At 39.0% G+C, this 288,358-nt stretch overlaps 2 protein-coding genes and 1 non-coding gene across 5 annotated transcripts; all 3 read right to left on the reverse strand.

Annotated features, from left to right (window-relative positions):
* Positions 1–9,939: 9,939 nt before the first annotated feature.
* Positions 9,940–57,498, reverse strand: IL36R (interleukin 36 receptor). The gene is made up of 10 exons (XM_090280375.1): positions 57,375–57,498; positions 56,318–56,552; positions 54,038–54,233; positions 45,306–45,471; positions 44,739–44,813; positions 41,612–41,741; positions 40,271–40,407; positions 27,342–27,485; positions 14,326–14,487; positions 9,940–12,389 (listed from the first exon to the last, which is right to left on the reverse strand). The coding sequence occupies exons 1-10, from the start codon at positions 57,436–57,438 to the stop codon at positions 11,971–11,973; spliced, it is 1,728 nt and encodes a 575-aa protein (XP_090136501.1). The 5' UTR covers positions 57,439–57,498; the 3' UTR covers positions 9,940–11,970.
* Positions 57,499–82,043: 24,545 nt separating this feature from the next.
* Positions 82,044–198,120, reverse strand: IL1R1 (interleukin 1 receptor type 1). Of its 3 annotated transcripts, XM_090281879.1 has the most exons (13): positions 197,971–198,120; positions 195,749–195,834; positions 134,817–134,892; positions 131,049–131,115; positions 104,026–104,260; positions 103,727–103,916; positions 102,697–102,865; positions 100,780–100,845; positions 88,689–88,800; positions 87,748–87,899; positions 85,214–85,357; positions 84,306–84,473; positions 82,044–83,738 (listed from the first exon to the last, which is right to left on the reverse strand). In XM_090281879.1, exons 4-13 carry the CDS (start codon positions 131,107–131,109, stop codon positions 83,317–83,319), a joined length of 1,719 nt encoding a protein of 572 aa, XP_090138005.1. In that variant the 5' UTR covers positions 131,110–131,115; positions 134,817–134,892; positions 195,749–195,834; positions 197,971–198,120; the 3' UTR covers positions 82,044–83,316. The 3 variants fall into 3 exon arrangements, with proteins under 3 accessions (XP_090138005.1, XP_090138006.1, XP_090138002.1); XM_090281880.1 differs by lacking the exons at positions 195,749–195,834; positions 197,971–198,120 and adding an exon at positions 144,933–145,212 and having other exon boundaries at positions 134,817–134,888; XM_090281876.1 differs by lacking the exons at positions 195,749–195,834; positions 197,971–198,120 and adding an exon at positions 144,933–145,212.
* A 43,861-nt stretch (positions 198,121–241,981) lies between these two features.
* Positions 241,982–242,108, reverse strand: LOC150006612 (small nucleolar RNA SNORA25). Its single transcript, XR_016512176.1, has one exon. It is a non-coding gene; the product is annotated as a small nucleolar RNA SNORA25 (small nucleolar RNA).
* Between the last annotated feature and the right edge of the window lie 46,250 nt (positions 242,109–288,358).

Consider the following 288,358-nt stretch of genomic DNA (forward strand, 5'->3'; position numbering starts at 1 on the left):
GAGGACTTCTGGCCAAGAAGTCTGTCATGGTCTGTCTCCCTCCATGACTAAGAAGGACTACAACTACCACAAAACCAGAAATAATCAGAAGTTCCAGAAAGTAAAGCTACATGGAAGTCCAACGTATGAAGTTATAAACCAGTGGTACTCATCCAGACAGGTAGGAGGGGCAACACCGGGGCAGAGAGACCAAGCTGTGCTGGAGGTGGCAGCCGCAGCAATGGACCACAGTGAGCACAGACACCTGTATTTAAGGGGAGTAGAAAAGTGCCTGGGGACCACCTCTGGCTGCAGACTGAACTCGTCAGCTCACGATTCCAATGCTGGGGAAGGAAGATCCCCATTGCCTTGAACTGTGAGGCCCAGAGGACATGGGGACAGAGGAGGAGGCTCCCAGTTTCTCAGCGGAGAGAAACAGAAGGAATCCATCATGGACCCCCACCCCCACACAAAGCACCACAGTGTGGTGAAAAGGGTCGCCCTATAGTGACAAGTGCACAGGGCTCCACCCCCTTTGCATAGGAAGTGTGACAGCCCCGCCCAAGAAGGAAAGATAAACAAAAATGGTCAGGATGGCAGGAATCATGATTGAAATACCAATCACACAGCTGACCAAAAAGCAAATATGTGAATTAATAGATAATCTTTCTGAGGCTCAGTTCAGAGCTATAGTCATAAGGCAGCTTACAGAATTAACAAAAGATATTGAACAAGATGGGGAAGAAATGCAGGCTAGTCCTGCTGAAATGAATGAAAACACATACGAGACCAGTGGTGAGGAAAGGAAAACCAGGGATCAAATAAACAAATCAGAACATAGGGAAGGAACAGTTAATCAGTGCAGAAAGAGGAAACAAAAAGTGAAAAATATGAGGAGAGGCTCAGAAACCTCTGGGACAGCTATAAGCAAAGAAACATCTGAATTAAAGGGTTGCCAGAAGGTGAAGAAGAAGAACTACAAACTGAAAAATTATGTAAAAAAAATAATGAAGCAGAACTTCCCTAACTTGGGGAAGGAAATAGTCTTACAGGTCCAGGAAGCACAGAGAGTTCCAGAAAAATTGGGCCCAGGGAGAACCACACCAAGACACATTATAATCAAAATGTTAAAAATTAAAGATAAAGAGTGAATCTTAAAAGCAGCACGAGAGAAGAAAAGAATTATGTAAAAAGGGTCCCAATTAGACTATCAGCTGATTTCTCAAAGAAGACTCTGCAGGCAAGAAGGGACTGGCAAGAAATATTCAAAGTAATGAAAATCAAAAACCTACAGCCACGATTACTCTATCCAGTGAAGCTGTTATTCAGAATAGAAGGGCAGAGAAAGTGCTTCCAGGACAAAGTAAAACTGAAGGAGTTCATTAGATCCAAACCACTGTTATATGAGATGTTAAAGGGACTGGTTTAGAAGAAGGAGGATCAAAACTATAAACATTAAAATGAAAACTGTATCACAACAACCAACAACAGAAGCTAGGGAACCAAAACAAAGGCAAACTAAGTAGGCAAGGAGAGTGGAAAAAGAATTATAGGTATGGGGATCATATTGGGGAGAGGTCAGCAAAGACGGGAAGAGGGGAAAGGGAGGGTGATGATGCAGGAATTAAGAAGCATAGTAGGAGGGAGTGGAGTAGACAGGAAGATGTTGAGAACGACTATATGCACAACCAATGGGCATGGACTAAGGGGGAGGACAACTGGAGGGAGCAGGTTCATTGGGTGGAGGGGAGCAGAGAGAAAAGAAATTGGGACAACGGTAACAGCATAATCAATAAAATATATTTTAAAGATTTTAAAGAAATAGACATAAGTCCAGGAAGCACAGAGAGTCCCAAACAAGCTAGACCCTAAAAGGACCACACCAAGACACATCATAATTAAAATGCCAAAGATTCAAGATAAAGACAGGATATTAAAAGCAGGAAGAGAAAAAAAAAGAAAGTTATTTACAAAGGAGTTCACATGAGACTATCAATGGATATCTCAAAAGAAACTTTGCAGGCAAAAAGGGGCTGGCAAGAAGTATTCAAAGCGATGAAAAGCAAGGACCTACAACCTAGATTACTCTATCCAGCAAAGCTATCATTTAGAATGGGAGGACAGACAAGGTAATGCTAAGGGAGCTCATCATCACTGGTCCCTTATTATATGAAATGTTAAAGGGACTTATTTAAGAGAAAAGATATAAAAAACAATGAACATTAAAAAGGCAACAAACTCACAACTATCAAACCTAAATCTAAAAAACAAAAACAAACTAAGCAAACAACTAGAACAGGAAGAGAATCATAGGTATGGGGATCATTTGGAGGGTTATCAATGAGGAGGGGAAGGTGGAAAGTGGAGAGAAAGGTACATGGATTAAGAAGCATAATTAATAGGTACGAAATAGACAGGGGGATGTTAATAACAGTATAAGAAATGGAGAAGCCAAAGGACTTATATGCATGACCCATGGACATAAAGTAAGGCGGGTGGAGTGCTGGAGGAAAGGGGAGTACCAGGCAGAGGGGGACAAAGGAGGAAATATTGGGACAACTATAATAGCATAATCAATAAAATATAATTAAAAAAAGAAATGTGTTACTGGGTTCTTCAAGATCAAAAACATCCCACCCCATCTTGTTGCTCATTTCTTTTGAAATGTGCAAAGGAAACACATGAAACAGCAAATTTATCATTGTGATTACCAAAAGAGGAACTCAAATGTGAGCCTGAAATTCTTCTCTGGAACCCCTTAAAATACTTCACTTTCTGGCATCTTCTACCAACATGGTGTGAGTCACCTCTGAGACAAGCTTTATGAAGGGAAATCTGGAAGGAGGCATCAGACGTATTAACCTGGAAAATCTATTTCCAGTAATTTATCCAAGGCAAATTATCATATGAATGTACAGTTTACAAAAGGAACAAGCTGGAAGCAATCTAAACACCCATATATCAAAAATAAGTTACATAAATTAGAGTACATCTATCCAATGGAATGCTATGCAGCTGTTAAAAATGTTGTATGGTGACTAGTTAAGAATACTGAATTGCATATTCGGATGTTACTAAGAGAGTAGATCTTAATGTTCCTATTGTAAGAAAAAATTGTAACAATGCGTGTTGATAGATGTTAACTAGACTTATTGTGGTGATTATTTCACAATACCTACAAATATCAAATAATTTTGTACCCCTGAAACTAATATAATGTTATATGTCAGCTATATCTCAATAAAAAAATGATATAGTACTATGTTTATTGGCTTGTAATTATTTCTATGATATATTATTTCTATGATATATTGATATGTTGGTATATTAGTATTTTATTGGGAATCAATTAGGTATGTATTGAAAATCAAATGTGTGTAAATATTCATATATATACCAAAAGGTTAATAAATATTACTTAAATAAATTCCTGTTTTTACCATTTTTTCAATGAGCAATGAAAAAGAAAAAGAAAAATCTGTTTATACTTAGAAAACAAAACAAAGGAAAACACAACCCCCCTTCCCTAGCTTCATCCTGCTCTTCAGGTCACTCACTCTTTATTTTTTCATATGCAAATTTGGTCATGTCTGACTTTAGTTTTTCAACCTTCTTTTTAACTGCTTTGTTTTTCAAACTTATTTTGGAAAAGAATTCAAATATATATGAAAACAGAGGAAATAGTATGATTTACCCCATGAAACTCATTCATGCCCATCTTATTTCATCAGTTCTCCCATGTGCTCCAACTCTCCCTGCACTGGATTATTTTGAGGCAAATCTCAGACATCATAGTATTTCACCCACAAATGATGCTGTATTTCACCTCTAAAACACAAGAACTCTTTTGGAAACAACAATACTACCATTGTCATACCAAAATCTGTAACGGTAATGCTACAATATTATGAAACACCTCATCAGTGTTAAATTCCCAGGGCCATTATTTTCTACAACTGTGGTTTAAGGTATGTAATCTTTCTCCCCATCAGCAAAGTAGAAATCTTAGCACACCTACTTCAATGACCTGGTAATAAATTAATGTGTGTAAGGCATGTAGAATAATATCTGAAATGTTGTTGAGTGCTCTGTAAATGTTACTTATCATCATCATCATAAACACAGTAATGAAAATAAGTGCAAAATAATAATTATAGCAAAATAATAATTATAGTAAAGCAGTGTAATAAAAATAATAATTATTATTACAATACAATAATAATGAGTTAATGTTCATTGAGATCTTTCTACATGCCAGTAAGCATTCTACTTACTAGTTAGCCTACAATGTAGGTACTGTCAGCAAATGTTACTGCCACCAATCTAATAACAACAGGAATCTCCAATCTGGGTTGCAGCAAAAGGAGAAATTTTGTTCAGGTAAAATGTTTGTAAACCATGGGAACAAAATCTCCAGTTGAAATCAAAAGTGTGATTCCTGAGAAACAAAGTGAAAGGTGATGTTTATAGAGAAAGTCTCGCCCACAACTACCTGATTGGTCCATTTTTGTGCAAATGAAGAATCCAAATTCACTCTCTGTTTGTTCCAAATAGCACTGTTCTCATTAGCAGTCTTCTTGTGATCTGATTGGTCATTATGGGGCCACCGTGATTGGTCAGTATAGACGCAAGCAAGGGTATAGATTAACAGCTTCAATTGGATGGAGCAGGTGGTAATCCATTAGTGCAAACAGATACCAGGAACTCCTTTATAAGAGCTGACTCAGACAGCAGAAGCAGAGTGCAGCAGACAGAGGTTCAGTCTGCAAGCAACTTTTTCCCTGAAAGACAGACTGTGTGAGAGGCCTCTATTAGCATCGGCTGCAAGAATCTCATTATGAATTTGGGTCCAGTTAACCATAAGGTGTCCTTCTTAGCAGATATATTTCTCCTTGAGATAATAGCACTTTTATTATCTATCTCCTTTTTTACAAATAAAGAAACTAAGGCACAGAGTTTGTGACTTGCATGAGGAATGAAGAAATCACCAGTGTAACAAGTGTCCTAAATTAGTAGGTGGTGGAGTTGTGATTGGAGTCTAGGGAGTCTGACATCAGGACCTTTTTTTCTTTTTTCTGGAATCACTCCATCCACAGTCTTGTCTTGTGGGGACATAAGAAGTAGGATCTTTGGTCCCCACTCACAACTCTTGGAACAATGACTAGGGTCTTTGAAGCAAGGACTGGAAACATAGTCACAAACTTAGAAAATGGCACTACCTCAACCTTTCCCACAGCCTAAGAGGAAGAAAAATATCCTTGGCCTAAGTTGGAGATCCTGGAGAGGCGAGGTGTGTACCACTGCACATGCACCCGTAAAGATCCATTATCTGCTTAAGGTGGCTTCCAGCTTCAGAACCTGGCAGGTAGAGAAAGCCTATTAGGAGCAAGATGGAGAGTATGGCCTCGGTCACCAGCAGAGGGCGCAATAGCGCCGTGAAGAGGCACCATCTCTATTTTTTGCCGAATTAAGAATTGGACCTCAGTTTCCCCTGTGTATCTAGTGGAAATGCTTTTCTCTTCCACTGGGTTGTTTACTCACAGGGCTGCTTCCTTTTCTTCTTGATATCATCCTTTAATGCAGACAGGAAATTATGTTCACTTAAAACTGCTGTTGGGAAGAATTCTGCCCTGTGGTCACTTAAAATAAGAAACCAAATTAATTGAAGTTAAATAATAAGAGTTATAAGTTCCGGAAAAAGATTGTTGATTGAAGAAAGTAGAATATCATGATTCAGTGAGTGACCAGCAGTCTCTGAAGTTGGGGCTGTGTTTTTCAAGTTGCTTTAGAAACACATGTTTGTCATTAAACAAATTGGTGGGGCTGTGACTGACATTGAAAAATTAGATAACACAAGAATAAAATAGAATAGAAAAAAATAATTTAGAACACTTTTTAAATTCTATGTGTGTATGTGTACACTGAGTTGCAATGTAAAATGTATTTAATCCTGTAGTTTATAGTTTAAAGAATATGAAAGCCATTGGGAGCAGATGTCAGCACTTTAGCTAAAGCCTGGGAATCCATCTAGCCCCTGCCCAATGTTTTTATTTTCTGGAAAGATAGTAACGGAGTGGTGGTAGGAACTGTGGTGGCTGGGGGAAGGACAAGTAAATCTGCTGATAACAAGAAAGAGAAAATGGGAAAATAGGGAGAGATGAGGGTCAGAGGGTCTGTGGAGACCACAACACCATCATGATGTAAACCTTTAGTCTGCCGGGATCTCTAGATAAGTTAAGGGACAACATAAATAAATCAAATAAAACAGGAGATGTCAGTGACTCAGATTCAGAAGTAACACATTCACTGAGTTAAGTGTAAGACAAGTTACTGCACCTCGTCCTCACGCTTTTTATAGCTATAATCACAGGTTGGGCCTTACCCAACATTTCAATTGACACCACCCCTGGGATAGTGTAATGAAGGTATGATTATTAGAATAGTGACACGCTGGTTATTTGGTTGTAGTAGAAATAGATTTTTATTTTCTAAATTGATTTTCAAAATTGTCATTTTTACATGAATGCCAAACAAATAAAACTGTGATTTACATTACAAAATTGAAAATGAAAATACTTCATGGCCTTCTGATATTTCTAATAGTTACAGTCTACTTTTTCACTGTGGGCAGAGAGGGGAAGGAGCATACACCATGCAGTACAAGCTGCGATGTGGGATTCAACCTCCCAATGGCCCGTTGTGATGCACACCCCCCAGATCTCACCCATCCAGCTCTCCTCTGTAATTGAGTTCCACTGGGTGTCCGCAATCCCACCCCACCCCACCCTGCCCAGTGCAGGGAAGAAGAGACAAAGGAAAACAAGCATTCATGTTAGCACAGCGTGTTTCAGCTGGGTACACAAGAGCGCACATCTCTCTGGATCCCACTCTCTTCTGAGGTGGTGGGAGGTGTGAGTTGGGGACCAAGCAGCCTCCTGATGAAGAAAAAAAAACCCTCAATCTTGTTGTCCAAACCATCCAGTAGTATACTCCTATGAACTCCTTTTTGATTGTTTGTTTGTTATCCCTTTTCCTTCCAAAAAGAGACCAAGGGAAGAGCAAAGGCACTGCAGACAGCCTCCAGGCACTAATCAGAGAAGAAAAGCTGGAGTAGGGTTCTAGGGGAAGGACTGAGAGAAATGAACTGAGAGACATGTCAGTGGCCACCATTTTGCTCTTGGGTCCACCATGAGCAACAGTTCATTTTACTTAAATTGGATCATTTGCCATGAGGAATTATGATCACCACATTAGAGAGATAAACCAAGATGCAAATAAATTACAAATGACTAATGAAAAGGACCCTAATGAGCTCATTACTTCCGGGGGTTGGCCTTTGCCCTCATAGTAAAATAGAGTACTTCTATTTTCTTCTCACTGCACTCTTCAAGGGGTGAGGGAAGAGAAATTAAAAAGAGAGGGAAATGCTAGGCAAGAATAATGAAACAAAAAGCAAAAAGTATGGCTGAACCTTGAGGACATTCTGTTAAGTGAAATAAGCCAGTCACAAAAGGACAAACACTGTAGGATTCCGCCCATATGAAGTACGCATAGTAGTCAGATTCGTAGACACGAAAGGAAGGACAGTCCCGAGAGCTGAAAGAAGAGGGAAGTGGAGAGTTCATGTCTAGTGGGTACACTTCCAGTGTGGGAAGATGAAAAGTTCTGGACATGTATGGTGCTGATAGTTATACAATGTGAATGTGCTGATGTCACTGAACTGCACACTTAGAAATGGTTGGGATGATGGATTTTGTGTTATATGTGTTTTACCACTATTTTAAAATCTTTAAAGAGAAAATATTAATAAAATAAAGAGTGGCTAGATGTCAAGGTACCACCTGAGAATAATGGCAAACAAATATGTAACACTTGGTCACCTTGGAACATAGATTCTAAAAGTCCAGAATGTGCTTCGTATAACTTAATGTCCCACCAGACACTCCACACCACCCATAGCCTGTGAAGAAGGGCCTACACCTACCTAACCCTCTTCCCCCTGATACACCCAGCTCTTCCCTCCATAAGGGGTCACTGTTCTCCCAGTTCACTCCTCCCACTCCCCAAGGCCTTGCCTTCATCTCCTGTACTGCCCATGGGCTGATGGTCTTTCAGCCCCCGCTGACTATTAAGGCCATGCCTTAGTCTGTTTAGACTGCTAAAACAAGATACCATAGACTGTGTGGCTTACAAAGAACTGAAATATATTTCTCACAGTTCTGCAGGCTGGAAGTCTGTGATCAGAGTGCCAGTATGGTTGGATGACAGCTCTATTCCTAGTGTCAGACTTCTCACTGTGTCCTCACTTGGAAGAAGGGGTGCAGGAGTTCTCTGAGATCTCTTTTATAAAAGCACTAACCCTATTCATGAGGACTCCTCCCTTATGATCTGATCACCTCACAAAGGCCCCACCAAATAATACTATAACATTGGGTGTTAGGATTCCAACATGTGAATTTGGTAAGACATGAACATTCTGACCATAGCGGACCAATTTTTTTTCTTAATTCCTTCATCTTTTTCACCCTGCCTTCCACCCCCCTTTCCCTCTGACAACTGTCAGTCTATTCTCTGTATCTATGAGTCTGTTTCTATTTTGTTAGTTTATTTTGTTCATTACATTCCATATATAAGTGAGATAATATCGTATGTGTCTTTTTCAGACTGACTTATTTCACTTAGCATAATACTCTCTAGGTCCATCCATGTTTTCCTAAAAGGTATCATTTCTCTTTTTTATGGCTGAGTAGTATTCCATTGTGTAAATGTACCACAGTTTCTTTATTTACTCATCTACTAATGGGCACTTCGGCTGCTTCCATATCTTGGATAATGTAAATAGTGCTTCAATGAACAAAGGAGTGCATATATTCTTTCAAATTAGTGTTTCAGGTATCATTGGATATTCCCATAAGTGGGATCACTGGGTCAAAAGGCAGTTCCATTTTTAATTTGTTGAGGAAATACCATACTGTTTTTCACAGTAACTGCACCAATCTGCATTCTCACCAACAATGCACGAGGGTTCTTTTTTCTCCACAACTTCACCAAGATTTGTTGTTTGTTGATTTATTGATAATAGCCATTCTGACAAGTGTGAGGTGATATCTCACTCTAGTTTTCATTTGCAATTTTCTGATGAGTAGTGATATTGAGCATCTTTTAATGTGTCTGTTGGTCATCTGTAAGTCCTTTCTGGGAAAGTGTCTACTGAGGTTCTTTGTCCATCTCTAAATTGGATTGTTTGGCTGGGGGAAGTTGGTGTTGATTATAGAAAAGTTCTTTATAAAGTTTGGATGTTAACCCCCTATTAGATGTATCATTGGAAAATGTGTTCTCTCATTCAGTAGGTGGCCTTTTCATTTTGTTGATGGTTTCCTTGGTTGTGCAATATTTTTTAGTTTGATGTACTTCTATTTGTTTGTTTTGTTGTCATTCTTGTTGTTTCCTTGTTTCAGGAGATATGTCAGAAAAAAATTTGCTACAAGAAATGTCTGAGATTTTACTGCCTGTGTTTTCTTCTAGAATTTTTATGGTTTTGAGTCTTACATTTAAGTCTTTAATCCATTTTGAGTTTTTTCTTGTGTATGGTGTAAGGAGATGGTCTAATTTCTGTGGGGGGGGGGGGTTTGCTTGTTTGTTTTTGCTTTTCCATGTACCCATCCAATTTTCCCAACACTATTTTTTGAATAAACTATCTCTATACATTGTATGTTTTTGCCTCCTATGTCAAATATTAGTTAGCCATAAAGCTATGGGTTGATTTCTGGGCTCTCTGTTCTGTTCCATTAATTTATGTGTCTGTTCTTATGCCAGTACTATTACTGAATGGCAGTTGGGGTCCTGCTGCCCACTGCCACCCTCTAGACAAAATTCCAGAGAAAAAGGCTTGGTAATAAAAGAAACGAGTCTTTATTCAAAAGCTTCACAGTTTTATTAATAACAGCTTTCCAGATGCATTAATTACTTAAACATCAATTAAAGCTAAACTTTTTAATATTTAAATTCTCCTATCATTCCCCCTCTTAATTTTTAATAATTTTATTTCTATAGGGTTAGTTTACAAACTAAAACAACATAGGATGCAACAGCTACACAATTTTGGAAGAATGGCAGATTTCTACCTCGCAGCTGATTCCCTCTAGAACACCCAAAGAACAATAACCCTGCCACTCTCTGCCAGGCCAGCCTGATCCTGGGCTGCAAATTCCTTCCCATCCAAAATACCATCTGTTGGGAAACACAAGCATCTGCAGCATGATCATCCAGGCATCCTCAAGGTAGAGAGTGTGACAGCCAGAGCCAGCCCTCTGAGAACCCTTCTTTTATTTCAGATCTTCTCACCCATAAGTCCATGTGCTCTGGAAGCATTCAGTTTCTCAGGCAATCCTGTCCTAGATTGTTTACCATTGCCTTGAGCAACCTCCTCCTACAGTCCCTCCTCTACCCCTCCCCAGTGATCTGATCAGCCCTCTGAAACAGTACCTGTCTGTTTTTATTATAACAGCCTTGTAGCATAGTTTGATATCAGGTATTGTGATATCTCCAACTTTGTTCTACTTGTTGAGGCTATTTTGGGATTCCATATAAATTTTTGAAAATTTTTTTCTAGATCTTGAGATATGCCATTTGTATTGTAATATGAATTGCATTGAATCTATAGGTTGCTTTGGGTAGTATTCTGGGTCTTTTGCAGTTCCATATAATTTTTTGGAATATTTGTTCTAGTTCTGTGAAACATGTCATTGGTATTTTTATAAAAATTGTGTTGAATTTATAGATTGCTTTGGATAGTACAGACATTTTCATGATGTTAATCTTCCTACCTATGAACACAGTATATCCTTCCACTTATTTATATCTTCCTCACTTTCTTTCTTATAATTTTCTAAGTACAGGTCTTTTACCTCTTTGGTTAAATTTATTTCTAGGTACCTTATGGTCTTTGTTGCAACTGTAAATGGGATTGTTTTTATTAGTTTCTCTTTCAGATAGTTCATTACAAGTGGGTAAAAAGCCACCAATTTCTAAACACTAATTTTGTATCCTAGCAGACCACTTTTTAAGGCTCCATGTCATCATCCTCAGAAAGAGTGTTGGACTATATCTACTCTTCAAGTTAGCCTCTTTGGAAGTTGTGATAAGACTTTACAGCTAATTTTTAGTATCAAAAGTCTTTGAAATTTGTTAAGTCATAAATTGACCTATGGTCAAGATGTACTGACTAACCGAAAAATTACTTTGTTTTACTTGGACTACAATGACATCATGTCAGGGGGCTAACCATGTCTCTCACATGTTGCTCAGAGTTGTGGCTGACATAGGGCAGTTGAAAAAATAAGTGAATTATAACTTACTTTGGTTTGTCAGATAAAGTCTTTCAAACAAAGGGCCCATCAAGAGTGAGACTAATGGGCAATTCCAGTGTCAACACTGTTGGTCCCACTGTTCTAGATGACCTCTAAGTCATTTCCAGTATCAACCTGGTAAGACTGTGGTCACAGCTATTTATTTGAACTAGAGGAGTGAGAAGGGCTCATAAACACAGCAAATATCCCCTGAAGACCAAAGTCCTACAGACATTGGTCAGGCATAAAAACTGCCATTATCCTTGCCAGCCCTCTCCCAGCCCACAGACTGCCTTTTTGTCATCCCTTGACTACTCAAGCTCCCATCTCTGGCCCTACTGGTACCACACCATGTGCCAACTTATTGACATCTGAACTAAGCTGCAACTCCCTGTGTCCTATTCCTCAGAGGTTCAAATGCTAAATCTATTCCATGTTCAGCAAATGTTTGTTAGTGTTCAAGGCCAATAAGTTAATGAGAGCCTTCTTTAGAAGTGATGTCTTTCTCCAAAGAAATATCCTAATCAAAACAAGCAAACAGGCACAGTCCCTCTCAACAGTACATAATGACAAGCTTCGAGTAGATGGCTTGAATGCAGTGCCTCTTGTCCAAATGTGAGCCACTCCCTGCAGACAAACTGTATCATGGGGTAAGCAACTCCATGCTGGCATTCCAGATGCCAGCAGTGAGATCACAGGGCATGTGCTTCAGCAGCTGGGCAGGAGAAGTTGGTGGAAACCTTTTGGGTGGCATGCAGTATCTCACTTTTTTCCAGAATTTGGTGTTTGCACGCAGTGACTCCTCTGTGAAGTCCCTGTTCCACTGGACAGATCCATACTTCTGTTTGATGTACTGGATTGACTCTGGCATGGCTGCATAGTTTTTGACTTTCTCCACTTCAATCAGAATGACCTTCATCCCATCCTGGATGAGAGCATTGTACACAGCAATTTGTTCCTCTGACATGTCCTTCAGTAGGTCAAAGCCCAGCGATTCAGGACCTATGATGACGATCAGTCTCCTGCACAGACTAATGTTTTCATCGATGACACTGGCCACAGCTACAAATAGAGAAAGAAGGCACAGAAGACCTCATGATTGAAACAATCCAGATCTTAATGCTCTTAAGAATATTAGAAATGGATGTTAAAAAGAAACTTTAAAATAAACATTACCTAGGAATGGATTAACATGAGGTTTTAATTTTTTTCTTCACCTGAGGACATTTTTTTATTGCTTTTAGAGAGGAAGGGAGGCAGAGAAACATTAATGTAAGAGAGAAACATTGATTGGCTGCTTTCTCATACGTTCTTGGACCAGGGATCAAACCCACAACCTGGGTATGTGCCCTGACTGGGAATTGAACCTCTGATCTTTCAGTCTATGAGATGACACACCAACCAACTGAGCCACACTGGCCAAGGCAACATGAGGTTTTTTTAAAACATTTATCATCCCCTCTGTGAAAACTTCCTTACTTTCCCTAAAATATTGGTCCTTTATGTTCATGAATCACATATTTTGATAGTTAATTGTTGGTATGTCACTTTCCTCAGCCCACTGGCTCCACCCACAGACCATGAACTGCTCAGAACAAGGATCTTATTATGCCTCGTTTTGTATTCCCAGACTTAGCTAAAGATGTGGTATAAGTGATAAACATATTTTTTTAATAAATAGACTTTTAAAGGATAAAAAAATGTAGTTAGCTTAAATGTCATATTAATCTTTATTCGTGTTTTTCTCTTGTGCTTTATAGCTATTTAAATGTCTAGGATTTATAGGACTTACTAGAAACCAAATAACATGCCCTGATGATTTCTGTGGCAGGAAGGGGAGAATTGTTGAAATACTCATCTATGAATAATTTTTTTTTAGAAATAAAGGTCAAGTTTTAACTCTTCCTTACACATAGTTTAAGAATAGACAACAGCTTCCCAAGAGCAAACTTTTTTGGGGGGGGGTTATTTTAATATATCTAAAGCCTAGAAAATTATCCCAAATTATTGAGTACATAGCAGGTACTCAATAAGTATCTGTTGAATAAGTGAATGAGTGATTATTGATATGGTTATGAAATCAGAGCTATTCAACATGTTTATTACAAGCACTGGACTAAATTATCATTTCTTCATAGAGGATGATTTCATAACTTGAAAAGATCTGAGCTGAGATAGCAGTGTGGTCTCACTGTGGCTATGAGTAGCCTGCACATTTATAGAAGTTAGAAACCTTTTAAAGCCACCCAGAATAAGCCACTACCAAAAACTATAAAGTAGTAATATTTGTTTCCTGGTGACCAGAAAAGGATGCATATTTCAAATTTCAGCCATTGACTATATAGGCTTCAAAGGGAGAAACCTGCATCCATTGAGGGTCTAATATGTACTGAGCTCCATACTGATTCTTGTTCAGGTTTAAACTCACTTATTTCTCTCAACCAAGTCAGGGAAGCATTCCTATCCCAATTTGACAGATGAGACAACTGAAGTTCAGAGATATTAACTGCACTGCCCAAAGTTACACTCTTATTAAATGAGAATTAAATACCTATTTTACTGAGATAGGGGAAGATTAGGGTATTGAGGTTTAGGAATCAGCTTTAAACATGAGCTGATTTACATATTCAAAATGACAGAAAATATTCAGCAGTTAGTCTCAAAGACATCAAAGCAAGTAACCAGTTTCAATCTCTTGACCAAGGCTATGTCATCCACCACCTGTTCACATGAATGGGTTAGCTATATCCTTGCTCAAAGCGATAGTCACATTATTTCAACCAGGATCCCAGTTATCCTATTGCAGGGATGAACCTAATGAGAAAAGAGAGCTTGGTTCTAACCTCCTCAGCTCAAGGGCTAAGGGCTGGGGAGGTAAAAGACTTGCGATCTGTGGAGAAGGCAAGCAGTCTACCATTTGAAAAGTGGAGGAAGAGAAAGTTTCCTTTACTTTAAAAAAAAATTCATTTGTTGTTTTTCTACTTCGCTTAAAACATACCTTGTCCAGGAAACTCATCCCTGCCAAATATAAATAACTGATATCCACACTGCCTTTCCAGCACCTCCGGCAGAACCTTCAGAACGAGTGTGCCCACATTATATCTCTGGCTTTCTTTTTGAGGCTTGGGGTATAAGACATATGCATCATACAGCTTCCCATCTGGAAAAGAAATGGGAAAAACTATGGAATAATTCCTATCAAGTTTTTCTTACATTAAAAAACTAAAAATCTGAGTTGCTACCATGATGTCCTTTTCACTTCCGTATGCCCAGTTGGCTCACTTGGGGTCAAGCATTGCCATTCTTGGCATCTCTCTTTTTTTTCTTATTATAATTTATTTATTGTTTTTCTGTTACATTGTCCCACTTTTCCCCCCATTGCTACCCCACCTACTCACCCCCCAGCACACAGTCAATCCTCACTCTGTTGTCCATGTCCATGGGTCATTTATACTAGATTCTTGACTAGACACTTCCCTTTCTTCCCCCCATTTTCCCCCTCTACCCTCCCCCCTGGTCACTGTCAGTCTCTTCCTTGTTTACATGCCTCTGGTTCTATTTTGCTCAATTGTTTGTGTTGTTCATTAGGTTCTTGTATTAGGTGATATCATATGGTATTTGTCTTTCATTGCCTGGCGTATTTCACTGAACATAATACTCTCCAGTTTTATCCATGCAAATGGTAGGAGTTCCTTCCTTCTCTCTGCTGCATAGTATTCCATTGTGTAAATGTATGACATTATTTGATCCACTCATCTACAAATGGGCACTTAGCCTCTTTCCATCACTTGCCTATTGTAAAAGAGCTGCTATGAACATAGGGGTGCATAGGTTCTTTAGAATTGGTGTTTCAGGATTCTTTGTTTATAATCCTAGCAATGAAATTGCTGGACCAAAAGGCAGTTTGATTTTTAGTTTTGAGTAAATTCCATAATGATTTCCATAGTGGCTGCACCAGTCTGCATTCCCACCAACAGTGCACTGGGGTTCCCGTTTCTCCACATCCTCACCAACACTTATTGTTTGTTGATTTGTTGATGATGGCCATTCTGACTGGTGTAAAGTGGTATCTCATTGTGGTTTTTATTTGCATCTCTCTGATGGCTAGTGATGTTGAGCATTCTTTCATATGCCTATGGGCCCTCTGTATGTCCTCCTTAGAGAAGTGTTTGTTAAGGTCCTTTGCCCATTTTTTAATTGGATTGTCTGTCTTCTTGCTGTTGAGTCGTATAAGTTCTTTATATATTTTTGGAATCAAAAACCTGTCTGAGGTATCATTAGCAAATATGTTTTCCCTAGCTGGTTCTCTTTTCATCTTGTTGATGTTTTCTTTGGCTGAGCAGAAGCTCTTTAGTTTGATGTAGTCCCATTTGTTTATTCTTTCCTTTATTTCCCTTGCACTAAGAGATATATCAGTGAAAATATTGCTACATGGGATGTCTGAAATTTTCCTCCCTATGTTTTCCTCTATGATTTTTATGGTGTCACATATTACATTTAAGTCTTTTATCTGCCTTGGGTTTATTCTGATGTATGATGTAAGTTGGCAGTCTAGTTTCTTTTTTTTCTTATCTTTTCTTTTTATTTATTTATTTATTTATTTTGCAAATCCCTGTCCAGTTCTCCCAACACTATTTGTTGGAGAGGCTATTTTCACTCCACTTTATGTTCCTTGCTTCTCTGTCAAATATTAGTTGACCATAGAGGCCTGGGTTTATTTCTGGACTCTACTCTATTCTGTTCCACTGATCTATATGTCTGTTCTTATACCAGTACCAGACTGTTTTGATTGCAGTGGCTTTGTAGTATTGTTTGGTATCCTCCTACTGTGTTCTTCCTCAAGATTGCTGCAGGTATTCGGGGTCTTTTGGGGTTCCATATAAATTTTTGAACTATTTTTCTAGGTCTGTGAAATATATTATTGGTATTTTAATGGGGATTGCATTGAATCTATACATTGCTTTGGGTACTATGGACATTTTAATGATGTTGAGTCTTCCCCTCCATTAACATGGTATATGCTTCCATTTATTTGTATCTTCCTTAATTTTTTTTCTTCAGTGTTATGTAGTTTTCCAAGTACAGGTCTTTTACCTCTTTGGTTAAGTTTATTCCTAAGTACTTTATTTTTCTTGTTGCTATAGTAAATTTATTTTTTTCTAGTTTCTATCTCTGATATTTCATTATTGGTGTACAGAAATGCCTTTGATTTCTGAATATTGACTCTGTGCCCTGCCATTTTGCCAAATTCACTTATTAGATTAAGGAGATTTTTCATGGAGTCTATAGGGTTTTCTATGTACACTATCACGTCACCTGCATATAATGAGTTTTACTTCCTCTTTTACAATTTGGATGCCTTTTATTTCTTTTTTTTTTTTTTGTCTGATTGCTGTGGCTAGAATTTTCAATACTATGTTAAATATGAGTGGAGAGAGTGGACATCTTGTCTAGTTCCTGATCTCAGGGGGAATGCTTTCAGTGTTTGTCCATTGAGTATGATGTTGGCTTCAGGTTTCTCATATATGGCTTTATTATGTTGAGGTATGCTCCCTCTATTTCCAGTTTTGCTGAGTGTTTTCATCATAGATGGGTATTGTACTTTATCAAATGCCTTTTTGGCATCTATTGATATGATCATGTGGCTTTTGTCTTTCATTTTGTTTATGTGGTGTATTACATTTATTGATTTGCGAATATTAAACCATCCTTGCATCCCTTGGATGAATCCCACTTGATCGTGGTGTATAATCTTTTTAATGTGTTGCTGGATCTGGTTTGCCAATATTTTATTGAGGATTTTAGCATCTGTGTTCATCAGCAAAATTGGCCTGTAGTTTTCTTTCTTTGTTGTCTTGCCTTGGTTTTGAAATTAAGATAATATTGGTCTCACAGAAAGAGTTTTGGAGTCTTCCCTCTTCTTGAATTTTTTGGAATGGTTTGAGGATAAGGGTTACTTCTTCCTTAAATGTTTGGTAAAATTCACCTGTGAAGCCATCCAGTCTGGGGCTTTTGGGTGCCAGGAGTTTTTGATTACTACTTCAATTTCACTAGTTGTTATCATTTTATTCAAGCTTTCTGCTTCTTCTTGATTTAGTTTTGGAAGATTATATGTTTCCAAAATATGTCCATTTCACCCTGGTTGTCAAATTTCTTGTCATGCAATTGTTCATAGTAATTTCTTACAATCTTTTGTATTTCTGTTGTATCAGTTGTAATTTCTCCTCTTTCATTTCTGATTTAATTTATTTTGGTTCTCTTCCTTTTTTTTCTTTCTGAGTCTGGTTCAAGGCTTGTTGATTTTGTTTATCTTTTAAAGAACCAGGTCCTGGTTTTATTGATCTTTTGAATTGTTTGTTTAGTCTCTATATCATTTACTTTTTCTCTGATGTTGATTATTTCCCTCCTTCTACTCACTCTGGGCTTTGTTTGTTGTTGCTCCTCTAGTCCCTGCAGCTGTAGGATTAGGTTGCTTATTTGAGATTCTTCCATCCTTTTTAGGTAGGCCTGTATTGCCTTGAACTTCCCTCTCATGAATGCCTTCGCTGTGCTCATAGGTTGTGGGTTGTTGTGTGTTCATTAACATATGTTTCCAGAAACTTTTTTTTTCTTCCTTGATGTCATTGTTAACCCATTCATTATTTAATAGCATATTATTCATTCTCCATGAATTTGAATGTTTTTTGGTTTTTTCCTTGAGGTCAGTTTCTTGTTTCGAGTCTATATGGTTTGAGAAGATGTTTGATATAATTTCAATTTTATTGAATTTGTTGAGGCTTGTTTTGTGTCCTACCATATGGCGTATCTTTGAAAATATTCCATGTGCATTTGAAAAGAATGTATATTTTGCTTCTTTGGGGTGAGAGGTTCTGTATATATTATGCTTCAATACCCTTGCTGTTTCTTTGATTGGAAGATCTTTCCATAGTTCACAATGGGATATTAAAGTCCCTTACTATGAGTGTGTTGTTGTCAATATCCTTCCTGAAGTCCTCTAAGATTTTCCTTACATGTTTGGGAGCTCCTATGTTGGGTGCATGTATGTTGATAAGGGTTATATCTTCTTGATGGATTATTCCCTTAAGTATTATGAAGTCTTTCTTTGTCTTTTTTCATGTCCTTTGTTGTGAAATTTATTTTGTCTGATATAAGTATTACTACCCCCACTTTTTATTCATGTCCATTTCCTTGAAATATTTTTCTCCATCCCTTCACTGTCAGTCTGTGTAGATATTTTGTTCTGAGTTGGATCTCTTGTAGGCAGCTTATATGTGGGTCATGTTGTCTTATCTATTCAGCTACCTTATGTCTTTTTATTGGAGCATTTAATCCATTTACATTTAAGGTTATTATTGGTAGGTACTTATTCATTGTGATTCTTTTCCTTTGTACCTGTGGTTTTTTTTTCCTCTCTCTCTTTTTCTTCATCTTCTTAAAGCAGTCTCTTTAGTATCTCTTGTAATGCTGGTTTGGTGGAAATATATTCTTTTAGACTTCTTTTGTCTAGGAAATTCCTTATTCCAGCTTCTAATTTGAATAAGAGCCTTGTTTGGTCAACAAGTCTTGGCTGTATGCCTTTGTTTTTCATTGCTTAACATATTTTTTGCCAATCCCTTCTGGTTTGTAGTGTTTCTGTTGAGAAATATGCTGATAGCCTTATTGACTCTCCCTTGTATGTTATTTGTTGTTTCTTTCTTGCTACCTTTAGGATTCTCACTTTGTCTTTGAGTGTTGATGTTTAAAGTATGATGTGTCTTGGAGTTGGCCTCTTTGGTTTCATCTTCACTGGGACCCTCTGTGCTTTTTGACTTGCATGACTTTTTTTTTATCTTCAAGTCAGGGAAGTTTTCTTTCATTACTTTTTCAAACAGGTTTTCTATTCCTTGTTCCCCTTCTTCTGGTATCCCTATGATATGGATATTATTACATTTCATGTTGTCCTGAAGTTCTCTTAAACCCTCTTCATTCTTTTTAAATCTTTTTTCTTTTAGTTGCACTGTCTGGTAATATTTTTCTATGTTGTCCTCCAGCTCACTGATCAGATCCTCTGCTTCATCTAGCCTGCTTTTATTTTTTTAATGTGTTCTTCAGTTCAGGGATTGTATTCTTCATTTCCTCCTGGTTCTTATTGATAGTTTCTATGTCCTTTTTAATGCTGATGTAGTTCATAGTAAGTTCCTTGTAGCTTCCCTGGAGTTCTCTATAATTCCCCTGTAGTTCATTAAAGTTTTCTCTGAGTTTGTTGAATTTATTGAGCTTCCTAATAATCACTCTTTTGAATTCCATGTCTGATATTTTGCTTGTCTCTATTTCATCTAGCACTCCTTCTGGGGATTCTTCCTTTCCTTTCCTAGAGGGATTGTTTCTTTGTCTCCCCATTTTATGTGTCTCTTGTTGTTTGCTTTTTTCTTAGATTGGTCTGCTTTGATTTCTTTTGATTTTGTGGTGTGACCTTACGTAATAGGAGACCTTTGGGATTCAGTGGTGGTGCACTCTTTGATCTCCTGAACCTGATGCTCTTGGGATGTGCCTTATGCCATTTATTTAGGCTGTCAGTTGTATTTCAGTTATGGTTGTTGTTAAGTTGCTTTTTGGTGGAACCTTCCCTCCAGCTACCTGACTGAGAGCCACTCCACTCACCATGTCTTGAATTCTTTGGTGGAGGAGCTCTTAAAGCATAAACACACAAGCCAGGCAAGAAACCCACAGCCTCAAAAGTATCCCCCACCAACAATCACACTATCAGCAGCAAATGAGTCAGTATTACTATAGATGTAAAGAGATAAGGCAATTATACTATAGGAAAAACAGGTAAGAGTTGATCAGCTAAAAGAAAAATGATTTTTGAGAGGAAAGGGGGAAGAGCAATACTAGCAATGAGTAGGGACAAAGCAGTATGAGACAGTAAGTAAAATTTACCTTGTATTTTAAAAAATGGAGTGAAGAACACAGAATAAAGAGGGAAAATATATAGTATTAAGTTTAAACAGAAGTTATAGAGTATGTATTTAGTGTGAGAGTGAACATAAACAAAACAAAAATAAATAAATGAAGATGAAGAAGAAGAAAAAGTAGGAAACAAATCAGACAGTTTTTCCCCAGTACTATGGACAAACTTTGGGCTATGATTGATATAGGTGGGATGGGAATAAGAGGGGAATAAAAATAAAGAAAGAAACACTTAAGAGATGTTCAAAGGCAAGGGATGTGAATTTGAGATGATAAAAGTGATAGATATACTAAGAATGAGGAATAAAAATTAAGTGAAAAGAGGGAAATAATTTCAAATTTAAGCTGAAAGAAGGAAAGGGCTGGATGAAGGTATTCATGAAGTAGGAGAGGGGACCTATAGGATTTGAGACTTGAAATACTGAAAGAGTGAATATCTGTGAATAAAATTACAATAATGCCACAACTACACCATATCATAATGCACAAATACTGATCAAGGTGGAGAGAGAATAAGTGTATTTTATGAATGGGAAAAAGAGTGTGAGATGAAATAACAAAAAAAAATTGTTTTGAGAGGCTGTAAAGTGGAAAAATAGTATGAATACATAATGAATACTAGTCATAGTAAAAGAGAATATAGAATTTAAAACAAAAGTAAGAAGAGGAGATTGGATGTTAAAGTTGAATAATAGAAGGGAGGAGCAAAATATGATATTTGGAATAAATTATAATATAAAAACTAGTAACTTAAGATGCATAAACTGGAAGTACAAGAAAATAATTCATGAAGAAGACTGCAGTGGAATTTGTCCCAGTAATATCTAGTTTTTACTGCTTTCTTCTCTTTCTGCATCTGCCCCTGGTCAAAGTTCCATGGGTTTCATACATTCCTTTCTGGCTGGCTGGCTGTGAGGAGATCTAGCTGGGTGCTGAGGCTGCTCTTCTCTCCCTCATGGGTCTGCTGACTTCTCCCCTTACTGCAACTCTCCACTGTGAGCTGCACTGTGTTGGGTCCCACTCACTGGTCCTGTGGTGCCCTCTAGTCCTCTTCATTTTTGTTTAGCAGCACTGTTATGCTGGTGAGCTGGCATGCATGCACAGAGTCCTTGCCAAGTCTCAGGTCCTGCTTCAGCTCTTCTTCCAAAAAAAGTCTCTGCATGGCTTCCGAACTGCAGCACCAGTCTGCATTTTTGTTTAGCAGAGCCATTGTGCCTGCATGCAGGCCTGCAAGCCCAGGGATCCCTACTGAGTCTCAGTCTTGCCTCAGCTTTCCTCCTAAAAAAGTCTCAGTTTGGCCCCCACATTTCATCACCGGTCCCTGTGGGCCCCAATCTCTGTGCTCTCCCCTGCTCCAAAATTCACACAGTCTCTTGAAGTCAGTGCTGGCCTCTGTTTCCCATGCCTCCAACAGTTTCACCAAACCTTCTCACTGAATCCCTCCTGGACATCACTGGAAAGGATGTGTATGGCAGGAATGCATTTTCCAGGCCTCTGGCCTTCTCTCTTTACCACAGTGGTTCCCAGCTAATGAGCTGGTCTGTTGCTGACCATAATTGGAATGGCTGGAGGCATTGGGCTGGACAGCCTGCGTGATTCTGCTTAGAAAGTGTGGGCCATGGTTTTTACCCTCTTCTGTGCTGTTCCCACACTCCTGTCCCCGTTTGCCCTACCTGAAAGTTGCTCTCACTCTCCAGTCCATATATGTACTCCAAGTTTATTCCACAATGGGAGCAAGCAGACCAGGTTGCTACTTACTCCATTGTCATCTTTCCTTCCTCATCTTTTTAACAATTAAAATATTTCACTCCACTCTCTTTTTGCTTGATGTATTTTGTTGTTGTTGTTGTTTGCCTCATGCTTCTTTCAGAATTTTTTTCCTTATCTTTAATTTTCTCTAGTTTAAAAATAATATGTCTAGGTGTAGGTGAGTTTATGAAAAAATTGCATAAAAATTACTCAACTCCCTAGTTTAGTCTGATATAATATTGCTAAATTTTAAAAATGATCAAAGTGGACCAGTGGAAAAATTAAACAATCTATTTGGCCTTTGCGTAAGCACTTTTACTGAATAGCATGAGGTTTGGTGTTATAGCACTAACATGCACAGAAGACACCAGAAGAAAAGCCACATAAAATCTATTACATTTACCTTGGAGATGTTTTTGCACACAAGGTTCACTGTATCACATTCTTCGAAAATGAGGACTCCACCCCCCCCAAAAAAAAAAAAGTTTCTTAAGAAGATTGTCCTAAGATCGGCCATGTGCTCTCAGGGGCAAGCAAAGGGTTTTTGGGAACAGCACACAATGAATCCTGTAATTGCTTATGCTTTTGCTTCTAGAACAAGCTTATCTTTAAAACCTGACCAATATTTATCATGAACTCAACCCCAACTTTATTTTTACCAATCTTCCTTTGTTTCCCTGTGTTCGCTATACCTATTTGGTTTTGATTTTAATTGTCCTGTTCTACATGAACTTTCTTCACAAATTTATTTGAAATAAAATGAAGTATATACACATCACTTGAGGAGATTTGTAAATTGATCCTTATATTTTTGTACATCATGCATTCCCAGCAGGAGGAGATATAAAGCACCTCCAAGACTTAATAATAGAGAATACATAGAACTCAAGAGCTTTAGCTAAGCCTGTCTGATGACTCAATAAAACTGTAAGTTACTCACATGTAACTGGTAATCACATATAAAGCCTGACTAATCTATGGAATAAATACTTTATCATAAGAAAGCAACAATTTCTCCTTCTTTCTCATCTGTGTTTGCCTCCATTATTCCACACATTCTCGAATAACCAGAAACTGCCCTCCAGGAAGGCAAGGCTGACGACAGCACGTGGGACTCATTTTCCGGCATCATCACAGCTCACTGTAGAAGCCAGCACTCCGAGGGGAATTACAGGGTATTTCTCATAGGCTGAGCTGTTGATAATTTAATCAAGAAGTGTGCGCAGACTTTTCTGGATTAAAAAAAATAAAAAAGGGAAGTGGACCACTAACTGACTGTAGGTTCCCATCTCTAAATCCTCAGCCCACTTGTTCTGAATCTGGCCTGTGGCTCTGGCTCAGCAAAGGGTGGGGCTCCCTGAGCCTCTCCTCTGCTCAGTCCCAGTGGCTCAGGATGAGTCACTATTCCTTTTTTCTCTTCCTGCTAAACTTGACCTCACTAAGAGGCAACTTCACCACCTACTCATTACTCATGTTTCCAGGAGCTGCAGTGAGTCAGGGAGCGACAAATGCCACAGAGCCAGAATTCTGGGTATACCACCTAAGTCAATGTAGTCCCCTCTCAGTCAATAGACTGAAAGCAGCAGAACGGCTCACATCCGTTTGTCAGAAAGGACAAGTGGTGGCACACTGAAGTTTCTTCTCAACCAGACACAGACTGGAGCTCTGTTGCAGACAGGCTTACAAGGGGCGGCCTCTACTGGGACTGCAGAGCCAAACAGAAATTCCACGTCCGGCTGAATGTCCCCAGCACTAGAAGCCTTTCAGGTTGCATTGGACACCCAGAGACAGAATTCCACAGTTGAACTTTGTCAATTTTCTCACCAAAGAAAAAGCAGGTTGCTTTCTTTGTTGCTCAAGGGCTACTAAGTTTAAATTCTAAAATTTATTGTCGAATAAAGTCCCAGTTAGGCCATCTGTGTTTTATCATACATGTGGGCAACAACTGTGACCATGGTTTTTCATTTTTTTTTAAATATGCAAAGCAGGTACTTAGTGTAAACAATGCTGTTGCCTGTAACGGAGACTCATAAAACGCACTCCACACTTATTTTCTCATGTTTCTGCTCTTGTTGGCATCGCAAGTCTCTGGACTTGAAAGGTATAAATGTGTGTACATCCATGCATGTGAGCTGCATATATTTTTTTCAGTCTTCTATTAATTTTTTCATCCAGTTAGGGTACTTAAGAACAGATTTATTACTTTTTTTAAGGTCTTAATAGAACATAACCATTCTGAGACAAATACACCAGGTTGGTCAAAAGAAGGCATATAGTTGTTCATATGGAAAATAATACAAGAATAAATAGTAAGACAAGAATAGAGACCTTCCAGCCAAGACGGAGGTATAAGCAAACATGCTGCATCTCCCTCAAAACTAAGAGGGAGTTTACAGCCACTTCGAAACATAAAAAACCCAGAAGATCCAGAAAATCAAATCACATAAAAGTACAACAAAGAAGTAAAGAAAAAAAAATTCAGCCAGAAAGGTAGGAGGGGTGGAGCTGGGACGGAGAGACAGAGGTGTGGGTGCACAGCTATGGGAGTGGAGCTTGGAGGAAGAGCTTGACAGCAGGAGTGGGGCTGGTGACAGTGGCAGCAGCACAGGGAAGGTAGCTGTGGCCAAAAGCAAAGTCATACACGTTAAACCTGGTAGGCAGTTCCAGCCCCAGACCAGACAAATCCCAGACCCAAACCATACCACGCAGTGCACAATTCCAGTGCCTGGGAAAACAGAGCCACATTGCTTCTAACTGTGAAAGTCATTGGGGGTTGGGACAGAGGAAGAAATTGCTGGTCTCTCAAAGGAATCAGCTGGCTTAGTATGGGAAGAAGGAGAAGTGCCTGGAAAAGTGACAGCAACTGGCACTGCTCCTCTCAGACCCCTCCCCCACATACAGTGTCACAGAGTGGTAAAATGGGTCACCAGAACTGATGAATAGCTAAGATTCTGCCCCTTATAACAGGTGCAACAGCTCTATCTAAATCACAGAAGCAAACACAGAAAGCTGTCAAGATGAGGAGACAGAGAAGTACAGCCCAAAGTGGGGGGGCAGATGAAGGTTCCAGTGGGAGAACTGAGCAGTGAGAAAATAGTGAACCTAACAGATGAGGAGATAGCCAACCTAACAGATGCTCAGTTTAAAGCACTGGTGATAAAGATATAGATTTGACGGAAAAAAATTAAGCAGGACTGGGAAGAAATGAAGGCTATACTAAGTGAAATGAAGGAAAATCCACATGAAACTAGTGGTGAAGGAAAGGGAAGCAGGGTTCAAATCAACAAGTTGGAACATAAGGAAGAAAAAAACAGTCAACCAGTACAAAAGGAAAAAAAGTGAAATGAAAAAAACGAGGAAAGGCTTACAAATCTCTGGGATAACCTTAAACATGCCAACATCTGAATTATAGAGGCGCCAGAAGGAGAAAAAGAAGAGCAAGAAATGGAAAACTTACTTGAAAAAATAATGAAGGAAAACTTCCATAATTTGGGGAGGGAAATAGATATAAAGGTCCAGGAAGCACAGAGAGTCCCAAACAAACTAGACCCAGGGAGGGCCACACCAAGACACATCATAATTAAATGCTAAAGATTAAGGATAAAAAGAGAATCTTAAAAGCAACAAGAGAGAAAAGTTACCTACAAAGGGGTGCCTATTAGACTATCAGCTGATTTCACAAAAGAAACTTTGCAGGCAAGAAGGGACTGGCAAGAAGTATTCAATGTGATGAAAAGCAAGGACCTACAATGAAGATCACTCTCTCCAGAAAAGCTATCATTTAGAATGGAAGGGCAGATAAAGTACTTCCCAGACAAGGTAAATTTAAAGGAGCACATCATCACCAAGCCATTGTTATATAAAATGTTAAAGGGACTTACTCAAGAAAAATAAGATCAAAACTATGAACATAAAATGACAACAAAATCACAACTATCAACAACAGAATCTTAAAAAATAAAAGCAAAAACAAACTAAGCAGACCACCAAAGTGGAAACAGAATCAACGGCATGGGGAACAGGTAGAGGGGTGTCAGCTGGGAGGGGGGCAGTGGGGAGAAGGAGAGAAATGATTCAGGAATTAAGAAGCATAGTAGGAGAGTTCAGAATAGACAGGGATGTTAAGAATAGTATAAGAAAGGCTAAAGTCAAGGAACTTATATGCATGACCCATGGACATGAACTAAGGGAGCTGGGACTGATGGAAGGAGATGGGGAGCTGGGTGGAGGGGAGCAAAGGGAAAATAAATTGGGACAACTGTAACAGCATAATCAATAAAACATACAAAAATAAAATAAAATCAATAAATTTTAAAAAATCAACCAATAAAGGCATAAGTAAATGAAAAAAATAAAAGAATAAACTTGTTTCACATACTCACAGCTGTAAACCTACTTTTGTCCCAGCCTGTATATTACAAAGCGAAAAACAGATGGTGTCAAATGCTTTCTCATCAGTGCTTCAGGATCACACTGAGGCATTTCTGTGCTGAATAGCTATGGCAGGATGCAGGTTCCCCCAACCAAACTGAAACTTCCAAACAGAGCAGCAGGGGCAGTTGCTTTGACCTCCAGGCAACAAGGGAGCCCTCAGGTGCCCCAGGTCCCTGCTCAGAGCTTTCCTGGACTTCAACTCAGTTGCTCAAACAGCATTGTGTGACACAGACTCTGATTGTTTCTTTCCTTCCTCCCTCCCTTCTTTCCTTCCTTTCTTCTTTCCTTCTTACCTTATTCAATACTAAGAAAGAGAAAAAAATTAACCTTTCTAAGATCACACAGGGAGTAAATGGAAAACTCCAATTCAAATTCAGGTCTGTCTCTCCCCAACTTGAGAGCTGGAGACTTAAATTTTTTTTAGGCACCAATTATCAGTGCTATAACCAGAGTCAACGGGTGGCCCTTTGACACACATGTTCTGTTCAGGCATCCATGTGCTCTGGAGGGCCACCCATTGCCTGTGGTTACACCACTGATACTTGGTGCCTGGGTGAAGAGCACTTTGCTCAAGGAGAAATTGTCTTCTTTTGCTTATACCCATGGATGTGAGAACCATTCTAAAATGGTTGCAGTGAGGCATGGAGGATTTATTCACTCAGTCACAACCAGCCTGAAAGCCTGGTTTGACTGAACAATGTTTGTGGTCTTGAGAAGATCATTTATCAGAAGTATGGAAAGTTCCAGGGAGATTTCCTTTCTCAAAATTTGTCCACAACGTAAAAGGCAAGCAAGTAAGATATGGTGAAGTATATTTACAATGCTTATACAAATGAATGAATATCAATAATGAGGAAGTTTTGGGTGTTTTCCCAGACTTACCTTCTATGGTCCCAGTAGAGTGGAAGGCACTTTGATACCATAGTGCAATGTCAATCCTAAAAATGTTGTAGAGGCATTTGACAAACACAGCCGCACCTGCAAAGGCCAGAAGCGCTCCTATCAAGTAAACTCGAAAATCTCGTACTGCAAATGACAACAAAATAAAACAATATTACACATTGTCAATTTTACACTTTACTTATACAAATCACATTACAAATGTCAAATGGAACTATATTAGATGTCAATGAGGATACTGCTTAAATATTTCTTTATAGTTAAATTGTAGGTATGAGAGTAAAATAATCTGGTCTGACCCATGAATTTTAGAAAATGAAGTGCCCTTGGAATCTGAGGAGGGAAATTCTGCGGAACCCTAGTGCCCAGAGGTTCCAATCTCATAAGGACTGCAGTCCAAGCACACACGGCAAAGTCCTACTTAATCAGCACTCAGATGTGAAGACTGGCACATTGCTGGAAAAGCTCCCTAAGTGGTACCACCACACATTCTTGATTATGTTGTTGTTACTGCTTTCCCAGTTACTCAAAATTGAGCAGCAGGACTCATGTCACAAATAAAGAGCCATCAGTTGCATCCCTTGGAAGCCATCTCTGTTGGCTCTACCAAATTGCTGAAAAGCCAAACTGCCACCTCAACCTCCCTGTGCCAACAGAGTCTGGCTGGGTGCTTGTTTGTGAGTCACAGTCTCAGGAAGGGTGTTTGTGCCCTACTCGGCTTTGTGAGCACACTGCAGAGCACTTATGGGGAAAGTTGTGAGCAGGAGATGACCAAGGAGCAGAGAGAGTTTCTCTGGAACTCTCAGTCCCCCAAAACACATTCCTTTCTACATATATGACAAGAGGAACAACACAGCTTTCTTACTTTACCACAACCCAAACCTGTGGTGCCAAAGAAGGAGGCTTTAGGAAATAGAGAATTCAAAAAGGGGAAAGAGGAGAGAGGAAGAGAACTCCTCCTCATTCTTAGAACCCACCACATACTACACTTCCTTCATAAACCCCTTCTTGACCCTTTAGTCCCCGCTAGAAGGTATGTTTAAGGAGAGGTCACTTTTCTTTGAATTCTCAGTGCACTTTCACTTTTAAAATACTCATTAAAGAGCTTGTCACAACCTGCCCCAGGACTCATCATGTTGCAAATATTTTGAGGCCAAGACATCCCTAATTACTACTGCATGTTTTCCAATAAGTGGGACAATAAACCACAATATCTATAAGCACATTCTGTGCCAAAAACATATCAATTCCATTAACTTAAAGCACAGCTGAGTGTATCTGCTCTGCACACTGGTGCCCAATCTGATCCTGACTTGTTTAAACCTCTAGTTTCTAACTCTTATATAAAGTCTCCCCTCCCATTTTCCATGTGTCTTTGCCACTTCCAAGCTCTTGGAACACTGATGTCACCTCTCGCTTTGGGAGGACCCATTTCTGGGAACCCTTAATGTATACTTAAGGGGTCTTGGTACTATAAATGGTCATGATAAGCAAACAATGCCCATAAAATTTATGAGATTCAGAAGCTCCTGGTAAGTAGACAGGAGTGATAGCCTGAAATTCTTGAGCTGACCATTCATTGCATTCAAGAGTGTTATCAAAACAGTCTGGTAATAACATAAAAACAGACACATAGACCAGTGAAACAGAATAGAAAACCTAGAAATAAACCCAAGTCTCTATGGTCAGTTAATCTATACAAAGTGGGCAGAAGCATAAAATGAAGTAAAAATAGCCTCTTTAATAAATGGCTGTAGGAGATCTGGAAAGGTACATGCAAAAAATAAATAAATAATAAGAAAAAGAAACTAGACCACCAACTTACACCATACACTAGGATAAACTCAAATGGACAAGAGACTTGATCATAAGTCATGACACTATGAAAGTCCTAGAGGAAAACATAGGCAGAAAAATTTCAGATATCCTATGCAGCAATATTTTCAACAATATATCTCCTAGGGCAATGGATATAAAGGAAAGAATAAACAAATGAGACTACATCAAATTAAAAAGCTTCTGCACAGCTAAAGAAAACATCACATCAGCAAAATAAAAAGGGAACCAACTGTATGGGAAAACATATTTGGTAATGATCCCTCAGACAAGGGTTTTATCTCCAAAATATATAAAGAACTTACATGACTTACCATCAGGAAGACAAACAATCCAATTTTAAAAATGGGCAAAGGAACTGAACAGATAATTCTCCAAGGAGGACATACAGAGGGTCCATAGATACACAAGAGGATGCTCAACATCAATAGCCATTAGAGAGATGACAGTTAAAACCACAATGAGATATCACCTCACACCTATCAGAATGGCCATCATTAACAAATCAACAAACAACAAGTGCTGGAGAGGATATGGAGAAAAAGGTAACCCTAGTGTACTGTTGGTGGGAATGCAGATTGGTGCATCCACTTTGGAAAACAGTACGGAATTTCATCAAAAAACTAAATGTGGAACTGCCTTTTGATCCAGTGATCCCACTGCTGGGATTAATTATGAGATTTGTGAAACACCAAAGAACCTATGTTAATAGCAGCATTATTTACAAAAGCCAAGTGCTAGAAACAGCCTAAGTGGCCATCAATAAATAAGCAAATGAAAACACCGTGGTACATTTACATAATGGAATACTACACAGCAGAAAGAAAAAAGGAATTCCTACCATTCACAACAGCATGGATGGAACTAGACAGTATTATGCTTAGTGAAAAAAGCCAGGCAATGAAAGACAAATACCATATGATCTCACCTAATACAGGAACCGAATGAACAAAACAAACAAATGAGCAAAATATAACCAGTAACATGGAAATAAGAAACAAACTGACAGTGAACAGAGGAGAGAGGGGAAGGAGATAATGGGGGAAAGAAGGAGAAGGGTCTAATCGTGAACAAAAGGGTGGCAGTTGACTATAAGAGTAGGGGGTGGGTGGAGCATGGGGGAAAATGGGACAACTGTAACTGAATAATAAAAAAATTTATAAAATGGGAAATAAAAGGTGTTGATACCTTCCATTCTGTAAATGAGATAAAAGATGATAAAATTGGAAATAGAAAACGAATGCTTGAGTTCAAAGAAAGTTTGAGCTTTGAAACTGAAATAGTGGAAAACTCTCTTTTGAGACACTGGATGCCTGTTAAAGACCCTGTAAGAGCAGTATGTGGGTCCATGTGACTACTCCCAGCCTTAAACTGAAATAAAAGCTGAAAATAGTGATTAAAAGAAATTCACAGAAGGTACACCCAATCCAAACACTTTCTAATAGCCCTGCCTCAGACAAACTAAAAAAGATTCAGTATGGATGTATCTTCAACAAAAATAAGGAAGTCGGGACTTCCGCCCAAGATGGAGATCTAGACAGACATGCTGCTTCTCCCTCCACAACTAAGAAGGAATACAACTACCTCAAAACTAGAGACAATCAGAAGTTCCAGAAAATCGAGCTGCATGGAAGTCCAACAAACAAAGATATAAAGAAGAAATATTCATCCAGACAGGTAAGAGGGGCAGAGCCCGGTGGAGAGGACGTGGTATGGTGGCAGCAGCAGTGGTGGCAGCAGCAGGCTGCCAGAAAGTGCAGTTACACATTTTAAAAAGTCAGGAGGGACACCTAGGGAGCACTCCCAGCACCAGACCAGACCACGCAGCTCACGGTCCCAGCACCAGGGAAAATAAAGCCTCGTTGCTTTTGGCTGTGCAAACCAGTGGGGGGCAGGGTGGAGGAAGAAACAGCAGGTCGCTCAGCAGACTCCACTTGTTTAAAGGGCCCCCATGGTCCTAGAACATCTGTAGACCCACCCACTCTGGGAATAACAGCCAGGGCAACAACTAGAAAGGCACCAGTCCCATACAAAGTGGGAGAAGTGCCTGGAATATGGGCAAGTGCTGAGCAAGTGACATTGTTCTCTCTCAGACCTCTCCCCTACATACAGCGCCACAGCATGGTGAAACAGGTCACCCTGTACTGATGAGAAAACCTAAGGCTCTGCCCCTTACAATGTAACAGAAGCAACAGCTCAACCTAAGACACAGAGGCAAACAAACAAAGGAGCCTATCAAGATGAGGAGACAGATGAGGAGAGAAGTATGGTCCAAAAAGGGGAAAAAATCAAGGTTTCAGTGGGAGATCTAAGTGACAAGGCGATATCCAACCTAACAAGTGAGGAGATAGCCAACCTAACAGACACAGAGTTCAAAACACTAGTGATAAAGATGCTCACAGGCTTGACAGATATGCTTAAGTACGGCATATGCATAAGGGAAGAGGTGAAGGCTATGCTAAGTGAAATGAAAGAAAATCCACACAAAACCAATGGTGAAGGGAAGGAAACCAGGGTTCACATCAATGATATGGAACATAAGGAATAAAACGACAGTCAACCAGTACAGAAGGAGGAAACAAGAATTGAAAAAAATGAGAGGCTTAGGAACCTCTGGGACAACTTTAAATATGCCAACATCCAAACCATAGGGATGCCAGAAGGAGAAGAGGAAGAACAAGAAATTGAAAACTTATGTGAGAAAATAATGAAGGAAAACTCCCCATATCTGGTGAAAAAAATAGACATACAAGTCCAGGAAGCACAGATAGGCCCAAACAAGGTAGACCCAAAAAAGACCACACCAAGACACATCATAATTAAAATACCAAAGGTTAAAGATAAAGAGAGAATCTTAAAAGTAGCAAGAGAAAAGCAGAGTTACCTACAAAGGCATACCTATAAGATTTTCCAATGATTTCTCAAAAGAAACTTTGCAGGCAAGAAGACATGGCAAGAAGTATTCAAGGTGATGAAAAGCAAGGACTTACAACCAAGATTACTCTATCCAGCAAAGCTATCATTTAGAATGAAAGGGCAGATAAAGTGCTTCCCAGACAAGGTAAAGCTAAAGGAATTCATCATCACCAAGCTATTATTATATGAAATGTCAAAGGGACTTAAGAAAAAGAAGATCAAAATTATGAACATTAAATGACAACAAACTCACAAGTATCAACAAGTGAATCTAAAAAATAAAAACAAAATCCAATGAAGCAAACCAGAATAGGAACAGAATCATAAGTATGGGGATCAAAGGCTTATCAGCTGGGAGGAGGAAGAAGGAGAAATGGGGAAATGGTGCAGGGATTAAGAAGTATAATTGGTAAATACAAACTAGACAGGAGGAAGTTAAGAATAACATATGAAAGGGTGAAGCCAAAAAACATATATGCACAACCCATGGACATGAACTAAGGACGGATTGATTACTGGAGGGAAGGGGGGTACTGGGAAGAGGGGATCAAAGGGGAAAAATCTGAAACTACTGTAACAACATAATCAACAAAATATACTTAAAAAAAATAAGAAAGTCAAATGAGGAAGATATAACATTACCTCTGGCCCTAAGTAAACCAACAAGAGGTTTGGATTTAAGACCTGAGACTTGGCAAGGACACTAGACACACATGCCAGCTCGCTGGTATAGCAGCATTGCCAAACAAAAACAAAGGGGAGTAGCTGGTACCACAGGACCAGTCGGTGGGATCCAATACAATGCGGCTCACAGCAGAGAGCTGTGGTAAGGGGAGACATCGGCAGAGCCATGAGCAAGAGAACAGCAGCCTTAGCATCCAGCTAGATCTCCTCACAGACAGTCAGAAAGAAAGATATGAAACCCATAAGCTTTGACCAGAAGTGGATCCAGAAAGAGAAGAAAGCAGTAAAAAAAAACAGATATTACTGGGATGAATTCCACCATGGTATTCTTCATGAGTTATTTTCTTGTCCCCCCAGTTTATTCATTTTAAGTCATTAGCTGTTATAATTTATTCCAAATATCATATTATGCTCTTTCCATCTACTACTCCACTTTAACGTTGATCTCCTCTTCTCACTTTTGTTTTAAATTCTATCTTTTCTCTTACTATGTCTAGCATCTATCCCACACTCATATTATTTTTTCTCTTGACAACCCCTCAAAATAATTTTTCTTGTCATTAGTCGTCTCACGTTCTTCTTCCCATTCATAACACACACTTATTCTCTCTCCACCTTCATCAATCATTGCGCATTGGTTGTGATATAGTGGTAATGGTGGCATTACTACAGTTTTATTTGTAGATATTCACTGTTTCAGTATTTCAAATCTCAAATCCTATAGTTCCCCTCTCCTATTCCATTAATACCTTCCTCCAGCCCTTTCCTCCTTTCAGATTAAATTAAAAATATTTTCCCTCTCTTACTGTGATTTTCTAACCTCATTCTTAGTATATCTACCTCCCCATCGTCTCAAATTCATTTCCATTTCCTTTAGACATTCTTAAGCATTTCTTTCTTTATTTTTTTCCTCCTATTCCCATCTCAATGATCATAGCTCAATAGTTGTCCATAGTATTGTGTAGAAACTTTCTCTCTAATTTGTTTCCTACTTTTTTCCTCTTCTTCTTCATCTTTTTTGTTTTGTTTTGTTTTGTTTCGTTTATGTTCATTCTCACACTAAATATATACTCTATAACATCGGTTTAAACTTAATACTACACACTTTCCTTCTTACTTGATTCTGCCTTCTCACCTTTCTTTTTTAACATAGAAGGTAAATTTTACTTACTGTCTCAGATTGTTTTGTCCCTACTCACTACTATTATTGTTCTTTCACATCCTCTCTCAAAAATCATTTTTCTTTCAGTTAGTCAACTATTATCTGTTTTTACTTTATTATAATAATCTTAATTACTTTACATCTATAGTAATACTGGATCATTTGTTGTTGACTGTGTGATTGTGGGTGGGGGATATTTTTGAGGGTGTGAGTTTCTTGACTGGGTTCTGTGTTAATGTTTAAGAGCTCATCCACAAAAGAATTCAAGATGTGGTGGGCAGACAGACTAGACTCTCAACCAGCTAGCTGGAGGAAAGTTTCCACCAAAGAGCAAAACAACAACAACCAAAACTGGAATACAACCAGACAGCCTAAATAAACACTATAAAGGTCATTCCAAGAGCATCAAGCTCATGAGCTTTAAGAGACTACACCACTGAATACCACAGATCTCCTATTACATAAGGTCACATCATGAAAGCAGGAAATCAAAGCAGACCATTCTAAGAAACAGAAACAAACAAGAAGAGTCACCTAAAATGGGGAGACAAATAGACAACCCCCAATGAAAGGAAAGGAGGAATCCCCAGAAAGAGTACTAGATGAAAGAGAGGCAAGCAAAGTACCAGACATGGAATTCAAAAGAATGGTTATAAGGAAGCTCAGTGAACTCAAAAAACTCAGAGAAAACTACAATGAACTCCAGGGGAATTACAGAGAACTCCAAAGAAGCTACAAGGAACTTACTTTGAACTACATCAGCATTAAAAATGACATAGAGGCTATCAATAAGAGCCAGGAGAAATTGAAGAATACAATTTCTGAACTAAATACCAGGTAGAAGGAATGAAAAGCAGGTTAGGTGAAGCAGAGGATAGGATTAGCAAGCTGGAGGACAACATAGAAAAAAATTTCCAGACAGTGCAAGAAAATAATAGAAGACTTAAAAAGAATGAAGAGGGTTTAAGAGAGCTGCAGGACAACATTAAACATAAGATCTGTATCATAGGGATACCAGAAGGAGAAAAAAGGGATGAAGGGATAGAAAACCTGTTTGAAAAAGTAATGACAAAAATCTTTCTTAACTTGAGGAGAGAAAAGTCATGAAAGTCCAGGAAACACAGAGGGTCCCAATGATTATGAACCCAAAGAGGCCCACTACAAGGCATAGTATTAAAATGTCAATACTCAAAGAGAAAGAGAGAATCCTAAAGGCTGCAAGAGAGCAACAGCAAATAACACACCAGAGAACTCCAATAATGCCATCAGCATATTTCTCAACAGAAATACTACCAGCCAGAAGGAAATGACAAAAAATATGTCAAGCAATGAAAAACAAAGGCCTACAGCCAAGACTACTCTACTCAGCAAGGCTCTCATTCAAAATGGAAGGTGAAATAAGAAGTTTCCCTTACAAAAGAAGGCTAAAAGAATACATTTCCATCAAATCATCATTACAAGAGATGCTAAAGGGACTGCTTTAAGAAGATGAAGGAAAAGATAGAGAGAGAGAACACAAGTACAGAGGAAAAATATCACAATGAGTAAGTATCTATCAATAATAACCTTAAATGTAAATGGATTAAATGCTCCAATAAAAAAGGTAAAGGGTAGGTGTATGGATAAGAAAACATGACCCACATATAAGCTGTCTATAAGAGACCCACCTCAGAACAAAATATCTACACAGACTGACAGTGAAGCAATGGAAAAAAGTATTTCAAGCAAACAGACATGAAAAAAAATACTGGGGTAGCAATACTTATATCAGACAAAATAAATTCCACAACAAAGGCCATACAAAAGGATAAAGAAGGACATTTCATAATACTTAAGGGAATGATCTATCAAGAAGATATAACCCTTGTAAACATGTATGCACCCAACACAGGAGCACCCAACTATATAATGAAAATCTTGGAGAATGGACTGCAAGAAGGATATCGAGAGCAACACACTCAAGTAGGGGACTTTAACACCCCATTGTGAATTATGGACAAATCTTCTAAGAGAAGAAACAGAAAGGATATTGAGGCATTGAATAATACTCTAGATCAAATGGACTTAATTGATATACACAGAACCTTTCAGCCCAAAGAAGCAAAATATACATTCTTTCCAAATGCACATAGAACATTTTCAAAGGCAGACCACATGATAGGACACAAGACGAGCCTCAACAAATTTAAGAAAACTGAAATTATTTCAAACATCTTCTTATACTACAATGCCTTGAAATTGGAAACCAATCTCAAAGAAAAAACTCAAAAACATTCAAATTTAGGCTAAATGAATAATATGCTATAAAATAAAAAATCCATTAACAATGACATCAAGGAAGAAATCAAAACATTTCTGGAAACAAATGATAATGAACACACAACAGCCCACAACCTATGGGACACAGCGAAGGCAGTTCTGAGAGGGAAATTCAAGGCAATACCAGCCTACCTAAATAGGACAGAACAATCTCAAATAACCTAGTCTTACATACATAAGAACTAGAGGAACAACAACAAACAAAGTCCAGAGTGAGTAAAAGCAAGGAAATAGTCAAGATCAGAGCAGAATTAAATGACATAGAGGCTAAAAGAACAATTCAAAGGACAGATAAAACTGGAGCTGGTTCTTTGAAAAGATAAACAAAATCAACAAGCTTTTAACCAGATTCAGAAAGAAAAAAAGAGAGAGAGAAGACCCAAATAAACAAATTCAGAAATAAAGAGGAGAAATCTCAACTGATACCATAGAAATACAAAGCACTGTAAAAATTACTATGAACAACTGTATAACAAAAAATCTGTCAACCTGGGAGAAACTGACACACTTTTGGAAACATATGATCTTCAGAACTGAACCAAGAAGAAACAGAAAGCCTGAATAGACAGATAACAACTATTGTAATTGAAACAGTAATCAAAAACCTCCTAAACAGAAAAGCCCTGGACCAAATGGCTTCACAGGACAATTTTACCAAAGATTAAGGGGAGAAGTAACTCCTATACTTTTCAAATTATTCCAAAAAATCCTAGAACATGGAAGACTCCAAAGCTCTTTCTATGAGGCCGGAATTACCCAAAACCAAGGCAAGTCACAACAAAGAAAGAAAACTACAGGCCAACATCACTGATGAACACAGATGCTAAAATCCTCAATAAAATATTGCCAAACCAGACCAAGCAACACATTAAAAAGATCAAACACCACGACTGAGTAGGATTCATTCCAGGATTGCAAGGATGGTATAATATTCGCAAATCAATAAATGTAATATACCACATAAACAAAATGGAAGACAAAAATTATACCAATAGGTGCTAAAAAAAGCATATGATAAAGTATAACTCCCATTTATGAAGAAAATGCTCAGTGAACTGGAAATAGAAGGCGCATACATCAACATAATAAAGGCCATATATGAGAAATCTGCAACCAACATCATACTCAGTGGGAAAAACCTGAAAGCTTTCCACCTAAGATCAAGAACAGGACAAGGATGTCCACTCACACTTCTATTCAATGTAGTTTTGGAAGTTCTAGCCACAGCAATCAAACAAGGAAAAGAAATAAAAGTCATCCAAACTGGAAAAGAGCAAGTAAAAGTGTCATTATTTGCAGATGACATGATGGTGTACATAGAAAACCCTATAGACTCTACCAAAGAGCTATTTAACTCAATAAGTGAATTTGGCAAAATAGCAGGGTACAATGTCAATATACAGAAATCAAAGGCATTTCTGTACACCAACAATAAAATATCAGAGATAGATACTAGAAAAAAAATTCCATTTACTATAGCAACAAGAAAAATAAAGTACTTAGAAACAAACTTAACCAAGGAGGTAAAAGACCTGTTCTTATAAAATTACATAACACTGAAGAAAGAAATTAAAGATGATACAAATAAATGGATGCATATACCATGCTCATGAATGGGAATAATTAACATCATTAAAATGTCCATACTACCCAAAGCAATCTATAAATTCAACACAATCTCTATTAAAATACCAATGACATATTTCACAGACCTAGAACAAATACTTCAAAATTTACATGGAACCAAAAATGACCCCAAATAGCCTCAGCAATCTTGAGAAAGAAGAACACAGTAGGAGCAAACACAATACCTGATATAAAATTATACTACAAGACCACTGTAATCAAAATACTCTGGTACTGGCATAAGAACAGACATATAAAACAATGGAACAGAATAGAGCCCAGAAATAAGCTCAGGCCTCTATGCTTAATTAATATTTGACTAAAGGGAAGGACCATAAAATGGAGTGAAAGTAGCCTCTTCAACAAATAGTGTTGGGAGAACTGGACAGGGACGTGCAAAAAAATGAAACTAGACCACCAACGAACAGCATAAACCAGAATAAACTCAAGATGAATAAAATACCTGAATGTAAGCCATGAAGCCTTAAAAGTCATAGAGAAATACATAGGCAGTAAAATTTCAGACATCCCAACTAGCAATATTTTTGCCGATATATCTCCTAGGGCAAAGGAAATAAAGGAAAGGATAAACAAATGGGACTACATCAAACTAAAGAGTTTCTGCTCAATGAAAGAAAACATCAGCAAGGTGAAAATGGAACCAAATGTTTGGGAAAACATGTTTGCCAATGATACCTCAGACAAGGGTTTGATCTCCAAAATATATAAAGAACTTATATGACTCAACACCAAGAAGACAGATATTCCAATTTAAAAATGGGCAAAGGACCTGAACAGACACTTCTCCAAGGAGCACATTCAGAGGGCCCATAGGCACATGAGAAAATGCCACTAGCCATCACAGAGATGCAAATAAAAATCACAATGAGATACCACTTCCCACCTGCCAGAATGGCCATCATTAACAAATAAACAAATAACAAGTGCTGATGAGGATACGGAGAAAAGGGAACCCTAGTGCACTGTTGGTAGGAATGCAGACTGGTGCATCCACTATGGGAAACAGTATGGAATTTCCTCAAAAAACTAAAAATGGAACTGCCTTTTGATCCAACAATTCCATTGCTATGAATATACCCAAAGAATTCTGAAACACCATTTCCAAAGAACCTATGGACCCCTATGTTCATAGCAGCACTATTTAAAAAAGCTAAGTGCTGGAAACAGCCCAAGTGCCTATCAATGGATTAGTGGATCAAAAAACTGTGGTACATTTACATAATGAAATACAACACAGCAGAAAGTAAGAAGGAACTCCTATCTTTTGCTACAGCATGGATGGAACTTGAGAGTACATATAATGCTAAGTGAAATAAGCCAGGTGGTGAAAGATAAACATCATATGATCTCATGTAATACAGTAAACTAATGAACAAAACAAACAAATTAGAAAATAGAACCAGAGACATGTAAACAGAAACAGACTGACAGTGACCAGAGGGGATGGGGAAAAGGGAAAAGAGGGGGAAAAGGGGAAGGGCCTAATTAAGGGGCAAGTGTAAGTGACCCATGGACATGGATAACTAGATAGGGATTGACTATGGGAGGGGAGGGGAAGTTCATGGAGCAGGGGAGACCAAAGGGGAAAAGACAGGATAACTGTTTTAAGAAAATAAATAAACAAATAAATAAAGAGATACTAACAAATTCAAGCCCTCACTCTCTTGCATGGTAGCTAGCCAAGAAATAAAAGTTTATATGAGTAAAATCAAGAAAAATAAACTGTCTTGGTAAGCTGCACATCAACATTTTAGAAGGTGCTTCAAACACTTCCACTGATACATTAGTAGTTTAAAGCAGTTCTCTGGGTGATGACTGTATCCATCACTATCTACCCTCTGGTTCTATTACCTGCAATGGGTACTCCATATGTTCTGCACCAGGTTATGAGAGCAATTTGTGTATATGAACTAAACTTGTAGGCCTTCTGCTTAATGTCATAATTCAGCTCCTACATGAAAATTTTACATATTTACGGAAATAAAATACACATAAATATTTTATTTTCATATCAAATTATATCAATAAAAGATGCAAATCACAAGCACATGATTATAAATATTGAGCAATTGGGTTTAATAAAGAAACAATTTTGTTTTCTAGAATTTTGATGCATAAAACCTCAATGTTTACTAAAATGGCACTTTGAAAGCATATTAGTCCCCACCTGACTGTAAGAACACTATCAGACATAGCATCAGCTCTTTCCTATATTTCATAGAGAATTTGTCTGTTAAATAGCACTCTGTTTCCTCACACCAAACATTTAAGATCTCTTCCCTTTCATATGTGTTTCCATGACATCATTCTGAACACTCTGAACAGAGTTAACCCACAGGAACATTACCTGGGGGTTTTAAAATAAAGTATGCTGCAGACACACCCGCATGGCATGTGAAAGGATGGCCATAATCTTCCATTTTCACTTCTAAAAAGGTTATGTTCACTGTGTAAAAATTATGTCCCCGAAAAGACACTTGGGTTCTGTAAAAGAAAAAAGCCAATCATTAATACGTGAGTTATATTTTACCCAACATATTTTACAATCTTTAGTCTGGAAAATGAAATTCTTTCCTAGAGACACTGTAGTCCATATTTTATGCTATGAATTCCTCACTGAGTGGCTCGATGAGGTATGTGCATTGTGTAGCTCCAAATTTGCATTATCTTTGAGAGTGTGACAAGGAATTGAGGTTCAGCTAATTATACAAGAGGGGGACCCAAATCTTCTGGAGGGCCACCCCTTATAGTACAGGCTACACCCACTAGGTCAGTCTTCTAGAAATCTTTCTGGCATTGTTGTGACAGGCTGCATTCAGCTTCAGGGAGATTTTTGAAGGCTCTTTTGATGCATTTGCCCATTTCATGATGGGTGACTTACAAACAAACCTGCCCACACTGTGCTGAGTATTCAGCAGTTTTTGACCAAAAACAGACATGACCCACATGCCTCATCCTCCTATTCACCTGATCTTATCCTGAGCGATGTTTTTTGTTTTCCCAAATGAAAAAAAAAAAAAATCCTCAAAGAAAAATGTTTTGCAGATGTGGAAGACATGAAAAAAATAACAACAACAGCACAAGCAATAAATAAATGATAGGGTTTTTTGCCCCCCACTCCAGTTGTAGACACCACCCTCAGCCTTAAAGGACCTTCCCCTCTCCCTCTCTGCTTATCCTAACTAACCTACACTGCAAGGCCCAGCACAAGTTCTTCTGCCCTCTGACTCACTGAGTCTTGTTTTACTTCACTCAATCATACCATCATAAATTGGATTCACACACTCTATCAGCTAATGATTATGCACTGTCTCCCCAAGAGCCCCTGTGTTGTCTGTTTTGGTACTTAAGCCTTGAAGGCCTATGGTTCATCATATGACTAACAGGGAAGAGATCAGTTTTACGTAGCAGCTGACGGAAATTGATATGATTGACTACAGGCCATACTTCACTCTTCACTTTGTCTTGAATTAGAATTTAGGAGGGATTGATAATCTGAGCACCTCGCACTCTTTGCAGCAGTTGCTTGCTCACACATAGCACTGAGACAATCTTTGAAAGACAAAGCTGAAAGGAGTAATGAGGAAGCGGTGAGAACCATCTAAAAAAGCAGTACTAACACCAAACCACTTAAAAGGAAAAAGTGTTGCTAGCTGTCAGGGAAGTCAGAAAAACAAAAAACACCTACTCGATTCCTTCTTGGACTCGTTTGGACTCTTTGAAGTAAAAATCCACCAATGTGCTATTGACTCTCCAGCATCGTAGATTTGTATTACCCCTTGTGTCTGTTATGTTGCAGTTTACAATAAGGGGGTAGCCTATAAAAATCAAATTCACAAACATTAAATAAAATTCTACCAAAAATGACTGGGTTAACAAATACATCTTGGTTTTGAACCTTGAACGTCTTTTGATTACTAAAAATACACTCCTGTGGCCAGTGTTGATCTACTTTACTGGACAGAGATCACAAAGGACAAGTGATTTTGCAGCCTTACCAAATTTTATCTACACAGACATTTACATTTTTTATGCTAGTCTAATATTTTTTTTTATTTTTTGTGATTTCTTCCACTGATTTTGTGTTTTACAAGTACATCATTCTAATATTAAATACAATTTGTCTTTATTTTTTAATGTCATGTTTTTATTTTACTTTTATATGTATTTCTTTAATTCATCAAAAATGTATTTTGCATCTGATATGAAGTAAAGAATGAATTACATATTCTTCAAATTTGATAACCTATGCCAACATCACGTATTATATTATATTTCCCTTTCCCCAGTTACACAATAAATTATTATTTTGGACATATAAAAATGCTCTTAGTTTTAAAAGTTTATTGTATATTGGAATACCTTACTGAAGAATTGCTAGTGATTTTAGTTTTTTAGAGAATTTTTTTAGAGTTTCCAAGTAAATATACATAGATCATTTTAAATAATTATGTTTACCTTCCTCTTTCAAGGCTTACATCTCTTGTCTCTTATTGTCTAAACACATTGGCTAGAATTTTCAAAGACAGGAAGGGTGAACAACGTTAAGTAAGAGAGTTACTAACAGGAATACGTATCTTTTCTAGGTGTTTATGAAATCCACTAGAGAAGTTACATGCTGAGTGATATATAGAGAATATCCTCTATTATGGGAATTATTATTTTCTTGAAAGTTTACAAGACCTTTACTAAAACATGTAGGTCCAAAGCCTTTAAAATAGATTTAATCTCCTTTCCACTTGTTGTTTTCTAAGCTTTCTCATTTCTTTCTTTTATATTTCGGTTCCTCTGCTTTGGGGGGATTATATTTGCTTCTCTTTTTATTCCTGCCCCCCTTGCCCCCACCACACTGCCCCAAGCCCTTCTATCCTAGAACCAACTCAGGAACTTATCATTTAATAAATTCCTTTTTTAAACTTTTATCTATTTTCTTTCATAGAATTATTTAGTTATCTTTTTTAAAAAATAAAGTTAAATGGTTAGCTTATACATTCTAACTATGTCTACACTTACTATAAAAAATAATGATATTTATACCTTGTTTAGAGTTCAGCCTTGCTCACATTCCATGAAGCTTAACATGTTTTCACTGCCATTATTTTCTAAATACCCTGTAACAATGGCTTTGAATTAAATCTAACCATAAAAACAAATAATTAGAAAATACATTTTTGTTGTTCAATTTTTTAAATTAGTTAATTTTATTTTTGCAGAGTTTGTTATTATTTTAACTTTAGTTATAAATTTCTAGACTTACTGTATTGTGATTTCATTATATGGTCTGTTTAATTTCCTCTTTTGGGACTCTGAGTTTTTCATAGACATTTATGATTGTGATTTATTTAATATATTATTCTTATAATATTACTAGAATTTTTTTATTTTATAAAGACAGGAGGGAAGGTAGAGAGCAAAAGAGAGAGGAATAACACCAATTTGTTTTTTCACTTATTTATGCATTCATTGGTTGATTCTTATATGTGCCCTGACTGGGATAGAACCTGCAACCTTGGCATATGACGCTCTAACCAACTGAGTTACCTGGCCAGGGCTTATTGCTAGAATCGTTTAGATCCTTATTTGACTAAAAAAGTTGTCAAATCTAGAGTGTGTTAAATTCACCCATTAAAATTAAAATGATTGTATTGTCTTATTGTATTGTTTTTGTATATCTGAGAGTTTTAGCTTCAAATACTCTGATGCACTGCCATTTGATATATAAACTTTTTCAAGGAGGTCTTGTAATTTTATTAATATCAAATAATTCAAATTGTCACTTAATTTTTTCATTAAAAGATATTTATCAGATGGGAAGATTAATATTGCCAATCTGATTTCTTTGTGTTAATTTTTGCAGGATATATTTTGCTTATAACTTTATATTTAACCTTTCAGGTCATGTATCTTTAGATCTATATTTTTTTAGACTAACATGTAATCAGATTTTAATATTTGACTCAAGCTGAGAATTTGCCTTTTAATAGAACCATGTTTAATTTACTTTTTTTCTTCAGAAGGTATTCAACATGCTTTTATTTTACTAGTGATTACCTTTAAAATTTTAAAAATAATTTGAGCTCCTTCTTCTTCACTTAGATTACAAACTGAGGTAATGTTTACTGATCCCTTCTTATGTAAAATAAGTAATATAACAAGATAACTCTCCCTACTTTTTGAACATACTTGCAAGATTATATAATTCAGAATTCTTGACCAACTTTATAGTAGTAGTTTTATATCATGTATCATCTCTTTTAGGTCTTATTTTTACATTTTCATTGCCTTTGCATAAAGATATTTACATTAATCATTTAGACCAGCTATTTTCAACATTTTTTATCTCATGACACATGTAAACTAATTGCTAAAATTCAGCCACACACCAGAAAATACATTTTTTGCTGATCTGACAAAAAAATAGATATAATTTTGATTCATTCAAACCAAACCACTGTTGTTGTGTTAGCTGTTGTTATTTTCTTATTTGATAGGTAAAAGAAAAAGAAGTCATTGCCCCTGATTCAATGGTCAGCTATTGCATGTTTTAAAATTTCTTGTACACACTGGTTGAAAATCATTGATTTAGATGCATAGTGCTCACTGCCAGACCTTTGATACCATGCCTTCCCCAGTATCCAGATCTCTGGACTTTTTATTTTGATGGCTTTTTTGACAAGCCCAGGTATATTCAAAGCTAGAAACTGGATGCATATGAAATTTGTATTTATCCTTGAAATTAAAAAAATTCACTAGGATATGTGACCATATTTATTTTTACCCTTAGCGATTTCAGTGGCTTTCACAAATTTACTCACCAAGTTGTGCTTCAATTGTATTGTTTATTGGATAAGTTATTTTAGGGATTACTCCTCCATGTCCAACATTTTCTGCTAAGAAATCATACCCATATGATATTGCATTAGAATCACAATACATGTCCAACTACGTTAATGTGATAATAGTGTAAGGAAACCAAAACCTGGCACACAGCAGACATTCAAAAAACTTGTCAAGAAAAAAATGAACCCATGGTGTGACAAAATATCCACCACTTACTGAATATCTATTCTTGGTGAGGCACCTCAGTAGCTACTCTATATATATATGATCTCACTTCATTTTCATAAATAAACCAAAAGTTTTATGTTTTTCCTTTCTTTTTTTTTTTCAATTACAAGTTTGAGTATTTTGTTTTCTCAGATGAGGAAATTAAACTGCTCAGGTCCTTCTGCTTCATTCTTTCTACCCTCTGACTCTAATAATGACAAGTTTGAGAACCTGCTAACCTTCAAGAAAATTAAGGTAAAGAATCACTTCTCTTTAAGTCAGATATCTCTTGCACAGCTGATAGGAAGTTCCACAATGAGTACATGCATACTTACTGACATTCACAGTAATTCTATGTAAAACCATGTACTGTCCCCTTGCATGAGTCAGCCTGGCTTCACATGTATAGTTCCCTCTGTCCTCTGCTGAGACATTGCTCACTGACAGCTTTCTTTTTCTTTCCCAATAAGCAAAGCGCTCTCCTTTAACCTCCTTACAGTCCTAAATACAAAAAAAAAAAAAAAAAAAAAAAGTTCAGAGAGCATTTTGGATATCAGTTATATTCCTAATTGACATCATTCTATAAACTATGAGGGGATACAAGAAACCTATATGACCCCTAGGTCCCTAGACATTAAACAGTTTATTATCTAACTGATACAGATGTATAGTATCCAGAAGAGTTGAAAGAGTATATTTAACAAGCTAAAATGTGTGTTGTAAATATTGTCTAATAGGAGTTGAATGGACAAGAGACCTATGTAGGCTGGAAGGAAGAGTTCACGAAGAAAAACTGAGGCTGGGCCATAAAAGAGTTTGGTAGGAGGATTTGAACAGGCTGGAAAATCTTCCACCTACAGCGGCCCATCTCTCCCAATGGACCAATATTCTATTTGGAAGGATGCTAACTAGGCTTAGAAACAGCAGATGTCATGCCATTTCTCACATCTCCCATGCTTCTACTACATCAACAAAGAAACTGTCTCATACAAAACCCACTGGAAGGCTGGTTAGTTTCCAGGATGCCTCTTTCACTTGTCACCCTTAGTGAGCACCCGGAGGGCAAGTCTCATCATTCATCCATCCTATCAGAAGCTCACATTCTCATGCTAACTACCACTTCCGTCTCAAAGGCCCACTTCTGAACTCTAAAATCTTTAATCCTCTCTTCAGGAAGCTCCACTCTACAAGGTGATTTCTTGGACAACTGAGTCCATTTTATTCATTCAAAAGTTCCTGTTCTCTGTTAACACTGTGAGAGGACCTGGTCATGCATGAATAAGATGCAGTCTCTGACCTCAGAAAGCTCATAATCATGATAATAGAGAAGACAAACATGCAAACTTTTAATTTATAAGTAAAGAGTTAATTCCCCAACCTTTAGACCTCACTCTCTGCCATTGGAGCAGTGTCGATAAATCAACCTCAAAAGGTGAAATTCAATAATGTCAGAACAAGCTTTTGATTCGTCGTCGGCAGCCGTCCGTCTCGAGAGACGATGGTGTAGCTTCTTAAGAGTCTATCTGCACCGCCGAGAATGGCTGTGCAGTCCGACTCGGGAGTGACACGGTATCTGTCTCCTCCCATGTTGAATCGACATCTTACGATGACGCTGAAGCTACAGAGCCTGGGCAGGGTAATATGGAGGGTCTGCTGTTGCCCATGCAGCAGACCCCCCCTCTCTTCGCAGCTGAAGGGTCCAAGGGAAAGACGGAGTCGATACAGCTTGGCTTCAGGTGCACCGCAGGAGTTGCCGGTGTTGACTACAACGTCAAACCGCCTTAGGGACTCCGGCTCCGGACTTTCTGTCGGGGTTTACTCCCTTAGCCTTTCCCCTGAAGAGGTATGCCGCAAGGCAGCGGAGGTTTTTTGGAGTCAGAGTTTTCCTTCTCTGATAAGCTTTTGATTACTACACTGTAAAATATAACTTTCTAGAAGTCTTAATTATTTCTCTATGAACATCTTATATTGGAAACTAAATTATAATTGAACAATAGCTACCAAATAGAATGAGAATTAATAAGAGCCAAGTGGGTGAAGGCTCTGATAATGTGATGTTGCCTTCTTCAGAGTAGAAAATTTTTTTTAAAGCTAAAATCTTTGGCCTGTGAAAACCTTTTCCTTAGATGGGTTTATTTAGGCACAATTTCTGGGCCTGACTTCCTATATTTCCATTGTTGACTGGTCCCTTTTTCAATTGACTCATTCTTTCTTTCAAGATGTACATACAAATATTTAACCATGTTAAAGTTTAGCCAAACTAGCTTAAGAGCCATTCTATCATTTTACTGTAACTAGGATGGCCTCTACTATAATTCACTGAAGCATTATTTTAGAGTCTAAATTCTCAGAAGGCTTGGATTTTTATTTAACAATTCTTGGGTGATAGCTCACTAATAATATTTAAAATTAAGATATTCATAATAACAGCAATCAACATTTGAATGTGTCATATTTTAAGGCCCAAAAAGAACACTCTTGTGTCCAGCATGTGCAATGTTTCCAAGGCATAAAATAGCCCAGGGCCTCTGGCTACGATGTTGTGGCTGTGGGAGAATGATGAAGATGAAACCAGTGAGATAGGCAGGAGCCCAATCATAGAACACCATGTAAAGGAGTGAACACTGGAAACTTTTGAAGCAAGGGAATAAGAAGATTTCATTTGCATTTGAGAGTAATATATCTGGTTGTTGTGTGGCAAAGAATTAAAGATGGGACAATACAAAAAGTAGGAAAAAATTTAGGAAGCTTTTTACATGAACTAAGGCAGCACAGTGATGACAGCAAGAACACACACAAAAAAAAAACAATGATTTTAAGCAATTCTAATCCATGGAATTTAGTGACAAATTTAGAATATGGAGAGGCAACAAGACTTTCATGATCCCAGCTTCTAATGCAAAGGTATTGTTAGAAAGGGAGAGAATGTAAAAAAAAAAAAATACAAAAGAATGATCAGCTTTTGGGATAAGATAAAATGTAGCTCTAAACATGGTGACTATGGTGAGTTGTAGGGATAGGAAGGTCTAAGAAGAATACATATTAGGGTATTGGACAAATATCTGGAGGTTGAAAGAAAGATCGAAGTAGGAAAAAGAGAGTTGGGAGCCATCTGTATATGGATGGGTCTATGAGCTATTCCCATTTGGATGTATTCAAAGCAAGAATAGAAGATGACCATGGCTGAAACTGAGACCCAAAAATCTAAGATCCATATATAGAGGATGAAGATCCAGTGATGATTACGAGGGAAGGACTGGGGGAGAAAACGGATATAAAAAATGAGTAAGTGTCAGGTAGAAAGAAAAAGGAATTCTCAGATGACAGGAATGTCCAGCAGTGGTAAATGCCACAGGAGATCAAGCTCAGGACTGAAAATAAATGTTAAATTTTGGCAGTTGGAAAGCCAGCGGTAACCTCAGCAACTACAGATTCAGCACAGTGGTGAAGTAGAAATCATTGTACTGAGGAGTAATTTGGAATTGAAAAAAAAAAAGGAAACATTAACGGCTTTTCCAAGTTTAGGTGATTCACTATTTATGTGTATAAATGGAGGTTTTGAAACCTGAACCTTCTCCTCCATAACCCTTTCAATTTCACTTTTATCCCTCCTAGTCTTTAATTCTATCAGCCATAACTTAGACTCTGTCATTGTCCATAACAACTATGTCTCTAAATTCTTAAAAACAAACATACCATTCTGATTATAATTTTTTATTATGCCACTTCTTCCATTCCTTTAACTAAATAATAATATATAATAATTGTTTATTAAGCAATTACTATGTACCCACACTGAAATAATGGATAGGTTATTTTATTTAATCTTTAAAACTCTATGAGGTCATATATCTCAAATTGGATTTAGTTGCAAGAAACAAGAAGCATTCTAGCTATTTTAGGAATAAAAGTACTCAATACAGGGTATTAGGTATTTACAAAATATTAAGAGGTACTCAAGTAGTGAGGTCTAGTCCAGAACCACACTATAGAGCTAGCTCACATAATAGCTGCTACCTCTACCACAATCATGGTAGTGGCAATCTAGATTTGGAAACACATCGCCTGCAAGTCAGAGTCCAGGAATTGACTCTTATGCAACTATAGTGTGTGAAGTCATGCCACATCTGGTAGAGCCAAATCAATAAATAACTAAGAAGACATATGCACTGCTTCTTAGCTCCCACAAACCTAGGGATTGGACCCTGGAACACCACTGCAGAAAGTACCCAGTGCCATGCAATCCAGGAGGAAAAGGAGGAAGATTCACCACCCTCACGTTAGCCTTTCAGTGAAGCCAGATGAGAAACTGAATCACATCCAGAACCTTAGCCGCAGGCAGCTCTGGAAAGCGTAAGGTGTCTTTTTGGTTGTTCTGTTTTTATTTTCAGCATTATAGTCTCTGTATGCAAAAGAGGCTGACCATGGGTAGTGAGTGTTTACCACCATACCTGTCATATTTTTCAACTTGAACTTTCTATCCATCTAAGCCAGCCATTATTTTAAATCTTAGCTTGATTCAGTCCCCTTCACCCTGGTGAACTACAACTTTTGAAGGCAAGGACTCTCTTACATCATTACATCCTCAGTGCCTGGCATAGTGCCAGGCAAATAGTATGCTCTAAATATTTTTATAATTTATACCAACACTCTCATTTTACAGATGAAAACACTGAGGCCCCAGGAGTGTTCCAAGATCATTAGTTAGTGGCAGAAACAGAGCAATAACTGAGGTCACTAAATCTGAGCAGGTAGACAATACAGAATGATCCTTCCTCATATTATTTGCTTCCTTGCTTCCTCCTATCTTCTCAAGTTAAGTGGTTATTTAAAAAAAATAAGTATCTCTGAGTATCACTCATACATAATCTGATTCCTAGTAGAGAATGAGATCAACTATTTGCTTTTTAAAAAGGTTCATTGGATAAAATTTGATGGCCCAGCTCTGAGTTCATCTCCAAGTCTTACAGAATTTGAAATTTATTTTAAATAATAATAAATATTATAACACTTCTTAAACTGCTAATAATTACCCAGGTCCTCAAAGTCTGACTGTAATGAAACAGGAGATAATAGGTTTTATTATTAGGCTAGTAGCCTTAAGGTTTGGAAAGCTTTTTGAAACCATGTAGTCTAAACTCATTTTCTAAGTGAGAAAATTAAGACTCAATACATCTGTATGTTGACACTGGTGTAGTGGCAGAGTCGATTCTAAAAATCTACTTCTCTACTAATGTCAACTGATTTCACATCTATGACCACAAAAGGTCCAGATAAAGAGGAGAAACTTGCCAGAAGAATCCTACCACCAAGACCCCAAAGGGTCATAATACTGATGCCAGAAAGTGATTGCTGCAAGGTTGCAAGTTGAAGGGTGAGAGGCCTGAGGAACAGAGTCTGAAGGAGCCACATAGAAAAATGTGTAACACTATATTCTGAGATGTCCAAAGCTGGACTTTGGAAATAGGGTGATGTCATTTTTAAATAACCCAGAAAAATCTATAATCACACTGTGTTATTTTTGTATAACTTTCTAATTAACTAAAGGAAAAAGAAAGAAAAAAGTACCTTTGTAGACTTGAATAACACAGTTAACAAGCTCAAACTGCAGTACTTACATTTTTTTAAAATAAACATGGGGCATTTACACCGTTTGCGTTTTACCAAATGTCAAAGTATTTACAACATATGGAGCAAATTCTCTGCCACAGTGTAATTAAGCTTAATACCACAAACGGAAAAGTAACTTATAAAAACACTATATTTGCAGGCAATGCTTTTAAAAAATTCAGAGTTCAAAGAAAAAATAACATTAGATACTGAAAAATATTTTTAACTGAATGATGAAAATATATCAAAGTATAAAACAGCTAAAACTGAGTTTAAAAGGAAATGACAACTTTAAGACTTATAATTAATGACCAAAAAATCATTTTCATAAAGTTATTAAAAGAAAAGCAAATTAAAATGAAAAATAAAAACAGGAAAAAAGTTAGATAAAAGCAGAAATTAATAAAGCAGGAAACTAATGAAAGACAGCAATTTCAAAATTAGCACTCCGAAAAAACTCTTCAAGTTGATAAAGCCATGGCAAAAGTAATCAACCAAAAAAAAAAAAAGAAAAAAGAAAAAAGAAGAAAAAAATATATATATATGACTCCAGATGTGAAAAAGAAGACATCATTACAAATTCTACAAACATTAAAAAAGTAGTAAAAGTATATTATGAACAAGTTTAGCTCAATAATTTAAAAATTATGTAGATAAAATGAAAATTTCTAAATAAACACAATGTACTAAATCTGCTATAAGAAGAAACAGAAAATCTGAGTAATCCTGTAATTAAGGACACAATCTGTAATTGAAAACCTTTCCTTCAAAGAAACTCTCAGTCCAACATAACTTTAATCTAAAAGCATGTAAAAGAGCCCTGATGAGTGTGGCTCAGTTGGCTGGGCATCATTCTCCAAAGTGAAAGGTTGCTGGTTCAAGTCCTGGTCAAGTGCACATGCCTGGGTTGCAGGTTTGATCCTGGTTTACGCATGTTTGGGTCCTGGCCCAGGTATGTGTGAGAGACAACTACCCAATTGATGTTTCTCTCCCTCTTTTTATCCCTCCCTTTCCCTCTCTCTAAAAGTAAATAAATAAAAAAAATTTTAAAATAAAAGCATGTAAAAGAAGAAATAAAATCAATCTGAAATATTTCCAGAAGAAGGATTACTTCCCAATTTATATTATAAGGTCAGCATGTCCTTTATACCAAAATCTGGCAAGGACAATGCAAGAAACAAAAATTAGAGACCCATCTCTTTATGATTTGGATAAAAAATCCTAGATAAAATATTAGCAAGCCGAATCTGACAATGTATAAAAAGGGATACACATCAATTTAGGTTATTCTAATAATGTATCATGGTATAACATTCACAAATCAATGCTTGTTATTCAGTACAGCAACAGAATTTATATGTATATGTATATATATATATATATGTATATATATATATATATATATTAGAAAAGGCAGTTAATAAAATTTTAAGATTTTTTAAAATAATTTATTTATTCATTTGTTTGTTTATTTTATTTTATTTTATTTTAGAGAGAAGGGAAAAGAGAAAGAGAGGGAGAGAAACATCACTGTGTGGTTGCCTCTCACTCGGGCCCCCAACTGGGGACATGACGTGCAACCTAGTCACGTACCCTGACTGGGAATCAAACCAGCGACACTTTGCTCACAGGCTGACACTCAATCCACTGAGACACAGCAGCCAGGGCTCAAAATTTTAAGATTTTAAGCAAACTAGAACTTCCTTAATCTGAAAAAGTCCATTTAAAGCTAAAGCAAATATCATACTTAATGGGAAAATATTGAAAGCATTTTCTGATATAATGATACAAAGGTACTGTTATTGCCACTTATGGAGTGGTGATAACACTATAGTAGATTAATAACACTGAAATAGTAATAACTTCTAGAGTGTTTTAAAGGTCCTGGCCAGTGCAATAAAGATGGGAAAAAATGTCAATGTTACAAAAATAGAAAAGCAAGAAATAAATCTGTCATTAATATACAAACAACATGATTATGTATGTATGATATACAAACAAATCTATATATCACTATTAAAACAGACAGACAAAATTACCTAGATTGTGAGATAAAAGAACAATAAACAGAATATTATATATATATAAACCATCCATTGCAATAACATCAGAAAATATCATTTTTTAAAAATATATTTAACAGAAAACATGCAAGATGTCTACACAAAAATATTATATAACATTGTTGTGAGAAATTATAGAAGAACAAATGTAGGGATATATCATGTTTATCATTTAGAAGACTTAAAATTTTAAACATACTAATCCTAAAAAAAAAGAAAAAAAGGAATTAAAAAAACCCTCACACATTAGCAAATATGAATTTAAAGACAGAAAAAAGGGCATTCATCGCCACACTTCTACATTTTTCTGCAAGAGGAAAATGGAAACAAACTAAACAAATGTGAAGCATAGTAGAGAGGAGCAACAAAGCCAAAAAGAATGGTTCTTTGAAAGAAGTGAGAGAAGTGACAAAACTGGCAAATCTCTTTTTCGGCTGGGGGCGTGTGGCGGGGAGGGCATGTAATAGGACTTAAAAGATGAACCTTATTGCAGAAGCAGACATTAAAAGAGAAGATAAACAATTCCATGCCAGAGTATTAATGAAATGGACAATTTCCTTGAAAACAAAATCTTGCCCACACTCATTTAAGAAGAAATAAGAAATTTCTATAATCCTATCACCATTAAAGAATTTGAATTAGTAGATGAAAATCTTTTCCACAAAGCAAACTCCTAACTTAGAAGTTTGTACTAGAAAGTACTAGTAAGCAGAGTTGTGAAAAACTAGTCCCAACTCTAAATAAGTAGCCATTACTCCTCCATACCAAAGATTTCATCTTATGCATTGTTATCTGCTAGTAGAGTCCAGAAAAAAAGAATGTTTGAAGGTGAAGGTACAAGATGCAGAAAGGTGAGTATAGGATTCCCTGTTTGCATAAAAAAGAAAGGGGTGAAATGTATAGCGTCATTTGCTTATATAGTATTATACAAGGAACATGCAAAGAGTGCAGGGAACTAATAACAGTAGCTACATGTTGGGGAAAGTACCATAGGCCCACCCATGACAAATATGGATCAGGAGTGGGAAGGAGACTTTCCAGGGAGTGACATATTATACTTTGTGGTTTGACTGGTGTGCATGTAGTGCACATTCAAACAAACTAATTAATTAATCTGTTGGGGGGGGGAGCCAACTATAGTCTAAAAAATAAGAATAATAGTGGGGAGGTATTAGATACAAATAATAAAATATTACAAAGCTACAATAACTATAAGTTTTAAAATAAATAATTAGCAGGTAAGATTATCAATAACAATTAGCTAACTAACAGATCTGTCCTAAGTACACAAATCTCTTTACCAATTCTGCCTTAAAAATACAACTTAAATTAAAAAATAAGTGGGCTTTAAAGAAAAAGAGAAAAAGTATTAATAGAAAAAAAATCTTTTTTACCTTATACCACTTTACTGAATCCAAATCACAACTCTTTGGGAAGTTCAGATGACACGTAAGACTGTCATTTTTTCCAACATGTAAAACTTGTTTGTACTCATCTGATAAATTCATTTGACTGTTTCTGGAAGTACCACACTGATATTTTTCAAATACAGTTAGGTTTACTTGTATTCGGTGACACATATTTGTATTACTGTAAGAAAATAACAGATTAAAACCTCATGACTTGAAACAATCACAAAATCAAATAATTCCATTTATCTTCAACTATGTCCAAATCATCTTCAAGGTACTGTGCAAACGTCCTGCCTCACACAAGACAGTACATATCTCACAAATCATTAATTACAAAAGGAAAAAAGTATTTCCATAGTGGAAACACTGATAGATCAAAATGAACATCACCAATGAGGGGCAAATGTCCCTTGAGTGTTTTCTGAAAAGGACACACTTTCATAGTATTCCAACCAAGGAGGGTCATGAGGAAATATCTAGCAAACCCAAATTAAGGAATATAATACAAAATAATTGCCTGTACTCCTTCAAACTGTCAACATCATGAAAAACAGACTGAAGAATTATTCCAGGTGAAAGAGATTAAAAATACATGGCAACCAAAGGCAATGCCTGATCTTGAATTAGGTCCTCTGCTGGAAAGGAAAGAAAAGTATTTATAATTATCACTGAGACTATTGATAAAATTACGATATGGATTGAGGATTAAATAAAAAAATATCCTACAACAGTAAAATTTCCTGAATGTGTTAACTGTACTGTGGTTATGTAAGAAAATATTCTTGTTGATGGGAATAGTCATTGAAATATTAAGGAGTCAAGGGGCATGATGCATACAACTCAAATGATTTGGGGAATCTAGATAAAGGATAGATGAGGGTTATCTATACTGTTCTTGCAAATTTTATGTGAATTTGAAGTTATTTCAAAGTAAAACTATACAGTTAAATAAATACATATCATATCTATATGTTAAAATTTTGTCAAAATTCATATTTATTTTATTCTGTGACAATATCTACATTTAGTTTATATGAAAGATGATTTTCCCCATTGCACAGCTCCCAGATTTAAATATTTTAAATCCAGTCTAGATTTTCAAATGAATTTGTGTGATATACAATTTCCAACTTTAGTTAGTTTTTAGCCAAGAGTAAAAATTGGAGAGCAGACCTCCCCCTAAGATATCTACAGCTTGATCTATGTAGCAAGTGAAATTGAGGAAAAAGGCCAGGCAGATGGGTTAATGGCCACTTCTACTTTACTAGCACTAAATAATTTTGTCCCTCAGGTCAATCTGACATATGAAAATGAGGAATCTGGCATGAATCAGAGTTGGACACAGGCTATTCTGGGACACAGAATGGGGCCAGGAAATACCATGGAAACAAAACAAGAAAGAATGCAACTTCATTTCAGGGGTACCTCCTTCACACATGCTCTCAGCTATTTTTCACTCAACGCTATCAGGCCTGCATGACTTCCACTAGGCAGATAAGAAAACCAAGGCTCAAAGAGGTCAAATAATTTCTTAAGGTCATGCATGTTTGTAAAGGAAAGTAACAAAATTGGGGCCCTCAGGCAAAATATGGTCCATAAATGTGTTTTATTTGAGCCATGAACAAAAAGCTTATTAAAAAGTTACACACACATACACACACACTAACTTCCAGGTTTTCTTGAAAAACTGGAAGATAGACTTCAGCTGAATAGACTGCCACCTTCAGTGGGGCATGTTTTCCAATTCACCACAGTCCCCACCAGACCTGTGCCATTCATTTATATATACAGTGTTACTTTCTAGCACAGAACTTAGCATTGGGTTTGGAACATACTTGGTACTTAGTCACTGTTAAATTTCCATAGCAGATGACTTACAAAAAGGTGCTCAAAGGAGGCTTATTCCTATCTGGATGTGCCATTTATCACAAAAACTTTTGGCATTCTAAGAAAGAAGGCAGCAACAATAATATTGGGACACAGGGATTTTTGTAAGCTGGTCTGGCTGTGGCATCGCTTCTATGGAAAAAGCTGCATTTCATATTCCAACAACTGATGTACAAATCTGTTCGGTTTTAAAATGTATTCATTGGAAATTGTTTCATAACAATTAGAAAGCTACATTTTATGCTACTCATTGAGTTTTCTATATCTAAAATCTTATTAAGAATTTTCCTAAAAGAATTACATACATGTAATTATAATCCATACATGAGGGAAAGAAAGAGAGTGCGTTAACTCTATTTCAAGTGAGACACTTACTTTATAACGCATTGGTAGATTCCAGAGTCCCTCCATGCCAGGGGGAGAAACAAAATCCAGTTTTGATCCTGGTAAATTCTTGTCTGCATGTTTTTGGATACTGGAATTTTGCTACGATCTTTATACCAAGTTACACGTGCTTTCCCAGATGTTAGTGGAGGGTATGTGCAATTAAAAGCAAAAGGCTGGTTTACTGAAGATGTCTCATTTTGCACACTAATGTCCCGACATTCATCTAGGGCATGAAAGGGGAAAAAAATCATGAAAGAGCACTTTCATGTTTGTTCATGAATAGTTTTAACAAATGTTTCAATTTCCTAAACAATTTTATTTGAGAGTTTTCTCAGTGTGGGACTTCTCTAAAAAAAATTGTCTGTTGATTTGAAAGCATCAAATTCCTTCCGATGTGTCCATAGAACGTAATTTACTATTTGCACCTCCCAGTCATCTTCAGCATCTGGAATGATTGATTCCCTTTTCCCTCCCACTCTAAGCCCTTTCATCCTTTCATCTTCCTGAGTCAGAAGAAATGTTCCTTCTCATCCTTAATTACCCTGTTTTTCTTTTGTTCTGCTGCTCAGCTATTCCACTCTGTCTTAAATAAAAGGTGTATAAAATGTGTATCTCATCCCAGAGAGGATTGTTTAAAATCTGCTCGCTTTTTAAGTTCTTTCTATCAAATTGCTTAGTTTCTTTCTTGGAAGAAATTTGTGTTTTGATAGTTTCTTTGCTTTTACCCTGGGTCACAAAATGACTCTGTCATGTAAAACATTCATTTGAGTGGTTTAACTCAAGTCTTGACTTACAAATTTGCTTCCTCCTCCTCCTCTCCAAAGTCACCTCAAAGCTCAAAGGTGACATCTGGAGCTGAGCATCACACACTTGGAAGTGAAACTCCCATTCCACAGAATTCTGTCTGGTCCACTGGGGAAGTGTAAACAGCAAGGCTCAGAGTCTCATGGGAACCCCCAAGGTCCTCACAGTAGGTTCGCTCAGAGCGGCAGGGAGGCACTTGGGTGAAGGTAACCACTGAGACAGGAAGAGGAACCCAACATACCAGCTGTGATCCAAAGGGGAAGAGCGCTAGACACAATGCACAGCAGCAGGAATGCCGTCTCCATGTCAGGCTACAAGGAAGAGAAAAGGTGAGAGGGGAAGGGGCAGGGGTCTGCTCCTGCGACCTCTGAACCTCAGGACACTCCAAGTCAGGCCACTGACCTTTCCTTCTTCGAGCTGAGTCCCCTAACTTTGGCCTCACATTTATCTGGAAGTGCCCACAAAGACTGCTCCTTCTCCTGCCCCCTTCCTATTCTCAGGGCCCGACCTTCAGTATTGTAAGTGGTGAGGGCACAGTGAGGGAAGTCAGGATATGGTTGTTGCAGGAGCAGGTCCCCTCCTGCAGGACGCGCCTTCGCTTGCTTCCTCTGGGGGCGCGATGGCATCCACTTCTGCCATCCAGCACACCGAGGCAGAACCTGCACCCTACACCTTGTGGGAGTCCAGCCTCCAAGCCCTGCCTCAGCCGAGGCCCCTGGTCCCCGTCGGGGCTCCCGGGCTCCACACCGTGCGTCGCAAGTAGCCTACTCACCGGCATGTCCTCGAGCTCGGGATCCGCAGGACCCGCAGTCTGAACCGACACTCCGAATATCTGCTCACCCGGAAGAAGCCAGCTTCTGTCTACCTGGCAAAGGCCAGCAGGAAAAGAGGGAGGAAGACGGAGCGCCGCTGGACGGGCAAGTAGATGCAAGCTTCACACCTTGGCCTAGAGATGGCATCTGCTCCCCCAAGGTCGCCCAGGTGGTAGGGAGTTTCCCGGTAGCGCACATTTTTGCCACCTTTTCCCTTGCACACCTACCATCGGCGCCCACCCGCGCGTGGCTCCACTTCGGACTCCCAGCTGCGTGTCTACCCGTGGGACGAGATCAGAGCGTGCAGGAGTTCTGAGGAGTGAAAGATCTGACACCCAAGAACTGAACCCTATCTCTCATTTTCACATCAGGCTGTTTCTTTGCCACCGTGGGCGGGGCAGGCTTATGTTCCCCAAGGGAAGTAAGTGTACAAAGGAACATGGCATCACACTAGGAAGTGGGTCTGAAAGCTTGTTGCCTAGTTTTCTAGCAGCTGACCGGTAATGTCTGCTTAAGTCTATTCTAAATCATCCTTGTAAATGAATTATTCACTCCTTTCCAAACCGCACATGAGCAGTAATTATATGCCCTGCATCGGCCTATATTAAATGCTCCCAAAGTGGAACCACCTCAGATGTTTCATAAGAAATATTATTTATCTGCCAGAGTCATGCTCATTAAATCTGGAAAGCAGGCATCCTATGATGATGCTCAAATTCCTGGAGCACAAAGACCGCTCTGATCTGAAACTTCAAAATAGGAGGTTATCAACAGGGACCTGTTGTCCTGGCTGTCAGGTGACAATGCACAGATATCCCTCATGACACCGACTTAAAAAAAAATATAAAATGTAATTGCCATTCAAGAGATTTCTGGTCTCAGTAGGATTTGATGCAGTGAGACAAAAGAAACCACAGGAGCAGGCAGAGGAATCAAGCAGTTGCATTGGCAGCAGAACTTCCCGGGACAGGCTGGTGGCCAGTGGTTTGCAAATATCCACACAGTTCCAAATTATTAAGGTTCCAAAGTCCTTTTATTTATGTGGGTTTGTCTGCCATTATTTACTATAGTAGAAATTAAGAGACAGTTTTTAAACATTTATTTTATTTATTTTATTATTATTTTTAATTATTAAGCTGTTACAGTTCCCACTTTTCTCCCCTTCCCTTCCCACACCCAGCCCCATCCTCACCCCACCCCAAGGCAATCCTCACATTGTTGTCCACTGTCTATGGGTTGTGCATAAATGTTCTTTGATTAATCCCTTCACCATCTTTCACCCCACCCCACTTTCTTTCCCTCAGCTGTCAGTCTGTTCTATGTATTTAATCTGCTGTTACTGTCTTGTTTGTTAGTTCATTGTGTTCATCAGATTCCACATATAAATGAGATCATGCGGTATTTTTCTTTCACTGACTGGCTTAATTCCCTTAGCATAATTTTCTCCAGGTTTCTTCCATGCTGTTGCAAAATGGAAGCGTTTCTTCTTTTTCACTGCATAGTATTGCATTGTGTAAATGTACCACAGCTTTTTTATCTACTCATTCACTTGTGGGCACTTAGACTGTTTCCAAATCTTGGCTATTGTAAGTAGCACTGCTATAAAAATAGGGGTGAATATTTTTTGCATTGGTGTTTTGGGATCTTTAGGGTATAGTCCCAGAAGTGGAATCCCTGGGTCAAAAGGGAGCTCCATATTTAGTTTTTTAAGGATACTCCATACTGCTTTCCACAGTGGCTATACCAATTTGCATTCCCACCAACAGTGCACTAGGGTTCCATTTTCTCCACATCCTTATCAACACTTGTTATCTGTTGACTTATTGATGGTAGCATTTCTGACAGGTGTGAGAAGATATTTCATTGAGATTTTAATTTGCATTTCTCTGATGATTAATGATGTTGAGCATTTTTTCATATGTCTACAGGCCCTCAGTATGTCCTTTTTGGAGAGGTGTCTATACAGGTCTCTTGCCCATTTCATAACTGGATTGTCTTCCTGGCATTGAGTTATATTAACTCTTTGTATATTCTGGAGATTGAACCCTTGTCAGACGTATCTTGGCAAAAATATTATCCCATACAGGGGGTTCCCTATGTACCTAGCTGATGGTTTCTTCAGTTGTACAAAGCCTTTTAATTTGATGGAGTCCATTTGTTTATTTTCTGCTTTGTTTCCAGTGCCTGAAGAGATATATCATCAAAAATATTTCTACGTTGAACATCTCAAATTTTATTCCTCATGTCTTTTTTCTAGAATTTTTATGGTTTTTTAATTTATATTTAAGTCTTTTATCCATTTTGAATTTATTTTTGTGCATGGTGTAAGTTGGTGGTCTAGTTTTATTTTTATTTTTGCACATATCAGTTCACAAACTCATTATATATGAATATAAATATCAGACATTTTATGAAAAATAACTATACTTTCCAAAACAAACCAACTTACTGAGAAAAGTGATATTGTTCTACAAACCACTACATACTCATATTCAATATTTAGAAATTCTTCAATGTCCAGCTTAATAAAAGACAGCTGGATTCTCATTTCTACTTCTGCATTTTATTTCTATGATGGAACATGTAATGTAGCCTCTGGAAAAGTCCACTGATCATTGGAGAGAACACCTTTGATAAGCTATTAGTGGAGACCTTCATTACATTCCCCTAACATCACCATTGAGTGAGTTTCCTCTTTATATACGCCTTTTACAAGGGTGATGCCTCTACCCAAAACAAAAGTGTTACTATAAAAAACGTCAAGTGATTAGTATTTACAACTATTGTTATAAGCAATGGTTTCTAAAACTTTATTTTTGTCCTTCTCAGTTTCTACCTTATGAATAGACAAGTGTATTCCCTATTTTGTTTTTTATGGTTTGAGGATCAGTTTGTGTGCCAAACCCAGTCAGTACCCAGAGTATAATCGGTTGTCCCAGCCCCTCTTCAGCATCTCTCTCTTATTAGACACTTCTGACATTTTACTTTGTTTAACTTATTTCTGGAGATGGTTTACACACCAAATGTGTTTCCTCATACATGGAAAGTGAACCACTGGCGGACTTCCGGCCAAGATGGAGGCTTAGACGGACACGCTAGGTCTCCCTCTACAACTATAGAGGAATACAACTACTTCAAAACAAAGGATAACTAGAAATTCCAGAAAATAAAACTACACGGAAGTCCAACATATGAAGTTATAAACCAGCGGTGCCATTTGGGCAGGTAAGAGTTAAAGAGGGCAGTGCTGTTTGCGGTCACCTGGACAACGGCAGGCGGCGAGGAATCCCGGATCCGTCAAGCCCCTGGCGGTGCACGACTCCGGCGCTGGGGAGAGCGGCCGCCGCATCGCCTTGAACAGTGAGGCCCAGGGGGGCGGGAGGACGGATCCCGGTCTCCTAGCTGAATAACTGTGTGAATCCATCTTGGACCCCCGCCCCCAAAGAAAGCACCACAGGGCTGCGAAATAGGTCGCAGACAGGCGCCAGTCGCTGAATAGTGACGCGTACACAGGCACTGCCCCCGACAGCCAGCCCAAGAAAACAAAACGCATCTGTCAAAATGAGGCAGGCAACTATAGAAATACCGGTAACACAACTCACCAGGCAGCAGATAGAGAACCTGACAGATGAACAGATAAGAAACCTGTCAGAGGCTCAGTTCTGGGCCATTGTTATCAGGTGGCTTACAGAATTCACAAAAGAGCAGGAAAAAGATATGAAAGAAGCGAAAAACTTTCATAACGAAAGGAACAAAACCGCATACGAGACAGAAGGAAAGGAAATAAAATCCAGAGTTCATTTCAACAAACTGGAATATGGAGAAGGAACAAGCAGTCAACCAATGCAGCGAGAGGAAATGGGAAGCAACAATGAAAGGATCAGAAACCTCTGGGACAGCTATAAAAGGCCCAACATAAGAATCATTGGTTTGCCAGAGAATGAGGAAGATGAACTAGAACTTGAAAAATTGAGTGAAAATATAATAAAGGAGAACTTCCCAGACTTGGGGAAGGGAATAGACCTTCAGGTCCAGGAAGCAAGGAGAGTTCCCAAGAGACTGGACCCAGGGAGAACCACTCCAAGACACACTATAATCAAAATGTCAAAAATTAAAGATAAAGAGAGAATCTTAAAAGCAGCAAGAGAGAAGAAAAGAATTATGTACAAAGGGGTCCCAATTAGACTATCAGCTGACTTCTCAAGGGAAACCCTACAGGCAAGAAGAGACTGGCAAGAAATATTCAAAGTAATGAAAATCCAAAACCTACAACCACGAATACTCTATCCAGCGAAATTGTCATTCAGAATAGAAGGACAGAGAAAGTGTTTCCAGGACAAAATAAAACTGAAAGAGTTCATTAGATCCAAACCACTGTTATATGAGATGTTAAAGGGACTGGTTTAAAAAAAAACAGAAGCTAGGGAGATGAAACAAAGGCAAACTAAATAGGCAACGAGAGTGGAAGAGGAACTGTGGGTACGGGAAGCATATTGGGGGGAGGTCAACAGGGAGGGGGAATGGGGAAAGGGAGGGAGATGATATAGGAATTGGGGATCAAGGTAGGAGGGAATGGAATAGACGAAGAGAGGTTGGGAGGAACTGTATGCACAACTAATGGACATAATCTAAAAGGGGGGGACAACTGGAGGGAGGGGGGCCACCAGGTGGAGGGGAGCAGAGGGAAGGGAAATTGGCACAAATGTAATAATTTAATCAATAAAACACATTAAATCTGAAAAAAAAAAAAGAAAGAAAGTGAACCACTGGCTTTGAAAACAGAACTGATTTGAGGACTGTGAATTTTGTAATTATAAAACCCAAACCCAAAATTTACTGCAGGTTCTGAATTACCTTGAAAAATCAGAGAAACTGGAGAGCATTGTTTGCTAAAGAGAAAGGGGAAGGAAGGAATTCAAACAAAATTTATTTATGGAGGTTCCAGGTGGAAATGTTCAAGTATGCTTTGTTATGACCATAAGGAAATGCTTTTTTATGCTGAAATTTCCTAAACTGAATTACCTTATTTTCTAATTTTCACTTTTTATATTTTTTAAACATGTATCACGCAATATTTAAGAGCTAAATAACTCAAGATAAGGCATGTTATATAAGCAAGAACTTGCCACAGAAATAATAGCAATTTTTCTATATATACCTCTCCCACCCCCTAGACTCATTGTTCTAAGCTTAGTGTTTATTATCCTGATGTGTATGTGTGTGTTCTTTAAGTAATAGAAACTATTCTTGTGTAGGATTTTTTAGTCTTTACATAAAAAGCACTATATACTTGCATAACTTGCGTTTTCTCACTTAACATTATATCTGTGAGATTTAAATACTTTTAAGAAGTGTAGCTCTCATTCACTCAAGGCCACTACTGTATAGTATTCCATTGCATAAACATGCCCCATTTATGTATCCATTTCCTTTGGACATTTAAGTTGTTCCAAATTTATATGTTGCTCTTAAAAATGGTGCTGTGGTGCAGGTTTTTGTTAATTCCTCTTGTGTGGGTTTTTGAGAGGTATATATCTAGGGAAATAGTTTCCTCACAGAAAGAACAACAACAACAACAACAAACTCTGAAGGAAGGAAGAATTTGAAAAATTCAAAATAACATAAATGAAGTCAGTGGAGTAGAGTGAACAGGCAGAAGTGTTGAGTAAATAAAGTCATTGATGCAGGAAGAAGTCCAGGGGCCTGTGAGCAATAACAAGAAGATTGGACTTTATTCTAGGCAACATTAAAAACTGTTAGACAATTTAAAGCATAAAAGAGATACAATCCAATTTAAGTTTAAAAATATCATGGCAACCATTAAAACCCACAAAAAATGACTAAAATTACAAAAACTGACAATATAACTATCACAGAGAAAGTGGCACAACTGAAGTTGACATATATAACACTTAGGAAAACTACTTGATATCATTTACTACAGCCAACTCAGCAAATCTACCTTGAAGGATACACCAAATAAAAATGCATACATATGTTCACCAAAAGGGACATCTGCAGGAATGTTCATAGCAGTAGTATTCATAATAGTCAAAAACTAGAAATAACCCAAGTTGCCATTAACAATTGAATAGATAGAATGACATCACCATCAAGGGGAAGTGAGATGACTCCTATGTATCTCCCCTTTGATCTACAACTAGTAGGACTTTTATATCCCAACAAACTTTCCTCTGCTGAGCACACTAACTCACCTGAAAGATCCACACATCAATAATTTACAGGCAAGAAGAATGTCAAATGCCTTACAACTGGATGTCTTTCCAACAACAGTCTTACAGATTTAGAGACTTTTTTGTGGGTTATGTTACATAAATTAACATGTGTTTTCTGTTTTCAAAGGGCATAAGCCTATGATCTCATTACCTGAGTGATTGTCTGTATGTATAGGCCTCACTTAATCCTGTCTGCATTGCTGCCTCCTGAGACTCAATGGTTTGGCTGAACTAAGTGGCTTGGTTGTTGAAGAACGGGGTGGTCTGTGGACTTCACTTTAAAACTGGTTTCTCTTTTCTATCCTAATGGCTTGGACAGAAAGGGCCCAGAGTTCTGAGAGGGGGGAAACCGGAAATATTTCCCTCAGCCAAAACTAAGTATAATGGGCAAAAGTGTTTTGGACAGGCGAGATGTGCCAGGGACACCTTCCTCCAAAGAAGACCTTTTTTTTTCCCCCTAATGTGGGACATTGAAAAATTAATCCCTGCCTTTTGTCATCTAGTAGTTATGGAGTGAATGATGTCTTTTAACCCTTTTGCCAAATCTGTTGCCCCCAGAATACAACAAGGATGCCAGCCTGTTAAACCAAGCATGCCATTGTCAGGGGACAGCCAACTGACCTGGAGTCTGCACGATCCTTCCCCATGTTGGAAGGCCACCCTCCCCTCCACACCCCCACTCTTATTAGAGATTTCTGGACCCAAGGGTAGGTAGGACGATGACCATGTCCAGCTTGAAGCAGCTAGAGGAGCTTGAGACCGTTGCCCATTGTCCTTTATAAGATTATAAAGGGTCTTAATATCTGAGAGGGAGGGATTGTTATTTTTTATTATTAAAATAATTAATCATTTATTTATTTTTAAAAAAGGAGAATATATGAAAGGGTGAAGTGGGAGAGCTTGTATGTACAAACCATGGGCATGGATTTGGGGGGGGATTGCTGGGGGAGGGGGGGCTGGGTGGAGGGTAGCAAAGGGAATAATTGGAACTATTGTAACAATATAATCAATAAAATATACTTAAAAATAAATAAATAAAATAAAACCTGAAGGTAGGTGTTTTGACACATATAGTTGGGGTAGAATGGGATAAGGACAGAGATGAAGCCCATATCCCCAATCTTCCAGGCTCAGCCACATCCCCAGAAAATGTGGTAGTGAAGGAGTTGGTGTGCAGCCCCCACACCACAGCCCAGTGAAGGGTAAAGAAGACAGAGTAGCGTCAGCGCACAGGAATCTGGCTTCCTCCCTTGATTACAGTGGTGACCATATCACCAGAGAGCCTGGTAAGGAGCAGTGATGCACTTCCAAACTCCTGGCCACAGCACACTAGCAACTGTGGCCATGGTAAACCAGATAGCAGCATGGCAGGCTTACAGACCAGGCTCTGCCACACACACAATTGTCACATTCAACCCCCCCCCCCCCGGTGGTTGTGAAGCCCCAAGACCCAGACAATCCAGACACAGCTGGGTCACCCATCATCCTGCTCACCCAAGCAGCAACTCTCAGGGCACAGGGATCTCAGAAACAAAAATAGCACACAGGTAAAAGAAAACAAAAAATTGTACTATTGCACCATCTACTGGGAAACAAACAAAAAGACCTTTATCAATCTACTGAATTGTCAGAAACAAAATGGTACCTAAAGAAGTGTTCACTACTTCAAGTATGCTTGCAGGGGAATAGCACACTATAAACAAACAAGGTAACATGGTATTGCAAAAAGAAAGTGACAATTTTCCAGAAACCAAACTCAAAGCCATGAAAGATTGTGATATAAATGATAAAGAATGCAACAGAATACAAAAAATTCACAAAGGCAGTTCAACGAGCTCAGGAATAAAATTCATAAATGGAAAAGCTTTACAAAGAATATAGGAACTCTAAAAAAGGACTAAACAGAATTTTGAAGCTTATGAACTTGATAAATGAGATGAAGCAGATCATATGAAAGACAAAATTCATGAGTTTAAAGTTAGAAATCTAGAATTGATTCAAGGAGAAGAGGAAAGTGAGCTAAAATATTTTTTTAAATAAAAGAATACTATGAGAGTCATCTGACTCCATTAGAAAAGAGAACATAAGGATAACGAGTATCCCAGAAGGAGAAGTGAATAAGAGAACAAAGAGCCTAGTCAAATAAATAATAGAAGGAACTGGACACACAAGTACAAGCAGCTAACAGAACACTTAATCATCTCAACCTAAGATGACTTTCTCCAAGATATATTATATTAAAACTGTCAAAAGGCAATGAAAAAGAAAGAATTCTTAAGGCATCCTGGGAGAGGGGGGAAAGACAGCAATGACAAAGGAAACCCCATCAGGCTTTTCTCGGATTTATCAGCAGAAACTTTACAAGAGAGAGTGGAATGATATATTCAAAATATTGAGATAAAAATCACTAGTCAAGAAAACTCTATCCCACAAACCTATTCTTTAGATATGAAAGAGAAATAAAGGTTTTCACAGACAAACAAAAGTTGAGGAAATTTACCACCACAAAATCTGCATTTCAAGAAATGCTGAAAAGAGCTCTTCTACTGAAACAAAAATGATAAAAGTACACAAAACTTTGAGTAAGGTGACAAACAGAAGCAGAAAATAGCAACCCTATTTCAGGATAGGGGGTTAAACACTTAATTATGATATAACATATAGGTTAAAGGGGAAAAGCATCAAAATACTGCAACTGCTTCAATTTGGTAATAAACATACAACATAAAAAAAGATAACTTCCTGGTGGGAGGAGTGACTCTCAGTCAGCTAGCTGGATGGAAGACCCACCAAAGAGCAACACAACAACAACCAAAACCCAAGTATAACCACACAGCCCAAATAAACAGATAAAAAACATCTTAAAAGCATCAAGTTCAGGAGATCAAGGATAAGGCTCCACAGAATCCCATAGGCCTCCTACCATAGAAGGTCACAACACAAAGAGAGGAAATCAAAGCAGATCAATCTAACAGCCCCCCATCAAAAGGAAGGGAAGAATCCCCAGAAAGAGGTAGACAAACTATCAGACATGGAATTCACAGTAATGATTATAAGGAAGCTCAATGAGCTCAGAGAGCTCAAAGGAAACTGCGAAGGACCCCAGGGGAACTATGAAGAACTCCAGGGAAGCTACAAGGAACCTACTGAGAACTATACTAGCATTAAAAAGGACATAGACACTATCAATAAGATCCAGGAGGAAATAAAAAATAAAATGTCTGAACTGAAGAACACAGTAAAAGAAATAAAAACCAGACTAGATGAAGCAAAATATCAGATAACTGAGCTGGAGGACAATGTAGAAGAAAATTCCTAGACAGTGCAACAAAATGAAAAAAAGACCGAAAAAGAATGAAGAGGGTTTAAGACAGCTGCAGGACAACATGAAATGTAATAATATCCATATCATAGGAATACCAGAAAGAGAAGAAGAGGAGCAAGGGATAGAAAACCTGTTTGAAAAAGTAATAACAGAAAACTTCCCTAACTTGATAAGAGAAAAAGTCACACAAGTCCAGGAAGCACAGAGGGTCCCAACAAAGATGAACCCAAACAGGCCCACTCAAACACACAAAACAATTGAAATAGTATAACTCAAAGACAAAGAGAGAATCCTAAAAGCAGAAAGAGATAAACAGCTAATAACATTCAAGGGAGCTCCAATAAAGCTAACAGCTGAATTCTCAACAGAAACACTACAAGACAGAAGGAAATGGCAAAAAAATATGTTAAGCAATGAAAAACAAAGGCCTACAACCAAGACTACTCTACCCAGCAAGGCTCTTATTCAAATTGGAATGTGAAATAAGGAGCTTCCCAGACAAAAGAAGATTAAAAGAATACATGTCTACCAAACCAGCATTGCAAGAGATGCTAAAGGTTCTGTTTTAAGAAGATGAAGAAACAGAGAGACACAGAGAGGAACACAGGTACAAAGGGGGAAAATGACAATGAATAAGTACCTACCAATAATAACCTTAAATGTAAATGGATTAAATGCACCTATCAAAAGACATAGGGTAGCTGAATGGATTAGAAATCATGACACACATACATGCTGTCTACAAAAGATACACCTCAGAACAAAAGATCTACACAGACTGACAATGAAGGGATGGAAAAATATACTTCAAGCAAATGGACATGAAAAAAAAGCTGTGGTAGCAATACTTACATCAGACAAAACAGATTTCACAAAAAGGCCATAAAAGAGACAAAAAAGAACATTTCATAATACTTAAGGAAACAATCCATCAAGAAAATATAATCCTTGTAAACATATATGCACCCAACTATATAGGAAAAATATTGGAGGACTTCAAGAAGTATATCAAAAGCAACACTCTCATAGTAGGAAACTTTAACACCCCATTGTCAACAAAGGACAGATCTTCCAAGCAAAGAAACAACAGGGATGTTGTGGCACTGAACAACACTCTAGATCAAATAGACTTAATGGGAATATATAGAACCTTTCACCCCCAAAAAGTAATATATACATTCTTTTCAAATACACATAGAACATTTTCAAAGATAGACCACATTGTAGGACACAAAACAAGCCTCAACAAATTCAAGAAAATTGAAATTATATCAAGCATCTTCTCAGACCACAATGGCTTGAAACTAGAAATCAACCTCAAGGAAAAAACTCAAAAATATTCAAATTCATGGAGACTAAATAACATGCTATTAAATAACAAGTGGGTTAACAACATCAAGGAAAAAATCAAAACATTTCTGGAAACAAATGATAATAAACACACAACAGCCCACAACCTATGGGACACAGTGAAGGCAGTCTTGAGAGGGAAGTTCAAAGCAATACAGGCCTACATAAAAAGGACAGAAGAATCTCAAATAAAAAATCTAACCCTACAGCTACAAAAACTAGAACAAGAACAACAAACAATGCCCACAGCGAATTAAAGGAAGGAAATCATCAAGATCAGAGCAGAATTAAATGACATAGAGACTAAACAAACAATTCAAAAGATCAACAGAAGTAGGAGTTGGTTCTTTGAAAAAATAAACAAAATCGACAAGCCTTTAGCCAAGATCATCAAGAAAAAAAGAGAGAGGACCCAAATAAACAAAATCAGAAACAAAAGAGGAGAAATGATGATTGATATCACAGAAATACAAAGGATTGTAAGAAATTACTATAAACAACTGTATGGCAAGAAACTTGACAACCTAGATGAAATGGACAAATTTCTAGAAACATATAATCTTCCAAAACTGAATCAAGAAGGAGTAGAAAGCCTGAACAGACCAATAACAAAGAATGAAATTGAAACAGTAATCAAAAATCTCCCTGCACACAAAAGCCCTGGACCAGATGGCTTCACGGTCAAATTTTACAAAACATTTAGGGAAGAACTAACTCCTATCCTTCTCAAACTATTCCAAAAAATCCAAGAAGAGGGAAAAATCCCAAACTCATTCTATGAAGCCAGTATTACCCTAATTCCAAAACCAGGTCAAGACATAACAAAGAAAGAAAAACTACAGGCCAATATTGCTGATGAACATAGATACTAAAATCCTCAACAAAACACCGGCAAACTGGATCTAGCAATCCATTAAAATGATAATACACACGATCAAGTGGAATTTATCCCAGGAATGCAAGGGTGGTATAATATTCTCAAATCAACAAACGTAATATACCACATAAACAAAACGAAAGACAAATATCATGTGATCATATCAATAGATGCTGAAAAAGCATTTGAAAAAGTTCAGCACTCATTTATGATAAAAGTGCTCAGCAAACTGGGAATAGAGGGAGCACACCAAAACATAATAAAGGCCACATACAAGAAACCTGCAGCCAACATCAATGGGCAAAATCTAAAAGAATTCCCACTAAGATCAGAACAAGACAAAGATGTTCACTCTCTTCACTTCCATTCAACATTGTTTTGGAAGTTCTAGCCACAGTGATCAGTCAAAAAAAAAAAAAGAAATAAAATGCCTCCAAATTGGAAAGGAGGAAGTAAAACTGTCATTATTTGCAGATGACATGATAGTGTACATAGAAAACCCCATAAATTCCACCAAAAGCTACTCAGACTAATAAATGAATTTGGCAAAATAGCAGGGTACAGAGGCAATATTCAGAAATCTAAGGCATTTCTTTACACCAACATTTGCCTCATGGTAGGATGTAGCCTATGAACACAGACACTATGGTGTGAATAAGAGAAGAATGCCAATATTTCATGTTTCTCAGTATGTATAGGAGGCATAATATAATCCTTGGCCTACATGTAGGTATAGGCAGATGAACAATATCAAGGCTCTGTTGGCTTGGCAGTAGCAATGATATATCAGAGATAGAAATTAGAAAAAAATCCCATTTACTATAGCAACAAGAAAATTTAAGTACTTAGGAATAAATTTAACCAAGGAGGTAAAAGACCTGTACTCAGAAAACTATGGAACACTGAAGAAAGAAATTAAGGAAGATACATATAAATGGAGGCATGCACCATGTTCATGATGGGCAGAATCAACATTATTAAAATGTCCTTATTAGCCAAAGCAATTTATAGATTCAACATAATCCCTATTAAAATATCAATGACATATTTCACAGACCTAGAACAAATGCTTCAAAAATTTATATGGAACCCATAATGACCCTGAATAGCCTCAGCGACCTTAAGAAAGAAAACAAAGTAGAAGGAGTAGCATACCTGATATAAAATTATACTACAAGGCCACTGTAATCAAAACAGTCTGGTACTGGCATAAGGACAGACATATAGATCAATGGAACAGAATAGAGAGCCAAGAAATAAACCCTGGTCTCTATGGTCAACTAATATTCAACAAAGGGGGAAGAAACATAAAACGAAGTGAAAAGAGCCTCTTCAACAAATGGTGCTGGAAGAACTGGACAGGGATGTGCCAAAAAATGAAACTAGACCACCAACATACACCACACACCAGAATTAACTCAAGATGGATCAAAGACTTAAATGTAAGACGTGACACCATAAAAGTCCTAGAGGAAAACATAGCCAAGAAAATGTAAGATATCCCATGTAACAATATTTTCACTAATGTATCTCCTAAGGCAAGAGAAATAAAGGAAAAAAATAAACAAATTAGACTACATCAAACAAAAGAGTTTCTGCTCAGCAAAAAAAGACATCAGCGAGATGAAAAGGGAACCAACTGTATGGGAAAACATATTTGCCAATGAAACCTCAGACAAGGGCTTGATCTCCGAAATATATAAAGAACTTATATGACTCGACACCAAGAAGACAGACAATCCAATTAAAAATTGGCAAAGAACCTGAACAAACACTTCTCCAAGGAGGATGCACAGAGTCCATAGGCATATGAAAAAATTATCAACATCACTAGCCATCAGAGGGATGCAAATTAAAACCACAATGAGATACCACCTCACACCAGTCAGAATGGCCCTCATTAAAAAAATCAACAAACAACAAGTGCTGGCGAGGATGTGGAGAAAAGCGAACCCTAGTGCACTGTTGGTGGGAATTCAGACTGGTGTGTCCAATATGGAAAGCAGTATGGAATTCCCTCAAAAAACTAAAAATGGAACTGCCTTTCGAACCAGCAATTCCACTGCTAGGGATTATACCCAAAGAATCCTGAAACACTAATTCAAAACTTATGCACCCCTATGTTCATAGCAGTGCTGTTTACAATAGCCAAGTGCTGGAAATAGCCTAAGTGCCCATCTGTAGAGGAGTGGATTAAAAAAAACTGTGGTACATTTACACAATGGAATACTATGCAGCAGAAAGAAAGAAGGAACTTCTCCCATTTTCGACAAACTGGATGGAACTAGAGAGAATTATGCTTAGTGAAATAAGCCCAGCAATGAAAGAAAAATACCATAAGATATCACCTGATACAGGAGACTAATGAACAACACCCCCAAAAAAGAAAAAAATTGAACAAGGAACAGAGTAACAGGTATCAGGGGGGCAGGAGGAAGGGAGAGAAGGATGGTAAGTAGAGGAAGGGTTTAGTAAAGGAACTAATATAAATAACCCATGAACATGGACAACGGGGTGAGGAATGACTGTGGGAGAAGGGGTGGGCTGGGTGGGAGGTAGCAGTGAGGGAAAAAGTGAGACAATTGTAATAGAAAAACAATAAAAATAAAATTTTAAAAAAACACAGGCTACATAACAAGAGACATAAAAGGACCCCACAATTCCATTTCTGAGTATTTATCCAAAGAAATCCAAAATACTAAATTGAAAAGACATTTGTACCCATATGTTCATTGTAGCATGATTTAAAATAGCCAAGATATGAAAGCAACCTCAGTGTCCATCAGTAGATAAATAGACAAAGTAGAAATGGTGCATATAAACAATGGAATATGATTCAGCACTAAAAAATAATAAAATCTTAACCATCTGTAACAGCATGGATAGACCTAGAGGGCATTGGACTGAGTGAAATAAATCAGAAGGAGACAAATGCCATGATTTCATTTATATGTGGAATCTGAAAATATTTTTTAATGAAAAATAAATAAACAAATAAGCAGAACAGAAACAGACTCAGATACAGAGAACATTTTGATGATTGCCAGATGGGGTAGGGGGGGAGGAAATGGGTGAAAAAGGTGAAGGGATTGAGAAGTACAAATAGGTAGTTACAGAATAGTCATGGGAATGTAAAGTACAACATAGGGAATATAGTCAATAATATTATAATAACAGTCAGGTGGGTACTCAATGTATCAAGGTGATCACACAGTACATTATATAATGTCTAATTATTGGGTTGTACACCAAAACAAATATAATACTGTATGTCAACCGTAGTTGAAAAGTAAAAAAAAAAAAAAACTATTTAAAGTCAAATTTAAAAAATACAGTAGAATAGGTAAAACAGGTGTGTTACAATGGAATATTACAGAGCGATGAGAAAGAACTATGTATAAATACAGACAATATTAATATGGATGAATCTTATAAATGAATCTCACAGATAGAGTGTTGAGCAAAAGAAAATAGATTTTTTTAAAGAGATCATACTACATGATTCCATTGACATGAAATTCAACAATAGGCAAAATTAATTTATCTGATGGAAGTCAGAATGATGCCTTCCCTTGGGACAAGGGCAATAAGTAACTTGAAGGGAATATGACATGGATGCCCCAATCCTGGTCATCTTCCTTTCTCGATCGGGGTGCTGGCAGCATAGGTGTGTTCTGTGAAATTCCATGAAGCTGTTCACTTATGTGCTCTTTTCTAAAAATTAGAGTTACACTTTAATGAAAAGTCAAAGGAAATTCACTCTGGATGCTGTGTAAAGTATTGGCTTTGAGGGGTGGGGTGGCAAGAGTAGAAACATGAACCCAGTTCCAATTTGGAGACGACTGGAGAACAAGAAAGTGGCAATGTGCTAGATCTAAGCCGATGACTGTGGAGATGAACATGTGGAGACCTGTTTGGGATCTGTTTGAATGTCTCCCTGTTCTTTTTAAATCTTAAATCAAATTAGAAACTCACAAACTCACAGGGATGGAACGGAATCCAAGGTATGACTATCATTGAGTACAGTAGTGAGCACCTTCCTATACGTGGGGCACTGTGGAGTGCCATCATCATCACTTTAAGCCCTCACAGTTTTATGACTTTTATATACCTTTAGGTCCTTAGAAGAAGGACCCACTCTTTCACATTATCTCTCATCTAATGTTGCTGAAGTCTCTCCAATGACCCTTTTCTCCAGACCAAGTACCTGGAGAAAGAGGCTCCAACAGGCCTCAAAGCTACTCATCTACTGGCTTGCCTCTGGCCTCTCAAACATGGAAGTCATGAAGCCTTCATCTCTCAATTCCGAATGTTAGATTTGTGTTAATATAACCAATGATCTGGTGGGGTTTGTAAGTGCTGGTTTTGGTTTGTTTTTGCCCCACATTGCTCATTCATTCATTCTAGGATTATTGCACACTAATACCCTTAAAATTTTTTTCACTTTGTTTCTGCTAAGCCATACTTTATCCAACTGTGTTTACACTTTCCTTATTGCAAGTCTTACATTTATCCCTAGTCAATGTCATCTGGTAACAGTGGTTGGTTAAAAGATCATTTATCTGGGAATCAGAAAATCTCAGCTCCATTCTCAGGCCTCTCACTAACTAACTGGAAGTTGTAATAAATTTGGGGGCAAGGGGTGGCCCCAGAAACAATCAATATTAATTGAAACTTTCAACCACATTATATAACTTGCAAAAATTATCATTAAGGATACATTTTTGTCTATTAAGTTGGCAAAGATTTAAAAATGAGTATTATAGAACACAATCAGTCAAGAATCCCAAAAGTGTATTGCCCTCCTGCCCACTGATTCTAGGAGCCTATGCTAAGCAAATCATTAGGGAAATGGACAGTTACTGGGGCAAGGATGACTATTTCACTTTAACCACTGATAGCTAAAAACTGGAAATATGTCCACCCAAAGCAGACAACCTAAATTATGGACCATCCATTCTGATAACCTTAGTGATCATTCAGAGATCATATTTCAATTATAATAATGCAGGCAAATATTTTTACTAAGTAAAAAATATTAGGGTAATAACCCTCAAATGTTATATGATATCAGTTATATTTATAAAGACAGTAAAGTGTTAATAATCATTTTTAGTTTGTGAGGTTGAGTAACTTCTTCCTTACAGTTTTCAAAAATGTCTGCATTCTCTCCAACTAATGTTGCTTCCATAATACAAAAAGTTTTCAAGTCACTTAAGAACAATGTTTCCAATACAATCAACTCCCAGAGGAATTATTATACAAGCTTCTTAATGGCCTCCCTCTCTAACCTTTTACTCCTTCCTAATTCCCCTGCAAAACAGTGCTCCTTCAGTCAACTTTCTTTATTTCCAATGTTCTCCCATTCAAGAACGTCCACTAACTCTTATATATCAATTCCAAATGATAAAGTCTACATATTTCAATCAGGGAGTTTAAGATTCTATAACAGATGAGTTTGCTTCCTGAACAACTTTCTCTTCACACTACTCTATATAGCTAGATTTAAGTTTTTTCTTACTTTTTCATTTTCTCAGTGTCTAGTATAATGTTAGGCACCTGGTTAGCAATTTTTAAACAACTCAAAAGTAAACTTGAGAACAAAAAATATTTCCCCTACATTTTAGAATTTGAAGGCAGACTTGGGGTCCAGAAAGAATTCAGAAGAGATGAAGCATAGTATAAAAGGCAAGATTATGGAATATCATTGTAACAATAAAAAGTGATAAGACAGATGGCCACTGTCCACAGCCATGAAGGCAAACGAAAAGCTAGACTCTCTCAGAATAAGCAGGATAAGCAATATGAAATGGCAGAGGAGGAAAAAAAAGTTGTGTCCGGAATTGTTTATCACTAGTGCAAAAGGAGAAGTGGGTTCCCACAAGGGCTGTTAAACATGCAATACTCTCCCACTAAAGAAGTCTGAGAAATCTCATTCTCAAGATATGCTTATTGAGAGAGAACTAATGAACACTGTGGAATGGTATCAATGTAACCTGTCCCAGATTCAGAAGCATGAACAAGTGACCCTAGGGATCACCTCCAGGTCAAATGTTCTAAGAAAAACAAACTTGACTGACTATCCCTCTGGAATAAATTAATCTCCCAACTGGTTGAGCGCCGTGCAAGAGAAGTGAACAGGATCCTGTGAATCTAGATTCACATGGTACAGGTTCAACTGGTCTAACTGTTGCAAATTTTAGTAACAGCTTGCATTAATGTTTGAGCTCAGAGGTATATATTGAATGTACAGGATTTATGTATTCTAATCAGCCAAGCCTGCCTTAGGAGAAACCTGAGCAATGTGTGTTAAGATGGGTGTTTTTGTTTTGAAAGATTAATATTCATTTTAAACGTGTCATCTATTTTCTTTTGTTCTCCCTAAACCAACACACACACACATACACACACCCCTTCATATTTTGGTTGTAAAAATAAATGTTATTACACCAAAAAAAAATTTCTCCCCATCTGTCTCCCCAATGTACATTTTTTCAAGTGTAATCTATTTTTTCATGTATTATGAATACTTGCTACTGTCATGATTCATTAGTGCATTTTTAGTAAAAAGAAAAAATTTCCCCCCTTCCAACCCCAGATCATTCTCTTCCCCACCTGCCATCCTCTCTGTGGCCTCCACATAAGCCAAGTCCACCAGATTCATAGATTCTTTCCTCAAAAGTGAAAGCTTTGCTTCTGACAGAGTAGCTTGAGAAAATCTCTGATTTTATAATTGTATAATGATTATACTTTAAAGTCTTTCAATTAGTATTTGGAAAACCCACTATGTCAAAAATACCAAGACAGATTTGACTTGCTAAAATTGTATTAAGCAAAAGCTATCACCATTATTATTTGATTGATTGATTTGTATGTTTTATTGATTATGCTGTTACAGTTGTCCCAATTTCTTTTCCCTTTGCTCCCCACCACCCAGCAGTCTCCCCCTTAGCCCATGTCCATGGATCGTGTATAAAGCTCTCCTCAACATCTCTCTGTCCATTCTGCACCCTCCTACTATGCTTCTTAATTCCTGCACCATTTCCCTGCTTCTCCCCCATCCCCCCTCCCAGTTGACCTCCCCCCACATGCTCCCCATACCTATGATTCTGTTCCCACTCTGGTTGCCTGCTCAATTTGCCTTTGTTTCCATTTCCTGGCTTCTGTTGTTGATAGTTGTGATACTGTTTTCATTTTAATGTTCATAGTTTTTATCTTCTTTTTCTTAAATAAGCCCCTTTAAATGTCATATAATAATGGCTTGATGATGATGAACACCTTCAGCTTTACCCGATCTGTGAAGCACTTTCTCTGCCTTCCCATTCTGAATGATAGCTTTGTTGCATAGAGTAATCTTGGTTGTAGGTCCTTGCATTTCAGCACTTTGAATATTTCCTGACAGTTCCTTCTTGCCTGCAAAGTTTATTTTGAGAAATCAGCCTACAGTCTTATAGGGGCTGTTTTGTAGGTAATTCTCCTTTTCTCTCTTACTGCTTTTAAGATTCTCTCCTTATCCTTAATCTTTGGCATTTTGATTATGATGTGTCTTGGTGTGGTCCTCCCTGCATCTAGTTTGTTTGGGACTCTTTGTGCTTCCTGAACCCATATGTCCATTTCCTTCTTCAAATTTGAGAAGTTTTCTTTCATTATTTTTTCACATAATTTTTCAATTCCTTGCTCTCCCTCTTCACCTTCTGGCAACCCTATGATTTGGATGTTGGCATGTTTATAGCTGTCCCAGAGTTTTCTAAGCCTCTCCTCATTTTTCTTAATTCTCATTTCCTCCTTCTGTACTGGTTGACTGCTTATTTCTTCCTTATGTTCCAATTTGTTGATTTGAACCCTGGTTTCCTTTCTTTCACCACTTGTTTCATAAGGATTTTCCTTCATTTCAGCCAGGATAGCCTTCATTCTTTCCCAGCCCTATTTAATCTTTGCTGTCAAGTCTGTGAGCATCTTTATCACCAATGCCTTAAACTGTGCATCTGTTAAGCTCTCTGTCTCCTCATCCATTAGGTGTACTATCTGCTGGTTGCTTAATTGTGTCACTGGGACTTTGATCTGTCTCCTTCTCTGTCTCCTCATCATGACAACATTCTGTGTTTGCCTCTGTGATCTGAGTGGGGCTGTCACACATCTTATGTTATAGGGGGTGGAGCCTTAGGTATTCATTAGTGCCGGCAACCATTTCGTCGCATTTTGGCGCTGTATGTTGGGGAGAGATCCGAGAGGAAAAAGTGCCGGTTGCTGCAGCTTTTCCAGGCACTTCTCCCACGTCCTGTACTGAGCAAGTTGCCTCCTTTTCAAGACTAGTAGCTTCTCCCTCTGCCCCAGCCCCCACTTGTTTTCAAAATCAGAAGCAATGCAGCTCTCTTTTCCCTGGCACTGGAACCGCCGGTATGCAGTCTGATTTGGGGCTGGGATCACTTCTCGGGCTTAAACTGTATGGCTTTTTTTTTTTTTTTTTTTTTTTTTTTTGCCCCAGGTATAGCTATCTGCGGCCACCAGCCACCGCTGCCTGCCAAGCACCACCTCTGCTGCTGCTGCTCCCCTCCTCTTTCTCTCCATCCCAGCTCCCCTCCTCCTACATTTCTGGCTGATTATTTCTTCTTTATTTCTTTGCTGAACTTCCCTGTAGTTTTGATTTTCTGGATTTTCTGTGGTTTTTTAGTTTTGAAGTGGTTGTGAATTTCTTCTTAGTTGTGAGGAGACACGGCATGTGTATTTATGCCTCCATCTTTGCCATATCATCATTTTTAAAAGTTAATACCAAGATTATATGCCCTGCTCTCTTTCCACAACTAAAACCCTAGAATCTGAAAAAGATACATTTTAGGTATATATATATATATATATATATATATATATATTTGTTTTATCTGTACTGACCAAGAGGTAAAATTAAGAAAATCTATTTAGGCCCTGGTTGGGTAGCTCAGTTGGTTAGAGCACTGTCATAATACCCTAAGGTTGTAGGTTTGGCTTCCATCAGGGCACATACAAGAATGCATCAATAAGTGGAACAACAAAGTGATGTCTCTCTCGCTCTTTCTCTCTCTCTCTCTCCCACTAAAAATAAATTTTAAAATATATATTGTTCTGAAATTCTATCTTAGTTATTATACAGGGGCTTTTTTACATATAAAAATCTTGAAACATTAAAAGTCCTATTTTACAGATAAAACTGAGATTCAAAATATCCAAGTGCATTGCTCTAGTTTCAAAACTGTAGCAGTACAGGAATTTATACTCGGGTCTCTTTCCATCAGTTGGCACCAGTTGCAGAAATTATTCCAAAGATAAGATAAAATAAAATAAAAGCCATTCCGAGGAAAAGTTATCAGGTAAAAAGAGGAATAAAAATCCTCATGACAAAAATAAGACATTTAGATGGCTGTATCAATTTTTCTGTTTGTGAAAAAATACATTAGCTCACCCTGAACGTTGTGACTTAATTGGTTGGACATCATGCCACAAAGTGAAAGTTTGCCGGTTTGATTCTGGGTCAGGTCATTTGCCTGGGTTGATAGTTTGGTACTCAGTTGTGGCATGTATGAGAGGCAACTGATCAATGTTTCTTTCTCACATGTTTCTTTCCCTTTCTCCCTCCTTCCCCTCTCTCTAAAAATGATATAAATAAAAGCTTTAAAAAATACATTAGCTGGTAAAATAACCAAAATATTGGCTGGTGAAAGCTCTCTGAATTCTCCCGGTGAGAAGTTCTATATGGAAAAAACTTTCTGAAGAGTTGATTTTAACATTTCTATAAGTGCTTACATTTTTAATTTCTATTAAAAAATCCCTCAGGAGTGTGTTAAACAAGTCTCTTTCTTTATTTAGACCATTAAATGTCCTTTAAAGTTGGTAGCTAGCAGAGGGTCACTGTGAATGTCAGTTGTTGGCTGTCAGTGGTCAGTGACACAAAAATTCCTGAGGCTGAGGAGAGACAAGAGCTCCAAGGTTCCTCATCACACAACTTCACCTGGTTATCTTTGTCCTTATTTGGGGGATTGCTTTGTTTCCTCCCTTAGTGTCAATAGCCACTTCTAGTTTTATTTCCTCTCTATGCATTCCTTTTGCAGATTCTACTACGACTTGAGATAACAGTTTACTCATAGAATTGCCAACAAAGCTACCGTTTTCTTAAAACCTGTCATATGCGAGGCACTGTGTTTGCCATAATCTATTACATCTTTTCAATCCTTACACAATGCTATGAATTAGGTATTATATCCATTTTATAGGTGAGGAAACTGGAGCTCAAAGGGTTTGTCCAAGTTCTCACACCATGTAGATGGTGGAGGCAGGAGTTATAGTCAACCCCTGCCCCAACTCTAAGTTGACCTGCTACCTTAGTAGATGCTGTCAGCATTGTCTGCTTGTTAGAACTGCTACGAGGCAGAATAAAAAGGCACGGACAAGGTGGGTATAAAAGGCTCCCTGATCACTAGGATTTGTGCTCATTAGAGCTTACATTTTTGACATCAACTTTGCCAATTGTGTTTACCTCCTGGATCAAAGGAGAAAATTTTTTAAAAACAAAAGCTTTTTGTGAAGTGTAGAACTCTATACAAATTGTTGTCCTCATTTGCTGGATAAGTAAAGGGTTAATAATAATATGACATATATTGTCATCCATTTAAAAAGCAAGCAAAGAGAGGGAGTATGGTTGAGGCTACAAATGGGAGTTAAGAGTTACTGCTTGGCTAATACCCCTGACCTCCCCAGGTAGAAGGTATCCTCTCCCCCCATCAGACCTGTGTATGTGTAGGTAAACCCAGGAGAGGGGGGGGTGGCAAAGAAACAGATTTTCATGAGAATACTCAATACCAGTTTTCACAATTTTATTAGAAAATAAATACAGTCCATTGATCAATGATATATGCTGTACATGAATTGATGTTTTTACTATATAAAAATATTTGGTATCTGCTGCAGAATTATAAACATGAGTTTGTAAAAAGCCCTTCATCATTTACCAGTACAAATATAATTTATCAAAAATATCCTTTAAAAAATTGGCTCAATACTTTTCCTTTAATTGCAAATAAAAGTCAGGAGAATGAAATATAACTTCTGTTAAGCAAGTGTTAGCAATGTGAAATGAAACACTTTAGTGCATGTGCAAACTTCTTAAACACTCAGACTGACAAAAAACAATTATCATCAGATAATGAAGTAAAATCAAATTAACTGGGAAGTCCTGATCAGAAGAGCTTTAAAGAGGTTTTGGGGAAAAGCAATAAAACAAAAGGAAGTTCCCAGGGAACTAGGAATGTAGCCTTTTCCTCTGGAGTCCTCCTCAGGGGATGGAAGTGACAGCATGACATCCCACCTTGCTACTGGGAACCCCCCTCCATCCAGGCATATCCCTTGATTCTTGTCCCTTCCAAAATTCCAAGTGCAATGCCAGAAATGTCATTGCTCATTCCTGGCTGTTTTCCAACCTCCTTACTTTCTGGCCAGTTTTGCCACTAATTCTTAGTTTCAAAACTGGCTTTATTGGAATTACACATGCAAATATACCTTATAGATGGCTGACAATATGCTCAGCACAACTTAGAGCATCTAATCAGTCTTTCTGGGAGGAGACAATCCCCCCCCTCCACCCCACAAGCTTCTGGATGCAGGGTCTGTGTGCGCCAGATGAAAAGAAGGCACTTTCTTTAAAAAGAGCAACTCTGAGACAGCACTGTCACTCAGGCTGCTGGAATGAATCAAGAAGAAAAGTGGAAAGAGTGGAGCCAAGGCATTAAACTCTGTTGCTATCTAGTTTTTCCTACTTTTGAGGAGAAAATATACCAAATAAAGGTTTGTGTACAACAGTAATATTAAAAATGCAAAAAACAGAAGGCCTATCCACTTTCATACAATTTCAGTAAATGACAGATAATTGTGGTTTTTTTGGTTTTCCGGAGGTTTTCTCTAATTATCCTAAGGATTATTATCAAGTTTTAAAAATATTTTCCTATATCAGAAAAACCCAACTTACTCTAATTTTTAATTTACCCAGACACATTCATCTTTAGGGAAAGAATATATAAAAGCAGAATGGTTTTTCATAGAATCTAACGTAATTTTTGTAAATTCCAACATTCAAAAGTTTGGAATTTGGTTTCTTAGTTAGAAACATGACTAGACTCAGCCACTATCCTAGAAAACTATCATTTCTTCCAGCAGAAGTGCTGGGGTCAGGGTGAAAGGAACAATTTATGGATTCAAGATCAAATCTTCCGAACACTGTCCTAGAGCCAGCCCTGGAGGTGCAAGCCCAGGACAGAGAGTGTAATTGTTTTACCACATGTTACTTGCTATAAAATCAAGACAATTTGCAAATATGAAGTAAGGTAATCTGTGGACATTTTTAAACAAAGTACTACACAACTCTATGTTGTATGTATAAATTATTTGTGAAGGCACTGCGGACAGCAAAGGGAGACACAGCTACCACCCCAGCCTCAGGGAGCAGGGCTTCCAGCGGGAGACAAAGAGACTTCTCACACAGCGACAGCCACCTGCAAGTACCGTCAGACTGACTGAGAGGCCTCATTTGGGAAAACAGAGTTGAAGTAAGTTTTGAATTCCAGTCAGCTAGAGAAAATTACAGAAGGCTTTCTGGTCAGAGAAGACAGGAAGGAGGCAGAGATGGAGGAGCACTGGGGGCAAGTTCAAAGGCACATGGGCTGACCTGGGAATTCACAGCAGGACAAGAGGAGATGGCTGTGTGGGCACTGAAACGTTAATGGGAGAACTTGGGCTTTAACTCCTGAACCAGAAGAGCCCTGTGGAGGTAGAGTTGTCTTTAGCAAGAGTAGGATGAGATAAGAGCAGTGTTTCACACAGGATGGTTAATTTGTGTGAATCATGTGTGTGATACAGTGGAGGGAGGAAGTGACTTGAAAGCTGTCCTTCCAAAGAAGTAATAAGCCAAGTGAAAGGCAGAGGAGTAAGGTAGAACAGAATGGGGGTAATGCATTAAAGGGGGTCAATTCTCTGCTCCTCTTGTTTTTGACATTCTCTCTCTCCAACAGAAAGTTAAGGTTATTTTAAAATCTTAAGACTCCTAGAGAGAATCCCTTTGTTCTTTGAAATAACAATTTTAAGGGTCTATAAATGAAATTCAGTCTTTAGAAACTGACTACTGGTTGGAAGATGGGTATGAAAAATGCAAGGCAAGCGGAAAGTTCTCCAAGAACACTACTTTTTCTGAGAAGTATCATTCATCTTGGGACTTCCCATGCCACTCAAGGGATCCTGTAATCCCCAGACTGGGCCACAGTCCCACCCTTGGACTATAAATGACTTCATAAAACTCTCTAGATAACATATTTTCTGAATGTTGTTTCCTCTTGTTTGCTCCCCAGTACCCTTTCTCAGCAGTTCAAATGTTCACAGAGGGCACTTGTGGCCTTTTAAAGGCCTTCCCAAATCCTGCTACCTTAACAATCAGATCCAGGTGACCCTGGGGATAAGGGATTATACAGGTGCATTATTTGACTGTACAAGTCACTGGAGGCATGGCCCAATGTTCAATGCCCTAAAACAAGAGCTACCCAATGACCTCTTGGTCAAGGTCCTACCTGCTACCCAAGAGGCGCACGCACCTCCCTTTGTAGTTCCTCTTTGGAATCTGGCCTGGTGGCCGGGAATAGCAACTGGGGCTTAGATGAAGGGGGCTGGTGCTGAGCCGGCATGTGGTACCTGACGTTCTTCCAGAATCTGGTCTTCGCAGAATGTGACCTCTCCTCTGTGAAGTCCCCTGACCAGCGTATAGCCCCATGCTTCTGCTTAATGAATTTAATGGATTCTGGCATTTTCTCATAGTCCTGGATTTTCTCCAGCTCCAGCAGGACAACTTTAACTCCATCCTGAATGAGAGCATTGTACATCACTATTTGCTCTTCAGATGAACTTCCCAGCCAGCTGAATCCCGATGATTCTCGGAACAAAATAATAATCAGTCTTCTGCTTTTCTTTATGTTTTCATTAGTGACCTCAACAAAGTCTGGAAAACATGAAGCACAGCATAATAAATAAAATTTCTATTTATAATCATTCTCTCCAGAACCAAAACCCCAAAAGATTCCTCCCATCCCATCCCCCGTGTCTCTAACACTCTTTTTCCTTGCCTTACTTAAGATTAAAGGAGGTTTCCATTTTAGAGACTAGGTCAAAAAAAAAAAATTGATGCACTAAAGCTGAATGTTTCACTCAGGACTCAGAACACTTTCAGGAGAAATTTAAAAACCTTGTTAAACCTGTTGATCTATACCACTCCTATTTTACTGTATTGGTTTAAAGCAATTTTCAGATCTAACTAATTGTTGTTTTCCAAAGCAAAATACAACTTAGTTAATTGTTGCTTCATCAAAAAATGAGAAAAGTAAATACTTTGCATTAAATGATATGAAAACGATCATTATGCACCACTGAAGAGGTTCTTAAAGCTTTCAAATATGTGTGCCTATACCAGCCTTCTAGAAAGATGAAATCCAACTTAATTAACCCAATTAATTTAATAAATAAATTTGTTTCTAAACAAGATTTTTACTTCTTCCCATTTTGTTCCTACCTTCCCCAACGTAGTCATCTCTTCCATAAATGAAGAGTTTATATCCACACTGTTTTTCTAAGACCTCAGGCAAGATTTCAAATACAAAAATATTTGAGTTAGAGGTGGACCCTTCCTCAAGGGTCTTTGGATATAATATGTATGCATCATAGATCTTTCCATCTGAAGCTGAAGGGAAAATGTTACATTTTAGAACCACAAGAAAGAGATTTGGTAAAGTCAGTACTGCAAACATGCATTTCAGAATGAATTATTAATTTTTGTCATATGTTATAAATGAGGCTGTAATACCAAATGCAACATACCTTTTTAAAGTGCTCTACTCTTACAAGTTTCTATTTATTTTGTTTTACTATCAAGTTGTTCTTCTATTATTTGATGACCACCTCATATGCAGAGTTCTTTACCTCTCTGTATGGAAACTATCTCCCAGTTCTTATCTTCTTTCCCAAATGTCGCAGCACTGAGTTATACCATTCTCCCTTTTATATATAATTGTATTGTTCACCTTTTTGGCAAGGTTTAAACAAAAGAGAGGGTGCTTCTCTGATGCATGAAAATCGAGTCTTTCCTTTGATTCGATGACAAATCTTTGGTAATCTGTGTCCTGCCCAGCACAGAACAGGTCCTCAGCAATCATTTCTGAATAGCTAGACTTAAAAACAGATGCTCTAAATGCCTGCTTCTCCCACCATTATGAACATTAAAGCAATAACCTGAAAAACAATGCTCTTCAGTCTGTTCAGTTATAAAACTACAATTATCTATAAAAATAACTACTATTTTAATGAATGTCACATTTCATTTTAAAATTTAAGTAAAAAGCCTCTTAGTCATCATCTCCACCTCTTAACATCTCTTAACTATATCCACAACAAGAAAACATTGCATTGAATACAAAATTGTACCTTTTTTCAGGAGAAAATCATAGCAAGAATCCCTGTACCAAAGTACTATGTCAACCTTGAAGATTTTATAGATGAAAACAGAGCCCATAATTACCACTGTTAATATGACAAATATGCCAATCATGTACTTCTGGAAATTGGGAACTATTGTAAAAAAGAGGAAAAAATATTATTAGAAACAAAAGAATTAAAAATTTGAGCATAGCAAATTAAAAATTAACATCCCAGAGAACCCATATTTGGGATTGGCCTGCAGTTCCAAATCCCAGATAGTCTTAACCTATTCATTATCACATAATAATGGTATTAATGTACAAAGCCATCTAGAATGGATGCTATGTATAAAAACTAAGGTATATTCTATTAAATTGCCACCTAAGTAGTATAATATACAATCTCACAGAAAAATAACAAAGACCATAGGATAGAGTACTTTCTAGTAAAATAAGCCAAAGTCACTCAAAAGCCAACAAAAGTTCCTAGAACCTAGAGATATGAGTCAGGTGGGAAAAGGTGAAGGCTGGGGGAAAGGAAAAAGGGGTTAGGGATGCTACACAGAATGTTCCACACTTGTACATTCTCCAGGTTTCACTCATTAATTATTAATCCAATGATTTTTACAGAGAAAGAGAGGCAGAAGAGTAAGGTGAAGGGGACGTAAGAAGGGAGGACGTTGAGAAGAAAAAAAAAGAAGAAAGAAGAAAGTGACTTCTAAAGGTTAGGGGTCACGTAGGCATCGAGAAAAGAAAATCTAAATGCTCTCTTATTTTACTTTTTCAATTTAGGTCTTTGATCCATCTGCAATTGATTTGGGTATAAAGTAGAAATCAAAATATACCATTTTCCAGACCAACAGCCAATTGGCTAAATTGATAGTTTATATTTACAGTCTTCATAACTGTAGCTTCATACAAGATCATGATATCCACAGTATAAATCTTTCAGACTTGTTTTTATTCAAGACCATCTAGAGTGTTCTTGGCCCTTTATATCTCCTTATGACTTTTAGAGTAAGCCTGCTCACAACACACCCACACACACCCGTACTTGCACAAATCGTCGGCAGCCGTCCGTCTCGAGAGACGATGGTGTAGCTTCTTAAGAGTCTATCTGCACCGCCGAGAATGGTTGTGCAGTCCGACTCGGGAGTGACACGGTATCTGTCTCCTCCCGTGTTGAATCGACATCTTGCAATGATGCTGGAGTGTCCTCTCCAGTGAAGCTGAAGCTACAGAGCCTGGGCAGGGTGATATGGAGGGTCTGCTGTTGCCCATGCAGCAGACCCCCCTCTCTTCGCAGCTGAAGGATCCAAGGGAAAGACGGAGTCAATACAGCTTGGCTTCAGGTGCGCCGCAGGAGTTGCCGGTGTTGACTACAACGTCAAACCGCCTTAGGGACTCCGGCTCCGGATTTTCTGTCGGGGTTTACTCCCTTAGCCTTTCCCCTGAAGAGGTATGCCGCAAGGCAGCGGAGGTTTTTTTGGAGTCAGAGTTTTCCTTCTCTGATATGCCCTGACTGGAAGATCGAACCAGCGACACTTAGCTCGCAGGCCGACGCTCAATCCACTGAGCCAAACCAGCCAGGGTTACTTGCACAAATAGTGCTGAGATTTTTAGTGGAATGGTTTTGAATCTATAAATTCACTTGGGGACAACTAACATCTTTATAATATTGAGTCTTTCAATACATGAACAATGTATATTCCTCCCATCTTTTTAGGTCTTCTCCAATTTATTTCAACAATGTTTTTTTGTTTTTTTTCTTTTTTTAGTTTACATTACATAGGTCTTTAACAGCTCGTGCTATATTTATTCCTATGTCTTTGATCATTTTTGATGCTATTTTAAATGTTATCACTTCAATTTAATTTCTATTGGTTTGTTGTTGGTATTTATAGACATACATAGAAATACCACATATATATGTAGACTAGTGACCTTGCTAAATTCATTTATAATTCTAACATTTTGTTTATTTAGATTTTCTTTCATGCATACATTCATAGATATATTTTAATTTAACTACAAATAATCTTAAAATATTTCACAAATACTCTCAACTGATGAAAATCAATAACTTCTGACATCCTCTTCAGAAAGTAGATATTTAGACTTCCCCTGTGCATCCACCATTCACCTAAACATATTTATTAGGTACCCAGCATTACCAGACTTAAGTTTATACTAGTTCTGAAAATAAAATAATTAGTAAAATAAATGGTCTGCACCATCAGGGAACTTACAGTCAAGTAAATAAAACTAAGTATGAGAAATACTGTGATGGGGACATAAGGTGCTATGGAAGTACATAATAGAGACCCCGACCTCATTTGTTTTAACAGAGAGCAGGACAGAAAAGCTCCCCGATGGAAGAAATAGGTCATCCAAGAAGAGAAAAAGGGAAAGAAGTTATCCAGGTTAACAAGAAGCCAAGAGCATTTCTGGTAAGAGGAAATAGTATTGCAAACCTCGAGGTCACAGAATCTTACCATGCTAAAACAAAATTAATTTCCAATAAATAGTTCTGTTGTTTACCTGGGTGTATTAATTGGATATATGCTGCATTTATACCATATGTATTCCTGGCTACACAGGTAAATGGGTGTAGATAAAATTCACTTTTCACTTCTGAAATATTAAGTACATTGATGATTATATTTCTTTTTTTGGATGAAGGATTTTCCACTCTGTTCAAAAGAGAGAGAGACTAAATAAAGTTGTTTAAGTAAACCACATTAACAAAAAATAAAATACATGTGCATGGTTTAGCTCTTAATTTGTTGCATCAGTTACAGCAGAAGTAATCACCAGCCCTGAGCACAAGTGTGACAGTCTGTTGGCCACACTGATGGGAAATGTGATAGCCCTAGGGCCACTGTAGGTAAAAGTCTCAGCAGTAGAGAAACTGAATTAAAATCACCAGCTTCCAAGAAGAAAAAAAGGGATATATGCACTTTGATCTCCATGGGGTACAGAGAAGAATATATGGAACAAGGATAGAGTGGGCAGGTGACAGAGGGTCAGAAAGTAATGCTAAGGAATCAGCTTATCTTATAGGGAGTCACTGGAGACTTGAGAAGTGGAGTGCATGATTCTTGACTCCATTTGATGAGTCTTGTTTAGACTACTCAAAAAATGGAATAACATGAAGGTAATTCAGCAATATTGATTCATTGGACTGTTGCTATATTTTTATATATATAGTTAATAAATATATATATTTAACTAATTTAAGAGAAAGCCTTCTAAGTGGTCCCAAATTTGAACCACAAAGATATGTATTTTTATCTTAAATGTACAAGATATTATAAATTTTATTTAACTTTGCAAAACTCAATGTGGGCAACAAAGGGATGAGAACCAAACAACTGTCAGCTAACTTTTGCTATCAGGTTAAACCAAGGTTATATAACATATAACATGCAATTTAGCACTAAAACTTCTCTATTGCAAGGTTGGCTTTTCAGTGTACTTACCTAAAGTCATCCTTCAGCACTGGATCATCAATTATCGCTGACCCATTCCACTTCCAATAGACAAAGTCACTGGAGTGGCCAGTGACATTGCATATTAATTGTAGCTTGGATCCTGCAAAGCAATGTATTTTTAATCATAACATTAATTTTATGTGATCTCTCTGTGTTAACAAATGACTATTGAATAAAAATTTATATTATAGGAAAGCACAAAGAAAAAGAAAAATCAGCCTTAAACCTACCATCCAGAGATGACCACTATTAATAACATTATGTATCTCATTCTTTATCTTCTCTATGCACATATGCACCTTTTAAAATAAGGTATATTGTCTACTGTTTGAAATTATTATTGCATTGGGAATGCTGGCTCGCACCATTAGCCTTTCATGGCTGCTTAGTATTCCACAACACAGACATAATATTATTAGTTATTGTCCTATTGCTAAACACAATTTGTTCCTAATTTTTCATTACTATGATTACCACTTCAATGGATATTCTTGCATATCGATATTACACATACCCCAAAGTACTACTTTGAATAAAAATCTGGAAGTAGAATTCAGTTAAAGATGATTCACTCTCTCCCAAATGATACTGAACAATACCACATTGCGCCCAGCTGTGTGTACAGCTGCCAGTTACCCCCCAACTCCCAGGTTAGTCACTGCCAATTCAGAAAAGAAATAATTTCATTTAAATTTTCACCTGTATTTCTTTAATTAACAGTGAATTAAGATGTTTTTCATAACTTTAGTGTTTGTTTGCTTTTAAGAACTGCTTATTATTCCTACTGTCCATTATTTAATCACAGTCTCACATTAAACTTACTAATGTGGAAGAGTTCTTTATTCATTAAAGATATTCTTTTTTTTTAAATGTGTTTTATTGATTATAATGTTACATTTGTCCCAATTTCCCTTCCCTCTGTTCCCCTCCACCCGGTGGCCCCCCTCCCTCCAGTTGTCCCCCACTTTTAGACCATGTCCATTAGTTGTGTATATAGTTCTTCTCAACCTCTCTCTGTCTATTCCATTCCCTCCTACCATGATCCCCAATTCCTATATCATCTCCCTCCCTCTCCTCCTTCCCCGTCCCTGTTGGCCTCCCCCCAATATGTTCCCCATACCTATAGTACTTTTTCCACTCTCGTTGCCTGTTTAGTTTGCCTTTGTTTCAATTCCCTAGCTTCCGTTGTTTCTTGTGATGCAGTTTTCATTTTAGATTTCATAGTTTTGATCCTCCTTTTTCTAAACCAGTCCCTTTAACATCTCATATAACAGTGGTTTGGATCTAATGAACTCTTTCAGTTTTGTTTTGTCCTGGAAACACTTTCTCTGCCCTTCTATTCTGAATGACAATTTCGCTGGATAGAGTATTCGTGGTTGTAGGTTTTTGCTTTTCATTACTTTGAATATTTCTTGCCAGTCCCTTCTTGCCTGCAGGGTCTCCCTTGAGAAGTCAGCTGATAGTCTAATTGGGACCCCTTTGTACATGATTCTTTTCTTCTCTCTTGCTGCTTTTAAGATTCTATCTTTAACTTTTGACATTTTGATTATAATGTGTCTTGGTGTGGTTCTCCCTGGGTCCAGTTTTTCTGGAACTCTCTGTGCTTCCTGGACCTGTAAGTCTATTTCCTTCCCCAAGTTTGGGAAGTTCTGCTTTATTATATTTTCACTCAATTTTTCAATTTCTAGTTCATCCTCTTCGCCTTCTGGCAAACCAATGATTCTTATGTTGGGCCTTTAATAGCTGTCCCAGAGGTTTCTGATCCTCTCATCATTTTCCTTGCTTCCCGTTTTTTCTCTCTGCACTGGTTGACTGTTTGTTTCTTCTCTATGTTCTGGTTTGTTGATTTGAACTCTGGATTTTATTTCCTCACCATCTGTCTCGTATGTGGTTTTGTTCCTTTCAGTATGAGTGTTTTTCGATTCTTTTTCATCTTTTTCCAGATCTTTTGTTAATTCTGTAAGCCACCTGATAACAATGGCCCTGAACTGAGCCTCTGACAGGTTTCTTATTTGTTCATCTGTCAGATTCTTCATCTGTTGCCTGGTGAGCTGCGCCACCGGGATTTCTATAGTTGCCTGCCTCATTTTGACAGATGCGTTTTGTTTTCTTGGGCCGGCTATAGGGGGCAGTGCCTGTGTACTCGTCACAACCCAGCGACCGGCGGTGGTCCAGCAACCTTTCTCGCCGTGCTATGGCACTTTGTTGTCACAACCCAGCGACCGGCGCCGATCCGCAACCTATTTCGCAGCCCTGTGGCGATTTGTGTGGGGGCGGGGGTCCAAGATGGATTCACACAGTTATTCCGCTAGGAGACCGGGATCCGTCCTCCCGCCCCCCTGGGCCTCACTGTTCAAGGCGATGTGGTGGCTGCTTTCCCCAGCGTTGGGGTCGCGAGCTGCCGGAGGTTCGACTGCAGCCGGTATTGTTCTCTCCGCCGCTGTCCCAGGTGCGACCGCAAACAGCACCGCCCCCTTTCGCTCCCCTTACCTGCCCAAAGGGCGCCGCTGGTTTATAATTTCAAACGTTGGGCTTCCGTAGTTTTATTTTCTGGAATTTCTAGTTATCTTTTGTTTTGAAGTAGTTGTAGTCCTCTCTAGTTGTAGTCCTCTCTAGTTTTAGAGGGAGACCGAGCGTGTCCGTCTAAGCCTCCATCTTAGCCGGAAGTTCTCAAAGATATTCTTTATCATACATGAAAACTTTCCCCAAAATCCTTCAGTGTTAGTTGCTTTTATTTCATTTTTGTGTATAAAAAATCTTTGGTACAGATATTTTTATTTATTATTTGGTCAAATTTATTACTGCTTATTTTATCTGTTTTCACTATTTTTTCCTAAAATCTCTACCACCAAATCAGGAAAATAGCCACATAAATTTTATTTGGAGCATATAATACTTTCCCTGTTGTATTGTTTGTTTTAAGGGAGCTAGAGAATCTTAGCTGTTGCAATGGTTTGTGGTCCCTCAAAGTGCCATAGTGCATCAACAGATAGACAATATATCTGTGGTATTAACATTAGAAGGAAAAGATGACAAATAGGAGAAAATGCCTTTTTAGGCTCTAAAGAGGAACCATAATACAAATTTTCACTTGGCATAATAATGCATAATAATCTTCAGGTCAATCCATGCTGTTACAAAGGGTGAGGTTTCTGTTTTCTACAGTTCAGTAGTATTCCATTGTGTAAATGTACCACAGGTTTTAACCACTCATCCACTGATGGACACTTGAGCTTTTTCCAGATCTTAGCTATTGTTAGTAATGCTGCTATGGACATAGGGGTGCATGCATATATTCCTTCAAATTAGTGTTTCGGGTTTCTTTATATATATTCTCAGAAGTGGGACCACTGGGTCAAAAGGCAGTTCCATTTTTCATTTTTTAACAGAACTCCATACTGTTTTCAAAGTGGCTGCACCAATCAGCATTCACACCAAGTACACAAGGGTCCTCTTTTCATCACATCTTTGCCAGCACTTGTTTGTTGATTTAATGATAGCAATTCTAACAGGTGTAAGATGATATCTCATGGCAGTTTTAATTTGCATCTCTCAGACAATCAGTGACATTGAGGATTTTCTCATATGTCTATGTCCTCTTTGGAGAAGTATCTATTCAGGTCCTTCGCTCATTTTGTAATTGGGCTGTTTGTTTTCCTGGTGTTGAGTTGCATAAGTTATTTATATATCTTGAAAAATAACCCCTTATCAGATGCTATCAGATGTATCTTTGATGAATATGTTCTCCCCTTCAATGGGTTCCCTTTTCCTTTTGTTGATGATTTCTTTTGCTGTGCAGAGGCTTTTTAGTTTAATGTAGTCCAATTTTCTTTCTCCCCCCCCCCTTTATTTCCTTTGCCTAAGGATGTACATAGGCAAAAATATTGCTACAAGAAATGTTTGAGATTTCTTTTTAAATCCTCACCTGAGGATATGTTCATTGATTTTAAGGATGGAGAGAAGGGCTAGAGAGAGAAACAGAAAGACAAAGATGTGAGAGAGAAACATCAACCGGTTACTTCCACAGATGTTTGAACAGGGATCAAATCAGCAACCTAGATATGTGCCTTTACTGGGGAATGAGTACACAACCTTTAGGTGTACTGGACAACACTCCAACCAACTGAGCCACCCGGCCAGGGAAGATGTCTGAGATTTCACTGAGTATGTTTTCTTCTAGGATTTTTATGGTTTTGCAACTTACATAAATGTCTTTTATCCATGTTGAGTTTATTCCTGTGAATGGTGTATGCTGGTGCTCTAGTTTCATTTTTTTTGCATGTACCTAATTTTCCCAACCCCACTCATTAAAGAGACTGTCTTTACTCCATTTTATGTTCTTGCCTCCTTTGTCAAATATGAATTGACCATAAAGGTGTTGGGTTTCTTTGTGTGCTCTTTGTTCTATTCACGGATTTATATGCCTGTACTTATGCCAGTACCAGGCTGTTTTGATTACAGTGGCCTTGTAGTATAGTCTGATATGTCAGGTCTGAGATCCCCAAATAGCAAGGTGGGTTCTGGTCTGGTGGTGAAGAAAAACTACCGCGGAGCCATTGGGAGGTTTCGCATTCTTTATTGGTGTGGCTGAGAGCGCTGGCTACATACATACTTGCACTCAATGGTGCGGTGGGTTTATACATGTTTGGTGAACAGAGGTGGCTCACAGCCAAGAGGTTATATAAAAAATGCTGAATCACTGTTGACTGGAACCTCACTACAGACATATGCCGAATAATTGTGGACCAGAACTTGCTACAGACAGATGCTGAATCATTGCAGACTAGAGCTCCCAGCCTGGAAGTAGGATCAACTTCATCTTAAACCTTGGCCACATATAGCCAGGGGCTCTCCCCTGATAGATATCAGGTAATATGATACCTCCTACTTTATTCTTATTTCTCAAGTTTCCTGAGGCTATTTGTGGTCTTTTGGAGTTCCATATAAATTATTGGAATAGTTGTTCTACATCTGTAAATTATGCCATTGGTATTTTAATAGAAATGGAGTTGAATATATAGGTTGCTTTGAGTAGTATGGACATTTTAATGATGTTAATTCTTCCAATCCATGAACATGGTATATGCTTCCATTTAACTGTACCTTCCTCAATTTCTTTCTTCAGTATCCCATAATTTTCCAAGTACATAACTTTTATCTCCTTGGTTAAATTTATTCCTAGGTACCTTATTTTTGTGTTGACATTATAAATAGGATTGTTTTCTTATTTCTCTTTCTGATAGTTCATTATTGGTTTATAAGAATGCCACCAATATCTGAATATTAATTCTTTGTATCCCACCATTTTGCTGAATTCATTTATAGATTTAGTAGTTCTTCAGTGGAGTCTTTGGGGTTTTCTATGTACAATATCATATCATCTGTGAATAGTGAATTTTACATACTCCTTTCCAATTTGGATGCTGTTTATTTCCTCTTGTCTAACCACTGTGGCTAGAACTTCTAGTACTTTGTTGAATAAAAGTAAAGAAAGTGCCCATCCTTGTCTTGTTCTTGATCTTATTCAGTATGATGTTGGCTGTGGGTTTGTCATATATGTCTTCATTATGTTGAGGAATCATCTCTCTTCCCATTTTGATAAGTTTTTATTGTAAATGGGTGCTGAATTTTATCAAATGTTTTGTCTGCATCTATTGATATGATCATGTCATTTTTATCCTTCATTTTGTTTGTGATATACCATGTTTATTGATTTACAAATATTGTACCAACCCTGCATCCCTGAAATAACTCCCACTTGACCATTGTGTAACATCTTTTTGAAAGTATTGCTGGATTAGTTTGTTAACATTTTGTTGAGGATTTTAGCATCTATGTTCATCAGGTATATTGACCTATAATTTTCTTTCTTTTTTGTATCTTTATCATATGGTTTTGGAATTAGGATAATGCTTGTAAAAAGTGTTTGGGAGTCTTCCCTCCCTTGAATTTTTGGGAATAGTTTGAGAAGGATAGGTGTTACTTCTTCAAATGTTAGGTAAAATTTGCTTGTGTAGCCAGCTGGTCCAGGACTTCTATTTGCCGGGAGTTTTTAAATTGCTGCTTCAAGTTCATTGGTTGTAAACAGTCTATTCAGGTTTTTTTATTCTTCCTGATTCAGTTTTGGAAAATTGTATGTTTCTAGGAACATATCTATTTCTCCCAGGTTGGTCAATTTATTGGCATATAGTATTTCCTTAAAATCCTTTGTATTTCTGTGTCCATTGTTACTTATCTTTCACTTCTGAATTTATTTATTTGGGTCCTCTTTTTTTCATAATGAGTCTGGTTAAAATTTTGTCAATCTTGTTTATCTTTTCAAAGAATAAGCTCTTGTTCCATGCATCTTTTTAAGTTTCTATGTCATTTATTTACACTCTGATCATTATCATTTCCTTCCTTCTACTTACTCTGCACTTTGTTTTTTTTCTAGTTCTTTTAGGTGTAGGGTTCAATTATTTATTTGAGATTTTTCTTGCTTCTTGAGGTAGGCCTGTAATGCTATGAACTTCCCTCTCAGGGCCGCTTTTGCTGTGTCCCATAGATTTTGGATTGCTATGTGTTAATTTTCATTGGTTTCTAGATAACTTTTAGGTTCTTCCTGATCTTGTTTATAACCCATTCATTGTTTAATAACATGCCATTTATTCTCCATGTGTTTGAAAGTTTTTCCATTTTGTTTTGTTTTTTAATTATTTATTTGTTTATTTATTTTTAGAGAGAGGGGAAAGGAGAAAGAGAGGGAGAGAAATATCACTGTGTGGTTGCCTCTCACTTGTACCCCCAACTGGGGATCTGGCATGCAACCTAGTCATGTGCCCTGACTGGGAATCAAACCAGCAACACTTGGCTTCCAAGCCGATGCTCAATCCACTGAACCACAGCAGCCAGGGCTTTCAGTTTTGTTTTTTTATTATTGTACTTGACTTCTAGTTTCATACCACTGTGGTCAGAGAAGATACTTGATATGATTTCAGTGTCTTGAATTTGTTAAGACTTACTTTGTGTCCTAACATATGGTCTATCTTTAAGAATGCCCCATGTGAATTTGAGAAGAATATATATTCTGCTGCTTTGGGATGAAATTCTGTAAATATCAATTAAATTCATCCAATTCACTGTGTCATTTAAGGTCACTGTTTTCTTATTTACTTTTTGTGTGGAAGATCTATCCAATAATAAAGTGGTGTGTTAATATCCCCTACTATGACTGTAATCCTGTCAATCTTTCCCTTACTGTCCACTAAGATTTTCTTTATATATTTAGGTGCTCCTATGTTGGGAGCATATATGTTTACATGGGTTATATCCTTTTGTTGGATCAATTCTCATAGTATTATGTAGTGAGCTTCTTTGTCTCTTACTATGGCTTTAGCTTCGAAGTCTATTTTGTCTGATATAAGTATTGCTACCCTAGTTTTTTTTCTTTCATTTCCATTTGCATGGAAGGTTTTTGCCATCCTGTCACTTTCAGTCTTTGTGTACCTTTTGTTCAAAGGTGGGTATCTTATAGACAGCAGATATATAGGTCACATTCTCTTTCTGATTGGAGCACTTAATCCCTTTATATTTAACTCTGTGGAGGTCACATTAAAAATAAATTACAGCGTAGGTAGTGTGTATCCAGGAGATACATTCATTACTAGTATGTGCTGAAATGCGAAAAATATATATATGTACTACCATCTGTAGCTCATAAAACCTGGATTGCCACAATGTAAACCAGGTAGATATAAGAGGCGTAAAAATGCTTTCAATTTGGTTTTGTCTATTTATTTAGCATCTCTTCATGAAAACTGGATTGAGATAGAATTGATGTATTTATTTGTTTGTAATATGATTAGATCTAACAGATCATTTGTGATAAAGCAGTTCAAAGTTTCAAGTTCTGTCTTGGCATTTTTTGCATTTGGCCAAACTAGTGGAAGTTGACACAAAATATTCTGCAGCTACTTTCTAATTTGTGTTCTTATTGAATTTTTCCTTCAATTTGTTTCTTTATCCTTTCCAAAACAAAATACTCTCCACTCATGTTAAACTCATCTTCACTTCCTTCACTAAAAAGATCTTGCGTGGTATCTAAATTCTCTGAAAAATATTTCACATAATCTTCATCTTCTAAATCATTTTAATTTTCACATTCAACTGCATCATTCTCATAATCAGACTCTAATAGCATTTGCTGAAGTTCTTCAACATCTCTTTGATTTCAAATAGATATATTTTTTCAGCCATTTTCAATGGTAAATGAAAAAAAAACACAACAGTGACTTCAAAGTTCATCAATAAAAACTATACCAACACTGACTTTGCGTTTCGAAGTCTCTCTCAGATACAATTTACTATTGAATATCACACACCTTTACAAAATATGTTATAATCAAGCTGATGGCTTAAATGTTATGGCTTAGTATTAGTCACATACAAACGTCAGCTAGTCATGACTTTGAACCTACACACCTGACATATGTAACAATATTTAAGAAAAGTTTTTTTTTTATCACTCAGATCAGCTGCAACCACTGCATGATTAAGGTTATTATTGATAGGTACTTATTTATTGTCATTTTATTCTTTATGCTTATGTTCTTCTCTATATATATTTCTTCTTCTTCTTCTTAAAGCAGTCCCTTTATATTTTTTGCAATACTGGTTTGGTGGAAATGAACTCCTTTACCCCGTTTCTAAATTTTTTTAAATTAATTTTTGGTCTGGGAAGCTTTTCATATCAATTTTAAATGATAGCCTTGCTGGGCAAAGCAGTCTTGGTTGTAGATCCTTGCTTTTCATCACTTTGAACATTTCATGTCAATCCCTTCTGGCCTTAAGTGTTCTGTTGAGAAATCAGCTGACAGCCTTATGGAAACTCCCTTGCAGGTAACTAACTGCCTCTCCCTTGCTGCTTTTAAGATTGTCTTTAAGCTTTGCCATTTTAATTATTGTGGGTTTTGGTGTGTGCCTCTTTGATTTTATCTTTTTGGGGCTCTCTGTGCTTCCTGAACTTGGGTGAATTTTTCCTTCACCAGGTTAAGGAAGTTTTCAGCCATTACTTTTTGAAACAGGTTCTCTATCCCTTCCTCACTCTCTTCTCCTTCTGGTACCCCTATGATGCAAATGTTGTTATGCTTGATGCTGTCCCAGAGGTTCCTTACACTTCCCTCATTTTTTAAAATCCTTGTGTCTTTTAGATGCTCTTCTTGGGTGCTTACTGTTACCTTGTCTTCTAAATCACTGATTCAATCCTCTGCTTCATCTAACCTGCTATTGATTCCTTCTAGTGTATTCTTAATTTCAGATATTGTATTCTTCATTTCTGTCTGGTTCTTTTTTATGGTTTCTATGTTCTTTTTAATACTATCTCTTTGTTCAAGTTCTCACTGAGATCATCCATTCCTCCCCTGATGTCCTTGAACATACTTATAAATGTTGTTTTAAACTCTACATCTATTATTTTGGGTACTTCCATTTCGTTTAATTCTTTCTCTGGGGATTTTTCTTTTTAATTTGGGGCATATTTCTTTTTCTCACCATTTGTCTGCATTTTATGTTTGTCTCTGTGTATTAGGTAGATCTTCCAACTCCCCAGCTTGTTATGAGGGCTTTCTGATATAGGTGCCTCATGGGTCTCAGTAGTGCAGTCTTCTACATCACCTAAGTCAGGTGCTCCAGAAATGATTCTGCGTGGGTGATGTACTCCTTTCTGTTGTAGTAGAGTCCTGAATGTTTTGGGCTCATTCACAGGTACAGTTAACCCTCACATGGGCTGACTTTAAGGATAGATATCATTCACCATGTATGAGCAGCCTTCAGGGGCTGCATCCCAGGCAGAGTTGTTCCAGACAGGGTCTAGTGTCTACTGAAGTCTTCCTTTGGCTGTACCATTTGTGTGTCTAGTCAGATGGAGCTCTACTGTGGTTTGAAGCTCACAGCTGGTTATGTTGGTTTTGGGCCCTCTTGGCCAGGGCTCCAGTGCATGTCAATGTCAGACCTTATATGTAACAGGCCTTAGGTCACCTGTCTAGAGCTACCATGTTATTTAGTGTTAGCGGGTGCATCTACTGGGACTGGGTGTATGTGGGAGGGCCCAGGCTATATACTAGGATTGGCTTCCTGAAGCTCTGAGCTAGGAGGCAGATCAATAAAAGTCTAAGGTTCCCTGAGGTCAATGTCTTCCTGGTGGCTTCTCCACTCGTCCCCACCCCAAGGTTGCCTAAACCTCTCCAAAGTCTTATGAAGAAGGGTATAGGGTGGGCCTAAGCTGGCCATGCCCCTCTGATGCTTCCACAGGGCTCAAGCTTGGTAGAGCCAGGTGACCGGGTCAGGAAGGTGGGGCTAGTGCCACTCAATGGACAATATGTGGCTTCTACTCCAGAGCCATATCACACAGTCACTGTTAGTCCCCAAGTCTAGCTCCCTCAGAAGGAGCACACCACAGTTTCAAGTTGGGTGCAGTCAGCTATCCTCACAGCAGGAGCAAGTGTGGCATAACAGGGTCACCAGCACTTGGGAAAACAGATCAAGAAAGCCTTCGGTTGGGGGTGGCACCAATTGGGCTATGGGAGGTGGGTGAGCTGCATGCCTCTCCTCAGCACCACAGCCATGCCACCAGAGACCCTGACAAGAGAGTTCTGTCATGGGTAGCACCTGCCAAACCCGCAGAAGAGGGAAAAGACTGCCCCCCATTCTGTAGTTTCTCCAGAAAAAAAGGACACCTCAGGCTCCTGTTGGGTGCAGCTAACAGTCCCCTTTCTGCTAGACTTGACCTCACCAGGGTGGAGTACCAGTATTTGGAGGGTTAGTGCACTCCCTCATCTGGTGCTATAAGAATAGGAGTGCCTGACCCTGGGAAATGGTGCCTGAGGGTGCTGTGGAATAGGGACTCAGAACAGGAACCTCAGTAGCCGACTCTCCAGATCTTCTCTTTATGACTCCCGTATGCTATGAGTCTCCTTCCTTCTACCAGAGCCCCAGGTAAGTCCCCTAGAATGAACTTCTGTGCCTTGGCCCTTTAGGTGAGAGCCTGGGATCCTAGCACACTCCCTCCTCTTTCTACTAGACAGAGTCCCTGCTGATTTTCACAGCCAGATGCTATTCAGATCCCTCTCCCCAGCCCTGGAGCTCTAATTTGGGGGTCCTCTTGTGGAGTTGAGATCCCATGCATCCTCAGGGGAGACTTTTACGACCAAGATATCCCTCCAGCTTCTCAGCTGCCACACCTGGGTGCAGGAGCCAGCGTTCTCTGTATCTCTGCCCTATGTAACTTCTTCCCTAAATCCTTGGATATAATACTCCTGTTCTGCTGTCCTTCAGTTGATTGTTCAGGTTGATTGCTCTATGATTTAGCTGTAAATCCAGTTTGGCTCTGGGAGGAGGTGTGTGCAGCTTCCACTTACTCCACTGATATCTCAGATCTCTCTGCTTTTATGTTTAGACCAGTGGTTTCTAATAGAACTTTCAGTGATGGTGAGAATGTCCTATATTCGTGTTAATACTGTAGTCACTAGTCATCTGTGTCTATTAAGCTCTTGACTGAGACACTAACTGAACTAAATTAATTTACTTAATTTAAATTTACATATATTGCATATATGTAAACACATGTCGATAGTGGCTATTGCACTGTACACTATAGGTCTAATGCTTATAAGATTTCTTTATTCTTGAAATTAAAAATGTTCACCAATTTGAAAAAGTACTTTTCTAGAAAGACTATCTTTTTGATCTGTGGTCTTACTCTTCTACCTAAAAGCATAACTCTATGATCATAAGAAATTCATGTGTGCCAAATAAACTACATTTTTCATTCCTATGCCTGTTGAAATTGGCCTTTGGCTGGTATTTTCATGGGTCGTAGGTTTCCACAGAAAAGCAAGATGGGAAAATGAGACATGGTTAGATTTGTGCTGTAAGAGGCAAGAAATCCAAAGAAACATTTCGCAATCTATACCATCTTCTTTATAATTATAGGCATATCCAGTAAACAACTTATGCTTACTGTTATGTGTACTAATGGTACAGTTTATCTTAATCTTGAATTCGAAATAATTATTTCAGCACATCCTGATTGAAAGCCACTTACCCAGGACTACTTCCATCGTCTCATTAACTGGACTCACAATCACAGGCCTCGTGGGCCTATTTTCCTCTGAAAGAAAAATATCCACAGGGCTTCTCAGTCTCAGGAAGATCAAAATCTCAAGTGATAACAAGGATTGCTAAATATACCAAAATAAACTATAAAGGTCCTGCCAGATAGTCCCTTACGTGCCTGAAGCATTTATGGCAGGAGACAGAAGGCAAGAGGTGAAGGGAGGAGGCAAACACAAAGGCCACAGAAAAACCGTGCATACCAGCTAAAAAGCCTACACCCTTCTGAATCCATGGAGTTTGGTGCTACAAAAACATTGCATATGACATCAGGGCCTGTGGCTTCAGACAAGTGCTGCTCTTAATGCAAATCCAGGAAGATGAGCAGTAATGGCAAGATATTTCCCTTGGTACAGCATTATTCCCCAGACGGGCCATTCAGTGCTAGACCTGCTTATATTCAGTAACTTTAATAATAACCCAAGAGTAGAATGTCAAGAAATTTGGCATAATTTATTGAAACAGGCATAAAAATATTACATACCTCCAGAAAGTAATCTGGCCTTTATTTATAAGAAGATTGGATTCAAGGGGTAACCTGTGGCTGACCCTGAAAAACTATGAACTTGAATGTAAAGTATTCAAAAAAATAAGTAAGCTCCATCAAGGCAAGATATTGTCTCTTTTGTTTGCTAATATATGCCTAGAACAGTGACTGGCACATAGTACAGGTGCAATAAATAATTTCAAATCTGCTTTCAGAAAAAAAGTAAAATATGACCTCACCCCTGATTGAATATATTATTTCTACAGAAGGGATCAGAAAAGGAGATGAAGAATATGTCTGCTGGTCTAGTTACCAGATAGATGTATACATAGATACATAGATAGATGGACCTTAAGAAAAACAAACCAGAGCTAGACAATAACCAGAGAGAGGCTGCTAAAAACTCAAGATAGTTCTGATTATTGAAAATTGTAATTCACTAATGCTTATAGGAATTAATTCTAATTCAATAAAATACACTTTGAAAAAATAAATTACTATAGAATTGAGAAAGCTCAGCTATACGTAGGGTGGTCATGTTCTGGGTGACCAGGGATATTCCCTATTTATGCCTATTGTTCCAGCATAATTATTAATAAAAGCCTCTTTAACTTTCAAGCTCTTGGTTAGAGTAACCCTCTGTATATTACAGAAAGCTTAAAAATCTGATATTTACAGAAAGAACACGCATTCTTCCCATCCCCAGGTAATGTCAGAGTACATTTTGTTGTAAAATAGTTTTTAATATGAAACATGGTTAACAGAGAATTGAAAGCCCCAGGAAATTAGGAAGAATCATCACCATAAGCCTTTTTATTGCTCATCTGTTCTGCATCAGATACGTGACCACACAGTTGATCTCTAATATTCCCAACAACCTGGAAATGTTGTATCATCTTCATACAGAGAATGAAACAGGCTTAGAGAGGTAAAATAACTGGGCTAATAGGGAACTAACAAGAGGGAGATTATGAGAGAGTAATTTATTCCAAAACCATTAGCACTCAGCCATCATGCAAATGATTCTCATTGCTAAGAATTCAGATTCCCTAAGGGAAGGAGCCCAGAACTATCCTCATACATCAGCCAGAAGCAGCCCTAGAACCATCTTTACCCATCCCAAAGAATGAGCCTCCTAGTTCAGCTGGAAAATGTAGTTCATGTTGTCTGTTTAATTAGCTCTGCATCTTAAGCAGGAATGAAAGTCATTTACAAACAACAAAAATTAAAACCACGTAACCTTTGGCAAGTCATCAGTGTTCTCATGGATTTAGTTCCTCAATGGACAATGAAGGTAATATTAGAATTGTGGCCTCTGGGCTTTCCCTGATGTAAACTCCTAGAATTGAAACTATGACTCACCTAGAGTTAAAAGTTCTATAACCCGGGTGATGCGATATTGCTTTCCCAAGTATGTGTAGTTTGCACTACAAGTATAGTTCCCTTTATGTGCTTCAGTCACATTCATGATAATGAGCTTACTTGATTTTCCAATAAAATTTATATCATCAAGAAGTAGAAGTTCGCAATCCTAGATAGAGGGACAGGATGGAAGTATTGAAAATCAAATAATAACTTAATCCAGTCAGCCAAGAAAAAAAACCAATTTTTCATATCAGCAAATGTTTTATACATATAATATGTATATTATAGTTCATATACATTTATATGTCCACAAATACACACATATATGAAAAGAAAGGTTCATTGCTTACAAGTTTTAATATTGTAATTTTTATGACAAAAGTCATAATACTCCTAGGATATTAAATGTTTACGTCTATGAGCCTTACATTTTGAAAACCAATTTATTTGGCAATTAGAAAAAACACACTTGAGGAAAGAATGCTCTATAATGCTGTACTTCCTTTCTTCATTAATATTATTTATTTATTTATTTTGTTTCCTACCCTACAGAGGATGATTCTCCAAGTAAGCTCCAACAAACTAGGTAGATCAAAGGCACACAAACATAATGTGTTCTATATAGACAGTGCTAGCCAATCACTTTTAAGACAGTTACAGAAACTACTAAGTTATTTAAGGACCATCTGATATTTTTAATAAAAAACAAAATAATACATTTTGTAATAAATAGTTATCTCTTTAAAACTCTAAATTTATGTTCAGTCTTATCTTTAAACTTCTTTTATTCTTACTATACATTTCTCAACTGTATCTAATTAAATAAAAATAACAGAAATTAAGATTTCAGTTAAGTTTCAAATTAAATATATATAGTCTTACACCTTTTTGAAAATTGTCCTATTAAATTTCACCACTAAAAAGCAAACAATATGCCAAATGAACATATTGCAGATTCAACGTATTGTCTATGATAGAAAGCTATTTTATTTGCTGGAAAAGTAAAATGCCATATTTAATATATTACCTTATACCACTGTATTTTGGGTAACTCATTGTATTCATCTTTAAAATAATCCAAATAAGGACATACAAGTTGTCCATCTCCTGCAACAGGTAGTTTCTGTGGAAATATAGCTTGTGCATTGTAACACAAGTTAGGTTCATGTTGTACAAACTTTGCAGTTATTTTAATCTTGAGGCAGTAAGTTGAATTTCTAAAATAAATCAAAATAGGTCAATGAAACACTATTAAAAGATTTTTCTGTCTTTAACTATTATAGGTACATAGAACACATGTTTTTAATACATTAATTATTTTCTTACCTTACCACACAATAGTAATGTCCTGAATCCTCTACCTTAGCTGGAACAAACCAAAGTTTATCTTTGTGCTGATGAATCCTGGAATCTCTTTCTGTAGATATAGATGTCTTGCTGTCATTCTTATACCAATTTATAGTGCCTTTGTTTTCATTTGGGTAAAAAGGACATGAACGAACATCTATTTCATATGCAGACGAAACTAAAATTATTTTTTCATTATGTTCCTCACATTTACCTTTAAAAGAGAGAAAAAAGGTAATTCTATATGAAATCTGATAGTGCTTCTTAATGTTATATCTACATATAAACATTTCAATTATCAGTATATCAATTCATATTAAATATGAGAGTTTTAACAGCTTTATGATTAACAGCATAATCTTGGAAGTCTGAAAGATTAATAATATTCAAATCCAGCTGTGTTACTTACTCCCTGAGTGCCCTTGAGCAAGTTATTTAACCTTTTATCCCCTCTTAATTAATCTACAAATTGATGAAAATGTATCAGGTGAGAGATCTACTTTGGTACAAGATGGAGTGACAGGGACTGGATTTACCCTTCCATCTAAACAACTAAAAAATGGACAAAGTATATGAAACGACAATGTTCAAGACTTTGAACATCAGGTAACCAAGGACAGGAATATCAGCCGTGTAGGAATCAAAGGGGATGAGCCTAATATTTTCCAAAATTACTGCCTAGAGAGATTCAAGGCCATGGCATTGCAAGGAGAAAATGTAGGCAAAGTCCAGTGTTCTCTGATTTGAGGAAATGGAGCTGGAAATCAAGGGAAATCCAAAGTTTGCAGGGCAGAGTACCAAAGAGATTAGCACTGCACAGAGAGAGAGAAAGGAAGAGGGAGAGTGAAAAGGAGGAAGCAAGTGCTTTGGAGATCTACAGAAAGTCTCCTTCAACTTTTCAACTGAGTAATGATTAGTGTTGGGATATAAGAAAAACTACCCAATGCCAGAGTGTTAATTGCCATAAAGATTAAATAATACATGGAGAACACAGAACTCTAAAAATATCTGTGTTAATAGCTAGAATGGGGAACCTCATTAATTGTGGTGCATCAGGTAGAATTCCCAGAGGGTTTTGACTCAGTAGATAGGGCAAATTAGGCCTAGAATAAAACTTTTTCTAAACATGGCTAATAAAATTTAAAAGCAAGCCCCAGAGCGCCTGGGCCGCGATGCCCAGCACGGTGCCAAAGGGGAGAGGAGTGGGGAGGAGAGGCACAGGCTCTTGGGGCCCCTGGAATCCACCTTCCTTGTCTATGGCCATACCATCCTGAACGCGCCTGATCTCGGAAGCTAAGCAGGGTCACGCCTGGCTTCCCCACAGAGGACGCGGGAGGAGAGCGGATCTCTGCCTGCTGGCAGAGACGGGACTCAACCAGGTGGCATTGGCGCTGAAGAACAGGAGACAGCATACTGCTGTGCAAGTGAGAACGTAATTTTCCTTTATATTTTTCTCTTGTGGACTGCAGAGAGGGGTGGAAAGTTTGGGGGTGATAGGACATTCTTGGGGAGCGCAGGCACAGAAGTGCCCTCGCCCACTCCCCAACCCTCCCCTTGGGTCACTAGGGTGCGCACAGGGAAGTGCCCTCATTCACTGGCCCAAGTGCGTGGCCCCGAGTCCAGGTGCCCCTCGGACACACCCCAACAAACATAAGATCAGTGCCCCAATGGGAACAGGGAGGGCCCACTGGACACACAGAAGACCATGCGCAGACACCCCTGGCCAGCTCCAGTGGGCACCAGGCCGGAGCACAGACCACTTGCTCAGGCTCTGCTTGTGCCCGCTAAGGTGGGTGCGGGAACGATGGGCAGCTGCAGCGCGGGAACAGCGGGCAGTAGCGACTCACAGACACTCACTTCCACTGTGCACAAGTGTCCAGGGCCTCGCCCTAAGAGTCGAGAGACCAACTCCAGGAGCGCAGCTCCGCAGGACCGAGGCTAGTTCTGAGGCCGCCTTGCACTTGCATGGGAGCACGAACGCAAAAGCACCTCGGCCGGCTTAAATAGGCGCCAATCTCTCACTTCCACTGTGCCCAAATGTCTGGGGCCCCGCCCTAAGAGGCGAGAGAGGGCAGGCCTGAGGCAAACTCTCAGGCCGCCTTGCGCATGCACGAGCGCGTGCACAAAGGCACCTTGCCTAGCTCCAACAGGCGCCAAAAGAATGCACTGTGCCAGCCACCGCGGGACCACACTGCTGCTGCAAGGAACAGAACCTCTGACCCGCCTCATTATTAGACCAGCTGTGGACACAGAAAAAGAAGACAATACACAAAGACTAAACTGAGTAAAAACATTCCTTTTTTTTTTTTTCCTTAAAGGGAAAGGAAAAAAAAAAAACTATATCTCTAATTTGTTTCATACAATCTCTCCTTCTCATCCTTCCTCTTTAATTGCTGTTTATTTGTGTGTCTAGTTTAACCTCCCTTTCACTCTAAATAAGTAGAATATAACTACTATATGAATATAACTACTATATAAATCCAATACTATGCAATCATACTTTCTTACTATATTCTGCATTCTTCCCTCCTTTTCTTCTATTGTTATTAACATACAATGTAAATATTATCTACTGTCTTGCATAGTCTCAACTATTATTAATCTATCATCCCCTCTCTCAAAAATCATATTTTTCCTCCCTAAAAACGACTCTTATCTATCCTTCCTATATATAGTATAATAGCTCCACATAGAGGGTGGGAAATATTTTTGATGGTGTGGGTCTCCTGTCTTGGCTGCGTGTTTATGTTTTTAACAGCATCTCCACAAAAGAACTCAAGACAAAGTAAATAGAGTGACTCTCAATCAACTAGCCAGAAGGAAGATCCTACCAAAGAGCATCTGAAATATAACCAGACAGCATAAACAAATGACATAAAGGGTAAGCCAAGAACATCAGGCTCAGGAGATCAAAGAGACTGCACCACTGAAAGCCCTAGATCTCCCATAAAGAATCTCATACCACAAAGGTGGAAAGTCAAAGCAGACAAATCCAAAAAACAAAAACAACAACAAAAAAAGAAGAATCCAACATGGTAAAATACAGAAACAACCTCTCAATGAAAAGCAAAGAAAAATCCCCAGAAACACAGGTAGATGGAATAGACATAGCCCAAATGTCAGACATGGAATTCAAAACAATGGTGGTGAAGAAGCTCAAACTACTCAACAACCTCAAAAACAACTATGACAACCTCCAAGGAAGTTAACAACAGTTCCAAGAAAATTACAGGGAACTTGCAGAGAACTACATCAGCATAAAAAAAGATACAGAAACTATCAACAAGAACCAGGAAGAAATGAAGAATGCAATCTCTGAACTGAAAACACAGTAGAATCAGTCAAAAGCAGACTAAATAAAGCAGAGGATTGGATTAGTGAGTTAGAAGATAATGTAGAGAAAAACTCCCAGACAATACAGCAAAATGAAAAAAGTTTGAAAAAAATATGAACCAGATGTAAAGGAATTACAAGATAGCATGATAAGAAATAATACCAGGATCATCAGAATAACAGAGGGAGAAGAAGAGGAGCATGGAATTGAAAAACTGATAAGAGAAATAGTGGCAGAAAATTTTCCCAATCTGATAAGAGAAAAAGTTATACAAGTTCAGGAAGCAGAGAGAGTTCCAATGAAGAGAAACCCCAAAAAAACTCATTCCAAGGCACATCATAATCAAAATGGCAACATTCAAAGACAAAGAGAGAATCCTAAAAGCAGCAAGAGAAACACAGCAAATAACATACAAGGGAGTTCCAATAAGGCTATCGACCGATTTCTCAACAGAAACACTACAAGCCAGAAGGGAATGGTCAAAAATATTTCAAGCAATGAAAAACAAAGGCCTGCAACCAAGAATACTCTACCCAGCAAGACTCTCATTCAAAATGGAAGGTGAAATAAGGAGTTTCTCAGACAAAGGAAGACTAAAAGAATACATCTCCACCAAACCAACATTGCAAGAGATGCTAAAGGGACCATTCTAAGAAAAAGGAAGAGAAAAAACAAAAAAAGAGTAGAGGAACAGAGGTACAAAGGGAAATGAATAAACACACCTCAATAATCACCTTAAATGTAAATGCATTAAATGCTCCAATTAAAAGACATAGGGTAACGGAATGGATAAGAAAACAGGACCCACATATTTGCTGTCTACAAGAAACAAACCTCAAAACAAAAGACTTACATAGACTGAAAGTAAAGGGATATAAAAAAATATTCTAAGCAAACAGACCGGAAAAAAAAGCTGCGGTAGCAGTCCTCATATCAGACTAAACAGATTTCAAGCAAGGGCAATAAAAAGAGACAAAGAAGGACATTTTATAATACTTAAATGAACAGTCCATCAAGAAGATATAACACTGATAAACATATATGGACCCAACATAGGAGCACCCAGATACATAAAGCAAATACTAGAAGACCACAAAAAGGATATTAACAACAACACACTCATAGTAGGGGGACTTCAACACTCCATTATCAACAATAGACAGATCATCGAAGCAAAGAAACACTGAGGATATACAAGCATTGAACTTCACTGATATATATAGAACTTTTCATCCCAAAGAAGCAAAATATACATTTTTTTCAAAGGCACATGGGACATTTTCAAAGATAGACCACATAATAGGACACAAAACAAGCCTCAACAAACTCAAGAAAATTGAAATCATATCAAGCATCTTTTCAGACCACAATGCCTTGAAACTAAAAATCAACCTCAGAGAAAAAAATGGAAGACACCCAAACTCATGGAGAATGAATAACATGCTATTAAATAACGAATGCGTTAACAATGACATCAAGAAATTTCTAGAAACTAATGACAATGAACACACAACAGCCCAAAACCTATGGGACACAGCAAAAGCAGTCCTAAGAGGGAAGTTCATACCAATACAGGCATATCTGAAAAGAATAGAGGAATCTCAAATAAAAAATCTAACCCTAAAGCTACAAGCACTAGAACAACAACAAACAAAGCCTAGGGCAAGAAGAAGGAAGGAAATCATCAAGATCAAAGCAGAATTAAATGACATAGAGACTAAACAAACAATCCAAAAAATCAACAAAACTAGGAGCTGGTTCTTTGAAAAAATAAACAAAACCGACAAGCCTCTAGCCAGGCTCATCAAGAAAAAAAGAGAGAAGACCCAAATAAACAAAATCACAAATGAAAGAGGAGAAATCACGACTGATACCACACAAATACAAACGATAGTACGAAATGACTACAAACAACTGTATGGCAAGAAATTTGACAACCTAGAAGAAATGGATAAGTTTCTAGAAAATATAACCTTCCAAAACTGAATCAAGAAGAAGTAGAAAGTCTCAACACACTAATAACAAAGAAGAAAATTGAAACAGTAATCAAAAATCTCCCTGCACACAAAAGCCCTGCTCTGCATGGCTTCACAGGTGAATTTTACAAAACATTTAGGGAAGAACTAACTCCTATCCTCCTCAAACGATTCCAAAAAATCCAAGAAGACGGAAAAATCCCAAACTCTTTCTATGAAGCCAGTATTACCCTAATCCCAAAACCAGGTTAAGACACAACAAAGAAAGAAAATTACAGGCCAATATCACTGATGAACATAGATGCTAAAATCTTCAATAAAATATTGGCACACAGGATCCAGCTAAACATCCAAAAGATCATACACCACGATCAAGTGGGATTCATCCCAGGGATGCAAGGATGGTTTAATATTTGCAAATCAATAAATACATCATCTAAAAACAATGAAAGGCAAAAATCACATGATCATTTCAATAGATGCAGAAAAAGCATTTGATAAAGTACAATACCTATTTATGATGAAAACACTCAGCAAAATGGGAATAGAGGGAGCATACCTTAACATAATTAAGGCTATATATGAGAAGCCTGAAGCCAACATCATCTCAATGGACAAAAACTAAAAGCATTCCCCCTGAAATCAGGAACTAGACAGGCTTTCCACTCTCTCCACTCCTATTCAACATAGTCTTGGAAGTCCTAGCCACAGCAATCAGATAAGGAAAAAAAAATAAAAGGCATCCAAATTGGGAAAGAAGAAGGAAAACTATCATTATATGCAGATGACATGATAGTATACCTAGAAAACCCTATAAAGTCCACTAAAAGACTACTTGATATAATAAGTGAATTTGGCAAAATAGCAGGGTACAAAATAAATATACAAAATTCTACGGCATTTCTGTACACCAACAATAAAATATCAGAGACAGAGAAAAAAAGAGAATATCATTTACTATAGCAACAAGAAAAATAAAATACCTAGGAATAAACTTGACCAAAGAGACTTCTGGCCAAGATGGAGGCTTAGAGGGACATGCTCGGCCTCCCTCTACAACTAGAGAGGAATACAACTACTTCAAAACAAAAGATAACTAGAAATTCCAGAAAATAAAATTACACGGAAGCCCAACGTATGAAGTTATAAACCAGCGGCACTCTTTGGGCAGGTAGGAAGAGCGAAAGTGGGTGGTGCTGTTTGCGGTTGCACCAGGGACAGTGGCGGGGAGAACAATCCCAGCGGCAGGGAGGACAATCCCAGTGGCAGGGAGGACAATCCGGCTGCAGTTAAACCCCGGCGGCTCGCGACCCCAATGCTGGGGAAAGCAGCCACCACATCGCCTCGAACAGTGAGGCCCAGGAGGCAGGAGGGCGGATCCTGGTCTCTGAGCGGAATAACTGTGTGAATCCATCTTGGACCCCCGCCCCCACACAAACCGCCACAGCGCTGCGAAATAGGTTGCGGATCGCCACTGGTCGCTGGGTTGTGACGAGTACACAGGCACTGCCCCCTATAGCCGGCCCAAGAAAACAAAACGCATCTGTCAAAATGAGGCAGACAACTATAGAAATCCTGGTGGCACAGCTCACCAGGCAACAGATGAAGAACCTGACAGATGAACAAATAAGAAACCTGTTAGAGGCTCAGTTCAGGGCCATTGTTATCAGGTGGCTTACAGAATTAACAAAAGATCTGGAAAAAGATGAAAAAGAATCGAAAAACACTCATACTGAAAGGAACAAAACCACATACGAGACAGATGGTGAGGAAATAAAATCCAGAGTTCAAATCAACAAACCAGAACACAAAGAAGGAACAAACAGTCAACCAGTGCAGAGAGAAAAAACGGGAAGCAAGGAAAATGATGAGAGGATCAGAAACCTCCGGGACAGCTATTAAAGGCCCAACATAAGAATCATTGGTTTGCCAGAGGGCTAAGAACTAGAAATTGAAAAATTAAGTGAAAATATAATAAAGCAGAACTTCCCAAACTTGGGGAAGGAAATAGACTTACAGGTCCAGGAAGCACAGAGAGTTCCAGAAAAACTGGACCCAGGGAGAACCACACCAAGACACATTATAATCAAAATGTCAAAAATTAAAGATAGAATCTTAAAAGCAGCAAGAGAGAAGAAAAGAATCATGTACAAAGGGGTCCCAATTAGACTATCAGCTGACTTCTCAAAGGAGACCCTATAGGCAAGAAGGGACTGGCAAGAAGTATTCAAAGTAATGAAAAGCAAAAACCTACAACCACAAATACTCTATCCAGCGAAATTGTCATTCAGAATAGAAGGGCAGAGAAAGTGTTTCCAGGACAAAATAAAACTGAAAGAGTTCATTAGATCCAAACCACTGTTATATGAGATGTTAAAGGGACTGGTTTAGAAAAAGGAGGATCAAAACTATGAACACTAAAATGAAAACTGCATCACAAGAAACAACAACAGAAGCTAGGGAATTGAAACAAAGGCAAATTAAACAGGCAACGAGAGTGGAAAAAGAACTATAGGTATGGGGAACATATTGGGGGGAGGTCAGCAGGGAGGGGGAAGGGGGAGAGGGAGGGAGATGATATAGGAATTAAGGAGCATGGTAGGAGGGAATGGAATAGACAGAGAGAGGTTGAGAAGAACTATATGCACAACTAATGGACATGGTCAAAAAAGGGGGGACAACTGGAGGGAGCGGGGCCACTGGGTGGAGGGGAGAAGAGGGAAGGGAAATTGGGACAAATGTAACATTATAATCAATAAAACACATTAAAAAAAATACTTAACCAAAGAGATAAAAGACCTGTACACTGAAAATTACATAACATTGAAAAAAGAAATTAAGGAAAGTACAAATAAATGGAAGCAAATACCATGTTCTTGAGTGGGAAGAATCAACATCATCAAAATGGCCATACTACCCAAAGCAATTTACAGATTCAATGCAATCCCTATTAAAATATCAATGACATATTTCACAGACCTAGAACAAATACTCCAAATATTCATATGGAACCAAAAAAGACCCCGAATAGCAAAAGCAATCTTGAGACAGAAAAACACAGAAGGAGGAATCACTACATCAGATATCAAATAATACTACAAAGTCACTGTGATCAAAACAGTCTGGTACTGAGATAAGAACAGACATATAGAGCAGTGGAACAGAATAGAGAGTCCAGAAATAAACCCAGGCCTCTATGGTCAACTAATATTTGATAAAGGAGGAAGGAACATAGAATGGAGTGAGAAGAGCCTCTTCAACAAATGGTGCTGGGAGAACTGGACAGGGACATGCAAAAAATGTAACTAGACCACCAACTTACACCACACACGAGAATAAACTCAAGATGGATCAAAGACTTAAATGTAAACCATGACACCATAAAAGTCCTAGAGGAAAACATAGGCAGAAAAATTTCAGATATCTCACATAACAATATCTTCATGGATGCATCTCCTAAGGCAAGAGAAATAAAGGACAAAATAAACAAATGGGACTACATCAAACTAAAGAGTTCCTGCTCAGCAAAAGAAAACATCAGCAAGATGAAAAGGAAACCAACCATATGGGAAAACATATTTTCCAATGACATCACAGACAGGGGACCGATCTCTAAAATATATAAAGAGCTTATACAACTCAACATCAAGAAAACGAACAACCCAATTAAAAAATGGGCAAAGGACCTGAACAAACACTTCTCTAAAGAGAACATACAGAAGGCCCATAGGCACATGAAAAAATGCTCAACATCAGTAGCCATCAGGGAGATGCAAATAAAAACCACAATGAGATACCACTTCAAACCAGTCAGAATGGCCATCATCAACAAATCAAGAAACAACAAGTGCTGGCGAGGATGTGGAGAAACGGGAACCCTACTGCACTGTTGGTGGGAATGCAGACTGGTGCAGCCACTGTGGAAAACAGTATGGAATTACCTCAAAAAACTAAAAATGGAACTGCCTTTTGAACCAGCGATTCCACTGCTAGGATTATACCCGAAGAATCTTGAAACCCCAATTCAAAAGAACTTACGCACTCCTATATTCAGAGCAGCACTGTTTACAATAGCTAAGTGCTGGAAACAGCCTAAATGCCCATCTGTAGATGAGTGCATCAAAAACCTGTGGTACATTTACACAATGGAATACTATGAAGCAGAAAGAAACAAGGAACTCCTGCCATTTGCGACAACATGGATGGAAGTAGAGAGAATTGTGCTTCGTGAAATAAGCCAGGCAAAGAAAGAAAAATACCATATGATATCCACTAATACAGGAAACTAAAGAACAACACAAACAAACACACTAAATAGGACAAAGAGCAGAATAGCAGTCAATAGGGGGGTGGGGGGAGGGAGAGAAGGAGGATAAGTAAGGGAAGGGTTTAGTCAAAGAACGTGTATAAATGACTCATGGATATGAACAATGGGGAGGGATATGATTGTGGGAGAAGGGGTGGGCTGAGTGGCGGAGAGAAATGGGGGAAAATGGGACAACTATAATTGAAAAACCAAAAAATGAAAAAATAAAAATAAATTTTAAAAAAATTTAAAAGCAAGACCTGAAAAGATCAACTATTTTTAAGTAACAAACCTGTCACAGAACAAACTCAACATTTTTATAATACAAAAATATCCAGCATCCCACGTGGTAAATATAACAATGTCTAGCATCTAATCAAAAGTTACTAGGTATGGAAAAATTAAGATCATATAACCAACAGTGATGAGAAAATATTTAATACTGACACAGAAAATGACAGAGATGATAGAATGGAAAAATTAAAATAATTATTACTATTGCAATTCACTTGATCAATACACTAGATCGTACATGTTAAGAAGAGACATGAGAGTTTCTTTTAAAAACTTAAATTTCCAGAGATGAAAACTATAATATTGATTTTAAAAAATAACACAGTATATGATTAATGGCAGATTTGAAGAAAAGTTAGAAGAAAAGTTAAGTAAACTTTAAGACAGCATTAGAAAATACTCAAAATTAAACATTAAACAGTGAGAAAAATAACATAAAACTCACAAGGCATTAGTTATCTAGATGCAAGACAACTTCAATATATGCAATAGGAATTCTTGAAGAAGATGAAAGGTGAGTGAAACAGAAAGAATATCTGAAGACATACAGGTTGAAATTTTTCAAGATTTTATGAAAATGAGGAACTCACAGACCCCAAAATCACAGTGAACCGCAAGCAGAAGAACCATGGAGAAAACTACCAAACAAAGAAAAAAATGATGCAGTGTTCTTCCCAGAAACAATACATGCCAGAAGAAAGTGGAATAAAGGTAAGTACTGAAAGAAAAAAAAAAATCCACCTACCTTTCAAAACTAAAGGCAGAATAAACTTTTTCATATTTATAAAAGCTGTAAAAATTAATCACCAGTAGACCTGCACTATCAGAAAAATATATAAATTCCTTCACAAATAAAGAAAATAATATCAAATGAAAAAGGAATCTACACAAAGGAATAAAAACACTAGAAATGTTTACTACATGTTATTTTAAAATAATTTTTCTTAATATTTAGATATCTTTCAAAATAACTATGTTTAAAGCAAAAATAATAGTGTATTGTGAGATTTATAACATAAAATAGCAAAACACATGGAAACAATAGAGTCAAGTTCTAAGTGGGATGTATACTACTTTAAGATCTTTATAATATCTGTGAAATAGTATAGTATCATGTAAAGGTAAATGGTGTTAAATTAAAGATGGATACTAGAAACCTGAGAGAAGTTATTTAAAAAACAAAAACAGTTACTAGTATAAGCCAACACAGGAGATAAAATGAGTCATGAAAACCCTTAATCAATCCAAAAGTCAGATCAATTAAAAAAAAAAATCCTCATTCAAACCAAAAAGAGAAAAAATAAAGAATGAATGGCATAAATAGAAACTAAAATAACAAGATCCTAAATTTAAACCCAAATATATTAATAGCCATATTAAAATTTTTTAATGGTCTAAACACCCCAATTGAAAGGCAGAGATGGTCAGAATATATAAAGAAGGATCCAATTGTATGCTGCCTAACACACACACACACACACACACACACAGTCACAGTACTTACACATTTTAAATATAAAGATACAAATATTTCAGAAGTTTTAAAAATGTGGTGGGGGAGTAGAACACATTAACACTAAGCAAAAGAAGGTTTAAATGGTTTTTATATTGTTAACAACCAAACTAGATTTTACAGTATATATCATCAGTAATAAAAGGGTCATTTCATCAAGACAAAGGAGACATTCATTAAGAAGTATATAGTAATCCTAAATGTTTACTCACCTACTAACAGTGCTTCAAAATACTTGAAGCAAAAACTGCTAGACTACAAGAAGAAATAGAGAAACCCACAATCATAGTCAGAGATTCCCATACCCTACTCACAATAGTTAATAGAACAGGTAGAACAATTACATAACTAATCATTAATGATATAAAAGATTTGTGTAACATATCAACCAATTTGGCATAATTAATATTTATAGAAAATCCTACTCAATAGAATACAGTATTCCCTCACTTATTGCAGGTATTACGTTCCAGACCCCCCTGAGAGTAGGAACCTTACATTTATTCTACACTCTTAAACCTACATAACTTTAACAACATACATATACAGTACTGCAAAATCCCGCAATATAGCAAAAAATCTGTGATAAATAATTAAATATAATATTTTTTAAAATCCTGTGATACAATGAGGCCACAATAAGTGAACTGCGATATAGCGAGGGACTACTGTATACATTTTTTAAGTAAATGCAACAAACTTACTAAGATATACAATATCCTTGCTCATAAGCCAATGATTGATAAATTTAAAAGGATTCAAATTAGTCAAAAGTTATTTTCTCCAGTGAAATGAGATTCAATTAGAAAGTAGTAACAGAAAGATACCTAGGAATTCCCAATATATTTGAGAAAACATTTTAAATGGATATAAAATACAGTTAGCTGGGAAGCCATACTGTTCTAATTTATCAGCTCCATAAAGTACCAGCAGATTTGAACAGAACTTCCACGGTAAAAGTATTATTCATTAAAAAAGAACTAAGAAACATTTTTCTAAATAACCCATAAGTCAAAGAAGAAATAAAAAGGGAGGGAAAACACATGTCAAAACTGATGGTATGCAATGGAAACAGTGGTTAAGGAAAACCCACAGCACTGAATGTCTATATAAGAAAAAAATATATCAAATTGATTATTTTAGTCTCCACTTAATAAACTATAAAAAAATCATACCCAAAGTAAGCAGAAGATAAAAAATAATATAGATCCAAGAGGCAATCAATGAAATGGAAAACAGAAAAACAATAGAGAAACATCAAAGATACCAAAAGCCAGTTCTTTCAGAAAACCAATTATGACTGATCAAATCTCCAGCCAGACTGATCAGGAAAAAACACTGATCAGTCTGGGTTTGATTCCTGGTCAGGGCATATACCTAGATTGTGGGTTTAATCCCCTGCCTCGGCACATACACATGCGATGTCCAGTCCAGACGTCGATCCCCGGTACAGGCATGTATGGGAGGCAACCAATCAACACTTTCTCTCTCACCTTAATGTTTCTCTCTCTCCCTTCCTCTCTCTTGAAGCAATAAGAAAATGTCCTCAGGTGAGGATTAAAAAAAAAAACACTTTTAAAGAGATAATGAGGAAATATTAAAAACCAATTAATGCCAATTAAATTCAATAACTTATTGTGAAATGAGCAAATTCCTTGAAAGTCACAGACTATAAGAGCTCCCTCAAGAAGAAATAAATACCTGAATAGCCCTATAGATATTAAAGAAAATGAATTTGTAGCTAAAAACCCTCCAACAAAGAAAATTTCAGGCCTAGATGGCTTCACTGGTGTATTCATGGAAAAAGCATCAGTTTTACACAAACTCTCAGAAAACTGAAGTCAGTAACACTTCCCAGTTCACTCTCTAAGGTCAGCACTGCTCTATTCCCAAAGCCAGACAAAGACATTACAAGAAAAAAAGTAAACATCTACATCATGCAAACTTTCTTTAAAACAGTGTACAAACTTAATACTACAATATATCAAAAAAGGATAACACTTTATGATATACATAACATCCTAGAAATGCAAAGTTGAATTCACACCCCAAAAAGTCAATTAATAAAATTCTATATATTAACAGAATTTAAGAGAAAAACTATATAATTACCTCAATAGATGCAGAAAGAGCAATCTATAAGATCAAAGGTCTATTCTTGATAAAAACTCAGCAAACTAGGGATAGAGAGGAATTTCCTGAACCTAATAAAGGACAACTATGAGAAATCTACTGCCCTCTTATATAGGAGTAAGGTAAGGATGTCCTCTCTAATCACTTCTCTATTTATTTTTTCCTGATTTACAAATTTATTTTTATTGAAATTTTCTTTTTTTTTTTTTTTTTTTGGTTTTTCAATTACAGTTGTCCAATTTTCCCCCCAGAGCTCCCCCCAACCCAGCCCATCCCTTCTCCCACAATCATATCACTCCCCGTTGTCCATGTCCATAAATCATTTATACACGTTCCTTGACTAGACCCTTCCCTTACTTATTCCCCTTCTCTTCCTCCCCACTCCCCCCTATTGACTGTTATTCTGCTCCTTGTCCTATTTAGTTTGTTTGTTTATGTTGTTCTTTAGTCTCCTGTATTAGTTGATATCATATGGTATTTTTCTTTCTTTGCCTGGCTTATTTCACTAAGCATAATTCTCCCTAGTTCCATCCATGTTGTCGCAAATGGCAGGAGTTCCTTGTTTCTTTTTGCTACATAGTATTCCATTGTGTAAATGTACCACAGGTTTTTGATCCACTCATCTACAGATGGGCACTTAGACTGTTTCCAGCACTTAGCTATTGTAAACAGTGCTGCTATGAACATAGGGGTGCGTAAGTTCTTTTGAATTGGGGTTTCAAGATTCTTCGGGTATAATCCTAGCAGTGGAATCGCTGGTTCAAAAGGCAGTTCCATTTTTAGTTTTTTGAGGTAATTCCATACTGTTTTCCACAGTGGCTGCACCAGTCTGCATTCCCACCAACAATGCACTAGGGTTCCCGTTTCTCCACATCCTCGCAGCACTTGTTGTTTGTTGATTTGTTGATGATGGCCATTCTGACAGGTGTAAAGTGATACCTCATTGTGGTTTTTATTTGCATCTCTCTGATGGCCAATGATGCTGACCATTTTTTCGTGTGTCTATGGACCTTCTGTATGTCCTCTTTGAAGAAGTGTTTGTTCAGGTCCTTTGCCCATTTTTTAATTGGGTTGTTCGTTTTCTTGATGTTGAGTCGTATAAGCTCTTTACATATTTTAGAGATCAGTCCCCTGTCTGTGATGTCATTGGCAAACATGTTTTCCCATATGGTTGGTTTCCTTTTCATCTTGCTGATGTTTTCTTTTGCTGAGCAGAAACTCTTTAGTTTGATGTAGTCCCATATACTTATTTTTCCTTTATTTCTCTTGCCTTAGGAGACGTATCCGTGAAGATATTGTTACGTGGGATATCTGAAATTTTCCTGCCTGTTTTCCTCTAGGACTTTTATGGTGTCACGGTTTACATTTCAGTCTTTAATCCATCTTGAGTTTATTCTTGTGTGTGGTGTAAGTTGGTGGTCTAGTTTCATTTTTTGCATGTCCCTGTCCAGTTCTCCCAGCACCATTTGTTAAAGATGCTCTTCTCACTCCATTTTATGTTCCTTCCTCCTTTATCAAATATTAGTTGACCATAGAGGCCTGGGTTTATTTCTGGACTCTCTATTCTGTTCCATTGATCTATATGTCTGTTCTTATGCCAGCACCAGACTGTTTTGATCACAGTGGCTTTGTAGTATTGTTTGATGTCTGGTATCGTGATTCCGCCTGCTATGTTCTTCTGTTTCAAGATTGCTTTTGCTATTCGGGGTCTTTTTTGGTTTCATATGAATTTTTGGAGTATTTGTTCTAGGTCAGTGAAATATGTCATTGATATTTTAATAGGGATTGCATTGAATCTGTAAATTGCTTTGGGTAGTATGGCCATTTTGATGATGTTGATTCTTCCCATCCAAGAACATGGTATTTGCTTCCATTTACTCGTATCTTCCTTAATTTCTTACTTCAATGTTGCATCATTTTCAGTGTACAGGTCTTTTATCTCTTTGGTTAAGTTTATTTCTAGGTATTTTATTTTTCTTGTTGCTATAGTAAATGGTATTCTCTTTTTTGCCTCATATCTGATATTTTATGGTTGGTGTAAAGAAATACCGTAGATTTCTGTATATTTATTTTGTACCCTGCTATTTTGCCAAATTCACTTATTATATCAAGTAGTCTTTTAGTGGACTTTATAGGGCTTTCTAGGTATACTATCATGTCATCTGCATATAATGATAGTTTTCCTTCTTCTTTCCCAATTTGGATGCCTTTTATTTCTTTTCCTTATCTGATTGCTGTGGCTAGGACTTCCAAGACTATGTTGAATAGGAGTGGAGAGAGTGGACAGCCTTGTCTAGTTCCTGATTTCAGGGGGAATGCTTTTAGTTTTTGTCCATTGAGATGATGTTGGCTTCAGGCTTCTCATATATAGCCTTAATTATGTTAAGGTATGCTCCCTCTATTCCCATTTTGCTGAGTGTTTTCATCATAAATAGGTATTGTACTTTATCAAATGCTTTTTCTGCATCTATTGAAATGATCATGTGATTTTTGCCTTTCATTGTTTTTAGATGATGTATTTATTGATTTGCAAATATTAAACCATCCTTGCATCCCTGGGATGAATCCCACTTGATCGTGGTGTATGATCTTTTGGATGTTTAGCTGGATCCTGTGTGCCAATATTTTATTGAAGATTTTAGCATCTATGTTCATCAGTGATATTGGCCTGTAATTTTCTTTCTTTGTTGTGTCTTAACCTGGTTTTGGGATTAGGGTAATACTGGCTTCATAGAAAGAGTTTGGGATTTTTCCGTCTTCTTGGATTTTTTGGAATCGTTTGAGGAGGATAGGAGTTAGTTCTTCCCTAAATGTTTTGTAAAATTCACCTGTGAAGCCATGCAGAGCAGGGCTTTTGTGTGCAGGGAGATTTTTGATTACTGTTTCAATTTTCTTCTTTGTTATTAGTGTGTTGAGACTTTCTACTTCTTCTTGATTCAGTTTTGGAAGGTTATATTTTCTAGAAACTTATCCATTTCTTCTAGGTTGTCAAATTTCTTGCCATACAGTTGTTTGTAGTCATTTCGTACTATCGTTTGTATTTGTGTGGTATCAGTCGTGATTTCTCCTCTTTCATTTGTGATTTTGTTTATTTGGGTCTTCTCTCTTTTTTTCTTGATGAGCCTGGCTAGAGGCTTGTCGGTTTTGTTTATTTTTTCAAAGAACCAGCTCCTAGTTTTGTTGATTTTTTGGATTGTTTGTTTAGTCTCTATGTCATTTAATTCTGCTTTGATCTTGATGATTTCCTTCCTTCTTCTTGCCCTAGGCTTTGTTTGTTGTTGTTCTAGTGCTTGTAGCTTTAGGGTTAGATTTTTTATTTGAGATTCCTCTATTCTTTTCAGATATGCCTGTATTGGTATGAACTTCCCTCTTAGGACTGCTTTTGCTGTGTCCCATAGGTTTTGGGCTGTTGTGTGTTCATTGTCATTAGTTTCTAGAAATTTCTTGATGTCATTGTTAACGCATTCGTTATTTAATAGCATGTTATTCATTCTCCATGAGTTTGGGTGTCTTCCATTTTTTTCTCTGAGGTTGATTTTTAGTTTCAAGGCATTGTGGTCTGAAAAGATGCTTGATATTGTGAGAAACGCTCACAATAAAAACTGGGACACAGGACTTCAGCAGTAAAACGAGGTCTTTATTCATGAGTCTGCAGAGCCAGGCGCACCCTCACAGCCAGGAGAATGTGCGCGCCAAGTAGACAAAGGAAACTGGTTTTATAGTCTTAGCTTCCCTACCCTGAAATTGCCACCCTAAAGTAATTATCTTTTCCACCCTGAAATTGCCACCCTAAAGTGATTATCTTTTCCACCCTAAAGTGATTATGTTCTCCACCCTAAAGTGATTATCTTCTTTGCCCTGAAGTGAGAGCGATTAGCTTCCCCGCCCTAACACAATTAGCTCCCCCTCCCCTCTCCTTCTTCCCTGTTTCTCCATGACTGGTTACTCCGGAGTTACAATCTATCACGGTTATCTAAACGCCCCTTCTGTGGTTTGTAGATATGCCAGTGCTGTCAGCTCCCTTCTCAGAGACCCTCTAATTACATTTGCCCTTAAGACCCTTTAATTACATTTGCCCTTTGTTACTAATGACTTTTTTACTGGTTTGGGAGTCACTATGTCCTTGTTTCTAACAATATGATTTCAATTTTCTTGAGTTTGTTGAGGCTTGTTTTGTGTCCTATTATGTGGTCTATCTTTGAAAATGTCCCATGTGCCTTTGAAAAGAATGTATATTTTGCTTCTTTGGGGTGAAAAGTTCTATATATATCAGTGAAGTCCATGTGGTTTAGTGTGTTGTTCAATGCTTGTATATCCTCAGTGTTTCTTTGCTTCAATGATCTGTCTATTGTTGATAATGGAGTGTTGAAGTCCCCTACTATGAGTGTGTTGTTGTTAATATCCCTTTTGTGGTCTTCTAGTATTTGCTTTATGTATTTGGGTGCTCCTATGTTGGGTCCATATATGTTTATCAGTGTTATATCTTCTTGATGGACTGTTCATTTAAGTATTATAAAATGTCCTTTTTTGTCTCTTTTTATTGCCCTTGCTTTGAAATCTGTTTAGTCTGATATGAGGACTGCTACCGCAGCTTTTTTTTCCGGTCTGTTTGCTTAGAATATTTTTTTATATCCCTTTACTTTCAGTCTATGTAAGTCTTTTGTTTTGAGGTTTGTTTCTTGTAGACAGCAAATATGTGGGTCCTGTTTTCTTATCCATTCCGTTACCCTATGTCTTTTAATTGGAGCATTTAATGCATTTACATTTAAGGTGATTATTGAGGTGTGTTTATTCATTTCCCTTTGTACCTCTGTTCCTCTACTCTTTTTTTGTTTTTTCTCTTCCTTTTTCTTAGAATGGTCCCTTTAGCATCTCTTGCAATGTTGGTTTGGTGGAGATGTATTCTTTTAGTCTTCCTTTGTCTGAGAAACTCCTTATTTCACCTTCCATTTTGAATGAGAGCCTTGCTGGGTAGAGTATTCTTGGTTGCAGGCCTTTGTTTTTCATTGCTTGAAATATTTTTGACCATTCCCTTCTGGCTTGTAGTGTTTCTGTTGAGAAATCGGTCGATAGCCTTATTGGAGCTCCCTTGTAAGTTATTTGCTGTTTTTCTCTTGCTGCTTTTAGGATTCTCTCTTTGTCTTTGAATGCTGCCATTTTAACTATGATGTGCCTTGGAGTGGGTTTTTTTGGGTTTCTCTTTATTGAAACTCTCTGTGCTTCCTGGACTCGCATAACTTTTTCTCTCATCAGGTTGGGAAAATTTTCTGTCACTATTTCTCCTATCAGTTTATCTATTCCTTGTTCTTCTGATCCGTCTTTAATTCCAATTACTCTTATATTGTTCTTCCTTATGCTATCCTGTAAGTCCTTTACCTCTTCTTCATACTTTTTGAATCTTTTTTCATTTTGCTGTATCGTCTGAGAATTTTTTTCCTACCTTATCTTCTAACTCACTAATCCGATCTTCTGCTTCATTTAGTCTGCTTTTGACTGATTCTACTGTGTTTTTCAGTTCAGAGACTGTATTCTTCATTTCTTCCTGGTTCTTGTTGATAGTTTCTATGTCTTTTTTTATGCTGGTGTAGTTCTCTGCAAGTTCCCTGTAATTTTCTTGGAGCTGTTGGTAACTTCCTTGGAGGTTGTCATAGTTGTTTTTGAGGTTGTTGAGTAGTTTGAGCTTCTTCACCACCATAGTTTTGAATTCCATGTCTGACATTTGGGCTATGTCTATTCCATCTACCTCTGTTTCAGGGGATTTCTCTTTTCTTTTCATTGAGAGGTTGTTTCTGCATCTTACCATGTTGGATTCTTCTTTTTTGTTGTTGTTTTTTTGTTTTTTGGATTTGTCTGCTTTGCCTTCCCACCTTTGTGGTATGAGATTCTTTATGGGAGATCTAGGGGTTTCAGTGGTGCAGTCTCTTTGATCTCCTGAGCCTGATGTTCTTGGGGTACCCTCTATGTCGTTTGTTTGTGCTGTCTGGTTATATTTCAGATGCTTTTTGTTAGGATCTTCCTTCTGGCTAGTTGATTGAGAGTCACTCTATCCACTTTGTCTTGAATTCTTTTGTGGAGATGTCAATTCAGCCTTTGTGTGTTGTCTTGTTTTTCTGTGTCCACAGCTGGTCTAATGAGGCAGGTCAGAGGTTCCTGTTCCTTGCAGCAGTGGTGTGCCCCCGCACGGTGCGTTCCTTCAGCACCTGTTGGAGCTAGCCAAGGTGTCCTTGCACGCACGCCTGTGAGCACGTAAGGCGGCCCAAGAGCTTACCTCAGGCCTGCTGCACAGCGCTCCGGGAGTTTCCCAAGGCAGCCGGGGAGCTAGCCTCAGGCCTGCCTCACTGTGCTCCAGGAATCGGTCTCTCACCTCCCAGTGCTGGGCCCCAGACACTCGTGCACAGTGGAAGTGAGCGGTTGGCGTCTCTATGAAGCCAGCGAGGTATTTTTGCGCTCGCGCGCCCGTGTGCACCCAAGGCAGCCGGGGAGCTAGCCTCAGGCCTGCCGCACCGCGCTAAACACTTGTGCTCATTAGACGTGAGTATCTGTGATTTGCTGCAGCCCACCATTCCCGCACCCGCCTCGGCGGGCAGGAGCAGAGCCTGAGCAGGTGCTTTGTGCTCCAGCCTGGCGCCCACTGCAGCTGGCCAGGGACGACTGCTCACAGTCTTCTGTATGTCCAGTGGGCCCTCCCTGCGCCCGTTGGGGCACTGATCTTATGTCTGTTGGGGTGTGTCCAGGGGGCACCTGGACACGTGGCCCTGTGCACCTGGGCCAGTGAATGAGGACACTTCCCTATGTGCGCCCGCGACCCGAGGGGAGGGTTGGAGTGTGGGCAAGTGCACTTCTGCACCTGCGCTCCTCAAGAATGTCCTATCATCCCCAAACTTTCCCCTCCTCTCTGCAGTTCACAAGAGAAAAATACAAAGGAAAAATTACGATTTCACTTGCTCAGCAACATGCTGTCTCCCGTCTTCCAGCACCAATGCCACCTGGTCAAGTCCCATCTCTGCCAGTGGTCAAAGATCTACTTTCCTCCTGACTCCCCTCTGGGGAAGCCTGTAGTCTCCAAAAAGCCTTTGTGTCCTTTCAGCCGCAGCTCGGGCAGCCACCCTTGTCAGGAATCCCATTTTGTCCCTTTTTCTTCCGCTATCCTCACTAAACAGGTTGTTTCCAGATGTTTTTTCTCTAATCCAGCAGTGCCAAGGCTCAACTCCTGCCAGTGTCCAGCTGCTCACTGAGATGTTCTGTCTGCAATTAGTCCAAACTACAGACGGGTCTCGGGAGCCTGAGAGCACAGCCTCCCCTCACTCCTCCGCCATCTTCCCTCACCCCTCTAATCACTTCTATTCAACATTGTACTGGAAGATCTAATTAGCACACTAAGGCAAGAAAAAAAATAATAAATGGATCCAGATTAAAGTGGAAAATGAAATGGCTTTATCTGAAGACAACATAATCATCTATATGGAATATACTATGAAATCTACAAAAGACCTAGAAGGATTAGTAAATTGTAATGTAATATTAGTATGCAGAATTTAATGGGTTTGCATACACTAGCTAAGAACAATTAAAAACTGAATTTTTAAAAAATTCTATTTACATTGGCACAAAAATATATGAATAATTGAGGATAAAGCTGACAAAAGATGCATCAGACCTATCCAATTAAATTATAAAATGGTGCTTACATAAATTAAACAAGATCTAAGTAAATAAAGAAATATATACTGTGTTCATTAAATATACACTCAATATCATTAAGATGTTAAGTGTCCCAAAATTGGATTATATCCAACTCAATCCCCATGAAATATGAGAACTTTTTGTACAAATTAACAAGATGATTCTAAAATTTATATATCGTCGGCGGCGGCAGCCGTCCGTCTCGAGAGACGATGGTGTAGCTTCTTAAGAGTCTATCTGTACCGCCGAGAATGGTTGTGCAGTCCGACTCGGGAGTGACACGGTATCTGTCTCCTCCCGTGTTGAATCGACATCTTGCGATGACGCTGGAGTGTCCTCTCCAGTGAAGCTGAAGCTACAGAGCCTGGGCAGGGTGATATGGAGGGTCTGCTGTTGCCCATGCAGCAGACCCCCCCTCTCTTCTCAGCTGAAGGATCCAAAGGAAAGACGGAGTCAATACAGCTTGGCTTCAGGTGCGCCGCAGGAGTTGCCGGTGTTGACTACAGCGTCAAACCGCCTTAGGGACTCCGGCTCCGGATTTTCTGTCGGGGTTTACTCCCTTAGCCTTTTCCCTGAAGAGGTATGCCGCAAGGCAGCGGAGGTTTTTTGGAGTCAGAGTTTTCCTTCTCTGATGTGCCCTGACTGGAAGATCGAACCAGCGACACTTAGCTCGCAGGCCGACGCTCAATCCACTGAGCCAAACCAGCCAGGGCAAAAAAATTTATATAATTGTTACATAATTACTCAAATCAAATTTTGATTTAAAAAACAAAGTTGAAAGAGTTACACTGCTTTACTTCAACATTATACAGCCACATAAATTAAGACAGTGTAGTATTGACATAAAGATAAATAGATCACTGAACAGAAAAGAGGTTCCAGAAACGAATTACACAAGCATATTCAACTGATTTTTTACAAAGGCATGAAAGAAATTCAGTGGAGAAAATATAGTCTTTTAAACAAATTGGATATCCTTATGTTAAAAAACAAAAACAAAAACAAAACAAAAAACTGAGCTTTTGAGGCAGGAGTTCCAGAATGGCAGAGTGAGGGTCTCCATATAATTCACTCCTCTGTAAACACAACAAAAAGACTAGAAAGTTTTCTAAATTAAAGCGTTGCAACAATCAGAACATTTATTAAAAAAAAAAACTAGCAGTGCCCTGGCCAGTCTGGCTTAGTTGGTTGGGCATTATCACACAAACTGAAAGGTTGCTGGTTTACTTCCCAGTCAGAGCACATGCTTAGGTTGCCGGTTCGGTCCCAGTCGGGGTGTGTATGAAGGGCAACTGACTGATGTTTCTCTCTCACATTTATGTTTCCTTCTTCTCTTTCTCCCTCCCTTCCCCGCTCTCTAAAATCAATAAGCATGTCCTTGGTTGAGGATAAAAAAAAACCAAAAACAAACAAAACTAAAAAACACCAGCACCAGGTGAATCTCAGGACAACAGAATTTGTGGCTTAAGTTACTCTCATCCTCTTGTTTTCCCAACTCCACTAGAAACTTGAAAACAAGCAGCCTTTCAAATACAGTAGGTGTAAAAACCAGTAGGCTAGCAAAAGCAAACCAGGTTTCGAGCCCCATTAAAAGTCCAATTCCTGAGCACTGCCACAATTTGACCTGAGTGGCACCTCTGTGAAAGTTACACTCACAGAGTGGTGTTGGCATTGTCCTGACTCAGAGGTCCACAGGAAAAGCCCTATTCCCAGAGTGTTCATTTCAAAAAAATCAATTAGTGGCAACTGCTTAACACTAGTCTCTTGAAGCCCTAATACCAAATGAGACAAAGAATCTGTCCAAAAGAAAAAGGATGATCTGGGAAATTAAATTTCCGTAGGGAGATTTGAAAAGCTCTGATACATTCCTGGATAATATAAAAGAGCGCATACATAATCATGGCTGTGTACATTCCCAGAGAAGACCAGGGAAGGCACTGGTCTCTTAAATATGGATGACCTTAAGATTATGCACAAGCGACTTCCAGCCAAGATGGAGGCATAGACAGACATGTTGCATCTCCCTCCACAACTAAGAAGGAGTACAACTACCTCAAAACTAGAAACAATCAGAAGTTCCAGAAAATCAAACTGCATGGAGGTCCAGCAAACAAAGATATAAAGAAGAAATACTCATCCAGACAGGTAGGAGGGTCGGAGTCAGGGCGGAGAGAATTAGTGTGGTGGCGGCAGCAGCTGCGACAGTGGCAGGCCAGCAGAAACTGCAGTCACACATTTTAAAAAGTCCAGAGGGACACCTGGGGAGCATTCCCAGCTCCTGATCAGACCACGCAGCTCACGGTCCCAGCACCAGGAAAAAGCAAGCCTCATGGCTTTTGACTGTGCAAAAAACGTGGGGCTTGGGGCAGAGGAAGAAATAGCAGGTCTCTCAGCAGAGTCCACTTGTTTAAAGAGCCCCCAAGGCCCTAGAACGTTTGCAGACCCACCCATTCTGGGAACGATGGCCAAAGCAGCAGCTAGAGAGGCACCAGTCCCATAGGGAAGTGGGAGAAGTGCCTGAAAAGGGGGTGAGTGCTGGGCAGGTGGCATTGTTCCCTCTCAGACCCCTCCCCCATTATAGTGCCACAATGTGGTGAAACAGGTCGCCCTGTACTGACGAAACCCTAAGGCTCTGCCCCTTACAACATAACAGGAGCAACAGATCTACCTGGGACACAGCGGCAAGCAAACACAGGAGCCTGTCAGAATGAGAAATATGGCCCAAAATGGCGAATGGATCAAGGTTCCAGTGGGAGAACTAAGCGACGATGAGGAGATAGCCAGCCTAACAGATAGGGAGATAGACAACCTAAAAGATGCAGAATTCAAAACACTGGTGATATAGATGCTCACAGGCTTGACAGATATGCTTGAGTATGGCAGATGCATAAGGGAAGAAGTGAAGGCTATGCTAAGTGAAATTAAGGAAAATCCACACAAAACCAATGGTGAAGGGAAGGAAACCGGGGTTCAAATCAATGATTTGGAACATAAGGAAGAAAAAAAGTCAACCAGTGCAGAATGAGGAAGCAAGAATTGAAAAAAATGAGGAAAACTTCCCAAATTTTGTGAAAGAGCTGGACATACAAGTCCAGGAAGCACAAGGGTCCCGGGCAAGCTGGACCCAGAGGAGACCACACCAGGACGCATCATGATTGAGATGTCAAAGGTGAAAGATAAAGACAGAGTCCTGGGGGCAGCAAGAGAGAGGCAGAGAGTTGCCTACAAAGGGGTGCCTATAGGACTATCAGCTGATTTCTCAGAGGACATTTTGCAGGCAGGAAGGGACTGGCAAAGAGTATTCAATGTGATGAAATGCAACCTGCGACCAGGATTACTCTATCCAGCAAAGCTATCATTTAGAATGGAAGGGCAGATGAAGTGCTTCCCAGACAAGGTGAAGCTAAAGAAGTTCATCATCACCAAGCCATTATTATATGAAATGTCAAAGGGACTTACTTAAGAAAAATAAGATCAAAACTATGAACACTAAAATGACAACAAACTCACAACTATGAACAACTGAATCTAAAAAATAAAAACAAAATCCAACTAAGCAAACCAGAATAGGAAAAGAATCATAGGTATAGGGATCATTTGGAGGGTTATTAACTGGGAGGGGGGAGGGGGAGAAATGGGGAAATGGTTCAGGGATAGAGAGGCATGGTTGGTTGGTACAGAATAGACAGGGTTAAGTTAAGAATAATATAGGGAAGGATGAAGCCGAAGAATTTATATGCACGACCCATGGACATGAACTAAGGGGGGGTGGGGTTGCTGGAGGGAAGGGGGATACTGGGCAGAGGGGAACAAAGGGGAAAAAAAGAATTGGAACTACTGTAACAATATAATCAATAAAATATATTTTAAAAAAGAAGATTATGCACAAGCAGAAAGTGAAGACTAAGGCAGAGTTCTGAACAGCCTGAGTTTTGAAGGCATACCCCAACACGCACAGGGCCCCTCAGCAAAGGGTTGAAGATTTATTGGATCAAATAGTCTAAGGAACCCTGGCCAAGTTGCTCAGTTAGTTAGAGCATTGTCCCAATATGCCAAGCTGGCAGGTTCAATCCCTGGTCAGGACACAAGAATCAACCACTGAATCCATAAATAAGTGGAACAATAAATCAATGTCTCAATCTCTCTCTCTCTCTCTCTCTCTCTCTCTCTCTCTCTCTCTCTCTCTCTCTCTCTCTCTCTCTCTCTCCCCCAAATCAATAAATATATAAGTAATCTTTAAATATTCTAATGAAACTTCTGACCAATCATTAGATGACCAAACAGAGACTTCAGTAGCCTTACATGATAGGAAACACCAATTAACAGGCAACTTTAGAAAAATGGATATATATTCTCTATCTTGATCATGATGATGATTTCAGGGGTAGGTATGTATGTCAGCACACCAAATTGTATACTTTAAACATGTGTGATTTATTGTGTCAATTATAACCTCAATAAAGCTGTTTTAAAAAGACAGAATCAAAATAAAAGTGGCTAGGCACTTAGCATGGTACCTGTGCAGAGCTAGGACCCCTAAATATTTAGATAATGGTAATAGCAATTGCAATAGTAGTGATAAAAAATGTAAACCTGAAGTAAGGTCTTAGCAATACTTCTATTTATCTGGTTAGGGCATTGTCCCAATATGCCAAGGTGGCAGGTTCAATCCCTGGTCAGGGCACAAGAATCGACCACTGAATGCATAAATAAGTGGAACGATAAATCTCTATTTATCTGGGGTTTACACTACACTCAACCAAAATTGTTCTGATCAATGTCACCTATGACTTTTAAGTTGCTAAATCAAATAAACAACTCTCAGATATAATCTTATTTAGCATATCTGCATATGACATGTATTACTACCCAAATTATCTCATCCTTTATCATCTCCCTCATCTTTCACCCTGCCCCAATCACAGTGGTATTTTAGTTCCTGGAACATGTCAGTACTGTTGTTCTCAGGATCTTGGCACATGTTGCCTGGAATATTTTCCCAATCTCCAACATCATATTTGTATAGCTCTCTCCTTCAGGTTTGACTCAAAAATCAATTTCTTAGTGAGCTTTTTCTGGTCACACTATGCAAAAATTTAACCTTCTGCCCACCCAAATCCCAAAACTATATCTTCCTTTCCTGTTGTTTTTCTCTCTACACTTATCACCATATGACAATAAATATTCACTTTTCTAAACCTACTGGAATGTAAACCACCTGCAGGCATATAGTTATGTCTGGATTATTCACTTTAGTATCCCCAGCACCTAGCGCCTGGCATATGCTAAGGTCTAAATGCATTTGTAGTAAAGGAGGAGGGAGAGGGCAAGAGTGAAAATGAATAAGTGAAGAAAACAAAGAACTGTCACTTGTTGTTTTCAGCTATAGGTTCACAAAGACTACATTTAACACCTCTTCAGAAAGAAAGCCAGGATTTCCTGTATCATACTCTCCAATCAGCAATACAGTGGAAAGAGGCCTGGACTAGACACAGGAGACAGGAATCTTAACTCTTGCTCTAAAACAAGCAATGTGACCTTGGGCTCTTAACTTCACTGGGTTTTAGTTTTCCAATGTGTAAAGAGAATAAGAAGTAAAGAGGCTGAAAGGAATACCCAGCAGTACAGTTCTGTGACCAGGCAGCTCTGTATCCTAGAATACAACAGAAAAGTTAACAAAAATGACTGTTAGATAAGGCATTTCACATTTCTAAATATTAGGTTCTCTTAGCAAATAATAACACACGGAAATGCTTAACTTACCAGCCTCCAGAGAAGAAATCAGTAGAGGTATGAAACAAGCAAGCCTGAGTAATACTTTCATTATCTCCTGGAAAAGCAGGAATAGAAGAAAAACAAAAAATAAAAATGTTACTATTCCAAAAAATCTCAAAAACTACATACCCGTCCCCACCCTCACCCCAAAGTCACACTGATGGGTCAGTCTCTCTATATCATTAATGTGACCATGTTTCTGGATAGAAAATGTGGGGCAGGAGGGGGATAAAGATCTTTTTCAACAAAATTGCAGAAAAACTCAAACAACTTAAAAATAGTAAAACTCCCATCATCTGTCCCAATATTCATTTCTAGTCTTGAATACCACTTAAATTTCCTCCAAATCTTATCTAAGCTACACCCAAAGTGACTATTTACTAGACCCTAAACCAGCTTGCAGCTCTTATATGGATTTGCTTCCTACCTGAAATGTACCCCACTAACAGGACCCACATGCCAAAAGTCTCCCGACACTTTCAGGTCCAGCTCACAGGTCACACCTTCATCTTATAAGGTAAGACACTAAATCATTCATATAAAATTATATAGCTGCATGAAAATACACCAAAAAAGACTAAAAAGATAACAACATATTCAAATTGGGTTGGTGATCTTCCCCTCCTCTAGTGCTTTTTATCTAAAATTTCTACCATAAGCATCAATTAATTGTATCACAAAATAAACAACAAAAGCAGAACATCCACAGTTCCCCCTCCATCCATGTGGCTTAGAAGGCATACCACTACAACAGGTATAGATCGGTGATAGGGCTACCTATTAAACTGAGGTCCTAGTTTAATTATAGAATATTTTGTCCACATACAGGTGGGGGTATGATCAGATTAGGCACTTGTTTCATGCCAGAAGAAGACCATACCATTGCCTTATCTACAAACACGACATCACTAAAATAGCAACTGAATGTGAAAAGAAAAAACTCAATTTTGCCTACCTTTCTAAACTTCTCAAGCCCAAATGAAGCTAATGTTCAGTATAACCTCTCTTCCTGACTGTTCCTGTTAGTTGCTCCTAAATAGGGACCTTACCTTAATGTAAAGTAAGTTCTAGTCTTGGACCTCCAGGGAACTTTTGCACAAATCTATTTGAGAGCCCTGAGTACCTCAAACTCAACAGGCCCCAAACCAAACTCCACCAAACTGGCTCCCCTAACCCGGTGACAGACACAGAACCGCCCTGCATTGACGACCTCTTATGAGGGCGGAAACCACTGTGCCCACAGCATCTGCACTGTGCTTGGAAATCTAAAGCCCTTAATAAGTTCTCATGGAATGAATTTTAAAAATGAACAAAAGAAATGGTTATCCTCTACCCAATTTCACTAAATGCAGCGATGTCCAGAACACACCATGCTTTTACAGTTTTATGCTTTGAAAAAATCTGCCCTTTGATTTTTACAGGAGGTTACATTGGTCTATATTCTTATCAGTAGCTATAAGTTACTTGCACACACAAAATATTTTAACCAAGACATCACTAATTTAGGCTGTAATGACATGCAATTATTTGAAGAATAGCTGGAAAAGGTTCTATTTAAGAAGTGTCATTAAAAGATATAAAAATGTTATAATGTGCTTTTCAAATAAATGAAGAAAAAAAGACTCCAAGCATGAGAGACACCCCCATTCATGTTCTTCTCAGATTACCCCCAGTGTGAGGAAAAGCATCCATATTCCTCACTCAAGCCTGCAAACCTGCCCAGAGCAGTAAGACTGCATTCCTTGCATGTCCTGTAATTTTGACTTTTACACACATAAACTGGCCTTCTCCCAAATTAGCCTAGATTCACAGTATTACCATATTTACCTTTAAACTATACTCAGGTTATTAAAATAATATAGAAGGCTTTGACATTTTACAGCCTGCATTTTAAGTCCCTCTGCTAGAGAAGAAAATAAAGGATTAAAATGTTTCCCAATTACCAGTTCCAGGCCAATCAATTACTCATCTTTGTTTACCAAAAATAAAATAAAGAAATTATAAAAATAATGAACACTGCCAGCTGTTAGGTCACTTAGTTACAAGATCGGGCTTGTTTGATTACAGGCAGGCAGAAGAAAAGAAAGATGCCAGGCTGTACTCATAAAGAGCACATTTCAAGATAAAATTTCAAATTAACTGTGAGCAAAGAACATCTAATAATTCCAAGTTTAAGTCAGTAGTCTGCTGCCACATGGCAGTATAATCTTGGACATGACTCCTCCCTAGGCCTCAGTTCCCTCATCTGCACAGGCGGGCAATGAGTCAGATGATCTTGGACCCCTTTCCATTCTAAAGTCTAGAAAATGTGGAAGACAAGCCCCATAGATTCAGGTTTTACTTAGTCTGCCCTAGAACTGTTCTTAAAAAAAGCAGGACTGGAGAGTGGCCCCTTCTCCCAGAGCAAGGGACTTTCTGAATCCATATCAGTCCCAGGACCCTAAGGGCAGGAGGTCAGCTCCAGGCAATGGGAATAAGGTTAGGATCACAAGACCAAAGAGAATAAGGAAAAAGAGAAAGAAGCAGCCAAGACTAAACAAACCATGCTACCAACAAAAATCAACACAAACCTTGTTATACTCTAAAGCAAGACAGAAATTCCAAATGTGAAGCCAAACCTGCCCAACCCTCATACTGCCAGTCACTGAGAGGCAGCCAAGTCCCTCAACAACATCTGTGCTCTACTATATGCCAGTTAGAGTGCTAGTGCCAGAGACAAGAGTAGTAAAAAAAATTAAATATTAAAGGAGAACCTTCTTCTGAAGAGGATCACAATTTAGGCATTTGGCCACATGTGATCACAAGATATGTCCCATACACCATCAATGGCTCTCAGCCTCTGTGCCTCAGTTCCCCCATTTGATTTGGGGTAATAGGGAGGGTGTGGGAGAAGTCAGTTTGGAGCATAAACCACAGGCAGGGTGTTACCAAGCAAAGCTAAGAGGATAAAAGTGCCCCAGACAGGAAGAATCATGCTAAGACACTGGGACTGATCTTTCTAGGTGGCCAAAAACTCACTTGAAGGTTTTAAGTCATGGGGTAGGATATAGCCAAACTTTCATTCTCTATAGAAATGTTGGCACCCGTGTGGCCTATAAACTGAAGACAAGAAGGGAAGTGGGGAGAAAAGGTTGCCACGGGGAGGTCTCGATAAGAGAGAATGCAGACTGAGCCACCACAGCAAAAGACACACAGAAGGAGCACGTCTCAGACCCCTTAGCAGCAAAGCAGGGGTGACTGAGTGGGCCTGAGACTCATCAGTCCTGATTCACTCAAGTGGGGAGAGCATAGGCAGGTTTAGGTAAGAATGACAGGGTCTGGCATACAGACAGCCCAAGGCGATGCCCAGAGGATGTCACCAAGGCACCACTGGGCCTGGTCTCCTGGGACTAGGTGAGCAGTGTCGCCTCCTACTGAAATCGAGAATTTCAGTGTGAGGTGAAAGGCAAGAGAAACAGACAGCTGGGCTTGGAATGCACTGAAACTGGAGAGAGCACAGACCCTGAATTTGACCTATCATCACACAGGTCATGGCTGCGGCTCTAGGAAAAGTAATCCTGGGGAAGTGAGTGACAGTGGCTTTTAATGGGTTGCAGACATCTTCAGAAGTATGATAAAACCATGGAATTTCCCCTAAGAAAAAGTATAAAAAAAAAAAAACTTTTTATATAATGAGAGGTACTCTGGGACCACCTAAAACTGAGGTTGTAGGATTTCAGCTGATGGTGGGCCACTGGGGCAAACCAGCCATGTTACCTCCAAGAAGGCCTTTCTTGTAGAAAATGGTCTTGCTGCTCAGGAGAGAGTCACCATCTTTAAGGGGCACATCTATCTGGGAAAGGAAAAGGACACAAGAACATAAGTTTGAATGAAGAATCTTAAAGTCACCAACTACCCCACAGATTTCAACAGGTGTCAAAAAAAAAGCTTATGAAAATGAGTTATATGTTTAAGGAGTATACATTCCACAGTTTCAGAAAATCTAGTCATGGGGTAAGGAAATCAAAGAGCTCGGCACCACCAGCTCTTTTTGGTTAAATGCACATTCCTGGTTCTCTGCTAGACACAGAGGCAAGAGAAATGAATCAAATACCTCTGGGGACCTCACAGCCTAATGCACTTGGAGAATAAAGCTCAGAGAAATGCACCAGATGCCAAAACAAAATGGACAGGCCCTTTTTAAGAACAGGCACAGTTTCTGAATCCTCCTCTTCCCTTATAACAAGCACAGGACACACCTGCATTGCAAGTTACATAATCTGAAATAATTTCAAAATGGGTTAGCTGTGTCTGCCCTCCCATTATGTCCTGGAGACATCTCACCATTTATTCTCTCCCTCTGCAGTTTACTGTTAGTACTTTGGTGTCTCATATTTTTTGAGGTCTGAATCATTTCCTTAGGAATCTGAAAAGCTTGGAAGCCCTAAGCATAAGGCCTTTTAATGCCCAATTCATAAAACAGTTTGACTAACATTTTGCTTAGACAAAATGAACTAAATACCACTTTATTATTCACTTTATTCAATTTAGAGTTATGAGAAAGGACACAACATAGCATTAAGGTCCCAGAGGTACAGTGCTTATCAACATGACTCATAACATACCATGAAATCAAAGAGAAGACTCCGTGATCTGCCTGTTCACAGTACTAATACAGTGTCCCCCAATCTCCCATAGTGTGCCTCGGAAATGACTGCAGCTGATGGGAATTACATGGAGAACATCAGAGAAATTAATAGATTGGGGGAGGAGGAGGAGAAGCAAGAGGAATGAATTTATTTGGAAGGCCCAGAAAACCTTTTACAGAGAAGTTAACACTCTATGTCCCTCCCAAACAGCTCACTTTCCCTCTTCCTCTTCACAAGAAATTTTGCATTCCCTTCCTCCACTTCCCATCCACCACTAAACAACACTGCTTCCTATGCTCATTGTTCCTCTGAGACACAGCTCAGAGCCCCTCAATGCAAAGGGCCCTTAGTCCCCATCTTCCTGGAAAGTGCTGCAGCACCTGGCCTTACCCACCACCACCCTCTTATCTGACTTGCTGGGATGAAGCCACACCCACCCTGCTCTTCTACCTTCATCTTCTAACTCATGGTGTCCTTCTAAGCTCTTCTGCTTGCCTGTCTGCCTTTGTAGGGCCTCTGTTCTGCTTCCCAGGATTGTCATTCCATTCTACCCAGCCTAGCTGACTGGCTTCTGTGACTGCCCAGCTCTGTTAGCAGATTCTGATCAGAAAGCTCTCACGGGGCCCCTGTAAACAATGCCTTCCTCCACTGCCAGGAATGCCAAGTCACACAGCTTCTCCCTCTGGCAGCAATGGGTGGCTCCCCTGGTTGCCGGCCTTCCTTACCTGGCCCAGGAGAAAAAGGTACAGGATAGCACTTCCCCTTTCCCACACTCTTATGCTTGTGGTAAGAGCTCAATAAATAATTGTGAAGGAAAGGGAAGAAGAAAGGGAAAAGGGAGGGAGGGAGAGAGGAAGGAATTCACCTACTACCTTTGCATTATACATAAGGACAAAAACCTGACCTAGAATCAAGGAGCCAAAGGAGGAAATGTAGGTATTAAGTATAAGTCAGAGAACAGAAAAACAAAGGGAACCATTACTGAAATCTAGAGATGGCCAAGAATCATTCTGGAGAAGGTAGAAAACTAATGGAATTAGACAAAGGGCTCATCACCAGAAGGCTGGGGAAGAGCAGGACCAGAAATGGAGCTATTGATGCCAGAATGACACAGGGTAAGTAAAACCTCCCTTCTTTGGAGGTGACTTTGCTAGTCTGTCATGATTTTTGAAATTGGTTTATAGTAAAATTCAAATTTTAGAAAATATTAACAATAATGGGGACTTTTGGTCAAGTTGGCACCATAGGCAGACATGGCTTGCTTCTTTGCACAACTACATCAAAATTACAACTAAACTATAAAATAACCATCACTCAGAACCATCAGAAACAAAACTGAGTGGAAATCTGACAACTACAGAATTAAAGAAACCACATTCATCTAGACTGGCAGGAAGGGCAGAGACATGAAATGGGCTGGTCCCATATCCATGTGTGGTGGATAAAAATTCAGGAGGGATATCTCAGGAGCAAGGAATCCCAGTCCCACACCAGGCCCCTTAACCCAGGGTTACGGTGCCAGGAAGATAAGTCTCCACAACTTCTGGCTGCAAAAACCAGAAACTACTGGAGCCCCAAGCAGTTTCTCTTAAGGAACCTCCACACAGACTCACCTACTCAAACTAACTCCTTTTGGGCTCCAGCACTGGGGTGGTAGCTTGAGGAGCACCAGTGGCATGCAGAGGGAGGCTGAGGTGTTTGGCATCAAGGTGGGCAGAGGCCATTGTTCCTTTTCTTAGTCCTCCCCCAACAGAGCCAGCAGGCTGGTGTTCTATCCAGGATTCCATCAACCTGGCTAATACTGTTTGACCTGCCTTGGAGATCCTCAGAGACTCCACCCCACCCAACTTATGGGCCCGCCCAAGATGCTTTTCCATATGAATGGCTGGTCTTGGCTCATGCTTCACAAGTTCCTAAATCCTCTCAAACAAGGAACAGCTGGCCTCAGTGAGCCCCAGGTCCAGCACAAGCAGCAGCCAGCCTAGATTCACAACTTGGCTTCACCTGGGAATCTCAAAGCTCAGCACAAGTAGCAGCCATCTCAGATTGCTTTATAACTCAGGCAGGTTGGCCCCGAGAAAAACACAGGAGGGGGCTTACCTTGGCCTGCACCACCTAGGAACCCCCAGGGTCAGTGGACACAGTGAAGAGCTACAGACCACATAAGAGCACCACCACCCTGCCCCTGCACAGCTGATGTTCTACAGAGGGTGGAGGTTGATGGTTAGTGATCACAGACAATCCTTGCAGCTGACTGGCCTGGGTAAGTACCTCCCATTGATCTTCCAACAGTGACAAAGGCTCAACTACAAGAGGAGGATGTACTCAGCCCACACGAAGGGTGCACCTAGAGTACCCAGCTTGAGTGATAGGGGAGGCTGTGCCACTGGCCCCTACAGGACACCTACTACATTAGGCCATATGACCAAGACAGGGAGTCATAGTCTACCTAATACATAGAAACAAACACAGGGAGGCTGGCAAAATGAGGAGACAAAATAAAATATGGTCCAAATGAAAGAACAGATCAAAACTCCAGAAAAAGAGCCACACAAAATGGAGATAAGCAATCTATCAGATGCAGAATTCAAAATACTCATCATAAGGATGCTCAAGGAGCTTGGTGAGGACCTCAACAGCATATAAAATGATCCAGTCAGAAAAAAAAACTATAGAGTGGATGAAGCTGAGAATCAAATCAATGATTTGGAACATAAGGAAACATAAAACAACCAATCAGAACAACATGAAAGAAGAATTTAAAAAAAAAAAAAAAAAAAGAGGATAACTGTAATCAGCCTCTGGGACAACTTCAAGATGTCCAACATTTGCATCATAGGGGTGCCAGAAGAAGAGAAAGAGTAAAACATTGGAAATCAATTTGAAAAAGTTATGAAAGGAAACTTCCCTAATTTGGTGAAAGAAATAGAGATGCAAGTCCAGAAAGCACAGAGAGTCCCAAACAATATGGATGCAAAGAGGCCCACTCCAAGATACATCATAATTAAAATGTCAAAGGTTAAAAATAAAGAGAGAATCTTAAAAGCAGCAAGAGAAAAAACATTAGTTACAGGGGAGTTCCCCTAGGACTGTCAGCTGATTTCTCAAAAAAAAAATTTTAGACTAGAAGGGATTGGCAAATATTCAAAGTGATGAAAAGCAGGGACCTACAGCCAAGACTGCTCTACCCAGCAAAGCTATCATTTAGAATTTGAGGGCAGATAAAAGAGCTTCCTAGACAAGAAAAAACTAAAGGAGTTCATCATCACCAAACCATCATTATATGAATTGTTAAAGGTTCTTATTTAAGAAAAAGAAGAATATCAAAACTATGAACAATAAAATGGCAAAAATACATATCTATCAACAATTGAATCTAAAAAACAAACTAAGCAAACAAAAACAGAGACAGAATCATGGATACAGAGAGTGTTTTGATGGTTGCCAGATGGGAGGGGGTGTGGCAGAATGGGTGAGGAGGTAAGGGGATTAAGAAGTATAAATAGGTAATCACAGAATAGCCATGGGGATGTAAAGTACAGTATAGGAAAGGGAGTAACCAAAGAACTTACACACATGACCCATGGACATAAACAATGCATGGTGTGTGGTGGGAGGTGTTGCCTGAGTGAGTAGGGGGTGCTGGGTAGAGTGGGGCAAAGGGGATAAAACAGGACAACTATAATAGCATAATCAATAAAATATAATTTTAAAAAAGAAAAATAGAAAATATCGACAATAAAAAGTCACAAAATTATTTCACTGTGTGATTTTGCAGATGAATCTTCCCCATAAAATGATTAAAGAGCCAAAGATTAACTCCCCCCTAAAATTAATCAGCACTAACACACTGCTCCCACTTCCCACCTGAAGTACAGTGATACCTGTTACCTATGAAATTTCTCAGATTCCCTAACACCCTCTCTAGAGCAGCTTCCAGCTGACATGCAGAGGTGAGGTGGTACACTGAGGTACTGACACCCAACCCAGGGTGGTCAGTTGGGGCCAGAGCAATAGAGGTCTGTGCCAGTCATCCCCACCTCCAACAGCCCAGTCCATTCTCTGCAGTATATCAGGAGTGGAAACAAGAAGCAAGGCTTTCTGTGGAAATCACATGAAAATACTGGCAATTATGAACTTCCCAAATATAGTTACCATTACTTTTTTGTGATTATGATATGTTTCCAAACATCAGTATATGACAACATGACTGTTTGGTACATGGAACTTACCTACAAAGCTACTTGTTTATTAAAGACAAAATGAAAATCACATTTGAGACATGAAGCAATTTCCTATTAGACCAGAAATGAAAATTTTCAATGCGAACTAAATTACAAAAGCAGAGATTAAGTATAAGAATTAACAATGAACATACTGGCCTCCAAAAGAAGTCCCTACTTCCAGGAAGGACTGACTTTATCTATAGCACTGCCCTGTCACTCTGCAAGAAATTCCATGCTCAGTACCTACACATGAAAAGTGACTGCTGGGGAACAGAGGGGTGTCACAAGAACCCAGGAGCTTCCTCAAGACCCAGGATCCCAGTGCAGGGGGAGGGGGCATTCGTTCCTACTTATGACCATATGGCACCTATTCTTGAGGAGTTCCCCACATTGTGAATCTTGCCCTCCAAGACAGAAGCCAGGCATGGGACAGAGGTAGCACACAAACACACCAACATCCTGGGGATGCATGAGCAGGGTAGCAGAAGTTTGACGCCAGTGGCAGCAGAGGCACCTGGCACTGGGGGCAGTGTCTGAGCGAGCACAGGCTGCACTGTCCCACAATGCATCTGCACACGGCAGTGTCCTGTACTATTTCTATCTACATTAACCTCCAAGCCTGACTCCTCAGCCTGCCTCCAGCTCCATCTTACATAGTGAGTGGCCCTGAACATGCAGAGGTAGACATCCCAATCCACATATCTGCATCCATCACCCCAATAAGACCCTGCCCACTCCTCATATCAGAAAGGTACACAGACAGTGGAGTCCATGAGAGACGGCCCAGGAGAGAGGCCTGCAGAGGCCCTAAAATAAGAGTCCAGGTTATTCGGGCAGGCAATTCCAGCTGTTCCCCTGGATCCATGGATCATGGTCAAGAGGGAGATGCTGGTAGGTTCCAAGTGAGCACATGTTCTTGGCCTCCAGACTCCTGGCATGCCAAGGCATGCGACTGGCTAAAGAGCAGATCAGGACCCTGCAGGGCGTGTGTGGAACATCTCCTGCCTGGGTCTAAGGGAAGGTGCAGCAACCAAACCTCTACAGAAACCCAAGAAAAGAGATAAAACAATAGAAGGCAACTCCTCCTTCTTCCAGGGGCCAGAAGTAGCAGAGCCCCACTTCTGTGACTGAAAAGAAAATCCTAATGGTAATTTCTACATTCCACCTCATACCAACTCACTCTTTATACTGAGTGCTTCAAAAATAAAAACACAGCATAATTTAATAAGCTTTGCATCCCAAACATTAACATGTGCATATATGTATATTTGACGTGATGATGATATATTCAGAGAATTAGGTTCCCACTGATTGACTATAACTGAGAAGTGACTGTGGATGAGTCCCTGGAAAAAGCAGGAACCAAAGCAGGTTCTTTAGCTCACGAAATGTCACAATCTCCATTTTCCATTGAGAAACATGTGGAAACATGTATGGGGAATATGTTACAGTATTAAAACAAAACCCAAAATTATAACTTTCACCTGTTACAAGGACTCAAACAGATATTAAACAGTCTTCAATATTATTAAGACCAAAAAATGTCAGTTTTAAAGACTAGGAATAAAGAAATTTACTTATAAAGTTCTTGAAGAAAACACCTGAGAAATCTGTGCTTACCCCCAAGGAGAAATTATAGGTAGCCAAAGAACTCAGAATTTATCTTCCTGGGGTACTGACTTTACCCAAAGATTATCTAGGGGGAAGTTATCATTTTTGTATTAGGAAAAACATGGCTATATTATGAAGTGGAAAGAAAAATCTCCAAGAGATAAAACATCAGGCATCAAAGAAACAATCCTTAAGGTGGGGTACTTTGAACTGCTCAGTTGAGCATTTACTCTTCATTTCCCAAGAAGAGCACTTCAGTGGGAAAATCTGAGAGGCACTTCCTTCTGTCAACACCCACAGTCATCTGTATTCATCTCAATTGTGAGAAATGTTAGCACCAGGGTCCCACAACTCACACCCATGGGGCCAAACAGACAGAACACCTAACTTTCACTACTGAGAAGGCTTCCAGGATGGTTCCCCACTCAGGAGGGGGAAAGAGAACATGGTAGTGACCCTAGAGGAGTATCCAAATGTGACATGGCTGTTTCCATTCTGCAGAAATGAGCGACATTCATTCCACCACACACAGACGTCCTAAAACACAACTGTATGTTCACCATGGCTCTCACAGATTTTCCCCCAAGAAAAAGTTTTACAGAACTATGAGCAAACAAAACTACTCCACAACAGAGGCAACAGAAACAGTCAACATTTCAGAAATGCTGAGATCCCAAGAAACACTGAAACCTTGTCAATTTTCCATTCAGCAGATGGATATCAAAGCCTGGCTCACAGTAGATTTACATGACCATTTACCCATATAAATGAGGCAAAGAGCATTTGTTAGTCATCAAAGGATCTCATGCACAAGGATATGAAGACAAAGCAAAGATAGCCTCTTATGATTTATTTCTGTAATTTTTCATTTAATATTTTCAGAGTAACTGAAACCCGGGACAATAAAACTGTGGGTTAAGGGGGGGACTACTGTCTTCATTCTTAGACTCAGGATCAACTTTGTCTTTACTCTTTGTCTCCATTTTGCCTCTACTCTTTTTTTTCTCTTTTTTTCACTCTATTTTTAACTTATGGCATTTTATAAATCCCTCCCAGAAAAGTGGGAATAAAGAAATTGCCTCCATTATTCCATCGTGTGGATGAAAAGAGGAGATTCTTCAGAATCCAGAGGCATGCAGGTGACCAGGGGCCTTGAGTAACCACAGCCCCTTTCATACTTGGTGGGATCACTCTGGTGCCAGGGCCCCTCTGCATGCTCCCACACGCTGGGCATGGCCAGGAGGCTGCAGCAGCACATGCTGGCCTCAGCCAGCAACCAGTGGGGGAAACAAAGCTGCTGACAGTGCAGATCCTATCAACCCACCTGGCAACCTCAAAGAGAGGAAAACACAAACAAAGCACCTGTTGATAACGGCAGATGGGAAACATGGGGCTGAACCATAGCCAGGGAGTCACAGTGCACTCCGATGACCTTCGTTCTTGAAAGTGGCAAGTGCACGGTGGGTCTGTCATGTAGCATAATAATAAAATCTCTGTGCTTCCCTACCCACGAGGCTTTGGTAGTTTTACTGCAATTATCGAGTTTTGCCACTTTGAAAATGGGACACTCTCTCCACAACATCTCTACCTGCTTCCAGGTGGACACTCACCTCCCCCTGGTGTATCCCAGCCACAAGTTTCCCATCTGCCCTGGTCCAAGTGCACAGCCAAGCCACAAAGTCTGTCTCAACACCCCTTCTATTCTTTAGGGAACCAAGGTGTCATGTCTATGTCCATCATCTTCTTGTTCTCTCCACTGGAGTTGCTAAGTATTGTCCTGCCTTTGAGCAGCCAGTGTGCCCACACCCTGTTCAAAGGGGCAAATTTCATAGCACCCCTTATGCAGAGCAACTGCATATGTCCTGTGACTTCACCCAGAGCACTCATGTCTGTTAGGGGACATGATTTTCATCTATGTCAGTCACAGCTCTATCTTCAGTACTTCTAACAGTATCTGGCACATAGTAGACATTCAATAAGCATTTGGTAAATAACTGAATCTAATATTAAGAAGTGTTTCACTAAGAGTAAAGGAATTACTTTAAAAATGGCACTTGTTTCAAAGCCATAAAGAAAGACTTGTTGCCATACCAGGCTCAGTAGAGCCTATTAGAAATGGAGGGTTTGGTCACGTGAGAATGCAGGCCAGTTATTCTTTTTGGGACCACATGGAGGCAACCCCAAAGTGGACAGGTGTAGGTGATCTCCACACACAGCTGAATGTCAGCAAGTCAAATAAGACTAGAAACAGCAGGGGTGCACATCCCTGCTCCCATCATATCCCCATCCCATAGCTGCAGAGTAAATTAAGGGGGGGATAGCCAACTTCTCCAGCATCACTCCTGCCTCTCCTCAGTTCATTAATTCATCAATAGGCACAGAGGGATCCCATTCTGTACATTCATCTTCCAGAAGCTTGGTGCGAAGCCAGGTGGCCCAGGCATCACACTACATGATGGATGTATCTTGGCTTACCCTTTCTCCATGATATCAATGGCCCTTACTTGGTTTCCTAGCTCTGGAGTTAAAAGCACTGGAATGTGCCCATCTGAAGAGCATCCCCTGCATCCAGGAAACACTGCAGACAACTGCCCCTGGCAAGAATCTGCACACCCTGCTTGCAGTGTTCCTCCTCCCAGGTGAGCAGAGGAAAAATCCTGGTAAACAGGATTGCTGGGAACCATTCTGTCATAAATTTGAAGGCATGGTGTTTGAAGTCCAGAACTCTCTCTCTCCTGGTTGTCCATTCTCTACGTCAGTCACCTTGCTAAGCTTCTGCTTCCTTTGATGTAAAAAAGGAGAGTGTTAACAGCATCTCTCTCACTGTTGGAAGGATGAAAGACTTGGAAGGATGAAAGAGCAGCAAGTGTAAAGGGCCTTAAAAAATGTAAAGTGCTGGACATGCCTGTTGTGAGTAATGAAAAGTCTTCTTGGTGTCTGTAGCTATACCACCCAGCATCATCTTTGATCTGAAGGGTCCACAAGTTACCCTTCCCCACTGTGGTCAGGGTATTCATCCCCTATTTTGTTAAGGAGCCTGACCCTTCTGAGCCTAAAAACCCTTAAGACGTAAACTCTTATACCCCTAACAGGAACACTCCTAAACCGGTTGAATTTGGCCGGATTACAACGCCTAGAAGCAATTTACGCGCGCGCGCGCGCACACACACACACACACACCCCCTACATAGAACAATTATCTAGAACTATCGGCAACTCCCCTCCCCCAAAAAGTATCTGAACCTTTATCCTGCTCCAGAGAGGAATAGAAACAAAAAAGAGCCCCACAGATTTAACCACTATCACCTTCTTAAAGAAATTGAAGGAAAGGCGACACTGAGAAGGTGTCCAAGCCACAAGCCGCCCCCACCTGAGACCCCGCCCCTCCAACTCCAGCGTTCTCCTACCTGGGCGAGCCCCGCGGGGCGTGCAGGGCGGCAGCACGCCCTGCCGGGCACCCTAGGAGCCAAGCGAAGGTGCTCCGGGCGCGGCACAGGGCAGTCACATTCCCACCGTTCCTGGGGGCACCAGCCGGCAGCGATACCTCCTCTGGCTGCCGCTGCGCCGGTTCCCGGTGGATTCCCGGCAGCGATACCTCCTCTGGCTGCCGCTGCGCTGGTTCCTGGTGGATTCCCGGCAGAGGGCCGGAGCAGCGGGCACGAGCAGCGCTCCCCCGGCAAGCCTGGACTGTGGAGTGTGGCTCTGGCTCCAGCTCCGCCCCCGCCGGGGCAGGCAGAGGGCGGAGACAGCAAGGGCAAGCCAGGCCAAGCCTCCGACAGCCAGTGAGTTGGCCTGGTGCCCCGCCCCCACTCGACCCCTTCCAGACGCCGCCCCACAGGCATTCCAGCGCCCCTCCTGGTGCCAGGACCCTAGGAGATTGCCACTATTGCCTAACCACGGCCTGAGCGATAGGAACTGTGGCCCCACCCAAAGTGAGTTGGGACTTCTCACCTAAACATCGCAACCTGGCTGCAACCCAACCGCGAGGTCCCTGGACTTGAGTTGGGGCCAGAGGCAAACACTCACACTTTTGTGCCCAGAGCCTGAGAGAGAGCTAGTCCCCAGCGTTTTGAGGACTTGGATAGGTCACTAACTTCTTGGTAACTTCTTCGCTATTCGGTGAAAAGGGGTCCTAACAGCTCCTCTCACGGAGTGACTGGAGACATTAAATGAGCAATTATTGCAAACCAGTGCACAGATCTGAAGCCAGTGTTACAATATTATCATAATTCATCATTAGTTCCATCTTTTAGTATCCCTCTTTAGAGTGCTGGTTCTCACTTACAACCTTGATTACACATTAGAAGCCCCAAGGAGATCTGGACCACCAATGTCCGTATCAGTCATATCAGAATCTCTGGGACTGAGGCACACACATCAGTGTTTGTGAAGCTCCCAGGTGATTCCACTGCGCAGCCAGAGTTGTGAACAACTGTTCCTACAAGCTCCCTAGTGATGTCCTTACTCCAAACCCTCCACCTGAAGCTACTTCAGCACATGTGTCTAAGTGGCAGTCAGTGAACGCTGAAACAGGTGAGCTGTTTCCATGCTGCAGAACTAGTTGGAAGCCATATCTTGATGAACATAAATTGGTCTTACCATTTATATAATAAAGGTTTTTGAATTGTTTACAAGTAGAAAGTAAAATTGATTTGTGCAATAATGTCAAAATAAAATTATACTTTTATTTTTCTTTACATTCTGATACCTCCCACCCACCCCTACCCCAAATGCCCTGCTAAACACTTGGGCTCCTAGACTCAGGTGGGACTCTCAAACACACCCACAAATCGAAATGGGATTTGAATACCTCCCCTTCTCACCTATTACCACTGTTCTATCTGGGATCTTAAATTCACCTCCTCCCTTACTCAGCTGCGCTGACCACTTTTCCCCTCTCCTCCCTTTTGTTTCTTTTCCTTGGTAGTACAGGTGTCCACCTGCCTTGCTCTACCCCCTGGGTTGGAGGCTTCATGAGGGACATACTGTCACTCCTATATCACTCTCTGCTTTGGTTCCAGCACCACACAAATGCTCTGAATGTGAGTGTGTGCTTCAGTGTAAAACACACCACTTAATGAAGACGGTGACAGACGTATTTGACAAAAACTTAAAAGAAACAAAAAGAGTTTCCATAGCCTTGGGACACCTTCTGGAGTGTCTTCCTCACTACTTTCCCACCTCTGAAACTCTCATCGAGTGGAAGGAAGACTTGACTGTCTGCCATCCGTGTGGCTACCTTCCTTAAGAGAGACCATGTTCCCTAAGGATTTTCAGTCTACCAAGCTGCTGTCAAGTTGCTCAAATCATGTGACCCTTTTGGGGAGGAATACCTAATAATGCACATGAAACAAAATCACATTGACCAGAACAACCTGTGGTCTATGTGGCAGAAATTTTGAAGGACTGTTCATTATAAACATGAACACTGGCTTGAAGACTAAAGGGGAAGCATTGCTGTGCTTGTTTCCTTAAAATACCCCAAGCCAAGTATTGAAGAACTTTGAGCATCAACCTTATATCATAAACCACTGAGTTCAGAAAAATGTACACTAATGTAAAGCTGTTGTTTTTCCCACTCAAAGAAGCAGAGTTGACCAAAGGGCGGGCAGAAAAGCAGAGGAGAGATGACTGGTGTATACTGACCCAGAAGGTGTCTGAGAGGTGGCATAGTTCCCCCATTTTTCACCAGCACCAAACAAGAGGAACACTGGCCTTCTCCTGAGAGGAGGGAATAATAATAATCTTGGAGGAGAGGAGCATTGCTGGGCTCCCAGCTTATAGCCCTAGACACCACCAGTATCATACAAAAGCCCCATGTCCAGCATGGCCCATGCCAAGGCACAGCACTGACAACAGAACGTCTTGGATCTGAGGACAAAGTCTTGTGCATCCCAGAGTACTCAGAGTGCCCAGATCTTCAAAAGGGGTTGCAAAGGGGCTGAGAAGGCCAACACCAAGCAGAGCTTCTGTGGTTGCGGACTATAGGGCAAAAGTGATATCAGCTGAGGTCGGTAAATCCAGAGAATGACCTATAAACAGAACCCCTCCCTGGATGCCAGACAGAACAGAGCTTAAATCTTGACCAATCCCATCCCATCTCTTCCACCAATCACAAGGAACTCCAGTTACCATCAAGAGGAAAGAAGGCATGTGGAGAGGAAAGGATTTTGAATAGATTGCAATATTACACCAAGGAGACTGGGTCTTGACCTAGTGAAGACTAAACAACTCTGAATTGGCAAGGTTTTTTTTTTTCCTGGCACCAGATGGAAATGAAGATTCATGAGCTAAGTTGACTTTAATTGTGGAAAATAAAAAAACAACATTTTTGCTCATAGGGCCTCTGTGATTCTTGCTACAGTTATTTTTTGTTATTTATGGAACTGCCAGTAACCACTCACAGAATTACGGTGTTCCTTGAGATAGATTTAAAAACCACTGTCCTAGATGGACTTCCTTCTACAACCTAGTTTTCTGCTCCTTTCACACATTTTCCATCTGCTGACCTCCAAATAACCACTTTTTGAACCTATGTCTTTTATTACTTTTTCATCACTGCAAATTCTCGGTTTTAATCAGCTCAGCACCTTCCTTTCCCTAAGTAGTTGAATGTGTGCTTCTATGAAATCTTTCTAGCTCATCTGATGAGCAAGACCTCAACAAATCAGAAAGTCACATGTGAACAAGAGATGAGAGCTGCTAAGAAAGTATAAAGTATGATAAGATTGCCATGGGCAATAAACATTTTCTTAACCTCCTTTGGGAGAGGTGGAAGAAAAGATGGACAAGGTAGGCAACCCAGACAAAGTATTGTTCTAATTGCTGCTTTAATCATGCTCAATGACTGAAAAAGGCTTCCTGCACCTAGTTTTTTCCCATGCTAACACAGCAACAACACAGGAGGTTCCAGAGGCAACTAAATTAGTTAACTTCTAAGAGCCATTGCATCTAGCAGAACCAGACTGGCAGTCCTTCTCTTCTGCCAACTGTCTTTGATGTGATGATTCCTTCAACACATGAAATGAAAAGCACAAATAACGAAACCATCCATTGCCACCCAAGAGGCTCATGAGCTGTTATTTTTTTCTTCTTCAAAATGATGGAGGTAGTAGATGGAAGCTTCACTCATCTCCTCCTAGGACCAAATTGGAATTGCAACTAAATTAAACAACAATCATCCTGAATAACCAAATGGAGACTAGCTGAAGAGGATTCTCATAACCAAGTATTTACAGAAGAGGCCACGTCAAGATTGCTAGGAAGAGCAGAGATGCAAAAAGGCTGGTTCCACTCCCACGGGCAGCAGCTGAGGTTCTGGAGGAATATTTCAGCTGCAGAGAATCCTCTGAGACATTTGGGGTCTAAATTCAAAGCCATACTCCCCAGTCCAGAGCACCAGAGCCAGAAAGAGGCACCCACATAACAACTGGCTATGAAAAGCAGCAGGGTTTCTATCCACCAGAAAGAGAAGGGAGCCTACTAGAGACATGGGCACCCTCTTAAAGAGTCAACCCACAAAATTTTGTACACAACCATTCACCCTGAGTTCTGGCAGGGGGAGGACAAAGCACACTAGAGTTGTGTGAGGAGAGTATGGAGTTTGTGGCTCTGGGGAAAGACCTGGGGGGACAGCCACCAAGATCCCTGTGCTGAGTCATTTTCCTATAACGCAGTGACCATCTTTCCTGGGTGGAGCACTATCTACTCTGTGGAATCCTCTTGGGGGAAAGCAATAGCTCTACTCTCTGGATTCCCTCTCACCCCACCCTGAAGAGCTTAGGCCATGCTGAGGACTCAGCTGCCTTGGCCAGAGTGTAGAGGTCTGGGCTGCCTCAGAGGATGTCAGTGACTGAACTGTCTGGCTTTGAGGCAGGGGCCATTATCCCCACTTTTCCACTAACATTACTGTCACTTTCCTCTCACAGGAGACCCATTAGAAACACCCTCCTGGCATCTGGCAGAATCAGTCTCCAGGCACCAGAGGCCCCATCCACCTGACTCCTAGGGGCTCTGCCCTGAAGAGGTCCAGACAAATTTCATGTTAGACTGAGTTGTGTGGCTCTGGGGTGGAGACCACACCTACCACCTTCTCTGAAGCCTGACCAGCATCTCCCCTCAAAGGAGATCCATCAGCCCCATCCTTCCCACTCCACCAGAGGTTCTTTCAGTGACAGAACCTAACAGGCATCTGGCAGACTGTGGCAGCCAGAGGGGGATCTTAGAGTGCCTTGGGGCCTTGGGACTTTTGCTGACCTGCCCCCAAACCTGATGCTGGTAAAAGCCAGGCTTGGTGAGCATCTTGGTTCTTCCCACATGCAACCAAGCCCAGCAGAGGCAGCCACAAATTGTGGATTGCTTGTAGAAGGTACAGACAGCATCTGACATTAACTTGCACCAGAATCCCTCCTAAGTGGCCCAGAACCAACACACCCAGTGGCCAAATTTAGACAATATCGGAGCAGGATCCAATAAGCTTCACAAGCAACATATCCAAATGGAGATCTTGGCAGGCACCAAACCCTGCTGAAGCGAATTCTGCTTTGTGTGGTCAGCACATGCACAGCAGCTCACACACTGTGGTCAGGGTTGAACCTCAAAGTCAGCCAGCCAGAGGGTTGATTCCACACACAAATGGGCCCATGGCCATCAAAACTCAGTTACAAAAGCAGGGCCCACATAATCCACACAAGAGACATTCCTGGAGCACCCAACTCAGGTGATCAGAAGACTGTGCCATTGGGTTTTCACAGGACACATACTGCATAAGGCCACCCCATGAAGACTAGGAATCATAGCAGATCTATATAATACATAGAAACAAACATAAAGAGGCAGACAAAGAAACAGGCCCAAAATGAAAGAACAGGAGAAATCTCCAGAAAAAGAGCTAAATGAAATGGAGGCAAGCAATTTATCAGATATAGAGTTCAAGGTAATGACTATAAGGTGCTCAAGGAACTTAGTGAGAACACCAACAATATGAAAAAGGACATACAAATTATAAAAGAGGACCACTCAGAAATGAAGAATACAATATCTTACATCAAAAACACACTGAAAGAAACAAGCAGTAGGTTGAATGTAGCAGAGGGTTGAATCAGTGATTTGGAAGATAAGGTGGAAAAAAACACCCAATCACAGCAGCAAAAAGAAAAAAGGAACTTAAAAGAATGAGGAGAGTTTAAGGGACATTTGTGACAACATGAAACATCACACATCCACATCATAGGGGTACCAGAAGGAGGAGAGAGAGAGCAAGTGATCAAGAGCCTATTTGAAGAAATAATGCCTGAAAACTTCCCCAACCTGGTGAAGGAAAAAGACACACAAGTCCAGGAAGCACAGGGAGTTCCAAATAAGATGAACCCAAAGAAGTCCACAGCAGGACACATCATAATTAAAATTTCAAAGCTTAAATACAAAGATAGAATCTTAAAAGCAGCAAGGGAGAGGCAGTTAGTTACCTGTAAGGGAGTTGCATAAGGCTGTCAGCTGATTTATCAACAGAAACACCAGAGGGACTGGCATGAAATATTCAAAGGGATAAAAAGTAACCTACAATCAAGGTTACTTTACCCAGCAAGGCAATCATTTAAAATTAAAGAAGAAATTAAGAGCTTCCCAAACAACAGCAACAAAAAAAAGCTAAAGGAGTTAAATACCACCAAACCACCATTATTACAATAAATGTTAAAGATCTTGCTTTAAGAAACAGAAAAGAGGAAGAAGAAGGAGGAGGAGGAAGAGGAGGAGAAGGAGAAGGAGGAGAAGGAGAAGAAGAAGAAGAAGAAGGAGGAGGAGGAGGAGGAGGAGGAGGAGGAAGGGGAGGAAGGGAGGATAAAGAGGGAAGACAGAGGAGAAGAAATTTAAAAGAATAAAATTGTAATAAATATGTACCTATCAATAATCACCTTAAATGTAAATGGCTTACATGTTCTACTCACAAGACATAATATAGTTGAATGCATAAGAAAGTAAGATCTATATGTATGCTGTCTGCAAGAGACCTACTTCAGAACTAAAGCACACAGAATAAAAGTAAGGGACAAAAAAAGATATTTAATGCATGTGGAAATAAAAGGCAGCTTCAGTATCAATAATATATGTGACAAAATAGACTTTAAAGTTTTTATTTTCTTTTTTATAATTTATTTGTTTATTTATTTTATTTTTAGAGAGAGGGGAAATAAGAAAGAGAGGGAGAGAAACATCACTGTGTGGTTGCCTCTCACTCGTGCATCCAACTGGGGACCTGATGTGCAACCTAGTAACGTGCCTTGACTGGGAATCGAACCAGCAACACTTGGCTCACAGGCTGATGCTCAATCCACTGAGCCACAGCAGCCAGGGCCAAAATAGATTTTAAAACAAGGCTATAATAAGTGACAAAGAAGGATACTACATAATGATAAAGGGAACAATTCAATAAGAGAGATAACCTTTGTAAACATTCAAGCACCCAACATAGAAGCACCTAAATATGTAAATAAGTCTTGATGAACAAAAAGAGATTGACAGTAATACAATCATAGTAGAGGATTATAACACTCAATTAACATCAACAAATAGATCTTTCAGAAGACAATCAACAAGAAAATGGAGGCCTTAAGTGACACACTAGATTAGATAGATTTAATTGATATCTTCAGAGAATTTCACTCCAAAGCAGCAGAATATACATTCTTTTTAAAAACACATGGAACATTTTCTAGGATAGATCACATGTTAGAACACAAAACAAGTCTTAATAAATTTGAAAAAATTGAAATTATACCAAGCATCTTCTCTGACCATAATGGTATGAAACTAGAAATTAATCACAAGACAAAGAAAAAAACTGAAAAATACACAAATACAAGGAAGCTAAATAACAAGTCACTAAAAAATGAATGGATTAACAATTAGATCAAGGAAGAAACCAAAAAGTACCTTGAAACACATGAAAATAGGAACAAAAAAACCCAAAATCTATGGAACACAGTGAGAGCCATCCTAAGAGGGGGATTCATACAATTACAGGCCTATTTCAAGAAACAAGAAAAATCTGAAATAAATACTCTAACTTTACACTCAAGAGAACTAAAAAAAAGAACAACAAAAAAAGCTCAAAGTGACTGGAAGGAAACAATAAAGATCAGAGCGGAAATTAACAAAATAGAGTTTTAAAAAAAAGAACAATGTAAAAGTTCCATGAAACTAAGAGCTGGTTCCTTGAAGAGAGAAACATGATTGACAAACATTTAGTCAGACTCATCAAGAAAAAAAGAGAGAAGTCTCAAATTAATAATTGGACATGAAAAAGGAGAAGTAACAACTGACACCAAAGAAATACAAAAATTTGTAAAAATTAAAATTAAAATTATGAACAGTATATGCCAATAAATTGGACAACCTGGACAAAATGGATACATTCCTAGAAACTTATAATCTTCCAAAACTGAATCAGGAAGAAACAAAGACTCTCAATTGACAGATTACAACTAGTGAATTTGAAACAGTACTCAAAATGTCCCAACAATCAAAAGTTCTGGACAGGGTGACTTCACAGGTGAATTTTACCAAACATTCAGTGAAAAACCAACACCTCTCCTTCTAAAACTCTTCCAAAAGTATTAAGAGTAGGATAAACTCCCAGTCTCATTTAATGAGTCCAGAATTATTCTAATTCCAAAAACAGATAAGGACACTACAAAGAAAGAAAATTATAGGCTTGATTAACATAGATGTTAAAATCCTCAACAAAATATCAGCAAACCAAATTCAGCAATACATTAAAAAGGTCATAACCATGATCAAGAGGAAGCTATTTTAGAGATGCAAGATTGGCATAAAATCTGCAAATCAATAAACCTGATATACCACATAAACAAAATAAAGGATAAAAATTACATGATTATATCAATGCAGAAAAATTATGTGGTAAAACCTCTTAGCAAAATGGGAATAGAGGGGGGGACCAAGATGGCCGCAGAGTAGGAACAGTGTTCTCAGCTCGCTCCTGTTAAGGAGACAATCCAGGAGGAACAAACTCGGGGAGGAATGACTGAGTGAGTGGGAATATCTGATAACGTGAATGGGGAGGAGATCGTGGGAGCAGCGTGGAGGGGGGTGGAGGGGTTTATCACAAACTGCAGGCTGAGTCATTCTGAGACTCCGTGCGTTTGCAGTATCAAGCCGGAGAGCTCACTAGCCGGGAGTGAATTCTTGTAGGGAGCTAGGGAGAGGATTTGGCCGAAAAAGCCAGAGGAGGGAGAGAACAGTGAACAACCAGGACTGGGAGAAACTGTGTGACCTGAGTCTAGAGAGAAACATCCTCAGCTGCAACCTCCGACGGAAAGCTCGGCATCCCGGGCGCGCCCAGCACTTGCGCTAGGGCCCTACAGAACAAAGGAGCAGTTTTGGGGCTAGGAGACGGGCCGCACAGAAAAGCTGCCATGGAACTCCGGACCGGGGGAGAACTGTGTTCTTGAAATCAGTGTTTGCTCTTTAGTCGTGCTAGAATCCCACAGAACAAAAGGCAGGTTTGGGGCTAAGAGAGAAATAGGACGTGCAGGGTGTGTAAGTAGGGAAGAGAGCGGAGGCGGAGGTTCTGGAGGGGAGACGGTTTTAGGGCAAGGAGAAGGGCCACAGGGAAGGGCTGCTGCGAAGCTCCAGACCGGCAGAGAGCTCCGGGGAAGGAGAGTGCTGCGCTGACCGACCACACTAAGAGTCCCACAGAACAAAGGGACGGTGCTGTGGCGGGAAGAAAGATAGAGCGCGCAGGCCGATAGACAGGGAAGCCAGCAGAAGCGGTAGCTCGGAATAGAGAAAGTTTTGGGGCAAGGAAAAGAGCACAGGCAGGAAAGCCACTGCAAAGCTCCAGACTAGGGGAGAGGCCCTGGGCAGGAAAGGGCCACTGGGCCCGGCACTTTGACCGACTGTGCCAGAGTCCTGCAGAACAAAAGGACGATCTTGAGACAGGGAGAGAGGTAGGGTGCGCAGGCATATAGACAGGGAAGAGAGCAGAAGCTGTAGCCTGGGAATAGAGATAGGACTGGAGGCAGGGCGGGGATTGCTGGCAGGCACAGGCTGGACCAACAGAGGGAAGGAGTAGCTGGACAAGCCTGAGGAGGGCTGAGGGTGCCTCAGGAGGGGACTACTAAAGGAAGCTCACAGCAGAGCGGTGGTAGGCCCACGAAAAAAAGACTAGCAACCCCAGAATCAAGCAGAACCCTCCCACAGGCAGCCAACCAACCAGAAAAGATTTGAAACTCATGGAATTTTGAATAGGAGCAGACTCAGGAAGGAAGCAAGGAAAAACCAAAAAACAAACAAACCAAAAATACCCAGAGACTGTGCATAAAAGTTGAATTGAGTTAAAATCCTCATTCTTTTATCTCTCACTCTCTCTCTAACTACCCCTACCGTCAGTCCCTTCTTATTCTCGCTCCTTTTCTCCCCTCCCCTTCCCTCCCTTCTCTCCCCTTAGCATTCTCCCCTGCATCCTATTCTCAGTTAATTTTATAATTTTAAGTTCTCTCCCTTTCTCACCCTCTCCTTTCTCTGCCCTACGCACCTTCAACTTTATTAAATTTCTTTCTTTATTTTGTCCCCCTTCAGTCTACATTCATTTTTCTTTCATCTCTTGTCCTTATTTTCCTTCTCTCCCTATACATAATCTCTCTCTCTCCCTATTACACTTTATATTCTAATCTCTTAATATTCAAATTATAATTCTAATCTATCCCCCTCTCCCTTTACTCTCCCATTCCTACCCCTTCTCTTTTTCTACCCCACCCCCCCACTTCTTTCCCTACCTCTTGTATTTCTCTCCTTCATCCTATCTTTTGCCAACTCTTCAATTTCAATCCTCCCCTCCCTAATATCTCCTCTTCCTCCTGATTTCCTTCCCTCCTCTGAGCTCTTTTCCTCCCAAATCCTCTTGCTTTCCTATCTCCTATTCCTCTCTCTCTATATTCACCTTTTCTCTCTATCTTGCAACTTTATATCATGTTTTAATCTCCTAATCTTTTTTATAACATATAATTTAAAAAAGAATTTTAATCCAGTCCCCTCTCTTCTACCTCCCCTTCTTCTTCTGTTCTCTCTCCTACCCTTCTCTTCTCTGCTTTCTCTCTCTCTTTCCTCTCTCCCTTCCTGTCTTGCTATTTTCTACTCTGTATTTTTATCCTTAAAAAATTCTCTCTCAATCTATTTCCTACCTTCTAACCTCCCCAGCCCTCTCTTTCAATTTCTGGCTGTCTGTCTACCTGGATGTCTGTTGTGTCTACCCTACCTCCCACGCTAATCATATAGTATATACCGATTATATAATCCTAATACTATACACTTCCACTTTCTCTCTCCACACTGTAACCCTCCCCTCCTTTTCAAACAGACAGTGTAAGTGTTAATTGCTCTCTTACATAACCTTGATCCCAATTGCTAATATTAATACTCTATCAACTTCCAGCTCAAAAATTACCCTTCCTTCATTTAAAACAACTCCTTTCTGTTTCTCCTACGAAATAAGAGTCCCAGTATCTCCACAAGTATATTAACACGGGCTCATTTGCAGCCTATAGTGGGATTGTATTTGGGGGAGAAATTGGAGGGTGTGGGTTTCTTGCCTGGGTTGTGTAATTATGTTTTAGCAGCACCTTCACAAAAGATCTCAAGACAAGGTGGGCAGAGTGACTCTCAATCAACTAACCAGAGAAAAAGTCCCACCAAAAAGTAGCTGAAATACAACCAGACAGATTAAAGAAATATCATCAAGGACAACACAGACGGAGATCCAGGAGGGCGGAGGAGTAAGTGGAAGCTACACTAACCCCCTCCCAGGACCAGTCAGTGCTGACTCAGCCCCAGTACAGCAGACAGACCATCCCCCTCCAAGTGGTATCATACTAAGGGGAAATAAAAGCCCTGCCTACAGGAATTAAGTTGCCACACCCACGGTCCTTAAGCCTGATGGCTGATCACAGATTGAGTATAGTAACAACTAAAGAAGAGAGACAAAGGCAGTAGATCCCTGGAAGTCTCCAACAGGCTGCCTAGGGCCAGTCTGGTACATGATCTGACGCTACCAGAGGCAGATCCAGGAAGAACTGATCATTCTAAGAAGCACCAACAAACAAAAGGAATCACAAAAATGGGGAGACAGAGAAACAACCCCCCATCAAAAGGAAAGGTAGACTCCCCAGAAAGAGTGCTAAATTAAATAGAGGGGAGCAAAATATCAGATACAGAATTTAAAACATGGATTATGGAGAAGCTCAATGAGCTCAGCGGAAACTACAAAGAACTCCAGAAAAGCTACAGTGAACTCCAGAAGAACTATAAGGAACTTACTGAGAATTATACTAGCATCAAAAAGGACATGGAAGCTATCAATAAGAGCCAGGAGGAAATGAAGAATACAATCTCTGAATTGAAGAACACAGTAGAAGGAATTAAAAGCGGGCTAGAGGAAGCAGAAGATCGGATCAGCGAGCTGGAGGACAACGTACACAAAAACTCCCAGACAATGCAACAAAATGAAAAAAGACTGAACAAGACTGAAGAGGTTCTAAGACAGCTGCAGGACAACATGAAACGTAACAATATCCGTATCATTGGAATTCCAGTAGGAGAAGAAGAAGAGCAAGGGATAGAAAACCTCTTTGAAAAACTAATGACAGAAAACTTCCCTCACATGAGGAGAGAAAGAGTCACGCAAATCCAGGAGGCACAGAGGGTTCCAATGAAGATGAACCCCAACAGGCCCACCTCAAGACACATCATAATTAAAATGGCAACATCCAAAGACAAAGAGAGAATCCTAAAAGCAGCAAGAGGGAAACAACTAATAACATACAAGGGAGCTCCAATAAGGCTATCCTCAGATTTCTCAGCAGAAACACTACAAGCCAGAAGGGAATGGCAAAAAATATTCCAAGGAATGAAAAACAAAGGCCTACAACCAAGAATACTCTACCCAGCAAGGCTCTCATTCAAAATGGAAGGCGAAATAAGGAGTTTCTCAGACAAAGGAAGACTAAAAGAATACATCTCCACCAAACCAGCAATGCAAGAGATGCTAAAGGGTCTGCTCTAAAAAGATAAAGAAACAGAGAGAAACAGAGAAGAACACGAGTACAAAGGGGGAAAATGACAATGAATAAGTACTTATCAGTAATAACCTTAAACGTAAATGGATTAAACGCTCCAATTAAAAGACATAGGGTAGCTGAATGGATTAGAAAGAATGACCCACATATATGCTGTCTACAAGAGACCCACCTTAGAACAAAAGATCTACACAGACTGAAAGTAAAGGGATGGAAAAATGTATTCCAAGCAAATGGACATGAAAAAAAAGCCGGGGTAGCAATACTTATATCAGACAAAACAGATTTCACAGCAAAGTCCATAAAAAGAGACAAAGAAGGGCATTTCATAATACTTAAGGGAAAAATCCATCAAGAAGATATAACCCTTATAAATATATATGCACCCAACTTAGGAGCACCCAAATATGTAAGGAAAATTTTGAAAGACTCCAAGAAAGATATAGGCAGCAACACACTCATCGTAGGGGACTTTAACACCCCATTGTCAACAATGGACAGATCTTCAAAGCAAAGAAACACCAAAGATATTGAGGCACTGAACAACACTTTAGATCAAATGGACTTAGTCGATATATATAGAAGTTTACACCCCAAAGAAGCAAAATATACATATTTCTCAAGTGCACATGGAACATTTTCAAAGATAGACCACATGGTAGGACACAAAACAAGCCTCAATAAATTCAAGAAAATTGAAATTATATCAAGCATCTTCTCAGATCACAATGCCTTAAAATTGGAAATCAACCTCAAGGAAAAAACTCAAAAACATTCAAACTCATGGAGAATGAATAACATGCTATTAAATAATGAATGGGTTAACAATGACATCAAGGAAGAAATCAAAAAGTTCCTGGAAATCAATGATAATGAACACACAACAACCCAAAACCTATGGGATACAGCGAAAGCAGTCTTAAGAGGAAAGTTCATAGCAATACAAGCCTACCTAAAAAAGCTAGAAGAATCTCTAATAAAAAATTTAACCCTACAGCTACAAGAACTAGAGGAAGAACAACAAGCAAAACCCAGATCAAGTAGAAGGAAGGAAATCATCAAGATCAGAGCAGAATTAAATGACATAGAGTCTAAAGTAACAATTCAAAAGATCAACAAGAGTAGGAGCTGGTTCTTTGAAAAGATAAACAAAATTGACAAGCCTTTAGCCAGGCTCATCAAGAAAAAAAGAGAGAGAACCCAAATAAATAAAATCAGAAATGAAAGAGGAGAAATCACAACTGATACCACAGAAATACAAAGAATTATAAGAAATTATTACGAACAACTGTATGGCAAGAAATTTGACAACCTAGAGGAAATGGAAAGATTCCTGGAAAACTATAGTCTGCCCAAACTGAATCAAGAAGAAGCAGAAAGTCTGAATAGACCAATAACAGCTAGCGAAATTGAAGCAGTAATCAAAAAACTCCCAGCACACAAAAGCCCAGGACCAGATGGCTTCACAAGTGAATTCTACAAAACATTTAGGAAAGAACTAACTCCTATCCTCCTCAGACTATTCCAAAAGATACAAGAAGAGGGAAGACTCCCAAACTCGTTCTATGAAGCCAGTATAACCCTAATTCCAAAACCAGGTCAAGACACAACAAAGAAAGAAAACTACAGACCAATATCGATGATGAACATAGATGCTAAAATCCTCAACAAAATATTGGCAAACCGGATCCAGCAACACATTAGAAAGATCATACACCACGATCAAGTAGGATTCATCCCAGGGATGCAAGGATGGTTTAATATTCGCAAATCAATAAACTTGATACACCACATAAACAAAATGAAAGACAAAAACCACATGATCATATCAATAGATGCGGAAAAAGCATTTGATAAAGTACAACACCCATTTATGATAAAAACTCTCAGCAAAATGGGAATAGAGGGAGCATACCTCAACATAATAAAGGCCATATATGAGAAACCTGAAGCCAACATCATACTCAATGGGCAAAAACTGAGAGCATTCCCCCTGAGATCAGGAACAAGACAAGGATGTCCGCTCTCTCCACTCCTATTCAACATAGTCTTGGAAGTTCTAGCCACAGCAATCAGACAAGAAAGAGAAATAAAAGGCATCGAAATTGGAAAAGAGGAAGTAAAACTGTCATTATTTGCAGATGACATGATAGTGTACATAGAAAATCCTTTAGACTCCACAAAAAAAATACTCAATCTAATAAGTGAATTCGGCAAAATAGCAGGATACAAAGTCAATATTAAGAAATCGAAGGCATTTTTATACACCAACAATAAAAACTCAGAGATAGAAACTGAAAGAAAAATCCCATTTACCATAGCAACAAGAAAAATAAAATACCTAGGAATAAACTTAACCAAAGAGGTAAAAGACCTGTACACAGAAAACTACATAACACTGAAGAAAGAAATTAAAGAAGATACAAATAAATGGAAGCGTATACCATGCTCATGGATGGGAAGAATCAACATCATTAAAATGTCCATACTACCCAAAGCAATTTATAGATTCAATGCAATCCCTATTAAAATACCAGCAACATATCTCACAGACCTAGAACAAATACTTGAAAAATTTATATGGAACCAAAAAAGAGCCCGAATAGCCACAGCAATTTTGAGGCAGAACACAGTAGGAGGAATCACAATACCTGATATCAAACGATACTACAAGGCCACAGTAATCAAAACAGTCTGGTACTGGCATAAAAACAGACATATAGATCAATGGAACAGAATAGAGAGCCCAGAAATAAGTCCAGGTTCATATGGTCAACTAATATTTGACAAAGGGGGAAAGAACATCAAATGGAGAGAAAAGAGCCTCTTCAACAAATGGTGTTGGGAGAACTGGACAGGGACATGCAAAAAAATGAAACTAGACCACCAGCTCACACCATACACCAGAATAAACTCAAAATGGATCAAAGACTTAAATGTAAGCCGTGACACCATAAAAGTCCTAGAGGAAAAAATAGGCAGGAAAATTTCAGATATCCCACGTAGCAACATTTTCACTGATATATCTCCTAAGGCAAGGGAAATAAAGGAAAGAATAAACAAATGGGACTACATCAAACTAAAAAGTTTCTGCTCAGCTAAAGAAAACATCAGCAAGATGCAAAGGAAACCAACCATATGGGAAAATATATTCGCCAATGACATCTCAGACAAGGGATTGATCTCCAAAATATATAAAGAACTCATACGACTCAACACCAAGAAGACAGACAACCCAATTAAAAAATGGGCAAAGGACCTGAACAAACACTTCTCCAAAGAAGACATACAAAGGGCCCATAGACATATGAAAGTATGCTCAACATCACTAGCCATCAGAGAGATGCAAATTAAAACCACAATGAGATACCACCTCACACCAGTCAAAATGGCAATCATCAAGAAATCAACAAACAACTTGTGCTGGAGAGGATGCGGAGAAACGGGAACCCTGGTGCATTGCTGGTGGGAATGCAGATTGGTTGCAGCCACTGTGGAAAACAGTTTGGAATTTCCTTAAAAAACTAAAAATGGAACTGCCTTTTGAACCAGTAATTCCATTGCTAGGATTATATCCAAAAAATCCCGAAACACCAATTCAAAAGAACCTATGCACTCCAATGTTCATAGCAGCACTATTTACAATAGCCAAGTGCTGGAAACAACCTAAATGCCCATCTGTAGATGAGTGGATCAAAAAACTGTGGTACATTTACACAATGGAATTCTATGTAGCAGAAAGAAAGAAGGAACTTCTACCATTTGCAACAACATGGATGGAACTAGAGAAAATTATGCTTAGTGAAATAAGCCAGGCAACAAAAGAAAAATACCTTATGCTGTCACCTATTACAGGAAACTAATGAACAACACAAACAAATGAGCAAAATTGAACCAGAGGTATGTAAACAAGAAGTAGACTAACAGTAACAAGGGGGGCGGGGAGGAGGAAAAGAAAGGTGTAAGGGGATGGGTCAAGTTAAAAAATATATATATATATATGAATGACCCACAGACAGGTGCAACTGAGTGGGGACTAAATGTGGGGGAGGGGAGGGACAGGGTGCAGGGAAACAAGAGGGCTAAAAAAGTGAGACAACTGTAATGGAAAAACAAACCAAAATTTCTTAGTGGGGGAAAAATGAAAATATGAAGAATGGAAATGCCAGTTCAGTGAATATTAGGACAAAGATTTTCCTTCACGTTGTATATTTTTCTCCCTATTTGATCCCTCCAGAGTTTGGCATTCTAAACAAGTAAGTAATGACATAAGTTCCTTTGCATAGAACTAATAAGACCAGTTGTCAACAGAGGTTCTTTTTTTTTTTTTTTTTTTTTTTTTTTTTTGACCAAGTCTTTGACTGGAATGTCAAGCCTAAAGGAAACATACTTGGGCTCAGATTGTTACCAGAAAGCCCTGAGGAACCGGGAATGACTTTCAAAGGTAATAAAAGCCCATGAGATAAAAGGCCTGGTACCATGGTTGGTTGTGCGGTCCACAGCAATCTTTCCAGGGAAGGAACGAAGGTTGTTTTCCTGAAAGATGACTAAAAGGGACCTTAAGGCACAAGGAAAGACCAGAAAGACTTGGAAAAAACAGGTGTGTACAGGCAAGGATGAATGCCAGATATGTGGCACAGCTTCTGTGCCCTGAAGAACAGACTGAAGGTCACCCCAAATATTCCTTGGGTAAGTTCCAGCAAAGCAGAACTAAAGATCATAAGTGATCATTTGCTGCTCTTGTTATGTTTATGCAAACGAACAGGATAAATTAAAAATGGACTTAATGTAGTCCCTTTAAAGACAAGGAGGGTAACCTTAGGGAGAAAAATTATTATTCAAGGAAAATCACAATGATCAGTAGTAGAGTATAAAACAGGGCAACTAACCGTCTTAAAAGTTTCTTCTCCAGATTTAGAGACTTGTTTGCGGGTTATGTTACATAAATTAACGCGTGTTTTTTGTTTTCAAAGGACATAAGCCTATGATCGCATTACCTGAGTGATTATCTGTACGCATAAGCCTCACTTAATCCTCTCTGCAGCGCTGCCTCCTGAGACTCAACGGTTTGGCTGAACTAAATGGCTGGGTTGGGGAAGAATGGGGTGGTCTGTGGGCTTCACTTTAAAACGCGTTTCTCTTTTCTATCCTAATGGCTTGGACAGAAAAGGACCAGAGGTCTGAGAGGGGGAAAAACCTAAACTATTTACCTCAGCCCAAACTAAGTATAATGGGCAAAAGGGTTTTGGACAGGCGAGATGTGCCTAGCACACCTTCTTACAAAGAAGCCTTTTTTTTTTTTTTCTTTTTTTTTTCCCTAATATGGAACATTGAAAAATTAATCCCTGCCTTTTGTCATCTAGTAGTTATGGATTGAATGATGTTTGTTAACCCTTTTCGCCAAATCTGTTGCCCCCAGAACACAACAAGGACACCAGCCTGTTAAACCAAGCACGCCGTTGACCGGAGACAGCCAACTGACCTGGAGTCTGCACGATCCTTCCCCATGTGGGAAGGCCACCCTCCCCTCCACACCCCCACTCTTATTAGGGTTTTCTGGACCCAAGGGTAGGTAGGACGACGACCATGTCCAGCTTGAAGCAGCTAGAGGAGCTTGAGACCTTCGCCCATTGTCCTTTACAAGATTACAAAGGGTCCTAATATTTGAGAGAGGGGGGATAGTTAATTTTTACGAACCAGGGGTATGGACTTGGGGGGGATTGCTGGGGGAGGGGGGTGCTGGGTGGAGGGGAACAAGGGGGAGAAAATTGGAACTGTTGTAACAATATAATCAATAAAAAACATTAAAAAAAATTTTTTTAAAATGGGAATAGAGAGAACATATCTCAATGCAACAAAGGCTACATATGACAAACCCCCAGCCAACATCACACTGAATGTGCAAAAGCTACAAGTGTTTCCCTTAAGACTAGAAAAAAGACAGTGATGTCTGCTTTGACTACTCTTATTCAATATGGTACTGGAAGTCCTCATCACAGCCATCAGACAAGAAGACATAAAAGGATTCCAAATTAAAAAAGAAAAAGTTAAACTGTTATTATTTGCAGAAGACATGATATGGTATATAGAGAACCCTAAAAATAAAAATAAAATAAAAAATAACCACTAAAATTGACTAATGAATTCAGTAAAGTAGCAGGATATGAAGTAAGTATTCAGAAATCAATTGCATTTTTATACACCAATAATGAACAATCAGAAACTAAGAAAACAATCCCATTTACAATTGTTTCAAAAAAGATACCTAGGAATAACTTTAACCAAGGATATAAAAGAGCTATACTCATATAATTATAAGACACTGAAGAAAGAAATTGAAGACAATACAAATAAGTGGAAGCATGTATCATGTTCATGGATAGGAATAATTAACATCATTAAAATGCCCATACTCCCCAAAGCAATCTATAGATTCAGCACACTTCCTATCACCATACCAATGGCATATTTCACAGAACTAGAACAAATTATTCAAAAATTTATATGAAACCAAAAAATACTCGGAATAGGCACAGCAATCCTGAGAAAGAAGAACAAAGTTGGAGGAATCATGCTCCCTGATATCAAACTATACAAGACCATAGTGTGCAAAACAGCATGGTACTGGCATAAAAACAGACATATAGATCAATAGAACAGAATAGAGAGCCCAGAAATAAACCTCTATCTTTATAGTGAATTAATATTTGACAAAGGAGACAAAGCATACAATGGGATCAAGATACTCTATTCAATAAATGATATAAGTTGGACAGATACATGCAAAAAATGAAACTAGACCACCTCCTTACACCATTCACTAGAATAAACTCAAACCAAATTAAACACTTAAATGGAAGAGTTGAACCCTTAAAAATTTAACATAAAATAAAGGCAGTAAAATCATCGACAGTTCTTGCAGCAATAATTTTTCTGATATATCACCTCAAGGAAGGAAAACAAAACAAAAAATAAACAAATGGGACTGCATCAAACTAAAATAATTTTGCGCTGCAAAAGAAACCATCAACAACTCACTAAATGGGAGAATATATTGGCCAATACATTTGATAAGGGCTTAATATCCAAAGTTTATAAGAAATGTATAAAACTCAACACAAACAAACAATCCAATTAAGGAATAGACAAAAGACCTAAATAGATACTTCTCTAAAGAGAACATATGGATGACCAATATACATATGAGAAGATGTTCAATGTCACTAATCATAAGAGAAATGCAAATTAAAACCACAATGACATGTCTCTTCACACCTGTGAGAATGGCTACCAGTAAATCAACAAACAGCAAGTGTTGGCAAGTATATGGAAAAAGGGAACCCTTGTGCACTTGCTAGAAAGCAGTATAGCATTATCTCAAAAAATTAAAAATGGAATTGTCTTATGACCCAGCAATTCCACTTCTGAGAAAATATACAAAGAAACCTGAAACAGTAATTTGATAGGATATATGCACTGCTATATTGATTGCAGTGTTATTTACAATAGCCAACATTTGCAAACAGCCTAAGTACCCATCAGTAGATGAATGGAAAAAAAGCTGTGGTATATTACACAATGAAACACTACTCAGGCATAAAAGAGAAGGAACATCTACCTTTTGTGACAGAGAGGTGGGCTTGAAGAGTATGACGCTAAGGTAAATAAGCCAATAAGAGAAAGAATTACCAGATAGATTCCAGCCAAGATGGAGGCATAACTAGACACACTGCATCCCCTTCCACAACTAAGAAGGAATTACAACTACCACAAAACTAAAAAAAAAAGAGAAGTACCAGATAATCGAACTACATGAAAGTCCAACAAACAAAGAAATTAAGAATAAATACTCATCCAGACATGTAGGAAGAATGAAGAAGGGGTGAAAAGGATGTGGTATGTCAGTGGTGGAGCAGCAGGACAGGGCACAGGTTGTAGCCAGTGGCAGAAAGCACAGTCATACATTTTAAAACTGATCCCAGTCCCAGACCAGACTGTGCAGCTCATGGTTTCAGCACCAGGGAAAATAAAACCTCATTGTTTCTGACTGTGAAAACCAGTGGGGGTTGGTGAAGAGTTAACTCCTAAGACTTCTGCCTGAAGGCTTGCAAGGCCGAGCCTTCCAGCTCAGGTGTCCTGCGATTCAGCCCAGAGGTCTGCAAGGCAGATCTTGTTTATGGCAACTGAAGTCTCAAGGCCCTGAGGAACAAAGAAGTTGGAGAGCTCTGTCTCCTCTCCCATAGTGATAACGTCTTATGTGAAACATACTCTTTAGATTTATAGCCTTGTTTTGTAGCCATAATAGAAATAACAGGTGTGTTTTGAAAACTCCTTGCTTGATCTATATACTTTTATGTTTGTTCTTACATCCTTGAGAAAGTGTATACTAATTACATGAAGATCCTTTAATCCTGTTATTAGTAACTTCATTTACCTAATAAAAGGCGCAGTTGGGCTGTTAGCTACTGCTGACAGCCTGAGCAAGCTCCAGCCCTCTGTCAGTTTTTGGCCAAATCATTCTGCTTGCTGAGATTATCTCTGAGTCTCTGTTCACAGAGTACAGCAACAGGTTAGGGCAGTGGAATAAACTGCTGGTCTCTCAGCAGAGTCTGCTTGTTTAGAGGGTCCCCATGGTCCTAGAACATCCACAAACCCACCCATTCTGTGAACCATCACAAAGCAACAGCTAAAGGGGCACCAGTCACATACAGGAAGTGGCAGAAGTGCCTGGAAAAGGGGCAAGTGCTTAGCAAGCACCATTGTTCCCTCTCAGACCCCTCTCCCACATACAGCACCACAACGTGGTGAAACAAGTGTACTGATAAATACCCTAGGCTCCACCCCTTACAACCTAACAGATACAACAGCTGTACCTAAGACACAGAAGCAAACACAGAAGGCTTTCAAGTTGAGTGGACAGAGAAGTATGACCCAAAAAAGGGACTAGATCAAGGTTGCTGTTGGAGAAGTGAGCGATGAGGAGATACCCAACCTAACAGGTGTGGAGTTCAAATCACTGGTGATAATGATGCTCACAAACTTGACAGACAAGATTAAGTATGACAAACACAAAGGGAAGAAATAAAGGCTATGCTAAGTGAAACTAAGAAAAATCCACACGAATCCAGTGATGAAGGGAAGAAAAACCAGGGTTCAAATCAATGATTGGGAACATAAGGAAGAAATAAACAATCACACAGTACAGAGGAGGAAACAAAAATTGGAAAAAAAAAAAAGTGAGGAGAGGCTTAGGAACTTCTCAGACAACTTTAAATGTGCCAACATCTTAATCATAGGGATGTCAGAAGAGGAGGAAATGCAAGAAATTGAAAACTTGTGTCAAAAAGTAATGAAGGAAAACTTCCCTAATTTGGTGAAGAAAATAGACATACCAGTTCAGGAAGCACACAGAGTCCCGAACAAGCTAGACCCAAAGAGGATCACACCAAGATACATCATAATTAAAATGATAAAGGTTAAATATAAAGAGAGAATCTTAAAAGCAGCAAGAGAAAACAAGAAAGTTACCTACAAAGGAATTCCTATAAGACTATTAGCTGATTTCTCAAAAGAAACTTTGCAGGCAAGAAGGGGTTGGCATGAAGTATTCAAAGTGATGAAAAGCAAGGACTACAACCAACACCACTCTTCCCAGCAAAGCTATAATTTATAATGGAGGGACAGATGAAGTGCTTCCCAGACAAGACAAAGTTAAAGGAGTTTATCCCTAAGCCATTATTATATGAAATGTTAAAGTGACTTACTTAAGAAAAAGAAGATCAAAACTATGAATATTAAAATGACAACAAACTCACAACTATCAGCAATAGAATCTAAAAAATAAAATCAAAAGCAAATTAAGCTACCAACCAGAATAGGAACAGAATCATAAGTATGGGGATCATTTGGAGGATTATCAGCTGGGAGGGGGAAGGGGAAGAAAGGGGGAAATGCTGCAGGGATCAGGAAGCATAATTGGTTGGTACAAAATAGACAGGGGCGGGTGTTAAGAATAGCACAGGAAAGGGTAAAGCCAAAGACCTTATATGCATGACTATGGACATGAACTAAGGGGGGTGGAATTGCTGGAGGGAAAGGGGGTACTGAGCAGAGGGGAGCAAAGGGAAAAGAAAGTGGGACAACTGTAACAGCATGATCAATAAAATACACTTTAAAAAAGGGAGAAAATTACCATATGACTTTACTTATATGTGGAATCTAAGGAACAAAATAAATAAAATAGAAACAGGTTCGCAGACACAGAAAACAGACTGACAGCTGTCAGAGGAAAAAGTGGTTGGGGGATGAATGAAACAGGTGAAGGTATAAAGCAAAAATAATTATAGACACAGATACAATACAGTAATTACAAGAGGGAAAGGGGGTGGGGAAGTAAGAGAGGGTAAATAGTGGATAAATGGTGATGGAAGGAGACTTGACTTGGGGTGATGAACACACAATACAATATAGAATTGTATACCTGAAACCTATATAATTTTATTAACCAATGTCACTCCAATAAAACTCAATTAAAAATAAAGGTTTACAAGCTTACCCATATTATCCAAGAAAGACCTATTAAAACCTTGTGCTTAGTCGTATGTGAGGCACATAATAAGAGTACTGCCTCCCATAAAGTCATTTTTAAATATAATATTTTTCTCCTGTAATTCTACACAGTTTCACCATCCTTGGTTCTCTGTAGGTTTCTGTAACTTGTCTCTAAGTTTTGCCACTTTCTCTTTTCCACAGATCTTTGCCACTTTCTCTTTTCCACAGCATCTTCTAAAATCTAGACTTTCATGTTGCAGCCTTTCAACTCTTTACTTCTTTCTGAATATAACTGCCAATTTATTTTGTCTGTGATTTCCTTTTAATATGATTACTGTAGTAAATTAAAGATGGCTGCAAATTCTTTGATACACCTCCAGTTAAGAGGTGAAGCCTAATTTCCCTCCCCTTGAATATGGGGTGGCCTCAGTGATTTACTCAACCAATTTCAACCAATAGAATGACGTAAAATTGACATTCTGGGACTTCCAAGTCCAGATCATCAAAAACCTTCCCAGACTACTGGAAATACTCAATCCTTGTACCTAAATCTTTCAGTAAAAAGTATTATTATCCTGAGACTGGCATATTATTAGAAATAACAAGCCACATGGAGGCATTGCTGTGCACAGGTTCAGCTGACAGAATCGAACTCCAGCTATGACAGTGCACTACTCAGAAATGTGTCATGATTCTCCATGGCCCATGCTGTACCATATGGGGTCAGCCAAGCATGCAGGGTCTCTCAGAATTAAATTTTCACCTTCTCCAGCATCACCTCTGAACATTGCCCAGTTACAGAGGACTTCTTTAAAATTATTATTATGACTATCTCACCAGCAAACAAAGGAAAAATGAGAGTTAGAAGATGGCCAAATAGACTTAGCTTTAAACACACTTAGAATTTTTAGACAAAAATTTTTAGAATAAATGGAGTAACTTTAACCTTGTTCTTTTAAACAAATGTTACCTGCAAGAATGATTTATTTTCTAGAGTTGTGATTTTCCAAGAAATACTGCAACCCTTGAGAAATAAGCCTCCATTAGCAAAAGTAGTTGAAAGGGTAAAAAGCAGGTTATTACTTCCGACAACAGAAGCAGAGGAAAATTCTGGTCAGACTCAGGAATACGATATAATCCAAAGATTATATTAACACTTATCTAATGATTTCTTTCTCTCCTCTTTACTCAGAGCAAACTCAGCAGCAAGTCTACTGCCATTCAACAATAATTACTGTTATCCATGACTGCCCTGAGGGAGGATGAGAGCTGGGAAAGATCTCCACCTTGGGTTCAAGGGCCGGGAGAAGATGCCATTAGTATCAGTGATTCCTTCTTCACCTCTTGCATCCTCATAATAAATCACTGAATTAAGAGCCCGGTTGGTGGATGCTGATTTGTTCCTACTCTGGGATAGTTAGATCTGCTAATGAGCTGAGCTTACAATCTAGAACATAAGCAGTACTGTCTTCAGAGGAGGTCAATGATACTGGGCCTTGAGTAGAAGCCTAAGATCACAATTCCCAATGGCATAAAAAATTCAGGATTCATATTGCACCAGACTTTGGTCAGGGAATACAGAAGTTCCCCTGAGTGTGACTTATGTATGGGCTCTCAGGAAGTATATTCCTCCAGATCACTGTTATCTGATTCATGTAGCTTCTAGAAACATGAAGCTACTTAAATTATTTATAATTAAATAAAATTTAAAAACCAGTTCCTGAATTCCACTAGCCATACATCACTAGTGAATACCATATTGAACAGCACAACCATTGCACCTCTCCACCACTGCCAACTGTTTTAACAGACATTGTTCTTATACAGTCTGAACAATTCAGGGCCTCTCCCTTAAGTGTTTGATGGAATTCACCAAGGAAGTTATTTGAACCTGAAGTATTCTTTGTGCGAAGATTTTTAACTCCCAATTCAATTTCTTTAATAGATATAAGGCTATTCAAGTTATCTATTTCTTCTTGAGTTAGATGTCTTTCAAAGAATTTGTCCATTTCACCTCAGTTTCAATGTTTTTTGCATAATTTTATTCCTAACATTCTGTTATTATACTTCTTAATATTTGTATGGTAGTGTAGTGATATCACCTAATTCCTGTTAATTCTTAGTCGTTCTTGCTAGATACTTGTTAACTGTATTGATCTCAAATACTCAGCTTTTAGTCACTGATTGTCTTTATTGTTTTTCTGTTTTCTATTTAATTGCTTTCTTCTTTGATCTTTATTTTTTCTTATCCTTTGCTTTCTTTGGGTGTAATTTATTCTTTTTCTACTTATCGTAGAAGCTAAAGTCATTGATTTGACACTTTTTTGCTTTTTTAGTTTGGCATTTAGTGCTGAAATTTTATCCATAAGTGATATCAGTTCATATATAAGAACCTTACAATACTATACTTTCATTTCTCCCTGACTGACCTTGGTGCTAGTTTTGTCATTCATGTTACTGTTACATATATTATCAACCTCACACTATACTATTATTACTTCTATTTAAACAGATAATTTTATTTTAAAGAAATTTAAGTAATAATGTCATTGTCATGTCTAGTACTCTTTATTCTTTGGATAGATTTAGAGCTTTTTTCATTTTTCTTCTGCAAATGGATTTCATTTAATATTTTTGTAGTATAGGTCTGCAGGTGATTAATTCAGCTTTTTAATGTTTGAAACAGTTTAACTTTGCCCATATTTTTGAAGGATATTTTTACTGTGCATAGATTTCCAGATTGTACTACAGTACTTTAGAGATCAGTTTCCAAAGTCTCCTAGCTTGCATTATTTTCATGAGAAATCTTCTGTTTTGTCATCCTCTGAAGGTATGTTTTTTCTCTGACTGCTTTTAAGATTTTTTTCCTTTGTCACTTTAAGTAATTTGATTATAACAAAACTTGGTGTAATTTTCTTTCTGTTTTTTGAGGGTTATTGAACTTCCTGGAACTGTGGGTTTATAATTTTCATCTAATTTGAAAAGTTTTGGCCATTATTTTCAAATATTTCTTCAGTCACCTCCCTCTTCCTTCTTTTGGGGACTTCAATTACATGTATACTTGGTTGCTTTATATTTTCCTATAGTTTACTGATACCTTGTTTATTTTTCCTCCTCTGTGTTTCATTATAATAGGTTTTATTGCTGTGTCTTTAAATTCATTAATCCATTCTTCTTCAATGTCTAATCTATTGTTAATCTCATCCACAAAGGGAAAAGAAATTGGGACAACTATAACATCATAATCAATAAAATATACCTAAAAAAAATCTCATCCAGTATATTTTTTAGATATTGTAGCTTTTATCTCTAGAAGTCAGATATGGGCCTTGTCTTTGTTTGTCTGTTTGTCTGTTTTTTATCTTTCATTTATCTACATAGCTTTTTGAACAAATGGAATACAATTATAATAACTGTTCTAATATCCTCATCTGCTAATTTTAATGCATGTGTGTTTTTAGTTCGTTGTGATTTATTTTTCTCCTCATATTCTCACTCTTTACACACATGGTAATATTTATTACATGCCAAACATTGTGTTTAACTTTTTGGATGCTAGATGTTTTTGTGTTCTGGGATATATTTAAGTTCTTAGAAATACTATGATTATTTGGACCTTGCTTTTATGACTAATTAGGCAAGCCCAGAGCAGCATACATTTTAGGGGCTCATTTTTGTCTGACCCCTGAAGCATGATTCTTCTTAGTCTTCTTCTAAATGCCTGTGAATTATGAAGTTTTCTGGTCTGGCAGATAGGAATAGAAATTATTCCTGGCCTAGTATACTGTCTATTATTTTATCTGACCCTTTCAGGTAGTTCTTTTTCTGGCCTCAATAGTTTCCTCACCCACATGTGCTGATTGGTACACTGTTGAATTCTTAAAGGGTACCTTCTACAGATCTGCAGTTGTCTCTAGTTGCAGCTCTCTTCTCTCCAGCGTCTTTTCTGTGATGTGGAGCCACTTAGTCTTCCATGGCTCTCAGCTCTGTCTCATCAATTCAGGAAGATTTCTGAGTTATGCTTGGGGCCCCTTTCCCTGTGAAAAGACTGTACACTCTTTCATGGCCTGGACACTCTTTCAAGTTAGTAAGCAGGAACAAGAGTAGGGCTCACCTCTTGGTTCCTGTCTCTTAGGGATCACTGCCCTTCACTGGCTGATTTCCAGCATCTTAAACATTCTAGTTTCATGTATCTTATAGGGTTTGGGAGGCTGTCTGTGGTAAAAAAGCAAATTAAGGCCCTATTGCTTTATTTTGGCTGGCAGCAGAATTCTGTTACATAGTTTTCAAAGTCGACTGGAACATGCCTAAAATTCTTTACACATCGCAATGTTTCTTTTAATTTTGCTTGGAAATGTTTTTGAAATATTTATAAAACATAACCCATAATTAATACATGTCAGCCAAGACCAAGACTTTTGAGGAAGTAAATTGAGAATGATGTCAGGTAACTGTGCCAGAGGCAGAGGGACTCGCTGTGAGGCACCAGCCTGGATGCAAACATGCCCAAGGTGTGCCACAAAGAGGGGGAAGGAAAAATGGTTGAGAGGGAAGAAGCAATGGAAGGAAGAAAAGGGCGAAGGGAGGAAAGAAAACAAAAAGAGGGAAGTGTGGAGATATATGAATTTCAAAGAACACAATCCTCTATATCCAGGTTTGCGAAACCCAAGACTTTTGAAGAACAAATTACTAGCAACTGTGATTAGTTGGTTAAATATGGCCATCAGAAGGGAGAAGTTGAGAGAAAATTTTAAGAATGTTCAAAATGTTGAAAAGAAAAAGATACAGTAGTCCCTCTCTATATCGCGGTTCACTTATCGCAGCCTCCCTCACAGTATCGCGGGATTTTTAAAGATACTATATTTAATTATTTATTGCAGATTTTTCACCATATCGCAGGGTTTTGCAGTACTTTATACTTATGTTGTTAAAGTTACGTAAGTTTAAGAGTGTAGAATATGTTTAAGACCATAAGCAGTGTTTTTAAAAGTGTGGAAAAGGTCAATAAGGGAGTGGGAAAGGTTAATAAGGAACTGGGAACAGTTTATAAGTGTGTGGGAAGGGCTTATAAAGCCTTAAAATATATATAAATACTAAAATAAATGTAAAGTTCTTATTTCATGGATTTTCACCTATCATGGGGGGGGTCTAGAATGTAATGCTCAATATAAGTGAGGGAATACTGTATCTACATGAGTGGCTCTCAAAGGTCCCTGAGCCCCTTTCAAGGGTCCACAAGTCAAAACTACTTTAATAATAATTCAAATATAGTATGTGCCCTCTTCACGCTCATTCCCTCATAAGTGTACATTTGCAAGAGGCTACATGATATATACCTCAAAGATTGAATGAAGAAGCACTTTCTTATTTATTTTTGTTTTCAAAATACATATTTTATTAAAATAATGTTATTTATGTTAAAGGTAATAAATTCATTGTTATTTTAAGTGATCAATAAAAATTTACTTCTAAATTTGTTTTCATTTCTACTACATTTAATATCAATAAAGTTAACCATGGAAACAAATCTCTTTAAAGCTTTCAATAATTTTTAACAGTGTAAAGTGGTCCTTAGACCAAAATTTGAGAACTCCTGTTCTACATAAAGCTTTTTTGCAGTTCTCTGAAGACCACTGTAGTTCATGGAAGCATCTTCCCAGGAGCAAGGACAAAGAGCAAATCAAAAAGGCTGAAGGGAGAATACTCCAACATTAGCAGCTTCACCTATTACCCAGACTCAGAAGTAATATTTCACAGAACAACAACTCCCTGTAAACCTCACCCATAATGAATCATTCCCTAACTCACCACTGAGATGTCTCTAAGTATATTTTATTGGTTATGCTATTACAGTTGTCCAAATTTTTCCCCTCTGCACCCTCTACTTGGTACCATCCTTCCATCCAGCAACCACCCCCTGCCCCCAGTTCATGTCCAGGGGTCATGCATATAAGTTCTTTGGCATCTGCATTTTCTTTACTATTCTAAATATCCCCCTATTTTGTACCTACCAATTATGCTTCTTAATCCCTATATATTATGTCCCATTCTCTCCCTTTCCCCTCTCCCCTGATAACCCTCCATATGGTCTCAATATTTATGGTTCAGTTCCTGTTCTAAATAGTTTGTTTTTGTTTTTTAGATTCAGTTGTTGATAGTTGTGAGTTTGTTGTCATTTTAATGTTCATAGTTTTTATCTCCTTTTTATTAAATAAGTACCTTTAACATTTCATATAATAATGGCTTGGTGATGAGGAACTCCTTTAACGTTACCTTGTCTGGGAAGCACTTTATCTGCCCCTCCATTATAAAGTATAACTTTACTGGGAAGAGTGGTGTCGGTTGTAGTCCTTGCTTTTCATCACTTTGAATACTTCATGCCAACCCCTTCTTGTCTGCAAAGTTTCTTTTGAGAAATCAGCTGATAGTCTTATGGGAATTCCTTTGTAGGTAACTCTCTTCTTTTCTCTTGCTGTTCTTAAGATTCTCTCTTTATCATTAACCTTTGGCATTTTAATTATGATGTGTCTTGGTGCGGTCCTCTTTGTGTCCCATGTGTTCAGGACTTTCTGTAATTCTTGGATTTGTATGTCTATTTACTTCACTAAACTAGAGAAGTTTTCTTTTCTTATTTTTCAAATAAGGTTTCAATATCTTGCTCTTTCTCTTCTCCCTCTGGCATCTCTATGATTTAATATTGGCAATTTTGCAAATGCCCCAGAGTCTTTTCATTCTCTCCTCATTTTTTTGAATTCTTGTTTCTTCATTCTGTACTAGTTGACTGTTTATTTCTTCCTTGTGTTCCAATTCATCGATTTGGACCCCGGTTTCCTTCCCTTCAGTATTGGTTTCATGTGTATTTTTATTTATTTCACTTAGTGTAGCCTTCATTTCTTCCCTTATGCATTTATTGGGCTCATTCATTTCTCTGAGTATCATTATCACCCGTGTTTTGGACTCTGCATCTGATAGAATATCTATCTCCTTTTCACTTAGTTTTGTTGTTCTTTTTTCTTTTTCCTGGTATTTTGATCTGTTCTTTCACTTGGTCCACACTTCTTTGTCTCCTGTCTTTGTTTCTGTGTATTAGGTAGAGCTGCCACACCTGCTACATTGTAAGGGGTGGAGCCTTTCACCACTTTCTGGCACTGTATGTAGGGGAGGAATCAGAGAGAGAACAATGCCACTTGCCCAGCGCTCGACCCTCTTCCAGTCACATCACTCACATTCACCCACTTCCCATATGTGACTGGCACCCTTCTAGCTGTTGCCCTGGTGATGGGCAGAGTGGGTAGGTTTGCCTATGTTCTAGGACCATGGGGTCCTCTAAGTGAAGTCACCTAGAGACTGGCAGTTTCTTCCTCCACCCCAAACCCCACCGGTTTTCACAATTGGAAGCTATGAGGCTTTATTTAACTGTGGGCTGCACAGTCTAGCCTGGGTTTGGGATTGCTCTCCAAGTGTCCCTCTTGGCTTTTATCTGCCACACATGAGTGTGGTATTGCTCATTCCACTGACTGCACCAGCTGCAGCCACTGCCTTGCCACATCACCTTGCCCCTGCCACACCAAGTCCTATCTGCCCCCCAGCTCCCCATCTCCATCCCTCCTACCAAACTGGATGAATATTCTGGCCAAAATGGTGGCATAGGTAGACACACTTCACCTCCTTGCACAACCATAAGAAGGATTACAACTACCTCAAAACAAAAAATCACCCAGAACTGCCAGAATCTCGATTTGTATGGAAATCCGACAACCACTGGGATCTTACTGCTCTTTTGTGTAGCACAGGTCCCACCTTAATTTTTCAAAGGGTATGCAAAACCACCAGTGCCATTTACAATTTATTTCACCACACATTCCTAACTATTCATCTGACCTATGCCTAATAACTAATCATTTATGTGAGAAGCTAATGTGTAAATATCAAGAACCTATCATGTATCTGATAACAAGTTAGATTTTTTAATAAGACATCATGTATCATGCTCTCCATACTATGAATGGTATCGCTATCCCCTTGTTTTATGGACAGAAACAGACACTCAGGAGGCTTAACAAACTTGCCTCAGATTATCCAGGGAGTTAAATAACCAAACTTGGACTCAGCTCACTCTATGAGGCTGATTGTCTTTCCCACTCACACAGCTACCTTTTACTGCTGTGGTATTAGTGCTTGTAAATAGCACTCTAATATATATGGGAGCTGCTGCAGGTTGAAACCCAGCTCTGCTGTGTACTAGCTATATAGTACTGAGCAAGTCACTTAACTTCTCTATGTCTTAGTTTCATTGACAGTAAAATAATGTTACTAACAGTCCTCACTTTATTGGATTGTTATGAGGATTGAATAAGTTAATATATAAAAAGCACTTCAACATTTTCTGGCATAGTCATTGGCAGGGATTATCTTTATTTGTGATACATTAGTTTTATTTGGATAACTTATTCAAGGTATAAAAATTCTTTCCCAGTTACACTGGAAGTTATTGAGAGAATTACAAATAATCAATGTACTGGATAGTATTTGTAACTGCATAATATTATGCAAATAAGCAAATATTACAGTTTTATTAGGCATAAACTCTTAATGTGATGTCATTTTGGTAAAGAGAATCTTCTGATACAGAGTGGATCAGTATTTCTGGCTTAAAGAGTCACACTATTCAACACAGCTGATAAATTCCTCATTCCAAAAACACCAACTAAAACAACTTTTAAAAATCAGGATGTTTCTGCACAAACACTCCAATCTAAAGTAACCAAGTGTTAAATGTATAAATAACTTGGTCTCTGTGTGATAGGACAGTGAACGTAGTCAATATCATGAAGGACTATCAGGAACTGAAATCTGAACAGTACTCAGAAAAAATAAGAGACTTAGAAGAAACAAAAAGGTCACTTTGCAACCAGAAGTTTCTCAACATTCCTTACATAAATGCAGAAACTTAATTATTACCATGCCAGAGTGGTTGCTTTTCTTTGTTTTTCATTGTTAAAAAGTTTTACTGAGGTTGAATCATTTCCTGTCTTGACAACTGCAATATCTCTTTCCTATGCCCCCACACTGCTAAACTTCAGATCACTAATGCCAAAGCAATTACTCTCCTCATTGCCAAATAGGTATTGCAAGCCATTAGATGTCACATGCACATATGCACTCACACATATATGCACATGTAAAAATGTCCCTACCCCATCTGAAGTCTTTCCTGGCCCTTCATAGCATGTCCCACCATCTAACTTACTGTATTACTTTGTGCTCTTCTTTATTAACTACCAATCCCTACTAGAATGTGAGTACCATGAGGAAAATGTTTGGGTCCATTTTTTTTTCACTGTTATCTGAATGAATGAATGAATCACTTAACTGTACATTGCAAGTTCTTGTACTTATTTCAGTATGTTTTATTCTTTCCATTTAATAATACTTTATCTACTTTACCCCAACTTTTCCCCAACAGTTATTTGTTCTCTCAGGCTATTTTATGTTGTCTCACCATGCCCTATCCACACATATATGCAGGTCATTAATTTTAGGATAACTTTCCTGTCCCAGATCTTTCTAAAGGTATGTGGAAAGCTGACTCAGCTAATGGGACATCAAAAGATGGAGACCTGGAGAAAGTGTTTCTCATTCTCGAGAAACTTGGGGACCTGAACATGTGAAGAAGAAAAGCAGAGAAAGCACCAACCGACCATCTTCAGGGCTGCCACACCCAACACCCAAAATAAGGATTTATATAGGAGCTTAGACCAGCTGCTCCAATTCATGCCTTGCCTTCTGGACTAATAAATGAGTTGGGAGAAAAACTGCCACTAAAACCCTTCTCCTTCAAACTCACTAGTCCCAGTTATGGAAAACTCCCCTTATGAATCAGATAGAGAAATGGCTAGATCAGTAGGCCTCATACCTGGTTCTGCTGCAGAGTTTCCTAAAACTTCTAAAGCTCTACCTCCTGAACAGACTCTCTGGATTGTACCTGGGAATTTGTATGTTTAAAGAGCTGCAAGCTGTTCCTCAGACAAACACTTAGTAACCAACAAGAAACTAAGAACCCTTCCAACCCATGCCTGTGTGACAGGAATCTCCAGAGGAGTGGGACAGATATTAGGTAAGTTCTAAGTTCAGGTAGAAGTACTTTGGGTTATCTCTTTCAGGAGTGTGCTTTATTTGGTGGACAGAGGTTGAGGCTACTAGGGACTCTATAACAACCAGGACAGTGCTGCACAAGAAACTGTCCTTCATTCTACAAAGCTTCCAAATATTCCACCAGACCAGAATGCAAGTAAAGTCTGAGCCTGTAACCTAACTCTGTTTCTCATAGTTACCCAAAGTATTTTGGGTACAGTTTTATTATAAATTAAATTTTCCAGAAATGCAGCTACCTTGAAAATTGAGGGAAAGTAGAACTTTATTTTTTCTGGAACTTTAAAAATATTTTCACCACAGGAGGAAATCACATCATTTAAAGCAATGACATTCAAGACATTTGAGTCTCCAGAGAGGCACAACTGTTTCTCTATGCCCTCACACTGCTAGGTTATGGACTCCTCTGCATGCTGTTGCATCTGACAGCTTCTCCATGTTATCTAGTTCAGTCAGGCCCACCAATGTACATATTGGACTAAAGATATAATGACTTCCAAGGACTTCTGACCAAGATGGAGGCCTAGATAGACATGTTGCCTCTCCCTCCACATCAAGAAGGAATACAACTACCTCAAAACGAGAGACAACCAGAAGTTCCAGAAAATTGAGCTGCACGGAAGCCTGACAAACAAGGATATAAAAAAAAAAAAAAAGCTCATCCAGACAAGTAGGAAGGGTGGAGTTAGGACAGAGAGGATGTAGTGTGGTGGCAGCAACAGCGGCGGTGGCAGTCGCAGACTCACCCACTCTGGGAACAATGGCCAGGGCAACAGCTAGAGAGGCACCAGTCCCATACGGAGGTGGGAGAAGTGCCTGAAAAAGGGGCAAGTGCTGAACAAGCAGCATTGTTCCCTCTCAGACCCCTCCCCCACATACAGTGCCACAACGTGGTGAAACAGGTCACCCGTATTAATGAACACCTAAGGCTCCACTCCTTACAACATAACAGATGCGACAGCTCTACATAAGACACAGAGGCAAACAAACACAGGAGCCTGTTAAAATAAGGAGACAGAAGGGTATGGCCCAAAATATGGAATGGATCAAGGTTCCAGTGGGAGAACTAAGTGACAAGGAGATAGCCAATCTAACAGATGAGGAGATAGCCAAACTAACAGATGTAGAGTTCAAAACACTGGTGATAAAGATGCTCACAGGCTTGACAGGCATACTTAAGTACAGCTAATGCACAAGGGAAGAAGTGAAAGCTATGCTAAATGAAATGATGAAAAATCCACACAAAACCAATGGTGAAGGGAAGGAAACTAGAGTTCAAATCAATGATTTGAAACATAAGGAAGAAAAAAACAGTCAACCAGTACAGAATGAGGAAACAAGAACTGAAAAAAAAAAAAAAATGAGGAGAGGCTTAGGAACCTCTGGAACAACTTTAAATATGCCAACATCCGAACGACAATAATGCCAGAAGGAGAAGAGGAAGAGCAAGAAAATGAGAGCTAATGTGAGAAAATAATGAAGGAAAACTCCTCAAATTTGGTGAAGGGAATAGACATACAAGACCAGGAACCACAGAGAGTCCCAAACAAGCGAGATGCAAACAGAACCACACCAAGACACTTCATCATTAAAATGCCAAAGGTTAAAGATAAAGAGAGAATTTTAAAAGCAGCAAGAGAAAAGAAGAGAGTTACCTACAAAGGGGTGCCTATAAGACTGTCAACTGATTTCTCAAAAGAAACTTTGCAGGCAAGAATGGACTGGCAAGAAGTATTTGAAGTGATGAAAAACAAGAACTTACAACCAAGATTACTCTATCCAGCAAAGTTATCATTTAGAATGGAAGGGCAGATGAAGTGCTTCTCAGATAATGTAAAGCTAAAGGAGTTCATCATCACCAAGCCATTATTATATGAAATGTTAAAGGGACTTATTTAAGAAAAAGAAGATCAAAATTATGAACATTAAAATGACAACAAACTCACAACTATCAACAACTAAATCTAAAAAATAAATACAAAATCCAACTAAGCAAACCAGAATGGGAACAGAATTATAGATATGAGGATCTTTTGGAAGGTTATCAGCTGGGAGGGGGAAGGGGGAAAAATGGGGAAGTGGTGAAGGAATTATGCAGTATAATTGGTAGGTACAAAATAGACAGGGCAAGTTAAGAATAATATATAAAAGGGTGAAGCCAAAGAACTTATATGCACAACCCATGGACATGAAATAAGGGGGGTTGGGATTGCTGGAGGGGAGGCAGGTACTGGGCAGAGGGGAGCACAGGGAAAAGAAGTTGGGACTATTGTAACAACATAATCAATAAAATATACTTTAAAAAAATTTTATAAAGGATATAATGACTTCCATTCCTCCACATTATGGTTAGTATTATATAGCTAAAGTTTTAATAGCATGTGTAGGTAGGTTATATGATCAATAAATTTCATTATAGGATCCTAAAGAGAATGTTATCAAATATTTATTAAGAAAAAGTGTGTTAAGTCTAAGAACCACTACTCTAAACCTTTTAATTCATCCCTCAAAACAAAGCTACTTGTTGGAAATGAAGACACTATTTTTTTGACTTGTCCTTATTGTATACTTGTTCATCTTTGACTTTATTCCATTCCTCATCCATGTTACATGGCCAGTTTCACAAGAAGCCACTCGTGTAGAGGAACCCTTTCAAATTCCAAATTTTGGAGCATCACAAACATTACCAAATAAGTATTTTTCAAAGAGAGCATCTCATCTTTGTTCTTTTTCCCTTTTGATGTCCAGGTAACTAGAGCTTTCTCTTTTGAACTTCTTTTTATTAATGTGAACTCTGCTTTGGAATATTATACTCAAGACCTCAAGAAGGGTTTGACCCAAAAATGTTGGCTGACACCCCTGAGAAATAAGTGTGGAAGATATTAATATTTTTTGCTTCTCCCTTTTTAAACATCTCCCTTATTCCCATTACTCACCTGTGCCACAGTGTGTCTTCTAGCAGCTAAATGAGACTTAAGTCTGAACTCACCTTTGTGACTGCCCTTCACCCTGTCAGAAGTTATTCCCTTCGCTTCTTCAGGAACTCTCAGTCCAAGGAACAATAATAAGGTTACTAAGAGTGATGACCAAAGAGAAAAGAAGACATTGTATCAGACTAAGTCCTACCAATAATTATTCTTTATGCAAAGATGATAAAGGAAGTTTTAAGAGTAGGTCCTCTGCTGTGGTTTCCCTATCAAGTTGTTGTGCAAAGAGAAGACAGCACCCGCTAAATGAGCAACAGGTCCTAGATAGTTGGGGAAGAGCCAAGAAAGTGCTTCCAGGAGATCCTCCCAGTAATCGGCCTCTAGAGCTATGAGGGTGGCTGCTCTGCCATATGCTGCACCATCATTGTCTAAGCTTTCTCTATATCAATAGTGGGGATAACATCCAAATGCTTTACTTTTATGCTCTCACCTAGTAGACCCCCTTTCCTCTCTCTCTTACTCCTTTTATCCTGTTCTCCTTTTCCCTCTCCCTCCTATTCTCCATCTTTCTCCACAATCTCTTTCAATCCTTGATCTCCATCTACGAAGAAAGACCCATATGAAACACTCGACCAATACTTATATATTTTCTTGGTATTTTATTATTGTACATTATTTTAAAGTGTAACATTTTGTTGCTGCATGTATAAAAAGTATTGATAAAATTCAAAACTATTTTCCCCAGGCTATTAATGGTAAATTTTGCTTTTATTTACTTCAGTTTGTTTTAAGCATGGAATTCTTGGAGTACTTCATTTCATAAAAGCTAAATGTATTTGTAAGAAAACTCAGCTTGCTTCTCAAAGTGGGCTTCATAATGCTTTCCCAATAATATATAAATACAACTTTACATGTAATAAGGTTAGCCTGGCATTGGTACATCTGTGGTTAAATGGCTTTGACTGATGAAACTTGGGCATCATATTATACCATCCTTTAAATCAACACACCTTAGATTAGAATGCTGTATCACCTTAAGGAAACAGACTGAATATACTTGAATATTTAACTCAAGGCTGCATTCACTCTTTCTCTAATTATATAGACGTCTTTGGGTTGGCATTTACTCCATGCATTGTATGTTTCTATTTCTCAGGAAAGCAAAGCAATTTCCCTGACTCCGATCTCAATTCTATAGGTGTGGGCCTAAAAAGATACTCTTGATCCTAGCTGATTGGGCCAAGGGTATTCACTAGACCCAACAGTAGAGCATCCTCATTCTCCCTCCCAAGAATTTTGCATCAAGCTTGAAATCCACAGAGTTAATTTTTACACATATGGTTGGAGCCAAAACTAGCAAGGTACTGTGCTGCTTTGAACTCCTTTTGGGAGATGAAGGGAGGCTGTGTTCCTTCATACAAACCAGAAAGACAAAGAAAGCCAGTTTTCAGAGAAAGAGAAAAAGCAAAAAGTGGAGACAAGAAATGAAGAGAGACTCCTTCAGACTCTGACAGAAAACTTCCCAGACTGGTTCCAGCCCTTCTATAAGCCAGGCTGCATCCTTGCCCTTGGGTTGCAGGAGGCACTCCTGAATGTTGATTACAAAGTTTTCTTTTTGTTTCCTTAAAGTTAGCTCATTTAAACTGGCCCATGCTTTTATTAAAGATTTTTTTCTCAGATTTGGTTGTTATTGCAGGATTTGGCATATGTTTATTTCCTGTCGATGCATTCATTATTATTTGTGTATTAATGTACGTATGAGAAAAGGAGACAGGGAGAAAGAGAGAGAGACAGAAACAAAGACAGGGAGCACTGATAAAGTATAAAAGTTTTAAAAGAAAAGCTTTGTTTGAGGTTAAATTGTACCTATAAAGAACTTCTGGCTAATCCCAAAGTGTCCTGAAAAATGCCTTTAATCTGTGAATTCACTTGTCTCAAAGGCCTGACTCTCATCATACAGACTCAGGGGTTCAGACCTCTCAGTATCTTATACTCATAATGGTCTTCTTAGGCAAATGTGTAAGTCCAGAGTGAAATTCTGTGTTTTTAGCTTAAAATAAAACCTATAACTTCCAAGGGGACAAACTATTATTACTTACTGACAACATGTTTTCTTATCCAGAAAGATCACACTTTGGAAATCAAGATCTCATCAGAAATGTTCTTAATGATCAAGGAATCAAAAGGAGGGTGATTCCAGTGGTTAAAAGCATCAGACTTGGGAGACTTTATCTTCACTCTGCACCAAGTCTTAAGTGCTGTGACTTGTCCATGGACTGCATGGGCACTGTGCCATTGTCTGGGACACCTTGTGGCTTGCTCCATGACAGGCCAGGCCTCTTTGAGATTGACACATTTTATTCTCTAATTGTATTCCTTGAAATAGCTTGAGAGCTGATCTATTTTATTAAGGTGGTCCAACCCCATTTCTATTGATTCAAAGGGTGATCTAATGTGCTGGGAATTACATTTTTTGAACATATAAGATAAATGTGTATTCTCTTTGGGTCACCTTTTAATTGTTTCCAGTTGCCTAGTGGCTTCACACCTTTGAAGGAGAGGCATCTATTACCTTGGGAAGAGGAAGGTGAAGATGAGAACACAGAAGGCATTGTTTGTCTTTGAACTTCAGAATAGAGTTTAAGTCCATGGCCTTTAATTGTAATATGTACAATAGGAAAGAAAAAACAATGACAAGTAACTATGATCTGGCACCTATTGCAAGATGTATTTTAAATTATGATGAGAACTGTGCCAGGCACAGAGCAAAATAGCATTTATTTGGAACTTACTAAACTGGGCTTTACATCTCAAGATTCAGGAAGCAAGACTGGACCCATAAGGCAAAGAATAGCAAGGCTACACCAGGACAGTGGAGCTCTTCTATCACACAGCTGGGGATTGGGGGAGAGTGGGAAGGAAAGGGGGAGTCCTTTGACTAATGTGAAGAGCCCACAGAAAGAGAAAAAGAAGGAAGCAAGAGCTTAGCTCTTACAGTCAAGTCTGGAAGGGGGAGGAGAAACCTGTGGTCATTGGGTTAGTGCCCTCCTCTTCCTGGGGTTGCCTTGGAGGTTACAGAGTGAGACCTGGCTTCCAGCCAGGCACAGGAGAATCACAGAGCTCAGGGAGCTGCCTCCAGCAAAATAGGAGAAGCTGCCAAGATTTTCTGGAACAAGATCTGTGACTATGGCAAGGCCCACAATTATTGAAACTGGGTGGTTGGATGCCCGACACCCTGGGTAAAACCTGTCACACCATAATAGATACACAGTGGAAAAGATGCAGCAAGGACCTAGGACAGGGGCCACCAACATTGACCAAGCAGGATGACACACTCACCATGGGACAGCTTGGGTTGGGACCCCCTCCATGATGTCAGCATGGGAGGTGATCCCTGAAGAAAACTAGATAAACCTTAGGGAGAGGATCAGAGAGAAACGAGAGAGAGAAATCCTGAAAGACTATTTACCAAAGTTACTGAGATCTAAAGTAAACTCTGGCAGAGATAATACCTGTTTGGGGCTAAAAACCTTGCCTTAGACCAAAAATGCTGGAACTAATTCACTCTTACATTTATTCAGTCAATAAATATTTATTAAGCACATTACTATATACCAGGCAGTGTTTTGGGTACTTGGGATATATCTGGCGAAATACCAGATAAGATACCCACCACATAATATTAGCATTCTACAGACAATAAAACTGTAAACATAATAAATAAGGGCATTATATAGTGTGTCAGAGGCTTGATGTGAAAAACGAGTATCTGCTTCAAGAAGTCCGAGCTTGAGAGAAAAATTGTGTTATTACAAAATATATATTTCCCATCTGAGCCTTTACTTACTTAATGCCAACATTGTCTCCCTCTGTATAACACTAAAGAACAGAAAAATGGACACAAAACATGTCCTACCCACAAGGAATTAACAATCCAACCACCCGTGTGAGTTTACAATGAGGTTCATAGAGGCAGAAATTATGTTTTTTTCCTTTATTTAACAAATATTTATCAAGCACCTAGTAAAATATGTGATGGGTCCTTGCACAACACAAACACAGTCACACACACAACACATAAAACATTCACAAAACACTCACAAAAACCACATAAAATATACACACACAATAAACAGCTCAACAACAACTACACAAAATAGTCACACAACATATACATTATTCACATAACACACAGTATATATATAAACACAAGTATGCATTTATACAACACAAACACAACATACACACACACACAATATATGCATACTCACACAACACATCGAAGTCTCTGTGCTAAAATATTTTAACATTGAAGACCACATGACAGACGTGAGGGTTGATGTAGGCAAATAAGCATGTAAAAGTTGGTTATACTAAGGTTATAAAAGAAAGCTTTTGAGACTTCAAATGCTTTCAGACTGAGCCATTTCAAGATCACTCCATTTTTCTATCTGAGTTCCCAAAGGGGCCATTACAGAGTTCTGAGAAGGAACTAATGACCTTGAGAACAATTTACAACAAAATCCACTGGCGTGACCAAGAGTGCACTGTCCGCACTTATGCAATTTCCGTCAGCCTCTGTCCCCACTAAGCCTAGAAGGCCACCCACCAGGTATACCATACACCTTTCTCAACACCTGATTCTCAAGTGAATATTACAACTGCCTTTTGAAGCTGTGTCATTGAGGCTTCAGTTCCAGTTTATTTGATGAAGTTAAATTTAAAACAATAACTTGCTAACTGCACAAAATTATTTTCTAATTTTTAACAGATCAAAGGAAGCACAATTTGGTTTCTATGGTAAGTATCCCAACTTCAGATGATAGCACAAAGTGTTTTGAGAGGGAAAAACCTCCCTGGACAAAGGCATATTTTTGAAGTGCTTGAATTATGAAAAAAAATGCAACCTAACTTCGGCACTAAGTTATGGTTTTTATCATTACTTTTCAGTAAATGTCTTCTTTGCTCCTGTCAGATTCATATGTTTATTTTGAGCCACTTAAATACATATATAGTTTTTTCTCTTGATACTTTTACAAACATATTTTTTTACAATGTCAGTTGACTAATTTTGATGGAAAAAATCCCAGGAGGCAGCAGCTCTGGCACTTTACCAAGGTCTTATAAAATGAGGATAAATTTTAAAACTGGTGCTCCAGAGTTCATGTTTTCTGCCCAGCAGTGACCCCCACACACAAACACCCTTCTGAGAAACCCATATTACACATCCTCAAGGGACCATACAACATTGGACAACATTTAAACAAGCAGCAAGCTGCCTCAAATCCTCTTTGGAACATGGTGAAAGTCACCTAAGTAAATAAGGAGAGAATATTCCAGAAGAAAGGACAAAGATTCAAAGACAGCTCTTGGAGCAGTGTGAAAAGAAATGTTGGCAGTTGTTTAAGTATCTGAGAAGTCAGAGGCAACTAACAGTAATACACACAACAGCTTTATTTTGTGATGTCAACAAGAAATCTGAGCAGCAAATGTTTGTACATGGAGATGCCACAAAGAGCATTAAATCATAGGTAGGAGAGGCTATGGTGGCCTCTTTCCAGTTGTGGCTTCATCAGGTTTAGTTCTTCCATCTGTCACAGGGGGATAATAGACCCCACCTTACCAGGATGGTGACAACGGAGTGCTTACACTGTGGTAGTTGGCACATAGTAGGTGCTTTGTGTTGTTATCTTGGTCCAGCAAAGATAAGTGAGGAAGTTGCTACAATTTCAAGTATAGAAAAAAGATGTCCATCCAGTCTAAAATCACATACTTGGTTTGATGAAAAATGTTGTGGATATGGGACAACACTGTCCAATATTTAAAACAGATGTTAAAACTAAGACTTCTTGATATTTCATTTCTTTACTGTGTGATGTATCTAAGATTCATGTGTAAATAAGCATTATCTTTTTAAAATATTTTTCCTGCCCTGGCTGCTATGGCTCAGTGGATTAAGCATCAGCCTGTGAACCAAGTGTCACTGGGTAGGTTCCCAGTTAGGGCACATGTCTAGGTTGCATGCCAGGTCCCCAGCTGGGGGCGTGTGAGAGGCAACCACACATTGATGTTTCTCTCCCTCTTTTTCTCCTTTCCCCTCTCTCAAAAAACAGATAAATAAAATTAAATTAAATTAAAATAAAATAAAGTAACCTTGTTAAAAAGTAAATTTTAAAAAATTTATATATTAAAGGGGTTATTAGAAATTAAATTTAAAAAAATAAAATAAAATATTTTTCCTTCTCCATTTAACAATAGATTTTTTTTTCAAACAGAATCAAATATATCACAATGGGATTATTAATTTACATGACAGCATTAAAAAGCAGAACTGAGGAACTACAGATATGCAAATTTCATCTAGAAAAATGTTGATCTGGGCATAAAGAAAACACTAGGACCATGTATAGAAAGTCTGCTAACATGACTTCACACATTTCTTCCAATGCGGGAAAAGGGATCCAAAGAGGTTTGGGGGACAAAATCTTTTTTTTGTTTTGTTTTGTTTCCTTCAATGTATTTATTAAGTGCTTTAAGGGACCTCTGAAACAACATCAAATGTAAAAACAAATGCATCACAGGGGTACCAGAAAAAGAAGGGAGTGAGCAAGGGATAGAGAAACTGTTTGAAGAATAATGACTGAAACATTCCCTAACCTCGTGAAGAAAAAATTCACACAAGTTCAGGAAGCACAGGGAGTCCCAATCAAGATGAACCCAAAAAGACCCACACCAAAATATATCATAATTAAAATAGCAAACCTTAAAGAGAGAATCTTAAAAGTAACTAGGGAGAGGCAGTCACTTACCTCACAAGGGAGCTGTCAACTAATTTTTCAACAGAAACATTTCAGACCAGAAGGGATTGGCATGAAATATTCAAAGTGATGAAGCAAGGACCTATAACCAAGACTATCCTACCCAGCAAGGCTATCATTTAAAATTGAAGGTGAAATAAAGAGCTTCCCATACAAAACAAAACAAAACTCAAAAGGACTTTATTACCACCAACCAGTACTGCAAGAAATGTTTAAAAAAGACTCTTTAAGAAGAAGAAATAGAGAAAGAAAAAGGAACATAGGTATAAAGAATAAAAATGGCAATAAATATCTATCAATAATAACCTTAAGTGTAAATGGATTAAATGTTCCAATCAAAAAACATATGGATATGAAAATATCACCTATATAAATGTTGTCTGCAAGAGACCCACCTCAGAACAAAGAGTCACACAGGTTGAAAGTAAAGGTAGGAAAAAAATATTCCATGCAAATGAAAACAAACAAAAAGCTAGGGTGACAATGCTTATTTATATCTGACAAAACAGACTTCAAAACAAAGGCCATAGTAAGATACAATGAAGGCAACTACATAGTACTATTGGGATTGATCCAACAAAAGGATATAATCCTGTAAACATATATGCACCCAATATAGAAGTACTTAAATATATAAAGAAAATCTTGGTGAACTTCAAAAAGAGAGATCAATAGCAATACAGTCAGAGTAGGGGACTTAACATCCGATGGTCATCAATGGATAGATCTTCCAAATAAAAGATCAGCAACGACATAGTGAGATCTTCCAGAGAAAAAATCAACAAGTACACACTGACCTTAAATGACACACTGAATCATATGGATTTGATTGATATTTGCAGAACATTTTATTTCAAAGCAACAGAATATACATTATTCTCAAATGCTCATGGAACATTCTCAAAGGTAGACCACATGGTAGAGCACAAAATAAGTCTGACCAAAATCAAGAAGACTGAAATCCTATCAAGCATCTATTGCATCACAATGGTATGAAACTAGGAATCAACTACAATTTTTAAAAAACTGAAAAACATTCAAACACATGGAAGGTGAATGTTAAGTTGTTAAACAATGAATGGGTTAACAATGATATCAGTAAGAATAAAAAGTTACAAGTGGAACAAGTGAAAATGAACACACAACAACCCCAAATCTATGGGACACAGGAAAAGCAGCCCTGAAAGGGAAGTTCATAGCATATAGGCCTACCTCAAGAAGCAAGGAAAATCTCAAATAAACTATCTAACACTACACCAAAAAGAACTAGTAAAAAAAGCAACAAATAAAAACCAGGAAAGTAGAAGGAAGGAATTAACAAAGATCAGAGCAAAAAAAATGACATGTAGACTAAAAGTACAATACAAAAAAATCAATGAAACCAAGACCTAGTTCTTTGAAATGATAAACAAGATTGATGAAACTTTAACAAGACTCATCAAGAAAAAAAAGTGAGAGGACCCAAATCAATTAAATCAGAAATGAAAGAGAAGAAGTAACAACTGACACCAAAGAAATACAACAGATTATAAGAAAATACTGTGAACACTATATGTCAAAAAATTGGACGATCTGGTCAAAATGTGTAAATTCCTAGCAATATACAATCTTCCAAAAATGAATGAGGAAGAATCAGAAAACCCTAATAGATTGATTACATAAATGAAATTACAGCAGTAATAAAAAAATTAAAAAAAAAAACAAACCTCCCAACAAACAAAAGTCCTGGAGTGGATGGCTTCACAGGAAAATTATATCAAACATTCAAAGAAGAACTATCACCTATCTTTCTTAACCTATTCCAAAAAATTCAAGAGGAGGGAACACTTTCAAGGTCTTTCTATAAGGTCAGTATTATCCTAATTTCAAAACAAGGTAAAGTCACAACAAAGAAAGAAAATTATAGGCAAATATCCCTGATGAATACAGATATTAAAATTCTCAACAAAATACTAGCAAACCAGATCCACCAATACATTAAAAATATTATATACCATGATCAAATGGGATTTATCCCAGGGATGCAAGGTTAGTGTGATATTTGCAAATCAAATGTGATACATCACATAAACAAAATGAAAGATAAAAATCACATAAGAGAAGAAAAACCCGTTGATAAAATCCAGCACCCATTTATGATAAAATCTCTCATCAAAGTGAGAATAGAAGGATCATATCTCAGCATAATAAAGACCATATATGAACAATCTACAGCCAACATCAAACTCAATGGGCAAAATTAAAAGTGTTTCCCTTGAGATCAGGACCAAGACAGGGATGTCCATTTTCACCACTCATATTCAACATAGTATGGGAAATCCTGGCCACAGCAGTTCAATAAGAAGAAATAAAAGGCATCCAAATTGAAAGGAGAAAGTAAAATTGTCATTGTTCACACATGATATGATATTGTATATAGAAAACCCTAACAACTCTACCAAAAATCTACTAGATCTAGTAAATGAATTTGGCAAAATAGCAGGATACAAAATTAATATTCAGAAATTAGTGGCATTTTTATACACCAAAAATGAACTATCAGAATGAGAAAGGAAGAAAACTACCCCATTTATTATTGCAACAAAAAAATAAGGTCCCTAGGAATACATTTAACCAAGGTAGTAAAGGACCTGTACTCTGAAAACTGTAGGACATTGAAGAATGAAATTGAGAAAGGTACACATAAGTGGAGGCATTTACCATGTTCATGTTTTGAAAGAATTAACATCATTCAAATGTCCATACTACACAAAGCAATCTATAGAGCTAACATAATTCCTATTAAATTAACACAGATCTAGAACAAATATTCCAAAAATTTATATGAAACTGAAAAGACTCCAGATAGCCTTAGCAATCTTGAGGAAGAACAAAGTTGGCGGTATCACAATACCTAATATCAAACTATACTATAAGGCCATGCTAGCCAAAACAGCCTTGTACTAGCATAAGAATAGGTATATAGATCAATGGACGAGAACAGAAAGCTCAGAAATCAAGACATACCTTTCTGTTCAATTAATATTTGATAAAAGATGTAAGAGTATGTAAGGAAGTAAAGACAGTTTCTTCAATAAATGGTGTTGGGAAAATTGGAAGAAACTTGTAAAGAAATTAAACTAGACCACCCCCTCACACAATACAGAAGAATAAACTCAAAATGGATAAAAGATCTTAAATGTAACATAATCCACAAAACCATTAAAAATCCTAGAAGAAAACATAGGCAGTAAAATCACAGGCATTTCTTGTAGCAATATTTTTGCTAATGTATCTCTTAGGGCAAGAAAAACAAAGGAAAAAATAAACAAATGGGACTACATCACACTAAAAAGTATCAGCACAGGGAAAAATAATCAACAAGAATGAAAAGAGAATCCACTGTTTGGGAGAATATATTTGTCAATTATACATCTTATAAGAGGTTAATTTCCAAAATATATAAAGAACTTATACAACTCACCACCAGGAAGAAAACAAGCTAATTTTTTTTTAATTGGCAAAGGACCTGAAAAGGCACTTCTCCAAATAGGACATCCAGATGACCAATAGACATATAAAAAGATGCTCAACAACACTAATTATCAGAGAAATACTAATTAAAACCACAATGATATATCACCTCATGCTGCCAGAATGGCTACCATAAATAAATCAACAAACAAAAAGTATCGGCAAAAATGTAAAGAAAAGGCAACTCTCATGCACTGTTAGTGGGAATGCAGACTGGTGTAGCCACTGTGGAAAACAATAGGGAGTTTTCTTTAAAAACTAAAAAAGGAACTGCCTTTTAAATCAGCAGTTCCATTCCTGGGAATATATCCTAAAAATCCCAAAATACCAGTTTAGAAGAATATATCCACCCTTATGTTCATAGCAGTGTTATTCACAATAGCCAAGATCCAGAAACAGCCCAAGTGCCCATCCATAGATGAGTAGATAATAAAACTGTGTACACTTACAGAATGGAATACTTCACCACAATAAAAAAGAAGGAATTCTTAAATTTTGTGACAGCATGGATGGACCAGGAGATTATTGTGTTAAGTGAAATAAGCCAGTCAGGAAAAGACAAATAGCATATGATCTCATTTATATGTGAAATATAATGAACCAAATTACAGGATGAAAAAAATAGAACAGAGGCATGAATACATGGAATAGTCTGACATCTGTTGCAGGGGAGAGCAAAGGGGTGGGCTTAATGAAAGAAGGTGAGAGGATTAGCCAAAGAGCATGTATGAATAATCCAAGGACACATACAACAGTGTGGTGATGGCCAGAAGGAAGATGTGGTAAGGGCAGGGGAAGGGGGAAGGTGGATAAAGGAATTGGGAAAATGGAGACATCTGTAATAGTATAAACAATAAAAATAAAGTAAAAAATAGTAAAAAATAAAAATTAATTAAAAAATAAAAAATAATAAAACTTCACTGAAGAGCACTGAAATGGAATAAAATTAATCCAGAAACATCATTTACAGAAGTGTGTTGGCTATTTATGCCAAATTCTGGCTGATCTTTAATTTTTTTTTTCATTTTTTTGAAGAGAAAAAAACAGTTACCATATTTACTGAGAAGTCAATATGGCCAAAATTGTTAATTATATACCATGCTAACTATCAAACCTCTTAATGACCATGCAAACATTTTATGCTCAGTTTCAGTGTTACTCATCAAGACAAGATTTTGTGTTTGGGATGAGAGAAAAGTGCTTGAATTTCTTCCTCAGGAGGACTGGGAAGGGACAAAGACCGGAGAAAAGGAGGGATGAATAAGGCAGCAATTAGGAAAAGTCCAAACCATCTCAGCTGCAACCTTGTCAATGAAAACCGTGTGTAGCCTACACAGGCTTCTTTTTCACCCTGTCAAACCAGCTGGTTACACAAACACACACTTTTCTTCTAAACAGTGCAGCTTAAGCCCCCTGGCTGCTGCGGTTCAGTGGATTGAGCATCGGCCTGCAAACCAAGTGTCACTGCTTCGATTCCCAGTCAGGGCACATAATTAGGTTGCACGGCAGGTCCCCAGTTGGGGGCGCAAGTGAGAGGCAACCACACAGTGATCTTTCTCTCCCTCTCTCCTTTCCCCTCTCTAAAAATAAAAGCAAACAAATAAATAAATTATTAAAAAATAAATATAAATAAATTTTTTTAAAAAAATGAATAAATAAACAGTGCAGATTAGCTGGATAAAGAGTGCTAGGCAAGGCCCTGGCCAGGTGGCTCAGATGGTTATAGCATCTTCCTGATACTCCATGACTGCAGGTATTGATCCCTGTCAGGGCACACACAAGAATCAGTCAATGGATGCACAAATAAATAGAACACCAATCTCTCTCTCTCTTTCTCTCTCTCTCTCTCTCTCTGTGTGTGTCTGTCTCTCTCTCTCCCCCCCCCACCTCTCTCTCTCTTTCTCTTTCTTTCTCTTCCTTCCTCTCTCTAAATAGACAAGCCTAGACTTGCTCTGTGCTTCAACCTTCACTGTCAAAACTGGCCAGGCAGGGCTCCCCACTGTCTCCAGGATAAAACCCAGGTCACTGGATGTCACTTTCCAAATCCACCTTGATCTCCCTTGACCCTCTCTTTTTGAACATTTCCCACCTGGCCCTTGATGCTTCTTTGGCTTGAGTCAAATAACACACCAGTTCCCTTGACAGTTCCTCTAGCTCAGTTCCCTCCTTCCCATCCTTTCAGGCCCACTCTAAGTCCTGTATACCTCTTCCAGAATGTGTTCTAGGGTCTTCCCACTCCTCCAACCAGGGGAAACAGGCAACCATCTCCCTTACTCTGACCCTGGTGCTTCTCTTCCCCCTCCAGAGAGCAATGGCAACCCCCACCTTGTATTGCTTGAGTTCTCTCCCCTGGTACAATCCAACGATGAAAGGTAGCCTTTTTCCCATTAGCCTGAACAAAGCAGATGTTTAAATATGTGCCAAATGAGTGAAAGTGGTTAAATTTACACTACAGTTGACCCTTGAACAACACAGGTTTGAACTGCACAGGTACACAGAGTTTTTCAATAAATACTGTAAATATATGTTATCTTGCTTATGACTTTCTTAACAACATTTCTTTTATCTAGCTTTATTGTAATAATACAGTACATAATACATAAACATACAAAATATGTGTTAATCACCTGTTTATGTTATTGGTAAGGCTTCCGGTCAACAGTAGGATATTAACAGTTAAGTTTGTGGGGAGTCAAAAGTTATACACAGATTTTCAGCTGTGTAAGGGTCAGTGCCCCTAGCCCATCATTGTTCATGAGTCAACTGTGTTTACGCCTACTGTGCCTTAGACATTTCAAAGCACACTGACAAGATAGAGAGCCTTTGATAAATTGCAACATTTTCTCGGAAATGGACATAAATTCTGCTGGGGAGGATTTGGCAGTCACTCAGGACAGCCTTGTGCTAGTCAGCTTCATGTTTACTTGGTAATTTACTGAATTTATGACTGTCCACTTCCTGGGTCAGTGTTTCTCAACTCACCTTATTATATACCAGATGCACAGTATAATCTCCTGGAGAGTCTTTTTTTAATCCCTGTGCCCAGACTCCAGCCCAGACAAATCACAACAAAAGCTCGGGGGCAAGCGGCATCAGTATTTTTTAACCCTCCTCAGGCGATTCCAATATACTGATAACTGCTGATCACAGAGGGTGGTCAAAGTCAGCAAAGTTTGCTCTGTTTGTATGTAACTGAGTGCATTCACTAATGCCTACCTTCTCTACTCTTTCCACATCTACATTTTTTACTTCCCTATGAACCTAGTTTCTGTACACTTAAGTCACAGTACCTTATAAAATGTCTTAAAAACTTTATCCAGGAAAACAAATGTTTAGAACTCTGATCTTGCAGTTAAATAAATCTCAGAACTTGAGGTTGATGATAAATATTCAAGCACGGTTGAGTGATATTGGGTGTAATTTCCCATATTATTACAACAGTAAAAATGTAACTTCCCCTTTTCCCTATGAGTCACCCACTGAATTAATCTGGAGAAATGCTTAAACCTTGGGGAAGATCTACTCAAAAAAGGTAGTCATGGAACGTTCTATGAGGTTTTTGAAGTCAACTAAGTCTAAGTACACATTCTATCACCACTGACTATAAATCATCTAGTTTCCCTCCAGGAAAGAAATCCTGTGAATCTTTGCTAAAAGTTTCACAGATTGTCCTCTTTTTGATATTTTTTTTGTTTGTTTCCAGCTTTTTAAAAATATAATTGACATATAACATTGTATAAGTTTAAGGCTTACATGTGTTGATTTGATACATTTATATATTGCAATATGATAGTATTAGCTAACACCTCTAGCATATCACAAAATTACCACTTTCTTTTTGCCATAAAAACACTTAAGGTCTACTCTCTTTGCAATTTTCTAGTATATGATGCAGTATTATTAACTATAATCACCGTACTGTACATTAGATTCTCAAACTTGTTAATGTTATAAGTGGAAGTTTATACACTTTCACCAACATCTTCCCATTTCCCCTACTCTCTGTCTGGCTTATTTCATATAGATTAATGTCTTCATGTTGTTGCAAATGGCAGGATTTCCTTCTTCCTCATGACTGAATAATATTTCATTTTATACACACACACACACACACACACATACACATACATATAACTATACAAGGAGGTACCAAAAAAATTGGAATTACCTTCTGGAGGGCAGGCCCCTTGTAGTACAGGCTTCCCCCGCTAGGTGAGTGTTCTAGGAACCCATCTGTATCAGTGTACCAGGTGACTGAAGTTTAAACATGTAAGAATAAATACACAATTTTTAATAAACAAATTCCAGGTTTTGGGGCTCCCCCTCTTATATCACATATTTATTTATCCATTGACAGACACTTAGGTTATTGTTTCCAAATCTTGGCTATCGTGAATAATGCTGCAGTGAACATGAGAATGCAGATCTCTCTTTGAGATCCTATTTTCATTTCCTTCAGATAAATACCCAGAAGTGGGATTGCTGGATTATAATGTAGTTCTCTTTTAATATTTTGAGGACCTTCCACACTGTTTTCCATAGTAACTTACCAATTTACACTCCCACCAATAGTGACAAGGGTTTTTATTTTTCTACACCTTTGCCAGCACTTATCTCTTATATTTTTGATGTATGGATTATTATTTAACAAATAGGAGATACTGTTTATGAAACCAGGTTTCTCCTACCTACCTCAGGCAGGATCTGTTTAATCATTCCAGATAAATATCTATGGAGTCCCTATTATACTTGAATTTGTACTTTATTATTATATGCATTTCACTTGTATTGATTTTAGGTTAAAGATTATCTACTAGCCATTTCAGAGGCTGGAAAGTAACCCTTGCATATAATATGTTTTTTAAAAAACTAGCTTATAGTTAACATGTGCCAGTTTGAATAAAAAATTCCTATCAAAGGGGATGGAAGGGAGCCTTATTCATGGGCTTCACATGAACAAACTGAGAAAGTTTAGCACTCATACTGATCTGACTGTTCCAACCACATTTGAAAGAGAACTATTCCATAAACTAGTGCCACCCTCCTATGAGTCCCCTTATCATTTTAGCACAATGAGATGTAAAGAGGTATATGGGGGTCCAGCAGACCCATGTCCAAATCCTGACTCTTATTAATTTGCTACAATCTTAAGAAACTGCTTGTTATCTCCGGACCTCAGTTTCCTTCATGACAACTTGAACATAATAAAACTGGTGTAAGGAATATAGGGAATGTCTGAGAAGTACCCAGACATCTCCAGGAGAAGATGGATGACTGCGGGGAGGCCTATCACTGTTAGTACCTTCGGGATAAGATAGCTGCTGATCAGCCTAGAGTGAAGATGTCAAGGGCCAACAAATGAAATTGCGGGTAATAAAAGGTCTAAAAAAGTTGTCTCGGGATTTCTGGTCAAGCTCTACCCTCTCAATAACTCCGGGAATAGAATTAGGAAAGCAACATCAATCTTTGGGGAATTAACTCATGGCTTTGGAATGTGTTGGTTTTGTGGCTCATGTTGAAATATATTGTTAGCATAAATGACTGAGCAGCTACAGTCATTAAAAGCCACATTGCTAATCTCAGTCAAGAAGGGCCTCATTGTCAAGAAGTTCAACATGTTGAGAAAAAAAGATGGCATAATTTATAAACGCATTCACTTCTGATACTTTCCCCTCAAATTATTAAATAAGAGGTAAACTTTCACAAAAGACACAAACATGCCATCGCCTAGTTCTATAGAAATGTCATCATTTATTTGTTCATTAATTCAGGCTACATCTGAAGGCTTCAGACATCAAACTTGCTTAAGTCCTCACTGAAATTTCAGTCTTTGAAGCTAGTCATACCATTGTCATGGACAGACAGAACGCAGATATAGGAAAACCAAAAGCCTAAAAGTCTGTGAATCCTAAAATATTTATATCAATTATGGTTAGCACAGGCACATTTCAAGTTTTATAAATATGTTTTGGGACTTTTCTTTTGAAAATATTCATTTGAAACCCTCTTTTACCTATCATTATCACTTAATGCTGTGTTCCCTTGGGCAATTCTGTCTGGGTTGAGCACATAAAATTCACCTGTAGAATCCCTTCTTCTTAGAAGCAAACCCTGCCCTTTTTCCCCTGGACCAACAGGCAAAGCTCCCTGGGGTGTTAATTGACCTCAAAGCATTCCCACTTTCTGCCCAGATATTCCTCCATCCATGAAAACCTGCATAACTTACCACCTCTTCTGGGGCAGCAGTTCCTGAGGTGTTTATCTCAGACACCACACACATGCACACACACACTAATACCCACTCTGCTTTGACCACAAATGACATAGATGGGCCTGAGTGCCCCTGTGTTTCTTCACAAGATGGAAGCACCTCTCAGCTTAGAGACTTACCCAAAGCACCCAAGGTTGTGGTCCAGCTCACACCCTTTCTGCAGGGCCCTCCAATGTTACAGACTGGTAAAACAAAGCAACTCTGAAATAATGGAACCAGAAAAGCCACAGGGAAAGAGGATGCACAGTAGATTGAGATCCTCTCCTGAAGGCCTTCCCAAGACAGTAAGGCTTAGGAATTTTGCTCTATCCTAGAGCACACAGAACTATAGCCTCCAAGTTCAGGGGTCAGTCCTAGCTCCACCCTTTGTCCACTCTGTGGTCTGGAGCAAAGTTCTTATTTCTTCAGCTCTAGATTTATATAATAACCCTTTCCACACCTCCAGAGAAGGATGTAGGAGACACTACCACCCCAAAGGCTCCCAACACCACCAAGCAGATTCCCCAGGCAGAATTGCATGTGCCCCGCACTATAAAGTCAGAGTTATCATCTGAAGCACAGAAGTGACCTAGCCCTCTCTTCTGTCCCCTTCCTGTCTTCCTTTTGGTTGCCAACATTTGATTCTGTCTCAAAACTAGACTGTAAGCTGCTTTGCCTTTTCTTCATCTTTGTCTCTTCCTCTTACCACCTGTAGTACCCTGCACACACAAGGCTTAGTCCAGAGTGAACACTCTATAATAACTTGTCCAAATGATCAATCTATTTAGTAATGCATGAGATTATGAATGAGAAAGGCATTTATAAACTAAGTCTTATTTCTGAGAGAGGCAGAATATATTTTTGTGGAATGTCTCCATAGCCATATTTAGGCAAAGTTTTTGTCACTTGTCACAAACACAGAAATTTAGGGATGGACAACAGAGTGCCATGTCCTGGGTGCTAGACTTATACCAAATGTTACCCCTGCTATGACCTTTTGCAGCAACTACAATGACATCCCCATTGCTTGTGCATGGAAGCTGTGGCTCCTTAATATCATGCAATGAGCATTTACGTTCTATGAAGTAAGGCTTTACCAACTCCCAGCCTGAGACTGGAGCTACCTAAAATCTAGAAGAAAATCCCAAGTCCTTGTTATGGTTCCAAATGTCCACAGTGATCTGGCACCTGTCTCTGTCTCCCACTTACTGCACAGCCTTAGGCAGACCCTCTTTCTGCTCCTCCAACACTGCTCTAATGCTGCTGTTCCCTCTGTCATTGGCCTATCTGCTCAGACCTCATCCCTCTCGACTGCAATACCCTATCACCAGGCTAACTTAGGGCTCAGCTCATTGGTCACTGACTTGGCAGCCATCTCTCTCTCTCAACTGTGTACCACGCGTGCTGCTGTCTAGCTGTTTTCTGTGACCCCTGCAGCCAGCAGCCAGATCCTCATTCCCCACTGTGGCACCCCACAGCTGAATACACAGCCAGGGTTTAAAAAACAATCATTGAGCAAACCAAAAGTTATAATCACAAATAGTTTTAAAATAATCTCAATATCTACACACCTATTAGAATGGCCAAAATGCAGAACACTGACGAGCAATGACCAGAATCTGGAGCAACAGGAATTCTTATTCATTGCTAGTAGAACAGTAAAATATAGAGCCAGTGTGAAAGACAGTGTGCTGGTTTCTTGCAAAACTAGATACAGTCTTACCCTACAACCTGGCCATCACACTCTTTGGTATTTTCACAAAGGAGTTGAAAACTTATGTCCACACAAAAACCTGCACGTGGATATTTATATAAGTATTATTCATAATTTCTAAAACTTGGGAGCAAACCAAGATATTCTTCAGTAGGTACATAATAAACTATAGTACATCCAGACAGTAGAATATTATTTAGCCATAAAAAATCAGACAGGAAACTTAAATGTATATAACTAAGTGAAATAAGTCAAACTGGAATGGCAACATACTATATGAATCCAATTTTACAATCCGTCGGCCGTCGTCGGCAGCCGTCCGTCTCGAGAGACGATGGCGTAGCTTCCTGAGAGTCTATCTGCACCGCCGAGAATGGCTGTGCAGTCCGATTCGGGAGTGACAATCCCTGCCGCACTTGGTACAGGTGAAGGCAGATGGCCGTTGTTGCTGCTGTTGACGCTGCTTCCGCCTCGATCTTTTCTGGACCGCCTCCTCGTTGCGCGCAGCCTCTGCGCGTGACGTACCTTGCCTGACCGCGAGCCTCCAGGCTAGGCGGTCGTCTGCTTGAACTTCCCATGTGTTGAGATTGATGGAGCATTGTGTCATGTCCTTTTTGCAGATGTCTTTGAACCGCAGTTTTGGGCGCCCTGTCATCCTCTTGCCTTCTGCTAGCTCGCCGTAGAGGAGGTCTTTGGGGATACGGCCTGCATCCATTCTTTTGACATGGCCGAGCCACCTGAGGCGTCTCTCACTAAGAACTGCATGCAAACTGCTCATATTGGCTCGCTTCAGCACCTCGGTGTTGGGGACCTTATCCTGCCAGGCGACATGCAGGACGCGTCGCAGGCACCTCATGTGGAAGCTGTTGAGTTTCCTTTCGTGCCTTGCGTAGGTGGTCCACATCTCGCTGCCATAGAGGAGAGTGCTGAGTACGCAGGCTTGGTAGATGCGCAGTCTGGTTTTCTCAGTGAGGCTGGAATTGTTCCACGCTCGCCGGTTCAGTTTGGCCATAACTGTGGCTGCCCTGGCGATTCTCCGGTTGACCTCCAAGTTGACTGACAGAGAGCTCGAGATGGTGGACCCGAGGTAAGTGAAGTCGTTGACAACCTCCAGGGTGTGTCCGTCGATGGTGATGCATGGGGGAGTCCCCGTGCCTTGAGCCATAACATTCGTCTTCGTCAGGCTGATGGCTAGTCCGAACTCCTTGCATGCGTGGGAAAGGCAAGTGACTAGCTGCTGGAGTCCCTCTTCGGAGTGTGATGTCAAAGCTGCGTCGTCGGCGAAGAGCATCTCACGGATGAGCACCTCTTTGACTTTGGTCTTGGCTCGTAGACGGGCCAGGTTGTAGAGCTTGCCATCGGATCTGGTGTGAATGAAGACACCCTCGCTGCAGTCCTTAAAGGCGTATTGGAGGAGCATGGAGAAGAAGATTCCGAACAGCGTAGGCGCGAGGACGCAGCCCTGCTTTACTCCGCTGCTGACTGGGAAGGCCTCAGAGGTTGCGCCGTTGTAGGACACCGTGCTGTGCATGTTGTCGTGAAAGGACATGACCACAGCAAGCAGATGTGGTGGACAGCCAATCTTCCGTAGCAAGCTGAAGAGTCCGCTTCGACTGACCAGATCAAACGCCTTCGTGAGGTCGATAAAGGCGAGGTAGAGTGGTTTATGCTGCTCGTGACACTTCTCCTGCAGCTGGCGTAAGGAGAAGATCATGTCCACTGTTGATCGGCCAGCTCTGAAGCCACACTGGGACTCTGGGTAGACGCGGGAAGCAAGGGTCTGCAGGCGGGCAAGGGCGACCCGGGTGAATACTTTGCCGACGACGCTGAGGAGAGAGATGCCCCGGTAGTTGTTGCAGTCGCTGCGGTCTCCTTTGTTCTTGTACATGGTGATAATGTTGGCGTCTCTCATATCCTGGGGGATGTAACCCTCCTTCCAGCAGAGACAGAGTAGATGGTGGAGCGGCTGTAGCAGGACTGGTTTCCCGCTCTTTAGGATTTCTGGAGGGATTCCGTCGCTTCCTGGTGCTTTCCCGCAAGCGAGGCGGTCGATGGCTTTGCCGAGCTCTGCCGCAGTAGGTGGGGTGTCTAGCTCCTCCATGACTGGTAGGTCTGGGATGGCGTTAAGAGCAGTGTCTGTTACGGTGTTCTTCGTTGCGTACAGCTCGAGGTAGTGCTCGGTCCACCGCCGCATTTGCTGTTCCTGGTCAGTGATGACCTCACCTGTCTTGGACTTAAGGGGGGCGATCTTGGAGGGGATTGGGCCTGTTGCCTTCTTGATACCCTCATACATTCCTCGTGCGTTGCCTATATCGGCGGCTTCCTGAATGCTTCTGCACAGGTTTAGCCAATAGGTGTTGGCACAGTGGCGGGCGGTCTTCTGGACTTTGTTCCTGGCAGCCCGTAGAGCTTGAAGTGTACTGGGAGTGGGCGTGACCTTGTAAGCCAGTAGGGCCTTCCTCTTAGCCTCGATCACGGGTTCCATTTCTTCCCAGTGAGCCTCGTACCAGTCAGCGTTCTTCCGCTCTTTCTTCCCGTAAGCAATAATGGCGGAGTTGTATATGACGTCGCGGAGACGTGGCCAATTGGATTCGATAATGTCATCTGCCGCCATTCCCTCGCCGAGTGCATCTTCCATCTTGTTGATGAATTGCTGGGTCTTAACTGGGTTGCTGGCACAACTGGTGTTGATGCGTGGGCGACCCTTCATCTTGGAGTGGTGCAACTTCTTCGGCATTATGCGCACCTTGCTCTGTAGCTTCAGTTTCACAATTTTACAATATTCCAGAAGATAAAACTATGGAGACAGTGAAAAGACAGGTGATTGCCAGGTTAATAGGCAGAACAAAGAAGACTTTTAGGGAAGTGAAACTACTCTGTATGATACTATAATGATAGACACATGTCATTATACATTTGTCCAAACCCCAAGAATGTACAACACCAGGAGTGAACTCCACTGTAAGCCATGGACTTTGGGTGATTATGATGTGTCAGTGCAGGTTCATCAATTGTAATAAACATGCTGCTCTAAGGAGGCAGCCATATGGATAATGGGGGAGGGGGGTTATATGTGTGGAGTCAGGTAGTACATCAGAATTCTCTGTACCTTCCTCTCAATTTTGCCATGAGCCTAAAACTACTCTTTAAAAATCCCCAGTCATAATATGAAATATGAAAATTTCAAAAATACATTGAGTTAACCTCTTCCCCTATTAAGATCACCAAAGTTTAATAAAAGCCAGTTTGCTAGCATACTGTGTTAACAAGCACATAGGGAAGGAACATTCTCTCAAACATTTCTGGTGGAGGTGTTAATTGATATAACCTGCTGGGGGATGGGTTGGCCATTTTTTAATAAATATCAAAATCACAAATGCACATAGCATTTGACCCAACAATTCCACTTCTAGAAATTTAGTCAACAAATAAACTTGCAAATACTTCTGCAAAATAACATGAGCAAGGCTATTTGTCATTGCAACATTGGCAGTAATAGTGCAAGATTGTAAATAGTGAAAGAGTCCATCAAAAGTTTCAAAATGCCACTCATTAGATACACATATGAAACAAATACTGAGGTATGTACACCATTAATGCGTGTGATGGTTAATTTTATGTGTCTCCTTGACTGGGCCATGGATGCCCAGGGAGCTGGTCAAACATTTTCTGGATGTATCTGTGAGGATGTTTCTGGGAAAGATTAGAATGTGAATTAGTGAACTGAGTAAAGCAGATGGCCCTCTCCAATGTGGGTGGGAATCACCCAATCTGCTGAGAGCCTAAGTAGAGCAAAAGAGCAGAAGAAGGTTGAATTCACTCTGCCTGACTGATTAAGCTGTGATATCAGTCTTCTCATTCCCTCAGCACTCCTGGTTCTTAGGCCTTCAGACCTGGACTGGAATGTCCACCATGGGCTCTTCAGTTCCCAAACCTTGGAAATACACAACTGGCTTTCCCACATCTACAGCCTGCAGGTGGCCAGTTGTGGAACTTTGCACTTTTAATAATTGCATGAGCCAAAACCTTAAAATAAATTCCTTCCTATAGAGATACATACTCATATCCTATCAGTTCTGTTCTCTGGGGACCCTGATTAATACCGGTGGAAGGAAATACAAGAAAATATGAACAATGGTTACCTACTGGTAAGAGAAAGGGGAAGAGATGGCTGGGGAAAAGACAGAGAGACTTCACTGAATAGTCTTTTAAATTGTGTGATATCTATTCAAAAGTAAATAAACCACGTGGTATCTTTTTTATTTTTTTAAGTTTAATTCCAAAATCTTACTGAAAAGTTTAAGAGAAAAATAAATAAAATACAATTTTAAATTAGATTCTTATTTCCATTTTATAACTGGAAAAACTAAACAAAGAGAAGATAGGAAAGTTGCCCAGGAGAAAAGGAAGCTGGGCCTCCACTTCCAAGTTAGCACTCCCCATACTTTATCCCAACCCCTTGGACATATTCCTAGGACTTCCTTGGAGAAAAATTGGGGGCTCAAAATATGAAGTGTAAGGAAAGTGTCCACACATATTTTAAACACTCATCATGTCTGGATTGACATGGTAAATTGGATGGTCCTGCCAGGGAGCATCTGGCCTGAATATCAATTGCAGGAGCCGTGTCCTACTGGCCCATGTAGGTTCAAGAAGACTGAGGCTCCAGTGCATCCCTGTAACCTCCAAGTAAGGGGATGCCTTGGCTGAGTTTCCAGGCTCAGCACCTCCAAATACAGCAGCACTGGATGGAAGAACCAAGCACATCAATACTCAAATGTCCAGACCAGTGTAGCCCATAAATTGGAAATTTAAATAGGCTTGATGTAGATTAATGGTTTCTTCATTCTTAGCTGCCATCTTTGGGCCACTCACTGAAACTCTCAGAGTCTCAGTATATTTTGTTGTAAAGCTGGAATAATAATAACAATCTTTCAAGTTTGTGAGAAAGATTAGTAGAGATAAGGGATTTAAAGAACCCAGAATAGTGCATGCTCCTTAGTGGAAGTGCAATAAATAATGACCATATTATATACCTAAGTGAAAAGCATGAACATCACCAGCCATTCCAAAACCATGTGTTATTGTCTCTCCAGCTCAGTCAGTCCTACCCTAACCAATACATAGACTCCAAAGTAGACTATTTACATCATATATTCCAGCTGTACAGCAGTTACTGGTGTGACTTGGGCAAATCAGGTCTCTGTGCTTCACTTCCTTAATCTGAAAAATTAGATAATAATACTGACTACCTCCTCTATAAGACACTTAGAATCAGGTCTCACACATAATATTAAATTAACCATCATCATTATTTATTCAGTACCAAATTTAAACCATTGAGAAATGTCAGTTTGGTCCTGATTTTAACAGCCTAACACTGAGCTGAGGATCAGAGTAAAATGCTGTACTCACTGTAAAGCTTTTCACACTCATACCAAGTCCAAGAGATTTGTACATGCCAAAGCTATGGTCTCCAGTTTCCTGGATCCACCCACACTTTGTATTTATTTGCCTAATATCCATTAAGAGCTTTAAAAATTTACTCAATAGAAACAGAAATCAACCCAAACTAAACAAACAAATTAATCAATTTGTCCTCCAGAAAATCTCCATTTTCAAAATCTTCTGTAATCCCTTTTTGGGATAGTCCTGTCTTTGCAGAATTAGGTTAAAATGTTCCTAGGTCCCTTCTGTTGACTCATTGAAGAAACACTTACTGAGCCCCCAGAGAATGTCAGACCCCAAACCAGCTCCTGTATAGAGAAACACACATAAAACCAGTCAGAGCAAAGCAAGTGGATGATGACAATGTGATATAAGAGTGGCATGTGTCCTCTATGCCAGTAAGATAAATAAGCCACGAAATAAAAAACATTTTTAATGTAAGCTACTTCTATGTGCTGCTGGAACACACCAAACACTATTGCTGAATCTAAGAACCAAGAAATATGTTGTAATACACACTCACAACTTTACAAGTTTAGAATTAAAAGATATTGTCAGAATTTCAGTAGTCAGCTCTCCAAACACTATATACTTTATAATGTAGAATATAAATAAACTTCATAGTGACAATCATAGTAATAGTAGCATTTTGTGTTTTTACTTTTTCTATTTCCTCTATCTTGTCTCTTTATGTTTCCAGAGGTGGAAAGTCAGTTCTTATCTCTAAATTTTAAAGATAAAAAAGGAGATAAAATCATAAATACTTAGGTTTTCCCTTGGTTGTTCAAATGGTAAAAAGTCAGATCAAAAGCATCTGATTCTCTCAAACTCAGTAGACTTGCCTAGCAACATCAAATGAGGTCAAAGGGCTCAGAAATCAGGTTGCCATAAGTTACTGTAAGAGGCACTTGCTTTGCTATGGAATAGCCAAAAAGACAAGAAACTGAACCAAAAGGAGCCAGATGAGAAGCCAGAAGATTTTACAAATGATTTTGTTATAGCAAATTAAGACAACAAAGTAGCCATGCCAGTTATCAGATTACTATTATTTTTTAATGTTACAGCTCAATGTTGGTGACAGTGTGGGAAAATGGTATTCATACCATGCTAGAGGGAATATAAATTAATAGCACTTTCCTAAATTAATTTAATAGCAAGTATCAAGAGCTTCAAAACTGCTCGTGCCCTTCGGCCCCACAATTCCATCTTGGGAAATGGTCGCAAGAAAATAATCTGGAAGTGATGCAAAGTTTTTTCTACAAAGATGTTAGTTTTAGTAATGTAAATAATAGAAAAGAATGCAATACATACCAACAAGAGTGAATAATTTATCTGTACAATGGTGTTTAAAAGCATTTGTAGAACGAAAATCATTAACACAGTGAGATGTTCATAATATGTAAGGGAAATAGGTAATAAAAGAGCAGGTACAGTACAAGAATGTTTTCTCAAAATGTAAATGTGTTAAGAGAAAAAACATAATCACCAAAATATTAACTGTGTTTACCTCACAAAGACTTTTTTTTTCATTTAAAAAATATTTCAATTACAGTTGACATTCAATATTATTTTCTAATGATTTAAGGTACCAGGCAGATAGATGCTAGACTTACCAGGGGGACAATTTGTAAATTATATAAATGTCTTACTACTATGATGTACAATAATAGGTTTTTATTTTTCATCTTTTTAACTTATCTATAGGTATTCTCTTTTAGTTTCATTTTCGACATTGAACATGTGCTGTTCATGTATATTTTCTAAGGATTTGTTTCAGAAGTGGGTCTTAGCCAGTTCTTCACCACACCTGTCAAGTTTTTCTCCTAAGTAAGCTAATAGGCAGGTACCCAAAGGGTTTGAGGGTTAAAAGGTTAACAGCTGCAGGTTGATCTGAGAAAGGCCACTAGTATCTTTTTAAATTTATCCCCAGTACCAGGAAGGTCAAATTCATCTCAAGAAGTGTTTTCTGCTCCTCTGGGCAGCACTGTCCTCTTCCTCAGCCCATATAATCCACACATTATAGTGAACATGCTCAGTCTCTAACACACACATAGTCTCCAGTCACCTGGGGGTGAATACTGTAATTTCCCAAACTACCTGGTCACTGGCTGTATCTTTCAAAACATCCTCCCCACCCCCATCCAGGTCTTCCCACCCTCAGAGTCACAGTACAAACTAGAATTTTGCATAAAAGCAAGGAATTTTAGGCTTAATTAAATTAAATTGTAAAGTTCATTTTGTTCTTTTTGTTTTCTTATTTTCTTTCTTGATTCTGCCATATTTGGTCCCATTTTCTTATTCTTTCCCACAACAGAATTGATAAAAATTATGGAGGTCAAGAGTGTCCAATAAGAAATACAAGGCAGTGTTTATCAACCACTAAGAGAGTGCACAGCCATCCTTATAAGGGTCACATTTGTAAGACCACTAAAAAAACTACTCATGCTTTTAAGATCACATTTTAAGTCCTTATTGAAGGGAGCAGGTACCAGTCTTGCTAACACAATACATTGTAACTTCAAATGCAGCCAGTGAATGTTTATAGTATTGCAATGCCTTCAGTCAAAGACTGTGGTAGATTCGTCGGCAGCCGTCCGTCTCGAGAGACGATGGTGTAGCTTCTTAAGAGTCTATCTGCACCGCCGAGAATGGCTGTGCAGTCCGACTCGGGAGTGACACGGTATCTGTCTCCTCCCGTGTTGAATCGACATCTTGTGATGACGCTGGAGTGTCCTCTCCAGTGAAGCTGAAGCTACAGAGACTGGGCAGGGTGATATGGAGGGTCTGCTGTTGCCCATGCAGCAGACCCCCCCTCTCTTCGCAGCTGAAGGGTCCAAGGGAAAGACGGAGTCAATACAGCTTGGCTTCAGGTGCGCCGCAGGAGTTGCCGGTGTTGACTACAACGTCAAACCGCCTTAGGGACTCCGGCTCCGGATTTTCTGTCGGGGTTTACTCCCTTAGCCTTTCCCCTGAAGAGGTATGCCACAAGGCAGCGGAGGTTTTTTGGAGTCAGAGTTTTCCTTCTCTGTGTGGTAGATTATGCCCCTCTAAAGCTAGAGAAGCTTAATGGAGAGTGATAAAATAAATCTTAATTCTAACATCAGCAACAAACAGTATTTTAATAAGAGTTTATTATAATACCCTTCAATTAAACCTCACAATTTACAAAAAATCACATAAGTATTTATGGTTTATAAGTAGTGGAAAGTAATAACATATATTTTCCATGTGAGTATATTGCATGATTAATCTTTGATAGAATAAAACATCCATAATAATAGATGATCTTTTAATATTACTCCGAGACACATCTTTTTTTTTAATTAATTAATTCATTTGTTTGTTTATTTATTTATTTGTAGAGAGAGGGGAAAGGAGAAAGAGAGGGAGAGAAAGATCACTGTGTGGTTGCCTCTCACTTGCGCCCCCAACTGGGGACCTGGCGTGCAACCTAGTCATGTGCCCTGACTAGGAATCGAACCAGCGACACTTGGCTCGCTGGCCGACGCTCAATCCACTGAGCTACAGCAGCCAGGGGTCCGAGACACATCTTAAGGTTAAATATGCCTACAGAGCCACACAACTCTGAGAAAATCTTCAAATCTTGTTTCAACAAACAGCATAACATTATCAGTCTCATTAGATTCCATTTGTTCCTTCTAAATATTTCATCAATGTACAAGTAAACAAACAGGAGGAAAAAATCAAGAACACAAATGCAGTTCATCTTACTATCTCCTTTCTTCATCAATGGGGCATTGGGACATGACTGTCTTCACAGGAGGTGGTAGCTTTAAGGGGAGGCCTGTGAATTTCTTTCCCAAATGGAGCCAGCTGAGCTGAGGTTAGTTATTAAAAACAAATGTGTGTTTTGACGTAGGCCCTGGATAGAGTGGCTAATTCCCTTTTTCTTTTCCAAAGAGCTCTGGATCTGGCCTGTGCAACATGAGAGTTTTACCTCATATTTTGTCAGATGAGCCAACTGTGCCACAGTTAAAAGAAAGGAGAAAGTGGGCTCTGGGCGATGCCTGTGTTGGAGCCTGTAGGGCTTTAATTCTCAGCATGACACATGTGGGGAACTATAAGCAAGAAACTCAAAGCCAGGCAGACAGCCAGAATCGTTCAGAAAATGTGCCAGAGCCTTATGAAACAACAGCACACTGCACTGCACATTCCCTTCTTGCATTTTACAAGGCCATGTCTGTCTCCTAATAGGACTTTGCATTAAACCTGGCCAAGATTTGCTGACATGTCGAGCCTCTCATATGTTCGCGTCATCTGAGTCTGGGGTCTCACACTCTCTCCCCCTTCTGCCAACCTCCCAATCTTTCTTATAACAACATCCACAGACATGATGCTACAGGACCTTTAATTCCATTTTTTCTATGTTTCAGACTCAGGGCCTCTTTATGATGTGTCCACCACCCCTACCATGTGCCCTGAGAACACACCTGATCCATTCATGAGAAATGGTGTTGTCTGATTACCTTTTCTTTCTCTCTTATGGCCCCTCCTGTGTCCCACATTCAGATTCATGTTCTCCAAATAGCACAGGGTCCTGCTTATCACAGTGCTACTCAAAAAGCTGCAACTTTCTCCCTTCCTCCTTCTTGCTTCTCAGTGAGGAGAAAAATGTCAGGAATCTGTACTGTTTAGTTAACATGTGTGAATACACGCATACGAACACACATACACTTGCCTGGGATTTATCAGTTGCTTAGTTCCCCCACAGAGTCTAGGAAATACAGTCATAGCTGGCAAGAAAAATTCAATATCAGAAGTTAAAAGAAAATTTCCAAAACTCAGGGTCATTTGTTGAACACTAGAGCACAGAGCTTACTGGGCCAAACCCAGAGTTAATATTAAAATTATCGGAAGATATCACTATGACCTGGTTTTATCAGTAACATGGACTTTGCAGAACTCTAGGATGTCTTTATTTACACTTAAGTGATCAGAAATAATTTATGTATTCTCTTGGAATATTTTTATATAAAAGTTTATACATTCAGAATTGACTTGCATTTAAGAATATCTTTAATGTAATTGGAATCCATGTGTTTTCTGTGATCTATGAATAATCCAAGTTTGCTAAACATCACAATTGATAAGAAAGGAGAACATGGAGAAGCACATACAATGTGTGTGTGCCTGTGTACAAGCATGTACATACTTTGAATGTAACCTTGGCTCTTCCTCCACATGCTATGGGTCCTTAAGAAAGGGTTGTAAATCTCTGTTTTACTAAGTTCGGCAATTTTGTAATTACAGAAACACTGACCTTGGCCCAGTAGACTTGTGGCTTTAAGAAAATCACTTCACCTGTCTGTAGCTCTTGTATTTGAAAATGAAATATAGTATAGTCTCAGTCCTTGCTGCACAAAATGTCATCAGGGACCGTAAGTTCCACCAGGGAGCATGTCAGAAATGCAGAATCTCAGGCCCCATGACAGAACTACTGAATCAGAATCTGAATTTAGATAAGATTCCCCTTGTGACTCCTGCAAAGGTTAAGGTTTGAGGAGCACTGGCCTAAATGATTAATCTAAAGTGCTTTCTGATGACACATTCTGTTAGTTTAACTTTTGTGGAAAATTTAACACACCATGTCCAAAGGCCACCTTGTAACCTTTGTGGTTAGGCCCTGGGAGAACCTGGCTTGATACTTGTCTGCTAATTTCAGTTTTGTTCCAGGCAATGACGTCAACAAACCCAATCATTTCTATAACTCTCCCAGACCACTGAGCCACATTGTGATCTCCCGCTTCCTATGAAACCTCTTAGGAGAATGCCATCTCTTCCTCTTTTTTTTTAAGTATACTTAATTGATTACGTTGCTATAGTAGTCCAAATTTTTTTCCATTTGCTCCCCTCCACCCAGTACCCCACTTCCCTCCAGCAATCCCACCCCCCTTAGTTCATGTTCCTGGGTCCTGCATATAAGTTCTTTGGCTTCACCCTTTCCTATATTACTCTTAACTCATCACTGTCGATTTTGTACCATCCAATTATGCTTCTTAATCTCTGCACCATTTCCCCATTTTCCCCTCTTCTTCCTCCTACCTGAAAACCCTCCAAATGATATCCATACCTGTGATTCTTTTCCTATTCTGGTTTGCTTAATTGGATTTCTTTTTTGTTTTTATTTTTAAGATTTAGTTGTTGATCGTTGTGAGTTTGTAGTCATTTTAATGTTCATAGTTCTCACCTTCTTTTTCTTAAATAAGTCCCTTTAACATTTCATATAATAATGGCTTGGTGATGATGAACTCCTTTAGCTTTACCTTGTCTGGGAAGCACTTTATCTGCCCTTGCATTCTAAATGATAACTTTTCTGGATAGAGTAATCTTGGCTGTAGGTCTTTGCTTTTGGTCACATTGAATACAGTAGTCCCTCTCTATATCGTGGTTCACTTATTGTGGCCTCACTGTATCGCGGGATTTTTAAAAATATTATATTTAATTATTAATCACACATTTTTCGCTACATCGCAGGATTTTGTGGTATTGCATATATATGTTGTTAAAGTTACATAGGTTTAATTTTAAGAACATAATAATGTTTATGAAAGTGTGAAAAAGGTTAATAAGGGAGTGGGAAAGGTTAATAAGAGACTGGGAACAGTTTATAAGTGTGCGGGAAGCGTTTATAAAGCCTTAAAATATATGTAAATACTAAAATACTGTAAATGTAAGTTTCCTTCTTTGTGGATTTTTACCTATCGCGGGGGGGAGGGTCTAGAACATAATACCCGTGAAAAGTGAGGGTATACTGTACTTCTTGCAAGTCTCTTCTTGCCTCTAAAGTTTCTTTTGAGAAATCAGCTGATAGTCTTGTAGGCACCCCTTTATAGGTAACTCTGCTTTTCTCTTGCTGCTTTTAAGATTCTCTCTTTATCTTTAACCTTTGGCCTTTTAATTATGATGTGTCTTGGTGTGCTCCTCTTTGGGTCTAGCTTGTTTGGGACTCTCTGTGCTTCCTGGATTTTTATGTCTATTTCCTTTGCCAAATTTGGGGAGTTTTCCTTTATTACTTTTTCACATAATCTTTTGATTTCTTGCTCTTTCTCTTCTCCTTCTGGCACCCCTATGATTTGGATGTTGGCACATTTAAAGTTGTTCCAGAGGTTCTTAAGCCTCTTCTCATTTTTTCAATTCTTGTTTCTTCATTCTGTACTGTCTGACTGTTTTTTCCTTCCTTGTGTTCCAAGTCATTGAGTTCAACCCTGTTTCATTCCCTTCACCATTGATTATATGTGGATTTTCCTTCGTTTCACTTCTTCCCTTATACATTTGCCATACTTAAGTATATCTGTCAAGCCTATGAACATCTTTATCACCAGTGTTTTGAACTCTATGTCTGTTAGGTTGGCTATCTCCACATCTGTTGTGTTGACTATCTCTTCATCACTTAGTTCTCCCACTGGAACCTTGATCCATTCCCTCTTTTGGGCCATAGTTCCCTGTCTCCTCATCTTGACAGATTCCTGTGTTTGTTTGCATCTGTGTCTTAGGTAGAGCTGTCACACCTGTCAGGATGAGTATATTTCCTTTATATCTTTCTTTGTTGGAATTCCATGCAGCCCAGTTCTCTGAAACTTCTGGTTGTCTCTAGTTTTGAGGTAGTTGTATTACTTCTTAGTCGTGGAGGCAGATGCAGCATGTCTGTCTATGCCTCCATCTTCGCTGGAAGTCTGCAGGAGAATACCACCTCATAATACTTCAGACCTACATATAGCTTCCATACTTGTTACTGAGCTTGCAATATTTTTCCAACACTGATTAGTGAACAGGAAAGATTCTAGATGAATTATTGTAGCAATAGTCTTTCGGCTGAATAAAGCCATGATAGCAAAGAGCATGAACTAAGAGTGAGCCAAGTCTGGTAAAATTCCTTCAATCTTCTATTTAATGGGGTTATAGATGGGGAGAATAGGCAGAATACTGTGGACCTATTAAATCAGAAATTAATAAAAGCATGTGCAAACTTCTTTCTGTGAGCAAGATGAAGAATACAGTTAGAAGAATAGGGCACTTTTACAAACACCCATACTCCATGGAAAATGGGTCAATCTGAAGAGCAGTCTCAAGTGGGTGTTCTACTTGATCGATCCTGAGAAAACACGAGTCAGGCTGAGTGTAGACATAGTCATGGTCACCCTCCTGTGTGGTGAGTCAAGAGTAGAGGAGGGAAGGAAAATGAATAGAGTACATCCCCTCCAAATAAAAACAGATTCAAGGTTATAAAGCAGAACTGAAATCTGAAGCCAGAAAACTTACCAAATGCTCCAGCCAACTGAGCCATACCATCCAGGACTATTACACTGTATTTTAATTATTTGTTTAAGGGTACTTCTCCTCCATCAATTATTTTTTCTTATTTCTTTCTTTTTTATTGTTTTTCTATTATAGTCATCCCACTTTTTCCCCCATTGCTCCCCCCCAACCCAGTCCACCCCTTCTCCCACAGTCAATCCCCACCCTGTTGTCCATGCCCATGGGTTATTTATACTAGTTCCTTTACTAAACCCTTCCCCTACTTATGCCCTTTTGTCCCTCCCCCCTTATAACTGTTACTCTGTTCCTTGTTCAATTTTGTTCATTTGCTTTTGTTGTTCATTAGTCTCCTCTATTAGGTGATATCATATGGTATTTTTCTTTCATTGCTTGGCTTATTTCGCTAAGCATAATTCTCTCTAGTTCTATCCATGTTGTTGCAAATGGCAGGAGTCCCTTCTTTCTTTCTGTTGCATAGTATTCCATTGTGTAAATGTACCACAGTTTTTAGGCCTGTTTATCCACTGATGGGCACATAAGCTGTCTCCAGCACTTGGCTATTGTAAATAGTGCTGCTATGAACATACAGGTGCATAGGTTCTTTTGAATTTGTGTTTCAGGATTCTTCAGGTATAATACCAGCAGTGGAATTGCTGGTTCAAAAGGCTGTTCCATTTTTAGTTTTTGAGATAATTCCATACTGTTTTCCATAGTGGCTGCACCAGTCTGCATTCCCACCAACAGTGCACTAGGGTTCCCATCTCTGCATATGCTCACCAGCACTTGTTGTTTATTGATTTGTTGATGATGGCCATTCTGACTGGTGTAAAGTGGTATCTCATTGTGGTTTTTATTTGCATCTCTCTGATGGCAAATGATGTTGAGCATTCTTTCATATGTCTATGGATCCTCTGTGTATCCTCCTTGGAGAAATGTTTGTTCAGGTCCTTTGCCCATATTTGAGTTGGGCTGTCTCTCTTCTTGGTGTTGAGATGTGTAAGTTCATTATATATAATATGTATATAATATTTTGGAGATCAATCCCTTGTCTGAGGTACATTGGCAAATATGTTTTTCCATATGGTTGGTTCCCTTTTCATCTTGCTGATGTTTTCTTTTGCTGAGTGGGAACTGATGCTGGAAATCAAGGTTCCTAAACTGAGGCATGTTCTCATGCCTCTCGGTCCAGGTGTTCTATGACCCAAGCTGGTGAGCTGGACTCGCTAGCACCGACAGTCTTTGACTGATCAGGCCTCAGGGTTTCAAGACATCCTGTGACTTAAAAGGAATCTTGCTGAGTACTCCATCATCCCTGATGTTGACAAGGAAACTAAACAAAGCTGAGCACAGGTAGTGCTTAACCCTGCGTGCTTTCTGTTAATGTTTAAGGAACAGTGTATCCATTCCCATAGTCTTAAAAGAATAGATGATTGAGTTCCTGTTTTTTGTTTTTGATAGGAATCATTCTTTATAGTTTATATATTAACCTCCTTTTGTCGTAATCCCAAGTAAGTAATTGTATATTGTAATCAATATTGGCATGTGCCTGTGAGCCCATTCCTTACCCTCCCTACGGATTTCTATTTTTAGTATACTTGTAAAACTCAATAAAAGGAGAGGTCTTTGCGCAGCTCGCTGCTGACCTGCCAGAGCGTGCAGCAGCCCTCCAACCGACTCATTCTCCTTGCTGGAATTACTTCCGCGCCCTCGACCACACTTAATACAACAAGGAACTCTTTAGTTTGATGTAGTCCCATTTGTTTATTTTGTCTTTTATTTTCCTTGCCTTAGGAGATGTATCCATGAAGATATTGTTACATGGGATATCTGAAATTTTCCTGCCTATGTTTTCCTCTAGGACTTTTATAGTGTCATGGCTTACATTTAAGTCTTTGATCCATCTTGAGTTTATTCTGGTGTATGGTGTAAGTTGGTGGTCTAGTTTCATTTTTTGCACATCCCTGTCCTGTTCTCTCAGCACCACTTGTTGAAGAGGTTCTTCTCCATTTCTCCCCCTTTGTCATATATTAGTTGACCATATAGACCGGATTTATTTCTGGACTCTACTCTGTTCCATTGATCTATATGTCTGTTCTTATGTCAGTACAAGACTGTTTTGATTACACAGTCTTTGTAGTATAGTTTGATGTTAGGCATTGTGATTCTTCCTACTGCACTCTTCTGTCTCAAGATTGCTGTAGCTATTCGGGGTCTTTTTTGGTTCCATATAAATTTTTGAAGCATTTATTCTAGGTCTGTGAAATATGTCACAGGTATTTCATTTTTATTTTTTAAGTATATTTTATTGATTATACTGTTACAATAGTTTCAATTTTTTCCCCTTTGCTCTACTTTGCACAGTACCCTCCTTCCCCCAGCAATCACACCCACTTAGTTCATGTCTGTGGGTCATCCATATAAGTTCTTTGGCTTCACCTTTTTCTATATTTTTTTCTTAATTAATTAATTAATTAATTTTTATAACAATTCCCCCCTCTCTGACTTAAGACTCTTTATCATCTTATAAAGGACAATGGGCAAAGGTCTCATACTCCTCTAGCTGCTTCAAGCTGAACACAGTCATCATTCTACCTACCCTTGGATCCAGAAATCACTAATAAGAATGAGGGTGTTGGGGGGAGGGTGGCCTTCCCACATGGGGAAGGATCGTGCAGACTCCAGGTCAGTTGGCTGTTCGTGGACAACAGCGTGCTTGGTTTAACAGGCTGGCATCCTCGTTGTATTCTAGGGGCAAAAGATTTGGAAACAGGATTAAAAGGCATCATTCAATCCATAACACTAGATGACAAAAGGCAGGGGTTTATTTTTCAATGTCCCACGTCAGGGGCAAAAAGGGCTTCTTTGGAGGAAGTTGTGCAAGGCACATCACACTTGTCCAAAACCCTTTTGCCCACTATACTTAGTTTGGGTTGAGGAGAATATTTTAGGTTTCCCCCCTCTCAGACCTCTGGGCCCTTTCTGTCCAAGCCATTAGGATAGAAAAGAGAAACCAGTTTTAAAGTGAAGCCCACAGACCACCCAATGCTTCACCAATCCAGCCACATAGTTCAGCCAAACCATTGAGTCTCAGGAGGCAGTGATGCAGACAAGATTAGGGATTGCGTTGAATCTATAAATTGCTTTGGGTAGTATGAACATTTTAATGATGTTGATTCTTCCAAACCGTGAACATGGTATATGCTTCTACTTATTTGTATCTTCCTTAATTTCTTTCTTCAGTGTTATGTAGTTTTTCAAGTACAGGTCTTTTACTTCTTTGGTTAAATTTATTCCTAGGTATTTTATTTTTCTTGTTGCTATAGTAAATATAATTTTTTTCTAGTTTCTATCTCTGCTATTTTATTGTTGGAGTACAGAAATGCCTTAGATTTCTGAATATTGACTCTGTACCCTGCTGTTTAGCCAAATTCACTTATTATGTCAGGTAGTTTTTTAGTGGAGTCTATAGGATTTTCTATGTACACTATCATGTTGTCTGCAAATAATGACAGTTTTACCTCTTCTTTTCTAATTTGGATGTCTTTTATTTCTCTTCCTTGTCTGATTGCTGTGGCTAGAAATTCCAATACTATGTTGAGTAGGAGTGGCGAGAGTGGACATCCTTGTCTTATTCCTGATCTTAGGAGAAATGCTTTCAAATTTTGTCCATCGAGTATGATGTTTGCTTCAGATATCTCATATATGGCCTTCATTATGTTGAGGTATCTCCCTATATTTCCATTTTGCTGAGTGTTTTCATCATAAATGGGTGTTGTACTTTATCAAAATGCTATTGATATGATCATGTGATTTTTGTCTTTCATTTTGTTTATGTAGTGTATTACGTTTATTGATTTGCAAATATTAAATGATCCTTACATCCCTGGGATGAATCCCACTTGATCATGATGTATGATCTTTTTAATATGTTGTTGGATGGATCCGATTTGTCAATATTTTGTTGAGGATTTTAGCACCTATGTTCATCAGTGATATTGGCCTGTAGTTTTCTTTCTTTGTTGTGTCTTGACCTGGTTTTGGAATTAGGGTAATACTGGCTTCATAGAAAGAGTTTGGGAGTCTTCCTTCTTCTTGAATTTTTTGAATAGTTTGAGAAGTTTAGGCATTAGTTTTTTCCTAAATGTTTTGTAAAATTCACCTGTGAAACCATCCAGTCCAGGGCTTTTGTGTGCCGGGAGTTTTTTGATTACTGTTTCAATTTCACTCTTTGTTATTGGTATGTTCAGGCTTTCTGCTTCTTCTTGATTCAGTTTTGGAAGGTTATATGTTTCTAGAAATTTGTCCATTTTATCTAGGTTGCCAAGTTTCTTGCCATACAGTTGTTTGTAGTAATTTTTTACAATCCTTTGTATTTCTGTGATTATCAGTCGTGATTTCTCCTCTTTCATTTCTGATTTTGTTTATTTGGGTCCTCTCTCTTATTTTCTTGATGATCTTGGCTAAAGGTTAATCACTTTTGTTTATCTTTTAAAAAAACTGGCTTCTGCTTTTGTTGATCTTTTGAATTGTTGTTTAGTCTCTATATCATTAATTCTGCTCTGATCTTGATGATTTCCTTCCTTCTACTCACTCTGGCTTTGTTTGCTGTTGTTCTTCTAGTTCTTGTAGCTGTAGGGTTAGATTTTTTATTTGAGATTCTTCTATCCTTTTTAGGTAACCCTCTATTGCTATGAACTTTCCTCTCGGGACTGCTTTCGCTGTGTCCCATAGGTTTTGGTCTGTTATGTGCTCATTATCATTTATTTCCAGAAACTTGATTTCTTCCTTGATGTCATTGTTAACCCATTCATTATTTAATAGCATGCTATTTATTCTCCATGAGTTTGAATGTCTTTGAGTCTTCCTTGAGCTTGATTTCTAGTTTCAAGGCATTGTGATCTGAGAAGATGCTTGATATAATTTCAGTTTCCTTGAATTTGTTGAGGCTTCTTTTGTGTCCTACCATGTGGTCTATCTTTGAAAATGTTTCATGTGCACTTGAGAAGAAAGTATATTTTGCTTCTTTGGGGTGAAAAGTTCTATATATATCAACTAATTCCATTTGATCTAGAGTGGTGTTCAATGCCTCAATATTCTTGGTGTCTTTTTGCTTTGAAGATCTGTCCCTTATTGACAGTGGGGTGTTAAAGTCCCCTACTATGAGTGTGTTGTTGTTGATATCCTTCCTGTAGTCTTCCAGGATTTTTCTTATATATTTGGGTGCTCCTATGTTGGGTGCATCTATGTTTACCAGGGTTATATCTTCTTGATGGATTGTTTCCTTAAGTATTATGAAATGTCCTTCTTTGACTATTTTTATGACCTTTGCTGTGAAATCTGTTTTCTGTTATTTAAGTACTGCTACTCCAGCTTTTTTTTTTTTTTTTTCCATGTCCATTTGCCAGGAATTCTTTTTTCCATCCCTTCACTTTCAGTCTGTGTAGATCTTTTGTTTTGAGGGGTGTCTCTTGTAGAAATCATATATGTGGGTCATGTTTTCGTATCCATTCTGTTACCCTATGTCTTTTAATCCCTTTACATTTTTTTATTATTTACTGGTATTTATTCATTTCCTTTTGTATCTATGTTCTTCTCCCTCTCTCTTTTTCGTTTTTTTTTAAGTATATTTTATTGATTATGTTGTTACAGTAGTTCCAATTCTTTCCTCTTTGCTCCCCTCTGCTCTGTACTCCCCTTCCCTCCAGCAATCCCACCTTCCTTAGTTCATGTCCATGGGTCATGCATATAAGTTCTTTGGCTTCACCCTTTCCTTTACTATTCTTAACTCCTCCTTGTCTATTTTCTACCAACTAATTAAGATCCTTAATCCCTACACCATCTCACCATTCCCCCCACCAGCTGATAACCCTCCAAATGATCCCTATTCCGATGATTCTTTTCCTATTTTGGTTTGCTTAGTTGGATTTTCTTTTTATTTTTAAGATTCAGTTGTTGATAGTTGTGAGTTTATTGTCATTTTAGTATTCATAGTTTTGATCATCTTTTTCTTAAGTAAGTCCCTTTGACATTTCATATAATAATGGCTTGGTGATGATGAACTCATTTAGCTTCACCTAGTCCGGGAAGCACTTCATCTGCCCTTCCATTCCAAATGATAGCTTTGCTGGATACAATAATCTTGGTTGTAGGTTGCTTTTCATCACATTGAATACTGCTTGCCAACCCCTTCCTGCCTGCAAAATGTCCTCTGAGAAATCAGCTGATAGTCCTATAAACATCCTCCTGTAGGCAACTCTCTGCCTCTCTCTTGTTGCCCCCAGGACTCTGTCTTTATCTTTCACCTTTGGCATCTCAATCATGATGCGTCCTGGTGTGATCCCCTCTGGGTTCAGCTCGCCCAGGACCCTCTATGCTTCCCAAAGCTGTATGTCCATCTCCTTCACAAAATTTGGGAAGTTTTCCTCATATTTTTCAATTCTTGCTTCCTCATTCTGCACTGGTTGACTGTTTTTTTCTTCCTTATATTCCAAGTCATTGATCTGAACCCCAGTTTCCTTCCTTTCACCACTGGTTTTGTGTGGATTTTCCTTCATTTCACTTAACATAACCTTTACTTGTCTTATGCATTGCCGTACTCAAGCATATCTGTGAGCATCTTTATCACCAGTGTTTTGAATTCTGCGCCTGTTAGGTTGGCTATCTCCTTATCACTTAGTTCTCCCACTGGAACCTTGGTCTGTTCCCCCTTTGGGGCTATACTTCTCTGTCTTCTCATTCTGACAATCCCCTGTGTTTGTTTGCCTCTGCATCCCAGATAGAGCTGTCACTCCTGTCTGGATGAGTATTTCTTCTTTATTTCTTTGTTTGCTGGACTTCCATGCAGTTTGATTTTCTGGAACTTCTGGTTTTTTCTAGTTTTGAGGTAGTTTCATTCCTTCTTAGCTGTGGAGGGAGATGCAGTGTGTCTGTCCATGCCTCCATCTTGACCGGAAGTCTCCTTTCTTTCTTTTTCTTACAGCATTCCCTTTATCTCTTGTAATGCTGGTTTGGTGGAGACGTATCCTTTTAGTCTTCCTTTGTTTGGGAAACTCCTTATTTCACCTTACATTTTGAAAGAGAACCTTGCTGGGTAAAGTAGCCTTGGTTATAGGCCTTTGATTTTCATTGCTTGAAATATTTTTTGCCATTCCCTTCTGGCTTGTAGTGTTTCTGTTGAGAAATATGGTGATGGTCTTATTGGAGCTCCCTTGTATGTTATTTGCTGTTTTTCTCTTGCTGCCTTTAGGATTCTCTCTTTGTCTTTGATTGTTGGCATTTTAATTATGATGTGCCTTGGAGTGGGCCTTTTTCAGTTCATCTTCATTGGGACCCTCTGTGCTTCCTGGACTTGCATGATTTTTTCTATCATCAAGTTAGAAAATTTGTCTTCATTGCTTTTTTGATCAGGTTTTCTATCCCTTGCTCCTCTTCTTCTCCTTCTTTTATCCCTATGATACGGATATTGTTTCATTTCATATTGTCCTGCAGTTCTCTTAAACCCTCTTCATTCTTTTTAAGTATTTTTTTCATTTTGTTACATTGTCTGGGAATTTTTTTCTACATTGTCCTCTAATTCACTGATCTGATTCTGTTTCATTTAGCCTGCTTTGGGTTGATTCTATTCTGTTCTTCGGTTCAGAAATTGTATTCTTCATTTCCTCCTGGTTCTTATTGATAGTTTCTATGTCCCCTTTTGTGCTGGTGTAGTTCTCAGTAAGTACCTCATTGCTTCCCTGGAGTTCATTGTAGTTTTCTTTTAGTTTATTGAGTTTATTGAGCTTCCTCATTACTACTGTTTTGAATTCCATGTCTGATGGTTTGCTGGCTGTATTTCATCTATCCCTCCTCCTGGGAATTTCTCCTTTCCTTTTGGTGGGGTGTTATTATGCCTCTCCATTCTAGGTGCTGGTCTTGTTTGTTTCTGCTTCTTAGGTTGATCTGCTTTTATTTTCTACCTTTGTGGTGTAACCTTCTGTGTTAGGAATCTGTTATTCAGTGGTGCAGACTCCTTGATCTCCTTAACTTTATGTTCTTGGAATGCCTTATGCCTTTGATTTGGACTCTCTAGTATTATTTTGGTTTTGTTTGTTGTGTTGCTCTTTGGCAGGTCTTTCCTTTAAATTAGCTGACTGGGAGTCACTCTGCCCACTTCTACAGTTCTTGAGCTGCCTCTGGCTGATGCCCCTTGGAGGGGAGTAGTCTGCTTATGAGATTTCTCTTGTAGCACTGAGGTTGAGTCTGCCCTGGGTTCTGGTCTGCTGTTCCTACAGTTTTTCCTCCAGAATCAGCATCCAAAGTTTTCCAAAGCTCCTCTAGTTCATTTCACCTTCCTTCGGTTGTAGGCCAGGTTGAGTGTGGGAAGTGTTTTTTTTTTTCTGCCAGCCGGCAGGTCGGCTGGAGCAGCAAGCAGGCACTAGGCCCGAGGCTTGGGGGGAATGCGTTCCCGTATACTGGCATGCAGGCCGGGGGTGTTCCCTCATGCTGGCTGGCATGCGCGCAGGCTTGTAGCTATTCCCTGTTCCGCTGGGTGGGTGGGTGGGGGGCACTGCACCATGCTGACTGATATGCACGTGGCCGGTAGCAATCCCCCGCTCCAACGTGTGGGCAGGCTGGGGGCACTTTGCTACACTGGCTGGCAGTGTGTGGGGGTGCTGAGCACGTCCCTGCAAGTGGGCTCCTGTATGCGTGCTCCTCAAGAATCTCTCCCCACCCCCAGCCTTTCCTCCCCATCTGCAAAAAACAATCAATAATTTTTTTTTAATTTAAAAAAAAAGAGAAAAGGAAAAGAACAACACCTCCCTCTCCCCTCCCCCCCCCCAAAAAAACGCTGTTCTAAGTCTCCCACAGTAAGCCGTCATCCAGCCAACTCCTGGCTCTCCACCTCTGGCTCTCCACCTCTGACTGCTCTCAGGGGAAACCCAGAGGCATTGAGAAAACTTTGTGCTCCTCCCACCACTGCCTGGAGAGCCAAGCCAGACAGAACTCGCACCTCTCCCATGTTTCTTCCGGATACCTCACCAGACAGGGCACTCAAAGGCGGCTTTCTCCGCTGCCAGTAGCATAAAGGCTCATCTCCCACCAGTATCCAGGTGCTAACAGATGCTCTGCCCACATTCAGCTGAAACTATAGACCAATCTCAGGAGCAAGCAAGGACAGCCTCTCCTCACTCATCCGCCATCTTCTCTCCTGTGCCATCAGATTTTTTGCTGTTACTGTTTCTCTGTTACAGTTCTCCCAATTTCCCCCCATTGCTCTCCCCTGTTCCACCACTCCCCACAACTCCCACAGTCAATCTCCCCCTGTTGTCTATGTTCATGGGTCATTTATACTAGTTTCTTGACTAGACCTTTCCCCTTCCCCCATTCCCTGCTCTGCTCACTGTTAGTCTGTTCCTTGTTTCCATACCTCTGGCTCTATTTTGCTCATTTGTTAGTTTTATTCATTAGGTTCCTGTATTAGGTGAGATCATATGGTATTTGTTTTTCACTGTCTGGCTTATTCCATGAAGCATAATACTCTCCAGTTTTATCCATGTTGTCACAAAAGGTAGGAGTTCCTTCTTTCTTTCTGTTGCATAGTATTCCATTGTGTAAATGTACCACTGTTTTTTGATCCACTCATCCACTGATTGGCACATAGGCTGTTTCCAGCACTTGGCTATTGTGAATAGTGCTGCCAGGAACATAGGGATACATAGGTTCTTTTGAATTGGTGTTTCAGGATTCTTCTGGTAGAATCCCAGCAGTGGGATTGCTGAATCAAAATGCAGTTCCATTATTGATTTTTTGAGGAAATTCCATACTGTTTTCCATAGTGGCTGCATCAGTCTGCATTCCCACCAACATTGCACTAGGGTTCCCTTTTCTCCACTTCTTGACCAGCGCTTGTTGTTTGTTAATTTTTTAATGATGGACATTCTGACCTGTGTGAGGTGGTATCTCACTGTGATTTTAATTTGCATCTCTCTGATGGCTAGTGATGTTGAGCATCCTTTCATATGTCTATGGGTCCTCTGTATGTCCTCCTTGGAGAAGTGTCTGTTCAGGTCCTTTGTCTATTATTTAATTGGATTATTTGTTTTCCTGGTGTTGAGTAGTATAAGTTCTTTATATATTTGGAGATCAAATCCTTGTTCAAGATATTGTTGGCAAATATGCTTTCCCATATGGTTGGTTCCCTTTTCATCTTGCTGATATTTTCCCTAGCTGAAAAGAAGCTTTTTAGTTTGATGTAGTCCCATTTGTTTATTCTTTGCTTTATTTCCCTTGCCCTAGGAGATATATCAGTGAAAATATTGCTCCAGGGATATCTTAAACTTCACTGCCTATATTTTCCTCTAGGACTTTTATGGTGTCATGGCTTACATTTAAGTTTTTGATCCATCTTTAGTTTATTCTGGTTTATGATGTAAATTGGTGTTCTAGTTCCTTTTCTTTTCTTTTTTTTTTTATTTTTTATTTTTTTACATGTCCCTGTCCAGTTCCCCAAACACCATTTGTTGAAAAGGCTATTTTTACTTCATTTTATGCTCCTCCCCCTCTTGTAAAATATTAATTGACCATAGAGACCTAGGTTTATTTCTGGGCTCTCTATTCTGTTCCATTGGTCGATATGTCTGTTCTTATGCCAATACCAGACTATTTTGACTACAGTGGCCTTGTAATATAGTTTGGTATCAAGTATTGTGATTCTTCCTACTTTGTTCTTCTTTCTCAAGATTGCTGTGGCTATTTGGGGTAATTTTTTGATCCATATAAATTTTTGAAATATTTGTTCTAGTTCTGTGAAATATGTCATTTGTATTTTAATAAGGATTGTGTTGAATCTATAAATTGCTTTGGGTAATATGGACATTTTAAAGATGTTAATTCTTTCAATCCATGAACACATAATATGCTTCCATTTATTTGTATCTTTCTTAATTTCTTTCTTCAATGTTCTGTAGTTTTCTGGGAGAGAAAATAAAAGATTTAAAAGTACTTCATGATCTTGCTACCCAATTCCTATCATTATTAACATCTTGCAATAGTTCCATCTACTCTGTTTTTCCTATGTACATCTCTTTGACTTAACATATGTCACAAATAGTTTTTTGTGCCATACATGGCTTTCATAATTATCATTTTTAGTGCCATGTAGTGCATATCACCTTCTATTCTGACACATTTTCCTTTTTTCACAGTCTTCACTCTCTTTTAGACTTTTGCTTCACATCTTAAAAGAAAAAAGATTTTATCCACACACTACATTTTAAAGGTCTGCAGAGACAGACATATTCATGGAGTTAAAGTGGTAACTGGGGAAAGAAGGAGTTATTCACAATCCACACTCATTTTCTTCTTTATGTTTTTCCATAGGTTGTACATATTTTACCAAAAACATGCATTATGGACTTCTGGCCAAGATGGAGGCTTAGATGGACATGCTCGGTCTCCCTCTACAACTATAAAAGAATACAACTACCTCAAAACTAAAAGACAACCAGAAATTCCAGAAAATAAAACTACATGGAAGCCCAGCATATGAAGTTACAAACCAGTGGTGTTCTCCTGGATGGGTATGAGGGGTGAAATTGGAACCGGAACACGGTGCTGTTTGCAGTAGCAGCGGGGAGAGCAGCAGGGGGAGCAATCCCAGCTGCACTCAAGCCCTGGCAGCTCATGACCCCAATGCAGGGAAAGGCAGCCCCCCCATTGCATCGGATGGTGAGGCCCAGAGGGCGGGAGGACAGATCCTGGTCTCCCAGCAGAGAATAACGGCAGGAATACATCTTGAACCCCTGCCCCCACACAAAGCACCGCAGCATGGCGAGAAACGTCGGGATCGCCACTGGTCGCTGGGTAGTGACGAGTACATGGGGATCCGTCCCCCACAGCCTGCCCAGGAAGCAAAGCAAAACACAGATCTGTCAAAATGAAGGAGACAATTGAAATTCTGGTGACACAGCTCACCAGGCAGCAGGTGAAGAACCTGACAGACAAACAAATAAGGAACCTTTCAGAGCCTCAGTTCAGAGCTATTGTTATAAGGTAGCTTACAGAATTAACAAAAGATTTTGAATAGGACAGGGAAGGAAAGAAAGCCACTCATACTGAAATAAACAAAAACACATACAAGTTGTGACAAAATAAAATCCAGAGATCAAATCAACAAACCGGAACATAGAGAAGGAACAGTCAACCAGTGCAGAAAGAGGAAACAAAAAGTAAGGGAAGTGAGAAGAGGATCAGAAATCTCTGGGACAGCTATAAGAGATCGAACATTCCAATTATAAGATTGCCAGAGGGCGAAGAAAAAGAACTAGAAATTGAAAAATTATGTGAAAAAATAATGAAGCAGAACTTCCCGAACTTGGGGAAGGAAATAGACTGACAGGTCCAGGAAGCACAGAGAGTTCCAGAAAAACTGGACCCAGGGAGAAACTGCTCCAAGACACATTAAAATCAAATTGTCAAAAATTAAAGATAAAGAGAGAATCTTAAAAGCAGCAAGAGAGAAGAAAAGAATCATGTACAAAGAGGTCCCAATTAGACTATCAGCTGACTTCTCAAGGGAGACCCTGCAGGCAAGAAGGGACTGGCAAGAAATATTCAAAGTAATGAAAAGCAAAAACCTACAGCCATGATTACTCTATCCAGTGAAACTGTCATTCAGAATAGAAGGGCAGAGAAAGTGTTTCCAGGACAATATAAAACTGAAAGAGTTCATTAGATCCAAATCACTATTATATGAGATGTTAAAGGGACTGGGTTAGAAGAAGGAGGATCAAAACTATGAACATTAAAATGAAAACAGTATCACAAGAACCAACAACAGAAGCTAGGGAATTGAAATGAAGGCAAACTAAATAGGCAACAAGATTGGAAAAAGAACTATAGGTATGGGGAACATACTGGGAGGAGGTCAGCAGGGAGGGGGAGGGGGCAGGGGGAGAGGGAGGGAGATGATATAGGAATTAAGAAGCATAGTAGAAGGGAATGGAGTAGACAGGAAGAGGTTGAGAAGAACTATATGCACAACCAATGGACATGGACTAAAAGTGGGAGATAACTGGAGGGAGGGGGGCCACCGGGTGGAAGAGAGCAGAAGGAAGGGAAATTGGAACAACTGTAACAGCATAATCAATAAAACATATTTTTAAAAAAACATGCATTACTTCTAATAGAAACATTAAAAATTGATAGACTATGTCATAAAAGGCTTATTCACTACAAATTGAACAACCATGTGCTTCTGCTCCTTTTGTAGCTGTTACTCAAAGAGACCACAAACACCACAGCATCCAGTGCAAGGAAGCCAACAAACTAGGTTAATTAGCCTGATTTGTTCAACTTTAAGAACAATTATCAAATGCCTGGGGAGATGTATATGTGTAGCCAGAAAATGTGATTTTTTAAAAATATTTTTATACCTATATTCTCATAGATGAAGATTTCATAAACAAAAAAAAATCATTTATTTTCTAGCTTACTGCATATATGTTTTCAGTTATAGAAATCAAAAAACAAAAAGGTCAAAATGTACATATGAGTTAACAAAATGCTTGTGGGACTGTATTCAGTTATTGATTCAATTTCAAACCTTATTATTCTTTTTTGTGACAAAGAGTTCTTAAAAATAAGTTTAATTTCATTACTTCATCTTCTATTCCTTCAGTGTGGAGGTATCCTAATTAATCATAATCCGTCTAAGTAATTCTTGTTTTAAAGTTATTCTTGCTGGTTCCCCTTGAAATACCTCTCTGAGAAACATGAGTTATTGTTGCTTAAGGGATGATTATTAACAAGGTACTATCATGATATGCTACCTTATCTATTGCCATGAGAGAAAGGACCTTACTTGCATGAGATCCAAGTTCTAACTGAGGCCCAGGTCCCAATGGTCATGAGACTTCAACAAGGCTCCTTTCCCAACACCTCATTACCCTCTTCCATAAATCAAGACACAGAGTGAAATGACCCATGAGAAGTTCCAAACTGAGAAACAGTAGCGAAACTCAGAGACTGGGAGTCATTCACTTCCCAGGCCTGTGCTTTGGACTTTAGTTCATTGTTCTGAAGCCAGGTTCTACAGTCAAAAAGTTCTGCATTATGTCTTACCAGCTGTGTGGCCCTCAGCAAGTTTCTTAACATCTCTGTGCTTTGGTTTGTGACCTATAAAAATGACACAATATTTATGTTTTAAGTGATACAATACATGTAAAGCAGAACAGTGCCTGGTGTACACAATTAACATTAGTTGTTATTTATAAATTTCTCTGTTCTCTTTTTTAAATACAATACACTATATAAACACAGTGAAGATACATTTTCTTCTTTGAGAGCATTTGACTCAATAAACACTCCCTCTCCACTCTGGTTTTCCTTCTACATCTCTGAGGATTACTTCTGTATTCTGAATCATCTTCCTTTTCTTAACTTTTAGCCTCTAAGATTCCCAAAGAATCAGAGCTGTCAAATTGGGCTCTTGACCAGCTCATCACTTCAGCTCTCACTCTGTGGGAAGTTAAGTGCTGAAACTGTCTCCAGCCTCAGCTTCTATCCTGGTTCAGGACAAGTACCCAGCCGCTAGGCACTTCCCCTTGTGACCATTCAACCCTCATCTACAGTAGTTCCCCACCTTATCTGCCATGTTGCTTCCCAAAGCTACCCAAAATCAACTGCTGTCTGAAAATATTAAATGAAAAAATTTCAGAAATAAACAATTTTTAAATTTTAAGTCTGCTCTTTTCTAAGTAGTGTGGTGACATCTCGTTCCATCCCTCCTGGGACATGATTCATCCCCTTATCCAGTATCTCAACCCTATATGCGTTTCCTGTGCCTATTGGTGATCAGATCCACTTTTGCCATATGGAAGTGCTTGCGTTCAATTCACTTTTATTTTACTTAATAAAATAATTAATGCACCACAACATAGAATAGTGAAGCTGGCAATTCAAATATGCCAAAGAGAAGCCATGAAATGCCTCCTTTCAGGAAACAAAGTATGTATACATGTATATAAAAACAACATAGTATATATAGGGCTCCATACTGTTAGGCCTGGCCCTGGCTGGGTCTGCCAAGGGCCAGCCTGTAGCATGTGGGCTCTTGACTTCATGCAGGACAGATTTCACAACACAAGTTCAGGTGACTATGAGGGTATGTATATTAAAGCTGGAGACAGTGAAACAAGGAAGGACCTAGCATAGAAGCAAGAGGAGAACCCAAGCGATGCTGCTGTCAGGTCACTGGAGAGTCAGGGAAATGGGGTTCTTGGAAACAAAGTCAGGGGGTTAGCCCAGGATGAGCTGATGCTGCCCATTGCTTTCCTGGTTGCAGGTATCATGGGGACCTTTAGAGTTTAGGAGATGCATGTCTGTCAGGGAAGAAGGAGGGGTTGCAGAAGGGGAAGAAGGGGAAGGCATGGGTGTGCTTCCCAGAGAATCCTTTGTCTTGAGGCTTTTATCTCTACTGTGCAGGTGGGAATTTAGGGGAGGTCTCAGGAAAGGGTTTCAGCAGAATATTCATCAGTTTTCCAGGTGTGCTGTTTCATGGTCATGGTCTTCACTGATTGGTCAGTGCCAGAGCAGGGGGTCATTAGTTATTGCATCTGGTCCTGGTACCCACCTGCTTTTGCTGCTTTTCTGGGCCTGGAGCTGAAATACAACCAAGGCCTAGAAGTTATCTCTGGGGAGGTGACCTCCTGCATTTGGCTGTAAATTACTCAACCAGTTTGTTTAGCTATCTATCTAAGTTTCTCTATTCTACTTGTCCTGGCTTACTAGCCTGTCTCAGTACCATCCACTGATTTGGTCATCCATTTAGGGGTCTTAGAACATGTCACTCAAAGATAAAGGGGGACTATTGTCTTGCAAACTTGTGTAAAGTGCTAGCACTGGCCCTAATTTTTGCAACCCTAAAGTCAAAGTCAGCAGGATGTGAGCCCAGAGTTGTGTCCTGAGGCTGTGAGAGATGTGTGAACAGTGTTAGCAGGGAGTTGACTAACTGAGCTTCTCCCACTAGCTCCCTGAAAAAATTATTTCATACACAGACTTTTCTTTTAACTCTCATCATCAGGCACAATTATTAATTCCTACTTAACTTGCTTGTCCTGCTCCTCTTCACCTCAACCTATAATCATCATAACATTTTTACTTTCATCATTTCTTTATATTTGATTCTTTAAATAGCCAGTGAATATTTCCTCAGTGAGCTTGATTTTATTTTAAAAATCTTTCTTCTAGAGGTGTGGGAAGAAAGAAAAGACCATTCATTCATCAACATTTTATATTATAGAAGGTTGAAATTATAAATATATATATATATGTATTGATGTACAGTATTCCCTCACTTATCATGGGTATTATGTTCTAGACACCCCCACGGTAGGTGAAAATCTGCAAAGTAGGAACCTTACATTTATTTTAGTATTCATATATATTTTAAGGCTTTATGAACCCTTCTCACACACTTATAAACTGTTTCCAGTTCCTTATTAACCTTTTCCACTCCCTTATTAACCTTTTCTACACTTTTATAATCACTACTTATGTTCTGAAACATATTCTACACTCTTAAACCTACATTACTTCAACAACATACGTATACAGTACCGCAAAATCCTGCAATATAGTGAAAAATTTGTGATAAATAATGAAATATAATATTTTTTTTAATCCCATGATACAGTGAGGCTGCGATAAGTGAATCGTGATACAGAGAGGGACTACTGTATTTAATGGTTTATACAAAAAGTCAATTACCAGTTCTTTCCACCAGCTGGACTCAGGAACCCATCTGCTGAATGGATTGAGGACAAAGCTTTAAGCCACACAGGATGAGGAGTGAGATCAAAAACATCTCATACATAAAAGTAGAACTCAGAAAGAATTAAAACCTTCTAGATGAAGTAGAAAAAAAAATTCCCAGAAGCAAATAGCAGAGAAAAATAATTATCTTCACCTTATCTCTAGGTTCAGGCTGACAAAGCAGTTTCCCTGGATAATATTTGGCTGCCAGTGGACTTCACTTGAGTTTGGTATGCTCTGAAAAGTAATAAATCAATTAAAGGAGACCTAAGACCCCAGATTGAGATAGATAAAAGCATGCCCTGAAGGAAAGCACTCTGAAAAATGTTCACTGATAGATTTCAAACAAATATGACTTCACAAAATTTTAAAACACACAAGGACATCAATTATTAAGCATGCACCACAGAAAAAGAAAGAAAGAAAGAAAACAGAACTGGTAAAAAAAATAAATACAATATTGAATAATCAAATACAGACTACAAAACAGATGTATACATATGTTTGAAAGGGAATCAAAAAACAGTAAGGGCAAAAACAGCATAAAAAATAATCAAGAAGATTTTTTAAAAACACAAGCCATAAGTTTAAGACAAAGTTTTGTATCAGATACAGATTTTTTTTTAACTACAATTCAATTGAGTTAGAAAAAATAACAAAGAAACACATTATTTTGAAAAGTAAACACACATTTCTATCTAACTCATGGTAATAACAGAAATTAGAATATACTATATATATTTTTGGAATGTAAACTTAACTGCTAAAACTACAGAAATTCTAAATTCAAGAGAATAATTATCTCAGGGGAAAACAAGAAGATGAGAGGGAGTTATGCAGAAAATCATAAAGAAGTTGATAATATTCTATTTCCCAGATTACTTTGTGAGTTCATGCGTACAGGTTTGTTAACTTCAGATCTTTTACATTACATTTATTTCTTTGTAAACTTGAAGTATTTTGTAATTTAAAAACTAAAAAGTAATCAATGCCCTTCTTTGTCTTTTTGTTTTTAAAGAAAAAGAAAACTATTTTATAGTGGAACTTGATCAGACAGAACAGAATTTATGAACAAGAGGGATTTTTATTTCTAATACAGTAGTTTGGTTTCTCTTTCTGCATTCTTTATCATGATTTCAGACACTCTTTTTACAACAGAGATTGGGTTCGGAGTTTTTTCCCTATGACTACTACTCAAAAAATAGCATCATCACTACTGCCATGCAAGAATTGTATGTATGTGACTCTCAGAGGAAATAGTCTGGTTCATGATGTGGCAATAAAAAGGAACACTGTGAAGGATGATAAAGCTAAAAGTTTAAATTCAGGAAACAGCAGCAAAGTAAAAATTTTGTTACATTTTTGACATGTGTAAATCTGTGAAATAATCATCACCATCAAGATAATGAATGTAATTATAATCTCTAAAATTCTCTCATGTCACTTTGTAATTCATTCCTCCTGCCCCTTCCCAGGCCACCACTGACCTGCCTTTTCTGTTACTACTGATTAATTTGCTATTTCTCAACTTTTATGTATATGAAACCATACAGTACACTCTTTTTGCCTGTCTTTTTTCACTCTGCATTATTTTAAGATTTCTTTTCAGTTGTCCAGGTGTATGTATCTCTATTTTTGGACTCTCTATTCTGTTTTGTTTATCTATTTGTCTGTTTTTATATCCATACCACACTATATTGATTATTGCAGTTTTATAATAAATTTTAAAAATGAGCAGTTCATGATATGGCAATAAGAAAAGGCTCTAATAGGGGGAGAGGAGGTAAAGGGCATTTTCCAAATTCTTTGGAAAAACTGCTTTTTGTCCTGTGCCTCTGTGTGTGTGAGAGAGACTTGAGAGAGAGAGTCAGAGAGAGAGAAACTGACTGCCGTGACTTTGATTAATAAAATATTTCTCCTAGAAAATATCTTTCTACACATCTGCTCTGTTAGGCATTAATAGATGTTTTTGTAAATCAATAAGTATAAATATCATTCATGTTCTTCATTTCAAGTATAAGTGCAGCATTTCTTGACAAACATACAAGTGAGCTACATTCATATATTGAGTAATATATTCTTATCTCTGAATGTAGTTATGTATGCAGTTATTTTCTAGATTCACTATCCAATAACAAGAAATTTTCTAAACTTAGGAAGGAAAATGTTAATAGCTTTTTCAGGTAACTGTGGCAAACCTGGAGGCCTGCTTGAGCAAATACTATAGGCATACAGCACAGATTATCTTTCATTATCTTCCCCAATGGTGTTTGTTTGTTTTATTCAATTGTGTTTATTTTTTCAGAAAGGTTTTACAGGGCTTTGTGAGATTTTTCAATGAGTTAGATCAGTGGGATTGTCTTTTCTGCCCCTTAAAATGACTGCTCTTTTTTCCTTTTCTCCCCTCCTTCACCACTTTAAACACCTTGGGAAGTTTGGGCCACTGAGACTTAAATCCACACAAAGGTTCTACATTGAGTTACTTAAATTGCAAACAAGTCCATCAAAGGAAATGTTATCTTCTCATTAGCCTCTTAGCAAACAAAAGGTGGAAGCCCATTAGTAGTCAGCCTCTTATTCCAAAATGCTGAGATGCATCTTATAGACACAGCTACATTTAGTTTTGGTTTAGAGGTAAGAGTTATCTCTCACCTTCTGGCCTCTGAGTTTAAGTGTGTCTTAGCGAAGTTTCACTTGGTCCTGTGAGAAAAGCTCACAATAAAACACCAGGACACAGGACTTGAGCAGTAACTGAGGTAGTTGTTTATTCACAGATCTGCAGCTCTGGGCACAGCCAAAAAGACACATCAAGGTATGTGTGGAAAAGACAAACCTGGCTGTTTTTATCCTAATGTCAGTAAAGTGCCCCGCTTCCCTTCTCCCCCTCTTTCTCCTTCTCCATTTTTCCATGCTGGATACTCCAGAGTTACAATCTAACGTGATTAACTGAGGGTGATAATTAACTCAGGGTGATCTGGTTATAGGTCTGTCTCCAGCTCTTCTTTGAAATTTCCCTATCTTGTTTGCTGGGCTGTCTAGCTACATTTTCCCATTTCCCAGAATTTTGCCATGAATATCTCCCCCCACCCCCTTTGATCTCAGGTATTCTTTGTCCTCAGAAGCATTTGTGCTGAGTTGCAGAATGTCCCTTTCCTGACTTGTAAGTGTGCTAATACTGTTAACTCTGGCTCAGAGACACCGGATTCAAGATTTAATTACATTTGTCCTTTGCTGCTAATTGTTTTCTACTGGTTTGGGAGTCTCCATTTCCTTGCCTCTCACAATCCTCAGCAAATTCCTATTGAATAAATCCTCTACTCTTTGCCTGCAAAAAAAAAAAAAAAAAAAAAAAAATCAGTCTTGGAACTAGAGAGTGGAAAAACATCTTGTATTGGACACCACTCAAACTCCATCCTCTCAGGCATTAGTTTTGACTTCAGCCTTCTCTTGCTTCCCTCTTATCCACCCTGTTGTGTGAATAAACCCCAGATCTAATGAGCAAAGGTTCCATTTCTAGAGCAGCTAATATTGCAAACATCCTCCTTTGTGCTCTCTTCTCTGAATTCCTGTATGGCATGCAAAGTAGAATTTTTAATGTTATTTTTAGCACAGGCCAAAATGTTATTTAACTCATTAATTAGGAAATGAATAAGGAAGACAAAAAAAAAGTTGGCATAAGTAACACTGAGAAACGTGGGTTTTTATAATGAGTTGGGAAATGAATATCAAGATAAGATTGTCAAGAACTTCTGCTTCTAGGAAGGATGTAATTACATAAAAGATACATTAGATCTTACCACAAAAATTGGACAAATAAATGGGTAAATTTAAGACATTATATTTTAAAGGCATCAGAGAGCTGTAAAAACAAGAGTAGGAAAACCTTTTTATAGAAGAAAGAACAATTAGAATGTGAGCTGATGTCTTTCCTGAAGACATTTACCAACTCTGGCTACAAGCTGAGGATTGAGATTGGCTCAGGCAGAGGACCTTGCTGGGAAGAGAGAAACCAGCAAAGCAAGTAGTAGTCATGTGGGAGTACTCTGAACAGATTACATACATGAGGGATCACACGACTAGTTTACAAAATGGGACTTCTACTGAGGCCTGGGTAGGGGAGGCAGCTAGGGAAGGAGGTTGAAAGTCTTTTAAATACAGGATGGGGCAAAAGTAGGTTTACAGTTATTTGTATGGCAAATACTACAATAATTAATAAATAATAACACAAGAATAAACTGTGTTTCATGTACTCACAACTGTAAACCAACTTTCCCCCCACCCTGTACAGAATGAAACCTCCTGAAGTCTTCAAGTAATTACAAATCAAAACCTCCTAGAAGGAGAGGACCTGCCTCAGACACATAACCAGATTTTCAATCTATGTGGACTGAACACTGGAGAGAAGGGCTATGGATCTATAGAGTGCATATGGGGATATCTCACAATTTTTCAGGACTAAGGAAACAGAGACTCACAAACCTTTCTATGAAAAGCCCAGAAAAGCCCCAGCAATGACACAGGGATAGAGCAGGGGCTAGTGTGTTTTTCTAAAAGTACAAAAAAAAAGTTTGAATTGATTTTATCAACACTTCATTTCATCTGCCTAACCGGAAAAGAAGAACACTGTCTCTGATAAAGAATAATATTATCTGAAGCATGTATGGTCTTCTTATGCACATTGTCTGGCAAAATTACAAACTTACTGAAGAGGCAAGAGAACATGAACAATAACCAAGAGGAAAAGAGCAGACAATAGAATCAACTCATATATCATTGTGAGAAATTAGGATTAGCAGACAAAGATTGTAGTAAACTAATAAATAACAAAAAAGATAAAAAATACAAAGAAGGGGACTATTTGGAAGGTAATCCAATAGACAGTCTAAAACTAAAAACTATAATATTTAAAATAAAAATTCAAAAACTGCTTAAGCACCACAGAGCATAAGGTTGGTGAATTAGAAGATAATTTAACAAAAAATATCTAAATTAAAGAATAATAAAACTAGAGCATAAGAGACATATGAGACATGCTCAAAAAGTCTAACATATAAATAATTAATCTTAGAAGAAGAAGAGAGAGGGCAAGTCAGAAGCAATATTTGAGAAGGTAATGGCCAAAAGTTTTCCAAAACTGATAAAGCACATATTCATGGAGCTTAGCAAGCCCCAGGTTAATGGGAAAATAACATTTGATCTAATGGACTAGTTTGTTACTAAGCTCCTCAAAGTAGAACCTTTGTAGGCATTTAGGTTCCTATGGCCAAATCTCCGCATGGTAGGTGGTAGTGAAGTATGGGAGGAGAAGGTAGATGATCATTTTTTTAAGGATAAACCAAAGATAACTACACCTGGACAAATCAAAGACCAAAAAGAAAAAGAAGAACATGAACATAAAATCAGCTAGAGCAAAAACATACATAGGACCTTCAAAGGAAAACTTACAGCTCTCTTAGTAAGCATGAAAAATAGAAGACATTTGAGTAATATATTTAGAGTGTTAAAAGATCATAATTGCAACACAAGAATTTTACACTCTGCAAATATTTTTCAAGAGTAGCTCCAGGTGTTGAATATAACAAGAAGTCCAACCAACTATATAAATACGTTCAAAGAAATAAAGACAAATATGTTCAAATAAATTTTAAGTTATTGATAAATAAATATGGAAATCATAAGTTATGAAAAGTTTAAAAACAAATTATAAGAAAAATAGTTGAAATTTTTAATCTTTTCAGGTGGTCCTCCCTGAGCAGATTAGTAATGGGATAAGAACGAATCCATAAGAACATAGAGAAAAAAAAAATGTAGAAAAATGAACAAAGCCCCAGGTAATATCAATCTGCCAACATACATGTAATTAAAATTCCAGGGGAGGAAGAAGAAAGGAGTACAAAAGTATTTGGAGAAATAATGGCCAACAGCTTCTCAAATGTATTGAAAATATTAATTTACTGATTCAACAAGTTTAACAACTCAACATAGAATAAACACAAAGAAAATCACACCTAGGCACATCATAGTCAACCTACTAAAAGCCAATGAAATATGACACATTACATACAGGGAGATCAATGATTGATTAACGACTGACTTCCCCCCAGAAAGTACAGAGGCCAAGAACATTGGAATAATATGTTCTAAGTGTTGAAATAAAACAAGCTGTCTCCTAGGAATTCTATGTCCATTGAAACCACTCTTCATAAATAAATGCCGTTGTTTTAGTTAATTGTATCTTATGCTTAGAATATGCAAAAGCATCTAAAAATAATAGAATTAGTACATGAATATAGCAAGGTTATTGGATAAGTGGTCAATATAAAACTCAACTTTATTTCAATAATAAATAAGTAATAAAACTTTTAATGGCATCATGTAAAATCTCATTAAAAATATATTTGAGCCCTGACTGGTATAGCTCAGTGGATTGAGCAGCAGCCTGTGAGCCAGAGGGTCACCAGTTTGATGCCTTGTCAGGGCACATGTTTGGGTTGCAGGCCAGGTCCCCAGTTGGGAGCATGTGAGAAACAACCACACATTGATGTTTCTCTCCTTCTCTTTTTCCCTCCCTACCCCTCTCTCTAAAAATAAATAAATAAAATATTTAAAAAACAGATTTGGCTAAAAACAAATCTAATAAATATGTACGTTTTCTAAACTGGAAAATTACAAAAAAATGCCAAGAGAAATTGAAGAGTACATATGTAAGTGGAGATATATACCATGTTCAATAATTGAAAGACATTATCATAAATAGTCAATTTTTCTCACATTATTTATAAGTTCAATACAATCACTATGGGTATTTTTATAGGAATTGACAAATGATTTTAAAATTCATATGGGAACATAGAGTAAAAAAAGTATCTATGGCAATCTGGGGAAAAATAAAACTGGAGGACTTACCTACCAGATATCTAGTCTTATTTTAATGCTATTGTAACTAGGACAGTATAATATCAGTGTAAGCATAGATAAACTGACCAATAAAGCAGAATGAATAATCCAGAAAGAGATAAATATACACAGTTATCTGAATTATGCCAAATGTAATACTGAAGTGAAGTCAGAAAAGGGTATTCATTTCTGTAAAAGAATCATTTCAATAGTCCAATGAAAAAATTAAACTTGGACTTTGAACCACCACCTAACACCATACATAAAAGTCAATTGTAGACAGACTGTCGATCTAAATGTGAAAGATGAAACAATAAATACTTTTAACAAAAACATAGAGGAAATCTTCATGACTTTGGAGTAGGAAAATATTAATTAAACCGAACCTAAATATTCTAACTATAAAAGAAATAATATAAATAAGTCTAAATCTGTTCTTCCAAAGACACCATTAAGAGAATGAAAGGTAATCCACAGAGCTGAAGAAGTTATTTACAATAGACCTATCAGAAGAAGTATTCTTACCTAGACTATATTTAAAACTCCTACAAGTCAATAAGAAAAATACAAATGACTTGATAGAAATACAAACGAAAGATTGAGCAGATACTTAACAAAAGAGAATATTTTAATGACCAGTAAATATTTTTTAAAGTATTTGACTTTCATTAGCCTTTAGGAGAATGCAATTAAAACCACATGAGATACAATGACACTCTTATCAGAATGGTGAAAAGAGAGAAAATATCAAATGTTGATAAAGATTTTAAGCAACTGGAATTCTCCAACATCCCTGCTGGGAGTACATATGAACAAAACCACTTTGAGAAACTGTGTGGCAGGATACACTGGCCTGGAACGTATGCATATCTTACAACCAGGAATTTCATTCCTGGGTTACGACCAATGGAAAAATGTAGAAATGTTCACCAAAACATAGACTGTTATAACAGCTCTGTACCTCATAGTAAAAAACTAGAGACTACCTGTGTCTATTAGCAGTATACTGGATAAATAAATCATAACATAGTCACAAAACTTGATTTTGCAAAAATTCATTGAGTTGTCCATGATAAGTTCACTTTTACATAATTGTCACTTTTCTGTAACACCAATTGGCTGTGTTGAATTTAACCAGGCTTTATTTAAATGGGCTTTCCAGGTCAAGGTTCTTACATGGCCTCATTTGTGCTTCATGTTATAGCTGCTAACTCTCAGTTTTGCTGACAAGGAAACTGAGAGCCAGAGTCTCAAGAAGGCTTTTGCAAAGGACACAGAACTAAACAGCAAGGCCAAAAAAATTTTAATAATTGACTAATGTATATATTGATTTTTTTATTTTTACAAAGCACTAGCTTACACTGCAGTTATTTTTAAATGATAACTATAGTTTTAGGTACTTGAGAAAAATGCTTGAATGACTCATCAGCAATGCTCAGCTCTATTGAACTGTTCTGTCACTTCCATCAGACATTAGATCAGAGCAGCTGGAGATAAAGGAACCCATATATGCTTGTCTCAAGACTATCTCAGGGGTTACTCTTGACCACTCAGACATTCCAGCTATTTTATTTTTTTAAAATGAGTAGAATTATACAAGGAGATGATATCACTTCACCCAGGTATATTTCAGCACTTTGAAGAACAACCATTTATCCGGGAGAAGCTGGTTACCCTCCCCTGCCACCTTAAAAAAAAGATTCCATTATAGGCACAGTCAATACAAGTCAGCAGCTGATGGATAGGACATTTTCTCTAAGTAGTTTTACTCATACTTTGCAATTTCTTTCCAAACACCCACTCAATGAAAGTGGTCTCTAAAGTATGGAAATGAGTCAGCTTGTGAAGCTTACCATCCTCATGAAGCAGCAGAATGCCTTGTAGTCCAGAGTAGGACTAGATGTTCTCATAAACCAGTCATCATTTGTTCCTGTGTGCTAAGCCATGGACCCTACAGAGCTTACAGCCCCGTAGGAGTGGCCCCTGTCAGATCTCATGAAGCTTCTGACATCATTCTTGTTCTCTGATAAAACTGACACAAGTCCAAACTCCAACCTTGACTACAGTTTCTGGGAGCAAGTTGTTCACTTGCAAAGCTTCACTTCCACCATGTTGTTAGTTATTAAAAAACATTGAAAATCTCTAACAATCTCTGAGGATACCCAGCTAGACAATCTAATAGCCTAGACTATTAGTTCTCATGTTTATTGACCAAACAACTATCTTAAAAGTCTCCCAGCACTAAATCTTTCTCCGAAGACAGACCCATTGATAGCATGCTCGCTTAAAGCATTTAAAGAGGAATAGTATTCTGTGACTTCACAAGGAATGATAGGATTCTTTTTGTCAGAACAGGTTGATTATTCCATACATCTTCCTTGGGCTGAGTGTATGGAATAATCATGGCACTATTTCCAAGAACTTTACTCTGATCCCAAGGTGTTTATATCAAGTAAATCAATGTCTAAAAATGAAAAGATGTTTTTTGATCCAGAGCATTCTAAGATGCACTATATATCCTTGGCTTCAAGACAAACAAAAAAGCCTTCATGGGTCAGTTATTTGGAGTGTTGCCTCGAACACCAAAAGAGTGGGTGTTCGATTCTGGTCAGGGCACATGTCTAGGTTGTGGGTTCCAGCCCCACTCAGGATGTGAATGGGAAGCAACTGGTCAATATTTCTCTCTCACATTCACGTTTCTCTCTCTCTCCCTCCCTTTCTCCCTAAAATTAATGAAAAATATCCTCCAGTGAGGATTTTTTTCAAAAAAGACTAGACAATTATTTTTGAGAAGATGCAATTAATACTTTCTTCTCCTCTTTACTAGCAAAATGGACTGAGTGGAGAAAAAAATTCAGAAATAACACTTAAATTAAAGAATAAGCTTAAAATGCCATGTACATCATAATGCACAACATAGGATACCAAAGACAAAAATAATTATAAATCCAAAAAGAAATTAAAGAAAATTTGGAGAAGAAAAAGGAGGAGGAAAAGAAGAAACTACGTGAGTGAATGGCAAGGTGGTGGGATGTCTGATCCACATCTACTGATTCAGAAACTAGAAATCTATGTAGTCCAATGATACTGAGGTAGGTTGAGGTTTAAAAACCACTGAACTAGAACACTTTGTTACTTGTACTTCAGCTTCTTTAAAGATGGGACTTCTCTGTTTGATACACTCCCAAAGTGTTACTGACAAATGGATCACTAGTAATGATCAGTGACTGACTGGACACTGAAATAACCAAGAGAGGAGTCCCTGGAACTGCCCTTGGTCAGTGAGCCCAAATACTCTAGCAACCTAAGGCCCTTACAACTTCCAGGATAGCAATTCCCTGCAACACAAGTGCTCCAGCATGTTCACTGTGATTTGCATATGAGAATCAAATTGCCATTCATGTCTAATTAATTTGGGAATGTAATCAGATTTGGCAAGATCTCTGTCTTTCTTAATTGACAAGAACGTGGATTACTCACTGGCAGCTGAAATGCTTCCCTGTGCTGAGAATGGGGAAGGAACTGTTGTTTCCTATTGCTGGGTACCATGAGTATAACTCAATATGCATTCATATTATGTTATGAAAATGCAATCAGTGATTAGGCCATTGGCTGAAACCATTGTGGAGCCAGACTGATAGATGCTCTGAAAAGTTACAGGTTAGAAGACTTTCTTTTAGTTCTTGGGAGAATACCAGATAGGCCATTGGGTGTACTTCTAACTCTCCCAACCACAATTGGCTTAAGTTAATTTAGTATATTTCTACAGAAATTTTTTAAATCACTGCAGTTAGAAATAGTAACTCTCATATAGTTTTATTTTTAGCAAAACTTTATTGAGATATAACTCACACACCATAAAAGTCTCCCTTTGAAATGTACACAATTCAATGTATTTTAATACATTCATAGAGTTGTACATCCATCACCACTATACACAGGAGTAGACAAAAGTAGGCTTACAGTTGTGATACATATAAATAATACAATAAATAACAATACAAGAATAAACTCTGTGTTTTGTATACCCACAACTATAAACCTACATTTGCCCATCCCTTTAATATCAGAAAATTTTCATCACCCAAAAGAAACCTCGTGTACATTAGCAGTCACTTTCCACTCCTCTTTCCCCCAGCCCCCAGCAACCACTAAATTACTTTCTGTTTCATGCATTTGCTTATTTTAGAAACCCATATAAATTGAATCATATGGCCTTTTACAACTGGCTTTTTTCACTTAGCATAATGAGTTCAAACTTCATCCATGGTGCAGTATGTATTGGTAGTACTTCATTCCTTTTCACAGTCAAATAATATTTCTGTATTTAAAGTATATTTTATTGATTATTCTGTTACATTGTCCCAATTTATTTTCCCTTTGCTCCCCTTCACCCAGCACTCCATTCCCTCCATCAGTCCCACACTCCTTAGTTCATGCTCATGGGATGTGCATATAAGTTCTTTGGCTTCCCCCTTTCCTATATAATTCTTAACTACCCCCTGCCTATTTTGTACCTCCAATTAAACTTCTTAATCCTTAGACAATTTCCCAATTTCTCCCTCTTCCTCCTCCAAGCTGATAATCCTACAAATGATCCCCATACCTATGATGCTGTTCCTATTCTGGTTGTTTGCTTAGTTTGTTTTTGGGTTTTTTTTGTTTGTTTGTTTGTTTTTTTGTTTGCTTTTTTGTCATTGATAGTGGTAAGTTTGTTGTCATTTCATTTATTTTTTTAACTCAGAGAACATTTATTTCATTTACTTACCCACACACCAATCATTGATATGAGTAGCTTAATCCTTTGGATGCCATGCATAATTTGAATTTTGGATCAACATGAGAAAAAATTATATCAATATATAACCTGAGGAACAAAAAAGAGAACAAAACATAAAATACAAATTATTCCATTGTTATTTACATTTATAGCCATCAAAAAAAGAGTTGCTGGCAGCACCGCTGGCACTTTTGGGAAAATTTGTCAGCGCCACTCACAGCAATGTTGGCACTCAAAGCATTAATATTATAGTTCCTCAGGAAAACATAGCACTAGTGAGTACCTATTACATCCTATGGAGAACTTCAATCTTAGGTCACAACATCAAGAGCTCCTGGTTTGGGGCCCATAAGCTCTCTTTGAAATGACCTATTGTTGTCACTTTACTGTTCATAGTTTTGATCTTCTTTATGTTAAATAAATCCCTTTAACATTTCATATAATAAGGGCTTGGTGATGATGAACTCCTTTAGCTTTACCTTGTCTGGGAAGCACTTTATCTGCCCTTGCATTCTAAATGATAGCTTTGTTGGGTAGCGTAATCTTGGTTGTAGGTGCTTGCCTTTCATCACTTCGAATACTTCTGGCAAGTCCCTTCATGCTGACAAAGTTTCTTTTGAGAAATTAGATGATAGTCTTATGGCAACTCCTTGGAAGTTAACTGTCTACTTTTCTCTTTCTACTTTTAGGATTCTTTATCTTGAACCTTTGGCATTTTAATTATGATGTGTCTTGGTGTGGTCCTCTTTGGGTCTTGCTTGTTTAGGACTCTCTGTGCTTTCTGGACTTGTATGTCTGTTTCCTTTGCCAAATTTGGGAAGATTTTCTTCATTTTTTTCCACATAAAATTTCAATTTCTTGATCTTCCTCTTTTCCTTCTGGCACCCTTATGATTCAGATGTTGGAACACTTAAAGTTGTGTCAGGACTTCCAGCCAAGATGGAGGCCTAGACTGACATACTCCATCTCCCTTCACAAGTAAGGAGGACTACATCTACCACAAAACCAGAAATAACCAGAAGTTCCAGAAAATAAAGATACACAGAAGTCCAACGTATGAAGTCATAAACAAGTGGTGCTCATCTGGACAGGTAGGAGGGGCAAAGCCAAGGTGGAGAGGTCAAGCTGTGCTGGCGATGGCAGTTGCAGCAATGGCAGTAGGACAGCAGTAAGCACAGACACCTGTATTTAAAAAGAGGTGAGAAACACCTGGGGGGCACCCCCAGCTGCAGACCAGACTCATAAGCTCACAATTCCAATGCTTGGGAAGGCAGACCCCCATTGCCTTGGACTGTGAGGGCCAGAGGGCATGGGGATGGAGAAGGAGGCTTTTGGTCTCTCAGTGGAGAGTAAACAGCAGGAATCCATCTTGGACTCCCATTCCCACAGAAAATGCCAAAGCATGATGAGAAGGGTCACCCAGTTGTGACAAGGGCATGGGGCTCTACCCCCTATAGCATAGGAGGTGTAACAGCCCCACCCAGGAAGCAAAGGTAAGCACAAAACTGTCAGGATGGCATAGATCATGATAAAGATCCTGGTGACACAGCTGACCAGAGAGCAAATATCTAATCTAACAAAGTAGCAGATAGGAAATCTTTCTGAGGCACAGTTCAGAGCTTTGGTTATAAAAATGCTTACAGACCTAACAGCAGATCTTAAACAAGATGGGGAAGGAAGAAGGATAATCCTGCTGAAATGAACAAAAACACATACAAAACTAGTGGTGAGGGAAATAAAACCAGAAATCAAACCAACAAATCAGAACATAGGGAAATAACAAACAGTCAACCAGTGCAGAAAGAGGAAACAAAAAGTGAAGAAAACGAAGAGAGGCTCAGAAACCTATCAGACAGCTATAAGTGGGCCAACATCTGAATCATAGGGTTTCCAGAAAGTGAAAAAGAAGAATTAGAAATTGAAAAATTATGTGAAAAAATAATGAAGCAGAACTTCCCGAACTTGGGGAAGGAAATAGACTTAAAGGTCCAGGAAGCACAGGGAGTTCCAAAAAAACTGGACCCAGGGAGAACCACACCAAGACACATTATAATGAAAATGTTAAAAATTAAAGATAAAGAGGGAATCTTAAAAGCAGCAAGAGAGAAGAAGAGAACTATGTACAAAGGCGTCCCAATAAGACTATCAGCTGATTTCTCAAAAGAAACTCTGCGGACAAGCAGGGACTGGCAAGAAATATTCAAAGTAATGAAAATCAAAAACCTACAACCATGATTACTCTACCCAGTGAAGCTGTCATTCAGAATAGAAGGGCAGAGAAAGTGCTTCCAGGACAAAGTAAAACTGAAAGAGTTCATCAGATCCAAATCACTGTTATATGAAATGTTAAAGGGGCTTGTTTAGGAGAAAAACAATCAAAACTATGAACATTAAAATGAAAACTGTATCACAACAACCAACAACAGAAGCTAGGGAATTGAAACAAAGGCAAACTATGTAGGCAATGGGAGCGGGAAAAGAATTATAGGTATGGGGAACATATTGGGGGGAGGTCAGCAGGGAGGGTGAAGGGTGGAAAGGGAGGGAGATGGTACAGGAATTAAGAAGCATAGTAGGGACTTCCAACCAAGAAGGAGGTGTAGACAGACATGCTGCATCTCCCTCCACAATTAAGAATGAATAAAACTACCTCAAAACTAGAAACAACCAGAAGTTCCAGAAAATCAAAGTGCATGGAAGTTCAGCAAAGATATAAAGAAGAAATACTCATCCAGACAGGTAGGAGGGGTGGAGTCAGGGCAGAGAGTATCGTTGTGGTGGTGGTGGCAGCAGCATCGGCAGCAGTGGTGGCAGTAGCAGGCTGGCAGAAAGTGCAGTCACACCTTTTAAAAAGTCAGGAGGGATACCTGGAGAGCGTTTCAGGATACCTCGCAGCTCACAGTCCCAGCACAAGGGAAAATCAAGCCTCATTGCTTCTTACTGTGCAGACCAGTGGAGGTTGGGGTGGAGGCAGAAACTGTGATCTCAGCAGAGTCCACTTGTTTAAAGGGCCCCCACAGTCCTAGAATGTCTGGGAACGATGACCAGGGCATCACCTAGAGAGGCTCCACTCTGGTGAGGAAGTGGGAGAGGTGCCTGGAAAAGGGGCAAGTGCTTGGCAGGCAGCATTGTTCCCTCTCGGACTCCTCCCCTACAGACAGCACCACAACGTGGTGAAACAGGTCACCCTGTACTGATGAATCCCCAAGCCTCTTCCCCTTACAACGTAACAGGAGTGACAACTCTACCTGGACACAGAGGCAAACAAACAAAGGAGCCTGTCAGAATGAGGAAACAGAGAAGTATGGCCCAAAAGAGGTAATGGATCAAGGTTCCAGTGGAAGAACTAAGCGACAAGCAGATGGCCAACCTAACAAATGAGGAGATAGGCAACCTAACAGACACAGAATTCAAAACACTGGTGATAAAGATGCTCACAGGCTTGACAGATATGCTTGAGTATGGCAGGCACATAAGGAAAGAAGTGAAGGTTATGCTAAGTGAAACGAAGGAAAATCCACACAAAACCAATGGTGAAGGGAAGGAGACCGGGGTTCATATCAATGATTTGGAACATAAGGAAGAAAAAAAAGTCAACCAGTGCAGAATGAGGAAGCAAGAATTGAAAAATATGAGGAAAACTTCCCAAATTTTGTTAAATAGCTGGACATACAGCTTTGGGAAGCATAGAGGGTCCTGGGCGAGCTGGACCCAGAGGGGACTACACAAGGATGCATCATGATTGAGATGCCAAAGGTGAAAGATAAAGAGAGAGTCCTGGGGGCAACAAGAGAGAGGCAGAGAGTTGCCTACAGGGGGATGCCAATAGGACTATCAGCTGATTTCTCAGAGGACACTTTGCAGACAGGAAGGGACTGGCAAACTGGCAAGCAGTATTCAATGTGATGAAAAGCAACCTACAACCAAGATTACTGTATTCAGCAAAGCTATCATTTGGAATGGAAGGGCAGATGAAATGCTTCCCAGAGAAGGTAAAGCTCAAGGAGTTCATCATCACGTAGCCATTATTATATGAAATGTCAAAGGGACTTACTTAAGAAAAAGATGATCAAAACTATGAATATTAAAATGACAACAAACTCACAACTATCAGCAATAGAATCTAAAAAATAAAATCAAAAACAAATTAAGCTACCAACCAACCAGAAAAGGAACAGAATCATAGGTATGGGAATCATTTGTAGGGTTATCAGCTGGGAGGGTGGAAGGAAGAAATGGGGATATGGTGCAGAGATTAAAAAGCATAATCAGTTAGTACAAAATAGACAGGGGGGGAGTTAAGAAAGGGTGAAGCCAAAGAACTTATATGCATGACCCATGGACATGAACTAAGAGGGGTGGGATTGCTGGAGGGAAGGAAGGTACTGGGAGGAGGGGAGAAAAGGGAAAAAAAATTGGAACTACTGTAACAACATAATAAGATATACTTTTTAAAAAAAAAGCATAAAAGGAGTGAAAGGATAAACAAGAAGATGTTGAGAAGAACTATATGCACAGCCAATGGGCATGGACTAAGGGGGGTAGACAACTGAAGGGAAAGGAGTCACTGGGTGGAAGGGAACAAAGGGAAAAGAAATTGGGACAACTGTAACAGCATAATCAAAAAGCATTTTTTTTTTTGAAAAAGCAGTGTGTGAGGAATTGATTTATGTCTTGGAGCAGCACAAAGAGAAGAAAACTCAGCCCCTGTGATATTTGTTGCTGGGGAAGGTTTAGGCCATCTGGTAGGCTCTAATAAAACCTGACAATAACATTTTGGTTTGAAGCACAGAATGATTTTCCAAAGTGAAAATGAAGTTTATCAACAATTGAGATTCTTGTAGGTCTCTCTTTTTTCTTTTTTTTTTTTTTTTTTGTATCTTTAGCATTTATATTCAAATAAAAAGAAAAGGACATTAATATATTTATTTTTCTGTTCTGGGCTTATTCTCAAAATCTTGTTTTGACTGCCCAATTCGAACTCCTCAGTCTGCCACTTTAAACCTCTATAATTTGGCTTCACTGAAGACCACTTAAATCAGAATTTTGACAGGTTAGACCAAGGCATCAATTCTTTAAAAAATCTTCCCTGGTGATTTGAATGTGCAATTAAGGTTGAAGCCCACTGTGGTTACAGTATGAGTGAGGAAAAGACAACTGAGGCATTGGATTGTCTATGGTCAGAAGTAAATGTGAGAAATTAGTTTTTTTGAGCTTCATGTGGCAGCTGTGATGTGTGTCTGCATGCACATGCCTGTGCACATGTGATGTGCATTACCCTTCTCTGCCCTGGCTCACAGGTAACTGCCGTCCGGGTGTATGTGAACAGCTCTTCAGAAAACCTTGACTACCCAGTCCCCGTGGTGGTTTCCCAGCAGAAAAAGGTGCTGTCCTGGCAGGTTCCTCTACCCTTCCAAGGACTGAAGGGGGTCTTTTCCCAGATAGCTTCACTACATTGGTTTCTTTCCATAGCCTAGATCTCAATTGGTCTTTCCCCTAGTGAAATGAGAAATCTGACATTTGGAATGTGGACATATTATGCATGCTCAGGGCAAAAAGAGTTGTTGTGCATTTCCTGATGTGTTCAGCTCCGTTCAACTTATATAAAAATTTTTTTAAAATAAAAAAATATATAGGCCCCCATCCCGCAAAACCACTACTTACGAGAATTTTAAATGTAACTGTCACTTGAGTCTACTTATCTCAGATGACTTCCTTTAACGACAGCCAAAACGCAGTTTGTTGTTGTGTTAACCTGGTCTTAAAATTTAATATGCTTTAAAAAATAAAAGAATTAACTGATAAAAAAAAGAAATCAATGGCACTTTTGTACACCAACAATGAAATATCACAAACAGAAACTAGAAAAAAATGCCTTTACTATAGCAATAAAAAAATAGAGGGGAGTCAAGATGGCAGAGGAGTGAGACAAGGCTACACTGACCTCCTCTCAAGACCAATCTGAAATTATGGTTTAATTGAGGAGAAATCGTCTGGATAACAAACTGGACACTGGCTGGAGAGAAGCCTTGTAGCTGCAGGTTGTTAGGGGAGGCCACCTCATCACTGCGTGTCTGGTGTGAATCATGGAGGAGACGCAGGAGTGCTGGGACGGCCAAGGGTTCACCCTGAGAGGAGTGGGGTGTGAACCCCAGGATGGGGCAGCTGGCAGAGCCAAGAGTGAGCCAGGTGGCATCTGGCTGTGAGAGGCATAAAGCAGCAGGTTTTTTGTTTATTTTTGTTTTTGTTTTATTTTGTTATTTTTGCTGATGTAGGAGGAATGGCTGGAGACACAGGGAGATTCTTGAGGGGAGAGGTGCACAGGATTACAGTTGTACCCACTTGCCCTGGGCTTGGGTGGAGGGAGAGGAGAGTGGACCACATTGCCTAGGAAGAGTTTGGGGCAGTGGTGTGGTGTCCAGGAGAGAAAGCTAGGGAATCAGTGGATAGGACCCCAGTGCTGACTCACCCCTGGGACTTCAAGAGAAATCTTTTAAACAAACTACTCCCCTCCAAGTGGCATCAGCCAGAGGAGAAGCTATAGCCCTGCCCAGATAAATTACTCAGCCCCACTCCACCGTGCTTAAGCCTGACTACAGCTTACAGAGCAACTAGAGTAAAAACCAAGAGACAGCCACAGGCAGCAGAATGCTGGTAGTCTTAAACAGGCTTCCTAGATTCAGACTGGGACATCATCCGACCTCACCAGGGGCAGGTGCAGGAAGAGAAGAAAGTGGAAAAAACTAGATAGTATGGAGATGAATTCCACTGTGATCTTCTTAGGAGTTATTTGTCTCCTGCATATCCTTTCAACATTCATTTCTTGTCCTCCCAGTCTGTTCATTTTAAGTAACTAGTCTTTATATTATGGTTTATTTCAAATCTCATATTTGGGTCCTCCCTTTCCTCATTCAATTTTACCATCTGCTTTCCTCTTTTTATTCATGTTTTAAATTTAATCTACTCTCTTGCTATGCCTTGTTTCCAATCTGCACTCATTATTTTTCACCTCTCTAGCCTCTCCATACCATTTTTCTTGTCATAAGTCACCTTAAATTATTTTTTCTGTTAATAAAATATAATTATTCTCTCTCTACCTTGATCAATCTGTGCCCATTGAATGTGATATGGTAGTAGTTTTGGCATTTCTGCAATTTTATCCATAGATCTTCACTATTTTGGTATTTCAAATCTCAAATCTTATTGTCCCCCTTTCCTATACATTTGTACCTTCCCCCACCCCTTTCCTTCTCTCACTTTAAATTTGAATTTTTCCTTGTCTTAGCCTGGTTTCCATTCCTCACTCTTAGTATTCCTTCTCCCTCTATCATCTCAAAATCATTTCCCTTTCCCCCAGACATCTCTAGAGCTTCTCTTTCTTCCTTTTTTATCTCTTACTCCCATTCTACCTCTAATAATCTTAGCTCATTAGATGTTGATAGCACTGTGGTAAAACTTTTTCTCTAATTTTGTTCCTATTTTTTCTTCTTATTCATCTTCCTTATTTTTTGTGTTGTGTTTGTTCTATAAATATATATACATATATATATATCATTTCTGTTTAGACCAAATACTACACATTTCCCTTCTCTTCCTTCATTTTGCCTTCTCCTCTCCCTTTTTTTTTTTTTTTTTTTGGTTTTATTTTATTTTTTAGCAATATTTTTTTTACTGTTTTTCTATTACAGTTGTCCCAGTTTTTCTTCCATTGCTCCCCTCTACCCATCCAGCCCACCCCTTCTCCTAAAGTCAATCCCCACCTCATTGTACATGTCCATGAATTATTTATACTAGTTCATTTACTAAACCCTTCTTTTACTTACCCCACTTCTCTCTCTCCTCCCCTTGCCCCTGGTAAGTGTTACTCTGTTCCCTGTTTACATGCCTCTGGTTCAATTTTGCTCATTTGATTGTGTTGTTCATTAGTTTCCTGTAGTAGGTGATATCATATGGTATTTTCCTTTCATTGCCTGGCTTATTTCACTAAGCATAATTCTCTCTAGTTCCACTCATGTCATCGCAAATGGTAGGAGTTCCTTTTTTCCTTCTGCTGCATAGTATTCCATTGTGTAAAGGTACCACAGTTTTTTGATCCACTCATCTACAGATGGGTACTTAGGCTGTTTCCAGCACTTGGCTATTGTAATAGTGCTGCTATGAACATAGGGCTGCATAGGTTGTTTTGAATTGGTGTTTCAGGATTCTTTGGGTATAATCCTAGCAATGAAATTGCTGATTCAAAAGGCAGTTCCATTTTTAGTATTTTGAGAATATTGCATACTTTTTTCCATAGTGGATACACAACTCTGCATTCCCGCCAACAATGCACTAGTTCCCACATCCTGGCCAGCACTAGTTGTTTGTTGATTTGCTGATGATGGCCATTATGACTTGTGTCAGGTGGTATCTCATTATGGCTTTAATTTGCATCTCTCTGATGGCTAGTGATGTTGAGCATTCTTTCATATGCCTTTGGACCCTCTGTATGTCCTCTTTGGAGAGGTGTTTGTTCATGTCCTTTGCCCACTTTTTAAATTGGAATTGTCTGTCTTCTTGGTGTTAAGTTGTATACATTCTTTATATATTTTGGAGATAGATCCCTTGTCTGAGGTATCATTGGCAAATATGTTTTTTCATATGGTTGGTTCCCTTTTCATCTTGCTGATGTTTTCTTTTGCTGAACATAAACTCTTTAGTTTGATGTAGTCCCATTTGTTTATTCTTTTCTTTATTTCCCTTGACTTAGGAGACATATCAGCAAAAATATTGCTACATGGGATATCTGAGATATTCCTGCCTATGTTTTCCTCTAGGACTTTTATGGTGTCACGGCTTACATTTAAGTCTTTGATCCATCTTGAGTTAATTCTGGTGTATGGTGTAATTTGGTGGTCTAGTTTAATTTTTTTACATGTCCCTGTACAGTTCTCTCAATACCATTTGTTGAACAGGCTAGTTTCACTCAATTTTATGTCCCTTTCCCCTTTGTCAAATGTTAGTTGTTTATATAGACCTGGGTTTATTTCTGAGCTCTCTATTCTGTTCTATTGATCTATATGTCTGTTCTTATGACAGTACCAGACCATTTGATTACAGTAGCCTTGTAGTATAGTTTGATAAAAGGTATTGTAATTCCTCCTATTTTGTCCTTCTTCCTCAAGGTTGCTGAGGCTATTTGTGGTCTCTTTTGGTTCCATATAAATTTTTGAAGTATTTGTTCTAAGTCTGTGAAGTATGTCATGGTACATTAATGGGAATTGTGTTGAATCTATAAATTGCTTTGGGTAGTATGAATATTCTAATGATGTTGATTCTTCTCATCCATGGACATGGTATATGCTTCCATTTATTTGTATCTTCCTTAATTTCTTTCTCAGTGTCATGTAGTTTTCTGAATATAGGGCTTTTACCTCCTTGCTTACATTTATTCCTAAGTACGTTATTTTCTTTTTTGTTGTTGTTGTTGTTGCTATAGTAAATGAGATTTTTTTCTTGTCTTTATCTCTGATATTTTATTGTTGATATACAGAAATGCCTTTGATTTCTGAATATTGACTTTGTACCCTGCTATTTTGCCAAATTTGTTTATTAGGTTGAGTAGTTTTTAGGTGGAGTCTATAGGGTTTTCTATGTACACTATCACATTGTCTGCAAATAATGGTAGTTTTACATCCTCTTTTTCAGGCTGGATGCTTTTTATTTATTTTTCTTGTCTGATTGCTGTGGCTAGAACTTCAGAAACTATGTTGATTATAAGTGGAGAGAGTGGACATCCTTGTCTTGTTCCTGATCTTAGAGGGAATGCTTTCAGTTTTTGCCCATCGAGTATAATGTTGACTTCAGCTTTCTCATATGTAGCCTTTATTATGTTGAGGTATGCTCCCTATATTCCCATTTTGCTGAGTGTTTTCATCATAAATGGGTGTTGTGTTTTATCAAATGCTTTTTCAGCATCTAACGATATGATCATGTGATTTTTGTCTTTCATTTCATTTATGAGGTATATTACATTTATTAATTTGTGAATATTAAACCATCCTTGCATCCCTGGGATGAATTCCACTTGATCATGGTGTATGATCTTTTTAATGTATTGCTGGATCCGGTTTGCCAATATTTTGTTGAGGATTTTAGCATCCATGTTCATCAGCGATATTGTCCTGTAATTTTCTTTTTTGTTGGGTCTTTACCTGCTTTTGTAACTAGGGTACTACTGACCTCATAGAAAGAGTCTGGGAAGTTCTCCTCTTCTCAGATTTTTTGGAATAGATTGAGAAGGATAGGAGTTATTTCTTCCCTAAATGTTTTGTAAAATTCACCTGTGAAGCCATCAGGTCCAGGGCTTTTGTGTGCTGGGAGATTTTTTATTACTGCTTCAATTCCACTAGTTGTTATCAGTCTAGTCAGGCTTTTTGTTTCTTCTTGATTCAGTTTCAGAAGATTATATGTTTTCAGAAATCTGTTCATTTTATCCAGGTTGTCCAATTTGTTGTCATATAGTTGTTCGTAGTCATTTCTTATAATCCTTTGTATTTCTGGGGTATCAGTTGTGATTTCTCCTCTTTCATTTCTGATTTTGTTTATTTGGATCTTCTCTCTTTTTTCTTGATGAGACTTGTTAAAGGTTTTTCGATTTTGTTTATCTTTTCAAAGAATACCACAGTGGAATTAGTCCCAGTAATATCTGGCTTTTACCATTTCTTCTCTTTTTGGATCCACACCTGGTCAAAGTTCCATGGGTTTCACAACTTCCTTTCTGGATGGCTGTCTATGAGAAGATCTAGTGGATTCTGGGGTTTTTATTCTCTCACTCACGGGTCTGCTGCAGCTTTCCGCTGTGAGCCATACTGAGTTGGGTCCCGCCCTCCGTGGTACTGTGGTACCCTCTAGCACTCTTCATTTTTGTTTAGCAGTGCTACTTTGCTGGTGATATGGTGTTTATGCCCATAGCCTTTGCCCTGTCTAGGGTCTTATTTCCACTCCTCTTCTAAAAAAGGTCTCTCTGTGGCTTCCAAACTACAGGACTGGTTTGTGTTTTTATTTGGCAGAACCTAGATGTATGCACATGCGTGCATGGTCAGGGTTGTCAGCCAGGGTTCCCTAGCAAGTCCCAGGTTCCACCTCAGCTTTCCCCCATGAGAGACCTTCTCTGCAGCTCAGTTCTGCGTTTTTGTTTGGCAGAGCCATGATGCAGGTGCATGTGCTGGCACAGAGTTGCCTGCCCAGGGGTCCCTACCAAGTCCAAGGTTCTGCCTCAGCTTTCCTCTGTGTGGGCCCCCCTCTGTGGCTCAGTTCTTCATTTTGGTTCAGCAGAGCCTTTGTGCAAGCACCCATGGGTGCAGGGTTGCCAGCACGGGGGTCCCTGCATAGTCCAAATTCACACAGTTCCTCACAGTCAGGACTGGTTTCTATCTTTCCGACCTCTGACTGTTTCACCAAACTTTGTTGCTGACTCCCTCTAGGAGGCTACTGGTCAGGGCACCTATGGAGGTAGTGCTGTTTCCAAGCAGATCTTAGTAAATGAGCCAGTCTGCAGCTGCCCCTTTCGGTGAGGCAGAGGCACTAGGCTGGGAAGCCTGGTGACTCCATTTGGAGAGTGAAGGCCATGATTTCTTCCCTCTCCCACACTGCTCCCATGCTCCTGTCCCTGTTTGCCTTACTGAAAGCTTCTCTCACTCACTCTAAGCTCCATGTTTGTACTCCAAGTCCTTCTGCGATGGAAGCAAGCAGACAACACTGCTACTTACTCCACCGCTATCCCTCACTACCAGTTAGTCAACTCTTATTTCTTTTTCCTTTCTTATAATAGTCTTAATCTCTTTACATCCTTATTAATACTGTATAATTGGCAGTTGGTACTGTGATTGAGGGTGGGGGTTATCTTTCCAGGTGTGGGTTTCTGGCTAGGGCAGGTGGTTTTGTTTTAGCAGCACATCAACAAGAGTTTGCAAGATGTGGTAGGCAGAGTGACTCAGTCAGCTAGGCAGAGGGAAAGACCCACAAAAGAGCAACACAATAACAACTAAAATATAAACACAACCAGACAACCCAAAAAAAAAAAAAACCAGCATAAACCGCATACCAAAATCATCAAGTTCAGGATATCAAGTAGTCTGCACCACTGAATACCACAGGACTCCTACTACAGAAGGTCACACCGTGAAGGCACAAAGTCAAAGAAGATCAATCTAAGAAGCAGAAACAACAAGAAGAGTCACCTGAAATGGGGAGATGAAGAAACAACCTCCCATCAAAAGGAAAGGAGGAATTCCCAGAAAGAGTGACAAATGAAATAGAGGAAAGCAAACTATCAGACATGGAATTCAAAAGAATGGAGAAAACTACAAAGAACTCCAGGGCAACTACAAAGAACTCCAGGGAAGCTACAAGGAACTTACTGAGAACTACACCAGCATTAAAAGGACATAGAAGCTATCAATAAGAGCCAGGAGAAAATGAAGACTACAATTTCTGAATTAAAGAACACAATAGAATAAATCAAAAGCAGGCTAGATGAAGTAGAGGATTGGATCAGCAAGCTAGAGGACAACATAGAGTAAAACTCTCAGACAGTGCAAAAAAAATGAAAAAAGACTGAAAAAGAATGAAAAGGGTTTAAGAAAGCTACAGGACAACATGATGTGATATATTCATATTATAGAGAAACCAGAAGGAGAAGAAGAGGGGCAAGGGATAGAAAACCTGTTTGAAAAATTAATGACAGAAAACTTCCCAAACATGTTGAGAGGAAAAGTCTCACAAGCCCAGGAAGCGCAGAGGGTCTCAATGAAGATGACCCCAACAAGCCCAATCCAAGACACCTCATAATTAAAATGACAACATTCAAAGACAAATAGAGAATCCTAAAAACAAAAAGAGAGAAACAGCAAATAATATTCAGGGAGCTCTGATAAGGCTATCAGTAGATTTCTCAACAGAGCACTACAAACCAGAAGTGACTGGCAAAAAATATTCCAAGCAATGAAAAACAAAGGCCTACAACCAACACTACTCTACACAGCAAGGCTCTCATTCAAAATGGAAGATGAAATAAGAAGTTTCCTATAGGGAACAGGTTTGCATGGCAATGGTGAATGTAGCTCAACCTTGGTCCGGAAAAACAACAGGTGCAAGGTGACACACAGGAGCAAGATAAGCATATCACTCTTTCCCATGGGGATCAGTCCTGCATTGTATCTAGACTGCTTAAAAGCTTGTTTTTGCTAAAACTCACTCACCCTAAGTTGAAAACAATAGATGTTTAGTGTATAACCTTGAAGTAACTTCTTAAGGTATATTCTAAGCTGTTTCAAGGACAGGATGTGGCCAGCTCCCCCATCTTTATCACTCCCTTGCATGTACACCATTCTCTTCTTTTTTATCTGTAAGCTATAACCATTCAAAGTAACTTTAGTATAATAATTTGTGACTCTCTTGGATGTAACCTGCCAAGAATAGTAATAAAAACCTGTCTAGACAAGGGTCAATATGCTTTCACCTAGAGTGGCCACTCTATCTCTTTTCTCCACAGGATTCACAGAGTCCATATGAATTTACTCGCCCTCATCTGCAATGCCACAGACCCCACTGATTGGAGTCCACAACAGTTTCCCAGACAAAAGAAGGCTAAAAAAATATACCTCCACAGAACCAACATTGCAAGACATACTAAAGGGACTGCTTTAAGATGATGAAAAAACAAAGAGAGATAGAGAAGAACAACAGGTACAAAGGAGGGGAAACAATTAATAAGTGCCTATTAATAAAAACCTTGAATGTAAACAGATTAAATGTATCAATCAAAAAACATAAGGTAGATGAAGGGATAAGAAAATATGACCCACATATATGCTATCTACAGGAGACTCACCTCAGAACAAAAGATCTACACAGACCAACGGTGAAGGGATGGAAAAAAGTATTTCAAGCACATGAATATAAAAAAAGCAGAGGTAGTAATACTTATGTCAGACAAAATAGATATTACAACAAAGGCCGTGAAAAAAGACAAAGAAGGACGTTTCATAATACTTAAAGGAACTATCCATCAGAAGATATAACCCTTGTAAACATATGCACCTAACATAGGAACACCCAAATATATAAGGAAAATCTTGGAGAACTTCAAGGAGAATATCAACAGCAACACACTCACAGTAGGGGAATTTAAACCCTCATTGTCAACAGTGGAAAGATATTCCAAGGAAAGAAGCAACAAGGATGTTGAGGCATTGAACAACGCTCTAGATCAAATTGACTTAGCTGATATATAAAGAACTTTTCACCCCAAAGAAACAAAATATACATTCTTTTCAAGTGTACATAAAACATTTCCAAAGATAGACCACATGGTAGGACACAAAAAAAACCTCAACAAATTCAAGAAAATTTAAATTATATCAGTCATCTTCTCAGATTAGAATGGCCTGAAACTAAAAACCAACCTCAAGGAAAAAACTAAAAATATTTAAATTCATGGAGAATGAATACCATGCTATTAAATAATGAATGGGTTAACAATGACATCAAGTAGGAAATCAAAAACTTTCTGGAAACAAATGATAATGAACACACAACAACCCCAAACCTATGAGACACAGCTAAGGCAGCCCTGAGAGGAAAATTCATAGCAATACAGGCCTACCCAAAAAAGAAAAAAGTATTTCAAATAAACAACCTAACCCTACAGCTATAAGAACTAGAGAAAAAAACAACAAAGCCCAGAATGAGTAGAAGAAAAGAAATAATCTAAATCAGAACAAAATTCAATGAAGTAGGGACTAAACAAACAATTCAAAAGATCAATAAAACCAGGAGCTGGTTCTTTGAAAAAATAAACAAAATCAACAAGCCTTTAACCAGACTCATGAAGTAAAAAAGAGAGATTACCCAAATAAATAAAATCAGAAGTGAAATAAGAGAACTCACAACCGATATGACAGAAATACAAAGGAGTGTAAGAAATTACTACAAACAAGTGTAGACAAACAATGGAGAAAATGGACAAATATGTGGAAATATATAATATTCCAAAACTGAATCAAGAAGAAGCAGAAAGCCTGAAAATAGCAATAAAAACTAGTAAAATTGAAGCAGTAATCAAAAAACCACTGCCTAACAAAAGTCCCATATCAGCTGGCTTCACAGATGAATTCTACCTAACATTTAGAGAAGAATTAACTCCTATCCTCAAACTATTCCAAAAACTTCAAGAGAAGAGAAGACTCCAAAACTCTTTCTGTGAGGCCAGTATTAACTTAATACCAAAACCAGGTCAAGACACAACAAAGAAAGAAAACTACAGGCCAATATCACTCAGGAACATAGATGCTAAAATCCTCAACAAAATTGGCAAACCAGGTCCAGCAATACATTACAAAGATCATATACTATGATCAAGTGAGATTCATCCCAGGGATGCAAGGATGGTTTAATATTCACAAATCAATAAATCTAATACACCACATAAACAAAATGAAAGACAAAAATTACATGATCATATCAATAGATGCTGAAAAGACATTTGATAAAATACAACACCCATTTATGATAAAAACACTCAGCAAAATGGGAATAGAGGGAACATACTTCAACATAATGAAGGCCATATACAAGAAAACTGCCTCCAACATCATACTCAATGGGCAAAACCTAAAAGCTTTCCTCCTAAGAATAGGAACAAGACAAAGATGTCCACTCTCTCCACTTTTAATTAACATAGTTTCAGAAGTTCTAGCCACAGCAATCAGAGAAGAAAAAAAAAATGAAATGTAACCAAATTGGAAAGGAGGAAGTAAAACTGTCATTATTTGCAGATGACATGATAGTGTACATAGAAACCCTATAGACTCCACCAAAAAACTACTCGACCTCATAAGTGAATTTGGCAAAATAGCAGGGTACAAAGTCAATATTCAGAAATCAAAGACATTTCTGTACACCAACAATGAAATATCAGAGATGAAAACTGGAAAAAAATCCCACTTACTGTAGCAACAAGAAAAATAAAGTACTTAGGAATAAACTTAACCAAGGAGGTAAAAGCCCTGTACTTGGAAAACTACATAACACTAAAGAAAGAAATTAAAGAAAATACAAACAAGTGGAAGCATATACCGCATTCATGGATGGGAAGAATTAACATCATAAAAATGTCCATACTACCCAAAGCAATTTAGAGAGTCAATGCAATCCCTATTAAAATACCAATGACATATTTCACAGATATAGAACAAATACTTCAAAAATTTATATGGAACCAGAAAAGACCCTGAATAGCCAAAGCAATGTTGAGACAGAAGAACACAGCAGGAGGAATCACAATACCAAACATCAAACTATACTACAAAGCAACTGTGATCAAAAGAGTCTGGTACTGGCATAAGAACAGACATATAGATCAATGGAACAGAATAGAGAGCCCAGAAACAAACCAAGGTCTCTATGGTCAACTGATATTTGGCAAAGAGGGAAGGAACATCAAATGGAATGAAAAGAGCCACTTCAACAAATGGTGCTGGGAAAACTGGACAGAGAAATACAAAAAAATGAAACTAGACCACCAGCTTACACCCTACTCCAGAATAAATTCAAGATGGGTCAAAGACTTAAATATAAGCCGTGACACCATAAGAGTCCTAAAGAAAAACATAGGCAGAAAAATTTCAGATATCTTCACTGATACATCTCCTAAGGCAAGGGAAATAAAGGAAAGAATAAACAAATGGGACTACATCAAACTAAAGGGTTTCTTCTCAGCAAAAGAAAACATCAGCAAGATGAAAAGGGAACCAACTATACGATAAAACATATTTGCCAATGATAGCTCAGAAAAGGGATTGGTCTCCAAAATATATCAAGAACTTACATGACTCAACACCAAGAAGACAGACAACCCAATTAAAAAATGGGCGAAGGACCTGAACAAACACTTGCCCAAAGAGGACATACAGAGGTTCTGTAGGCATATAAAAGAATGCTCAACATCACTAGCCATCAGAGAGATGCAAATAAAAACCACAATGAGATATCACTTCACACCAGTCAGAATGGCCATCACCAACAAATCAACAAACAACAAGTGCTGGCGAGGATGCAGTGATAAGGGAACCCTAGTGCACTGTTGGTGGGAATGCAGAGTTGTGCAGCCACTATGGAAAACAATATGGAATATTCTCAAAAAACTAAAAATGGAACTGCCTTTTGAATAAGCAATTCCATTGCTAGGATTATACCAGAAGAATCTTGAAACACCATTTCAAAAGAATCTATGCACCCCTCTGTTCACAGCAGCACTATTTACAATAGCCAAGTGCTGGAAACAGCCTAAGTGCCCATTTGTAGATGAGTGGATCAAAAAACTGGGGTACATTTATACAATGGAATACTATGCGGCAGAAAGAAAGATGAAACTCCTACTATTTGCGACAACATGGATGGAACTAGAGAGAACTATGCTTAGTGCAATAAGCCAGGCAACAAAAACAAATACCATATGATATCACCTAATACAGGAAACTAATAAACAACATAAACAAAAGAGCAAGACTAAACCAGAGGCATGTAAACTAGGAGCAAACTAACAGTTACCAGGGTGGTGGTGGGAAGGGAGAGAAGGAGGGTAAATAAGGGAAGGGTCTAGTCAAGGAACTAGTATAAATGACCCATGGATGTGGAAATAGGGTGGGGATTAACTGTGGGAGAAAGGGTGGGCTGGGTGGGGAAGGAGCCATGGGGGAAAAAGTGGGTCAACTGTAATAGAAAAACAAGAGATAATAAATAAATAAAATAAAATATATAACGAGAATGGTTTGTGCAACATCTATGTAACTTGGCAGGCAAGGAGTGGCCTGAAATATACATGTGTGAACAATGACAACTTCACTGTACTAGTCAGTGGGGGCGGTAGACGTCATTGAGTGAGCATGTGTACTGTGTGGCCATTGCATTCAAAATCACTGAGTGAATAGAGCAGCGAATCTGCATCAAATTTTGCATTAATCTTGAATGTACCTCCTTGGAAACTATTTGGATAACTCAGAAGGCCACAGCTATGGGCAACTGGTGATTGGCAGCTTCATCACAACAACACGCCCGTTCATGCATCATGTCTTGTGCAGAGTATTTGGGGAAATATCAAATCATCCAAGTGACTCAGCCCCCCTACAGCCCAGATTTGGTGCCCTTCGACCTCTGATTTTTCCCAAAACTAAAATCACCTTTAAAAGGGAAGAGATTTCAAGATGGAGGCTTAGACGGACACGCTAGGTCTCCCTCTACAACTAGAGAGGAATACAACTACTTCAAAACAAAGGATAACTAGAAATTCCAGAAAATAAAACTACACGGAAGCCCAATATATGAAGTTATAAACCAGCGGTGCCATTTGGGCAGGTAAGAGTTAAAGAGGGCAGTGCTGTTTGCGGTTGCACCTGAGACAGCGGCGGGGCGGCGAAAAATCCCGGAGGCAATCAAGCCCCTGGCAGTGCGCGACCCCAGCGCTGGGGAGAGCAGCCACCACATCGCCTTGAACAGTGAGACCCAGGGGGGAGGGAGGACGGATCCCGGTCTCCTAGCTGAATAACTGTGTGAATCCATCTTGGACCCCCGTCCCCAAAGAAAGCGCCACAGGGCTGCGAAATAGGTCTCCGACAGGCGCCGGTCACTGAATTGTGACGCGTACACAGGCACTGCCCCCGACAGCCGGCCCAAAAAAACAAAAAGCATCTGTCAAAATGAGGCAGACAACTATAGAAATCCCGGTGGCACAGCTCACCAGACAGCAGATAGAGAACCTGACAGATGAACAGATAAGAAACCTGTCAGAGGCTCAGTTCTGGGCCATTGTTATCAGGTGGCTTACAGAATTCACAAAAGAGCAGGAAAAAGATAAGAAAGAAGCGAAAAACATTCATAACGAAAGGAACAAAACCACATACGAGACAGATGGTGAGGAAAAAAAATCCAGAGTTCATTTCAACAAACTGGAATATGGAGAAGGAACAAGCAGTCAACCAATGCAGAGAGAGGAAATGGGAAGCAACAATGAGAGGATCAGAAACCTCTGGGACAGCTATAAAAGGCCCAACATAAGAATCATTGGTTTGCCAGAGAGTGAGGAAAATGAACTAGAACTTGAAAAATTGAGTGAAAATATAATAAAGGAGAACTTCCCAGACTTGGGGAAGGGAATAGACTTGCAGGTCCAGGAAGCAAGGAGAGTTCCCAAGAGACTGGACCCAGGGAGAACCACTCCAAGACACATTATAATCAAAATGTCAAAAATTAAAGATAAAGAGAGAATCTTAAAAGCAGCAAGAGAGAAGAAAAGAATTATGTACAAAGGGGTCCCAATTAGACTATCAGCTGACTTCTCAAGGGAGACCCTACAGGCAAGAAGGAACTGGCAAGAAATATACAAAGTAATGAAAATCCAAAACCTACAACCACGAATACTCTATCCAGCGAAATTGTCATTCAGAATAGAAGGACAGAGAAAGTGTTTCCAGGACAAAATAAAACTGAAAGAGTTCATTAGATCCAAACCACTGTTATATGAGATGTTAAAGGGACTGGTTTAAAAAAAAAACAGAAGCTAGGGAGAAGAAACAAAGGCAAACTAAACAGGCAACGAGAGTGGTAAAGGAACTGTGGGTACGGGAAGCATATTGGGGGGAGGTCAACAGGGAGGGGGAGTGGGGAGAGGGAGGGAGATGATATAGGAATTGGGGATCATGGTAGGAGGGAATGGAATAGACGGAGAGAGGTTGGGAGGAACTGTATGCACAACTAATGGACATAATCTAAAAGGGGGGGACAACTGGAGGGAGGGGGGCCACCAGGTGGAGGGGAGCAGAGGGAAGGGAAATTGGCACAAATGTAATATTTTAATCAATAAAACACATTAAATCTGAAAAAAATAAAAAATAAAAAAAAAAAAGACATACAATAAGCATAAGTAGTTATTGTATCTTAGTAAATGTGAAGCATTTTCTCACTCATTTATTCTTAACATATGTTTTTTACTTTATATATTTTATATGCATTTTATTGTGTCTCACCCAAGAATTAAAATTGTGATGTTAAAACAACAAAAGCTACATAAATTATTTGTAATTAAACTTAAAAATATTAAAGATAAGTGGTTAATTCAAAAAAAAAAGGGGGAAGAGATTTCAGATGATCGATGAGATTCAGTAAATTACAATGGGGCAACTGATGGCAATTGGGAGAACTATGTGAGGTCCTACTTTAAAAGGGACTGAGGCATCACTGTCCTATCTACAATGTTTCTTGTATCTTGTATCTTCTTCAATAAATGTCTAAAAAAAATAAATAAAAATAAAATATTTAAAAGAAAGAAAAAGAAATCTAATAAAAATTCCCTCCTTCAGTGATGGGCAGTGGGTCCCAACACTTAGAAACAAGCATCTCTGTAGGTTCCTGAATTGCCGGGCTCTTGCTTCAGAGTGTGTATAAATAACACCTGGCACACTGGGGAGCTATAGAATCAAGTTCTCTCAGTTGCCTGGAAGCAAGACCAGAGTACAGTCTTATTGCTGTTTCTGCATATTAGCCAGACTTCAGTGGTGATGTTAAGAATGCATACAAAATTCTGGGACCTTGATCATGTATGATGTTAGTGTTATATTTACAATAAAATAAAGTTATTTCTCTGATAGCAAAAGAGAGCTAGATACAGTTTACAATCACACTTTAGAGGGGTCTAAGGGCACATTGTTTTTATTTAGGGAGTAGATTTGGTTAATAATTCCTAAAGAAGTGGATTTGGGAGTAGGGAACTACAAAGGGGAGTCATCATTCCGAGCACTGAAACCTAGGGCTGCCAGCATGTATGTCACACAGGGCTGGACCCAGATGGGGCTGGACTCAGGATTTACTCAGGCTTCCTAGAAAGAAGTAGCTTTTCTCCTCCTTGACTCCACATTCCTTTCGGTGCTCGGCTTCTGGTCTGAGAGGAAGTTGTCACACTGATTGCTCCTTACCCTGCTGTCTTCACATATCCTCCTCGACTGGACCTCAGTCCTTGCCAGGCTGGTGGGGAGCCACCCACTACCTGCTGAGCATGTTCACAACTTGTCAGATCCCCCACCCTGGCCACAGGCCAATGAGAAGGAATGGGCAGCTGCCCTTTTCTGGAAGCCTGACTCTCCCTCAGGAATGTTTGTGGGTTTTGTTGTTGTTGTTTTACCAAATAAGAAGCCACCAGAAATAACCAGTATGGGCTCCTCAGCAGCCCCCCAACTCTGCTATGCAGGTCAGTGACATCAGTGAAGTTGGGAATTGGGTTGTGAATTAAGAAAAGGAGACCAGACTTTCTGACCTAATAATTTTATTGTTGAAGAGTAACAGTTGGGCTTATATAGTTATGAAAGAGGAGAGGAAATAACATTTTTTTTCTTTGAAATACTTTATTTATTTAATTTGGGGGGAGAGGGGAGGGAAGGGAGAAAGAGAGAGAGAGAGAAACATCAAAGGGTTGCTTCTCTGTGCCCAACTGGGGACCTGGCCCACAACCCAGACATGTGCCCTCACCAGATATTGAACCAGCAAACTTTCACTTTGCAGAATGATGCTCAACCAATAAGGAGAGGAAATCACATTTCTGAGGTATTCAGGGCTTATTTACTTATTACACAATTCTTGTTTATGTTGTGATTACTGGTTTCCTGGATCAAATGGCCAGTTCAGAGGCAGAGCTTCTCTGGGCAGTGGGGGTGACAGAATCAGAAGACAGTCAGCAAGCGACTGGACCTCAGACCCAGCAAAGCTGCCATTTTCTGGGGGCCTTATGCCAATTATTTAGCCTTTCTATGCCTCAGTTTCCTCACCTATAAAAGACAAATGATGAACAGTGATAGAACCTAAGGCACAAGGTTTCTGTGGCGACTGTTGCTCATGAATTCCTGAGCATCTACTATGTGCAGTGAACAAAACAGACCCAGATTCCAGTCCTTGTGGAGAATGAAGGGGGAAAAATAGAGAAGGGGGGTCAATAGGGTGAGGCTGGAATTAGGGAATGGCAAACAGGTGCCCAGGGTGCAAAAATGGAAAGCCATGTGCATACTGCAGGCACTAGCGGAGCACTGAGAGCGACTGCCTTCTTCAGTCATGCTCTCCAGGCACCGGGGCCTATGTGGTGGTGCCAGTGAAGTGTTGACCAAGGCAGGGAAAGTGCGCAGCAAAGCCCTTAATAAACATTAGCTGCTCTTAAGAGCAGGAGCAAGAAGAGGCAGAAAATACTCTAAAATGAAACTGTAAATTCTCAAAAGCTTCAACAGGTGGGGGGCCATTTAGTGTTGGAGCCAATGTGGAACACACCTAGAAGCACTGGTTCCCAGCTCTGGCTGCATTTGAGAAAAGCCGGAGCTGGGGGCTGGCATAGATTAACCAAATCAGCGAAAACATTCATGCTGCAGCAGGGGCAGCCCCAGAGGCTTTCCTTCAGTTGCTCTAGGGTGGGATTCAGCACCATCACTCTGGCACAACTTCATTTTGTAAGAGAGCAGCCAGAAGCCATAACATTTGGGGGACTAGACTCAGTGGAGCACAGCCATTTTCCTGAGAGATACCTAGTTTCTTAATATATAAATAGCTATGGCCATTCCACACACCAAGGAGATGGGAGGGGCTCTGACTGTAGAATGGTGACAAAAAGCTTACGGTATCTGCACAAAATTCTACAACTGGCCACAACTGGTCACTATACCCACTATAATATGGGCCACGGTCAGATTTAAAAACAAGGCGGCAGCCATTAAGCTGTAAAGAGCCACATGGTTTGAAAAGGAAAAGAAGCACTCCAACAGCTGGCTGTAAGTTCAGGTGGGTAAGAAGGTGCCACGCGATTATGGATTAAGAGCTGAAAAACACTGCAACACCGGCGAACCCTCCCCAGTCAGGCATGGATGAATGGGAGCTGCCCGTAAAGCTGAATTGTGTCTGGGAAATATTAAGCCATGGACTTCTGTTTTCCTAGAGGGAAACAGTACTTCTGAGTTTTCTGTTCTGAATCTGACCTGTTTTGGGCGGGGGGAGGCAGAACTATATGTTTTGGGGTATTTTAAGTGGAATGGGACCTTAATGGCAGAAATTCACCATTTATCTAAATCTGTGTATCCTTTAAATAAATAATTCCTTTCCTTTTCACCAAACTCTGGTATTGGATTTTGTGCTCTTTGGTGGTGGGCAATCAAGCTCCTCATAACTGAACAGCCTGTGGGTTCTGTTTCAATTTGAAGGCGGCTACCCCAGGGCAAAATGATATTTGAATCACAGCATCAATCACATAGTTAGAGCATACTACATGCCAAACACTGGTGAAGGCTTTCCAAAAATGATCTCATTTCCCCCTCCCCCAATTCTACAGGGACAGTAATATGATCATCCCCATTTCACAAATGAGGAAATGAAAACTACAAAATCTTACGTAAATCTCTCAAAGCACGCAGTTAGTTCAGACAAGTAACTCATGTTTTTAAGGAGTCGACTAAATTATCAGGAAAAGATTAAATGTGCACAATAATCTGTGCTTAAGAACACAGGGCACAGTGTAATTTATTTTATAAAGACTAACAAAGTAGTTACAAGTTTACAAAGTTAGCTGTTTAGAGCAGTGAGCTACTATTCCTGGAAAATTCACTGAATAGCACATTCCTGTATGATGCCCAGAAAGTGCAATGTGTGTTCTGCTTGATAAAGATGAGTCAGGGGAAGGCAAGAGGCAGGGTCTTGTCAACAATGACACCCCAGAAACTGAATTTGGAAGCACTTAAAAAGAGTGATTTTCTCACTGAACCACAAGGTGAAGTTTAAGAGGAAACCTAAATTTCCGGAAAGGAATTAGCCAAGTCACAAAGAAACTACTAAATCTGGGAGGCCACACAGGAAAGAAAATGCCAGAAAGATAGAGGTTTCTGGCCACAGTGTACTGATGCAGGACCATGATAATTAAAGAAGCGTTGGCCACCACCCCAAAGCAAGGTCAAAAAAAGGAGGATCAGAGAGCTGCCCAGCAGTTCTGGAGTGAGAACGGTCATTGAAGAAATGGAAGTTTATTCTCTTCTGCCAAATTGTCACTGCAAAATCCCACTTTGCTATTTACAATCTGTGTGACTTTAAGCAAGTTACTAACCTTTCTGAGCGCCATAATACTATTGTGTATTGTCATTCAAAGAGGGCTGAGTCCTTATAGGATTATATAATGCATAACTCATCCTTATTATCATTAGTGTGGACAAACTGTTCCTATAAAACACCAGGTAGTAAATATTTTAGACATCATGGGCCAAGAAGCAAACATATGTTTTCCTTGGGTTGTGGGCACACTTTTTGCCTAGGTGAATCTGGCCCAGGAGACAATCTCAGGAAGAACAACCTGCTAGAGGGAAGGAGACTGGGAGGCCAGATCAGTGGATGGGGGTAGCAAAGAGGACTGGCCCTCATTGTCAATTTCTCTTTGCCCCATGACACCCAGACCCTCTCCTCTTGGAGAGTTAGGCTGTCTCCCCTTGGGCAGCAGGCCAGAAGTGAAGTTACAGGGTCTTCAACTGCCAGACTGGTAACCCAGCAGGTGCTAGGGGCAGAGTGGGAACAGGTGGAGGAAACACCCCAAGTCAGCACATTGTGCTTGCCTGGTGTCCCCAGGACACACACAAACAGGAAACAGACAATACTTGGCTGGTCAGCCACATTTGCTGATGCTCGATGTAGCAGTAGAGACCTTAATGTAACCCCAGTGCAAGTGGGGAGCTGACCACTGAGAATGCCCTCACCAGCATTCTCCGAGTACTGGATATTAAAACTTCAGTGGGTCACTACCAGCATTTTTGAGAAAATGAAACAGGTTTTCAATTGCATCCATGTTCATATGGATGTATGCTCTGGGTGCAATATCAAATGTATCTCCTATTGAGGATTGGGCTCTAGGCACATCTTTTGGCTTTTATAAAGCTCAGAAGACATTTTCTCATCTATTTGCCAAGTATTCATGGAACACTACCCTATGAAAGTTTAGGCATAACTTCCATTTTCCCTGAAACCCACCATATTAGCACATAGGTAGGAAATAAAGGGAGAAATTGAATATATTGGTGTGTGGGATAAATGTACATTTCTGGGAGGACCCTGGAGAGGGGCAGATCTCTACTAGCACATCCCTGACCCACATGTCTCATATACTTAGACAACCACAACATTTCACAGAGCCTCTGATCCAGCAGTTTTCAGACTATGGTCTGAGGAACCTTATGGCTCCTTCATGTGCCTCAGGAGTCCCCAGGGGAAGAGGTTCCCACCTTCCCTCCCCAGCTTCAACTGGAGTTGTTTTGCATTTTATGTTCTATATTTTGAAATGACATAAATTTCTTCTGATCAAAGGGCTCCAATTGCAGAACATTAAACAAGCAAGAGGCATGAAAACCATCTCTTTTTTCCAACTTATTTTATACCTGGGAAAACCTGAAGTACCCAAGAAAAGACTCACAGCATGAATTAAGACTGGCCTTCAGATCTCTGCTCCCACCTGTCCAGTGGTCCTTCTACCCTAGCGAGATGCAGACCAAGGAGAGTCCAACCCTGCTCTGGTAGTGATTCCAGTGGCCACATCACAGTCCAACCAAATAGTGTTAAAACATTGAGCTCAAAAATCAAGGAAAAACCCAGAAGAGAACACATACTGTTCCAAATGTTCATTGAGAAGTTTCTGCCATTTGTCTCCCAAAATTATTTATCATGGTTTGGGCACAGAGTAGCTTTGGAATCTTGAACAAGTCACTTCAATTCTCTGAACTTTGGTCCCTTAAGTCCTCTCTGACTCTGTTCTGAGTCTTCACTGGAGAAAATGGGAATCTCAGGCCAAATTTTCCAGGTGACCATTATTTAATTTCACTGCTATGACACACCCTTGGGAAGTGCTGGCATTTGCCACCTGTAGCCATTCTGGGCAACGAGACAAAGCTCCTTGGAGAAGCCATAGAGATGGAGAGGATAACTCAGGTCCCTCTGCTCCTATGTCTGCTCAGCCCTACATAGAACAGGGAAGCTCCATTCAGGGCTGAGAGCATTAACTTAGTTGTTCTAATTGTTGAAGTAACTCTGCTAGTTCTCCCTTGTAATTTAGGAGACCCAAAGATGTCACCATTGTCTAAGGGTGTAAAATTGGGATGGGGAGAAAGAAGGACAGAAAGAGGTGGAAAGGAAAAAAGGGGGAAAGGGAGGGAGGGAGGTTGAGAGAGAGGGAGCTTGAGTTTTGAAGCTTGAAGATGTCAGTTATCATTTGTTGACTGTCTTCTGTGACAGGAGCTTTACATTCTTTATTTCACTTAATCCTTTCAACAACAGTGCAATATAGACATAATGAATCAATTTTACAACAAATAAAAGTGAGAATCAGAGAGGTGAAAGAAATTATTCTGGTCACACAGCTATTAAATGAGAGGTCTAGTCTTCCAACTTTGTTTTTTTGATTTCCAAATCTTTGCTCTTCTTACCCTTATGATGACTCAGGGCCAAGACTTAGACATCCCCAGAATATTCACCACTCAATGTTGTGCAGGGACAGGCAAGAGTAGAAAGTGATCACCTTCACCACTGAAAGTGAAAATGGACCATGAGAACAGCAGATGTTCAAACTCAGCTAGAACAGTGTTGGCTCTGGCAAAAAAGTGATCTCCTGGGATGCCTCTAATCTCTAGCATCTTGTCATCAGATGCACCAAATCTTATCAAGTCTGGTACCCTATAAGGCAACAATGAAGACAGGGTTATTATTTATAAAGTTACTGATATTTTCAGAAACTCTTTACAACTCTGAACTGTTTCCTGCAGAACTAAAATATTTTATGAGTAAGGTTATTTATAAGTGATTTCACCATAGTGGTGGAAAAGGGCAAGTTTGGAACTGAAAACCCCTTTATCTCGCTCAATCTTTGATTGTTTGTTGGCAAAAATGGAATAACACCATAACATCCACACAGGTCAGTGTGAGGATCAAATGAAGAAATGCACCTGGATCTTTTAAGTCCCTATACAGTCGTTATTTGCTTTTATGCCTGCAGGCAACCTATCATCTCAATAAACTAAGGGGTGTCCCATTGCCTAGAGGAGAGGCTGGATGTGAGGACAGCAGTACCTCTAAAATTCTATGGATTTTCTCATTTGATCTTCACAGCAACCCCATGGGCAATTGGGTATGACATACAGTTACCACTTTACAGGTGAGAACCAGAAGTTTAGTAAAATCAATTAAATGTGAGGTGGGCAGGTTTGGCCCATCAGGGGAAGATCCAGACCTTAAAACTACAGACAGAAGAGCCCCAGGAGCAAAGGGCACACATGTTATTGTCACCTCATTAGGCTCCTGGTGCCCCACTTGGGTCAATGAAGTGCACTGAAGGCCTGGAGCCCAATGCTAGCCTAGCATTTAACTCTGAGGAGGGGGAAGAACTGGGTGAGAAAGGGGCAAGTAAATGGAGGCTTAATTCATTTGGGGAAAACATCCCAGACTCAGAATTTTGAACTATCACTTTGGTTGTGTCCTGGGATCTGTGATGCAGAAAGAAATAAAGAACCTCCCACAATAAGAAGCTGGGGAGCCCCATGTCTCAGGTGTTAGCCCTCCTGTTCACAGGCCAAGAACCACCTTCTACCAACCTTCCAGTAACTGCTCTGTGACCCACAGGAAAGGGAAAGCCTTGCACTCACAAGCAAACAAACTTCAAAGGGCTGTTTACAGGGGAAAAACTGATCATGTGCATTAGAAAAGATGTCAAAGTACATTTGATAATGGGGAGTGACTATTTACTCAGAAGTACACAGAGCAGTAGTTCATAGAAGATCTGTTGAGGGATCATGAAGACTGTTCCAGAGAGTAAAATTGCAAGGTCTTTCTGGTCAGGTTGAGGAGGGATGGGAAGGAGCCCGATGGCACATTTTCCAGAGTAACACAGTGCCACTGAGGTGAAACCTGCCCCCTGCAGCTAAGTGTCTTAGGAATGGCTTTCCCTGAATGATCAAAACTTAAATAAGGGCTAAGCACCATTTGCCAAGAGTGCTAAGTGTGATTTGCAGCCGTGTTAACTTCCATTTCAGTAACAGGTATGAGAGAAAAGCACCATCTGTCCTCGGGACAGGCCAGAAATGGCTCATGTTAATAGATCACGCTTTAAATAAAAGCTTGTGTGGTGGTAAAAAAAAAAAAAAAAACGTTTTAGGATGTGTGGTATAAAGTTCTGTTGACTATTGAAGGCCTGGTTTCCTGAGGATGTGAAAATAAATTACCCCAAATTCACAAATGAAGCTATATGCATATGTGTCTGATGTTGTTACAGAGTGGTGGGTCTCCAAAAATCCCCAGAGCCTGCGGGTTGGGGGATGAGGAAAGGAAACAGCTTTTAAAATGCCTTCACATGCCTGTGCCTAGTGGCTAGTGTCTTTGTTACACAAATGGCTTTGATACTTCCAAGACCCCAAGAAAATGGGAGGGTTTTTTGGATCATGGGATGGTATGGAAAGAGCAACACTGAGCCTGTGTAAGGTTCTGTGAATGGTCAAAACTGGTTACCACGCCCACTGCATCAGAGGATGCAGTCAGGGGTTTAAAAATAGGCGGCAGACATTTTAGCTAAGTTCTCCCTGCGGTTTTGAGAAGGGAGAACAACATGCACCTTTGAAAGGACAAAGGAAGAACTATGCATAATCCAGTGCAACATGGCACATGTTTTCCTAGCCTATTATATGGAGGTTGATGACATTGTACCCTAGATCCTGAAGGATGCAGCTGACAGATAAGGAATGAGGAACTTCTGGGCATGTTTTTGGCTTCTAGCTTTTGGGGGAGCAAGGGAAGTGCTGGGTTCCGTGGGAGAACAGGGCTCTGAGCTAAAGTACTCACTGTCCTTCCCAGATTGGAATATTGTAAATAAAGACCTGTTTTTCTCAACACTAGTTGTTGGGTTTTACACCAAGGCATCACGTGAAAAAAAACCCTTTCAGTCTGTAACAGTTTTGGTGACCCAGAATGGACTAATGGAACCTGTAGCCAGGTTCCCTCTGTAACATTGTGTGCACTCAGAGAGAGTCAGGGTTCCAGCTGGGTCCCAACTAGCATGTGACATGGGCCAAGTGACTCAGCTTCTCTACCTACAAACAAAGCATGGGTTTGTCTGACTATTTAAATGAGATGATATTAATGGAATCCTTTCACACCTCTCAATAGTTAAGATGATATGTTATTTATTTTCTCCAATTTTTTTTTCTGGTCTTTATCTTGTGAAAAGAGGAATTTTGATGAACACCAAATCACTGAGCTGTGAGCACAGCCCTGAGAAAGTGATGACTCATTTGGGTTCTCAGGGGGTTTTCCTAACTTGAGAGATGCCCTGGATGAGTCCACGCCCTCATTTCTGAACTGGATAAAGAACCACTTACCACTGCAGCCTCCAGGCTGGACAAGCCATTTGTTGAAACAGCATGATTTTGACATAAATCAAATAATGCAATTGATCTTGACTGATGAGAGACATTGCAAAGGCTTCAGGCTTTTTCAAGAATAAATTCCAAGACTTTCATTTTAACTTAGCATTCTACATTTGGCTCTGGGTATAATGGTAGCAACTAAGAAACTCATAAAAGAAGAAATCTTAAGAGAGAAGAGGACCCAGATTTCCCTCCCTTTGGTAATCATGTGGAGAGATGTCCTGCTGAGTTCTGACCAGCCAACATCTTGCTTACACTCAACTGTCTGTGCCCATCTTTGATTTCATGCAACACTGCACTCCCAGAGAGTCAAGCACTTGAGGGAAAGCAATTTACCTGCATGATAGCCTTAAAAATATATATTATTTTTAGAAATGAGGAAACACTTATACAAAGACAGAAGCGTACTATTTGAGTTGTAGAATGGATAAGGACATACCACCCAGTCCTGATTAGATTATACTATGCAAATGGCTACAGTGATTAGTCCAGAGAAGGGCACAGGACATAAGCAAAACAAGTCAGACCCTTTCCTGGGCTTCTTCAACCAGAAATATCAAGGACAAAGATCTTCTCTCATTTGGATTACTGTGCAAATGTAAGGCACACTGCAAGCTGCCAGTGACTGACACGCCTACCATACAAAGAGAACCCATTTATTCAAGAACACAAAGACAGGATACCTTGATACCTTGATGGTCTCTGGATCGATCCAGCCATGCCTGAAACTAAATGTTTATGGGTATTACTTGACTGTTTTATGAATCAATAGAGCCTCTCTCTCTCTCTCTCTCTCTCTCTCTCTCATATGCTACTTTTTGTTTGCAAATAAAAAATACTTATTAATACAAATGCTGAAGAATCCTGAAACACCAGCTCAAAAGAACCTATGCACCCCTATGTTCATAGCAGTGCCATTTATAATAGACAAATGCTGGAAACAGCCTAAGTGCCCATCTGTAGATGAGTGGATCAGAAAACTGTGGTACCTTTACACAATGGAATACTATGCAGCAGAAAGAAGGAAGGAATTTCTACCATTTATGACAATGTAGATAGAACTAGACAGAATTATGCTTAGAGAAATAAGCCAGACAATGAAAGACAAATACCATATGATATCACCTAATACAGGAAACTAAAGAACAACACAGACAAATGAGCAAAATTGAACCAGAGGCATGTAAACAAGGAGCAGACTAACAGTTACCAGGGGTGAGTGACGGAGGGGAGAAGAGGGGTAAGTAAGGGAAGAGTCTAGTCAAGGATCTAGTATAAATGACCCAGGACATGGACAATGGTGTGGGGATTAACTATGGGAGAAGGGGTGGATGGGGTGAGGGTAAGCAATGAGGGGAAAAGTGGCACAACAGTCAGAGAAAAACAATAAAAAATATTTTTAGGAAATAAAAACAAATGCTTAGTTATAAGGAGTAGGATTATGTATAAAAACTTTTATGCTTTTATTCATCTGTATATTTTTCCCATGATTCAAGAAAAAAAAAGTGACCCAAATTAAAAAAATGTAAACTAGAAATCTTAAAATATCATGCCCTCCACAAATAAGTTGCTGACAGAAGTTGGCTGCTCATTCAATCTAAATTTGAACTTAATCATTGGTCAAATATAATCAAAATAGGGTTTTTCCAAATTGGGATGTATAACAGAATTTTACTGTTTGAATGCTATCCAAAGAAATACTTCAAAAGAGAAAATGTCAGGGACATTTTCAATTCAGGAAGAGAAGAATGTTTATTACTATGAAGCTATAAAAACACTTTCAAGAAACTAAAGTCAAATGTCTTCTGAAAACCGTAATTGCTACTTTGCACTCATTAAGATGTGTTATTAGTAAAGAGCTTGCTAAACCATGGCTCTAATTTCTGGACTGCTGTTGCTGGTGGACCAGGGTTCTCATGGCATCCTCAGTTCACTATGAAGAATGTTAGACATTATCATAATCACAAGCTAAACAACACTGTGGGACAGGCGCTGTCCTTGGCATAGTCCTAACTATGACCTTGCGGGGCACATATGCTGGCAGAGAAACCCCAACAGGGCAAATGTAGTAGTTCTGTGTCCAAAATCCTAGACCTATTCAATGAAGGAGCTGGAATTGTAGACGCTAGTGTGTGTTCCCAGCCCAGTTTACTGTGGGCCTCAGTTGGAAATGGTGAAAAAAAACCATTTGGGAAGTGTATTAGCCCTGAATCATTGACATCCTTACCCCTGCACATAAGAATACAGTCAAGGCCACATGATGATCATCCTCCATTGTGAGGTGAGATGTGAATCTGTTGACAGTTTTCAGATTCTATTGCCCCATAATTACTAGTTGTAGAATGTTGGCTCTGCAAGGAACTCATGGGTCACTTAAGGACACTTTTTTACAGAAGGAGAAAAACGAGGCCCAGAATGGGGAAGTGATGTGCCCAAGGTTACACAGGCACTGCCTTGTGACAGAGCTCAAGGCTCGAACGCAGTCTCACTCTCCTGCCTGAGCACTTTGCCTCTTGGACTTTTCTATCTTCCTATGTTTGCCTACAGCCTGGTGCCCAACAATGTGAGGACCACCCACACATGGTTAGTCCTGCAGAGTGACAGATGGGCAGACTTGATGGGGGTCAAAAGGCCAGAGCTTTACCTGATCCCAACTCCCTAAAACTCTGGAAACATTCTTGCACTTGTAATACAGTAATATTTTTCATTTTTCTTTTATTTTAAGAATTGGTTTTAATGTTTTTATAAACAATACTAAATGTTTTGAAAGCAAAACGACTTAATTTTGATCCATTTGTGCATATAGATGATATAGATATAGACACAAATACATATATAGAAAGGAAGGGAAAAGGCAAAATGGATCATGTCCCATAAAATAGTAGTTAAACTCTGTCCCTTCATCCAGCCCCACCTTACCTCCAGCTCTGGCCAACCTTTTAAGCATTGCTCACATTTCTCTCTGACTCGTGTTGAAGACATGGCAACATTTATGCTTAATGTGACTGCTAAAAGTACCTGCAGAAGTAGGTAGTCATGTTAGCTCTCAGCAGGTAAGCCCAAACCAGCCAGGCTGATAGAATTTCTTTCAGGTTTTCTGCCCCTTAGCTGAACTCTTCTCAAATGATTATCATCGGCAGCCGTCCCTCTCGAGAGACGATGGTGTAGCTTCTTAAGAGTCTATCTGCACCGCCGAGAATGGCTGTGCAGTCCGACTCGGGAGTGACACGGTATCTGTCTCCTCCCGTGTTGAATCGACATCTTGCGATGACGCTGGAGTGTCCTCTCCAGTGAAGCTGAAGCTACAGAGCCTGGGCAGGGTGATATGGAGGGTCTGCTGTTGCCCATGCAGCAGACCCCCCCTCTCTTCGCAGCTGAGGGATCCAAGGGAAAGACGGAGTCAATACAGCTTGGCTTCAGGTGCGCCGCAGGAGTTGCCGGTGTTGACTACAACGTCAAACCGCCTTAGGGACTCCGGCTCCGGATTTTCTGTCGGGGTTTACTCCCTTAGCCTTTCCCCTGAAGAGGTATGCCGCAAGGCAGCGGAGGTTTTTTGGAGTCAGAGTTTTCCTTCTCTGATGTACCCTGACTGGAAGATCGAACCAGCGACACTTAGCTCGCAGGCCGACGCTCAATCCACTGAGCTAAACCAGCCAGGGCAATGATTATAAACTTAGAATAACTAACAGGGGCAAATAAGAAGGGAAAGCAGGCACTAAGTCATGGCTTTAGGTGCAAAATTAGAGAGGTTAGGATTAGAAGATCCAACTGGCACAAAGGAATTTATCATCTTAGGACAGGACAGAAACACCCTTCAAAATGGCTCTCCCTGTGGAGTGCCCAAGAGAAAAGAACGGATAGGTCTTCATTCTAGGGAGTCAGGGGACTCAAGGTAGGTTGAAGGGGGAGGCACAATCCTGAAGCAGCTGAGGTATATGTGTGAGATTTGCAGACTTGACAAGGTCTGTACAAGGTGTAGGAATCTTTCCTCACCTCATTCTTCGAATTGTAGCTAGTGGAAGATTGTCACCAAGCCCTGAGTAAACTGGTTGTTTGTCTCTTAATATAGAAGTATTGGTACCAACTGTGTGGAGTGGTTCAGAGGACTTGTTACAATTAATACAATGGGATTGCATGGGTGCCTGGGTCAGAGTAGGTAGCCAAGAAATGTGAGGTTTCCTCATCATCATTCTAAAGTCCACACATGAGTGGTTAAGTAGCCAACTGCCCTTTCAGTTAGGCTGAATGGGAGGGTCACAGGAGTGTCAAAGACCTAACACAGCTGCATTTCCAGCTGTGGCTTGTTCTGATAATGCTATTACTTCCCCTCCTGACAGACTACTGCAAATATGGAATTAAGTGTATTAACTAAATAGTTAATTTGTCTTCCCTTTCAGGTAATTGTAATATTTAAAAAATTGTTTTAATGTTTGGCTTACTGATAGCTTTGGGTGCTGGACAGCAATAACTGAGAAAACTTTTATTGACAGGAGGAGGAGCAAGTGCTCAGAGGTCCTCACATCTTTACTATAAGGTTTGAATTAGGGAGAAAGCTAATGATTCTAGACATACAGGTCACCATGGACACACACAGACACACACACCAAAACACCCTCCCAGAAACTACACAGTGGCTTGTCAATTTCTGGTGACTTTCTAGAGCCCGCATCGAAGAAGACCCTAATAATCACCCAAGAGATGACAGCATTAATAAACAAGGAATCAGGAGGCTTGTTTCCTCCAGCTCTAGTAAATTAGCTAACAGTTAGTTTAACAGAAGAGCAAGCTGCCATCACCCCTGAGTTCTGGAGGCCTCCCCTCTTCATCTGAATCACTTTACTGAGCAGAGAGCATCCATTTTCACATAGTCTCATCGTCCCTGTCCCCAGACCCTGTGTAGAGTGTGAGGAGGTGGCTCCCCTCTCCAGTAGACCAGGGATTGTGTGGCCCTATTGCTTCTCTTAATGAACCAGGTCAGACAACCCAGCTCTGAATGTCCCTAGATAGGCCTTCTGAGTATTTACTTCTGCTTTGTGTAGTTTTTCTGTTTCCTTAATCTCTTTCAATGAACTCTTTACTTTACTGTCATGTTACTGGCTTCAAGCAGCTACTCCCACTTTTAAAAGAGCTGATTTGAATCCTCTCGGTTGTGGAAGACTACATACACGAGTGTCAGAGGATAAGTAGGCCCTTGGAGAGGACCTAAAACGGCCTCTTTTGTGGAAGAGTCCAAAAAATCAGGAAAGGAGCAAAGTCCCTCAGAGACCACAGCCTATAAGCATGTGCACCAGAGGGGATTTTGGAACATGGAAAACAACAGAGAAGAGAGCAGCATGGCAATAAGGAGGACATTTCCAGGGGGATACTCAGTGCAGTCAGCCCTGGCAGCATTGTCTCTGCCTTCATGAGGGCCACCTGCCAGATCTCATTCCCCTCTGCTGCAGGTAGCTTTGCAGAAGGTGTTTCACAAAAGCAATTAGAAGAGCCTGGTCTAATAGGGGATCACCCAGCTCAAGCCCCACCATGTCTCAAACATCGTGTACTAGCTGCACAGCAGCCTGGCATAGAGTCGATTCACAATCATAGCTGAATGAATGAAAGAGTGAGTGAGTGAGTGAGTTAGAGCACTAGAAACACAGTTAATATTGCTTATGAGAGTTCACAGATAAGACTCACTCCCTTAAGGACAATCTTTGAGCAGTACACAGTAACTACAGTGTCACCTGAATTGAAAGCGTGAAACAGAATAGATCATGTATACAGAAGCTATCAAAGGCCAATCAAAGAATAGGACTAGACAGGATAGACACACTATCCTAGGGCAGCAAATGCCACTAGTTCTCCAAAGAGGAAGTATTAGTAGTAATTTTCAGGACAATACTGTGTGTATAGTGTGTATACTTACTCATTATTACAATTGGATGTATACATATTCATGTGGACCTTTTATCATCTGGATTCAGTTATCAAATAATCTTATTTGGTTATCATAAAGTCCTGAGTCCAAGGACTTCCTTATGTATCAGTGAGGAAGCATAGCTGAACCAGGTGGTGGCAACATCTATATCCCAGGGCACATAGAGGGCAATCAAAGGGACCAATAACCTCAAAAATGAGGCCAGAACAGGACCAAGTCAGGCCTCTGGACTGCAAGTTACAACATCTGCAGTCACCAGCCTCCAAGATGACTCCCCTTTACCAACTGATCCTCACCTTCTAGTACTCATGTCCTTGTATCTTAATTATTAAATCAGGACTGATCTGCAGAAATGACAATAAGCAGGTGACTTCTCAGGCTAGGTCATGAAAAGATTTGCAGCTTTCACATGCCTTTTGGAATCACACACCCTGCAGGAAGTCAGCAGCCAATTCATGAAGACACTCAGGCTGTCCCATGAAGGATGGACGTGGCAAGGAACTGAAGTCCCAACAGCCAGCATCAACTCGCCAGCCATGAGTCACAGTGGAGTCTAATTCTCCAGCCCCAAGTCAAGCCTTAAAATTACAGAAACCCTGGCTACAACTTCATGAAAGGCCTGAGCCAGCACAGTCAAGCACTCCTGAATTGCCTCAGAGATTGTGAGCTAATAAATGATTATTGGTCAAACAACTAACTTTCAGAAATTTGTTAAACAGCAATAGACAACTTGTACAACACATATCTTAACCATTTAGAGGGTGTTTTTCACTTTGTTTCAAACTCTTTTTTTTTTCTTTTATTTTTTGGTTTTTCAATTACAGTTGTCCCATTTTGCCCCATTGCTGTCCCCCACCCAGCCCACCCCTTCTCCCACAATCATATCCCTCCCCGTTGTCCATGTCCATGAGTCATTTATACACGTTCCTTGACTAAACCCTTCCCTTACTTATCCCCCTTCTCTCCCTCCCCCCTACCCCCGATTGACTGCTATTCTGCTCCTTGTCCTATTTAATTAGTTTGTTTATGTTGTTCTTTAGTTTCCTGTATTAGGTGATATCATATGGTATTTTTCTTTCTTTGCCTGGCTTATTTCACTAAGCATAATTCTCTCTAGTTCCATCCATGTTGTTGCAAATGGCAGGAGTTCCTTCTTTCTTTCTGCTACATAGAACTCCATTGTGTAAATGTACCACAGTTTTCTGATCCACTCATCTATAGATGGGCACTTACGTGTTTCCAGCACTTGGCTATTGTAAACAGGGCTGCTATGACATAGGGGTGCATAAGTTCTTTTGAATTGGTGTTTCAAGATTCTTCGGGTATAATCCTAGCAGCAGAATTGCTGGTTCAAAAGGCAGTTCAATTTTTAATTTTTTGAGGTAATTCCATACTGTTTTCCACAGTGGCTGCACCAGTCTGCATTCCCACCAACAGTGCAGTAGGGTTCCCGTTTCTCCACATCCTCGCCAGCACTTGTTGTTCGTTGATTTGTTGATGATGGCCATTCTGACTGGTATAAAGTGGTATCTCATTGTGGTTTTTATTTGCATCTCCCTGATGGCTAATGATGTTGAGCATTTTTTCATGTGTCTATGGACCTTCTGTATGTCCTCTTCAGAGAAGTGTTTGTTCAGGTCCTTTGCCCATTTTTTAATTGGGTTGTTGGTTTTCTTGATGTTGAGTTGTATAAGCTCTTTATATATTTGGGAGATCAGTCCTCTGTCTGTGTTGTCATTGGCAAATATGTTTTCCCATATGGTTGGTTTCCTTTTCATCTTGCTGATGTTTTCTTTTGCTGAGCAGGAACTCTTTAGTTTGATGTAGTCCCATTTGTTTATTTTTTCCTTTATTTCTCTGCCTTAGGAGATGTATCCGTGAAGATATTGTTACGTGGAATATCTGAAATTTTCCTGCCTATGTTTTCCTCTAGGACTTTTATGGTGTCATGGCTTACATTTAAGTCTTTGATCCATTTTGAGCTTATTCTCGTGTGTGGTGTAAGTTAGTGGTCTAGTTTCATTTTTTTGCACGTCTCTGTCCAGTTCTCCCAGCACCATTTGTTAAAGAGGCTCTTCTCATTCCATTTTATGTTCCTTCCTCCTTTATCAAATATTAGTTGACCATAGAGGCCTGGGTTTATTTCTGGACTCTCTGTTCTGTTCCACTGATCTATATGTCTGTTCTTATGCCAGTACCAGACTGTTTTGATCACAGTGGCTTTGTAGTATTGTTTGATGTCTGGTATTGTGATTCTTCCTGTTGTATACTTCTGTCTTGAGATTACTTTTGCTATTCGGGGTTTTTTTTTTTGTTCCATATGAATTTTTGGAGTATTTGTTCTAGGTCTGTGAAATATGTCATTTGTATTTTAATAGGGATTGCATTGAATCTGTAAATTGCTTTGGGTAGTATGGCCATTTTGATGATGTTGATTTTTCCCATCCAAGAACATGGTATTTGCTTCCATTTATTTGTATTTCCTTTATTTATTTCTTCAATGTTATGTAATTTTTAGAGTACAGGTCTTTTATCTCTTTGCTTAAGTTTACTCCTAGGTACTTTATTTTTCTTGTTGCTATAGTAAATGGTATTTTCTTTTTTGTCTCTGTCTCTGATTTTATTTGGGTCATCTCTCTTTTTTTCTTGATGAGCCTGGCTAGAGGCTTTTCAATTTTGTTTATTTTTTCGAAGAACCAGCTCCTAGTTTTGTTGACCTTTTGAATTGTTTCTTTGGTCTCTATGTCATTTAATTCTGCTCTGATCTTGATGGTTTCCTTCCTTCTTCTTTCCCTAGGCTTTGTTTGTTGTTCTAGTTCTTGTAGCTTTAGGGTTAGATTTTTTATTTGAGATTCTTCTAGCCTTTCCAGATATGCCTGTATTGCTATGAACTTCCCTCTTAGGACTGCTTTTGCTGTGTCCCATAGGTTTTGGGCTGTGTGTGCTCATTATCATTAGTTTCTAGAAATTTCTTGATTTCTTCTTTGATGTCATTGTTAACCCATTCATTATTTAATAGCATGTTATTCATTCTCCATGGGTTTGGGTGTCTTTGATTTTTTTCTCTGAGGTTGATTTTTAGTTTCAAGGCATTGTGGTCTGGAAAGATGCTTGATATGATTTCAATTTTCTTGAATTTGTTGAGGTTTGTTTTGTGTCCTATCATGTGGTCTATCTTTGAAAACGTCCCATATGCATTTGAAAAGAATGTATATTTTGCTTCTTTGGGGTAAAAAGTTCTATATATATCAGTGAAGTCCATGTGGTTTAGTGTGTTGTCCAATGCCTGTACATCCTTGGTGTTTCTTTGCTTCGATGATCTGTCTATTGTTGATAATGATGTGTTGAAGTCCCCTACTATGAGTGTGTTGTTGTTAATATCCTTCTTGTGTTCTTCTAGTATATTCTTTATGTATTTGGTTTCTCCTGTGTTGGGTGTATATATGTTTATCAGTGTTATATCTTCTTGATGGATTGTTCTTTTAATTATTATAAAATGTCCTTCTTTGCCTCTTTTTATTGCCCTTGCTTTGAAATCCGTTTTGTCTGATATGAGGACTGCTACCCTGGCTTTTTTTTTTTCAGATCCATTTGCTTGGAATATTTTTTTATATCCCTTTACTTTCAGTCTATGTAAATCTTCTGTTTTGAGGTGTGTTTCTTGAAGACAGCAAATATGTGGGTCCTGTTTTCTTATCCATTTCATTACCCTATGTCTTTTAATGGGGGCATTTAATCCATTTACATTTAAGGTTATTATTGACATGTATTTATTCATTTCCCTTTGTACCTCTGTTCCTCTCCTCTTTTTTTTTTTTCTTAGCATCTCTTGCAATGCTGGTTTGGTGGAGATGTATTGTTTTAGTCTTCCTTTGTCTGAGAAACTCCTTATTTCACCTTCCATTTTGAATGAGAGCCTTGCTGGGTAGAGTATTCTTGGTTGCAGGCCTTTGTTTTTCATTGCTTGAAATATTTTTGACCATTCCCTTCTGATTTGTAGTGTTTCTGTTGAGAAATCGCTCGATAGTCTTATCGGAGCTCCCTTGTATGTTAGTTGCTGTTCTTCTCTTGCTGCTTTCAGGACTCTCTCTTTGTCTTTGAATGTTGCCATTTTGATTATGATGTGCCTTGGAGTGGGTTTTTGGGGGTTCTACTTCATTGGAACTCTCTGTGCTTCCTGAACTTGCATAACTTTTTCTCTCATCAGGTTGGGAAAATTTTCTGTCTCTATTTCTCCTATCAGTTTTTCAATTCCATGCTCCTCTTCTTCTCTCTCTCTTATTCTGATGATCCTGGTATTATTTCTTCTCATGCTATCCTGTAATTCCCTTATTTCTTCTTCGTACTTTTTCAATCTTTTTTCATTTTGCTGTATTGTCTGGGAGTTTTTCTCTACATTATCTTCTAACTCACTAATCCAATCCTCTGCTTCATTTAGTCTGCTTTTGACTGATTCTACTGTGTTTTTCAGTTCAGAGATTGCATTCTTCATTTCTTCCTGGTTCTTGTTGATAGTTTCTATGTCTTTTTTTATGCTGATGTAGTTCTCTGCAAGTTCCCTGTAATTTTCTTGGAACTGTTGTTAACTTCCTTGGAGGTTGTCATAGTTGTTTTTGAGGTTGTTGAATATTTTGAGCTTCTTCGCCACCATTGTTTTGAATTCCGTGTCTGACATTTGGGCTCTGTCTATTTCATCTACCTCTCTTTCTGGGGATTTCTCTTTTCTTTTCATTGAGAGGTTATTTCTGCATCTTACCATGTTGGATTCTTCTTGTTTTTTTATTTGTTTGTTTGTTTGTTTTTTGGATTTGTCTGCTTTGACTTCCCACCTTTGTGATATGAGATTCTTTATAGGAGATCTGGGAGTTTCAGTGGTGCAATCTCTTTGATCTCCTGAGCCTGGTGTTCTTGGGGTACTTTTTACGTCGTTTGTTTATGCTATCTGGTTATATTTCAGATGCTCTTTGGTAGGATCTTCCTTCTGGCTAGTTGATTGAGAGTCACTCTATTTACTTTGTCTTGAGTTCTTTTGTGGAAATGCTGTTAAAAACATAAACAGACAGCCCAGGCAGGAGACCCACAACCTCAAAAATATCCCCCACCCTCTATCCCTCTATCGTCAGCCAACGAGCCAGTATTAATATAAATGTAGAGAGATTAGAGCTTTTATACTATAGGAAGAATAGATAAGAGTTGTTTTTAGGGAGGAAAAATATGATTTTTGAGAGAGGGGATGATAGATTAATAATAGTTGAGACTATGCAAGACAGTAGGTAATATTTACATTGTATGTTAATAACAATAGAAGAAAAGGAGGGAAGAATGCAGAATATAGTAAGAAAGTGGGATTGCATAGTATTGGATTTATATAGTAGTTATATTCTATTTATTTAGGGTGAAAGGGAGGCTAAACTAGACACACAAACAAATAAACAAAAATTAAAGAGGAAGGATGAGAAGGAGAGATTGTATGAAACAAATTAGAGATACAGTTTTTTTAAGAAAAAAGGTAAGAATTATAATTAAAATTAAATTTAGAATTAAAAATAAGAAATTTAAAAAATTTTAAAGTAAAATAAAATACAAATAAAAAAGCTAAGATAGAAATAGAAATTTAAAAAGTATATAAAAGGGAAGTTTTTACTCAGTTCAGCCTTTGTGTGTCATCTTTTTACAGCTGGTCTAATGAGGCGAGCCAGAGGCTCCTGTTCCTTGCAGTAGCGGTGTGCGCCCGCGGTGGCTGGCATGGCTCGTTCCTTTGGCGCCTGTTGGAGCCGGCTGAAGTGCTCTTGCGCGCGCACCCATGTGCAAGCAAGACAGCCCAAGAGCTAGCCTCAGTCCTGCGGAGCAGAGCTCCCGGAGTTGGTCTCTCACCTCTTAGGGCAGGGCTCCAGACACTTGTGCACAGTGGAAGTGAGCGTCTGTGAGTCACTGCCGCCCACTGTTCCGCGCCGCAGCTGCCTGCCATTCCCGCACCCACCTGGGAGGGCATGAGCAGAGCCTGAGCAAGTGGTCTGCGCTCCGGCCTGGCACCCACTGGAGCTGACCAGGGGTGTCTGCGCATGGTCTTCTGTGTGTCCACTGGGTCCTCCCTGCACCCGTTGGGGCACTGATCTTATGTCTGTTGGGATGTGACTGAGGGACACCTGGACGCACGGCCCCACGCACCTGGGCCAGTGAATGAGGGCACTTCCCTATGTGCACCCAAGCGACCCAAGGGGAGGGTTGGGGAGTGGGCGAGTACACTTCTGTGCCTGCGCTCCTCAAGAACGTCCTATCACCCCCTAACTTTTCTCCCCTCTCCACAGTTCACAAGAGAAAAATATGAAGGAAAATTACATTCTCACATGTACAGCAGTATGCTGCTTCTTGTCTTTCAGTGCCAATGCCACCTGGTTGAGTCCTGTCTCTGCCATCGGGCAGAGATCCGCTCTCCTCCCAACTCCTCTCCCGGGTAGCCTGTGGTCGCCAAAAAGCCTTTCTGTACTTCCAGCCGCAGCTCAGGTAGCCACCCCAGTCAGAAATCCCATCTCGTCCCTTTTTCCTCTGCTATCCTCACTAAACAGGTTGTTTCCAGATGGTTTTTCTCTAATCCAGCAGTGCCAAGGCTCTACTCCTGCCAGTGTCCAGCTGCTCACTGAGATGTTCTGTCTGCAATTAGTCCAAACTACAGACGGGTCTCGAGAGCCTGAGAGCACAGCCTCCCCTCACTCCTGCGCCATCTTCTCCTACATTCTATTTCAAACTCTTAACTCTATTCTGAACAGTACCCCAGCCCTCCTTGTGTTTAAAAAATATGGAACATAAATTTTTGGAAAATAAAACCAAAAAACTAAACAATACAATTATGTTCCCATAATTAACCCTGTTTTATCAATTGACCTCAAATGAATGTTAACAATAACTTCCAGCCTGTTATCAGTCAGCCTCATACAGATGTTAACAATAACCTCTAGCCTGTTAAAGCTGTCCACTGAGGAAAGAAATGACTATTTATTTAAGCTCCTCAGCTTTGGTAAAGCATGAATATTTCCACTCTGGAAGTGTTTTGTGAAAGATGCCAGCCAGCCATGACTCAATGGTGGCTTTCAAAAACTCATAGGTATCAATGACCAGCATGAGGGCAGCTTCTGAAAACAAGACCATTTAATGAGCGATCACAGAAGACTTCATGTATCCTGCCAAATAGCAACTGATTTTCTTCAGCCATTGGCCTGGATCCCAGTTTTTGGCTTGACATAAAAGGATTTAAATAGTCCCACCCATCCATTCAACAGGAAGATCCATTACATCTATTGCATCTACTGGAAGTGATACACAGTACCCGAAGTCTTGTGTGGAAACAAGGAAGCTTGTGTGATTGACCTTAGACATCTCCATTGTCTTGGCTATCTGTGGAACAGGATTGCTGGGTTGCAAATCACCATTCAGGCATCATGGCCAACTTAAATATCTTTGATGGAAAATTTTTCTTAGGTCCAACTAACTTCCTAAAGTACTTTAGCTTTAAATGAATCCTTAGAAGAAGCTAGAAAAGAAGTTAAAAGGATGCTGACACAGATCCTTTGTTTTGCAAACAAGAAACATGAAAACCAGCAATGTTTAGTGATATGTGGCTAAGATCACAGAGTTATTCCTAATGTAGGGAGAGGAGGTAAGCAAATGGAAGAGGAATATGAGCATTTGGTAAAATAATGCTTTGAAAAGTAGTACCATTCCCGTCTCAGAATGCTTGTCCTCCTCCCCAGAGAAAATTACAGGTAACCTTCTCTTACTTGTACTTTCAGAAATATTCAAGGCTAATGCACCGTTAATATAAGTGTAGGTAAACTTGTCTTCCACAAGTCAGTGATTGTAGGTAATCACTCTGGTTATAGCCCCAAATAATCTCTAGTTGCAAACGTTGAGGAAAACATCCCAGAACCACTTGTGTTGGCCAGACTCCATCAGGGCCCACAACCATTTCACACACTCATCTACCATGCCCTTCATTAGATGCCAACATGCTGCACATTCATTCTTGCCTGCAGAATACAGCCCAGCTCATAATACAGGTGCTGCCCACCTAACATTGGGCTAAATGGGCTTAAACACAAAAGTCCTGAACCCTGGCTTTCATGAAGGGCATTTAGCGATGTGACCCATAGGGTGTGTGTGACACTTGATATTTTACCAAATTGGGGAGAATCTTTTTTGATTTGGACATCATTCAGAAAGTTATTTTCCCTGCCAAAGGGAGTCAAAAACACCCCTCTGTTGACTGCCCCCAGACCATGAAAGCAGACACGGAGGTGTGGACAAGGCAGAAAACAGAGCTTGCAGCTACCAGCAGGTGACCTCCGAGGCATCATAACAAAGCACAGTCACCCTCCTCAGCTACAACAATGACAAACACTGTTACCAATTGCCACCTCACCATTTAGTGGCTCCTGGACAATGATCCCAAATTGAGCTGTCTCAAGTCAAACCCCGTTTTTTCATGGTCCACTGTAATAAGAGTTCTGCTCTTCGAAACACGCCTCGTGCAATAAAATAAGTACCAAAAATAATAACTAGAATAAGTGAAAACACACATTTCTGCCTTAACTACTATCTAAATCAAACCCAATTTAAAAGCAACCTAATAAATGTTTCTTTGGGAAGATTTTTCTGCCAGGTTGGACAGATTGATGTTTCTTATATACTATATTGAGCAACTTCTGGACTAAAGTAACATTATTTATCTTCTTTTCCATTTTTATCCATGAAGATCAATGTTCATTACTTTAAAAAAACTTAGAATAAAATCACATGCAAAATTTATGTCAGCTGTCTTGAAAATTGTACTGCAATTCAATGCTAGAAAATAATTTTAATAATATATATGGTATGTGTGGGTAGGGCCACTTCCATGGCCAAACCTACTTCCACTCAGCCAGCCCCATGATCTTCCACTGCAGGTCATCACCTAAATCACCACAGAGCTGAGTAAACAACTTGGCAATCTCGCTCATGACCATGACACCTAGGCTAAATCCTAATAACAGTTTTCATTGAAGACACCCGTTGATAGGTAAATGCTCTCTACAATGGCATTTCATGAACTTTACCAGCTAGTAATATCTCAGCACATCTCCATCTGGAAATCATGGTAAAATGAGTAGAAACTGGACAGGAGTTGAAGAGCTTAGTTCCCTCGACTATTTAAACCCCAATGAAATGGGTGCAGTAAGAACTACCCTGCCTTTTGCACAGGTGGTTGAAAGGATGAATTGAGTCCAATATAAACTACACAAAAATATGGGCTCATTACTTTCTTGCCCCCACACTGGGTATAGTAAAGAAAGAAGGAAAGACCAAAAATTACAATTAGGGGAGTTTGCCATCTGGATGAAAGTTCCAAGAGAAGGAGTGAAATAGCCCAGAGTAGGTTGGTCTTCAGTGACTCCAGGTCAAGGCTGTGTGAGTTAATATGGGGATTGTCTTTCCTAAGGGTGACTTCAAAAGGGTCAAGGTTTTACCAGTATTTCTGAACACATGTTGCTATGATGCTCTCTCCCCAATTTCTTCCAAATCCTTGGCCAACACTCCTCCCCAGTTTGTTTGTGCCACCCTCTGGAGATATGTTTCATGGGGTCACTCCATACTCTGTAGAGTCATGCATTAATTTTTATTTCTTACAGTTTTTAAAAATTGTTTTTAATTTATTTATAATTTATTGGGGTGACAGTTAATAAAATTATATAGGTTTCAAGTGTACAATTCTATGGTATATCACCTGCATGTTGTATTGTGTGTTCACTACCCATTGAATTTTCTATGCATCCAGGGGCATGCTTTGTTTCTGCTCCAGAAACAGGGGGACAAAATCTAATTTTACTCTAAAATATGTATTTTTAATTGCTTTACAGATTTGTATTCTCCAGGGCTGTCCTCATACACCCTCCTTAATCTGTTCAGCATGTAAAAACCACCATTGGTTTGCAAGGAGTAACTGAGGTTACTGCAAGCAAGGTGTGGGTCTGGGTAACATACATCTGTTTCTGCTCTGAGGAGCACTGTGCCTAGATGAGGGCTTCAGGCTGGGCAGGATGTGGGGGGACAAGAAGAATGTTAACTCCCTGAAAATCCGGGAAATCAACCAACAAATTGAGAAATCACTGTAATTTAAAAAGTCCCAGAACCTAGGCTCATAAAGACCTAGAGTTGGAAATTATCACTGATGTCATCTAATAATAACTAAAATTTAAGGAGCATTTATTCTGTGACAGACACTCATCATATATTATCTCTTTTAATTTAATCCCCTAAGCAATGTTACAAGATAAGCATCCTCCTCCTCCTAGTTTAGAGAGATTTTAGGAACTTGTCTGTCATCACACGGTGAGCAAATGGCTAAGATGGGAATTGAACACTGGTACTTAATTAGCCACAGTATACTACATCTTTGGTCTGATGCATTCTGGAGAGGTCCATGGAGGAGGTGGAATGGCTGGAGGTAAAAGACAATTATGAGGCTAAAATTGTTGCCAGGCTTTTTTGTAAATATAAAATCAGTTAGGAGGAAGAGGTTGTAGGTGCAGAAAAAACAAATCTCAAAGTTCAGGGTGTTAAGGAGACATGAATAAAACCTTTCATCCTTGGTATCTCAGGTATGCCTTTATGCAGACACTCTGATCAGCCACGCTCAGTGAATGTCTGTTAGAGAAATTGCTACTGAGAATGATTTTTATATTAATATTTCAATTAAAATTAATGATCTGCACTCAGGTTCTTCTAGGATTTGATGAAGCTCCCTGGTCATGTAAGAACTTCTTGCTTAGTTGCCTCTTTGTTGCTAAGAACCTGGTAAGTTTACTCAGGAATAGCCTGTCTGCCCAAAGCCTAACCCTCCTAGGCAGGCTGGGCTCACAGACCCCCAGGGCAGCATCCCCTCGGTGCCATGTTCCAAAGCCCTCCGGTCATGTGGAGACCAGTTCTAAACTCATAGGCTGAGGGTTCCCAGGGCTTGGCAGCATCACACAGCATCAGAACATTGAACATATTCCATTTTCATGTTTGCTGTGAGAAAGCAAACACCAGAGAGTAGGGGGAAGTGAGGGAAATAAGCATGTTATCCAATTCTCTGCCAAGGGTGTGCATTCTGAAAAGCACTCACTGAGTAAATTCCACTCCCTGGGCTTAGTGGCTTATTGACCTTGAGTTTTTCTAAAGGAGTAATGTCTTCCTA

The sequence above is a fragment of the Furipterus horrens genome, unplaced genomic scaffold (genome assembly GCF_987537825.1).
Source record: "Furipterus horrens unplaced genomic scaffold, mFurHor1.1.pri manual_scaffold_6, whole genome shotgun sequence".
NCBI lineage: Eukaryota > Metazoa > Chordata > Mammalia > Chiroptera > Furipteridae > Furipterus > Furipterus horrens.

Excerpts from the sequence above, each read along its gene's own strand:
- IL1R1 (XM_090281879.1), bottom strand. The coding sequence starts at position 131,109 with ATGAAAGTATTACTCAGGCTTGCTTGTTTCATACCTCTACTGATTTCT. Across the intron at positions 104,261-131,048 it reads GATTTCTTCTCTGGAGGCTG|GTAAATGTGAGGAACATAAT; the intron begins GTAAGTTAAGCA and ends TCTCTTTTAAAG. Across the intron at positions 87,900-88,688 it reads GTGCTGAAGGATGACTTTAG|AGTGGAAAATCCTTCATCCA; the intron begins GTAAGTACACTG and ends TCTTTTGAACAG.
- IL36R (XM_090280375.1), bottom strand. The coding sequence starts at position 57,438 with ATGGAGACGGCATTCCTGCTGCTGTGCATTGTGTCTAGCGCTCTTCCC. Across the intron at positions 44,814-45,305 it reads TAGAATTACTGTGAATGTCA|CAGAAAATGTTGGACATGGA; the intron begins GTAAGTATGCAT and ends ATGATTTCTTAG. Across the intron at positions 14,488-27,341 it reads CTCTACTGGGACCATAGAAG|ATGGGAAGCTGTATGATGCA; the intron begins GTAAGTCTGGGA and ends TTTCTTTTCCAG.